General features: G+C 43.2%; 5 protein-coding genes and 63 non-coding genes across 68 annotated transcripts; 65 read left to right on the top strand and 3 right to left on the bottom strand.

The window, feature by feature from the left end:
- Positions 1-23,739: 23,739 nt before the first annotated feature.
- On the top strand, positions 23,740-28,709 carry LOC133444446 (dynein light chain roadblock-type 1-like). The gene is made up of 3 exons (XM_061722240.1): positions 23,740-23,809; positions 24,919-25,086; positions 28,541-28,709. Exons 1-3 carry the CDS (start codon positions 23,740-23,742, stop codon positions 28,582-28,584), a joined length of 282 nt encoding a protein of 93 aa, XP_061578224.1. The 3' UTR covers positions 28,585-28,709.
- A 1,304-nt stretch (positions 28,710-30,013) lies between these two features.
- Positions 30,014-49,762, bottom strand: LOC133444444 (ceramide kinase-like). The gene is made up of 12 exons (XM_061722238.1): positions 49,438-49,762; positions 45,373-45,513; positions 42,985-43,107; positions 40,619-40,744; positions 40,478-40,544; positions 39,506-39,651; positions 39,034-39,108; positions 37,473-37,625; positions 37,295-37,400; positions 36,600-36,903; positions 34,294-34,508; positions 30,014-32,348 (listed from the first exon to the last, which is right to left on the bottom strand). Exons 1-12 carry the CDS (start codon positions 49,571-49,573, stop codon positions 32,261-32,263), a joined length of 1,680 nt encoding a protein of 559 aa, XP_061578222.1. The 5' UTR covers positions 49,574-49,762; the 3' UTR covers positions 30,014-32,260.
- A 13,359-nt stretch (positions 49,763-63,121) lies between these two features.
- Positions 63,122-63,193, top strand: trnae-cuc (transfer RNA glutamic acid (anticodon CUC)). The gene has a single exon. It is a non-coding gene; the product is annotated as a tRNA-Glu (tRNA).
- Positions 63,194-64,347: 1,154 nt separating this feature from the next.
- On the top strand, positions 64,348-64,419 carry trnae-cuc (transfer RNA glutamic acid (anticodon CUC)). Its single transcript has one exon. It is a non-coding gene; the product is annotated as a tRNA-Glu (tRNA).
- A 1,154-nt stretch (positions 64,420-65,573) lies between these two features.
- On the top strand, positions 65,574-65,645 carry trnae-cuc (transfer RNA glutamic acid (anticodon CUC)). The gene has a single exon. It is a non-coding gene; the product is annotated as a tRNA-Glu (tRNA).
- Positions 65,646-66,799: 1,154 nt separating this feature from the next.
- Positions 66,800-66,871, top strand: trnae-cuc (transfer RNA glutamic acid (anticodon CUC)). The gene has a single exon. It is a non-coding gene; the product is annotated as a tRNA-Glu (tRNA).
- Positions 66,872-68,025: 1,154 nt separating this feature from the next.
- On the top strand, positions 68,026-68,097 carry trnae-cuc (transfer RNA glutamic acid (anticodon CUC)). The gene has a single exon. It is a non-coding gene; the product is annotated as a tRNA-Glu (tRNA).
- Positions 68,098-69,251: 1,154 nt separating this feature from the next.
- On the top strand, positions 69,252-69,323 carry trnae-cuc (transfer RNA glutamic acid (anticodon CUC)). Its single transcript has one exon. It is a non-coding gene; the product is annotated as a tRNA-Glu (tRNA).
- Positions 69,324-70,477: 1,154 nt separating this feature from the next.
- Positions 70,478-70,549, top strand: trnae-cuc (transfer RNA glutamic acid (anticodon CUC)). Its single transcript has one exon. It is a non-coding gene; the product is annotated as a tRNA-Glu (tRNA).
- A 1,154-nt stretch (positions 70,550-71,703) lies between these two features.
- On the top strand, positions 71,704-71,775 carry trnae-cuc (transfer RNA glutamic acid (anticodon CUC)). The gene has a single exon. It is a non-coding gene; the product is annotated as a tRNA-Glu (tRNA).
- A 1,154-nt stretch (positions 71,776-72,929) lies between these two features.
- Positions 72,930-73,001, top strand: trnae-cuc (transfer RNA glutamic acid (anticodon CUC)). The gene has a single exon. It is a non-coding gene; the product is annotated as a tRNA-Glu (tRNA).
- A 2,045-nt stretch (positions 73,002-75,046) lies between these two features.
- On the top strand, positions 75,047-75,118 carry trnae-cuc (transfer RNA glutamic acid (anticodon CUC)). The gene has a single exon. It is a non-coding gene; the product is annotated as a tRNA-Glu (tRNA).
- Positions 75,119-77,154: 2,036 nt separating this feature from the next.
- Positions 77,155-77,226, top strand: trnae-cuc (transfer RNA glutamic acid (anticodon CUC)). Its single transcript has one exon. It is a non-coding gene; the product is annotated as a tRNA-Glu (tRNA).
- Positions 77,227-78,380: 1,154 nt separating this feature from the next.
- trnae-cuc (transfer RNA glutamic acid (anticodon CUC)) lies at positions 78,381-78,452 on the top strand. The gene has a single exon. It is a non-coding gene; the product is annotated as a tRNA-Glu (tRNA).
- Positions 78,453-79,606: 1,154 nt separating this feature from the next.
- Positions 79,607-79,678, top strand: trnae-cuc (transfer RNA glutamic acid (anticodon CUC)). The gene has a single exon. It is a non-coding gene; the product is annotated as a tRNA-Glu (tRNA).
- Positions 79,679-81,723: 2,045 nt separating this feature from the next.
- On the top strand, positions 81,724-81,795 carry trnae-cuc (transfer RNA glutamic acid (anticodon CUC)). The gene has a single exon. It is a non-coding gene; the product is annotated as a tRNA-Glu (tRNA).
- A 1,154-nt stretch (positions 81,796-82,949) lies between these two features.
- trnae-cuc (transfer RNA glutamic acid (anticodon CUC)) lies at positions 82,950-83,021 on the top strand. Its single transcript has one exon. It is a non-coding gene; the product is annotated as a tRNA-Glu (tRNA).
- Positions 83,022-84,175: 1,154 nt separating this feature from the next.
- Positions 84,176-84,247, top strand: trnae-cuc (transfer RNA glutamic acid (anticodon CUC)). The gene has a single exon. It is a non-coding gene; the product is annotated as a tRNA-Glu (tRNA).
- Positions 84,248-85,401: 1,154 nt separating this feature from the next.
- On the top strand, positions 85,402-85,473 carry trnae-cuc (transfer RNA glutamic acid (anticodon CUC)). The gene has a single exon. It is a non-coding gene; the product is annotated as a tRNA-Glu (tRNA).
- A 1,154-nt stretch (positions 85,474-86,627) lies between these two features.
- Positions 86,628-86,699, top strand: trnae-cuc (transfer RNA glutamic acid (anticodon CUC)). The gene has a single exon. It is a non-coding gene; the product is annotated as a tRNA-Glu (tRNA).
- A 1,154-nt stretch (positions 86,700-87,853) lies between these two features.
- On the top strand, positions 87,854-87,925 carry trnae-cuc (transfer RNA glutamic acid (anticodon CUC)). Its single transcript has one exon. It is a non-coding gene; the product is annotated as a tRNA-Glu (tRNA).
- A 2,045-nt stretch (positions 87,926-89,970) lies between these two features.
- trnae-cuc (transfer RNA glutamic acid (anticodon CUC)) lies at positions 89,971-90,042 on the top strand. Its single transcript has one exon. It is a non-coding gene; the product is annotated as a tRNA-Glu (tRNA).
- A 1,154-nt stretch (positions 90,043-91,196) lies between these two features.
- trnae-cuc (transfer RNA glutamic acid (anticodon CUC)) lies at positions 91,197-91,268 on the top strand. Its single transcript has one exon. It is a non-coding gene; the product is annotated as a tRNA-Glu (tRNA).
- Positions 91,269-92,422: 1,154 nt separating this feature from the next.
- Positions 92,423-92,494, top strand: trnae-cuc (transfer RNA glutamic acid (anticodon CUC)). The gene has a single exon. It is a non-coding gene; the product is annotated as a tRNA-Glu (tRNA).
- A 1,154-nt stretch (positions 92,495-93,648) lies between these two features.
- trnae-cuc (transfer RNA glutamic acid (anticodon CUC)) lies at positions 93,649-93,720 on the top strand. Its single transcript has one exon. It is a non-coding gene; the product is annotated as a tRNA-Glu (tRNA).
- Positions 93,721-95,601: 1,881 nt separating this feature from the next.
- On the top strand, positions 95,602-95,673 carry trnae-cuc (transfer RNA glutamic acid (anticodon CUC)). The gene has a single exon. It is a non-coding gene; the product is annotated as a tRNA-Glu (tRNA).
- A 2,045-nt stretch (positions 95,674-97,718) lies between these two features.
- Positions 97,719-97,790, top strand: trnae-cuc (transfer RNA glutamic acid (anticodon CUC)). Its single transcript has one exon. It is a non-coding gene; the product is annotated as a tRNA-Glu (tRNA).
- A 1,154-nt stretch (positions 97,791-98,944) lies between these two features.
- trnae-cuc (transfer RNA glutamic acid (anticodon CUC)) lies at positions 98,945-99,016 on the top strand. The gene has a single exon. It is a non-coding gene; the product is annotated as a tRNA-Glu (tRNA).
- Positions 99,017-100,170: 1,154 nt separating this feature from the next.
- On the top strand, positions 100,171-100,242 carry trnae-cuc (transfer RNA glutamic acid (anticodon CUC)). The gene has a single exon. It is a non-coding gene; the product is annotated as a tRNA-Glu (tRNA).
- Positions 100,243-101,396: 1,154 nt separating this feature from the next.
- trnae-cuc (transfer RNA glutamic acid (anticodon CUC)) lies at positions 101,397-101,468 on the top strand. The gene has a single exon. It is a non-coding gene; the product is annotated as a tRNA-Glu (tRNA).
- A 1,881-nt stretch (positions 101,469-103,349) lies between these two features.
- trnae-cuc (transfer RNA glutamic acid (anticodon CUC)) lies at positions 103,350-103,421 on the top strand. The gene has a single exon. It is a non-coding gene; the product is annotated as a tRNA-Glu (tRNA).
- A 1,154-nt stretch (positions 103,422-104,575) lies between these two features.
- trnae-cuc (transfer RNA glutamic acid (anticodon CUC)) lies at positions 104,576-104,647 on the top strand. Its single transcript has one exon. It is a non-coding gene; the product is annotated as a tRNA-Glu (tRNA).
- A 1,154-nt stretch (positions 104,648-105,801) lies between these two features.
- Positions 105,802-105,873, top strand: trnae-cuc (transfer RNA glutamic acid (anticodon CUC)). The gene has a single exon. It is a non-coding gene; the product is annotated as a tRNA-Glu (tRNA).
- A 1,154-nt stretch (positions 105,874-107,027) lies between these two features.
- Positions 107,028-107,099, top strand: trnae-cuc (transfer RNA glutamic acid (anticodon CUC)). Its single transcript has one exon. It is a non-coding gene; the product is annotated as a tRNA-Glu (tRNA).
- Positions 107,100-108,253: 1,154 nt separating this feature from the next.
- On the top strand, positions 108,254-108,325 carry trnae-cuc (transfer RNA glutamic acid (anticodon CUC)). Its single transcript has one exon. It is a non-coding gene; the product is annotated as a tRNA-Glu (tRNA).
- A 5,997-nt stretch (positions 108,326-114,322) lies between these two features.
- On the top strand, positions 114,323-114,394 carry trnae-cuc (transfer RNA glutamic acid (anticodon CUC)). Its single transcript has one exon. It is a non-coding gene; the product is annotated as a tRNA-Glu (tRNA).
- A 1,154-nt stretch (positions 114,395-115,548) lies between these two features.
- Positions 115,549-115,620, top strand: trnae-cuc (transfer RNA glutamic acid (anticodon CUC)). Its single transcript has one exon. It is a non-coding gene; the product is annotated as a tRNA-Glu (tRNA).
- A 1,154-nt stretch (positions 115,621-116,774) lies between these two features.
- Positions 116,775-116,846, top strand: trnae-cuc (transfer RNA glutamic acid (anticodon CUC)). The gene has a single exon. It is a non-coding gene; the product is annotated as a tRNA-Glu (tRNA).
- Positions 116,847-118,000: 1,154 nt separating this feature from the next.
- trnae-cuc (transfer RNA glutamic acid (anticodon CUC)) lies at positions 118,001-118,072 on the top strand. Its single transcript has one exon. It is a non-coding gene; the product is annotated as a tRNA-Glu (tRNA).
- A 1,154-nt stretch (positions 118,073-119,226) lies between these two features.
- Positions 119,227-119,298, top strand: trnae-cuc (transfer RNA glutamic acid (anticodon CUC)). Its single transcript has one exon. It is a non-coding gene; the product is annotated as a tRNA-Glu (tRNA).
- Positions 119,299-120,452: 1,154 nt separating this feature from the next.
- trnae-cuc (transfer RNA glutamic acid (anticodon CUC)) lies at positions 120,453-120,524 on the top strand. Its single transcript has one exon. It is a non-coding gene; the product is annotated as a tRNA-Glu (tRNA).
- A 1,154-nt stretch (positions 120,525-121,678) lies between these two features.
- trnae-cuc (transfer RNA glutamic acid (anticodon CUC)) lies at positions 121,679-121,750 on the top strand. The gene has a single exon. It is a non-coding gene; the product is annotated as a tRNA-Glu (tRNA).
- Positions 121,751-122,904: 1,154 nt separating this feature from the next.
- On the top strand, positions 122,905-122,976 carry trnae-cuc (transfer RNA glutamic acid (anticodon CUC)). The gene has a single exon. It is a non-coding gene; the product is annotated as a tRNA-Glu (tRNA).
- A 1,154-nt stretch (positions 122,977-124,130) lies between these two features.
- Positions 124,131-124,202, top strand: trnae-cuc (transfer RNA glutamic acid (anticodon CUC)). Its single transcript has one exon. It is a non-coding gene; the product is annotated as a tRNA-Glu (tRNA).
- Positions 124,203-127,254: 3,052 nt separating this feature from the next.
- On the top strand, positions 127,255-127,326 carry trnae-cuc (transfer RNA glutamic acid (anticodon CUC)). The gene has a single exon. It is a non-coding gene; the product is annotated as a tRNA-Glu (tRNA).
- Positions 127,327-128,480: 1,154 nt separating this feature from the next.
- On the top strand, positions 128,481-128,552 carry trnae-cuc (transfer RNA glutamic acid (anticodon CUC)). Its single transcript has one exon. It is a non-coding gene; the product is annotated as a tRNA-Glu (tRNA).
- Positions 128,553-129,706: 1,154 nt separating this feature from the next.
- Positions 129,707-129,778, top strand: trnae-cuc (transfer RNA glutamic acid (anticodon CUC)). The gene has a single exon. It is a non-coding gene; the product is annotated as a tRNA-Glu (tRNA).
- A 1,154-nt stretch (positions 129,779-130,932) lies between these two features.
- Positions 130,933-131,004, top strand: trnae-cuc (transfer RNA glutamic acid (anticodon CUC)). The gene has a single exon. It is a non-coding gene; the product is annotated as a tRNA-Glu (tRNA).
- A 1,154-nt stretch (positions 131,005-132,158) lies between these two features.
- On the top strand, positions 132,159-132,230 carry trnae-cuc (transfer RNA glutamic acid (anticodon CUC)). Its single transcript has one exon. It is a non-coding gene; the product is annotated as a tRNA-Glu (tRNA).
- A 1,154-nt stretch (positions 132,231-133,384) lies between these two features.
- On the top strand, positions 133,385-133,456 carry trnae-cuc (transfer RNA glutamic acid (anticodon CUC)). The gene has a single exon. It is a non-coding gene; the product is annotated as a tRNA-Glu (tRNA).
- A 1,154-nt stretch (positions 133,457-134,610) lies between these two features.
- trnae-cuc (transfer RNA glutamic acid (anticodon CUC)) lies at positions 134,611-134,682 on the top strand. The gene has a single exon. It is a non-coding gene; the product is annotated as a tRNA-Glu (tRNA).
- Positions 134,683-135,836: 1,154 nt separating this feature from the next.
- trnae-cuc (transfer RNA glutamic acid (anticodon CUC)) lies at positions 135,837-135,908 on the top strand. Its single transcript has one exon. It is a non-coding gene; the product is annotated as a tRNA-Glu (tRNA).
- Positions 135,909-137,789: 1,881 nt separating this feature from the next.
- trnae-cuc (transfer RNA glutamic acid (anticodon CUC)) lies at positions 137,790-137,861 on the top strand. The gene has a single exon. It is a non-coding gene; the product is annotated as a tRNA-Glu (tRNA).
- A 1,154-nt stretch (positions 137,862-139,015) lies between these two features.
- On the top strand, positions 139,016-139,087 carry trnae-cuc (transfer RNA glutamic acid (anticodon CUC)). Its single transcript has one exon. It is a non-coding gene; the product is annotated as a tRNA-Glu (tRNA).
- Positions 139,088-140,241: 1,154 nt separating this feature from the next.
- trnae-cuc (transfer RNA glutamic acid (anticodon CUC)) lies at positions 140,242-140,313 on the top strand. Its single transcript has one exon. It is a non-coding gene; the product is annotated as a tRNA-Glu (tRNA).
- Positions 140,314-142,872: 2,559 nt separating this feature from the next.
- On the top strand, positions 142,873-142,944 carry trnae-cuc (transfer RNA glutamic acid (anticodon CUC)). Its single transcript has one exon. It is a non-coding gene; the product is annotated as a tRNA-Glu (tRNA).
- A 3,065-nt stretch (positions 142,945-146,009) lies between these two features.
- On the top strand, positions 146,010-146,081 carry trnae-cuc (transfer RNA glutamic acid (anticodon CUC)). Its single transcript has one exon. It is a non-coding gene; the product is annotated as a tRNA-Glu (tRNA).
- Positions 146,082-147,235: 1,154 nt separating this feature from the next.
- trnae-cuc (transfer RNA glutamic acid (anticodon CUC)) lies at positions 147,236-147,307 on the top strand. The gene has a single exon. It is a non-coding gene; the product is annotated as a tRNA-Glu (tRNA).
- Positions 147,308-149,343: 2,036 nt separating this feature from the next.
- On the top strand, positions 149,344-149,415 carry trnae-cuc (transfer RNA glutamic acid (anticodon CUC)). The gene has a single exon. It is a non-coding gene; the product is annotated as a tRNA-Glu (tRNA).
- Positions 149,416-150,569: 1,154 nt separating this feature from the next.
- On the top strand, positions 150,570-150,641 carry trnae-cuc (transfer RNA glutamic acid (anticodon CUC)). The gene has a single exon. It is a non-coding gene; the product is annotated as a tRNA-Glu (tRNA).
- A 1,154-nt stretch (positions 150,642-151,795) lies between these two features.
- Positions 151,796-151,867, top strand: trnae-cuc (transfer RNA glutamic acid (anticodon CUC)). The gene has a single exon. It is a non-coding gene; the product is annotated as a tRNA-Glu (tRNA).
- Positions 151,868-153,021: 1,154 nt separating this feature from the next.
- On the top strand, positions 153,022-153,093 carry trnae-cuc (transfer RNA glutamic acid (anticodon CUC)). The gene has a single exon. It is a non-coding gene; the product is annotated as a tRNA-Glu (tRNA).
- Positions 153,094-154,247: 1,154 nt separating this feature from the next.
- Positions 154,248-154,319, top strand: trnae-cuc (transfer RNA glutamic acid (anticodon CUC)). Its single transcript has one exon. It is a non-coding gene; the product is annotated as a tRNA-Glu (tRNA).
- Positions 154,320-155,473: 1,154 nt separating this feature from the next.
- Positions 155,474-155,545, top strand: trnae-cuc (transfer RNA glutamic acid (anticodon CUC)). The gene has a single exon. It is a non-coding gene; the product is annotated as a tRNA-Glu (tRNA).
- A 1,147-nt stretch (positions 155,546-156,692) lies between these two features.
- Positions 156,693-156,764, top strand: trnae-cuc (transfer RNA glutamic acid (anticodon CUC)). Its single transcript has one exon. It is a non-coding gene; the product is annotated as a tRNA-Glu (tRNA).
- Positions 156,765-162,346: 5,582 nt separating this feature from the next.
- Positions 162,347-165,664, top strand: LOC133444805 (lymphocyte antigen 75-like). Its single transcript, XM_061722710.1, has 5 exons — positions 162,347-162,561; positions 162,689-163,054; positions 163,151-163,498; positions 163,620-163,717; positions 164,439-165,664. Exons 1-5 carry the CDS (start codon positions 162,522-162,524, stop codon positions 164,550-164,552), a joined length of 966 nt encoding a protein of 321 aa, XP_061578694.1. The 5' UTR covers positions 162,347-162,521; the 3' UTR covers positions 164,553-165,664.
- Positions 165,665-166,686: 1,022 nt separating this feature from the next.
- On the bottom strand, positions 166,687-185,260 carry LOC133444908 (protein NLRC3-like). Its single transcript, XM_061722800.1, has 10 exons — positions 185,148-185,260; positions 178,759-178,824; positions 178,298-178,405; positions 175,507-175,585; positions 175,138-175,357; positions 172,347-174,132; positions 171,535-171,696; positions 170,139-170,312; positions 169,908-169,954; positions 166,687-169,757 (listed from the first exon to the last, which is right to left on the bottom strand). The coding sequence occupies exons 1-10, from the start codon at positions 185,213-185,215 to the stop codon at positions 169,231-169,233; spliced, it is 3,237 nt and encodes a 1,078-aa protein (XP_061578784.1). The 5' UTR covers positions 185,216-185,260; the 3' UTR covers positions 166,687-169,230.
- A 7,716-nt stretch (positions 185,261-192,976) lies between these two features.
- Positions 192,977-237,528, bottom strand: LOC133444804 (mixed lineage kinase domain-like protein). The gene is made up of 10 exons (XM_061722709.1): positions 237,079-237,528; positions 236,270-236,347; positions 203,789-203,972; positions 202,502-202,602; positions 202,292-202,427; positions 196,825-196,909; positions 196,609-196,751; positions 194,981-195,030; positions 193,585-193,731; positions 192,977-193,233 (listed from the first exon to the last, which is right to left on the bottom strand). The coding sequence occupies exons 1-10, from the start codon at positions 237,524-237,526 to the stop codon at positions 193,160-193,162; spliced, it is 1,446 nt and encodes a 481-aa protein (XP_061578693.1). The 5' UTR covers positions 237,527-237,528; the 3' UTR covers positions 192,977-193,159.
- Between the last annotated feature and the right edge of the window lie 7,472 nt (positions 237,529-245,000).

Raw genomic sequence — 245,000 nt, 5'->3', positions numbered from 1 at the left:
TCTTTTTGGAAGTTATCTTACTCCATATGCAACCCGATTACTAAATGTCCGACATAGGTCCGAAGTAGATGGGGTTCAGGTGTTTGCATGCAGTATAAAAGTCCAAACGATGTCTAATAATATGTTCAGAAACCCGATGGAACTGCTGCAGGTAAAGTACTGACTGAGAGCTACGCGCAGACTAGTGGTGTGAAGGCTGCATTGCTACTGTAGCCTGGCGTGAGCCTGTGAGTCCGAGCTCAGGGCAAAGCAAAAGTTACGGACAAATCGTTTTACACACAGATCTTTTTACAGATTTGCCGTGGCAGAACTGTGTCAAAATCCACGTGTGCAAAGACAGCCAATCGAGAGCTACCGGCTGATTTTTGCGCACACACAAATCTGAATACAGACACACGAATCTTTTTACGCACACACAGATCTTAATACAGACACACAAATCTTTTTACGCACACACAAATCTGAATACAAACACACAAATCTTTTTACGCACACACAGATCTGAATACAGACACACAAATCTTTTTACGCACACACAAATCTGAATACAGACACACAAATCTTTTTACGCACACACAGATTGAGATACGCACACACAAATAATATTGGAACAATAATACCCCCATAGTACTGTGTCCAAAATGGGAAGAGGCTTAGCATTGATTAGAACGTGCTCTCCTTATTTGTCATCCTCTATGATCAGTCAGGTAATACAGTCCTTGGTTTTCTGTCATCTGCAATACTGCTCCGTTATATGGTCTGCAGCAGCAAAGAAAGAAATACATTAATTGCAACTGGTTCAAAAGAGAGCGGCTAGACTGGAACTTCACTGCTCAACACGTACAAATATAGCGGATATGCACTCCCCACTTTACTGGTTCACAGTTGAAGTTAAACAACATCCTGATGTTTTTTAGATGAGACACCTGAATATTTTTTCAACCAATTACTAAATACTAGAGACAGACATAACCATTACACCAGAACTGCAGCTCTGGATACCTGATACCTCCAACTCCAGAACTAATCTACTCAAACCCTCAGTTTTCTGTTCTTCAATAATGTCCTGGAACTCTTTACCTCCTCACATATCTCACTCACAAAACAAATTAACTTTTAAAAAACGACTTATGGCTCACCTAATGCTGTAGACCATATGACTGGGAATTTATTACTGATATTGAAATTAGTAGAATTATTATAATGATAGCAGTGACTGAAAATATATTACTAATGTATGGTATTATTAGTGCTATTATAGTGTATTAGTATAATTATAGTGTTATCAATATATTATGATATCATGCATATATAACTGATGTGTGTGTGTGTGTGTGTGTGTGTGTGTGTGTGTGTGTGTGTGTGTGTGTGTGTGTGTGTGTGTGTGTGTGTGTGTGTGTGTGTGTGTGTATTATTGTTGTTGTTATTGTTGTTTTTATTCTAAGTGTAGTTATGCTAGGAATGTATGACTGTATGTATTTATGTCTTAGATGGTATCATTTATGTAATATTTGATGTAGTTTATGGACCCCAGGAAGATTAGTGGTCGCCAAGGCGGTAGCTAATGCGGATCCATCCAATAAACAAACAAATAAACAAAGAAAGAAACCACGTATAAACATGTGTGGGACGAGGGAGCAAGAGCACTCTCTGCTGGTTGAAAAAGCTTACAGCACCGGGTATTCCCAGGCGTTCAACACTTTATTTTACATGTGCAAAGCTTCAAAAAACAACACCTACAATACCCGGGTGCTGAATGAGAGTTAAAAAACAAGCTTGTGTATTATCAAAAACAACACATTATGCATTGAGTTGATGTGAAGATGTCTTCCAGCTCAGGAAGAAACATTTTACCAAGCATTCTTATGAGTGATTCCCATTGATTTTAAGACTCTAATACCAATCCAATAACACATGATCTTGCTATCTAATCGTTACATTTTAGCACACAGAAGTTGTCGTGGATGACACTGTATTTAAAGTTTTATCATCACCAAAAAAAAAACAAACGCCAGCTTTTCTTCTTGCACGAATGAGTTCCAATTGCTTTCAGTGATATTGATTTAACACATGCATTGGTCTCTATAGCTGTGTTCACACTGCCAGCCCAATATGCAATAACTAGCATACTGCTTGTTGAGCTGCATGTAATTCTACTGAGTGTAAAAGATGATGCATACTGTCTGACTCTGTTACAAGATCTGCCCTGGTGCTCTCAGATGTCTGCCGTCTTCATTGTATCCCGGTCTGAAGGAGGAAGCTTGAAACTGTGAAATCTGACTGGATCACTGACTGGACTGTCGTTGGCACAACAGCTGATGATGTGCAACAAAAGCTTTATTCACTAATATTAACCATACCTAATCAAACCTATTACTAATACTAATATTAACCATACCTAATCAGACCTACCACTAATACTAACCATACTTCACCTGGAGATCTTCTGTCCATCTTTAGTCCTCAAAGGCTCTGCCAGATTTCCACGAGTTCTTCTTTTGAACCAAATCATTATTATGTTTGTTGTAAGACATCCTCAGTTAAGACGGAGGTTTCAATGAATCCAACGAGGAGAAGTGAATCGATAGTAAATAATAACAATTATCAGACACAAGTCACCTTTCAATTCTCCATAAAATCCATTTTAATACACAAATACATGTTTCTTTTCCACATTAAATATGAGCACAGCTCCGTTTATTCAGAGCTTCTGTAAAACATTTGTCCATCCCATCATCTTGAGCATCTCCGTCTCCACAGATCCTACAGGTCTGAAGGCCAGCTGTAGACGGATGGACACATGTACTGTTTCAGCAGCAGGTTCACCCTCTCCGTGTCTCCTCCCACACCGCTGTGGAGCAAAACACCACAATACCACACCGTCAGAACATGAAAACACCAGAATACCACACCGTCAGAACATGAAAACACCACAATACCACACCGTCAGAACATGAAAACACCAGGAGACGGCAATCCAGTGGAAGACAACGGGATGAAAATTCAGTAATCATTCATCAAAGTAGTGCCAGACGTCTGATACACAGTTACATGCATGCAGTTACGGTCCAGATCCAGACCTGCAGGTCCTCTACAGACCACTAGGGTCCAGATCCAGACCTGCAGGTCCTCTACAGACCACTAGGGTCCAGATCCAGACCTGCAGGTCCTCTACAGACCACTAGAGTCCAGATCCAGACCTGCAGGTCCTCTACAGACCACTAGGGTCCAGATCCCTTGACCTGCAGGTTAAAATGTTCAACTTTACAGCAGAAATAAACATTTACAGTCCATGGTTACATTTTAAATCCATGACGACTGTACAGGGATTTTCTTTAAATTTCATCCAGTTAAATTACTTCAAACCCCTAATTTAGGTTTCATTAAGGGCAGGGATTTGGGATGACGGCTGCATTGTTGTCTATAGCATAATTTATACTTCTGTGAACCTGCTACACATAAATCTACATAGTAGGAAGAATTCAGATTTCCTCCTTCTTGCCGTAATTCCATCATAAAACACTAGGTGGCGGAGTAAGCGTTTTTCTGCAGTGCTGGACTTCCTCGATGGCGCTCAGACATGACTACTGAGCACAACTAATGTGAGTTGGAGCTGATACATGTTGAACATTAGTGAAAGAAGAAGATGAAGAAGTAGCAGTCGGAGGAAATGTGAAGAACAATGCTGGCCCAATCAGATCTGGAGACGTCCATGTCCACCTGACATGAAGCTGCACTTGTGCAGACGTGTGTGCGTGTCAGGGTGCAACGAAGTGCACGCTGTAGGGTTAGAGTTAGAGTTAGGGTCAGAGGTTAGGGTCAGGGTCGGAGGTTAGGGTTAAGGTCAGAGGTCAGAGGCTAGGGTCAGGGGTCAGATGCTAGGGTCAGAGGTTAAGGCCAAGGGTCAGAGGTTAGGGTTAGGGTCATGGGTCAGAGGTTAGAGTTAGGGTCAGGGGTTAAGGCCAAGGGTCAGAGGTTAAGGTTAAGGTCAGGGGTTAGGGCCAGTGGGTCAGAGGTTAGGGTTAAGGTCAGGGGTTAGGGCCAGGGGTCAAAGGTTAGAGTTAAGGTTAAGGTCATGGGTTAGGGTCAGGGATCGGAGGTTAGGGTTAGGGCCAGAGGTTAGGGTTAAGGTCAGGTGTCAGGGGTTAGGGTCAGGGGTTAAGGCCAAGGGTCAGAGGTTAAGGTTAAGGTCAGGGGTTAGGGCCAGGGGTCAAAGGTTAGAGTTAAGGTTAAGGTCATGGGTTAGGGTCAGGGATCGGAGGTTAGGGTTAGGGCCAGAGGTTAGGGTTAAGGTCAGGTGTCAGGGGTTAGGGTCAGGGGTTAAGGCCAAGGGTCAGAGGTTAGGGTTACGGTTAAGGTCAGGGGTTAGGGCCAGTGGGTCAAAGGTTCAGGTTAAGGTCAGAGATTAGGGTTAGGGGTTAGGGCCAGAGGCTAGGGTTAAGGCCAGGGGTCAGCGGTTAGGGTTAGGGTTAAGGCCAGGGGTCAGCGGTTAGGGTTAGGGTTAAGGCCAGGGGTCAGAGGTTAGGGTTAAGGTCGTCATGGCAGCGAGTGTGTTGAGACATCCCACCTCTTCCTGACTCCTTGGCTGCGACGCAGCGATGCACAAACCGAGCTATGTTTGGCTTTGGATCGCAGGAACTCGGCGTATCGATTGGAAAACTCAATGTCCCCTAACTGCCTCCGGTGGTGAAGACCTGCAGACCAGAACCTCCTGCAACACAAAGATCTTCATTACAGGGTGAGGGGGGGGGGGCAATGTGTGGTCCAAGACCTGCAGACCAGAACCTCCTGAAACACAAACGGAGATCTTAAGGCTGAATTTGTAGCTTGAAACTTTTCTAGCGGCGAGAGGGTTGTTCTCAACCTTGCTGTCCTGTTGTCCTGTCCTGCATGTTTAGTTTTAGTTGTTGGTCCTTAGAGAAAACCGGAGTCACGGATATAAGTATCTTCATGTTCTAAACCACAGACCGATGTTTTTTACCCTGGATACACAGAAATAGATGGATGAACATAAAACTATTAAAAAACATCTAAAACTATCAACAGTATAAGACTATGAACAATACCAAGTACAAAAGGTAACCTGCAATCAAATGGTTCTTTTCCACTATTACCTACTCAGCTCGGCCCAGTTTGGTTCTTTTCCACTAGTACCTGCTCAGCCCAGTTTGGTTCTTTTCCACTAGTACCTACTCGGCTCTCCTCCACTCGGTTTGGTTCTTTACCACTAGGGGTCTAACGTGACGAGTAGATACTTTCCTGTATCTATTCTGCTGATGTTCTAAGCTGCTGAGTCGGCTGTATCTGACATCATCACACTACAGGCCACCGATTGGTCGGGGGGTTGGAGTCAGACGTCTGAGTCAGGATGTGACATCAGAGAAAGAATGACTTTGACCGCGGCTTCTTGTTAATTTTATTCCAGCAGCAACGGCAACAGAAGTCTGTTCTGGTCCAACTCTGAGGTGCAGATGTTTATAAACCTGGTGGCTGAGGAGAGAATTAAAAAGGGATCTAGACAGGAGATAAGGAACGACCAGATCTACCAGGAGCTTTGTCACCTCATAGCTGCTACCGGCTCCAGCTGACTTTTCAACAGCAGAGACAAACTAAAAACATTAAAAAGCTTCTCTCTCACACACACACACACACACACACACACACACACACACACACACACACACACACACACACACACACACACACACACACACACTACAGTCATCACCACAGATTCATGTACACACACAACAACACACCACACACACACACACACACACACACACACACACACACACACACTGCAGTCACCACCACACATTTATGTACACACACAACAACACACCACACACACATTACAGTCATCACTACACATCCATGTACATACACAACACACACACACACACACACACACACACACACACACACACACACACACACACACACACACACACACACACACTACAGTCATCACCACACATTAATGTAGACACACAACAACATGCTACACACACACACACACACACACACACACACACACACACACACACACACACACACACACACACACACACTACAGTCATCACCACACATTCATGTACACACACAACACACCACACACACCTCACCCATCACTGTCTAGTCTCTTTATCTGTCTTCCTACCTGGTCACCTGTCTTGAGGTTCACCTGTGTTGAGGTTCACCTGTTTTGGGGTTCACCTGTCTGGGGGTTCACCTGTCTTGGGGTTCACCTGTCTGGAGGTTCACCTGTCTGGGGGTTCACCTGTCTTGGGGTTCACCTGTCTGGGGGTTCACCTGTCTCTGGAGGTTCACCTGTCTTGGGGTTCACCTGTCTTGGGGTTCACCTGTTTTGGGGTTCATCTGTCTGGGGGTTCACCTGTCTGGAGGTTCACCTGTGTGTGCTCTCTGGAGGAGGGTCCTGGGAGATTCCTGGAAGTGACCATGATGCATCCAGGTGATGCTTCTGAGTCGGGAAATCCTCGTCCGTGTCCCTGCAGATCACATGACAAAAGATAGAATAAAGAAAACTTCCTTTTTTTCATTTATCTTTCGTGAAGTTAAAAAAAATGTGATCAAAGCTTAGTCAGACAAATGAAAATATGTCCCTGTTTAAAAATACAGCACATTTTCATTGAAGGTATTCCTTGATACAGATATATCTACATATGTTCCTGTCTCCACAGTGAATCATCCGTCTCCATCTACACCAATACATCTTCTTGTCTCACGCCAGCTAACTTGGGTCTTCTAGACCTCCTCCTGGTCCCAACCTCCTTATCCGTCTATCTTCAGTGTCCCTCCTCTAGACCTCCTCCTGGTCCCAACCTCCTTATCCTTCTATCTTCACTGTCTGTCTTCTAGACCTCCTCCTGGCCCCAACTCCACTGGCTTCCCATCAAATACCGCATAGATTACAAAATCCTCATCAACACTTTCAATGCCATCCATAATCTTGCCCCCCCCTTACCTGTCAGACCTCATCCATATCAACACTCCCACCCGGTCACTCAGGTCTGCCTCCTCCACCAACCTCACTGTTCCCCCAGCCCGCCTGTCCACCATGGGGGGTAGAGCTTTCAGCCGCTCAGCCCCTCGCCTCTGGAACAGCCTCCCCCCCGACATCAGGAACATAGACACTCTTCCCACCTTTAAATCTCACCTCAAAACCCATCTATTTAGGCAGGCTTATGATTAGGATTAGACTCTGCTGTCGACAATGTGTTAAATTTTTTTATACTTGTTTTTTACTGTTGTAATTTGTATTTCTATTGTTGTATTTCTTGCTCTGTCAGGCGACCTTGAGTGTCTTGAAAGGCCCCATACAAATACAATGTATTATTAACCCCCTTATCCTTCTACAGAGATCTTCACTGTCCCTCCTCTAGACCTCCTCCTGGTCCCAACCTCCTTGTCCTTCTACAGAGATCTTCACTGTCCCTCCTCTAGACCTCCTCCTGGTCCCAACTTCCTTATCCGTCGATCTTCACTGTCCATCCTCTAGACCTCCTCCTGGCCCCAACCTCCTTATCCTTCTACAGAGATCTTCACTGTCCCTCCTCTAGACCTCCTCCTGGTCCCAACCTCCTTATCCTTCTATCTTCACTCCTCTGGATGTCTCCAAACCATCTCAGTCTGGTTCCTCCTCTTTCCCTCCAGAACATCTAACATGTGAAAGAACCTGGGAAAGCAGCAGGAATCGATTAAATACTGGTGGAAATGACACAGCACCTGGGACCAGAAGCAAAGACTAGGTCCCAGCAGTGCTGAACTCATGTATGGCACAGGACACAGCTGTATGGAGGAAGGCCAAGACTGTCGCATTCCCAAATCTGCAAGGACCCATCATCCCCAAAGAGCTACAGGCCCATTTCCTTCCTCTGCACCACCTACAAGCTTTACGAGACACTATTCCTCCAACGCCTCAGTTATAGACTCCAAGCTTAGTAAAGATCAAGTTCTGCCCCGGCCGCTGAGCTGGGCAGCTATAGAGGCAATGCGCATGACGTCACAGATGCAACTTCACAGCGGTTTTCGTCCACTGAGTGGCAGAAAGACTGAGTGGTAGAAAGACTGAGTGGTAGAAAGACTTAGTGTCAGCGTAAACTTTCAGTTTGAGCAACTGGAAAACATCTAAAATGGGAAAGAGCTGTTGTGCGATCGACTGTACTCATAAATTTAGCAAGAAATCGGAGTTATCGTTTTACAGACTGCCGAAAAATAAGCTCAAGAGAGACAAATGGATCGCTGCAATTCGCAGGAACAACTGGATTCCAGGCACCGAAACGTGGATTTGCGGTTCCCATTTTGTATCAGGTAATGTTGGATTTTTGGGTAGCTAATGTTAAACAGTTAAATCATAAAGTTGGGTGTCCTCATCACTTTAATTTCTACAACAAATCCTGCCTTGAAGTCGGACCAAGCGTCAAGACTTTTGTATGCCTTCAAGCTTTGCTTCGTGTATTTCCCCAGCGTAGAAATTAAGTACATATAAATATCAGAAAACTGGATTTGTGGCCAAATATTAATGTAAAGGAGCACTGGTTCTTGGGGTAACTGTACCAAATATTAATGTCCATGGACCACTGGTTCTTGAGGTAACTGTACGGGTCACTGTCAAGTCCAACTGCCTTCAATTTAAGCCGATAATCGGCTGTTATCCCGTCTTCTCCACTAGTTGTAGCCATTTTTGCTGATGTTTTGCCATTCAGTGCGAGTAAGGGTCCAGTGGGGAAATGATGTCAATGCATACCCTCTATTAACCTCACCCAACACTTTGAGGACGGTTTGAGTGCAAACTCATCACCCGAGTAACGTTCATAGACCTTCCGGCTGCCTACGACCCGGTCCAGCACCATGATCATGATCTTTCCTCCATGACTGGTGACCCTGACCTGTGCAAGGTCATCAGAAGTCTCCTCAACAACAGGCGCTTCTTCGTTCAGCTGAATGACAGGAAGAGCAAATGGAAAGCCCAAAAGGAGGGCATACCACAAGGCAGCGTACTGGCCCCCCTCCTCTTCAACATCTATACCAACGACCAACCATGATGGCGTCTGCATCACCACCCAACAGGAGAACTTCCAGAAGACTGAGTCTGTCCTGGAAAGATCCCTCCAAGAGATGACAACCTACTACAATAACAACCTCCTGAAACCATCAAAAACCCAACTATGCAGTTTCCATCTTAAAAACCGAGACGCAGGAAAAGAACTGAGCGTCTCACGGGAAGGCCACAAACTCTCCAATCCCCCCCCACCGCGTATACCTCGGAGTCACCCTGGACAGCACAACCTCTTTCTTTAAAGTTTTCTTCCCATAATGCTTCTGGCTCCTGTCGGTACAGTTCCCTCTTCATCCATCACCACCCTGAACTGCTGCTTCCATCACTGAGCTTCTCCAACCTGCAAAGGTCAGTCTCCCCCTCCTTACAGCGTACAAACCACCGTACTCCTTTGTTTGGTCTTCCCCACCTCCACCTGGCACTCTGAAATACTTATGATTTTTGAAAACCGCGCAAAGTTATGGATAAGCCCTGAATGCAGGCATTGTGACATATAATTGTCAAATCGGTTTAATTGACCGTACGAATTGTTACAGATTACTTTTGTAATACTGTATTTGACCCGGTCTTTGTACCTTTTGACCGTATAGAAACGTAATTCTTACCATTGTAAGAATGAGATGTACCTTCTGTACTCTACTGCCCTTACTTTTTAACAACTTGTGCTTTTTATTATTTTACCTTCTTATTATTTAATTTGTTATTTACTGTTTAATTGTGTCTTGCTGCTTTTAATGTTGATGTAAAGCACTTTGAATTACCTTGTGTTCAATAGTGCTTTACAAATAAACTTGCCTTGCCTTGCCTTGCCTTCTTTCTCTGTATACAGTCCTGCACTTCCTCACCCCACCTCCAGGTCTCCTGGTCCACCTTCCTCCCAGATCAGTCTTCTCCTGTCGTCTCTGATCACATCAGCTGTAGTGGTCCGGTCATCTGAAGCCCCTCCGGACCCCCCAGATCCTGTCCCACCTCCTCTCTGAAAACTACATAACGCTCTTCCTATTATAGCGTCCACCACTTCCTCCTTGGCTCTGCCTTGTCCTCTTCATCCTCCTCCACACCTCCGTCCTCTCATCCTCCACCTCTTTAGGTCCCTGACCTCCGTCAGGTTCCCCCATCCAGTCCAGATCTGGGCCACCTGAGGTCTCCTGCCTCTTTTCTTCCAGGTCTCTGTCTTCCTGCCTCTTATGGAGGAAACTATTCTCTCCATCCATCTCCATCCTTCTTGTAAGACCAGCCCTGTCCATCACTTCCTCGTTTCCTCTTTTCCAACAGGTCCATTGAAGTCTGCATCAGCCACCACTCTTTCACCTCTGGTGATCCATCCCTCCCTCCCTCCCTCCCTCCATCCTCCTCTTCTGACTCTGATGCTCTTTCCACCTCCAGAAGGTTCCCAACCTCCTTAAAGATAACTGACGACATCCACTGCCAATCCAGGAAGCAGGAACACACGGAAACACACATCAAGCACTGGAAATCTGCAACAAAAAACCACAAACAAAACACGAAACCGGCACGGAGCCAACCAAAACAACAACAGCAATCGACCTAAATCTTGAGATCTGATCGCAGTCTGAGCTAAGCTACCGCTACCGCTACCTAACCCCAAAAACTAGAGAGCCAGCATGCAGGTGAACAAGCCAGTGTGTATGTCTATGTGTGTGTGTGTGTGTGTATGTATATGATTATGCGTGTGTGTGTGTGTGTGTGTGTGTGTGTGTGTGTATGTATATGTTTGTGTGGCTGTGTATGTTTGTGTATATGCATGTGACTAAGTGGCTGTGTGTGTGTGTGTGTGTGTGTGTGTGTGTGTGTGTGTGTGTGTGTGTGTGTGTGTGTGTGTGTGTGTGTGTGTGTGTGTGTGTGTGTGTGTGTGTGTGTGTAATAAACCAAACAAAGCTCTACCTGAAGTGTATCTATAGTGGGGGAGGGGGGGGAGCAACCCCGCCACCCGCGAGACCAGAGGCCGACACGGAAGAGCCCGGAACCCAGGCCACCGGCAACCCCACAGAGGGGAGAAGCAGGAGGGAGGCAACCCACCGCCTGCGAGGCCCCCCCCCCCCCGGCGGCGGCCGAGGGGGTCCGCGGGCGGGGCCCCCACGGCGCGGGAAGAAGCAGCCAGGGATCCCGCGGCGGCGGACCGCGACCCAGGCAATCCCCGGCCACCCGGTCCGGGCCGGACACGCGGCCAGGAGGCCCTCACCCTTCAGGCCAACGACCCCCACCCGGCAGGGGGCCAGCCTGCCCGGAGAGACAGAGCCGCCCCGGCCGCCGACGCGGGCAGGCGCACCCGCCCCCCATGAAAGTGGCCCTCCAAGACCAGAGGGGCGCCCCGCCGCAGAGGCAGCGGGGGGGACCGGAGACGGGCCCGGAGAGAGGGAACCCCCCAACAAGGCGACACCCGCGCAGGCCCGACAACGGAGGGCCCCAGACCCAGGCATCCCATTCATTCATCCATTCACCTATCCGATATCTATACTAATAATAATATGATATACTATACATAATAATAATACTAATACTACTACTACTAATAATAATAATAATAATAATAATAATAATAATAATAATAATAATAATAATAATAATAATAATAATAATAATAACCATCTTTGTATAATATAATATTGATAAATTATTAAGTTTTGATGTCCTGCCAATGGAGGCCCAAATCCTCCATGGCAGGACCCTTCCATACCGCATTCTCACCGACACAGACACACAATCACGCACCGTTTCCCCCTCCCCGGGGGGGTCCAGCACGGCCAGAAGGCACCCCAGGCTGCACGGCGAGCCCCGCCGGGCCCGGGTATCCCGACCCACCTATCCCAGGCCGGTGAGGGAACGCGGGTGATGTGGGACCCCCTCCCGCCCCTGGTGTTGAGTGCATGTGATTAATGCCATAAAAACAGGGAGGGGGAGGGCAAAGTATCGATTTGACACAGACCCCCCCCCTCCCGAACTACGTGTCCCTGTCAAATGTCTTTATTAAGTGTTGAATGTGCAGTGTCTATTTTGCTGTTAAAACCGTGAGGCGGGGAGTGCCGGGCCACGCGGGACAATGCCCCCCACGACCCGGGCCCCCCGCCCTTCGCCTATGTGTGTATGAATCGTGTAGGGGGGGGAGGAGGGGGAGCGGAGGCCAAAGCCAGGAGGCAGGACCAGCAAAGCCGGCCCTGATAAGACACCCGCGCCCCCCACCGGCCATCCAGTAGACGGGGGCCGGCCCTCCGAGCCGGGCCAGGGCCCCACCGTACCTCCACGGGCGCCCCCGGTGCCGCCGGAGCCCCCAGATGGAGGGGGACACGGTCCAACATCCTCCCATTCATACTGACAACATAAGACATAGACACCTGGGAATGGTGCCGCCCCGCCGCCGCGCCCGCCCGTGCACCCCCCGGTCAGGGGAGGCCCGATCCCCGGACCCGGCCCCACCCCCCCCCCGAGGCCACCCCGGCGGACACCCCAAGGGTCACAGAGTCCCCACATCCGCAGGGGCACTCGGCCCCCGCCCAGCGACGGAGGACCAAGGCAGCAATGTCCCCCCAGCGCAGACAGCCACCCCCCACCCAGGCAGGGCCGGGCCCTCCGAGTGGGACCCCCACGTCCACGTGGGGATTATTGAAGCTTTAACATTTATAATTGATTCAGAATCCTCCACGACCAAAACCACAGTGCATCCCAGAACCAGGCTCCTCCTCCCACCCTGCTGGGTTATAAGAGCCAGCTAACTGGACTAAATTTAACCTGGTCAACATCACATGTTTACTGGAACCAGGTCATTCTAACCCTTAAGTTGACCTGACTGATATTACAACTTTGCTGTAGGCCGTAACTCCAACTCACTTTATAAAGGTAAGGTAAGGTAACTTTATTGATACCCGAAGGTAGATTTGTTTGCTGGGTAAAAAGTAGAAACTTACAACAACACCAATACAGTACAGTGACAGAGACACAAGACAAACAGGAGAATAACAAAACAAAACATTGATGGACAAACAAAACAAATGCTCCAGATTGAATAAGCAATACAATAGATAAATAAATAAATAAATAAATAAATAAATAAATAAATAAATAAATAAATAAATAAATAAATAGATAAATAAATAAATAAATAAATAAATAAAGACTCAGATAGTCTCTGTAGCTGCCATTAAAGAGGCTCTAAATTGAGTTGTGGCTCCAATTAGCTACTGGCCACCTCACAATCTGATTAAGCCAGTTTTTATTTTTTAGGGGTAATTTGCCAAACCAGGACACTAAGCTAAAAGAGATTATAGATTCAATAAAACATCTATGGACCATGATGGGCAGCTTTCTATCATTGTGAAAAGGTGACAGCTTCCTTAAGCAGTGGAGACGTTGGTTTGCCTTTTTATAGACGGATCACAGTTTTCCACAAAAGACAGTTTGCTGTCTATAATGGTCCCAAGATATTTATACTTGTCCACACATTCCACTGCCGTGGCCGTGGCCTATAGGCAAACTATAGGCAAACTGGAATTGGTCCAAATCAGACTGATAGCAATCATTATCTTCTCCATTCAGAGTCTGAATTATGTTTGGAGGTTGCAGTGTTTGGCTCTTGTTGGGGTGTTCTCATGTCCATACCTGACAGGAAGTGATGCGGCGAGGCAGAGGAGGCCCAGCAGCAGGAACATCTGAGACACTCTGATGGACAGCATCGTGTCGGGGAAGCACATGCTGGTTTCCTGCAGAGATAAAACAACTCATCACACGTCTCCTTCATGATTCTCATCTCAGCGAAGTGTTTGATGAAGATCTGCTGAGGCTGATGAACCCTGAACAGGGTGGTCCAGATCCCAGATCCCACCACAACCAGCAACAACAGATCAGCATCAGCAGCTCGAGGTTCAGCTCATCTCTGAAAACTGACCCGTAGAAATCGAATTAAACAATAAGGAAGCATCCAGCATATGCTGCTGGATGCTGATGATCAATAAAACACCCAAACTACTAAAAGTCCAACATACGAGTCTTTTAAACACAGCCAAGTCCCCCAAAACTAAATCAGAAAAGCAACTAAACCTCCAGAAGCAGCTGAAGTGTCTACAGACTCACCTGGATGGATCCTCTGAACCGGATCGGACCTGCAGACTGGTGACGGATCCTCTGAACCGGATCGGACCTGCAGACTGGCTGGAAGCTCCATTGCAGCGTCTTTTGAAGCCCCCAGGTATCGACCCGTCCCAGAACCACCCAGCTTTTATGGCTCTGATTATTTGCCATGTCGACCGTCCAGGAGGCACTGGTTTGTTGACTTCCTGAAATCGTAATGAGATTACGGGCCCTGACTTCCTTAATGAGCTCTAATCAGCTGTGAGAGATGCCCCATGTTTGTTCACATGAGCCCATGCACACGTCAGAGCAGCTTATTGATCCACAAACACATATTTATCTGTTTTTATGATGGCGATGAGCTGGCTCACGTCTGCTCTCAGGACAGAACCGGACCGTTCCAGGATCCTCGGGAGTTTGCACCAGCTTGGTACCAGCAGACTTCATTAGGGATCAGTCGGTCTGAGTGTCTGCTTGAGATTCTGGTTTGGTTTTGGGGGTGTTTATTACCGTTGTTAGTCTGAATCTCTGCCGTTTTCTCGGCAGATGACGACAGTTTGAGGCCGTGACGCGGGTCACACCCACCGTTTTGTAGCTGCTCAGGCGAAGCAGAAAGAGGCGGTTTCCGTCAGATGCAGTTAGCTAATTGGTCTCAGCTCGACTTCCGGTATTTCACCAACTCGGTGTGCTGAAGGTCAGTGTTGTTGCTGCTCACTTCAGTTTAGGTAACAAAGACCTGTGAGTTAGGCTGCGTCCCAATACTCCCCCTCGCCCTCGTTTTCTTCACTAACCCTAACTTTTGCGCGTTCCCGTGAAGGTAGTGGTGTCCCAATTCCTCTTTTCACCTAGGGGGAGGGGGCATAACGAGGGCTAGGGGCTGAGAATAGCCCCTTCAAATCGAGGGTTTGCAGATGCTCACTTGGCGAGCGAAGGGGTATGAAAATTTCCCAGAATGCTTTTCGTCGTCATTTGCGGGCTGAATCAAAAAAAAAAACATGACAGACATTTCTTATTTTTTTGGGAATAAAATCAATATTTTACTTTCATAATATTCACTCAGTGAATGTACATAATCACTTTTTTGTCCGTTGTTCGCTAAAATCGCGCCGGAATATGGTTACGTAACCTACGTAAGCGACGCCGTAGGTTACGTAAGCTACGCCGTAGGCTGCGTCTATTTAAAGCTCGCCGACCGAGGAAAACATCCTTTGCAGACTCGGCTCGATTGTGAGCAAGCAAGCATTTTTTTCAGTTTTGTTGAGTCAAATGGCGACCCGCAAAGTGCAGGAGGATATTGAAAAGAAAACCCACAAATGTAAGTATAATGTCCCATGGAATTAAAAAAATCAGTGCTTTTGTATGTTTTAACAGTTTGAACAGTACATAGAAATACCACATTGTTTATTGTTTATTTTTAATACCAAAGAGTGAAATTACCGGAGTCAAATTACTTGTTGGACAATGTTAGAACCTGGCCAATAAAGCTTATTCTGATTCTGAGTTAACGTAAGATAATGCAATACGTGGCTGTTCATGATGAGTTGGGTAGATAACATTGCCGTGTCCTGTTAACTACTCGTTAACTCTCATATTTTCTACAAATTTGTTGGATATTTCACATTACTATAAGGCAGCAACGTTATTTGGGGGGGGGGGGGTTACGAAGTAATAACATTGCTTGCTGCCTTGTTATCATAGTTAAAACGTTTTTTTTTTTTTTTTTTTTTGTTTTTTTACGAGGACGTTTGTGCATTGCAGTAATCACATTTCATTCCAGGGACTCCGGATCAGGTCCGACACGCGAGTCCACCGAGCTGAGTCACAACCAAAGTAGTGCAGAATGTGTCACACATGGGCACAGACCAAGACGAGCCCCTCGTAGGCTCCTCAGAACCTGTGTTGTCCCGTGGTTCACCTGTCTGCCACATCCTGTTACCTTTGGTCTCTGGAACTGTCAGTCCGCAGGCAACAAAACTGACTTCATCAGTTCATTGTTACATCTACCATCCATTCAACTCTGAAAAGTATGTGCATATCTGTTTGTGGTGTAAAATTGTGGAACAAACTAGATAAGGACATGAAAATGTGGATTAACTCAAAACAATTTAAAAATATAGTAAGTATAAAGAAACACTCTTGGCCAGCTACAGAGGGCTGGACAGCTAATTTGATCATTTTTTTTAGACAGGAGTTTATTTAGTTAGCATGTTTGTAATGTGGGTTTTATTTATATTAATTCATATTAAAGTTAAATGTTCTGAAATTTTTAGATTGCATTGATTTATGGATTATGAATATTCTTATGGAATTGAAATTTGAATGTATGTGTGAATGTATATGTGTGTAAATGGATGTGTATGTATGTATGTGTTTATGTATGTATATATATATATGTATATGTTATTGTATTTTATATATAATTGTATTATATACTATACAACAATGTAAGGGGGGGTTGAACTTGATAAGCTTCTTGTCCTTCAGTTCCTTCTCGAACTTGCACTTCATCATAATGTGCTAGTTTTTGATATTATTATATACACCTTTGTTTTATACGGAGCCCCTAAAGGGACACAGATTTTTTTTTTTTTATAATGAGTTTTAAGCGTGCGCGTGAAACCTTTACGCGCGCGCGTAAAACCTTTAAGTGAGCACGTAAAGTTGTTTACTTGCAAGCAAAGTGGTAATTACCTTATAATGGAGTCCCAGGTTAAAATATAGCTCAGCTAAATCCTGTAATGTCATTTCCATTCATAAACAGAGCAGGAGCAACTGGAGAGTGTCCTGTTCCAGCAATAGTACTTATAGTACCATATAACTCCCATGTACCGGTACTTGTTTTTACGCGCTCACGTAGAATAACTTTTAGGCGCTCACTTATAAGTTTTGCGAGAGTGCGTGAAACTTTTTAGTGAGTGCATAAATGTTTTACGTGCTCACGTAAACAACTTTACGTGCTCACTTAAAGGTTTTACGCGCGCGCCTAAAGGTTTCACGCGCGCGCTTAAAACTCATTATAAAAAAATAAATAAAAAAATCCTTGTCCCTTTAGGGGCTCCGTAGTTTTATGCTTGTGCATGTTTGAGACAAATAAAAATCAAATCAAATTCAAATCAAATCAAAAATCTCTCTGACATTCAGGTCCTCGCCCTGACAGAGACTTGGATCTGCCCAGAACACACATCTACACCAGCTGCTCCATCCGTCAGAATTCACTCAAACAGCTCTCTGGTGGACGAGGAGGTGGTACAGGCTTTATTATGTCCAAAAAATGGAACTTCACATCTATTCATCCCGTTGATAACTGCTCATCACTCGCTGCTTACTGCTTACTGCTTACTTCCTGGTCATCTACCGCCCTCCAGGAGGCAACATAGATGAGTCTCTGAACTGGACATGATTCTCTCTGACCTTCCTGATGATGCTCTCCACTGATTGTACTGGGTTAGGTGTCCAGATCACATGAGCTGGCAACAGGGGTTCCACAAGGATCGGTGCTGGGCCCTCTTCTGTTTTCACTACACACCTCTTCACTAGGTGAAATCATCAGCTCTCATGACTTTTTCTACCGCTGCTATGCTGATGACACCCAGCTCTTCCTTTCCTTCCCACCTGGCGACACGGCCGTCTCACTGTGAATATCGGCCTGTCTCCATGGTGTGCAGCTAACATCCTGGCCCTGAACGCCACAAAGATTACGGCCAATTCCAGTATCTCCCTTCTGGCCGGAGGTTTAAAATGCCTTTATGCAAAACTAAAAAGGTATTAATGTAGTTTTGTCCCCTCAGCTATTAATGCCCTAAATAGGACATGATTTCCCAACCTCCATCTAGGTCTATGTATTTAATTATTTATTGTTAATAATAATAATAATAATAATGCATTTAACTTGTAACGCACTTTCCATTCAATGAATCTCAAAGTGCTACACTTAGACCATTATTCATTCATACACATTCTCACTGGTGGTGGTAAGCTACATTTTGTAGCCACAGCTGCCCTGGGGCAGACTGACAGAAGCGTGGCTGCCATTCCGCGCCAAACGGCCCCTCCGACCACCACCAACATTCATACACATTCATGATACACATTCACACGGGGCAAGCTGGGTAAGGTGTCTTGCCCAAGGACACTACGACAGTAACTGGGATGGAGCGGGATTCGAACCGCCGACCTTCGGATCATTGGACGACCCGCTCTACCACCTGAGCTACTGCCGCCCCAGTAGCCCATTGTTATTGTATTGCTCATTCAATCTGGAGCATTTGTTTTGTTTGTCCTTCAATATTATTGTTTTGTTATTCTCCTGTTTGTCGTGTGTCTCTGTCACTGTATGGTGTTGTAAGTTTCTACTTTTTACCTGCAAACAAATCTACCTTCGGGTATCAATAAAGTTACCTTACCCAGCACCTGCTGGACCTGCCCCCCTCCAGCAGACGGTACCGGTGCACCAGAACCAGGACAAACGGACTCAAAAACAGTTTCTTCCCCAAAGCCTTCACCTTCCTAAGCACATCTGACACGGACATCTTCTGTGCATTAAAAGCTCTGCATATAATCACTTTTACAAACTCCCACCTGTCAGACCTGGGTTTAAAGGAGGACTCAGATACAGACCGAGAACGGTAATGACAGCTTTTTATTTGGATGTTCTTGAATCTCTCAAGACAGGGGGAAAAACAAACAGGCTACGAAAAACTAGACGTCACCAAAGGGCGCGGTGACAAAAACCCAGGAGAAAGAAACGAAAATAAAAATCACTCCAACCAGAGGAGAAACGCTACACTGATCTAAATACCCTAACCTCAAAATCAAATACTCTCACGGAGGGGAAAAAATGAAGCTTTTTTTGATTGATTGAAGAATTTATTAGGAGAGTTGCATAGGATCAGGTACAGTTTCATGACAGTACAGATTTGCTGATACAAAGTCAACTAAAAGGCATTATTCCAAGAAAGCATTACACTTGTTTACATTGGAGACCTTCTTTTTAACTCATGTAACATTGAATGACAAAAAAAAAAAAAAAAAAAAAAAACAAGAAACAATAATCAGAAGGAAACAGCGGGATGTGCAGTAGAGGCTTTGATTATTCCCAGCTACGAGTAGCAGCCTCCTGTAGGTGGCTTTTTAGGGCAGATTTGAAGGAGATTAGGGATTAGTTGACAATAGTAAAAAACTAAGCTACACTAGTCAGGACTATAAAGAAACAAAAGGCACTCCAAAAGGGAGGAAACAAGAAAGGGAATCAAAACTACTTCTAATGTCTAACCAAAAACGTTATCAAAAAAACAAGGTCACTCTTCTTAGGGATTACAAAAACATAGAAATACAAACTTGGCAAGGAAGAGTATTAGGGCCATGCAGGAGAAAAAAATATTTGAGAAGGGAAGATTTTTTTTATTGTGCACTTCGAGAAAAAAGTCGAAATGTCGAGATTAATGTTGAAATACAATTTCGAGAAAAAAGTCGAAATGTTGAGATCAATGTTGAAATATAATTTTTTTTTTTTTTTTTTTTTTTTTTTACAATTACAAGAATAAAGTCGGAATTTCGCCTTTTTCCCTCAACATTTCAACTTTATTCTGCTAACTCGTTAGCTGCTACTGTGGCAATTACGGACCCATCAGGACTGTAGGGAAGGGGGCGTGGCCACGGGGCGTTTTATGGTTGCTTAGCAACGCGTGTTCTGTTTGAGTTGTCAACTGGAATAAAGTCCTGTTTCACCAACCTCTGGAGTCGAGCTTCATCCTGCCACACTACAGCTCACACAAGATAGAGACAAGTTGGAGAAAAGGCAAAGGATTTCTGCTGCAATAGTCGACATGGTAGGAAGAACCGAAGCTGCTGCCGCAGCGGAGACATCTGTAATTCTGAACAGTTTGTCAACGTTAGGTTTACAACGTGGTCAGAGTTGGGTTTTTTTTTTAAGTTGTACAATTACTTTTTTTAAATTATTATTATTGAACACAATTTATAAGCAAGAACACATTTATACAAACTGCTAGTGGAGGAAATACAATACAATATGTGAGGGATAATGATTCTTCTCTGAGTCTCCGTTTCCACGGAAACCAGCTGATCCAGCGCAGTGATACTAAAGCCTGAATTATGGTCTGCGTTAAATGGACGGCGTAGCCTACGGCGTAGGGTACGCGTACTGCACGCGTCGCCGCGTACCCTACGCAGTAGGCTCTAACGCGGAACCATAAATCAGCCTTAAGGCCCCGTTTCCACGTGGAAAAAACGGTGGTGTTTTCAAGCGTTTTGGCCGTTCTTTTACACGAAAACGAAGCTCAAAGTCACCAAAAACCATAATTTCTGAAAACTCCAGCCAAAATGGAGATTTTTAAAACCTCCGTCTTCACGTTTGCTTGTAAACAGAGAGAAACGGACATTTAGGCTTCAGAACGTCACATTATGAGACAGAAACGTCACCACACTGCAAAAACAAAATAGAATATTTGTCTTATTTCTAGGTAAAATGTTTCATTTTATTCAAAGAAATCTCAATCCACTTAAAACAAGATTCATCACTAGAAAAAAGTGAAAATCTACTTGAAACAGGTGAAAATGATCAAATAAGTTTATTTATCTGGTGATGACTCTTGTTTTCAAGTGTAATGATATTTTTTTGACTAAAAATTTGACATTTTAACTAGAAATAAGACAAATATTCCTGGTAAGATTTTGAGTTTGCAGTGCAGCGTCATGAGCGCGACCTGTGTTTACAATTTGTTTGCCCACCGTCAATATTTTCTTGTATTTTACCTGTTTTATATTTTTTTTATTTGATTTATTTTATTTTTGTACATGTAAAAAAGAGAAGTTTAAGAAAACAAAACAACAAAAAGAATTTCCTCCTTTAGCACTTATACATATACATACATTTCTTTTTTGTGAAAAAAAAGAAAATGAAAAAAAATTGAAATATATATATATATATATATATATATATATATATATATATATATATATATATATATAAATATTTTGTCTGTGTGTAAGTAGATATATACATAGATATAGAGCAGATACAGTATAATGTAAATAACTATATTTATATAAATATTTATATGGGCATGTGTGTATGTATGTATACATGTATAAGTATATGTGTGAGTATAATTACAGTATATAATAATAATAATAATACTGTTATTTAGCAGTGTGAGTACAGTGTGTGAATATTTATAAATACGGGTTAAATGATCAGTGAATGGGGGTAGGACTAAATAAGTTTACACTTCCTACTCATTTTTTGGCACATGTAAATCAAGATAGCAAGTTTTAACGGATGAAATTCTTTGTTTTGTTGTTTTGTTTTCTTAAACTTCTTATGAAGTGTTGTTTTTTTTTACATGTACAAAAATATAATAAATCAAATCAAAAGCACTTGATAACTTAATTTACATGATCAAAAAAAGGAGTAGGAAGAAGTGTAAACTTATTAATCCTACCCCCATTCACTAATCATTTAACCCGTATTTATAAATACTCACACACTGTACTCACACTGCTAAATAACAGTATTATTATTATTATTATTATTATCATTGTTATTATTATTATTATTATTATTATTAATATTATATTCTATATTCTAAAGTCACACTTAAAAGTAACTCCACTTCTCTGTCACTCCAAACGAAAGACTCTCGTTCATCTTGGAAGTAACTGGAATTACGTAGCTTGCATTACGGAGCACAAGTCTTTTCCTGACCCTGCACCCCAACCTGGGACTTGCTGATTGGGCCGGAGCTTCGGGAGCTGTGTGCTGGCCTGCGGTCCCCACCCCCGGTCATCCCGTTGCTGCTTCCACCTGCCTGCTGTGCTGTTGCCGTCCCTGACCCACCAGTCTGGCCCTCGGCAGGAGGGTCCCCCCTGATGAGCCTGGTCCTGCTCAAGGTTTCTTCCCTCCTAAAGGGGAGTTTTTCCTTGCCACTGTTTGGCTTAAGGTTTTTCTCCCACTAGGGGAGTTTTTACCTGCCATTGTTTATGTAATAACTGCTCGGGGGTCATGTTCTGGGTATGGGTCTCTGTAAAGCGTCTAGAGACAACTCTGTTGTATTAGACGCTATATAAATAAAATTGAATTGAATTGAATTGAATTGGAAGTTACTCGTGTCACTCGTGTGTTTTTTTCCAGGATTCTGATTGGCTAGCATGACTTTATCTTCTCGTTACACTGTAGGTTTGGCTGCTCATAGCACCTTAACAGCGTATTTATGCGGGTTTGTGTAAATTATGGAATTTTTTAAAACGTAGAGGGGGAAATATCCGTTTTTGTAAATACCCGACTATGTGGAAACGTGGCCTTAAGTTATCAGGCAGTTTGATCAAACTTGTTTTCTAGGTGGAGGTCAGGGGTCTTCAATATATTTAGTCTACAACTCCACATAAATGATTCATCTGAGTCATGTGACTAATGTCAACCTTAGAGCGGAAAAACGAGCTAGCTAAAAAAACGGGAATAAATCAGAATTCCAAGCGGGGATCCCTGGCACGAAGTTTTCTAGGGGGCGCTGTTGAGCCATTTTGCCACGCCCATTAATGCAAACTATTAAATATCAAATTTTTCGCCAGGCCTGGCTTGCGTGCAAAATGTGGTGACTTTTGGGGCACGTTTAGGGGGAAAAAAAGGCCGTCATTTCGTCGGAAAAATAAAAAAAGAAAGAAGAAAGAAAAATTCCTACAGATACAATAGGGCCTTCGCACTGGAAGTGCTCGGGCCCTAATTGATAACAAAAACAGTGAGGCATTTTAAGGCAAATAGTACGGAAGAGTATCAGGGCCAGCAGGAAAAAAATATCTGAGAGGGGAGGATTTTTTTTTATTGTGCACTTCGAGAAAAAAGTCAAAATGTTGAGAATAATGTTGAAGTACAATTTCGAGAAAAAAACTTAGATTTATTTCAACTTTATTCTCAAAATTTCGACTTTATTCATGAAATTGTATTTCAACATTAATCTCAACATTTCAACTTTTTTCTCGACATTTCAACTTTTTTCTCGACATTTCAACTTTTTTCTCAAAGTGCACAATAACAAAAAAATCTTCCCCTCTCAAATATTTTTTCTCCTGCATGGCCCCGATACTCTTCCGTAGATTTGTCAATTGTATCTATGTAAAATATAATAATATTAGCGATTTCTAATTTTGGGATGTCGTTCATTTTAAACATAGCCGATTTCTAATTTCATGCCAAAAATTTGGGAGACACAATAGAAACATGTGATCAAGTGATTCTTCAGATTCATTACAGAAAACACAGATGTCAACTTCAAATTGAAATCTTTGTCTCAAAAATTCAGCGGTTGGTTGAATTTTATTGATCAATTTAAAAGGAGTTTCCTTGACTTTGGGGGGAATAATGGGCCATTTGATATAGTTTAAGAGTTGGAAACGTTGTGGGTGTTTGTGGTTTATCATAGTTGTGATCAGTTAGTAATCGTTGTGTTTGTGGTTTATTATAATTGTGACCAGTTAGTAATCATTGTGTTTGTGGTTTATCATAATTGTGATCAGTTAGTAATCCTTGTGTTTGTGTTTCTAAGGTCTCTGGTGCTTTTGACATGGAGGAAACTCTGAAGAGAATCCAGAACCAGAAAGACGTCGAGGGCGTCATCATCATCAACCTGGAAGGTAAAACACCCAAAACAGAAAGTTATTCACCAGTTTCAGGGGAAAAGAGCCTGAAGTTTAGCTAACGGTTCTGTTTCATCTTCATAGACGAATATAGTATCATCAGCATAACAATGAACATTGATGCTGATTCTGGATTAAACTTCACAAAACCCAGAACTGAACCCTGCAGGACACCATAGACCCTAGAACTGAACCCTGCAGGACACCATAGACCCTAGAACTGAACCAGGACACCATAGACCCTAGAACTGAACACTGCAGGACACCATAGACCCTAGAACTGGACCCTGCAGGACACCATAGACCCTAGAACTGGACCCTGCAGGACACCATAGACCCTAGAACTGGACCAGGACACCATAGACCCTAGAACTGGACCCTGCAGGACACCATAGACCCTAGAACTGGACCAGGACACCATAGACCCTAGAACTGGACCCTGCAGGACACCATAGACCCTAGAACTGGACCCTGCAGGACACCATAGACCCTAGAACTGAACCAGGACACCATAGACCCTAGAACTGAACCAGGACACCATAGACCCTAGAACTGAACCAGGACACCATAGACCCTAGAACTGGACCCTGCAGGACACCATAGACCCTAAAACTGAACCAGGACACCATAGACTCTAGAACTGAACCCTGCAGGACACCATAGACCCTAGAACTGAACCAGGACACCATAGACCCTAGAACTGAACCAGGACACCATAGACCCTAGAACTGGACCCTGCAGGACACCATAGACCCTAGAACTGGACCCTGCAGGACACCATAGACCCTAGAACTGAACCAGGACACCATAGACCCTAGAACTGAACCAGGACACCATAGACCCTAGAACTGAACCAGGACACCATAGACCCTATAACTGGACCCTGCAGGACACCATAGACCCTAGAACTGAACCAGGACACCATAGACCCTAGAACTGAACCAGGACACCATAGACCCTAGAACTGGACCAGGACACCATAGACCCTAGAACTGAACCAGGACACCATAGACCCTAGAACTGGACCCTGCAGGACACCATAGACCCTAGAACTGGACCTTGACTGAAACCGCGGTAACGTGACAGTTTTGCTCGTGTTTCCTCAGGAATCCCCATCAGGACGACTATGGACAAATCCAGCACGGATGAGTACGCTAGGCTGATCCCTCCGCTGCTGCTCATGGGCAGGAACACGGTGAGGAACATCGACCCCACCAACGACATCAGCTTCCTGCGGGTTCAAACCAGCAAGAGGGAGATCATGATCAGTCTGGGTGAGCAAGTCCACAACGTCCAGGAAGTCCATCAGTGTTGTGCAAGTTGATACTTCTCATGAACCAGTTCAAATTCAGTTCATTTCAACATTTTTAGGTGAGAAGTAGGAATGGAACGCCCCCCATCCTAAAACTGTTCCCTGTATACAATCATGTATCGTCCTGGTGGCTTTTCTGAACTTTCTTCAGAGGCTGTAAATCTCCAACAATGTAGTCCGTTATCTACGGAAGAGAATCAGGGCCATGAGGAGAAAGATATTTGAGAGGGAAGATATTTTTTTTATTGTGCACTTCGAGAAAAAAGTCGAAAGTCGAAATGTTGGGATTAACATTGAAGTACAATTTTGAGAAAAAAGTCAAAATTTCTTGAATAAAGTTGAAATGTTGAGAAAAATGGTGAAATTTCTACTTTAGGTGAAAGGTGAAGCAGAGGTAATAAGAAAGCGTTATATAAATGATAACACCTGTGCATTATTCACCCAGAGTTTTACACCATCACCAACCCTTTCCTCAGTTCTAGTTGATGACTTTGTTAACAGTTTCAGTTCCAATGTTATGGCTGTTATTGATTCTATCGCCCCAATTAAGACCAAAGTTCTGTCCGGGAGGAAAAAGTCACCCTGGAGAAACGCCACACTGGTTAAAGAACAGAGAAGGATATGTAGACAAGCAGAACGCAAGTGGCGCAAAAACAAACTTCAGGTATATTACAACATTTATAAAGAGAGTCTTCGCAACTATAACCAGAAACTGAAGAATGCAAGGCAATCATATTTTTCAGAGATTATCGATAGAAACAGTAATAATACTCGCGCATTGTTTTCTGTGGTAGAAAGACTGACAAACCCCACAGCCTCGATCCCCCCTGAACAGCTGTCAAAAAAGGCCTGTAATGACTTTGCTGACTTTTTCACAAACAAAACATTACAGATAAGACAAGCAATGTGCTCCACCTCAGGAATGATAACACTCTGGCCTTCCCATCCTCTAGTAAAGCTGGGACAGTTCAGTGTTTTAAATTACAAAACCCTAACAGAAACAGTTTCAAAATTAAAGCCCACAACATGCTGTCTTGATATTCTGCCTTCAAACCTTTTTTAAACAGTTTTTAACTGCATAGCGCCGGATGTATTGCAGATAATAAATACTTCTCTTCAAACAGGCCAGTTTCCCCATGCCTTGAAAACTGCAGTAATAAAACCTCTTCTAAAAAAAATCTAATCTGGATGCTACAACACTTAGTAACTATAGGCCAATATCAAATCTGCCATTTTTGGGGAAAATCATTGAAAAGGGTCGTTTTCCAGCAAATCCATGCTTTTATGATGCAAAACAACCTTTTAAACGCCTTTCAGTCTGGATTTCGGCCACACCACAGCACTGAGACTGTACTCATCAAAGTCTTAAATGATATTCATCTGAATAATGATGCAGGTAAATCCTCTGTTCTGGTATTATTGGATCTCAGTGCTGCATTCGACACAGTTGATCATAACATTCTTCTCAGCAGACTGGAAAAGTGGGTGGGACTTAACGGCACTGTGCTTCAATGGTTTAAATCTGACTTGAATGATAGGGCCTTCTTTGTGTCAATAGGAAACCATGAGTCTAAGAGAACCAAGATCACATGTGGGGTTCCTCAAGGGTCCATTCTCGGACCGCTTCTATTCAACATCTATATGTTACCCCTAGCTCAGATTATGGAACATCACAACATTTCCTACCATACTTATGCCGATGACACACAGCTCTATATTTCAGTATCACCACATGACTACAGTCCCCTACTCTCATTGAGTAACTGTATTCACCAAATCAATGAGTGGATGTGCCAGAATTTTCTCCAGCTAAATGCAGAAAAGACAGAGGTGATAATTTTTGGCCCTAAAAATGAAAGGGAAAAGATCAGCGCTCACCTTGGCTCCATGTCATTGACAGCTACAAATCAAGCCAGAAATCTTGGTGTAATTATTGACTCAGACCTGAACTTCAACAGCCATCTAAAGTTTATCACTAAATCTGCGTATTACCACCTAAAAAACATTGCTAGAATTAAGGGGATTCTGTCCAAACAAGACATGGAAAAACTTATTCATGCATTCATTTTCAGTAGGTTGGATTATTGCAATGGCATCTTTACAGGCCTTAACAAGAAATCTATCAGGCAGCTGCAGCTGATCCAGAACGCTGCCGCCAGAGTCCTTACAAACACCAGGAAACTGGACCATATTACACCAGGAAACTGGACCATATTACACCAGGAAACTGGACCATATTACACCAGGAAACTGGACCATATTACACCAGGAAACTGGACCACATTACACCAGGAAACTGGACCACATTACACCAGGAAACTGGACCATATTACACCAGGAAACTGGACCATATTACACCAGGAAACTGGACCATATTACACCAGGAAACTGGACCATATTACACCGGTCATGAAATCACTACACTGGCTTCCAGTGAGTCAAAGGATAGAGTTTAAAATCTTACTGCTGGTCTACAAAGCACTGAATGGTCTTGGACCAAAATCCATGCTGGATCTGTTAGTTCCTTATGAAGCTCCCAGACCCCTGAGGTTCATCTGGATCTGTTAGTTCCTATGAAGCTCCCAGACCCCTGAGCTTCATCTGGATCTGTTAGTTCCTATGAAGCTCCCAGACCCCTGAGATTCATCTGGATCTGGTTTGTTGTGGTTCCAGAACCAGAACCAAGCAAGGTGAGGCAGCGTTCAGTTATTCTGCTCCTCACCGGTGGAACAAACTTCCTGTAGACCTGAGGTCTGCTCCAACTGTAGATCCTTTAAATCAGGGTTAAAAACATTACTGTTTACTCAAGCTACTCTTAAATTAAACTTACCTACTGGACTCTACTGCCCTTATTTTTAACAACTTGTGCTTTTTATTATTTTACTTCTTTTCTTATCATCTTATTCAAAAATTTTTCAATCTTATTTGTTATTTACTGTCTAATTATGTCTTGCTGCTTTTAATGTTGATGTAAAGGACTTTGAATTACCTTGTGTTGAATTGTGCTATATAAATAAACTTGCCTTGCCTTTATTCACGAAATTTCTACTTTTTTTGACATTTTGACTTTTTTCTCGAAGTGCACAATGAAAAAAAATCTTCCCCTCTCAAATATTTTCTCTCCTGCATGGACCTGATACTCTTCCGTAGAAATGTATTCCGTAATAATTGGACGTAAACAGTGAAGCTGAAACTCACATAATCTCAACAGATCAGATTCCAGTTCCTGATCTGCAGAATGAACAAGTTCAAGTTCTTTATTTGCAAATATGTTGCGTTCAGTTCAACGTTCTCAGAGAAATGAACGCGTTCATTTGAACTGGTTCATCACAACACTGGTGTCCACTTCCTCCAGGGTGTCTCCATCACATGTGTTCCTGTATTTCATAAACGTGTCTCCGTCCCCTCCTCCACAGTTAAAGACTTCACCATGATCGTCATCCAGAAATCCACGGACTGAAAATTAATGAGCTGAACTGGTTGCTCCGACTAAAGTTCCTGTCATGTTCAACACATTCTGACTGTTAATGTTTATATTTCCAGCAACTGAAGGGTTAGCGTTAGCCGCTGCGTCGGCTCATTAAAAAGAAAGAAAAAGTAGTTTTAAAGTTGTTGAAATTGTTGGTTTTCTTGGATTGTAGCTGTTTCCTGTTAATAAACATTTAACTGGCTTCCTGCGTATCTATGTGTTGCTTTCAAGGTATTTGTGATGTAATTCGGCCTCCAGCCACCTGGGGGCGCTGAGATTTATTTATTTTTTCAAACTTTATTGAAAAACTGCAGGCATACAGTATGGAAGAGTATTAGGGCCAGGCATAGGCTAGATGACTCGCCTGTGTCACTACCTGATGTGAGTCCCTACCCGATTTGAGTCACACATGCGCAGTCGCATCCAACATTTGCATTTCAGCAGGAAATCAGTCAGTCAGTGGAGAAGTAGAGAGTGTTGTCATTACCCGATTATTGATTAAAATGAGCGACTTTAATGTTTTCCATCAGCTCATGCCTACATGGAATCCGGAAAGTTTTCATCCCAGTTTGGGAAAAGCTGACAAATGGAAGATTACTGGTTCTATGAGTAATTACATCTTGAAAGGTAATTTGGCTGTCATGCTTAGCTATGCTTGCTAAAAATAATATAAATATTTTTTGCATCAATACCCTTATATAGCATAACATTCCCTGTTGTTGGACGCAACTGCGCATGTGTGACTCAAATCCGGTAGGGACTCACATCAGGTAGTGACAGCCTGTGCTGCTGCCAATGCAGAGCGACGTCGTCACACGGCGGCCATCTTGCCACAGGAGAGCTCGCTCACTCATAACATTGTGTTTAATGGTGCATGTACTGCTTAAACAACCTTAACTTGCTCAATTCTCAACAGATTTTGAAAATGGACCTGCTCCACCGCCACACTCCCTCCCGCAGCCTCCGCTCCTCTAACGCCAACCTCCTGTCCCTTCCAGTCAGAACCAAGCACCGGACCTGGGGTGACAGAGCCTTCTCCATCGCTGCTCCAACCATGGTATTTATATTAAATCAATATTTCTATAGTATTCTTAGTAATATTTATATTTACATTATGAATATGTATACATATGTTCTGGCTATTTTGTTCAATATAGCAACAGCCCCAGCCTTAGAAGAGTGGTTTTTAACACACCTTGGTTGTAGATCCAGATCGTGTCACCATCCATCCATCCATCCATCCATCCATCCATTATCTATACCCGCTTTATCCTTTCATCAATTAACCTAGCATTCATGTTTTTGGACTGTGGGAGGAAGCTGGAGTACCCGGAGAAAACCCAAGCACGGGGAGAACATGCAAACTCCACACAGAAACACCCTGCAGGGCCTGGGACCAATGACAGAATGGAAAGTGCTGAAAAGGTTTTATTTCTGAAAAAGTGACGCTACAGCAGAATCGGACCAATCCGAATTCTCGGAGTCGGAGAACAAGAGTGAAACGGTTCAGACATGAAAGCTGACGTCGTCAGGAACGAGAATCACTCTGGACCTGAAGAAGATGGAACAACGAAGACTTCTACACTTTTACCTGGAGATTTACCCGTTTACAATAAATATGATTCATTACTAACAAATAAAAAGCTGCAGCTCAGTCCGACGTTTCTGAAAGTTCAACAGCAGATTTTTGGTTACGAGACGAACGTTGAGAACCTGGAGAACCTGCGTCCACAGCTCCATCAGCGATGGTCCTGCAGCTTCCTGCTGATTGTCTTCATGGAGTCTGAGGCAGTTGAGGAACTGGTGGATCTTCTTTCACTCAACAGTTTGAAGTCTGTTCTCAGCGACACCAGAAGGTTCCCCGACGTCCTGCAGGAACCAGGGAACTGATGTTTGGTTCCTTTCACCTGGCTGGGGGTTTCCTGGTGCCACAGGAGATGCTGGTGTGGCCTTCAGTCGCCACGGCAACTGTGAACTGGACCACGAGGAGAAGCTGGAGGACAAGTGAGGACTGAATCCTGGGTCTCAGACCTGGTCAGAACCTGTCGTGAAGCAGAAGTGGCGTTTGGCGTGAGGGGGCGGAGCTAGGAAGGACAGCGGCGTGAGGGGGCGGAGCTAGGAAGGACAGCGGCGTGAGGGGGCGGAGCTAGGAAGGGCAGCGGCGTGAGGGGGCGGAGCTAGGAAGGACAGCGGCGTGAGGGGGCGGAGCTAGGAAGGGCAGCGGCGTGAGGGGGCGGAGCTAGGAAGGACAGCGGCGTGAGGGGGCGGAGCTAGGAAGGGCAGCGGCGTGAGGGGGCGGAGCTAGGAAGGACAGCAGCGTGAGGGGGCGGAGCTAGGAAGGGCAGTGGCGTGAGGGGGCGGAGCTAGGAAGGGCAGTGGCGTGAGGGGGCGGAGCTAGGAAGGACAGCGGCACGTGGGGGGGCGGAGCTAGGAAGGACAGTGGTGTGAGGGGCCGGAGCTAGGAAGGACAGCGGCACGTGGGGGGGCGGAGCTAGGAAGGGCAGCGGCGTGAGGGGGCGGAGCTAGGAAGGACAGTGGCACGTGGGGGGGCGGAGCTAGGAAGGGCAGCGGCGTGAGGGGGCGGAGCTAGGAAGGACAGTGGTGTGAGGGGGCGGAGCTAGGAAGGGCAGCGGCGTGAGGGGGCGGAGCTAGGAAGGACAGCGGCGTGACAACACTGATGACACTCTCAAATCAAAAATGTCTGCTACAAACACAGATGCCAGACTGGTCGGTGCCTTGGAGCCCCGCCCCTAGAAGCTGATTGGTCGGTGCCTGCCCCGTCAGTAGAAGCTGATTGGTCGGTGCCTGCCCCGTCAGTAGAAGCTGATTGGTCGCTGCCTGCCCCGTCACGTGCCACCGGTTCCCTCCGGTCCGAGTCCAGCTGGACTGCAGAAAGGAACCTGAAACTTTAAAAGGGTCTGCTGGTCCCCGGTGCTGGAGCTGCTGGTCCGGAGGAGGAACAACATCGGTGTGTGGGAGCTGAAGACCACCGAGGTCTCCATGGAAACAAGGAGCTACGACAGATTCAGGATTGTCTGAAAACCGTCTGACGGCTTGAAGATGCTGCAGGAACCGGTCTGGTCTGGGATCCAGATTAGCTCTGCTCACCTGGTCCTGGGAGGAGCGGCAGGCCTCCTGAACCAGGAAGGTCCGGGGAACCCACGAGACCTGAACCAGAAAGATCCGGGGGAACCGCTGAAACCTGGTCCTGAAGCTACACGCGGCAGGAAAGTTCAAGTCTCTCTGAAGGATTCAGGACTGGAGTTGATCTCAGGTGGACCAGGAACCAGGAACCGGTCCCGGGAACCCGGGGAGCCTCCCAGTGGGTTTGTCACTTGTGGATCTTCTGCTGGTTTTCAGGATGGAAACACGTTCAGAGCTGTTCTACATATAGTGACATCACTTCCTGTCTGGACAGGAAGGATCCATCGTTCTTGACCTAAAAAGCAGTTTCTGAGTCCGAGCTCCGACCAGTCTCCGGGTGACCAGTCTCCGGGGGACCAGACATATAGTGACGTCACTTCCTGTCTAGACAGGAAGGATCCATCGTTCTTGACCTAAAAAGCAGTTTCTGAGTCCGAGCTCCGACGAGTCTCAGGGTGACCAGTCTCCGGGTGACGGCGGCTGCAGCCGCGGTGCCGGCGACGTGGACCGGTGGGGGCGGGGCTTAGACCGCGGCGCTGCTGGCCATCTCCTCGAACCCCGGCGGCTCCTCGATCCCTCGAGCGAACAGTCGGATCAGCTGACTGTGAACTCTGAGGAAGAAACAGGAGTTTAGGTGAAACGGTTTGACCTGGCAACAACCAACGTTTGCTCCGGCTAACAACCACGACCTCCGACCCCCGACCCCATCCACATCTCTCAACAGTCGACCCGGAGCCGTGTAAGTCGTCCCAGTTAGTCCGAATGTTTCTGTCAAGATTTATCAGATAGGTTCAGGCTTGTTTATGTGAATGAATCAACTTAATTCTCCAGTTTCTGCAAACAAACAACTGTCATCTCCGGTCTTGGGCGGGTTCAGGTGGTTCTGATGGCACCATTGGACCACCTTTACCACCTCCTGTACCATGCAGACTCACTGTCCTGGATCAGTATGATGATTGTGATGTCATCTGCATACATGTCCACTAGTGTTGTTCCCATTGATCAGGCCCGATCACGGCATTTTAACACATCGGTATCGGCCAAAAACGTATCGGGACATACCTAGTTATTAATGTTTTTAATATATATTAAATCGTTTTATATATCGTTGCATTTAACGTCAATTCCAGCCAACGAAGTAAACGAAACTAACATGGTTTACATGTTTGAATTGTGAAATGTTCTATCTGTTCATGTTGCATTAAGCTGCTGCTCGTTCCTCCCTGCACAGTTTCTTTTAACTGCACTTATTTGTATGATGTTATTTTTATTGTATGTGCTAAATAAAACTAAACTAAAACTAAGCTGCTATTCATTCATCCATTCAGAATGTTGCACTACGGTTAAGCCAAAAAGTATTTTAATTTTCTTGTGTTTGTGAGTTTGACTGGATGTCATTCAACTACCTCTTTTAAAGTTAAATGTATTTATTTTTGTTATTGCACTATTCTGAGCTTTTTGTTTTAGTTTACAATTTCATGTTTTTACATTTTGTGGCACCAGTGCTGATAAGTTTTGTTGAAATATATGTCCATGTTCTCCAATTGGACAATAAAAGAAACTTGGGATAATTTAGTTTTAGTCCTTTTTTTTAAATTCATTGCCAAAACGTATCTGATCGGGAAAAAGTATTGGAAATGTATTGGGAGCCAAAAAAAGTGATCGGATCGGGAAAAATCAGGATCGGCAGATACTCAAACTCAAGTGATCGGATCGGGAGTTAAAAAATCCTGATGGGGACAACCCTAATGTCCACAGAAGGTCCTCTAAGGACCAGTCCCTGGTGTAGAGGAGCAGTGGGGAGAGGACACATCCCTGGGGTACACCACTGGGGATGGTCTGGGGGCTGTTCCATCTGCCATAGAAAGGTTCCTATGTTGCCTAATTGCCTTTTGATGACGCACATGGTTGGACTTTATTTTCATGTAATAAAAATATGTAATTTAGTGTGAAACAGTGCCCTGTTTTATTCATTTTTTAACACATTTGGATAACCTGCAGTGCAATGCAAAACAGTGCTTTGCAGTGTTTCCATTGTATTTCCTTTTTAAATCTTTTGTAATTTTATATAGGAGAGGTTTTTGTTGGACTGTAAGAGTAAAAAGGCCTTTTTATTTTGTATAATTGTATTCTATATTCTTATTTAGCTGTTCAAAACGGTGTTTAATAAACTATATTCTTAAGGTTTTTTAATATTTATTTGATAAATTATGTTTTTTATTAATCAAACAGAAAAATAATCGTTCAATCGACCAATAACTCATCAGATTAGTCGACAAATGTATAAGATAATCACCCGATTAATCGTTTAAAATAATAATGGTTCAGCCCCCGGCCTGCTGTTGTTAGGCAGCGCTACTATGCAGACGATACTCAGATGAGAACAGTAAACTAGCTGGACCACAAACGTGTAGGAATGACATCAAGAACTGGAGGACTTCCCTTTAGGAAACGCTGGACTGTACTGAACCCTAACCCTAACCTTCTGGGTAAAGATGACTTTATTGTGAACTGCGAACTGAACTGGGCCGGGGTTAAACGCGGTCGCTGAGTTACCTGGCGTCGATGGCGGCGTGCGCCAGGATCTCGCCGTCGCAGTTCCAGCTGCCGAAGGCGGGGGTGCAGCCACAGGCCGGGTGGTCTCTGCAGATCTGGCTGAAGATCTGCCTCTTGCCGAGCTCCCTCAGGTCCAGGTCCGAGTCGCTCTGGCAGTGGCGCGGCGTGAAGCGGAAACGCAGGACCCGGTGGACGTCGACGAAGGTCAGGTCGAACTGCCGGAGGAGCAGATATGTGTTTATTGTCCCCGTTAGGGCTGGGGATCGATTCAAATGTCAAGAATCGATTCGATTCCGATTCTTAATATTCAGAATCGATTATCAGGATTCGATTAGATTCGATATATATTTGGCTTAGTGTTATTTAAAATGTTTTTTGAGCTGTTGCCTGAATTATATGACTGTAAAATAACTAGTGAAATAATAATTTCACAATAATTATTGTGAAATAACTAAGAAATAAATAACTCAAACAGGCCTTTCAATATCCATTTAAAGTGCAAAAAAGAAAGAAATTGCAACAGTTCATGCAGTAAACAAATCATTTTAGCTTATCTAATTTATTCCGTCACCACACACACATATTGCCATGAAGCACCTGGCATTTTTCAGAAGTGTCATGACAAACTGTGTGTCCGACTACTGGCATTAAAGTTCACCTGGCGAAAATGATGAGGAGAAAAAATAAAATAAAAAAAAATAAAATAAAATCGATCTTTAGACATAAGAATCGATTTTTAGGAATTAATATGAGAATCTATTCAGAATCGGAAAAATCGATTTTTTCAACAAAGGCCTAGTCCCCGTGGGGAGATTTGTTTGCAGTAAAAGACACATGGCAATTTGACAAACATAGCATAAAAACAGGGACACAGAACAGAAACACAGACACGGAGCATCCACTTGTACATGGTATTGTCCAGCCGGCTGGGGGGCTATTTCCTAGCAATATTTTAAAGTTTAATGGCTTGGGGTATAAATGACTTGTTTGACCTGTTTTTGGTGAACAAGGGGGGGCGATAACGCTGAGCTGATGGCAACAGTTTAAAACGGGAGGTAAGTGGGAGCCTCTCATCAGCCACAATGGCCTTTGCCTTGTTCGTTACCGTCTCTGTATCTGCTTTGGAGGCTGGTAGGGTGGCTGTTGTTACTGTCCTCCTAACAGATCTCTTTTGTGCCTCAGAGGCATTCCCAAACCAGCAGATGATGCAGAAAGTTAAAACACTTTCAATAAAAGCACTAACATTAAACATTAAACATTAAAAGACAACAGTTTCTTTAAAAAGAAAGTGTTGTTGAGCCTTAGTGCACAGGCAGTCAGACCAATTGTCCCATTTAAGTTTGTGATCAAGCACAACCCCAAGGTGCTTGTATTCAGTCACAGACTGGATCACCTCTCCGTTGATAAAAGTGGGCTGAAATGAGTTTTGCTTCCTGAAATCAATAGTCATTTCCTTTGTCTTTAGGGTGTTGAGAAGGTTTGCCCTCTCACACTATTTAAGAAAATGGTCAAGAACTGGCCGCATGCTTCTCCTCTCCATCATGCAGGAGGCTAATGCAGTATCAGCAGTACTCGAGTTGTAAAAAAAAAAAATCAGGGGGGATGGTGGATTTTATCATATGGGGATAGATAATTTGTGCTGATTACAAATAATATAATATATTACAAATAATAGCAGTGACCAAAACACCTGCAGAAATACTGCAGGAATGACATAGCAGCAGTTAAATGCAGCCTTCTGTAAGCTTTAAATATCCACTGGGCTTACATCAAATACATCAAAACACAACAATAAAAAACACTTTTCTGAACTTATCAATATGACTCTGTCCTTCACAGAAAAATGTCTCATTTTAGTAAAAAAAATCTCATTACACTTAAAACAAGACTCATCACTGGAAAAAACAACAATTTTCACCTGTTTCAAGTAGATTTTCACTCAAAATAAGTAGAAAAATCTGCCAGTGGAACAAGATTTTTTTTGCTTGTAATAAGAAGATAAATATTGTCCCACTGGCAGATTTTTCTACTTATTTCAAGTGAAACTTGCTTTACTTGAAACAGATGAAAATTGAGGTAGGAAATAAGATATTTTTCTGGTGTTATTTTTCTGGTGATGACTCTAAATGTTGAAATAGCAGTAAAACCACATTCATTGATGAAATGACATAAGGGATGGAAAGGGGGGATGGCAGTTTTACAGGGGGGATGATTTGGACCGCCGTCCCCCCTCATCCCCCCTCAACTCCAGTACTGAGTATCAGAGAGCAGAGATTGAGGGATGGAGCGGCCCAGGGCCGACTCACCTGGTCGTCTTTGCTGGTGTGGCGCAGCAGGTGGCGCAGGAAGTCCAGACGGGAACATTTGCGGACCAGGATGAGGTCTGCGGTTCCGTCGGCCAGGTGGGCGGCAGGCGAGAGGCCTTTGGGACTGCGGGGACAAGCGCAGCACATGCTGGCGGCGTTTATGGCCAGGAACTTCCCCCGGACCGTCCTCCACTCCCCCTCGGCAGTTTCCTCACCGCTGGACTCACAGTCAGACGTTTCCTCCACCTGGTACTGGTCAGCCTTCTCCGACAGAATCTGACCGTTGTGTCGACAAACTGCACATCTAAACATCACAGACAGGAAGTTCAGCAGCAACCAGGAACCAGGGACCAGAACCAGAACCAGAACCAGAACCAGGAACCAGGAACCAGAACCAGGAACCAGGAACCAGGTACCAGAACCAGGAACCAGGAACCAGGAACCAGGGACCCAGAACCAGGGACCGGTGTGAAATTAGCTCCGGAAGAACCGGGCTAATGGCCAAACATTTTTTAAACCTGAACATTTCAAACTAAACATTTAAACATTTAAACCTGAAAATTTGAACCTGAACATGTAAATATTTAAACTGGAACATTTAAAACATTTAAACCTCAACATTTGAACCTGGACATTTAAATATTTAAACCTGAACATTTAAGCCTGAACTGATCTCAAACACCTAGACTTCTCACCCAGAGCGACACCTGGTGGCGTCCCGTGGCGTCCCCAGGATTCTTCTGGCAGGTATGTAGGACACGGTTCCCTCGTAGTAATGGTGGGTCAGGAACATCTTCAGACCTGCAGGAACCACAACATGAACATGAACCCGGTTCAAACTCAGCCACACCTTCACACCTGGGGTTCTCCTACCTGAGAAGTCGTATCTAGCCGGTCCCATCCACCTCTTCCTCTCGCTGTCAGAAAGCACGTCTCCATAGAAACCGTATCCCAGCAGGGAGACGGAGTACCGCAGGAAGGTGCTGTTGTGGTGGACGGAGCAGACGTCCAAGGCCTGGGAGTCTCCTGCACAAGAGTCCAGCAGAACGGATGTCACTGTTGAGTGAGAACTTCTTCATCTGGCAAACAGCTGGTGTTCCACAGGGTTCTGTGTTCGGACCGCTACTAGTTAACTCCATATACGAGGGAGGGCTAACAGCATCCTGGTTCCCTTCAAAGATCCTCTGCTACAGAAGGTGTAAGATTGTTTAAATGTAGCTGTTCAATACAACTGTTTCTGCTTTTAACTATTAATATTTCTAGGTTTTATACAGGTCTAACAGACAAATCTGAAGTCTCTAAAATATGATCTGCATCAGCACTGCTGGTGTCGTCATAAACGGCCAACCAACATTCCTGGTTACCAGGACTTTCTTCACTCAGCCGTGGTCAGATTTCCTGCTGGTTCCTGACTGCATCTGGTTTCTCCTGGAAATGTTCACCTATTCATTGTTTTTCTTACGCTTACTTGGCTTCTAGCTTTCTGATGAAGCTCCAACATCAACGGTGTCTTTTGACCCCGCTGTTGTCCAAAACTAAATAAAACACACCGGCTCGTCTCCGATTTAGGAGAAAACATCTCTCCTTTGATATCCTTCCCTTTAGAGAAACTTCTCTTTTCTTCATTTCCCCAACACTCACTCAGGCGACATCTGCGTCTGTAAACCGGCTGAAAAATAGGCCCGTTGGAGTCGTGTTTGGGTTCCATGTTGGGTCCATGTGAACTGAATGTTTCCTTTAGCTACCGTCATCAGGCAGCACATTAACATCAACTGCTATGCTGATGATACTTGGATGTTCGTGGCCATTAAGCCCCTTGAGACTGCTAAACTAGCTGGACTAGAGACACGCCTGAGTGCATCAAGACCTGGATGAACGTCAACTTCTTGCTACTAAGCTCAGATCGGTCCGTGGTTGTGGTTTCTGGAACTATTGTCAACTTTGTCAAAGTGATGCAGAAAAACTATTCCACACATCTGTAAGTCCAGGACTGGATTAAAGCGGTTCCTTGTCAATAGGACGTACTGAAATGACAATGAACCATCTCCCCCTTTGGTACTTCAAGACTGGACTATTGTAGTTCTTTATTATCGGAGCGTCCCAGAACCTCCAGCCCATCCAGAATCCTGCAGCCAGAGTTCTGAGGAGAACCAGCAGCAGAGACCCGGTTCTACTGGTTCATCATCTAAAACCCAGAATAGAAGCTAAACTTCTCCTCCTCACAGATCTTCATGTGGTCCCCGTTGCAGCGTTTCCATACAACAGCCTGGGACCCGTTTTACTAAAGACCCAGAAACGTCTAATGTTCTGAGGCCGATTCTCTATAAAAGAGCATTGTTTTTAGTGAATTTTACTGTTTTATAGATTTAGTTCTTAGTTATATATTCAGTGCATTTCCTGTCTCAAGTCTGACACAGAACCAGTGATAACTGACCAATGATGATGTGCAGGGCAGAGGTCACCGGGTCATTGGTTCCCACGGTGGCGAAGCAGATGCAGTCTGTAGAACCTGAAACAACAAACATCCAGACAGAGGAATAAACAATCCTGCATCTAGAACGTTCTACTGAGAGGAGCCTGTCTGTAGAACGTGAATTAGACGGAGAAAAAAACAACCCTGATCAGAGAACAACCTACTGACAACAACCTGTCAGAAGAAATTGGAAGAGAGATTCTTCTCTTTGTGATTCATTTTGTGACACTGTTACCCCTTTTCCACCAAACCGGTTCCAGACGGGTTCTGGTTCTGGTTCTGGGCCAGTTTCCACTGACAAAGAACTGGCTCCTGTTCCAAAGTAGCACCGGTTTGGTTTGCTTATGAACAACCTTTTCTACCTTCTGAAGGATTTTTCCACAGACGGAGGACATTTTTATGCCATTGAATCAGCAACATCAGTGTTTCTGACCTGCAGGTATGATTCCGATGTGAAGTGAGCAGGGCTTCAGCGTCTCTTCAGGACAGTTTGGATCCAGGCCGGCGTCCACCTGGGTCCTCCAGACCAGACCGTGGACCATCTCGCTGAACATGCCGTCTCCCCCCACACACACCACACTGTTAGCAGAGGGAGGATCAGTAGGGACAGGACCAGGGCTGGGGATCCATTCAAATGTCAAGAATCCATTCGATTCCGATTCTTAAGATGCAGAATCGATTATCAAGATTTGATTTTATTCTGATATTGATTTGGGTTAGTGTTATTAAAACTGTTTTTTGAGCTGTTGCATGAATGATATGACTGTAGTTCTGCAACATATGAATACTAGTATTATATTGAGATTCAACAGCAAGTATTGCAGCTAATGATGCTGTAAGGACCAATCAGCTCCCAGAATGCTGATAGAACTGCTTTTAGAAACATCGTGTGGGTCAGAATTACCAAACAGATCCAGGGAGGAAACAGAGGAACTATGAAATCGGTTTTAGTTTTTCCCACATTCCATTTTTATTTTTTTCCATTTTCGTTTTTTTTTTCGGGCTTTTAATTTTTGAGAATTTGGTTTTTAGTATTTTATGCAAATTTAACTCCAAGAAAGTATATAAAGTAATGAAATATACACAATTTATGCAATTATAACTGAAAACCTTAATGTTTTCATACCTTTAAACATATTTAAAGGCAAAAACATTGTGTCCAACAAAACATTCCTTTTTAGGACATAAACAAAAAAATACCAAAAGTTGTAATGGGGAGAAAAAAATAAAAAATAAAAAAAAAAAATTAAAAATAAAAATCGATCTTTAGACATATGAATTGATTTTTAGGAATTAATATCAGAATCGATTTAGAATTGGATAATTTATTTTTTTCAACACAGGCCTGGACAATACTAATCTAAAGATCTAACCATCTCAGCTGAACAGGTGGGATCAGACTCACCCATCAAACTTGTCCAGCTCCGCCTCCGTCCGCAGGTGATCCCTGGCGTGATTGGCATGTTCCGTCACTACGACAACAGAGTTAAACATGAATGTAGCGTCTGTTCTGTCACAGGGGTGTTGGGATCAGGAGCCTTCGTACCGATGACGTGGGTGGAGACGCCCGCCCGGGCGAACAGCGGCGCCACCTGCTGCTCATAGATGCGCCTCCCCCGTCTCTTCCCGCCGTGGGGGTTGATGTAGACGAGCAGCTGCTTGGGCCGGCAGGCTGGGGCACCGCAAACACAGGTTAGCTACAGCGGCACAGCTTATAGTCCAGAAAACACCAGGTCAGGTAGAGATGCACCGATCGTGATCGTGATATATTGTTTCCTATTATTATATTAAGTTATGAAATCTCATGGGATGTTAAACTATAGTATTATTATATTGTTATATATAATAGTACGGTGATATAATTTGGTTATATGTTATAGTATTTTATAAAAATTATGTTATATTAGGATATTACTATATTATTATGCTATATTTCTATGATATCGTGCTACACCACTCTATATGATATTTATTTATTTGTTTACTCTCAAATCAATATTCTCAATTTATGTATCTACTTTCATCATCTTATTTACACACACACACACACACACACACACACACACACACACACACACACACACACACACACACACACACACACACACACACACACACACACACACACACACACACACACACACACACACACACACACACACACACACACACACACACACACACACACACACACACACACACACACGTTGTCTTTTCTCGTTGTTTGCACTGTATGTTAATAAAAAAAAAAAGAGAGAGATTCACCGATTGATCGGCATCGGCCCGATAATGGCCCTATCGGATTTGATCGGAAAATAATAGTTCAAAGCCGCCGATCTGATGACATTTACAACAACAAACCGCCGCCAGCGCTGCGTTGTTATTTATTAGTCTTATTTGAGCCACTCACAGCTACTCTTGTTGCTAAAACCTCAATCATAACTGATGTGGCGCGAAAGGAGAAAAAGCTTGTGTGATGACAATGATGGATTTGCTTCTAACTTTCAGTCAGGTGACCTATGAACTGTCAATTATCCATCAAGCTCCACAATGATCATGTTAACATTAAAGCAGATAGATTTGTCTGGACATTTCTCTTGCGGGACGGGAGAAGACACGGAAAATAATAGTTCAAAGCCTCCGATCTGATGACGGTTAAAACAACAAACCGCCGCCAGCGCTGCGTTCCCACACCTCAGACCCAGGAGTCCCCAGGGGGCGTGGCCTCTAGAAGGGGGCGTGTCCGTGTCTAGAAGGGGCGTGGCCTCTAGAAGGGGCGTGGCCTTTAGAAGGGGGCGTGTCCGTCTCTACAAAACATCAACACTGAAAATGGCGTCGCTGTTATGGGAGTTTTACAATGTTCGAAAAGGACAACAAATTTGCAGTTTGCAAGGTGTGTCGAAAGGAAATACCCCGAGGAGGAATGTTACAAAAGAATTTCAACACAACGAAGCTGATAAGACATTTAAAAGTTTCTCACACAAAGGAGTATATTGAGTTTCCAAAGTTGGCTGCCGCTAAGGCAGAGAAAGAACAGGAGCAACGCCGCTAACACCGAGTGTAACAGAGATCTATAAACGACAGCTAGAAAAATAAAGAACTACATCGTAAGGTAATGGATTCATAAGCCTTGACCATCAGCTGTTTGTTGTTGTAGAAGACGACGGGTTTAGCCGCGTCGTTAGCAGCTTAGATCCGCGGTACGCGCTGCAGAGTCATAAATATTTCACTGAAGAATGTCCGCTGGAGTTTTACCAACTATTTACAGTCTGATGCAGGACGACAGTCGAGTCAGTCGCTCCACCAGTGATGTTTGGAGTTCTAGTGTGAAGAGTTTCCTCACACGCGGCGGATGTTATCGCTGAAGCTTTAGCAAACCTTAATAATTCATAATTCATTTTTCATTTAAAATGTAATTCCTCTTTCCACCGTAAAGCTAAGGTTTCTAGTTTACAACTTGTATCAGCTTTTAGAGAGTGACATGTCTGTGTTGGTCACATGTTGTACGTAATTATTGCTACAGAAAGCTTAAGCTGGTAAACTACATGAGTTTATGTAATAATTGCTCGGGGGTTTATGTTCTGGGTCTCTTTAAAGCGCCTAGAGACAACTTTTGTTGTATTAGACGCTATATAAATAAAATTGAATTGAAAAAAATTGAATTGAATTAAGTTGTCTCTAAGAGTCTCTAGAGGGTGAAATATTGCATATTAGCCTGAAATAAAACAGTTATTTCATGATACTTTTTCATCTCGTCATTTTATACCTGTCAGTGTCGTGTACATGAGACAACAATATTGACGAATTTATGGATTTCAGGCTGTGATCGGGGATCGGCAGATACTGCTTTTGGAGATCGGCCCTCAGAATCCTGATGGGTGCATCTCTACGGTCAGGTTGGCGTCGTCGTACCGATGGAGGAGATCAGCTCGGTGATGGTTCTGATCCAGCTCTGGCAGGTCGGTCCACCTGGACAGGTGAAGGTGATGTCAGCACACTGCCAGCGGTGCTGTCGACGTCGCTCCACGTACCACACTGAAACCACAAGGTAGAGTTTGGATCTCAAGCCGGAGCTAGGGCTGCAACGATTCGTCGACACTAATCCATAATCAAAATTGTCGACAATGGAAAGATGTGTTTTTCCAACGGAGTGAGGCGTCTCACTTCAATACAATCTCTGCCGAGAGTCGTGCAGCACGATAGCATCTCAGCAGCTGCAGGTAATAAAACTTCAAAAGTTTGGGAGCATTTTAGCCTTGATACAGTGAATTAAAAGATAACTTGCGAGGTTTGCAAAGCTGACCTTACTTTTCACAGGAGCACGTCGGTAATGCATTTGAAGAGAAAGCACGGAGTGTTGAACGAAACGGACTCGCCTTGGTAAGATATTAAGCCTATTTTAATTTGTTAAATTAATTTGTTTCATTTGTTAACTTTGTTTATTTCATGTTATTTATTAGTATTATTTGAGCCACTCACAGCTACTCTCGTTGCTATAACCTCAATCATAATTGATGCAGCGCGAAAGGAGAAAAAGCTTGTGCGATGATGACAATGATGGATTTGCATCTAACTTTCAGTCAGGTGGCCATGAACTGTCAATTATCCACCAAACTCCACAATGATCAAGTTAACATTAAATCAGATAGATTTGTCTGGACATTTCTCTTGCGGGACGGGAGAAGACACTAAACCAATGCATCTAATATCGTGCAGCATAAATTCTCAGAGTTTTGCGGATGCGGGTGGGAGCAGGATGAAGAAAACAGTCCCGCTATAGCAGGGCTCCAGTGCCATCTTTCTTGTGTTTATTATCATTTTCCACATAATTAAAAAAGGTATAGTCAGTAATGTTGGAGAGCTAGCAAGATTTGAAAGTGGCACCTCCTCTAAGCCCCGCCCCCTCCTCCCCCTCCCGTCAGTGCTCCGTCCAAAGCCACGCCCCCACAAACTTTGGGGAACGTGCATTTGCAGGAGTCGAGGTTTCCAGGACATTTTGGACAGCACATTTTCAACAAAACTACCCCATGTCTCATTCACCTGTAAGCGAGGCTGGTTTTAGGGGGGGGGCAGGGGGGGGGGGGGGCTGTGCCCACCCAAACGTGCATCCAATCAAAGTTATGGAGATCCTTCATTTTTTTATAATTTTATTTATTTATAAATATAAAAAATATCACAGAATATCTGTACCGTTTCTGATTGGGTCGGCACTGCGTATTATTTTTAGACACAACAATGAACCCATACCGCAAAAGTTGTGTCTCGGCGGAGGGACCGACGTCCCAGCAAAATTACGTTCAGAACAGCACACAGAGCACACACTGAAGCTGATTTATGGTTCCGCGTTACACCAACGCAGAATGGTGCGCGTCGGTCCGTGGCAAACCCCAGTAGCGGACAACCTGCGCCGCAGAATCGCACTTTGGCTTTCTTTTTTTAGCCTTTTTAGCAGGGCGAGCCGTTACAAGGAACACTGGAGGTGGTATTTGTATTTTTGGCTGCGTTTTCTCGTTTTCTGCGCCATTCTTCAGTAAACGTGACTCGAGTGTGTGAAGTTTTCCGGCAAGATTTTCGACGTGACGTAAAATGAAGGCATCTGATTGGTTCTTTCCCCCCTGCCAATCCTCTGGTCCTCTGACCAATCCGTACCACTCGGTGCGCAAAAAACAGATTGGACAGAGTTTTTACAGGATTAAAGCTGTCAGAGAGGTCAGATGTTTTTCTTTCCTTTTTCTGAACACATTATTCACTGGCTACTCTCAGGATGGAAGGACCATTTCACCCAGTATAACAATAAATGTTTTTGAATACGATTACAGACTATACCTTTAAAGCAACCTCATACTAAATTAAAAAAAATTTACTAATTATCCGATTAGTCGACTAATCGTTTCAATAGTCGGTGACTAACGACTATTAAAATAGTCGTTAGTTGCAGCCCTAGCCGGGACCCAGGGAAATGTGACGGTCCTGGAGGTTCTGGAGGTTCTGGAGGTTCTGGAGGTACCTGCTCACCAGTGAAGGCCTGGTACCTGGTACCTGCTCACCTGTGAAGGCCTGGTACCTGCTCACCTGTGAAGGCCTGGTACCTGGTACCTGCTCACCTGTGAAGGCCTGGTACCTGCTCACCTGTGAAGGACTGGTACCTGCTCACCTGTGAAGGACTGGTACCTGCTCACCTGTGAAGGACTGGTACCTGCTCACCTGTGAAGGACTGGTACCTGGTACCTGCTCACCTGTGAAGGACTGGTACCTGGTACCTGCTCACCTGTGAAGGCCTGGTACCTGGTACCTGCTCACCTGTGAAGGCCTGCCTGCAGTCCTTTCCCTCTGACTCTGAGAACTTCCTCCAGGTGCCGTCATCTCTTCGTCGACGGCTGGTTTCCTGGTCTTCCTCTCGGACACAGATGATCTCAGACACAGGTACGCTGTGCTGCACACCTGGATGCAAACATTGGGAGGACCAGGTGTCAGAGTGAGGCTTTTTTTTTTTACGTATAACAATTGGAGATTTCTTTCAAATTCAGATGTTTGTAAAATCGTAGTTATGTATGAAACGGTCTGTTTAATTGGGTTGAATGTTTGATCAGATCTCCACGAGCTTCTCATGAGTGTATTGTTCTGGATCTGAAGTAAAGCTCCATTTGTCCTGACGGAACTGGCAGATCTGAAGCTTCGCTCCCCCGTTTTGATGTTTGTAAACCACTTTGAAACTAATCTGGAGCCATTTGGAGTTTTTGTCCATCTAGAAGCCCAAACTTTAACTTGTTCAATTCACTTCACTTTTATTCATTACAACACAAGTTGTCAACAGGATGTTTCCAGACACCAGAACATGACCCCCGATCAATTATTACATAAACAACAGGAGGTAGAAACTCCCTTTAGGAGGGAAGAAACCTGTCAGAATTCAGCTGCTGCTAGTCGGATCAGCTGGAGGATATTCATGCATTACTGGAACAATCTGCTAATAAAACATTACAGTTATCTAGTCTAGAAGATACAAACACCTGAATCAGTGTTTCAGCATCACTCTGGGAGGATGTTCCTGATCTCTGGAAAAACACTGTTTTACAAACCTGATTAATCTGCTGTTTAAACCACAAATCCTGATCAAAATACCTCCAAGGTTCCTCACAGGCCAGGACAACCATTTTCCACAAACTGAACTAAAAGTAAATGTCAGGTTTGCATTATGCATCTTCAGTTTCATACAAGTACAAATATTTTACCACAAACTGAATAGTTTCTCCCATGTATGATTTGACTTTTTTCTTTTCCAGAAATTTAACAACTAAAATTAAATAAATTAATAAATAAAAGTAAATAAATACATACAATGTTACATCATAAAAATGATTGATTCATGCTCACCTTATAAGTGTAAGAGGAGATTTATTTTTGTTAAGAAGGTTATTTTGGTAATTCAGGGTTGATTATTTTATAAATCTATTCTTTATATTGTGATGTAAATCAGGGACTATAATGACACTAGTCAGTTTATCTGTAGTGATTAGTCTGTTTTAGATTGGGCGGAGTGATACGCCACAGTACGGCACTAGGTGCTGTTGATGTTCTAAAATCCTACGCTGTTGAGGGACATTAAAGTACACTGGAACTCAGCAGAAGTTGTCCCTGTGTTTATTCTACTCACGACCCCAAAAAGGTTTAATTTAACAAGGTAAGGCTTAACTCTACACCAGCCTTACATCAGTAAAAGTTCAGAGCTCAAAACCTGCAAGAGTCCCGTGATCGGGACCAAAACGGTACTAGTTTCTTCTGAGCGGAGGAAGATTTTGGTCCGCAGGTCGAGGTGCGGTCGTCACCAATACGCTGCGTTACGAGTCAACACAATAGATTAATATTAATAACCCAATATCGTGATACACTTTGTCACCTCCACGACACGTATTGTGACGTTTTTGTATCGCAACATTTCGTGGCACGATATATTGTTACACCCCTACTAACTACTGGGGTTGGGGGGAAGTAGGGCACCCATTGGTACCTAACAGCCAGAGATGCACCGATTGATCGGCATCGCGTTGATAATGCCCCTATCGGTTTTGATCGGAGATCGGAAAATAATAGTTCAGAGCCGATCTGATGACGTTTACAACAACAAACGCCGCCTGCACTGCGTTCCCACATCTCAGACCGGGCTGTCCTAAGGGAGTGTGACCGCCTCGCCGGTATGGGAGTTTTACAATGTCTGAAAAGGACAACAAATTTGCAGTTTGCAAGGTCCAAAGGAGATACCCCGAGGAGGAATGTTAGAACAGAATTTCAACACAACGAAGCTGATAAGACATTTGAAAGTTTTTCACACGAGGGAGTATATTGAGTTTCCAAAGTTGGCTGCAGCTAAGGCAGAGAAAGAACAGGAGGTGGGGATGGGGGATGGGGATCGGCAGATACCGGTTTTGGAGATCGGTGATCGGCCCTTAAATCCTGATCGGTGCATCTCTACTAACTGCCTCAGAATCTCCTGGCGGTTTCTGGTTTCATCCCGACTCCTCAGCTCAGGTTTCAGACTGGAGTCCAGTGTCAGATAAGCCCCAGAATCTGGTTCCCAAGGTCAAGTTAAAACCCCATCCGACACCGGTCCCTGCGGCTGGGGGGAACCTGAGATTAACACGGCCAAGGAAACATTAAAGCTCCGCTTTAACTCCATCACTGCTCTCCTGACATACTGTCCAGTCTGTATGAGAAGGTTTGTTTGGGTATAAATAAATCATTGTGTTTTCATCTATAAGTGACTGAATTTAATCAATTCAATTACAAATAATTCCTACATCCCTGAAAGGAGATTGATTGGGCCTGAGGTTTGGTTGGTGTTATTAGCCCTCAGACCTCTGGGGGGGATGTTGGGGTTATGTTATCTTCTGTCAAAGAGCACAGTTTTTGATGTATTGGTCAGTCACAGTTCCATACGTGACTTATTGTGTGGAGGTATGGGGTAACACCTATAAAACAAATACAAACCCTATTTTCATATTACAGAAAAGAGCTTTAAGGATAATAATTAATAGATCTGACTATTGTGAACAAACAAATAATCTCTTTATTAAATATAATACTCTAAAATGCCATGACATAGTAGAGCAGAAAACTGTTTTATTTGCCTTTAAAGCCCAGCAGAAACTGCTTCCAAACTGCATTCAGTATTTGTTCCAAATTAAAGAAACCTGCTATGACCTGAGGGGGAAACTTATGTTTGAGATGATGACAGCAAGAACCAATATTAAAAAGAGATGTACATCAATTAAGGCAAGAGAAATATGGAATAGTTGTGACAATGACCTAAAAACGTGCAGTTCTATCTAGAAGTTCAAGAAAATATTTAAAGAAAATATTGTAAATAAATATAAAACACTATAACTATAAAGTATAAAACATGACCTCAGGGGAACAGCAATGTTTGACACAACAGCAATAGGAACAAATACAAAGGGCAGATGTATATCCGTTTTAGGAGTAAAACTGTGGAACTCATTAGATAACGACCTTAAACTAGCAAACTCAATAAAAGCATACAAGATATTATTCAAAGCAAAGGTAATGGACACATATATAGGAGTACAATAAGCAAACAAAGAAGAATGTACACATGCATGACAATTTAAATTGGTTTTGTCGGTTTTCTTAGCATCTTTTCACTTTCTGTTTTCAGAGCTATCATTATTATTATTATCACTACTATTATTACAGTTATTTAAGATATTATTATTATTATTATTATTATTATTATTATTATTATTATTATTAGTATCCTCATGATACTTCATTTGTTCTTTTTGTATATTCTATTCTGTTAAAAGGGCAAGATCAGCTTTATGCTTCAAGCCCAGACCTTTTCGGTCAAAATAATCATAATGTTGACCAGGAAAAAACCTGTGTTATCTTGTTTGTTGACTTTTATGTTTGTGATTGACCGAAATAAATATGAACTAACTAAAAAAAACATTCTAGAATGTGAAACGTCAATTTTATATTTTGTCTTATTTATTTTTTGTCTTCTTTCTGCATTGTTTGTTTCCACGGATTAATGCTAATGTTTCAGATTTAAGTTGATTACAAGATAAAAAAAAGTAGGCACTATAAACTACGGCTTCAGCCTACACCTTTTCGGCAAAAGCAATGTTTATTTAATTTGTTTTCATTTTGTTTTGTAAAATAACTTGTACAAGGCTTAAGAAATAAAGACTATTGTATTGTATTGTATTGTATGTGACCGGATGTGTCTACAGCCCCTTCCAACAGGTCCTTCAGTCCTGCCTTTTGTTCATCAATAACGCCAATAACCCGTGTGATCAGCAGACTGCGAGCCTCGGCCGGGTGTTTAGAGAAGGATCCGGGTCTTACTGGGTCTGAAGGGCCGGTACACGGGGCTCGGGGCCCGTCTCTTCCAGCTCAGCAGGGACCGGCTCAGGCTCACTTCGTACGCCGCGTTCCTGACGCGCAGCTCGGCCACCAGCAGCAGCCGGGTCGCCCTCTCCATCGGCCCGGTGGAGCAGGCCCAGCAGACCCGGGGGGGGGCGGCTACCTGCGGCCGGGCATGTCGCCTCGGAGCAGGCGGGGATTCAGGACCAGGACCAGGACCAGGACCAGGACCAGGTTCAGGACCAGGACTGTGGTGCAGCAGCTTGCAGGAGCTGCAGGATGTGCAGTAATATGTGCATAACGGACCCAGATAGCGGTCTGCACCGGAAGTGGGGGGAGCTTCACGATGCGTTCACGTGCATCTGGAAAAATACGCTGCATCCAAAATGCCACACTAAACAGTACAGGACTGTCTCAGAAAATTAGAATATTCAATATTCAATATTGTGATAAAATCCTTTATTTTCTCTAATGCAAAAATGTCATACATTCTGGATTCATTACAAATCAACTGAAATATTGCAAGCCTTTTATTATTTTAATATTGCTGATCATGGCTTACAGTTTAAGAAAACTCAAATATCCTATCTCAAAAAAGTAGAATATTCTGGGAATCTTAATCTTAAAGTTATTCTATGCAACTTCCTAGAGCTAGCAAGATTTGAAAGTGGCGCTTCCTCTAAGCCCCGCCCCCACCCACGAGCGCTCCGTCCAAAGCCACGCCCCCACAAACACGAACGCGCATATGATTATTAAACATTTTGGACAGCACATTTTCAACAAAACTACCCCATGTCTCATTCATAACTTCCATGTCTCATTCACCTGTAAGCGAGGCCAGTTTTAGGGGGGGCAGGGGGGGCCTGTGCCCACCCAAACGTGCGTCCTGCCCACCGGCGTCTCCATCCCGGAGAGCGCCGATGCACGGCACGGAAGCGCTGCGGTGCGCTGGAGGCTCTAAAGCCACAGCTACGCCGTAGCCTACGGCGTACCGTACGGCGTAGCTGTGGCTACGTGTGTGTGTGTGTGTGTGCTCCCGCCGCGTCCCCGGCTGGCGCAGCGCTCCGCCAGCCGCTGCGGTGCCGTGCACCGGCGCTCTCGCCGTGATGGAGACGCCTACATCCCCACGGACCCCATACAGCTTCCGAGCCGGAGCTGCGGCGGCTCTTCGTGTCACGGCGGGCTGCTGCTGCAGCAGGAGCTGCTGCAGCAGCAGCCCGGACCGACGCTCTGCTCCCCGGTCACACACAGCGGGACCGAACCGAGGACCCGTGGGAAGTGGACACGGGGGGCTGGAAGCGAGTGCGCGCATGCAACAGGGCGGGGGGGCGTGGTTTAAAATGAAGGCATCTGATTGGTTCTTTCCCTTCCTGGACCTGGACCAATCCGTATCATTCGGACCGAATGGGCGGGGCTTAGAGGTGCCTCTTTCAAAATTCTTGCTAGCTCTAGGAAGTTGCATAGAATAACTTTTTTTTAATTCAAGATCTTTTTATTGAAATTTTCACAAAGTAAAAAAAAAAAAAAAAAAGGGTGAAATGCTGAATGTCAATTACAAACATTTTGATTAGGCATGGGCATGTTGATTTTAGCATACACCAGTGTACAAAATATAAAAAAACAATTAAATGAAAAAATATAAAATAGTAACAAAAACAAACTTCAGACCAAACTAATCCCTCCCATGTCACTGCCAGATTACTAATCACAATATGAGGTCATTCTAACATCAAAAGCCTGCACTAGGAATACAAAAGAAATATGAAGTATAGTTCACAGGGTCTGGAATGCTTCTAGAAAAGGTCCCCACACTTTCTGGAACTTACCGTATTTTCGCGACCATTCGGCGCACCGTGTGGAAAGGCGCACCCTCATTTTTGTGTGTCATTTTTAGATTTAAAACATACATATGGCGCACCGACCCAAAAGGCGCAGTCTACAGAGCAGAGCTGCACACACGCGTCCCGCAAAACACGCCGGCCGGAAAACACACACACCCGCTGCAGAACGCACACACATGCAGAACGCACACACAAGCACACAAGCGCTTATTTAAAAAATAGAGCAGGAGCAAAACCTCTGTTTCTGCATTAAAGAGCTCCGCTAATTCAGCTGCGCCAGTCCGAATTTCCTCGGTGTCAGTCACTTTCTGCACAACAGTAAATAAACTTTTCATACCCCGTTGTGCGGATCCTCCACCGCGCAGAGCCCGTCTCTCCCCAGCGGGGTGGAGCAGCGCGCGTCACAGCGGCTTTAACCGGGAATGTGACCTGTTCGGACCGGCTGGGACCGAAGCCATCCACCTGTATGGGAGCAGGGGCTCCCGGGGAAAGACCAGCGGCATTTCGGCCGGATCTGCCCCGGGGATGGTGCGCCCTGGCCCGGCAAACCCGCGGCGGGAGCCTGGCGGCTCCTGAGCGCATCCTCTGCATCTTGGTTACCGGAGATCAAACCGACAGATTTGCCTGAAAATCTCGCAGGTTGAAGTTGATCCGACCTGGGACAGACCCCTGAAATCCCTGCTCCTAAAGCGGGTGGGAACCAGGAGAATGTGATCTGATCCAGCTTCGGGAACCTGGAAGTCGGGTTGCAGCAGCGCGCGTCACAGCGGCTTTAACCGGGAATGTGACCTGTTCGGACCGGCCGACACCGAAGCCATCCACCTGTATGGGAGCAGGGGCTCCCGGGGAAAGACCAGCGGCATTTCGGCCGGATCTGCCCCGGGGATGGTGCGCCCTGGCCCGGCAAACCCGCGGCGGGAGCCTGGCGGCTCCTGAGCGCATCCTCTGCATCTTGGTTACCGGAGATCAAACCGACAGATTTGCCTGAAAATCTCGCAGGTTGAAGTTGATCCAACCTGGGACAGACTCCTGAAATCTCTGCTCGCAAAGCGGCCGGGAACCAGGTCATCGGACCCCGCTTGGGGAACCAGGAAGTCGGCTGCAGCAGCGCCGATCACCGCGCTGCTCCAGCCGCTGCTTTAACCGGGGAACGTGGACGGTTCCGACCAGCCGGGACCGGAGGAGCCCGCCTGCACTGTTGTAGGGGCTCCCGGGGAAAGAGCACTGGAATTTCAGCCGGATCTGCCCCGGGGAACCGGCGATCGGACCCGCAAACCCACGGCAGGTGCTTCCTCGGTTCCCGACATGCAAAACACACGAGCTCTGCAGAACAAGTGTGCTTATTTAAATAGAGCGGAAGCAAAACTTAGTTTGATTGTATTTTATTTCACTTTACACATCAAGCAAATCCTTAAACGTTTTCATCATCTGTTTCGCATTAATCAGCTCAGTGGAGTCTCATTCACGTCGCAACTCACCGGGGCTTCCCCCGCCCCCTTCTCTTTTTACCATTCACATGGTGGCCGGCCTTACATTACCGTAATTCAGGTAATAGACACGGCGCACCGTTTCTTAAGGCGCCCGGCACATTTAAAAAAAAAAAAAAAAAAAAAAGTTGCGCCTTATGGTCGCGAAAATACGGTATTTGATTGCTGAAGCGAGTATCTAATTTTCTCCAGTTTTAAGCAGGACATGATGTCTTCCAGCCATTGTGCACGAGTAGGAGGGAAGGGATCCTTCCACCTGAACAGAATTGCCCGACGAGCCAAAAGGGAGGCAAAAGACAAAGTGTGCCCCTGTGCAGTGGTTAACTTCCTTCCTCCCTCCATGACCCCAAACAGGGCAGTCAGTGGGTTTGGTTCTAATCTGATTTTAAGCACCAGAGAGAGTATGAAATACTTCCATCCAGTACTTGTTTAGACATGGGTAGGACCAGTACATGTGGATGAGAGAGGCTTCTGCTACTTTACATCTTACACAGTATGGACTAATATCTGGGTACATGGAGGATAACTTTGCTTGGAAATATGAGCCCTGTGTACCACTTTGAACTGAATTAAGCAGTGACGTGCGCACAGGGAGGTTGTATTAACCAGTTTAAGTATGGACTCCCAGGTATCCTCTGATAAGGGAAGCCCCAAGTCCTGCTCCCATGCTGCTTTGAGTTTATCTGTAGGGGCACTCCTAAGATCCAGCAACATGCCATAGAAAGATGAAATGAGCCCCTTTTTGAATGGGTCTGTGGCAAGAACTTTGTCAACTGTGGTCAAGCCTATCGATGCACCAGGGCTGGGTTCTAAAACGAATCATACCCCTCCTGTGCCATTCCTGGAAGGTGGGGTCCTCAAGGGATGGTTTGAAAAAGTGATTTGATGCAATGGGGCTAAGAAGAGAGAAGCTGTGAAAGCCAAAAAACTTCCTAAATTGGGCCCAAATTCTAAGAGAATGTTTAACCACTGGGTTTTTGATTGATTTAAGTGAAGGAAGTGGAAGTGAGGATCCGAGTAGGGCAGGAATTGACAGCTCATCAGTTGGATGTAACTCCATCGCCACCCAGTCAGGGCGGTCAGCGCCGTCGCAGTAGAAGGACCAGAATGCAAGGCAGCGCAGGTTAGCAGCCCAATAATAATGCATAGAATAACTTTAAACTGTAAACCATAATCAGCAATATTAAAATAATAAATGGCTTGCAATATTTCAGTTGATTTGTAATGAATCCAGTATGTATGACATTTTTGTTTTTTTAATTGCATTATAGAAAATAAAGAACTTTATCACAAAATTCAAATTTTCTGAGACAGTCCTGTATGTAGAACAGCTCAGGTTTAAATGTTTAAATGTTCAGGTTTAAATCTTCAAATGTTCAGGTTCAAATTTAAAATATTCATGTTTAAATTAAATATTACAGTACGTGAGGCTCCGCAACTGTGTGTCTGATGTGGTGGTCTGCAGCACGGGGGCCCCACAGGGTACAGTGCTCGCTCCATTCCTCTTCACACTTTATACATCTGACTTCCACCACAACACGGACTCCTGCCATCTCCAGAAGTTCTCCGATGAATCCGCCATCGTGGGACGTGTGTCCAGGGGGGACGATCTGGAGTACAGGGGGGTCATCGCCGACTTCGTCTCATGGTGCGAACGGAACCATCTGCAAATCAACACCAGCAAGACGAAGGAGGTGGTGATCGACTTCGGCAGGAACCCTCTGCCTCTTGCACCAATGAACATCCAGGGGCTGAACATTGAGACGGTGGAGGAGTACAAGTACCTGGGTGTTCACCTCAACAACAAACTGGACTGGTCTCACAACACCGACGCCCTGTACAAGAAGGGCCAGAGTCGACTCCACCTGCTGAGGAGACTGAGGTCCTTCGTTGTGTGCAGGGAGCTCCTAAGGACTTTCTATGACTCTGTGGTAGCGTCTGCCATATTCTATGCAGTGGTCTGCTGGAGCTGCGGGAGCTCGGAGAGAGACAGGAAGAGACTGAACCGACTGGTCAGGAGGGCTGGCTCGGTTCTTGGTTGTGCTCTGGACTCTGCCGAGGAGGTGGGTGAGAGGAGGATGCTGGTCAAGCTGAACTCCATCATGAACAACCCTCTCACCCCCTACATGACACTGTGGGAGCATCAGCAGCTCCTGTAGAGAAAATCCTTTTTGGGATCTCCACAATAATCCTAAGTTTCCCAGGACAGGGGGGACATGTCCCCCCTGTCCCCCCCAATTTCTGAAAAACATGAATTGTCCCCCCCAATAAAAATACCCTAAATTATTCAAAATTGAACAAATGTATTTTCAGACTTAAGGTGCGGGTATGGTTCTGCGTCACACACACGCAGAGCACACGGCGCACCCGTGACGCCGTCACGAATCGTTCAGAGTTCTCCGTCTCTCCATTTGGTCGCGGTGCAGTACCCCCCGCGGCCACTAGTTAGCGATCTTTTTCTGAATGGTTTATCCGACTTTTTCCGGTCACAGTAAATCAAAGAAATAAGGACAACTATTGTGCAAAAAACAAAAACAAAAAAAATCACATATAAACGAAGAAAAAAGCCCTGGAAGTTCACTACTGATTCAAACCGGAAACCGGAAATGCTTCGCTTTCAAACGAACCAATCACAGCCCTCTCGGTCTGCGTGTGGACGGCGTCTCCTCGACGCGTAGTTACAATTTTCGGGAGGTGCACGTCACTGACGGCGCATGTGACGGCGTGTCCTCTGCGTGTACAAAAACCACACGCCGTAGACACGGCGTCGTTTTGACGCAGAAGCATAATTCAGCCTTTAAAGGTTGAATATGTAGAATATTTATTAAAAATATATTCTTAAAAAAATAATACATCCACGGTGCGTTTTGAGGTGTACAGAATGAAAGTATTGCTACTCCATACATTTTTTTTTTTAGTCTGAATTAATATTTTTAAAATTTTTGACGGGCTCGACAATGACTTTTTGTCAATGTTCTGTCTCAACAAATCCCTGCAGAGAAGAACCCAGACTGTGTGTGGAATGCTGGCAGCAGTCGACTGTGTCCGCTCCTCTTTGCAGGAGAAACCAAATGACCAACACTATGTGACCCTTTTTGAAAAGGCAAACGCTGCAGTGGTCGAGTCTGCACAGATACAACCCATTGAGGTGCCAAATGCCAGGCGCTTTCCTGGTGAAGCAGTTGACTACTACCGTGGGGAGTTCTTCAAGGTCTTAGATTGTGGACGCTCAATTTGCTGAACGCTTTGATCAGGAGAGTTTTAAGGATCTGCAGAAACTGGAGAATATGATCCTCACTGGGCAGGTGGGTGATGTGGTAGACCAGTACCCTGAGCTGAAAAGAGGTGCTCTTGCTGTTGAGTTGCCTTTATTTAAGAGTAAATATGAGTTCAGATGCAGTAAGGAAGCAGCAGAGGTACTCAGGGAACTACCTGTAGAGGTGCGGGGACTGTTTGAACAAGTGGAGGCTCTGGTTAGACTTTTATTGGTAGTGCCAGCATCTTCCTGTGAAGCAGAGAGGAGTTTTAGTGCCCTGAGAAGGCTGAAAACCCGGCTGTGAGCCACCATGTCTCAGGAACCACTGAACAGTGTTGTTGTGTGTCATGTACACAGAGAAAAGGTTGATGGGCTTGATAGACCAAATCTCTGTCAGCAGTTTATTGCTGGTAGCGAAACTCACAAACACACCTTTGGCTCATTTGCCTAATTATGATAGTTTGGGAGTGTAGTGATCAGTGATCAATACTCACATGACTGTATAATGGATGGATATGAATTCATGATGATGTTGAGTCTACTTTTTGATGTTGATTAAATTTGTGAAGACTGGGGTTGCAAATAGATGAGCTCTGATTCTTCCATCCCCGTTTTAAACAAAGGTGGTTGTTCTGTTTGGTGTTTTTGTTTGTTGTTGTTTGGTATTTGGTTCGTCTGATTGGTTTGAAATACATGATTTGAATTGAATTGAATTAAATTGAATGATTTTCATGATTTTGTTGTCTACTGGTCAGATTGATGATAAACAGGGCAACATGGCTATATTTTGTTGATAATTTTCATGATTTTGTTGTCTTTTCTCTAAATGAATGACTATATAAATGAATGAATATGAATTTATTGTCAAGTTGTATTATCCATGAGTTGTCTAGATACAGATAAGAAGATTTATACAGACAAGAAGAGTTAGCCTATTAAGATACAGGATCTCTTCTTCCAGGGAGTCCTGGAAAATGACAGATGAAAACGAACATGGACATTTATGTAAATAAATTTGATGTTGGGTCAACTTGTGCTGTGTTTATTGTGCTCTTAGCAATGGGTCCTTTTTTTTTTAGAACTGTTTACCACCATAACTGTGTTAAAACATGATCAGTTAGTTTAAACAACTTGTTTAGGGCTCCATATTTCATCCATATATCAATTGATCGTGCATAAAGTAGTCCCATAGGATAAAAGGAAGATGGTGAGAAGAATTTGAGATGAGTAGACACTACATGCCCAAAACCCTTAAAATTATCATTTAGGAATATAACAGTTAAGTAAGCAGTGACACACACTGTTGGCTGTTTAGGACAAATAAACAAGAAAGGTAAGCACAATAAATGATTCCCTGTGCAGTATTTTCTGGCGAGCCTTTACCAATTTATGGCATGGTATGAGTTGCATATTGGCAAAAAATTTTAAATTAAAATCACGTTGGTGCCCCCCCCAATCCTGACATCGGATCTGCACCCCTGAGTGTGTGTGTCCGCATGGTTTGTTCTGTCGCCAGTAGCCTAATGTGTTGTTTTTGATAATACACAAGCTTGTTTTTTAACCTCTCATTCAGCACCCTGGTATTGTAGGTGTTGTTTTTTGAAGATTTGCACATGTAAAATAAAGTGTTGAACGCAGCTCCCTGTCGGACCACTTTTTTTGGAACCAGCATGAGTTAGAAATGTCTTCAAATTCCCTCACATGGCATTTTTTGTTGTTAGATTGACATTACAGTTATAATATTTTCATGGTCCTGTGGCAAAATGATTTCACTACTTCTGCTGTGCTTTTAAACAGCTGTGTGTGTCTGGTTTTCTGGTGTTGTTTATAATAACAAGAAAAGAAATACATCTTCACTCTAATGTGTGCTATTACGTGTGCTTCCTCTTCCACTATTCTTCGTGACGTCATCAAAGACATCACATGTCTTTGATGACGTTCCGAGGCTCCATGAAAGAGCATTTGAACGCTACGCGTCTGAAGCTGGAGCTGATTTGCAGCAAACGAGGATGAATGTGCACATGTTCCCAAACGTAGCAACAGCGCCCTCTGCTGGTTCATGGCGGTATGGTCGTAAGCGGCAGCTGCGGCTTCACAACTGTCTTCTATACGCACTTACCGAGTGTACTGTCACGTTTGTGTTTGTTTCATCATAACTGAACAACACAAACATCCGTATGCTGTCCTTTGACGACAGAGTTACTCCTTAAAATAAATGGATGGCGCTCCTATAGTTTATTTCTTTAGTTCAGCCACTTATAGGCTCTGCTTTTTCCTATTCACCCGTTCACAGCCTCTTATTTTAGACACTCACAATGTGACAACAACCCCCGGTGAACATGTGGGAGTGAAGTGTCTCATAAACACCGACACACGGCAGCTGCAGAGTTTCAGCTCCGCTACAATCCACCAGCTCCACTTGTGAATGATCCACTGACTCTGGAACTCACCGGTTTTACTCTCCGTCTCAGACATCGGGGATGTGGTTGCCGAGAAGTGAACACTTTATAAGAGCTATTTCAGGGTTCAGCTTTCGCTTCTGTGCTTTTTGTTAATGTTATTGTATTTTCTGAAATTGAAATAAATAAAACTTAAAAAAAAAAACAATCTTCCTTTCCGTTCGGCAGCTTGACGCATGCGCGAGGATTGTAATTTGTTCTATGAGGCGGGTGACGTCATTGGTGTGTGCGTCAAAGCCGTCCGAGTCCGAGTCTGTCTTCTTTTTTTCAGTTTCACAACCGAGTCGGCGTCCTTTGAAGCACACGACAGGAAAAACGGTACAAGTTTATGATGCAGCAAGCAGGAATCCAAATGAAAAAGACCTTCTTGGTCAGAGAAGAATATCTCCGTCCAGTTGTTGGTAAAAACCTGGAGAAACTGTCAGAAGCACAGTGGCAGCTGCTGGCTGCTGGAACCATTGATCTGGACACGCGGGCCATTATCTTGGACATGATCACGGAGATAATACAAGCCGTGTCAGCAGACATTATTAGAGGATTTCTACCGCTGTTTCGGCAGCACCTGGCAAAAAATATGAGCCAGGCCGCCTCGGCTAGAGTGGAGATAAAAACAGAACTCGGAAATGCCTTTTCCACGTCCTTCTCCCAAGTTCTCAATGTCGCACTGGAAAACAACGGCGACTCTGAAGAACTGACGAAATTGGCCGAGGAGGAAATTGAAGAGAAAGTAAATTCTCTCATAAATGTAGTGACGGAAACCCCACTTTTACCAGCAGACTCTTCTGTTTATGTCAGCGGCTTCATATCAAATGTGAAACGGCTCGGCCGCATGGTGTGTCTCACCGCCAGATGTTTGGGGTCGTGCATGCGGAGGGTGAACGCCACTTCCACTTTAAAACATCATTCAGAGGAGTCGGGGCAGTCCCACGACAGCATCAAATCTAAAATGGCCTTAGCACCTGAGAGTATTGAAGACATACTTCATAAATGGGCACCAAACGCCGCTCAAGAGCATGAAGTCTTCCGCCCAACTCACACCCCCTCCTGTACAAAAGCTGCAGCTGACATTTTTAACACCATCCTGGAGAACTTGGAAAGTGTCAGTCCAAGTCCTGAAACCAAGCTCTCGCATAAACCCCGACTGAATCTGACATCGGTGGTGAATAAATTGAGAGTTTTTTTTGGCAAATGCTCCATAAAGAAAGAAGTCCCTGAAGCTCAAAGGAGAAGCAGGTTCTCTGGGTTTGTCAACACAAACTTCAAAAAAATGATGGAGGAACTAAAGAAGGCCCGTAAAACAAGAGGGAAAAGGTTCCTCCTGAGGCTCAACTCAGTGCGAGCAAAACCTCCCCTGCAGGAATATGACATTAATTTACCACAGTCTGTACCAGAAACCCTCGAAACTGAACCTGCAGCTACAGATTCACGGCTGATTGCAGTTGATGTGGTAAAAGAGAAGCCCATCACAAACGACAGCATCAAATCTGATGTGGAAAACTTCATCGAGGAAATGATCCATTCAAGAAAGATTGCAGAGCTCCGACGAGACCTGGAAAACATCAAAGACTGCAGTGTGTTGCAAACGTTTTCCAGACAGTTGGTGGATAAAGTATATGGCAATCTGGTAACTGCTGAAGTTTATAAACAGCCCATTGTTCCACCTGGAAAATCATTATCTGACTCTGTCCTTCCCAAAATAAAAGAAATGAGGAATGACGTTGCTCTGGAGGAACTCTACGCCATGACGGAAGATGCCGTTGGAAAGTTCCTGCAGCAAATAGTCCTGTGCCTGTTGAATGAGCAGTGGGACGAAGTCATTCACAACCAGAACGTTTCTGGTGCACTCAGTGACATCACAAAGCTTTTAAATGTTACTAAGTCATTGGAACGAGCTTCTTCTGAGTATCTAATTAACAGCCTCATCACTGCTTTACTGTTGCGGCTTATATCCAAATATAAACACGAATGTGGGAAATCAGCACTGGGACAACAAATGAATGTAATAACCAAACGACTGTCACAGATGGTGATGACTGAAGTGGTGACTGATGACGCCACCCTCAGGATTGTGGAGGAAAACATGCAGGATCTCGCCACGGTCTTAGTCAAATACCTCCTCACGAGGTTTGGCTCAAAGGAGGCTCTTCTTCTGGCAGTACTCAAGAAGGACCCAGGTTTCGATTACACTGTTCTTAGATGTCTTAAAAAAGAGCTGTGCGTCAGAAGAAAAGTCAAGAAGAAGGGTAGAATCGCCAGGTTTTTTTCAGCACTTGGAAATTTCTTTACAAACGTTTTATTTTATTTTATTTTATTTTAGGAGCTATTTGGCTATTCTTTTTTCAATGTATTCTATTCGGTTAGTTTTTGTGGTTTAGTTTTGGGAATACACTTTTAATTTGTTTATGATATTTAGTATTGATTAAGTTTATTTTGTTACTTAACCATGCTTTATTTGAAGGTACTGGGTTGCTGGAGCACCAGGTGAGATTACATATATGGGTTGGCAGACACAGGTGAGCCGGGCACCTGGGAGAGCAGATGGTTTTTTACCAGGACAAGAGAGGCGTCAGAGAGTCATTGATCTTTGTTTGTTTGTTTGCCGGGAAAATAAACCTCTGGAAACTTTATTTTTTGCCTGGACAATGGACTTTGTTTATCCTGCGTAAATCCACTCCCTAGGTGTCTCAGTGGCCGTGTGTTTATTATACTTTGATACTTTGAGTTATTTATTTTTATTTATTTATTTATTTATTTTGTTATAATTCACCTGGAGGACAAATAGCCACTACAGTCAACAGTCTGAATTTCAAGGATAACCTTATTACAGTCACAATTAGCAGCTAAATATGACAGAGAGGGGAGGTATAATTTAAGGGGTTCTCTAAATTATGAAGACTTGCAGAACACGAACAACAATGAAAAGATTTTCTATATATATGTCAGTGGAGCTAAACTATGGAACAGAATGGATTCAGAATAAAAACACTGTCCAAACATTAACCAGTTTAAAAACAAATACAAAAACATGATATTCACAAAGTACAAAGAGGAAGGAGTTTAGCGGCGAAGGAGTTTTATATTTATGTACAGAAATGGGCAGCTAATTATATGTGTATGTATGCATGTGTGCAGAGCCGGATTAAATAAATGGACTACACTAGGCAGACTGTGATTTTTGGGCCCCCCTCCATCGATGTTATTTATGAAATCTTAAACTTACCAAAGTTACTAATAAAACTTAATTCACATGTTACATAGCATAGTCATAGTCAAGTTGGTTCTTTGTATTCCAAAATAAGTCATGTGTTGTGTATTAAACAGTCTATCAGACTATTTTTAGATTTTTATTATTTATACGTTATTACAACGCTCTATTAAATGCTATTAAATTATCCTTATCTTATCGATTGTGAGCATTTTGCAGAAAATCTTAATTAAATGTGTTGATTAAATTGAATAGTTAAATCAGAAGTCAAATCTACAAATACCAATAAAATTTGCAGTAAGACAAAGTGTGCTGTAGTATGTATGTCTGTATGTGTATATGTATGTATGTGTATGTGTATGTGTATGTGTATATGTATGTATGTGTATGCGTATGCAGAGCCGTTTGGGAGATTTGCGAGGCCCTGTGTGAAATGGCCAGGGGGGCTCACGCGCAAAATTTTTGGGTTTTTCGGGTCGGATCGGGTGTCTATATGCGCAATTTTAACTCTCCAATTATCAAAATACTGCATACCTTCCCCTGCCTCATCATCATCTCTTGCCTTGACGCGGGGCCCCACGGCTGCTTGAGACCCGGGCGGATCGGTGATTTTTGTAACAAATGTATCAAACGAGCCTTTCAGAGAGGCATTAAACTCTTCCATTTTCTTTCGTTTTTTTCTTTTTTCATCCCCTGATGGAAATTTCCTGAATCTGTCTCGTTCTCTCGACATTGTGTGACAGTTTGTTCCAACTCCACCGTCTGGATCAGAGCAGCTTATGTCTGCGCTTGGTCTGATCAGTTGTGTTGAACAACAGACACACGCATCATTGTTGCACATATATTTATTGATATGCACAGACTAGTACACATTTAGGTCTGTAATGGAACGTGACTGTTGATATTTATAAGGGAAAAAAGGAAAAAAAAACGAAAAAAAAAAAAAAATTGGGGGAAAAAAAAAACGGCCCATAGCGCCAGGCCCCTTGGGGCGCCAGGCCCCTTGGGGCGCCAGGCCCCTTGGGGCGCCAGGCCCCCGTACGGTCGCACGGTTCGGAGAAGACAAGAATCACATGTGGAGTTCCCCAAGGTTCCAGTCTGGGAGCTCTTCTGTTCAATATCTACATTTCTCCAGCTAAACAAAATTGTCTTTGGAGCCAAAGACAAACGATTACAGGTCACCACAGATACACCTAAAAACTAGCAACCAGCGCAGAAATCTGGGTGTTGTGATGGACTCACACCTAAACACATTAAGACAAAAACAAAGTCAGCCTACTACCACTTTAAAAATATATCAAGGTTAAAAGATCTGATGTCTCAACTGGGAAGAGTAGTCTGTGCATTCATCTATAGTAGCTTGATTATTGTGACAACATTTTTACGGGTATTTCCAATTGACAGAACCTAGCGGCATCTCCCTGATGGTCTAGTGGTTAGGATTCGGCGCTCTCACCGCCGCAGCCCGCGTTCGATTCCCGGTCAGGGAACTGATCTTTTTCTATGATACATTTCTCACAATATACACCAGAGGGTTTCAACAAGTTGAAAGATCAACGGCCACATGTACAAAGAGTGCGGTGTACAAGGATTGTGCGTACGCTCACGGTGGGATGTTCAAAAAGTGACTAGAATGTGAAAACTTGCCCTGGGTTCGATTCCCAGTCAGGGAACTGTGCTTTCCTTTACTAGATTTCTCACTCTACGCCTGCTGTCTCTTCTCCTGAGTTGTGCCCTTTCACTTGAATTATCTGCCTCAACGCGATCATACAGAATTACGCCATAGGCGCTAATTGCTCCTCACAGGAATGTTGTTTGGCAGCGCCATCCCTACGTTCAAGGAACTCACAGTTGTCACAGTGTTCCACGCTGGTGGAACCGCCTGCCAGCTGCTATCAGAACAGCGATGTCCCTCTCTAACTTCAAGAGGCTCTTGAAAGCATACGTTTTTGATTGGCGAAAAACTAATCTCCAGGTTCCTTTTGACATCTATAAAGACAAACTTCCCTCTCATAATTTACAACTAAGGAATGCAAGGAAGTACTACTTTTCTGACATCATTGCCAAAAAAAGTCATAGTGATATATTTTTGAATGCATACGATGGGAAAAAAGTCAGTCTTATTGTAACTGGATATCAGTGTTGCACTTGATACAGTTGACCGAAATATTTTACTCAAACCACTATAGAACTGGGCGGGTCTTTCTGGAACTGTACTAAAGTGGTTCAAAACATACTTAGAGAACAGGAAGTACTTTGTGTCAACAGGTAACTTTACATCAGAGAAGACAAGAATCACATGTGGAGTTCCCCAAGGTTCCAGTCTGGGAGCTCTTCTGTTCAATATCTACATTTCTCGAGCTAAACAAAATTGTCTTTGGAGCCAAAGACAAACGATTACAGGTCACCACAGATACACCTAAAAACTAGCAACCAGCGCAGAAATCTGGGTGTTGTGATGGACTCACACCTAAACACATTAAGACAAAAACAAAGTCAGCCTACTACCACTTTAAAAATATATCAAGGTTAAAAGATCTGATGTCTCAACTGGGAAGAGTAGTCTGTGCATTCATCTATAGTAGCTTGATTATTGCGACAACATTTTTATGGGTATTTCCAATTGACAGTACCTAGCGGCATCTCCCTGATGGTCTAGTGGTTAGGATTCGGCGCTCTCACCGCCGCGGCCCGGGTTCGATTCCCGGTCAGGGAACTGCTCTTTTTCTATGATACATTTCTCACAATATACACCAGAGGGTTTCAACAAGTTGAAAGATCAACGGCCACATGTACAAAGAGTGCGGTGTACAAGGATTGTGCGTACGCTCACGGTGGGATGTTCAAAAAGTGACTAGAATGTGAAAACTTGCCCTGGGTTCGATTCCCAGTCAGGGAACTGTGCTTTCCTTTACTAGATTTCTCACTCTACGCCTGCTGTCTCTTCTCCTGAGTTGTGCCCTTTCACTTGAATTATCTGCTTCAACGCGATCATACAGAATTACGCCATAGGCGCTAATTGCTCCTCACAGGAATGTTGTTTGGCAGCGCCATCCCTACGTTCAAGGAACTCACAGTTTTCACAGTGTTCCACGCTGGTGGAACCGCCTGCCAGCTGCTATCAGAACAGCGATGTCCCTCTCTAACTTCAACAGGCTCTTGAAAGCATACGTTTTTGATTGGAGAAAAACTAATCTCCAGGTTCCTTTTGACATCTATAAAGACAAACTTCCCTCTCATAATTTACAACTAAGGAATGCAAGGAAGTACTACTTTTCTGACATCATTGCCAAAAAAAGTCATAGTGATATATTTTTGAATGCAGATGATGGGAAAAAAGTCAGTCTTATTGTTACTGGATATCAGTGTTGCACTTGATACAGTTGACCGAAATACTTTACTCAAACCACTATAGAACTGGGCGGGTCTTTCTGGAACTGTACTAAAGTGGTTCAAAACATACTTAGAGAACAGGAAGTACTTTGTGTCAACAGGTAACTTTACATCAGAGAAGACAAGAATCACATGTGGAGTTCCCCAAGGTTCCAGTCTGGGAGCTCTTCTGTTCAATATCTACATTTCTCGAGCTAAACAAAATTGTCTTTGGAGCCAAAGACAAACGATTACAGGTCACCACAGATACACCTAAAAACTAGCAACCAGCGCAGAAATCTGGGTGTTGTGATGGACTCACACCTAAACACATTAAGACAAAAACAAAGTCAGCCTACTACCACTTTAAAAATATATCAAGGTTAAAAGATCTGATGTCTCAACTGGGAAGAGTAGTCTGTGCATTCATCTATAGTAGCTTGATTATTGTGACAACATTTTTACGGGTATTTCCAATTGACAGTACCTAGCGGCATCTCCCTGATGGTCTAGTGGTTAGGATTCGGCGCTCTCACCGCCGCGGCCCGGGTTCGATTCCCGGTCAGGGAACTGCTCTTTTTCTATGATACATTTCTCACAATATACACCAGAGGGTTTCAACAAGTTGAAAGATCAACGGCCACATGTACAAAGAGTGCGGTGTACAAGGATTGTGCGTACGCTCACGGTGGGATGTTCAAAAAGTGACTAGAATGTGAAAACTTGCCCTGGGTTCGATTCCCAGTCAGGGAACTGTGCTTTCCTTTACTAGATTTCTCACTCTACGCCTGCTGTCTCTTCTCCTGAGTTGTGCCCTTTCACTTGAATTATCTGCCTCAACGCGATCATACAGAATTACGCCATAGGCGCTAATTGCTCCTCACAGGAATGTTGTTTGGCAGCGCCATCCCTACGTTCAAGGAACTCACAGTTTTCACAGTGTTCCACGCTGGTGGAACCGCCTGCCAGCTGCTATCAGAACAGCGATGTCCCTCTCTAACTTCAACAGGCTCTTGAAAGCATACGTTTTTGATTGGAGAAAAACTAATCTCCAGGTTCCTTTTGACATCTATAAAGACAAACTTCCCTCTCATAATTTACAACTAAGGAATGCAAGGAAGTACTACTTTTCTGACATCATTGTCAAAAAAAGTCATAATGATATATTTTTGAATGCAGATGATGGGAAAAAAGTCAGTCTTATTGTTACTGGATATCAGTGTTGCACTTGATACAGTTGACCGAAATATTTTACTCAAACCACTATAGAACTGGGCGGGTCTTTCTGGAACTGTACTAAAGTGGTTCAAAACATACTTAGAGAACAGGAAGTACTTTGTGTCAACAGGTAACTTTACATCAGAGAAGACAAGAATCACATGTGGAGTTCCCCAAGGTTCCAGTCTGGGAGCTCTTCTGTTCAATATCTACATTTCTCGAGCTAAACAAAATTGTCTTTGGAGCCAAAGACAAACGATTACAGGTCACCACAGATACACCTAAAAACTAGCAACCAGCGCAGAAATCTGGGTGTTGTGATGGACTCACACCTAAACACATTAAGACAAAAACAAAGTCAGCCTACTACCACTTTAAAAATATATCAAGGTTAAAAGATCTGATGTCTCAACTGGGAAGAGTAGTCTGTGCATTCATCTATAGTAGCTTGATTATTGTGACAACATTTTTACGGGTATTTCCAATTGACAGTACCTAGCGGCATCTCCCTGATGGTCTAGTGGTTAGGATTCGGCGCTCTCACCGCCGCGGCCCGGGTTCGATTCCCGGTCAGGGAACTGCTCTTTTTCTATGATACATTTCTCACAATATACACCAGAGGGTTTCAACAAGTTGAAAGATCAACGGCCACATGTACAAAGAGTGCGGTGTACAAGGATTGTGCGTACGCTCACGGTGGGATGTTCAAAAAGTGACTAGAATGTGAAAACTTGCCCTGGGTTCGATTCCCAGTCAGGGAACTGTGCTTTCCTTTACTAGATTTCTCACTCTACGCCTGCTGTCTCTTCTCCTGAGTTGTGCCCTTTCACTTGAATTATCTGCCTCAACGCGATCATACAGAATTACGCCATAGGCGCTAATTGCTCCTCACAGGAATGTTGTTTGGCAGCGCCATCCCTACGTTCAAGGAACTCACAGTTTTCACAGTGTTCCACGCTGGTGGAACCGCCTGCCAGCTGCTATCAGAACAGCGATGTCCCTCTCTAACTTCAACAGGCTCTTGAAAGCATACGTTTTTGATTGGAGAAAAACTAATCTCCAGGTTCCTTTTGACATCTATAAAGACAAACTTCCCTCTCATAATTTACAACTAAGGAATGCAAGGAAGTACTACTTTTCTGACATCATTGCCAAAAAAAGTCATAGTGATATATTTTTGAATGCAGATGATGGGAAAAAAGTCAGTCTTATTGTTACTGGATATCAGTGTTGCACTTGATACAGTTGACCGAAATACTTTACTCAAACCACTATAGAACTGGGCGGGTCTTTCTGGAACTGTACTAAAGTGGTTCAAAACATACTTAGAGAACAGGAAGTACTTTGTGTCAACAGGTAACTTTACATCAGAGAAGACAAGAATCACATGTGGAGTTCCCCAAGGTTCCTGTCTGGGAGCTCTTCGGTTCAATATCTACATTTCTCGAGCTAAACAAAATTGTCTTTGGAGCCAAAGACAAACGATTACAGGTCACCACAGATACACCTAAAAACTAGCAACCAGCGCAGAAATCTGGGTGTTGTGATGGACTCACACCTAAACACATTAAGACAAAAACAAAGTCAGCCTACTACCACTTTAAAAATATATCAAGGTTAAAAGATCTGATGTCTCAACTGGGAAGAGTAGTCTGTGCATTCATCTATAGTAGCTTGATTATTGTGACAACATTTTTACGGGTATTTCCAATTGACAGTACCTAGCGGCATCTCCCTGATGGTCTAGTGGTTAGGATTCGGCGCTCTCACCGCCGCGGCCCGGGTTCGATTCCCGGTCAGGGAACTGCTCTTTTTCTATGATACATTTCTCACAATATACACCAGAGGGTTTCAACAAGTTGAAAGATCAACGGCCACATGTACAAAGAGTGCGGTGTACAAGGATTGTGCGTACGCTCACGGTGGGATGTTCAAAAAGTGACTAGAATGTGAAAACTTGCCCTGGGTTCGATTCCCAGTCAGGGAACTGTGCTTTCCTTTACTAGATTTCTCACTCTACGCCTGCTGTCTCTTCTCCTGAGTTGTGCCCTTTCACTTGAATTATCTGCCTCAACGCGATCATACAGAATTACGCCATAGGCGCTAATTGCTCCTCACAGGAATGTTGTTTGGCAGCGCCATCCCTACGTTCAAGGAACTCACAGTTTTCACAGTGTTCCACGCTGGTGGAACCGCCTGCCAGCTGCTATCAGAACAGCGATGTCCCTCTCTAACTTCAACAGGCTCTTGAAAGCATACGTTTTTGATTGGAGAAAAACTAATCTCCAGGTTCCTTTTGACATCTATAAAGACAAACTTCCCTCTCATAATTTACAACTAAGGAATGCAAGGAAGTACTACTTTTCTGACATCATTGTCAAAAAAAGTCATAATGATATATTTTTGAATGCAGATGATGGGAAAAAAGTCAGTCTTATTGTTACTGGATATCAGTGTTGCACTTGATACAGTTGACCGAAATATTTTACTCAAACCACTATAGAACTGGGCGGGTCTTTCTGGAACTGTACTAAAGTGGTTCAAAACATACTTAGAGAACAGGAAGTACTTTGTGTCAACAGGTAACTTTACATCAGAGAAGACAAGAATCACATGTGGAGTTCCCCAAGGTTCCAGTCTGGGAGCTCTTCTGTTCAATATCTACATTTCTCGAGCTAAACAAAATTGTCTTTGGAGCCAAAGACAAACGATTACAGGTCACCACAGATACACCTAAAAACTAGCAACCAGCGCAGAAATCTGGGTGTTGTGATGGACTCACACCTAAACACATTAAGACAAAAACAAAGTCAGCCTACTACCACTTTAAAAATATATCAAGGTTAAAAGATCTGATGTCTCAACTGGGAAGAGTAGTCTGTGCATTCATCTATAGTAGCTTGATTATTGTGACAACATTTTTACGGGTATTTCCAATTGACAGTACCTAGCGGCATCTCCCTGATGGTCTAGTGGTTAGGATTCGGCGCTCTCACCGCCGCGGCCCGGGTTCGATTCCCGGTCAGGGAACTGCTCTTTTTCTATGATACATTTCTCACAATATACACCAGAGGGTTTCAACAAGTTGAAAGATCAACGGCCACATGTACAAAGAGTGCGGTGTACAAGGATTGTGCGTACGCTCACGGTGGGATGTTCAAAAAGTGACTAGAATGTGAAAACTTGCCCTGGGTTCGATTCCCAGTCAGGGAACTGTGCTTTCCTTTACTAGATTTCTCACTCTACGCCTGCTGTCTCTTCTCCTGAGTTGTGCCCTTTCACTTGAATTATCTGCCTCAACGCGATCATACAGAATTACGCCATAGGCGCTAATTGCTCCTCACAGGAATGTTGTTTGGCAGCGCCATCCCTACGTTCAAGGAACTCACAGTTTTCACAGTGTTCCACGCTGGTGGAACCGCCTGCCAGCTGCTATCAGAACAGCGATGTCCCTCTCTAACTTCAACAGGCTCTTGAAAGCATACGTTTTTGATTGGAGAAAAACTAATCTCCAGGTTCCTTTTGACATCTATAAAGACAAACTTCCCTCTCATAATTTACAACTAAGGAATGCAAGGAAGTACTACTTTTCTGACATCATTGCCAAAAAAAGTCATAGTGATATATTTTTGAATGCAGATGATGGGAAAAAAGTCAGTCTTATTGTTACTGGATATCAGTGTTGCACTTGATACAGTTGACCGAAATACTTTACTCAAACCACTATAGAACTGGGCGGGTCTTTCTGGAACTGTACTAAAGTGGTTCAAAACATACTTAGAGAACAGGAAGTACTTTGTGTCAACAGGTAACTTTACATCAGAGAAGACAAGAATCACATGTGGAGTTCCCCAAGGTTCCTGTCTGGGAGCTCTTCGGTTCAATATCTACATTTCTCGAGCTAAACAAAATTGTCTTTGGAGCCAAAGACAAACGATTACAGGTCACCACAGATACACCTAAAAACTAGCAACCAGCGCAGAAATCTGGGTGTTGTGATGGACTCACACCTAAACACATTAAGACAAAAACAAAGTCAGCCTACTACCACTTTAAAAATATATCAAGGTTAAAAGATCTGATGTCTCAACTGGGAAGAGTAGTCTGTGCATTCATCTATAGTAGCTTGATTATTGTGACAACATTTTTACGGGTATTTCCAATTGACAGTACCTAGCGGCATCTCCCTGATGGTCTAGTGGTTAGGATTCGGCGCTCTCACCGCCGCGGCCCGGGTTCGATTCCCGGTCAGGGAACTGCTCTTTTTCTATGATACATTTCTCACAATATACACCAGAGGGTTTCAACAAGTTGAAAGATCAACGGCCACATGTACAAAGAGTGCGGTGTACAAGGATTGTGCGTACGCTCACGGTGGGATGTTCAAAAAGTGACTAGAATGTGAAAACTTGCCCTGGGTTCGATTCCCAGTCAGGGAACTGTGCTTTCCTTTACTAGATTTCTCACTCTACGCCTGCTGTCTCTTCTCCTGAGTTGTGCCCTTTCACTTGAATTATCTGCCTCAACGCGATCATACAGAATTACGCCATAGGCGCTAATTGCTCCTCACAGGAATGTTGTTTGGCAGCGCCATCCCTACGTTCAAGGAACTCACAGTTTTCACAGTGTTCCACGCTGGTGGAACCGCCTGCCAGCTGCTATCAGAACAGCGATGTCCCTCTCTAACTTCAACAGGCTCTTGAAAGCATATGTTTTTGATTGGAGAAAAACTAATCTCCAGGTTCCTTTTGACATCTATAAAGACAAACTTCCCTCTCATAATTTACAACTAAGGAATGCAAGGAAGTACTACTTTTCTGACATCATTGTCAAAAAAAGTCATAATGATATATTTTTGAATGCAGATGATGGGAAAAAAGTCAGTCTTATTGTTACTGGATATCAGTGTTGCACTTGATACAGTTGACCGAAATATTTTACTCAAACCACTATAGAACTGGGCGGGTCTTTCTGGAACTGTACTAAAGTGGTTCAAAACATACTTAGAGAACAGGAAGTACTTTGTGTCAACAGGTAACTTTACATCAGAGAAGACAAGAATCACATGTGGAGTTCCCCAAGGTTCCAGTCTGGGAGCTCTTCTGTTCAATATCTACATTTCTCGAGCTAAACAAAATTGTCTTTGGAGCCAAAGACAAACGATTACAGGTCACCACAGATACACCTAAAAACTAGCAACCAGCGCAGAAATCTGGGTGTTGTGATGGACTCACACCTAAACACATTAAGACAAAAACAAAGTCAGCCTACTACCACTTTAAAAATATATCAAGGTTAAAAGATCTGATGTCTCAACTGGGAAGAGTAGTCTGTGCATTCATCTATAGTAGCTTGATTATTGTGACAACATTTTTACGGGTATTTCCAATTGACAGTACCTAGCGGCATCTCCCTGATGGTCTAGTGGTTAGGATTCGGCGCTCTCACCGCCGCGGCCCGGGTTCGATTCCCGGTCAGGGAACTGCTCTTTTTCTATGATACATTTCTCACAATATACACCAGAGGGTTTCAACAAGTTGAAAGATCAACGGCCACATGTACAAAGAGTGCGGTGTACAAGGATTGTGCGTACGCTCACGGTGGGATGTTCAAAAAGTGACTAGAATGTGAAATCTTGCCCTGGGTTCGATTCCCAGTCAGGGAACTGTGCTTGCCTTTACTAGATTTCTCACTCTACGCCTGCTGTCTCTTCTCCTGAGTTGTGCCCTTTCACTTGAATTATCTGCCTCAACGCGATCATACAGAATTACGCCATAGGCGCTAATTGCTCCTCACAGGAATGTTGTTTGGCAGCGCCATCCCTACGTTCAAGGAACTCACAGTTTTCACAGTGTTCCACGCTGGTGGAACCGCCTGCCAGCTGCTATCAGAACAGCGATGTCCCTCTCTAACTTCAACAGGCTCTTGAAAGCATACGTTTTTGATTGGAGAAAAACTAATCTCCAGGTTCCTTTTGACATCTATAAAGACAAACTTCCCTCTCATAATTTACAACTAAGGAATGCAAGGAAGTACTACTTTTCTGACATCATTGCCAAAAAAAGTCATAGTGATATATTTTTGAATGCAGATGATGGGAAAAAAGTCAGTCTTATTGTTACTGGATATCAGTGTTGCACTTGATACAGTTGACCGAAATACTTTACTCAAACCACTATAGAACTGGGCGGGTCTTTCTGGAACTGTACTAAAGTGGTTCAAAACATACTTAGAGAACAGGAAGTACTTTGTGTCAACAGGTAACTTTACATCAGAGAAGACAAGAATCACATGTGGAGTTCCCCAAGGTTCCAGTCTGGGAGCTCTTCTGTTCAATATCTACATTTCTCGAGCTAAACAAAATTGTCTTTGGAGCCAAAGACAAACGATTACAGGTCACCACAGATACACCTAAAAACTAGCAACCAGCGCAGAAATCTGGGTGTTGTGATGGACTCACACCTAAACACATCAAGACAAAAACAAAGTCAGCCTACTACCACTTTAAAAATATATCAAGGTTAAAAGATCTGATGTCTCAACTGGGAAGAGTAGTCTGTGCATTCATCTATAGTAGCTTGATTATTGTGACAACATTTTTACGGGTATTTCCAATTGACAGTACCTAGCGGCATCTCCCTGATGGTCTAGTGGTTAGGATTCGGTGCTCTCACCGCCGCAGCCCGGGTTCGATTCCCGGTCAGGGAACTGCTCTTTTTCTATGATACATTTCTCACAATATACACCAGAGGGTTTCAACAAGTTGAAAGATCAACGGCCACATGTACAAAGAGTGCGGTGTACAAGGATTGTGCGTACGCTCACGGTGGGATGTTCAAAAAGTGACTAGAATGTGAAAACTTGCCCTGGGTTGGATTCCCAGTCAGGGAACTGTGCTTTCCTTTACTAGATTTCTCACTCTACGCCTGCTGTCTCTTCTCCTGAGTTGTGCCCTTTCACTTGAATTATCTGCCTCAACGCGATCATACAGAATTACGCCATAGGCGCTAATTGCTCCTCACAGGAATGTTGTTTGGCAGCGCCATCCCTACGTTCAAGGAACTCTCAGTCCAGACAGTTTTCACAGTGTTCCACGCTGGTGGAACCGCCTGCCAGCTGCTATCAGAACAGCGATGTCCCTCTCTAACTTCAAGAGGCTCTTGAAAGCATACGTTTTTGATTGGAGAAAAACTAATCTCCAGGTTCCTTTTGACATCTATAAAGACAAACTTCCCTCTCATAATTTACAACTAAGGAATGCAAGGAAGTACTACTTTTCTGACATCATTGCCAAAAAAAGTCATAATGATATATTTTTGAATGCAGATGATGGGAAAAAAGTCAGTCTTATTGTTACTGGATATCAGTGTTGCACTTGATACAGTTGACCGAAATATTTTACTCAAACCACTATAGAACTGGGCGGGTCTTTCTGGAACTGTACTAAAGTGGTTCAAAACATACTTAGAGAACAGGAAGTACTTTGTGTCAACAGGTAACTTTACATCAGAGAAGACAAGTGAGTCATAGTGAGTCTGCTGCAGGGGGAGGGCACAGTTCCTGGACCAGTGGTGGACGATTTTATCCATTGGTGTGATGATTCCTTTTTAAATTTAAATGTGACAAAGACCAAGGACATGTGCATTGATTTTAGGAGGAACCCAAACCCTCAACCTTTAATTGTAATTAAGGGGGAGAGTGTGGAGCGAGTCAAAACTTTTAAGTACTTGGGTGTGGTCATCGACAACAAATTGTCTTTTAATGAGAACACAGATGCTGTGTACAAGAAATCACAACAGCGCTTGCACTTTCTCCGGATGCTTAACCGGTTCGGAGTGTGCAATAAATTAATGACTATATTCTACCACTCTGTGATTGAGTCTGTCCTGATGTTTGCCATTATCTCCTGGTTTGGAAGCCTCTCACTAGGAGATAAAAAGAGGCTGGAACACATAGTTAAAGTTTCCAGCAAAATGATTGGTGTTGCCCTCCCTGATTTGCCTACTGTCTTTGGCAGGAGGGTAACATCCAAGGCTCAGGACATCCTACAGTGTCCTGACCATCCTCTCCATGCCCAGTTTGAACTTTTACCCTCTGGCAGGAGATTCAGATTGCCCAGGACCAAATCAAACAGACTTAAAAATTATTTTATAACTCACGCCATCACCCAACTTAATTTACAACTCAAAAAATGAACAGCTGTTCCACTCCCCACTCTCCACACTACATCCTCAGTCCCCCCCAGGGTATTTGTGTGTACTTTGTGTACTGTGTCCTAGCTGTGTTTTTGTGCTCTGTGTTTTTGTGCCTTTTATGTTTTATGTTTCTTGGTTTTATTCCCCCCCTGTGAAGCAAATTTCCCCTCTGCGGGATAATAAAATGAAATTGAAGGATTGAACAAGAATCACATGTGGAGTTCCCCAAGGTTCCAGTCTGGGAGCTCTTCTGTTCAATATCTACATTTCTCGAGCTAAACAAAATTGTCTTTGGAGCCAAAGACAAACGATTACAGGTCACCACAGATACACCTAAAAACTAGCAACCAGCGCAGAAATCTGGGTGTTGAGATGGATTCACACCTAAACACATTAAGACAAAAACAAAGTCAGCCTACTACCACTTTAAAAATATATCAAGGTTAAAAGATCTGATGTCTCAACTGGGAAGAGTAGTCTGTGCATTCATCTATAGTAGCTTGATTATTGTGACAACATTTTTACGGGTATTTCCAATTGACAGTACCTAGCGGCATCTCCCTGATGGTCTAGTGGTTAGGATTCGGCGCTCTCACCGCCGCGGCCCGGGTTCGATTCCCGGTCAGGGAACTGCTCTTTTTCTATGATACATTTCTCACAATATACACCAGAGGGTTTCAACAAGTTGAAAGATCAACGGCCACATGTACAAAGAGTGCGGTGTACAAGGATTGTGCGTACGCTCACGGTGGGATGTTCAAAAAGTGACTAGAATTTGAAAACTTGCCCTGGGTTCGATTCCCAGTCGGGGAACTGTGCTTTCCTTTACTAGATTTCTCACTCTACGCCTGCTGTCTCTTCTCCTGAGTTGTGCCCTTTCACTTGAATTATCTGCCTCAACGCGACCATACAGAATTACGCCATAGGCGCTAATTGCTCCTCACAGGAATGTTTTTTGGCAGCGCCATCCCTACGTTCAAGGAACTCACAGTTTTCACAGTGTTCCACGCTGGTGGAACCGCCTGCCAGCTGCTATCAGAACAGCGATGTCCCTCTCTAACTTCAACAGGCTCTTGAAAGCATACGTTTTTGATTGGAGAAAAACTAATCTCCAGGTTCCTTTTGACATCTATAAAGACAAACTTCCCTCTCATAATTTACAACTAAGGAATGCAAGGAAGTACTACTTTTCTGACATCATTGCCAAAAAAAGTCATAGTGATATATTTTTGAATGCAGATGATGGGAAAAAAGTCAGTCTTATTGTTACTGGATATCAGTGTTGCACTTGATACAGTTGACCGAAATATTTTACTCAAACCACTATAGAACTGGGCGGGTCTTTCTGGAACTGTACTAAAGTGGTTCAAAACATACTTAGAGAACAGGAAGTACTTTGTGTCAACAGGTAACTTTACATCAGAGAAGACAAGTGAGTCATAGTGAGTCTGCTGCAGGGGGAGGGCACAGTTCCTGGACCAGTGGTGGACGATTTTATCCATTGGTGTGATGATTCCTTTTTAAATTTAAATGTGACAAAGACCAAGGACATGTGCATTGATTTTAGGAGGAACCCAAACCCTCAACCTTTAATTGTAATTAAGGGGGAGAGTGTGGAGCGAGTCAAAACTTTTAAGTACTTGGGTGTGGTCATCGACAACAAATTGTCTTTTAATGAGAACACAGATGCTGTGTACAAGAAATCACAACAGCGCTTGCACTTTCTCCGGATGCTTAACCGGTTCGGAGTGTGCAATAAATTAATGACTATATTCTACCACTCTGTGATTGAGTCTGTCCTGATGTTTGCCATTATCTCCTGGTTTGGAAGCCTCTCACTAGGAGATAAAAAGAGGCTGGAACACATAGTTAAAGTTTCCAGCAAAATGATTGGTGTTGCCCTCCCTGATTTGCCTACTGTCTTTGGCAGGAGGGTAACATCCAAGGCTCAGGACATCCTACAGTGTCCTGACCATCCTCTCCATGCCCAGTTTGAACTTTTACCCTCTGGCAGGAGATTCAGATTGCCCAGGACCAAATCAAACAGACTTAAAAATTATTTTATAACTCACGCCATCACCCAACTTAATTTACAACTCAAAAAATGAACAGCTGTTCCACTCCCCACTCTCCACACTACATCCTCAGTCCCCCCCAGGGTATTTGTGTGTACTTTGTGTACTGTGTCCTAGCTGTGTTTTTGTGCTCTGTGTTTTTGTGCCTTTTATGTTTTATGTTTCTTGGTTTTATTCCCCCCCTGTGAAGCAAATTTCCCCTCTGCGGGATAATAAAATGAAATTGAAGGATTGAACAAGAATCACATGTGGAGTTCCCCAAGGTTCCAGTCTGGGAGCTCTTCTGTTCAATATCTACATTTCTCGAGCTAAACAAAATTGTCTTTGGAGCCAAAGACAAACGATTACAGGTCACCACAGATACACCTAAAAACTAGCAACCAGCGCAGAAATCTGGGTGTTGAGATGGATTCACACCTAAACACATTAAGACAAAAACAAAGTCAGCCTACTACCACTTTAAAAATATATCAAGGTTAAAAGATCTGATGTCTCAACTGGGAAGAGTAGTCTGTGCATTCATCTATAGTAGCTTGATTATTGTGACAACATTTTTACGGGTATTTCCAATTGACAGTACCTAGCGGCATCTCCCTGATGGTCTAGTGGTTAGGATTCGGCGCTCTCACCGCCGCGGCCCGGGTTCGATTCCCGGTCAGGGAACTGCTCTTTTTCTATGATACATTTCTCACAATATACACCAGAGGGTTTCAACAAGTTGAAAGATCAACGGCCACATGTACAAAGAGTGCGGTGTACAAGGATTGTGCGTACGCTCACGGTGGGATGTTCAAAAAGTGACTAGAATTTGAAAACTTGCCCTGGGTTCGATTCCCAGTCGGGGAACTGTGCTTTCCTTTACTAGATTTCTCACTCTACGCCTGCTGTCTCTTCTCCTGAGTTGTGCCCTTTCACTTGAATTATCTGCCTCAACGCGACCATACAGAATTACGCCATAGGCGCTAATTGCTCCTCACAGGAATGTTTTTTGGCAGCGCCATCCCTACGTTCAAGGAACTCACAGTTTTCACAGTGTTCCACGCTGGTGGAACCGCCTGCCAGCTGCTATCAGAACAGCGATGTCCCTCTCTAACTTCAACAGGCTCTTGAAAGCATACGTTTTTGATTGGAGAAAAACTAATCTCCAGGTTCCTTTTGACATCTATAAAGACAAACTTCCCTCTCATAATTTACAACTAAGGAATGCAAGGAAGTACTACTTTTCTGACATCATTGCCAAAAAAAGTCATAGTGATATATTTTTGAATGCAGATGATGGGAAAAAAGTCAGTCTTATTGTTACTGGATATCAGTGTTGCACTTGATACAGTTGACCGAAATACTTTACTCAAACCACTATAGAACTGGGCGGGTCTTTCTGGAACTGTACTAAAGTGGTTCAAAACATACTTAGAGAACAGGAAGTACTTTGTGTCAACAGGTAACTTTACATCAGAGAAGACAAGAATCACATGTGGAGTTCCCCAAGGTTCCAGTCTGGGAGCTCTTCTGTTCAATATCTACATTTCTCGAGCTAAACAAAATTGTCTTTGGAGCCAAAGACAAACGATTACAGGTCACCACAGATACACCTAAAAACTAGCAACCAGCGCAGAAATCTGGGTGTTGTGATGGACTCACACCTAAACACATCAAGACAAAAACAAAGTCAGCCTACTACCACTTTAAAAATATATCAAGGTTAAAAGATCTGATGTCTCAACTGGGAAGAGTAGTCTGTGCATTCATCTATAGTAGCTTGATTATTGTGACAACATTTTTACGGGTATTTCCAATTGACAGTACCTAGCGGCATCTCCCTGATGGTCTAGTGGTTAGGATTCGGCGCTCTCACCGCCGCGGCCCGGGTTCGATTCCCGGTCAGGGAACTGCTCTTTTTCTATGATACATTTCTCACAATATACACCAGAGGGTTTCAACAAGTTGAAAGATCAACGGCCACATGTACAAAGAGTGCGGTGTACAAGGATTGTGCGTACGCTCACGGTGGGATGTTCAAAAAGTGACTAGAATGTGAAAACTTGCCCTGGGTTGGATTCCCAGTCAGGGAACTGTGCTTTCCTTTACTAGATTTCTCACTCTACGCCTGCTGTCTCTTCTCCTGAGTTGTGCCCTTTCACTTGAATTATCTGCCTCAACGCGATCATACAGAATTACGCCATAGGCGCTAATTGCTCCTCACAGGAATGTTTTTTGGCAGCGCCATCCCTACGTTCAAGGAACTCACAGTTTTCACAGTGTTCCACGCTGGTGGAACCGCCTGCCAGCTGCTATCAGAACAGCGATGTCCCTCTCTAACTTCAACAGGCTCTTGAAAGCATACGTTTTTGATTGGAGAAAAACTAATCTCCAGGTTCCTTTTGACATCTATAAAGACAAACTTCCCTCTCATAATTTACAACTAAGGAATGCAAGGAAGTACTACTTTTCTGACATCATTGCCAAAAAAAGTCATAGTGATATATTTTTGAATGCAGATGATGGGAAAAAAGTCAGTCTTATTGTTACTGGATATCAGTGTTGCACTTGATACAGTTGACCGAAATACTTTACTCAAACCACTATAGAACTGGGCGGGTCTTTCTGGAACTGTACTAAAGTGGTTCAAAACATACTTAGAGAACAGGAAGTACTTTGTGTCAACAGGTAACTTTACATCAGAGAAGACAAGAATCACATGTGGAGTTCCCCAAGGTTCCAGTCTGGGAGCTCTTCTGTTCAATATCTACATTTCTCGAGCTAAACAAAATTGTCTTTGGAGCCAAAGACAAACGATTACAGGTCACCACAGATACACCTAAAAACTAGCAACCAGCGCAGAAATCTGGGTGTTGTGATGGACTCACACCTAAACACATCAAGACAAAAACAAAGTCAGCCTACTACCACTTTAAAAATATATCAAGGTTAAAAGATCTGATGTCTCAACTGGGAAGAGTAGTCTGTGCATTCATCTATAGTAGCTTGATTATTGTGACAACATTTTTACGGGTATTTCCAATTGACAGTACCTAGCGGCATCTCCCTGATGGTCTAGTGGTTAGGATTCGGCGCTCTCACCGCCGCGGCCCGGGTTCGATTCCCGGTCAGGGAACTGCTCTTTTTCTATGATACATTTCTCACAATATACACCAGAGGGTTTCAACAAGTTGAAAGATCAACGGCCACATGTACAAAGAGTGCGGTGTACAAGGATTGTGCGTACGCTCACGGTGGGATGTTCAAAAAGTGACTAGAATGTGAAAACTTGCCCTGGGTTGGATTCCCAGTCAGGGAACTGTGCTTTCCTTTACTAGATTTCTCACTCTACGCCTGCTGTCTCTTCTCCTGAGTTGTGCCCTTTCACTTGAATTATCTGCCTCAACGCGATCATACAGAATTACGCCATAGGCGCTAATTGCTCCTCACAGGAATGTTGTTTGGCAGCGCCATACCTACGTTCAAGGAACTCTCAGTCCAGACAGTTTTCACAGTGTTCCACGCTGGTGGAACCGCCTGCCAGCTGCTATCAGAACAGCGATGTCCCTCTCTAACTTCAAGAGGCTCTTGAAAGCATACGTTTTTGACTGGAGAAAAACTAATCTCCAGGTTCCTTTTGACATCTATAAAGACAAACTTCCCTCTCATAATTTACAACTAAGGAATGCAAGGAAGTACTACTTTTCTGACATCATTGCCAAAAAAAGTCATAATGATATATTTTTGAATGCAGATGATGGGAAAAAAGTCAGTCTTATTGTTACTGGATATCAGTGTTGCACTTGATACAGTTGACCGAAATATTTTACTCAAACCACTATAGAACTGGGCGGGTCTTTCTGGAACTGTACTAAAGTGGTTCAAAACATACTTAGAGAACAGGAAGTATTTTGTGTCAACAGGTAACTTTACATCAGAGAAGACAAGTGAGTCATAGTGAGTCTGCTGCAGGGGGAGGGCACAGTTCCTGGACCAGTGGTGGACGATTTTATCCATTGGTGTGATGATTCCTTTTTAAATTTAAATGTGACAAAGACCAAGGACATGTGCATTGATTTTAGGAGGAACCCAAACCCTCAACCTTTAATTGTAATTAAGGGGGAGAGTGTGGAGCGAGTCAAAACTTTTAAGTACTTGGGTGTGGTCATCGACAACAAATTGTCTTTTAATGAGAACACAGATGCTGTGTACAAGAAATCACAACAGCGCTTGCACTTTCTCCGGATGCTTAACCGGTTCGGAGTGTGCAATAAATTAATGACTATATTCTACCACTCTGTGATTGAGTCTGTCCTGATGTTTGCCATTATCTCCTGGTTTGGAAGCCTCTCACTAGGAGATAAAAAGAGGCTGGAACACATAGTTAAAGTTTCCAGCAAAATGATTGGTGTTGCCCTCCCTGATTTGCCTACTGTCTTTGGCAGGAGGGTAACATCCAAGGCTCAGGACATCCTACAGTGTCCTGACCATCCTCTCCATGCCCAGTTTGAACTTTTACCCTCTGGCAGGAGATTCAGATTGCCCAGGACCAAATTAAACAGACTTAAAAATTATTTTATAACTCACGCCATCACCCAACTTAATTTACAACTCAAAAAATGAACAGCTGTTCCACTCCCCACTCTCCACACTACATCCTCAGTCCCCCCCAGGGTATTTGTGTGTACTTTGTGTACTGTGTCCTAGCTGTGTTTTTGTGCTCTGTGTTTTTGTGCCTTTTATGTTTTATGTTTCTTGGTTTTATTCCCCCCCTGTGAAGCAAATTTCCCCTCTGCGGGATAATAAAATGAAATTGAAGGATTGAACAAGAATCACATGTGGAGTTCCCCAAGGTTCCAGTCTGGGAGCTCTTCTGTTCAATATCTACATTTCTCGAGCTAAACAAAATTGTCTTTGGAGCCAAAGACAAACGATTACAGGTCACCACAGATACACCTAAAAACTAGCAACCAGCGCAGAAATCTGGGTGTTGAGATGGATTCACACCTAAACACATTAAGACAAAAACAAAGTCAGCCTACTACCACTTTAAAAATATATCAAGGTTAAAAGATCTGATGTCTCAACTGGGAAGAGTAGTCTGTGCATTCATCTATAGTAGCTTGATTATTGTGACAACATTTTTACGGGTATTTCCAATTGACAGTACCTAGCGGCATCTCCCTGATGGTCTAGTGGTTAGGATTCGGCGCTCTCACCGCCGCGGCCCGGGTTCGATTCCCGGTCAGGGAACTGCTCTTTTTCTATGATACATTTCTCACAATATACACCAGAGGGTTTCAACAAGTTGAAAGATCAACGGCCACATGTACAAAGAGTGCGGTGTACAAGGATTGTGCGTACGCTCACGGTGGGATGTTCAAAAAGTGACTAGAATGTGAAAACTTGCCCTGGGTTGGATTCCCAGTCGGGGAACTGTGCTTTCCTTTACTAGATTTCTCACTCTACGCCTGCTGTCTCTTCTCCTGAGTTGTGCCCTTTCACTTGAATTATCTGCCTCAACGCGATCATACAGAATTACGCCATAGGCGCTAATTGCTCCTCACAGGAATGTTTTTTGGCAGCGCCATCCCTACGTTCAAGGAACTCACAGTTTTCACAGTGTTCCACGCTGGTGGAACCGCCTGCCAGCTGCTATCAGAACAGCGATGTCCCTCTCTAACTTCAACAGGCTCTTGAAAGCATACGTTTTTGATTGGAGAAAAACTAATCTCCAGGTTCCTTTTGACATCTATAAAGACAAACTTCCCTCTCATAATTTACAACTAAGGAATGCAAGGAAGTACTACTTTTCTGACATCATTGCCAAAAAAAGTCATAGTGATATATTTTTGAATGCAGATGATGGGAAAAAAGTCAGTCTTATTGTTACTGGATATCAGTGTTGCACTTGATACAGTTGACCGAAATACTTTACTCAAACCACTATAGAACTGGGCGGGTCTTTCTGGAACTGTACTAAAGTGGTTCAAAACATACTTAGAGAACAGGAAGTACTTTGTGTCAACAGGTAACTTTACATCAGAGAAGACAAGAATCACATGTGGAGTTCCCCAAGGTTCCAGTCTGGGAGCTCTTCTGTTCAATATCTACATTTCTCGAGCTAAACAAAATTGTCTTTGGAGCCAAAGACAAACGATTACAGGTCACCACAGATACACCTAAAAACTAGCAACCAGCGCAGAAATCTGGGTGTTGTGATGGACTCACACCTAAACACATCAAGACAAAAACAAAGTCAGCCTACTACCACTTTAAAAATATATCAAGGTTAAAAGATCTGATGTCTCAACTGGGAAGAGTAGTCTGTGCATTCATCTATAGTAGCTTGATTATTGCGACAACATTTTTACGGGTATTTCCAATTGACAGTACCTAGCGGCATCTCCCTGATGGTCTAGTGGTTAGGATTCGGCGCTCTCACCGCCGCGGCCCGGGTTCGATTCCCGGTCAGGGAACTGCTCTTTTTCTATGATACATTTCTCACAATATACACCAGAGGGTTTCAACAAGTTGAAAGATCAACGGCCACATGTACAAAGAGTGCGGTGTACAAGGATTGTGCGTACGCTCACGGTGGGATGTTCAAAAAGTGACTAGAATGTGAAAACTTGCCCTGGGTTCGATTCCCAGTCAGGGAACTGTGCTTTCCTTTACTAGATTTCTCACTCTACGCCTGCTGTCTCTTCTCCTGAGTTGTGCCCTTTCACTTGAATTATCTGCCTCAACGCGATCATACAGAATTACGCCATAGGCGCTAATTGCTCCTCACAGGAATGTTGTTTGGCAGCGCCATCCCTACGTTCAAGGAAATCACAGTTTTCACAGTGTTCCACGCTGGTGGAACCGCCTGCCAGCTGCTATCAGAACAGCGATGTCCCTCTCTAACTTCAACAGGCTCTTGAAAGCATACGTTTTTGATTGGAGAAAAACTAATCTCCAGGTTCCTTTTGACATCTATAAAGACAAACTTCCCTCTCATAATTTACAACTAAGGAATGCAAGGAAGTACTACTTTTCTGACATCATTGCCAAAAAAAGTCATAGTGATATATTTTTGAATGCAGATGATGGGAAAAAAGTCAGTCTTATTGTTACTGGATATCAGTGTTGCACTTGATACAGTTGACCGAAATACTTTACTCAAACCACTATAGAACTGGGCGGGTCTTTCTGGAACTGTACTAAAGTGGTTCAAAACATACTTAGAGAACAGGAAGTACTTTGTGTCAACAGGTAACTTTACATCAGAGAAGACAAGAATCACATGTGGAGTTCCCCAAGGTTCCTGTCTGGGAGCTCTTCTGTTCAATATCTACATTTCTCGAGCTAAACAAAATTGTCTTTGGAGCCAAAGACAAACGATTACAGGTCACCACAGATACACCTAAAAACTAGCAACCAGCGCAGAAATCTGGGTGTTGTGATGGACTCACACCTAAACACATCAAGACAAAAACAAAGTCAGCCTACTACCACTTTAAAAATATATCAAGGTTAAAAGATCTGATGTCTCAACTGGGAAGAGTAGTCTGTGCATTCATCTATAGTAGCTTGATTATTGTGACAACATTTTTAAGGGTATTTCCAATTGACAGTACCTAGCGGCATCTCCCTGATGGTCTAGTGGTTAGGATTCGGCGCTCTCACCGCCGCGGCCCGGGTTCGATTCCCGGTCAGGGAACTGCTCTTTTTCTATGATACATTTCTCACAATATACACCAGAGGGTTTCAACAAGTTGAAAGATCAACGGCCACATGTACAAAGAGTGCGGTGTACAAGGATTGTGCGTACGCTCACGGTGGGATGTTCAAAAAGTGACTAGAATGTGAAAACTTGCCCTGGGTTGGATTCCCAGTCAGGGAACTGTGCTTTCCTTTACTAGATTTCTCACTCTACGCCTGCTGTCTCTTCTCCTGAGTTGTGCCCTTTCACTTGAATTATCTGCCTCAACGCGATCATACAGAATTACGCCATAGGCGCTAATTGCTCCTCACAGGAATGTTTTTTGGCAGCGCCATCCCTACGTTCAAGGAACTCACAGTTTTCACAGTGTTCCACGCTGGTGGAACCGCCTGCCAGCTGCTATCAGAACAGCGATGTCCCTCTCTAACTTCAACAGGCTCTTGAAAGCATACGTTTTTGATTGGAGAAAAACTAATCTCCAGGTTCCTTTTGACATCTATAAAGACAAACTTCCCTCTCATAATTTACAACTAAGGAATGCAAGGAAGTACTACTTTTCTGACATCATTGCCAAAAAAAGTCATAGTGATATATTTTTGAATGCAGATGATGGGAAAAAAGTCAGTCTTATTGTTACTGGATATCAGTGTTGCACTTGATACAGTTGACCGAAATACTTTACTCAAACCACTATAGAACTGGGCGGGTCTTTCTGGAACTGTACTAAAGTGGTTCAAAACATACTTAGAGAACAGGAAGTACTTTGTGTCAACAGGTAACTTTACATCAGAGAAGACAAGAATCACATGTGGAGTTCCCCAAGGTTCCAGTCTGGGAGCTCTTCTGTTCAATATCTACATTTCTCGAGCTAAACAAAATTGTCTTTGGAGCCAAAGACAAACGATTACAGGTCACCACAGATACACCTAAAAACTAGCAACCAGCGCAGAAATCTGGGTGTTGTGATGGACTCACACCTAAACACATCAAGACAAAAACAAAGTCAGCCTACTACCACTTTAAAAATATATCAAGGTTAAAAGATCTGATGTCTCAACTGGGAAGAGTAGTCTGTGCATTCATCTATAGTAGCTTGATTATTGCGACAACATTTTTACGGGTATTTCCAATTGACAGTACCTAGCGGCATCTCCCTGATGGTCTAGTGGTTAGGATTCGGCGCTCTCACCGCCGCGGCCCGGGTTCGATTCCCGGTCAGGGAACTGCTCTTTTTCTATGATACATTTCTCACAATATACACCAGAGGGTTTCAACAAGTTGAAAGATCAACGGCCACATGTACAAAGAGTGCGGTGTACAAGGATTGTGCGTACGCTCACGGTGGGATGTTCAAAAAGTGACTAGAATGTGAAAACTTGCCCTGGGTTCGATTCCCAGTCAGGGAACTGTGCTTTCCTTTACTAGATTTCTCACTCTACGCCTGCTGTCTCTTCTCCTGAGTTGTGCCCTTTCACTTGAATTATCTGCCTCAACGCGATCATACAGAATTACGCCATAGGCGCTAATTGCTCCTCACAGGAATGTTGTTTGGCAGCGCCATCCCTACGTTCAAGGAAATCACAGTTTTCACAGTGTTCCACGCTGGTGGAACCGCCTGCCAGCTGCTATCAGAACAGCGATGTCCCTCTCTAACTTCAACAGGCTCTTGAAAGCATACGTTTTTGATTGGAGAAAAACTAATCTCCAGGTTCCTTTTGACATCTATAAAGACAAACTTCCCTCTCATAATTTACAACTAAGGAATGCAAGGAAGTACTACTTTTCTGACATCATTGCCAAAAAAAGTCATAGTGATATATTTTTGAATGCAGATGATGGGAAAAAAGTCAGTCTTATTGTTACTGGATATCAGTGTTGCACTTGATACAGTTGACCGAAATACTTTACTCAAACCACTATAGAACTGGGCGGGTCTTTCTGGAACTGTACTAAAGTGGTTCAAAACATACTTAGAGAACAGGAAGTACTTTGTGTCAACAGGTAACTTTACATCAGAGAAGACAAGAATCACATGTGGAGTTCCCCAAGGTTCCTGTCTGGGAGCTCTTCTGTTCAATATCTACATTTCTCGAGCTAAACAAAATTGTCTTTGGAGCCAAAGACAAACGATTACAGGTCACCACAGATACACCTAAAAACTAGCAACCAGCGCAGAAATCTGGGTGTTGTGATGGACTCACACCTAAACACATCAAGACAAAAACAAAGTCAGCCTACTACCACTTTAAAAATATATCAAGGTTAAAAGATCTGATGTCTCAACTGGGAAGAGTAGTCTGTGCATTCATCTATAGTAGCTTGATTATTGTGACAACATTTTTAAGGGTATTTCCAATTGACAGTACCTAGCGGCATCTCCCTGATGGTCTAGTGGTTAGGATTCGGCGCTCTCACCGCCGCGGCCCGGGTTCGATTCCCGGTCAGGGAACTGCTCTTTTTCTATGATACATTTCTCACAATATACACCAGAGGGTTTCAACAAGTTGAAAGATCAACGGCCACATGTACAAAGAGTGCGGTGTACAAGGATTGTGCGTACGCTCACGGTGGGATGTTCAAAAAGTGACTAGAATGTGAAAACTTGCCCTGGGTTGGATTCCCAGTCAGGGAACTGTGCTTTCCTTTACTAGATTTCTCACTCTACGCCTGCTGTCTCTTCTCCTGAGTTGTGCCCTTTCACTTGAATTATCTGCCTCAACGCGATCATACAGAATTACGCCATAGGCGCTAATTGCTCCTCACAGGAATGTTTTTTGGCAGCGCCATCCCTACGTTCAAGGAACTCACAGTTTTCACAGTGTTCCACGCTGGTGGAACCGCCTGCCAGCTGCTATCAGAACAGCGATGTCCCTCTCTAACTTCAACAGGCTCTTGAAAGCATACGTTTTTGATTGGAGAAAAACTAATCTCCAGGTTCCTTTTGACATCTATAAAGACAAACTTCCCTCTCATAATTTACAACTAAGGAATGCAAGGAAGTACTACTTTTCTGACATCATTGCCAAAAAAAGTCATAGTGATATATTTTTGAATGCAGATGATGGGAAAAAAGTCAGTCTTATTGTTACTGGATATCAGTGTTGCACTTGATACAGTTGACCGAAATACTTTACTCAAACCACTATAGAACTGGGCGGGTCTTTCTGGAACTGTACTAAAGTGGTTCAAAACATACTTAGAGAACAGGAAGTACTTTGTGTCAACAGGTAACTTTACATCAGAGAAGACAAGAATCACATGTGGAGTTCCCCAAGGTTCCAGTCTGGGAGCTCTTCTGTTCAATATCTACATTTCTCGAGCTAAACAAAATTGTCTTTGGAGCCAAAGACAAACGATTACAGGTCACCACAGATACACCTAAAAACTAGCAACCAGCGCAGAAATCTGGGTGTTGTGATGGACTCACACCTAAACACATCAAGACAAAAACAAAGTCAGCCTACTACCACTTTAAAAATATATCAAGGTTAAAAGATCTGATGTCTCAACTGGGAAGAGTAGTCTGTGCATTCATCTATAGTAGCTTGATTATTGCGACAACATTTTTACGGGTATTTCCAATTGACAGTACCTAGCGGCATCTCCCTGATGGTCTAGTGGTTAGGATTCGGCGCTCTCACCGCCGCGGCCCGGGTTCGATTCCCGGTCAGGGAACTGCTCTTTTTCTATGATACATTTCTCACAATATACACCAGAGGGTTTCAACAAGTTGAAAGATCAACGGCCACATGTACAAAGAGTGCGGTGTACAAGGATTGTGCGTACGCTCACGGTGGGATGTTCAAAAAGTGACTAGAATGTGAAAACTTGCCCTGGGTTGGATTCCCAGTCAGGGAACTGTGCTTTCCTTTACTAGATTTCTCACTCTACGCCTGCTGTCTCTTCTCCTGAGTTGTGCCCTTTCACTTGAATTATCTGCCTCAACGCGATCATACAGAATTACGCCATAGGCGCTAATTGCTCCTCACAGGAATGTTGTTTGGCAGCGCCATACCTACGTTCAAGGAACTCTCAGTCCAGACAGTTTTCACAGTGTTCCACGCTGGTGGAACCGCCTGCCAGCTGCTATCAGAACAGCGATGTCCCTCTCTAACTTCAAGAGGCTCTTGAAAGCATACGTTTTTGACTGGAGAAAAACTAATCTCCAGGTTCCTTTTGACATCTATAAAGACAAACTTCCCTCTCATAATTTACAACTAAGGAATGCAAGGAAGTACTACTTTTCTGACATCATTGCCAAAAAAAGTCATAATGATATATTTTTGAATGCAGATGATGGGAAAAAAGTCAGTCTTATTGTTACTGGATATCAGTGTTGCACTTGATACAGTTGACCGAAATATTTTACTCAAACCACTATAGAACTGGGCGGGTCTTTCTGGAACTGTACTAAAGTGGTTCAAAACATACTTAGAGAACAGGAAGTATTTTGTGTCAACAGGTAACTTTACATCAGAGAAGACAAGTGAGTCATAGTGAGTCTGCTGCAGGGGGAGGGCACAGTTCCTGGACCAGTGGTGGACGATTTTATCCATTGGTGTGATGATTCCTTTTTAAATTTAAATGTGACAAAGACCAAGGACATGTGCATTGATTTTAGGAGGAACCCAAACCCTCAACCTTTAATTGTAATTAAGGGGGAGAGTGTGGAGCGAGTCAAAACTTTTAAGTACTTGGGTGTGGTCATCGACAACAAATTGTCTTTTAATGAGAACACAGATGCTGTGTACAAGAAATCACAACAGCGCTTGCACTTTCTCCGGATGCTTAACCGGTTCGGAGTGTGCAATAAATTAATGACTATATTCTACCACTCTGTGATTGAGTCTGTCCTGATGTTTGCCATTATCTCCTGGTTTGGAAGCCTCTCACTAGGAGATAAAAAGAGGCTGGAACACATAGTTAAAGTTTCCAGCAAAATGATTGGTGTTGCCCTCCCTGATTTGCCTACTGTCTTTGGCAGGAGGGTAACATCCAAGGCTCAGGACATCCTACAGTGTCCTGACCATCCTCTCCATGCCCAGTTTGAACTTTTACCCTCTGGCAGGAGATTCAGATTGCCCAGGACCAAATCAAACAGACTTAAAAATTATTTTATAACTCACGCCATCACCCAACTTAATTTACAACTCAAAAAATGAACAGCTGTTCCACTCCCCACTCTCCACACTACATCCTCAGTCCCCCCCAGGGTATTTGTGTGTACTTTGTGTACTGTGTCCTAGCTGTGTTTTTGTGCTCTGTGTTTTTGTGCCTTTTATGTTTTATGTTTCTTGGTTTTATTCCCCCCCTGTGAAGCAAATTTCCCCTCTGCGGGATAATAAAATGAAATTGAAGGATTGAACAAGAATCACATGTGGAGTTCCCCAAGGTTCCAGTCTGGGAGCTCTTCTGTTCAATATCTACATTTCTCGAGCTAAACAAAATTGTCTTTGGAGCCAAAGACAAACGATTACAGGTCACCACAGATACACCTAAAAACTAGCAACCAGCGCAGAAATCTGGGTGTTGAGATGGATTCACACCTAAACACATTAAGACAAAAACAAAGTCAGCCTACTACCACTTTAAAAATATATCAAGGTTAAAAGATCTGATGTCTCAACTGGGAAGAGTAGTCTGTGCATTCATCTATAGTAGCTTGATTATTGTGACAACATTTTTACGGGTATTTCCAATTGACAGTACCTAGCGGCATCTCCCTGATGGTCTAGTGGTTAGGATTCGGCGCTCTCACCGCCGCGGCCCGGGTTCGATTCCCGGTCAGGGAACTGCTCTTTTTCTATGATACATTTCTCACAATATACACCAGAGGGTTTCAACAAGTTGAAAGATCAACGGCCACATGTACAAAGAGTGCGGTGTACAAGGATTGTGCGTACGCTCACGGTGGGATGTTCAAAAAGTGACTAGAATGTGAAAACTTGCCCTGGGTTAGATTCCCAGTCGGGGAACTGTGCTTTCCTTTACTAGATTTCTCACTCTACGCCTGCTGTCTGTTCTCCTGAGTTGTGCCCTTTCACTTGAATTATCTGCCTCAACGCGATCATACAGAATTACGCCATAGGCGCTAATTGCTCCTCACAGGAATGTTTTTTGGCAGCGCCATCCCTACGTTCAAGGAACTCACAGTTTTCACAGTGTTCCACGCTGGTGGAACCGCCTGCCAGCTGCTATCAGAACAGCGATGTCCCTCTCTAACTTCAACAGGCTCTTGAAAGCATACGTTTTTGATTGGAGAAAAACTAATCTCCAGGTTCCTTTTGACATCTATAAAGACAAACTTCCCTCTCATAATTTACAACTAAGGAATGCAAGGAAGTACTACTTTTCTGACATCATTGCCAAAAAAAGTCATAGTGATATATTTTTGAATGCAGATGATGGGAAAAAAGTCAGTCTTATTGTTACTGGATATCAGTGTTGCACTTGATACAGTTGACCGAAATACTTTACTCAAACCACTATAGAACTGGGCGGGTCTTTCTGGAACTGTACTAAAGTGGTTCAAAACATACTTAGAGAACAGGAAGTACTTTGTGTCAACAGGTAACTTTACATCAGAGAAGACAAGAATCACATGTGGAGTTCCCCAAGGTTCCAGTCTGGGAGCTCTTCTGTTCAATATCTACATTTCTCGAGCTAAACAAAATTGTCTTTGGAGCCAAAGACAAACGATTACAGGTCACCACAGATACACCTAAAAACTAGCAACCAGCGCAGAAATCTGGGTGTTGTGATGGACTCACACCTAAACACATCAAGACAAAAACAAAGTCAGCCTACTACCACTTTAAAAATATATCAAGGTTAAAAGATCTGATGTCTCAACTGGGAAGAGTAGTCTGTGCATTCATCTATAGTAGCTTGATTATTGCGACAACATTTTTACGGGTATTTCCAATTGACAGTACCTAGCGGCATCTCCCTGATGGTCTAGTGGTTAGGATTCGGCGCTCTCACCGCCGCGGCCCGGGTTCGATTCCCGGTCAGGGAACTGCTCTTTTTCTATGATACATTTCTCACAATATACACCAGAGGGTTTCAACAAGTTGAAAGATCAACGGCCACATGTACAAAGAGTGCGGTGTACAAGGATTGTGCGTACGCTCACGGTGGGATGTTCAAAAAGTGACTAGAATGTGAAAACTTGCCCTGGGTTGGATTCCCAGTCAGGGAACTGTGCTTTCCTTTACTAGATTTCTCACTCTACGCCTGCTGTCTCTTCTCCTGAGTTGTGCCCTTTCACTTGAATTATCTGCCTCAACGCGATCATACAGAATTACGCCATAGGCGCTAATTGCTCCTCACAGGAATGTTGTTTGGCAGCGCCATCCCTACGTTCAAGGAACTCACAGTTTTCACAGTGTTCCACGCTGGTGGAACCGCCTGCCAGCTGCTATCAGAACAGCGATGTCCCTCTCTAACTTCAACAGGCTCTTGAAAGCATACGTTTTTGATTGGAGAAAAACTAATCTCCAGGTTCCTTTTGACATCTATAAAGACAAACTTCCCTCTCATAATTTACAACTAAGGAATGCAAGGAAGTACTACTTTTCTGACATCATTGCCAAAAAAAGTCATAGTGATATATTTTTGAATGCAGATGATGGGAAAAAAGTCAGTCTTATTGTTACTGGATATCAGTGTTGCACTTGATACAGTTGACCGAAATACTTTACTCAAACCACTATAGAACTGGGCGGGTCTTTCTGGAACTGTACTAAAGTGGTTCAAAACATACTTAGAGAACAGGAAGTACTTTGTGTCAACAGGTAACTTTACATCAGAGAAGACAAGAATCACATGTGGAGTTCCCCAAGGTTCCAGTCTGGGAGCTCTTCTGTTCAATATCTACATTTCTCGAGCTAAACAAAATTGTCTTTGGAGCCAAAGACAAACGATTACAGGTCACCACAGATACACCTAAAAACTAGCAACCAGCGCAGAAATCTGGGTGTTGTGATGGACTCACACCTAAACACATCAAGACAAAAACAAAGTCAGCCTACTACCACTTTAAAAATATATCAAGGTTAAAAGATCTGATGTCTCAACTGGGAAGAGTAGTCTGTGCATTCATCTATAGTAGCTTGATTATTGTGACAACATTTTTACGGGTATTTCCAATTGACAGTACCTAGCGGCATCTCCCTGATGGTCTAGTGGTTAGGATTCGGCGCTCTCACCGCCGCGGCCAGGGTTCGATTCCCGGTCAGGGAACTGCTCTTTTTCTATGATACATTTCTCACAATATACACCAGAGGGTTTCAACAAGTTGAAAGATCAACGGCCACATGTACAAAGAGTGCGGTGTACAAGGATTGTGCGTACGCTCACGGTGGGATGTTCAAAAAGTGACTAGAATGTGAAAACTTGCCCTGGGTTCGATTCCCAGTCAGGGAACTGTGATTTCCTTTACTAGATTTCTCACTCTACGCCTGCTGTCTCTTCTCCTGAGTTGTGCCCTTTCACTTGAATTATCTGCCTCAACGCGATCATACAGAATTACGCCATAGGCGCTAATTGCTCCTCACAGGAATGTTGTTTGGCAGCGCCATCCCTACGTTCAAGGAACTCACAGTTTTCACAGTGTTCCACGCTGGTGGAACCGCCTGCCAGCTGCTATCAGAACAGCGATGTCCCTCTCTAACTTCAAGAGGCTCTTGAAAGCATACGTTTTTGATTGGCGAAAAACTAATCTCCAGGTTCCTTTTGACATCTATAAAGACAAACTTCCCTCTCATAATTTACAACTAAGGAATGCAAGGAAGTACTACTTTTCTGACATCATTGCCAAAAAAAGTCATAATGATATATTTTTGAATGCATACGATGGGAAAAAAGTCAGTCTTATTGTAACTGGATATCAGTGTCGCACTTGATACAGTTGACCGAAATATTTTACTCAAACCACTATAGAACTGGGCGGGTCTTTCTGGAACTGTACTAAAGTGGTTCAAAACATACTAAGAGAACAGGAAGTACTTTGTGTCAACTGGTAACTTTACATCAGAGAAGACAAGAATCACATGTGGAGTTCCCCAAGGTTCCAGTCTGGGAGCTCTTCTGTTCAATATCTACATTTCTCGAGCTAAACAAAATTGTCTTTGGAGCCAAAGACAAACGATTACAGGTCACCACAGATACACCTAAAAACTAGCAACCAGCGCAGAAATCTGGGTGTTGTGATGGACTCACACCTAAACACATTAAGACAAAAACAAAGTCAGCCTACTACCACTTTAAAAACATATCAAGGTTAAAAGATCTGATGTCTCAACTGGGAAGAGTAGTCTGTGCATGCATCTATAGTAGCTTGATTATTGTGACAACATTTTTATGGGTATTTCCAATTGACAGTACCTAGCGGCATCTCCCTGATGGTCTAGTGGTTAGGATTCGGCGCTCTCACCGCCGCGGCCCGGGTTCGATTCCCGGTCAGGGAACTGCTCTTTTTCTATGATACATTTGTCACAATATACACCAGAGGCTTTCAACAAGTTGAAAGATCAACGGCCACATGTACAAAGAGTGCGGTGTACAAGGATTGTGCGTACGCTCACGGTGGGATGTTCAAAAAGTGACTAGAATGTGAAAACTTGCCCTGGGTTGGATTCCCAGTCAGGGAACTGTGCTTTCCTTTACTAGATTTCTCACTCTACGCCTGCTGTCTGTTCTCCTGAGTTGTGCCCTTTCACATGAATTATCTGCCTTGACGCGATCATACAGAATTACGCCATAGGCGCTAATTGCTCCTCACAGGAATGTTGTTTGGCAGCGCCATCCCTACGTTCAAGGAACTCACAGTTTTCACAGTGTTCCACGCTGGTGGAACCGCCTGCCAGCTGCTATCAGAACAGCGATGTCCCTCTCTAACTTCAACAGGCTCTTGAAAGCATACGTTTTTGATTGGAGAAAAACTAATCTCCAGGTTCCTTTTGACATCTATAAAGACAAACTTCCCTCTCATAATTTACAACTAAGGAATGCAAGGAAGTACTACTTTTCTGACATCATTGCCAAAAAAAGTCATAGTGATATATTTTTGAATGCAGATGATGGGAAAAAAGTCAGTCTTATTGTTACTGGATATCAGTGTTGCACTTGATACAGTTGACTGAAATACTTTACTCAAACCACTATAGAACTGGGCGGGTCTTTCTGGAACTGTACTAAAGTGGTTCAAAACATACTTAGAGAACAGGAAGTACTTTGTGTCATCAACAAGTTGAAAGATCAACGGCCACATGTACAAAGAGTGCGGTGTACAAGGATTGTGCGTACGCTCACGGTGGGATGTTCAAAAAGTGACTAGAATGTGAAAACTTGCCCTGGGTTGGATTCCCAGTCAGGGAACTGTGCTTTCCTTTACTAGATTTCTCACTCTACGCCTGCTGTCTCTTCTCCTGAGTTGTGCCCTTTCACTTGAATTATCTGCCTCAACGCGATCATACAGAATTACGCCATAGGCGCTAATTGCTCCTCACAGGAATGTTTTTTGGCAGCGCCATCCCTACGTTCAAGGAACTCACAGTTTTCACAGTGTTCCACGCTGGTGGAACCGCCTGCCAGCTGCTATCAGAACAGCGATGTCCCTCTCTAACTTCAACAGGCTCTTGAAAGCATACGTTTTTGATTGGAGAAAAACTAATCTCCAGGTTCCTTTTGACATCTATAAAGACAAACTTCCCTCTCATAATTTACAACTAAGGAATGCAAGGAAGTACTACTTTTCTGACATCATTGCCAAAAAAAGTCATAGTGATATATTTTTGAATGCAGATGATGGGAAAAAAGTCAGTCTTATTGTTACTGGATATCAGTGTTGCACTTGATACAGTTGACCGAAATACTTTACTCAAACCACTATAGAACTGGGCGGGTCTTTCTGGAACTGTACTAAAGTGGTTCAAAACATACTTAGAGAACAGGAAGTACTTTGTGTCAACAGGTAACTTTACATCAGAGAAGACAAGAATCACATGTGGAGTTCCCCAAGGTTCCAGTCTGGGAGCTCTTCTGTTCAATATCTACATTTCTCGAGCTAAACAAAATTGTCTTTGGAGCCAAAGACAAACGATTACAGGTCACCACAGATACACCTAAGAACTAGCAACCAGCGCAGAAATCTGGGTGTTGTGATGGACTCACACCTAAACACATCAAGACAAAAACAAAGTCAGCCTACTACCACTTTAAAAATATATCAAGGTTAAAAGATCTGATGTCTCAACTGGGAAGAGTAGTCTGTGCATTCATCTATAGTAGCTTGATTATTGCGACAACATTTTTACGGGTATTTCCAATTGACAGTACCTAGCGGCATCTCCCTGATGGTCTAGTGGTTAGGATTCGGCGCTCTCACCGCCGCGGCCCGGGTTCGATTCCCGGTCAGGGAACTGATCTTTTTCTATGATACATTTCTCACAATATACACCAGAGGGTTTCAACAAGTTGAAAGATCAACGGCCACATGTACAAAGAGTGCGGTGTACAAGGATTGTGCGTACGCTCACGGTGGGATGTTCAAAAAGTGACTAGAATGTGAAAACTTGCCCTGGGTTCGATTCCCAGTCAGGGAACTGTGCTTTCCTTTACTAGATTTCTCACTCTACGCCTGCTGTCTCTTCTCCTGAGTTGTGCCCTTTCACTTGAATTATCTGCCTCAACGCGATCATACAGAATTACGCCATAGGCGCTAATTGCTCCTCACAGGAATGTCGTTTGGCAGAGCCATACCTACGTTCAAGGAACTCTCAGTCCAGACAGTTTTCACAGTGTTCCACGCTGGTGGAACCGCCTGCCAGCTGCTATCAGAACAGCGATGTCCCTCTCTAACTTCAAGAGGCTCTTGAAAGCATACGTTTTTGACTGGAGAAAAACTAATCTCCAGGTTCCTTTTGACATCTATAAAGACAAACTTCCCTCTCATAATTTACAACTAAGGAATGCAAGGAAGTACTACTTTTCTGACATCATTGCCAAAAAAAGTCATAATGATATATTTTTGAATGCAGATGATGGGAAAAAAGTCAGTCTTATTGTTACTGGATATCAGTGTTGCACTTGATACAGTTGACCGAAATATTTTACTCAAACCACTATAGAACTGGGCGGGTCTTTCTGGAACTGTACTAAAGTGGTTCAAAACATACTTAGAGAACAGGAAGTATTTTGTGTCAACAGGTAACTTTACATCAGAGAAGACAAGTGAGTCATAGTGAGTCTGCTGCAGGGGGAGGGCACAGTTCCTGGACCAGTGGTGGACGATTTTATCCATTGGTGTGATGATTCCTTTTTAAATTTAAATGTGACAAAGACCAAGGACATGTGCATTGATTTTAGGAGGAACCCAAACCCTCAACCTTTAATTGTAATTAAGGGGGAGAGTGTGGAGCGAGTCAAAACTTTTAAGTACTTGGGTGTGGTCATCGACAACAAATTGTCTTTTAATGAGAACACAGATGCTGTGTACAAGAAATCACAACAGCGCTTGCACTTTCTCCGGATGCTTAACCGGTTCGGAGTGTGCAATAAATTAATGACTATATTCTACCACTCTGTGATTGAGTCTGTCCTGATGTTTGCCATTATCTCCTGGTTTGGAAGCCTCTCACTAGGAGATAAAAAGAGGCTGGAACACATAGTTAAAGTTTCCAGCAAAATGATTGGTGTTGCCCTCCCTGATTTGCCTACTGTCTTTGGCAGGAGGGTAACATCCAAGGCTCAGGACATCCTACAGTGTCCTGACCATCCTCTCCATGCCCAGTTTGAACTTTTACCCTCTGGCAGGAGATTCAGATTGCCCAGGACCAAATCAAACAGACTTAAAAATTATTTTATAACTCACGCCATCACCCAACTTAATTTACAACTCAAAAAATGAACAGCTGTTCCACTCCCCACTCTCCACACTACATCCTCAGTCCCCCCCAGGGTATTTGTGTGTACTTTGTGTACTGTGTCCTAGCTGTGTTTTTGTGCTCTGTGTTTTTGTGCCTTTTATGTTTTATGTTTCTTGGTTTTATTCCCCCCCTGTGAAGCAAATTTCCCCTCTGCGGGATAATAAAATGAAATTGAAGGATTGAACAAGAATCACATGTGGAGTTCCCCAAGGTTCCAGTCTGGGAGCTCTTCTGTTCAATATCTACATTTCTCGAGCTAAACAAAATTGTCTTTGGAGCCAAAGACAAACGATTACAGGTCACCACAGATACACCTAAAAACTAGCAACCAGCGCAGAAATCTGGGTGTTGAGATGGATTCACACCTAAACACATTAAGACAAAAACAAAGTCAGCCTACTACCACTTTAAAAATATATCAAGGTTAAAAGATCTGATGTCTCAACTGGGAAGAGTAGTCTGTGCATTCATCTATAGTAGCTTGATTATTGTGACAACATTTTTACGGGTATTTCCAATTGACAGTACCTAGCGGCATCTCCCTGATGGTCTAGTGGTTAGGATTCGGCGCTCTCACCGCCGCGGCCCGGGTTCGATTCCCGGTCAGGGAACTGCTCTTTTTCTATGATACATTTCTCACAATATACACCAGAGGGTTTCAACAAGTTGAAAGATCAACGGCCACATGTACAAAGAGTGCGGTGTACAAGGATTGTGCGTACGCTCACGGTGGGATGTTCAAAAAGTGACTAGAATGTGAAAACTTGCCCTGGGTTAGATTCCCAGTCGGGGAACTGTGCTTTCCTTTACTAGATTTCTCACTCTACGCCTGCTGTCTGTTCTCCTGAGTTGTGCCCTTTCACTTGAATTATCTGCCTCAACGCGATCATACAGAATTACGCCATAGGCGCTAATTGCTCCTCACAGGAATGTTTTTTGGCAGCGCCATCCCTACGTTCAAGGAACTCACAGTTTTCACAGTGTTCCACGCTGGTGGAACCGCCTGCCAGCTGCTATCAGAACAGCGATGTCCCTCTCTAACTTCAACAGGCTCTTGAAAGCATACGTTTTTGATTGGAGAAAAACTAATCTCCAGGTTCCTTTTGACATCTATAAAGACAAACTTCCCTCTCATAATTTACAACTAAGGAATGCAAGGAAGTACTACTTTTCTGACATCATTGCCAAAAAAAGTCATAGTGATATATTTTTGAATGCAGATGATGGGAAAAAAGTCAGTCTTATTGTTACTGGATATCAGTGTTGCACTTGATACAGTTGACCGAAATACTTTACTCAAACCACTATAGAACTGGGCGGGTCTTTCTGGAACTGTACTAAAGTGGTTCAAAACATACTTAGAGAACAGGAAGTACTTTGTGTCAACAGGTAACTTTACATCAGAGAAGACAAGAATCACATGTGGAGTTCCCCAAGGTTCCAGTCTGGGAGCTCTTCTGTTCAATATCTACATTTCTCGAGCTAAACAAAATTGTCTTTGGAGCCAAAGACAAACGATTACAGGTCACCACAGATACACCTAAAAACTAGCAACCAGCGCAGAAATCTGGGTGTTGTGATGGACTCACACCTAAACACATCAAGACAAAAACAAAGTCAGCCTACTACCACTTTAAAAATATATCAAGGTTAAAAGATCTGATGTCTCAACTGGGAAGAGTAGTCTGTGCATTCATCTATAGTAGCTTGATTATTGCGACAACATTTTTACGGGTATTTCCAATTGACAGTACCTAGCGGCATCTCCCTGATGGTCTAGTGGTTAGGATTCGGCGCTCTCACCGCCGCGGCCCGGGTTCGATTCCCGGTCAGGGAACTGCTCTTTTTCTATGATACATTTCTCACAATATACACCAGAGGGTTTCAACAAGTTGAAAGATCAACGGCCACATGTACAAAGAGTGCGGTGTACAAGGATTGTGCGTACGCTCACGGTGGGATGTTCAAAAAGTGACTAGAATGTGAAAACTTGCCCTGGGTTGGATTCCCAGTCAGGGAACTGTGCTTTCCTTTACTAGATTTCTCACTCTACGCCTGCTGTCTCTTCTCCTGAGTTGTGCCCTTTCACTTGAATTATCTGCCTCAACGCGATCATACAGAATTACGCCATAGGCGCTAATTGCTCCTCACAGGAATGTTGTTTGGCAGCGCCATCCCTACGTTCAAGGAACTCACAGTTTTCACAGTGTTCCACGCTGGTGGAACCGCCTGCCAGCTGCTATCAGAACAGCGATGTCCCTCTCTAACTTCAACAGGCTCTTGAAAGCATACGTTTTTGATTGGAGAAAAACTAATCTCCAGGTTCCTTTTGACATCTATAAAGACAAACTTCCCTCTCATAATTTACAACTAAGGAATGCAAGGAAGTACTACTTTTCTGACATCATTGCCAAAAAAAGTCATAGTGATATATTTTTGAATGCAGATGATGGGAAAAAAGTCAGTCTTATTGTTACTGGATATCAGTGTTGCACTTGATACAGTTGACCGAAATACTTTACTCAAACCACTATAGAACTGGGCGGGTCTTTCTGGAACTGTACTAAAGTGGTTCAAAACATACTTAGAGAACAGGAAGTACTTTGTGTCAACAGGTAACTTTACATCAGAGAAGACAAGAATCACATGTGGAGTTCCCCAAGGTTCCAGTCTGGGAGCTCTTCTGTTCAATATCTACATTTCTCGAGCTAAACAAAATTGTCTTTGGAGCCAAAGACAAACGATTACAGGTCACCACAGATACACCTAAAAACTAGCAACCAGCGCAGAAATCTGGGTGTTGTGATGGACTCACACCTAAACACATCAAGACAAAAACAAAGTCAGCCTACTACCACTTTAAAAATATATCAAGGTTAAAAGATCTGATGTCTCAACTGGGAAGAGTAGTCTGTGCATTCATCTATAGTAGCTTGATTATTGTGACAACATTTTTACGGGTATTTCCAATTGACAATACCTAGCGGCATCTCCCTGATGGTCTAGTGGTTAGGATTCGGCGCTCTCACCGCCGCGGCCCGGGTTCGATTCCCGGTCAGGGAACTGCTCTTTTTCTATGATACATTTCTCACAATATACACCAGAGGGTTTCAACAAGTTGAAAGATCAACGGCCACATGTACAAAGAGTGCGGTGTACAAGGATTGTGCGTACGCTCACGGTGGGATGTTCAAAAAGTGACTAGAATGTGAAAACTTGCCCTGGGTTCGATTCCCAGTCAGGGAACTGTGATTTCCTTTACTAGATTTCTCACTCTACGCCTGCTGTCTCTTCTCCTGAGTTGTGCCCTTTCACTTGAATTATCTGCCTCAACGCGATCATACAGAATTACGCCATAGGCGCTAATTGCTCCTCACAGGAATGTTGTTTGGCAGCGCCATCCCTACGTTCAAGGAACTCACAGTTTTCACAGTGTTCCACGCTGGTGGAACCGCCTGCCAGCTGCTATCAGAACAGCGATGTCCCTCTCTAACTTCAAGAGGCTCTTGAAAGCATACGTTTTTGATTGGCGAAAAACTAATCTCCAGGTTCCTTTTGACATCTATAAAGACAAACTTCCCTCTCATAATTTACAACTAAGGAATGCAAGGAAGTACTACTTTTCTGACATCATTGCCAAAAAAAGTCATAATGATATATTTTTGAATGCATACGATGGGAAAAAAGTCAGTCTTATTGTAACTGGATATCAGTGTCGCACTTGATACAGTTGACCGAAATATTTTACTCAAACCACTATAGAACTGGGCGGGTCTTTCTGGAACTGTACTAAAGTGGTTCAAAACATACTAAGAGAACAGGAAGTACTTTGTGTCAACTGGTAACTTTACATCAGAGAAGACAAGAATCACATGTGGAGTTCCCCAAGGTTCCAGTCTGGGAGCTCTTCTGTTCAATATCTACATTTCTCGAGCTAAACAAAATTGTCTTTGGAGCCAAAGACAAACGATTACAGGTCACCACAGATACACCTAAAAACTAGCAACCAGCGCAGAAATCTGGGTGTTGTGATGGACTCACACCTAAACACATTAAGACAAAAACAAAGTCAGCCTACTACCACTTTAAAAACATATCAAGGTTAAAAGATCTGATGTCTCAACTGGGAAGAGTAGTCTGTGCATGCATCTATAGTAGCTTGATTATTGTGACAACATTTTTATGGGTATTTCCAATTGACAGTACCTAGCGGCATCTCCCTGATGGTCTAGTGGTTAGGATTCGGCGCTCTCACCGCCGCGGCCCGGGTTCGATTCCCGGTCAGGGAACTGCTCTTTTTCTATGATACATTTCTCACAATATACACCAGAGGCTTTCAACAAGTTGAAAGATCAACGGCCACATGTACAAAGAGTGCGGTGTACAAGGATTGTGCGTACGCTCACGGTGGGATGTTCAAAAAGTGACTAGAATGTGAAAACTTGCCCTGGGTTGGATTCCCAGTCAGGGAACTGTGCTTTCCTTTACTAGATTTCTCACTCTACGCCTGCTGTCTGTTCTCCTGAGTTGTGCCCTTTCACATGAATTATCTGCCTTGACGCGATCATACAGAATTACGCCATAGGCGCTAATTGCTCCTCACAGGAATGTTGTTTGGCAGCGCCATCCCTACGTTCAAGGAACTCACAGTTTTCACAGTGTTCCACGCTGGTGGAACCGCCTGCCAGCTGCTATCAGAACAGCGATGTCCCTCTCTAACTTCAACAGGCTCTTGAAAGCATACGTTTTTGATTGGAGAAAAACTAATCTCCAGGTTCCTTTTGACATCTATAAAGACAAACTTCCCTCTCATAATTTACAACTAAGGAATGCAAGGAAGTACTACTTTTCTGACATCATTGCCAAAAAAAGTCATAGTGATATATTTTTGAATGCAGATGATGGGAAAAAAGTCAGTCTTATTGTTACTGGATATCAGTGTTGCACTTGATACAGTTGACTGAAATACTTTACTCAAACCACTATAGAACTGGGCGGGTCTTTCTGGAACTGTACTAAAGTGGTTCAAAACATACTTAGAGAACAGGAAGTACTTTGTGTCATCAACAAGTTGAAAGATCAACGGCCACATGTACAAAGAGTGCGGTGTACAAGGATTGTGCGTACGCTCACGGTGGGATGTTCAAAAAGTGACTAGAATGTGAAAACTTGCCCTGGGTTGGATTCCCAGTCAGGGAACTGTGCTTTCCTTTACTAGATTTCTCACTCTACGCCTGCTGTCTCTTCTCCTGAGTTGTGCCCTTTCACTTGAATTATCTGCCTCAACGCGATCATACAGAATTACGCCATAGGCGCTAATTGCTCCTCACAGGAATGTTTTTTGGCAGCGCCATCCCTACGTTCAAGGAACTCACAGTTTTCACAGTGTTCCACGCTGGTGGAACCGCCTGCCAGCTGCTATCAGAACAGCGATGTCCCTCTCTAACTTCAACAGGCTCTTGAAAGCATACGTTTTTGATTGGAGAAAAACTAATCTCCAGGTTCCTTTTGACATCTATAAAGACAAACTTCCCTCTCATAATTTACAACTAAGGAATGCAAGGAAGTACTACTTTTCTGACATCATTGCCAAAAAAAGTCATAGTGATATATTTTTGAATGCAGATGATGGGAAAAAAGTCAGTCTTATTGTTACTGGATATCAGTGTTGCACTTGATACAGTTGACCGAAATACTTTACTCAAACCACTATAGAACTGGGCGGGTCTTTCTGGAACTGTACTAAAGTGGTTCAAAACATACTTAGAGAACAGGAAGTACTTTGTGTCAACAGGTAACTTTACATCAGAGAAGACAAGAATCACATGTGGAGTTCCCCAAGGTTCCAGTCTGGGAGCTCTTCTGTTCAATATCTACATTTCTCGAGCTAAACAAAATTGTCTTTGGAGCCAAAGACAAACGATTACAGGTCACCACAGATACACCTAAAAACTAGCAACCAGCGCAGAAATCTGGGTGTTGTGATGGACTCACACCTAAACACATCAAGACAAAAACAAAGTCAGCCTACTACCACTTTAAAAATATATCAAGGTTAAAAGATCTGATGTCTCAACTGGGAAGAGTAGTCTGTGCATTCATCTATAGTAGCTTGATTATTGCGACAACATTTTTACGGGTATTTCCAATTGACAGTACCTAGCGGCATCTCCCTGATGGTCTAGTGGTTAGGATTCGGCGCTCTCACCGCCGCGGCCCGGGTTCGATTCCCGGTCAGGGAACTGCTCTTTTTCTATGATACATTTCTCACAATATACACCAGAGGGTTTCAACAAGTTGAAAGATCAACGGCCACATGTACAAAGAGTGCGGTGTACAAGGATTGTGCGTACGCTCACGGTGGGATGTTCAAAAAGTGACTAGAATGTGAAAACTTGCCCTGGGTTGGATTCCCAGTCAGGGAACTGTGCTTTCCTTTACTAGATTTCTCACTCTACGCCTGCTGTCTCTTCTCCTGAGTTGTGCCCTTTCACTTGAATTATCTGCCTCAACGCGATCATACAGAATTACGCCATAGGCGCTAATTGCTCCTCACAGGAATGTTGTTTGGCAGCGCCATCCCTACGTTCAAGGAACTCACAGTTTTCACAGTGTTCCACGCTGGTGGAACCGCCTGCCAGCTGCTATCAGAACAGCGATGTCCCTCTCTAACTTCAACAGGCTCTTGAAAGCATACGTTTTGGATTGGAGAAAAACTAATCTTCAGGTTCCTTTTGACATCTATAAAGACAAACTTCCCTCTCATAATTTACAACTAAGGAATGCAAGGAAGTACTACTTTTCTGACATCATTGTCAAAAAAAGTCATAATGATATATTTTTGAATGCAGATGATGGGAAAAAAGTCAGTCTTATTGTTACTGGATATCAGTGTTGCACTTGATACAGTTGACCGAAATATTTTACTCAAACCACTATAGAACTGGGCGGGTCTTTCTGGAACTGTACTAAAGTGGTTCAAAACATACTTAGAGAACAGGAAGTACTTTGTGTCAACAGGTAACTTTACATCAGAGAAGACAAGAATCACATGTGGAGTTCCCCAAGGTTCCAGTCTGGGAGCTCTTCTGTTCAATATCTACATTTCTCGAGCTAAACAAAATTGTCTTTGGAGCCAAAGACAAACGATTACAGGTCACCACAGATACACCTAAAAACTAGCAACCAGCGCAGAAATCTGGGTGTTGTGATGGACTCACACCTAAACACATTAAGACAAAAACAAAGTCAGCCTACTACCACTTTAAAAATATATCAAGGTTAAAAGATCTGAAGTCTCAACTGGGAAGAGTAGTCTGTGCATTCATCTATAGTAGCTTGATTATTGTGACAACATTTTTACGGGTATTTCCAATTGACAGTACCTAGCGGCATCTCCCTGATGGTCTAGTGGTTAGGATTCGGCGCTCTCACCGCCGCGGCCCGGGTTCGATTCCCGGTCAGGGAACTGCTCTTTTTCTATGATACATTTCTCACAATATACACCAGAGGGTTTCAACAAGTTGAAAGATCAACGGCCACATGTACAAAGAGTGCGGTGTACAAGGATTGTGCGTACGCTCACGGTGGGATGTTCAAAAAGTGACTAGAATGTGAAAACTTGCCCTGGGTTGGATTCCCAGTCAGGGAACTGTGCTTTCCTTTACTAGATTTTTCACTCTACGCCTGCTGTCTCTTCTCCTGAGTTGTGCCCTTTCACTTGAATTATCTGCCTCAACGCGATCATACAGAATTACGCCATAGGCGCTAATTGCTCCTCACAGGAATGTTGTTTGGCAGCGCCATCCCTACGTTCAAGGAACTCACAGTTTTCACAGTGTTCCACGCTGGTGGAACCGCCTGCCAGCTGCTATCAGAACAGCGATGTCCCTCTCTAACTTCAAGAGGCTCTTGAAAGCATACGTTTTTGATTGGCGAAAAACTAATCTCCAGGTTCCTTTTGACATCTATAAAGACAAACTTCCCTCTCATAATTTACAACTAAGGAATGCAAGGAAGTACTACTTTTCTGACATCATTGCCAAAAAAAGTCATAATGATATATTTTTGAATGCATACGATGGGAAAAAAGTCAGTCTTATTGTAACTGGATATCAGTGTTGCACTTGATACAGTTGACCGAAATATTTTACTCAAACCACTATAGAACTGGGCGGGTCTTTCTGGAACTGTACTAAAGTGGTTCAAAACATACTTAGAGAACAGGAAGTACTTTGTGTCAACAGGTAACTTTACATCAGAGAAGACAAGAATCACATGTGGAGTTCCCCAAGGTTCCAGTCTGGGAGCTCTTCTGTTCAATATCTACATTTCTCGAGCTAAACAAAATTGTCTTTGGAGCCAAAGACAAACGATTACAGGTCACCACAGATACACCTAAAAACTAGCAACCAGCGCAGAAATCTGGGTGTTGTGATGGACTCACACCTAAACACATTAAGACAAAAACAAAGTCAGCCTACTACCACTTTAAAAACATATCAAGGTTAAAAGATCTGATGTCTCAACTGGGAAGAGTAGTCTGTGCATGCATCTATAGTAGCTTGATTATTGTGACAACATTTTTATGGGTATTTCCAATTGACAGTACCTAGCGGCATCTCCCTGATGGTCTAGTGGTTAGGATTCGGCGCTCTCACCGCCGCGGCCCGGGTTCGATTCCCGGTCAGGTAACTGCTCTTTTTCTATGATACATTTCTCACAATATACACCAGAGGCTTTCAACAAGTTGAAAGATCAACGGCCACATGTACAAAGAGTGCGGTGTACAAGGATTGTGCGTACGCTCACGGTGGGATGTTCAAAAAGTGACTAGAATGTGAAAACTTGCCCTGGGTTGGATTCCCAGTCAGGGAACTGTGCTTTCCTTTACTAGATTTCTCACTCTACGCCTGCTGTCTGTTCTCCTGAGTTGTGCCCTTTCACATGAATTATCTGCCTCAACGCGATCATACAGAATTACGCCATAGGCGCTAATTGCTCCTCACAGGAATGTTGTTTGGCAGCGCCATCCCTACGTTCAAGGAACTCACAGTTTTCACAGTGTTCCACGCTGGTGGAACCGCCTGCCAGCTGCTATCAGAACAGCGATGTCCCTCTCTAACTTCAACAGGCTCTTGAAAGCATACGTTTTTGATTGGAGAAAAACTAATCTCCAGGTTCCTTTTGACATCTATAAAGACAAACTTCCCTCTCATAATTTACAACTAAGGAATGCAAGGAAGCACTACTTTTCTGACATCATTGCCAAAAAAAGTCATAGTGATATATTTTTGAATGCAGATGATGGGAAAAAAGTCAGTCTTATTGTTACTGGATATCAGTGTTGCACTTGATACAGTTGACTGAAATACTTTACTCAAACCACTATAGAACTGGGCGGGTCTTTCTGGAACTGTACTAAAGTGGTTCAAAACATACTTAGAGAACAGGAAGTACTTTGTGTCAACAGGTAACTTTACATCAGAGAAGACAAGAATCACATGTGGAGTTCCCCAAGGTTCCAGTCTGGGAGCTCTTCTGTTCAATATCTACATTTCTCGAGCTAAACAAAATTGTCTTTGGAGCCAAAGACAAACGATTACAGGTCACCACAGATACACCTAAAAACTAGCAACCAGCGCAGAAATCTGGGTGTTGTGATGGACTCACACCTAAACACATCAAGACAAAAACAAAGTCAGCCTACTACCACTTTAAAAATATATCAAGGTTAAAAGATCTGATGTCTCAACTGGGAAGAGTAGTCTGTGCATTCATCTATAGTAGATTGATTATTGTGACAACATTTTTACGGGTATTTCCAATTGACAGTACCTAGCGGCATCTCCCTGATGGTCTAGTGGTTAGGATTCGGCGCTCTCACCGCCGCGGCCCGGGTTCGATTCCCGGTCAGGGAACTGCTCTTTTTCTATGATACATTTCTCACAATATACACCAGAGGGTTTCAACAAGTTGAAAGATCAACGGCCACATGTACAAAGAGTGCGGTGTACAAGGATTGTGCGTACGCTCACGGTGGGATGTTCAAAAAGTGACTAGAATGTGAAAACTTGCCCTGGGTTGGATTCCCAGTCAGGGAACTGTGCTTTCCTTTACTAGATTTCTCACTCTACGCCTGCTGTCTGTTCTCCTGAGTTGTGCCCTTTCACATGAATTATCTGCCTCAACGCGATCATACAGAATTACGCCATAGGCGCTAATTGCTCCTCACAGGAATGTTGTTTGGCAGCGCCATCCCTACGTTCAAGGAACTCACAGTTTTCACAGTGTTCCACGGTGGTGGAACCGCCTGCCAGCTGCTATCAGAACAGCGATGTCCCTCTCTAACTTCAACAGGCTCTTGAAAGCATACGTTTTTGATTGGAGAAAAACTAATCTCCAGGTTCCTTTTGACATCTATAAAGACAAACTTCCCTCTCATAATTTACAAATAAGGAATGCAAGGAAGTACTACTTTTCTGACATCATCGCCAAAAAAAGTCATAGTGATATATTTTTGAATGCAGATGATGGGAAAAAAGTCAGTCTTATTGTTACTGGATATCAGTGTTGCACTTGATACAGTTGACCGAAATACTTTACTCAAACCACTATAGAACTGGGCGGGTCTTTCTGGAACTGTACTAAAGTGGTTCAAAACATACTTAGAGAACAGGAAGTACTTTGTGTCAACAGGTAACTTTACATCAGAGAAGACAAGAATCACATGTGGAGTTCCCCAAGGTTCCAGTCTGGGAGCTCTTCTGTTCAATATCTACATTTCTCGAGCTAAACAAAATTGTCTTTGGAGCCAAAGACAAACGATTACAGGTCACCACAGATACACCTAAAAACTAGCAACCAGCGCAGAAATCTGGGTGTTGTGATGGACTCACACCTAAACACATCAAGACAAAAACAAAGTCAGCCTACTACCACTTTAAAAATATATCAAGGTTAAAAGATCTGATGTCTCAACTGGGAAGAGTAGTCTGTGCATTCATCTATAGTAGATTGATTATTGTGACAACATTTTTACGGGTATTTCCAATTGACAGTACCTAGCGGCATCTCCCTGATGGTCTAGTGGTTAGGATTCGGCGCTCTCACCGCCGCGGCCCGGGTTCGATTCCCGGTCAGGGAACTGCTCTTTTTCTATGATACATTTCTCACAATATACACCAGAGGGTTTCAACAAGTTGAAAGATCAACGGCCACATGTACAAAGAGTGCGGTGTACAAGGATTGTGCGTACGCTCACGGTGGGATGTTCAAAAAGTGACTAGAATGTGAAAACTTGCCCTGGGTTGGATTCCCAGTCAGGGAACTGTGCTTTCCTTTACTAGATTTCTCACTCTACGCCTGCTGTCTCTTCTCCTGAGTTGTGCCCTTTCACTTGAATTATCTGCCTCAACGCGATCATACAGAATTACGCCATAGGCGCTAATTGCTCCTCACAGGAATGTTTTTTGGCAGCGCCATCCCTACGTTCAAGGAACTCACAGTTTTCACAGTGTTCCACGCTGGTGGAACCGCCTGCCAGCTGCTATCAGAACAGCGATGTCCCTCTCTAACTTCAACAGGCTCTTGAAAGCATACGTTTTTGATTGGAGAAAAACTAATCTCCAGGTTCCTTTTGACATCTATAAAGACAAACTTCCCTCTCATAATTTACAACTAAGGAATGCAAGGAAGTACTACTTTTCTGACATCATTGCCAAAAAAAGTCATAGTGATATATTTTTGAATGCAGATGATGGGAAAAAAGTCAGTCTTATTGTTACTGGATATCAGTGTTGCACTTGATACAGTTGACTGAAATACTTGTGGGATTAATCCAAGTTTATCATTGTAAAAACTGCCAGAATCAGAATTAGAAAACTGCCTGTTATTCTCATGACATGCATTGGTGGTTCAGTGGTAGGAATCTCGCCTGCCACGCAGGAGGTTAAAACTGCTGACTTCCTGGTTGGTCAAATGGACCATTGTTTTTAGGCACATCTGTTCCAAGACCCCCATCACATGAAACTTCCTTGGAGAGACTCAGGGGGGTCGTCTGACAGCCGTCTCATTGTCTTTAAGGGTTTAAGACCATCTCATGACAACAAAACCCCCTTGACCATTTCTTAAAAGGATGTCTGTTGCTCTGCACACCACAGATAAGTTACTTACTAACTGAAAAGTCATAAGGTGTGACTTTTCAACTGTCATCTGATACCATGTCTGTGTGACCATCTGTTTCCTGTTTTTGTCAATTGACCATCTATACATTCACTGTTCCAAATATGGTCATTCCTGTCATCCTTTGCTTAATAAAAGCGCCAGTTCTGCAGACAGCCAGTTGAGAGAAGTTCTGACGAGCTAAGAGAAGGGCCGTGTTGCCTAAAGCTTCTCAGGATTCCTCTCCAAACTTCTGCAGAAGGCCATTGAAAATCATTTCTGACAGTTTCCGGTGTCTTTTTCTAAAGTTATTAATATTGTGATGACTTTTTAACCTAACATTTTGGTGCCGAAGGACCCGGAATCTCTCGAGCTGCGACGATTGGCATGGCGTACGATCAAAAGGGGCCATCAAAATCTGTCGACAGCGTTCTGACTTCAGGAACGGGGCCCAGATTGATCTGCGCTGTTCCAGAGTCCAGACGACGAGATTTCCCAGCCAGGGAAGGGCACTAGACTGGTGAGAGACCTCTTTTGAGTGAAATTTCTGTGTATACTAACAAGAGGTTAGCGAAAACGGTGTTTTTGGCGGCGGGTCGGGGACCTGATTTTTATGAGGCATAGGGGCCTCTAAAAATACTGCCTAAAGAGCAGTGCGTAAGACCAACATCTAACTCGGTCGGGGACCGGCTTTTGAATGTCAGAGGACTTTAAAAGTACAGAATTACGAGAAGGGGTTTCTATTTGGAAATTATTTTTAATGGTTGTGTTTTATGTTTGTCTAATGTTTGTCTAATGTTTGTCTGATGTTTATGTCTGTTCAATGTGGGGTTTCAAAATTGAGAGGAAAAATTTAAATTGTTCACTAAAGATCAGGCTAAAACCAAACTGTTAAAAAAGGAAACTTGTGTCCTGAGAGAAACTTAGGAAAGAAAAATAACTGACGAAAAATAGCAGAGGCGTGGTTAAGCTGAAATTTATGCTTAAATAATCTCTAAAAGATGCTTAATTGATGGGGAGACGTCCTCAAACTTAAGAAAATGGAGACAAATCTTGCGAAATAATAATACACGAAACTTAAAAAGAAGTAAATGGACTAATTTAAGACTAAAAGAAAACTGATTAAATGTCCAAAACGGGACAAGGTTCTAACAGGAGAGAAATGAAAAGGTAAAGAAAGCTATGTGAGGTTGGGGAGAAGTGGGGGCTGCAGCAGGGTGTGACTCTGTGTCTGTGTGACAGGCTGCAGCTCCCTGTGTGTGTCTCTGTGTGTGTGTGTGTGTGTGTCTGTGTCTGTGTGTGTAAAAGTTCTGCTGCAGTGTGGCTGCACGTTTACGAAGAGCTGCATGAGATGACAGGCTTAGTGAAGCCTAAGAGGGAGGTGTCTTCTCATTTGGAGACTACATGTCCGTGAGTTGAGGGTTGAATTTCCTCTCTGTTGAAGTTTTTGTTAAAATGATACAAATAGCAGCCGAAAGCTCTGTGTCTGTGTGTGACTCTCTGTGTGTGTGTGTAAGGCTACAGCGCTATGTGTGTGTGTGTGAAAGCGTGCTCCAGCAGTGGGTGCAGCGCTTTACGAGCGGCTGCAGGCTGAGAAGTGAGCTCTCCTTTTGGAGGAGACGTAGAAATGGAGAAATATAGTTTGTTCTATCATTCTAAGCCTGAATGAAGGCATAGAATCATAGAAGTTTAAATTGGGTTAATTCACCATTTAATTTGCAGATTACTTTTGTAACACTGTATTTGACTTGGATTGTATGGAAATGGGATTCCTGCAATTTGCGAGCATGAGATAAAATGATTGGGTTGTTTGTGACATAAATGTAAAACAAATCAATCATTTGTCCTTACTCTGTCTGTTGTGAAATCACTACTGATGATTGACAGCTTCAGAGGATGGGTTTCGTACAATGAAATTAGCGCCGCTGTATTTTTAGAATACAGTGGAAGGGGGTGTGTTCATTAGCCTACTGTCATTTGTATGTCAGTGATATTTTACACAGAAAGGATTGTATGCAGGAGTAACAAACCCGTTGTACAATCTTTTTAGAAAAGAAGAACTCTGAGTGCATATTAGCTATTCACACTGAAAATGTGTACATTTGTGATCAGTGTTGCTACCATTTAGGTTGTGAGTTAATTTGAAATGCACCAATTGAGCTTGGTTAGTTTAGTTTGAGGAGAAGTAATTCACACATTTGCAGTGATACACAAACCCACATGCAGATGATCTGAAGTTGTGTTTAATGTTAGTGGGTTTTTGTCTATGTGTAGTTTACGCATGGGAATTTATCCCACAATTTTCTTAAGACTTCTATGAGTCTTCATAGAGAGCATGCATTTGCGTTGCAGCATGCAAACAGAAGATTAGGAATCTCCTGAAGACTATATGATTAATCTGGAGACAATTTTCTGACAATTTTCTGACAATTTTCTGACAATTCTTTTGATTTGGGGAAATAGAGCTCAACAACAGTTGAGAAGGCATTATTTGATAGAATGATTCCTTTAAGTCCGATGTTTTGTGACTATGACTTATTGTTTATATACAATATATATATATATATATAAGTTCACTGAAGACTACTGTTTACATTGCAGGAGAGTTGCTGCACTGACAGTTTTTGTGTGGTGATACTTTAATAAGACCATAACCCACTTGGGTTGAAATGAGAACGTTTTTCAATGAGAAATTCTGTAGTCTAATCTACGGTGGGAGACAGAGTTTAACAGGTTTTGCCCCATCTAATCTGGTGATGGGAGGGGGGATCTCTGAGGGACATAGATATCCAACCCTAGAGAATCATTGAGTCAGACCTGCAGACTTGCCAGGGTGCGAAGGTCAAGAAGTGGGAGGGCCACTTATCTGGGGAGCCTGACTCTGGCAGCCTGACTCTTCCAGGGAGAAGTCAACAAGGAGGGGGTCTGATGACACGAAACCCCCACCCCTGTCGGCATGCAAAATAATGCTGTGAAGACCAGTGCCTCCAAGGAATCTGTTCCCCCTGGTGGCTAAGTTGAGCCATAGGAAGTTTTTATGGCTCAACAGGAGGGAGTAGGGGTATATGATACATCATGAGGATTAAATACTAAATACCCTTTAAAAAATTTTTTTAGTAGGAGCTTTCCGACATGTTGCAGATACAACATGAGAGGACCTATCCATTTGAAGTTGTTCATATGGATTTCATTCTTGGAGTGAACTAATGCCTGTTAAGTTAAGGCTCAAGAAAGCCATGGCCTGAATGACGGCCATTAGTCGAACTGTACATGAGAATCGTCTTCTTGTACGCTGCTGTTTTCTTCCTCTTCCCTCTCCTAAAGCAGGAACTGCTGAAACTGGGTAACCGGATCCTGAGTCGAGTGGTGAAACGTCATCACCCGTCAGGACGGGCCTTTTTTTTGCTGTCCAAATCAGGACACCGACAGCACCGGCAGCAGTAAAGGCTGCTGAATGATCTACTGCGTTCACCAGTTGCAGTGAAAGCTAGCAGAGAAATGCCAGGCTCGAGTAGTGCAGGAAGTCGGGCGGTACCACCACCTTTGCCCGCCGAAGTAATCAACTCATGCCTACTCGCCAGCCCAGCCTGAAGAATATGACTAGCCAAACTGACTTGCGACAACAAACTAGGAGAGGAGTCCGAGGAATGGAAGAGACTTTTTCATTACTGAGTCATGCTGACATAATCGCTGAGATTACGATTACGATTCCGACTATTACTGTCTTTGTACTGTTCTGTGTTTTCATTACCTGTATGTTTACGATGACACTGGAGTGTTTTATTTTGTTTACTGTTGAAGTTTCAAAATGATAAAAAAGGAGGGAAATGTGGGATTAATCCAAGTTTATCATTGTAAAAACTGCCAGAATCAGAATTAGAAAACTGCCTGTTATTCTCATGACATGCATTGGTGGTTCAGTGGTAGGAATCTCGCCTGCCACGCAGGAGGTTAAAACTGCTGACTTCCTGGTTGGTCAAATGGACCATTGTTTTTAGGCACATCTGTTCCAAGACCCCCATCACATGAAACTTCCTTGGAGAGACTCAGGGGGGTCGTCTGACAGCCGTCTCATTGTCTTTAAGGGTTTAAGACCATCTCATGACAACAAAACCCCCTTGACCATTTCTTAAAAGGATGTCTGTTGCTCTGCACACCACAGATAAGTTACTTACTAACTGAAAAGTCATAAGGTGTGACTTTTCAACTGTCATCTGATACCATGTCTGTGTGACCATCTGTTTCCTGTTTTTGTCAATTGACCATCTATACATTCACTGTTCCAAATATGGTCATTCCTGTCATCCTTTGCTTAATAAAAGCGCCAGTTCTGCAGACAGCCAGTTGAGAGAAGTTCTGACGAGCTAAGAGAAGGGCCGTGTTGCCTAAAGCTTCTCAGGATTCCTCTCCAAACTTCTGCAGAAGGCCATTGAAAATCATTTCTGACAGTTTCCGGTGTCTTTTTCTAAAGTTATTAATATTGTGATGACTTTTTAACCTAACATACTTTACTCAAACCACTATAGAACTGGGCGGGTCTTTCTGGAACTGTACTAAAGTGGTTCAAAACATACTTAGAGAACAGGAAGTACTTTGTGTCAACAGGTAACTTTACATCAGAGAAGACAAGAATCACATGTGGAGTTCCCCAAGGTTCCAGTCTGGGAGCTCTTCTGTTCAATATCTACATTTCTCGAGCTAAACAAAATTGTCTTTGGAGCCAAAGACAAACGATTACAGGTCACCACAGATACACCTAAAAACTAGCAACCAGCGCAGAAATCTGGGTGTTGTGATGGACTCACACCTAAACACATCAAGACAAAAACAAAGTCAGCCTACTACCACTTTAAAAATATATCAAGGTTAAAAGATCTGATGTCTCAACTGGGAAGAGTAGTCTGTGCATTCATCTATAGTAGATTGATTATTGTGACAACATTTTTACGGGTATTTCCAATTGACAGTACCTAGCGGCATCTCCCTGATGGTCTAGTGGTTAGGATTCGGCGCTCTCACCGCCGCGGCCCGGGTTCGATTCCCGGTCAGGGAACTGCTCTTTTTCTATGATACATTTCTCACAATATACACCAGAGGGTTTCAACAAGTTGAAAGATCAACGGCCACATGTACAAAGAGTGCGGTGTACAAGGATTGTGCGTACGCTCACGGTGGGATGTTCAAAAAGTGACTAGAATGTGAAAACTTGCCCTGGGTTGGATTCCCAGTCAGGGAACTGTGCTTTCCTTTACTAGATTTCTCACTCTACGCCTGCTGTCTGTTCTCCTGAGTTGTGCCCTTTCACATGAATTATCTGCCTCAACGCGATCATACAGAATTACGCCATAGGCGCTAATTGCTCCTCACAGGAATGTTGTTTGGCAGCGCCATCCCTACGTTCAAGGAACTCACAGTTTTCACAGTGTTCCACGGTGGTGGAACCGCCTGCCAGCTGCTATCAGAACAGCGATGTCCCTCTCTAACTTCAACAGGCTCTTGAAAGCATACGTTTTTGATTGGAGAAAAACTAATCTCCAGGTTCCTTTTGACATCTATAAAGACAAACTTCCCTCTCATAATTTACAAATAAGGAATGCAAGGAAGTACTACTTTTCTGACATCATCGCCAAAAAAAGTCATAGTGATATATTTTTGAATGCAGATGATGGGAAAAAAGTCAGTCTTATTGTTACTGGATATCAGTGTTGCACTTGATACAGTTGACCGAAATACTTTACTCAAACCACTATAGAACTGGGCGGGTCTTTCTGGAACTGTACTAAAGTGGTTCAAAACATACTTAGAGAACAGGAAGTACTTTGTGTCAACAGGTAACTTTACATCAGAGAAGACAAGAATCACATGTGGAGTTCCCCAAGGTTCCAGTCTGGGAGCTCTTCTGTTCAATATCTACATTTCTCGAGCTAAACAAAATTGTCTTTGGAGCCAAAGACAAACGATTACAGGTCACCACAGATACACCTAAAAACTAGCAACCAGCGCAGAAATCTGGGTGTTGTGATGGACTCACACCTAAACACATCAAGACAAAAACAAAGTCAGCCTACTACCACTTTAAAAATATATCAAGGTTAAAAGATCTGATGTCTCAACTGGGAAGAGTAGTCTGTGCATTCATCTATAGTAGATTGATTATTGTGACAACATTTTTACGGGTATTTCCAATTGACAGTACCTAGCGGCATCTCCCTGATGGTCTAGTGGTTAGGATTCGGCGCTCTCACCGCCGCGGCCCGGGTTCGATTCCCGGTCAGGGAACTGCTCTTTTTCTATGATACATTTCTCACAATATACACCAGAGGGTTTCAACAAGTTGAAAGATCAACGGCCACATGTACAAAGAGTGCGGTGTACAAGGATTGTGCGTACGCTCACGGTGGGATGTTCAAAAAGTGACTAGAATGTGAAAACTTGCCCTGGGTTGGATTCCCAGTCAGGGAACTGTGCTTTCCTTTACTAGATTTCTCACTCTACGCCTGCTGTCTCTTCTCCTGAGTTGTGCCCTTTCACTTGAATTATCTGCCTCAACGCGATCATACAGAATTACGCCATAGGCGCTAATTGCTCCTCACAGGAATGTTTTTTGGCAGCGCCATCCCTACGTTCAAGGAACTCACAGTTTTCACAGTGTTCCACGCTGGTGGAACCGCCTGCCAGCTGCTATCAGAACAGCGATGTCCCTCTCTAACTTCAACAGGCTCTTGAAAGCATACGTTTTTGATTGGAGAAAAACTAATCTCCAGGTTCCTTTTGACATCTATAAAGACAAACTTCCCTCTCATAATTTACAACTAAGGAATGCAAGGAAGTACTACTTTTCTGACATCATTGCCAAAAAAAGTCATAGTGATATATTTTTGAATGCAGATGATGGGAAAAAAGTCAGTCTTATTGTTACTGGATATCAGTGTTGCACTTGATACAGTTGACCGAAATACTTTACTCAAACCACTATAGAACTGGGCGGGTCTTTCTGGAACTGTACTAAAGTGGTTCAAAACATACTTAGAGAACAGGAAGTACTTTGTGTCAACAGGTAACTTTACATCAGAGAAGACAAGAATCACATGTGGAGTTCCCCAAGGTTCCAGTCTGGGAGCTCTTCTGTTCAATATCTACATTTCTCGAGCTAAACAAAATTGTCTTTGGAGCCAAAGACAAACGATTACAGGTCACCACAGATACACCTAAAAACTAGCAACCAGCGCAGAAATCTGGGTGTTGTGATGGACTCACACCTAAACACATCAAGACAAAAACAAAGTCAGCCTACTACCACTTTAAAAATATATCAAGGTTAAAAGATCTGATGTCTCAACTGGGAAGAGTAGTCTGTGCATTCATCTATAGTAGCTTGATTATTGTGACAACATTTTTACGGGTATTTCCAATTGACAGTACCTAGCGGCATCTCCCTGATGGTCTAGTGGTTAGGATTCGGCGCTCTCACCGCCGCGGCCCGGGTTCGATTCCCGGTCAGGGAACTGCTCTTTTTCTATGATACATTTCTCACAATATACACCAGAGGGTTTCAACAAGTTGAAAGATCAACGGCCACATGTACAAAGAGTGCGGTGTACAAGGATTGTGCGTACGCTCACGGTGGGATGTTCAAAAAGTGACTAGAATGTGAAAACTTGCCCTGGGTTGGATTCCCAGTCAGGGAACTGTGCTTTCCTTTACTAGATTTCTCACTCTACGCCTGCTGTCTGTTCTCCTGAGTTGTGCCCTTTCACATGAATTATCTGCCTCAACGCGATCATACAGAATTACGCCATAGGCGCTAATTGCTCCTCACAGGAATGTTGTTTGGCAGCGCCATCCCTACGTTCAAGGAACTCACAGTTTTCACAGTGTTCCACGGTGGTGGAACCGCCTGCCAGCTGCTATCAGAACAGCGATGTCCCTCTCTAACTTCAACAGGCTCTTGAAAGCATACGTTTTTGATTGGAGAAAAACTAATCTCCAGGTTCCTTTTGACATCTATAAAGACAAACTTCCCTCTCATAATTTACAACTAAGGAATGCAAGGAAGTACTACTTTTCTGACATCATCGCCAAAAAAAGTCATAGTGATATATTTTTGAATGCAGATGATGGGAAAAAAGTCAGTCTTATTGTTACTGGATATCAGTGTTGCACTTGATACAGTTGACCGAAATACTTTACTCAAACCACTATAGAACTGGGCGGGTCTTTCTGGAACTGTACTAAAGTGGTTCAAAACATACTTAGAGAACAGGAAGTACTTTGTGTCAACAGGTAACTTTACATCAGAGAAGACAAGAATCACATGTGGAGTTCCCCAAGGTTCCAGTCTGGGAGCTCTTCTGTTCAATATCTACATTTCTCGAGCTAAACAAAATTGTCTTTGGAGCCAAAGACAAACGATTACAGGTCACCACAGATACACCTAAAAACTAGCAACCAGCGCAGAAATCTGGGTGTTGTGATGGACTCACACCTAAACACATCAAGACAAAAACAAAGTCAGCCTACTACCACTTTAAAAATATATCAAGGTTAAAAGATCTGATGTCTCAACTGGGAAGAGTAGTCTGTGCATTCATCTATAGTAGATTGATTATTGTGACAACATTTTTACGGGTATTTCCAATTGACAGTACCTAGCGGCATCTCCCTGATGGTCTAGTGGTTAGGATTCGGCGCTCTCACCGCCGCGGCCCGGGTTCGATTCCCGGTCAGGGAACTGCTCTTTTTCTATGATACATTTCTCACAATATACACCAGAGGGTTTCAACAAGTTGAAAGATCAACGGCCACATGTACAAAGAGTGCGGTGTACAAGGATTGTGCGTACGCTCACGGTGGGATGTTCAAAAAGTGACTAGAATGTGAAAACTTGCCCTGGGTTGGATTCCCAGTCAGGGAACTGTGCTTTCCTTTACTAGATTTCTCACTCTACGCCTGCTGTCTCTTCTCCTGAGTTGTGCCCTTTCACTTGAATTATCTGCCTCAACGCGATCATACAGAATTACGCCATAGGCGCTAATTGCTCCTCACAGGAATGTTTTTTGGCAGCGCCATCCCTACGTTCAAGGAACTCACAGTTTTCACAGTGTTCCACGCTGGTGGAACCGCCTGCCAGCTGCTATCAGAACAGCGATGTCCCTCTCTAACTTCAACAGGCTCTTGAAAGCATACGTTTTTGATTGGAGAAAAACTAATCTCCAGGTTCCTTTTGACATCTATAAAGACAAACTTCCCTCTCATAATTTACAACTAAGGAATGCAAGGAAGTACTACTTTTCTGACATCATTGCCAAAAAAAGTCATAGTGATATATTTTTGAATGCAGATGATGGGAAAAAAGTCAGTCTTATTGTTACTGGATATCAGTGTTGCACTTGATACAGTTGACCGAAATACTTTACTCAAACCACTATAGAACTGGGCGGGTCTTTCTGGAACTGTACTAAAGTGGTTCAAAACATACTTAGAGAACAGGAAGTACTTTGTGTCAACAGGTAACTTTACATCAGAGAAGACAAGAATCACATGTGGAGTTCCCCAAGGTTCCAGTCTGGGAGCTCTTCTGTTCAATATCTACATTTCTCGAGCTAAACAAAATTGTCTTTGGAGCCAAAGACAAACGATTACAGGTCACCACAGATACACCTAAAAACTAGCAACCAGCGCAGAAATCTGGGTGTTGTGATGGACTCACACCTAAACACATCAAGACAAAAACAAAGTCAGCCTACTACCACTTTAAAAATATATCAAGGTTAAAAGATCTGATGTCTCAACTGGGAAGAGTAGTCTGTGCATTCATCTATAGTAGCTTGATTATTGTGACAACATTTTTACGGGTATTTCCAATTGACAGTACCTAGCGGCATCTCCCTGATGGTCTAGTGGTTAGGATTCGGCGCTCTCACCGCCGCGGCCCGGGTTCGATTCCCGGTCAGGGAACTGCTCTTTTTCTATGATACATTTCTCACAATATACACCAGAGGGTTTCAACAAGTTGAAAGATCAACGGCCACATGTACAAAGAGTGCGGTGTACAAGGATTGTGCGTACGCTCACGGTGGGATGTTCAAAAAGTGACTAGAATGTGAAAACTTGCCCTGGGTTGGATTCCCAGTCAGGGAACTGTGCTTTCCTTTACTAGATTTCTCACTCTACGCCTGCTGTCTGTTCTCCTGAGTTGTGCCCTTTCACATGAATTATCTGCCTCAACGCGATCATACAGAATTACGCCATAGGCGCTAATTGCTCCTCACAGGAATGTTGTTTGGCAGCGCCATCCCTACGTTCAAGGAACTCACAGTTTTCACAGTGTTCCACGGTGGTGGAACCGCCTGCCAGCTGCTATCAGAACAGCGATGTCCCTCTCTAACTTCAACAGGCTCTTGAAAGCATACGTTTTTGATTGGAGAAAAACTAATCTCCAGGTTCCTTTTGACATCTATAAAGACAAACTTCCCTCTCATAATTTACAACTAAGGAATGCAAGGAAGTACTACTTTTCTGACATCATCGCCAAAAAAAGTCATAGTGATATATTTTTGAATGCAGATGATGGGAAAAAAGTCAGTCTTATTGTTACTGGATATCAGTGTTGCACTTGATACAGTTGACCGAAATACTTTACTCAAACCACTATAGAACTGGGCGGGTCTTTCTGGAACTGTACTAAAGTGGTTCAAAACATACTTAGAGAACAGGAAGTACTTTGTGTCAACAGGTAACTTTACATCAGAGAAGACAAGAATCACATGTGGAGTTCCCCAAGGTTCCAGTCTGGGAGCTCTTCTGTTCAATATCTACATTTCTCGAGCTAAACAAAATTGTCTTTGGAGCCAAAGACAAACGATTACAGGTCACCACAGATACACCTAAAAACTAGCAACCAGCGCAGAAATCTGGGTGTTGTGATGGACTCACACCTAAACACATCAAGACAAAAACAAAGTCAGCCTACTACCACTTTAAAAATATATCAAGGTTAAAAGATCTGATGTCTCAACTGGGAAGAGTAGTCTGTGCATTCATCTATAGTAGATTGATTATTGTGACAACATTTTTACGGGTATTTCCAATTGACAGTACCTAGCGGCATCTCCCTGATGGTCTAGTGGTTAGGATTCGGCGCTCTCACCGCCGCGGCCCGGGTTCGATTCCCGGTCAGGGAACTGCTCTTTTTCTATGATACATTTCTCACAATATACACCAGAGGGTTTCAACAAGTTGAAAGATCAACGGCCACATGTACAAAGAGTGCGGTGTACAAGGATTGTGCGTACGCTCACGGTGGGATGTTCAAAAAGTGACTAGAATGTGAAAACTTGCCCTGGGTTGGATTCCCAGTCAGGGAACTGTGCTTTCCTTTACTAGATTTCTCACTCTACGCCTGCTGTCTCTTCTCCTGAGTTGTGCCCTTTCACTTGAATTATCTGCCTCAACGCGATCATACAGAATTACGCCATAGGCGCTAATTGCTCCTCACAGGAATGTTTTTTGGCAGCGCCATCCCTACGTTCAAGGAACTCACAGTTTTCACAGTGTTCCACGCTGGTGGAACCGCCTGCCAGCTGCTATCAGAACAGCGATGTCCCTCTCTAACTTCAACAGGCTCTTGAAAGCATACGTTTTTGATTGGAGAAAAACTAATCTCCAGGTTCCTTTTGACATCTATAAAGACAAACTTCCCTCTCATAATTTACAACTAAGGAATGCAAGGAAGTACTACTTTTCTGACATCATTGCCAAAAAAAGTCATAGTGATATATTTTTGAATGCAGATGATGGGAAAAAAGTCAGTCTTATTGTTACTGGATATCAGTGTTGCACTTGATACAGTTGACCGAAATACTTTACTCAAACCACTATAGAACTGGGCGGGTCTTTCTGGAACTGTACTAAAGTGGTTCAAAACATACTTAGAGAACAGGAAGTACTTTGTGTCAACAGGTAACTTTACATCAGAGAAGACAAGAATCACATGTGGAGTTCCCCAAGGTTCCAGTCTGGGAGCTCTTCTGTTCAATATCTACATTTCTCGAGCTAAACAAAATTGTCTTTGGAGCCAAAGACAAACGATTACAGGTCACCACAGATACACCTAAAAACTAGCAACCAGCGCAGAAATCTGGGTGTTGTGATGGACTCACACCTAAACACATCAAGACAAAAACAAAGTCAGCCTACTACCACTTTAAAAATATATCAAGGTTAAAAGATCTGATGTCTCAACTGGGAAGAGTAGTCTGTGCATTCATCTATAGTAGCTTGATTATTGTGACAACATTTTTACGGGTATTTCCAATTGACAGTACCTAGCGGCATCTCCCTGATGGTCTAGTGGTTAGGATTCGGCGCTCTCACCGCCGCGGCCCGGGTTCGATTCCCGGTCAGGGAACTGCTCTTTTTCTATGATACATTTCTCACAATATACACCAGAGGGTTTCAACAAGTTGAAAGATCAACGGCCACATGTACAAAGAGTGCGGTGTACAAGGATTGTGCGTACGCTCACGGTGGGATGTTCAAAAAGTGACTAGAATGTGAAAACTTGCCCTGGGTTCGATTCCCAGTCAGGGAACTGTGCTTTCCTTTACTAGATTTCTCACTCTACGCCTGCTGTCTCTTCTCCTGAGTTGTGCCCTTTCACTTGAATTATCTGCCTCAACGCGATCATACAGGATTACGCCATAGGCGCTAATTGCTCCTCACAGGAATGTTGTTTGGCAGCGCCATCCCTACGTTCAAGGAACTCACAGTTTTCACAGTGTTCCACGCTGGTGGAACCGCCTGCCAGCTGCTATCAGAACAGCGATGTCCCTCTCTAACTTCAAGAGGCTCTTGAAAGCATACGTTTTTGATTGGCGAAAAACTAATCTCCAGGTTCCTATTGACATATATAAAGACAAACTTCCCTCTCATAATTTACAACTAAGGAATGCAAGGAAGTACTACTTTTCTGACATCATTGCCAAAAAAAGTCATAATGATATATTTTTGAATGCATACGATGGGAAAAAAGTCAGTCTTATTGTAACTGGATATCAGTGTTGCACTTGATACAGTTGACCGAAATATTTTACTCAAACCACTATAGAACTGGGCGGGTCTTTCTGGAACTGTACTAAAGTGGTTCAAAACATACTTAGAGAACAGGAAGTACTTTGTGTCAACAGGTAACTTTACATCAGAGAAGACAAGAATCACATGTGGAGTTCCCCAAGGTTCCAGTCTGGGAGCTCTTCTGTTCAATATCTACATTTCTCGAGCTAAACAAAATTGTCTTTGGAGCCAAAGACAAACGATTACAGGTCACCACAGATACACCTAAAAACTAGCAACCAGCGCAGAAATCTGGGTGTTGTGATGGACTCACACCTAAACACATCAAGACAAAAACAAAGTCAGCCTACTACCACTTTAAAAATATATCAAGGTTAAAAGATCTGATGTCTCAACTGGGAAGAGTAGTCTGTGCATTCATCTATAGTAGCTTGATTATTGTGACAACATTTTTACGGGTATTTCCAATTGACAGTACCTAGCGGCATCTCCCTGATGGTCTAGTGGTTAGGATTCGGCGCTCTCACCGCCGCGGCCCGGGTTCGATTCCCGGTCAGGGAACTGCTCTTTTTCTATGATACATTTCTCACAATATACACCAGAGGGTTTCAACAAGTTGAAAGATGAACGGCCACATGTACAAAGAGTGCGGTGTACAAGGATTGTGCGTACGCTCACGGTGGGATGTTCAAAAAGTGACTAGAATGTGAAAACTTGCCCTGGGTTCGATTCCCAGTCAGGGAACTGTGCTTTCCTTTACTAGATTTCTCACTCTACGCCTGCTGTCTCTTCTCCTGAGTTGTGCCCTTTCACTTGAATTATCTGCCTCAACGCGATCATACAGGATTACGCCATAGGCGCTAATTGCTCCTCACAGGAATGTTGTTTGGCAGCGCCATCCCTACGTTCAAGGAACTCACAGTTTTCACAGTGTTCCACGCTGGTGGAACCGCCTGCCAGCTGCTATCAGAACAGCGATGTCCCTCTCTGACTTCAAGAGGCTCTTGAAAGCATACGTTTTTGATTGGAGAAAAACTAATCTCCAGGTTCCTTTTGACATCTATAAAGACAAACTTCCCTCTCATAATTTACAACTAAGGAATGCAAGGAAGTACTACTTTTCTGACATCATTGCCAAAAAAAGTCATAATGATATATTTTTGAATGCAGATGATGGGAAAAAAGTCAGTCTTATTGTTACTGGATATCAGTGTTGCACTTGATACAGTTGACCGAAATATTTTACTCAAACCACTATAGAACTGGGCGGGTCTTTGTGGAACTGTACTAAAGTGGTTCAAAACATACTTAGAGAACAGGAAGTACTTTGTGTCAACAGGTAACTTTACATCAGAGAAGACAAGAATCACATGTGGAGTTCCCCAAGGTTCCAGTCTGGGAGCTCTTCTGTTCAATATCTACATTTCTCGAGCTAAACAAAATTGTCTTTGGAGCCAAAGACAAACTATTACAGGTCACCACAGATACACCTATAAACTAGCAACCAGCGCAGAAATCTGGGTGTTGTGATGGACTCACACCTAAACACATTAAGACAAAAACAAAGTCAGCCTACTACCACTTTAAAAATATATCAAGGTTAAAATATCTGATGTCTCAACTGGGAAGAGTAGTCTGTGCATTCATCTATAGTAGCTTGATTATTGTGACAACATTTTTATGGGTATTTCCAATTGACAGTACCTAGCGGCATCTCTCTGATGGTCTAGTGGTTAGGATTCGGCGCTCTCACCGCCGCGGCCCGGGTTCGATTCCCGGTCAGGGAACTGCTCTTTTTCTATGATACATTTCTCACAATATACACCAGAGGCTTTCAACAAGTTGAAAGATCAACGGCCACATGTACAAAGAGTGCGGTGTACAAGGATTGTGCGTACGCTCACGGTGGGATGTTCAAAAAGTGACTAGAATGTGAAAACTTGCCCTGGGTTGGATTCCCAGTCAGGGAACTGTGCTTTCCTTTACTAGATTTCTCACTCTACGCCTGCTGTCTGTTCTCCTGAGTTGTGCCCTTTCACATGAATTATCTGCCTCAACGCGATCATACAGAATTACGCCATAGGCGCTAATTGCTCCTCACAGGAATGTTGTTTGGCAGCGCCATCCCTACGTTCAAGAAACTCACAGTTTTCACAGTGTTCCACGCTGGTGGAACCGCCTGCCAGCTGCTATCAGAACAGCGATGTCCCTCTCTAACTTCAACAGGCTCTTGAAAGCATACGTTTTTGATTGGAGAAAAACTAATCTCCAGGTTCCTTTTGACATCTATAAAGACAAACTTCCCTCTCATAATTTACAACTAAGGAATGCAAGGAAGTACTACTTTTCTGACATCATTGCCAAAAAAAGTCATAGTGATATATTTTTGAATGCAGATGATGGGAAAAAAGTCAGTCTTATTGTTACTGGATATCAGTGTTGCACTTGATACAGTTGACCGAAATACTTTACTCAAACCACTATAGAACTGGGCGGGTCTTTCTCGAACTGTACTAAAGTGGTTCAAAACATACTTAGAGAACAGGAAGTACTTTGTGTCAACAGGTAACTTTACATCAGAGAAGACAAGAATCACATGTGGAGTTCCCCAAGGTTCCAGTCTGGGAGCTCTTCTGTTCAATATCTACATTTCTCGAGCTAAACAAAATTGTCTTTGGAGCCAAAGACAAACGATTACAGGTCACCACAGATACACCTACAAACTAGCAACCAGCGCAGAAATCTGGGTGTTGTGATGGACTCACACCTAAACACATCAAGACAAAAACAAAGTCAGCCTACTACCACTTTAAAAATATATCAAGGTTAAAAGATCTGGGGCCTCATGTACTAAGAGTGCGTGGATTTCAACTTGAATCCGTGCGTGGAATTAACAAGAACGCAACAATTCATATGTACAAAACTGTGCGTGCGCCCAAATCCACGCAGGTTTCTCTGTACATCCCAATCAGCGTGGATTTGAGCGCACATGCGGGAGCACAACACTCCGCCCCGTCTCCTCCCTCAAATATGTTTGAATATGATAATGAAGATAATTATCCATTAAAAACTGCTCATCCTAACAAGAAATGTGCAAAAAGTAAAACAAATTTAAAAAAAAAACATCGGCTCTGAGCTGGGTGTCGGACTCCAGTCCTCGAGGGCCGGTGTCCCTGCAGGTTTTAGATGTTTCTCTGCTTCATTGCACCATGATACAAGTGACTGTGTCATCAACAGAACTATCCAGACTTTGATGACAAGTTGGTGACGATGATTAATTAGAATCAGGTGTGTTAAAGCAGGGAAACATGTAAAACATGCAGGACACCGGCCTTTTTGGGATTCAGTTTGACACCTACATTATGGTGTTCTTTGCTCTGCGTTGCGTTCGGTGAAGAGTTGTGGTTTTATTATGATCGTACGGGTTTGTTAATGTTTATGGGCAGCGTTAGTGCATCATTACACTCTGCTTTTCTTGTTTGTATTTTAAGAACCGACATCAGAATTTTTGGTGGATGAAAAACGGCTCCTCGTTCTGCTTTATTGTCATGCATATTATATACTAACGGATTAAGACCAATGTACACGTTTATTGAGTCTTACACATGGATGTCCGTGATCACCTCTCTCATAAGTATAACAATGTGAACAAAATACATTTATATTTAAAACATGAAGCATTACGATCTGATTCCTCTGCTGCAGAAATAAAGACAATTTGTGCCGGCGGGATTATCGAGGTGCAAACGTGAGAAATAAAGAGCAAAGTTGCTCTAACTCGGAGTGTTTCATCCGCAGGAGGAGAGACCGGTGTCGCCTGCCACACCTCCCCTGAAAATGGGTCTTTTTACCTGCCAAAAATTGATTGAAGGCCAAATACAGTTAATGAAAGGTTGTTTAAATATGACTTGATCTCATTCTTGAGCTTCATAATCTGAAATCTGACGTTTTAGCGCTCTCGTTCAGCGGGCTGCTGTGCGCGCTCCCGCGGCAACAAATCAGAAGAAATCAGATTCTGGCAGGCAATCACTTTTTGGCACAACACCGGTTTTTGCTTCAAAATTAATTTTAATGTATTTCTGTCCAGACACAGTTATGGGATGTTTAGGGTCTGGCTTTTATCTCCAGTAGTCCTCCCATACGGTCGTCATGACGACAGACAGATGTCCGACCTGCAGCTCCAGCTGAAGCATCATGTTGGTCTGAACCGGAGCAGCTGGTCCAGTTCAGGCAGAGATCCAGGAGGATCCTCTTGGTACCTGAACCAGCTGATGGTCCAGTCTTAGTCCTGGACCAGCAGATGCGTTTGGTGCCTGAGGACTCGCTCCTGATCCTGCATCAGCAGGTTCCTCTAATGGAGCCAAAGCTCCATCAGGATTTGCAGGTTCCATCGTTGAGCTCCTTTAGTTGTTTGTTCAGATCATGTGGTTGATTGTGAGATTGTTGCAGCTCCACTCTTGTGTAATTTATCTGGTGATGTCGGGATTGTCGTGTCCTTCACGTGGTCGTGAACTTATGTTGACGTTAAGTTTCCTCATATTCTGCACTTCACTGCATCACCAGTGAGTGTCGCCAACGGACAAAACCTCAGAAAAGTGCGTGAACCAGCCTTAATGTTTGAGTGACGGACCGCAGCTTTCTACGTTCACGTCATTCTTTGTACATCCGACCGTGAGCGTTAAAAGTGGCGTACGCACGTTTTTTGTGCGCCGCACTCTTAGTACATAAGGCCCCTGATGTCTCAACTGGGAAGAGTAGTCTGTGCATTCATCTATAGTAGCTTGATTATTGTGACAACATTTTTACGGGTATTTCCAATTGACAGTACCTAGCGGCATCTCCCTGATGGTCTAGTGGTTAGGATTCGGCGCTCTCACCGCCGCGGCCCGGGTTCGATTCCCGGTCAGGGAACTGCTCTTTTTCTATGATACATTTCTCACAATATACACCAGAGGGTTTCAACAAGTTGAAAGATCAACGGCCACATGTACAAAGAGTGCGGTGTACAAGGATTGTGCGTACGCTCACGGTGGGATGTTCAAAAAGTGACTAGAATGTGAAAACTTGCCCTGGGTTGGATTCCCAGTCAGGGAACTGTGCTTTCCTTTACTAGATTTCTCACTCTACGCCTGCTGTCTCTTCTCCTGAGTTGTGCCCTTTCACTTGAATTATCTGCCTCAACGCGATCATACAGAATTACGCCATAGGCGCTAATTGCTCCTCACAGGAATGTTTTTTGGCAGCGCCATCCCTACGTTCAAGGAACTCACAGTTTTCACAGTGTTCCACGCTGGTGGAACCGCCTGCCAGCTGCTATCAGAACAGCGATGTCCCTCTCTAACTTCAACAGGCTCTTGAAAGCATACGTTTTTGATTGGAGAAAAACTAATCTCCAGGTTCCTTTTGACATCTATAAAGACAAACTTCCCTCTCATAATTTACAACTAAGGAATGCAAGGAAGTACTACTTTTCTGACATCATTGCCAAAAAAAGTCATAGTGATATATTTTTGAATGCAGATGATGGGAAAAAAGTCAGTCTTATTGTTACTGGATATCAGTGTTGCACTTGATACAGTTGACCGAAATACTTTACTCAAACCACTATAGAACTGGGCGGGTCTTTCTGGAACTGTACTAAGGTGGTTCAAAACATACTTAGAGAACAGGAAGTACTTTGTGTCAACAGGTAACTTTACATCAGAGAAGACAAGAATCACATGTGGAGTTCCCCAAGGTTCCAGTCTGGGAGCTCTTCTGTTCAATATCTACATTTCTCGAGCTAAACAAAATTGTCTTTGGAGCCAAAGACAAACGATTACAGGTCACCACAGATACACCTAAAAACTAGCAACCAGCGCAGAAATCTGGGTGTTGTGATGGACTCACACCTAAACACATCAAGACAAAAACAAAGTCAGCCTACTACCACTTTAAAAATATATCAAGGTTAAAAGATCTGATGTCTCAACTGGGAAGAGTAGTCTGTGCATTCATCTATAGTAGCTTGATTATTGTGACAACATTTTTACGGGTATTTCCAATTGACAGTACCTAGCGGCATCTCCCTGATGGTCTAGTGGTTAGGATTCGGCGCTCTCACCGCCGCGGCCCGGGTTCGATTCCCGGTCAGGGAACTGCTCTTTTTCTATGATACATTTCTCACAATATACACCAGAGGGTTTCAACAAGTTGAAAGATCAACGGCCACATGTACAAAGAGTGCGGTGTACAAGGATTGTGCGTACGCTCACGGTGGGATGTTCAAAAAGTGACTAGAATGTGAAAACTTGCCCTGGGTTCGATTCCCAGTCAGGGAACTGTGCTTTCCTTTACTAGATTTCTCACTCTACGCCTGCTGTCTCTTCTCCTGAGTTGTGCCCTTTCACTTGAATTATCTGCCTCAACGCGATCATACAGGATTACGCCATAGGCGCTAATTGCTCCTCACAGGAATGTTGTTTGGCAGCGCCATCCCTACGTTCAAGGAACTCACAGTTTTCACAGTGTTCCACGCTGGTGGAACCGCCTGCCAGCTGCTATCAGAACAGCGATGTCCCTCTCTGACTTCAAGAGGCTCTTGAAAGCATACGTTTTTGATTGGAGAAAAACTAATCTCCAGGTTCCTTTTGACATCTATAAAGACAAACTTCCCTCTCATAATTTACAACTAAGGAATGCAAGGAAGTACTACTTTTCTGACATCATTGCCAAAAAAAGTCATAATGATATATTTTTGAATGCAGATGATGGGAAAAAAGTCAGTCTTATTGTTACTGGATATCAGTGTTGCACTTGATACAGTTGACCGAAATATTTTACTCAAACCACTATAGAACTGGGCGGGTCTTTGTGGAACTGTACTAAAGTGGTTCAAAACATACTTAGAGAACAGGAAGTACTTTGTGTCAACAGGTAACTTTACATCAGAGAAGACAAGAATCACATGTGGAGTTCCCCAAGGTTCCAGTCTGGGAGCTCTTCTGTTCAATATCTACATTTCTCGAGCTAAACAAAATTGTCTTTGGAGCCAAAGACAAACTATTACAGGTCACCACAGATACACCTATAAACTAGCAACCAGCGCAGAAATCTGGGTGTTGTGATGGACTCACACCTAAACACATTAAGACAAAAACAAAGTCAGCCTACTACCACTTTAAAAATATATCAAGGTTAAAATATCTGATGTCTCAACTGGGAAGAGTAGTCTGTGCATTCATCTATAGTAGCTTGATTATTGTGACAACATTTTTATGGTTATTTCCAATTGACAGTACCTAGCGACATCTCCCTGATGGTCTAGTGGTTAGGATTCGGCGCTCTCACCGCCGCGGCCCGGGTTCGATTCCCGGTCAGGGAACTGCTCTTTTTCTATGATACATTTCTCACAATATACACCAGAGGCTTTCAACAAGTTGAAAGATCAACGGCCACATGTACAAAGAGTGCGGTGTACAAGGATTGTGCGTACGCTCACGGTGGGATGTTCAAAAAGTGACTAGAATGTGAAAACTTGCCCTGGGTTGGATTCCCAGTCAGGGAACTGTGCTTTCCTTTACTAGATTTCTCACTCTACGCCTGCTGTCTGTTCTCCTGAGTTGTGCCCTTTCACATGAATTATCTGCCTCAACGCGATCATACAGAATTACGCCATAGGCGCTAATTGCTCCTCACAGGAATGTTGTTTGGCAGCGCCATCCCTACGTTCAAGGAACTCACAGTTTTCACAGTGTTCCACGCTGGTGGAACCGCCTGCCAGCTGCTATCAGAACAGCGATGTCCCTCTCTAACTTCAACAGGCTCTTGAAAGCATACGTTTTTGATTGGAGAAAAACTAATCTCCAGGTTCCTTTTGACATCTATAAAGACAAACTTCCCTCTCATAATTTACAACTAAGGAATGCAAGGAAGTACTACTTTTCTGACATCATTGCCAAAAAAAGTCATAGTGATATATTTTTGAATGCAGATGATGGGAAAAAAGTCAGTCTTATTGTTACTGGATATCAGTGTTGCACTTGATACAGTTGACCGAAATACTTTACTCAAACCACTATAGAACTGGGCGGGTCTTTCTGGAACTGTACTAAAGTGGTTCAAAACATACTTAGAGAACAGGAAGTACTTTGTGTCAACAGGTAACTTTACATCAGAGAAGACAAGAATCACATGTGGAGTTCCCCAAGGTTCCAGTCTGGGAGCTCTTCTGTTCAATATCTACATTTCTCGAGCTAAACAAAATTGTCTTTGGAGCCAAAGACAAACGATTACAGGTCACCACAGATACACCTAAAAACTAGCAACCAGCGCAGAAATCTGGGTGTTGTGATGGACTCACACCTAAACACATCAAGACAAAAACAAAGTCAGCCTACTACCACTTTAAACATATATCAAGGTTAAAAGATCTGATGTCTCAACTGGGAAGAGTAGTCTGTGCATTCATCTATAGTAGCTTGATTATTGTGACAACATTTTTACGGGTATTTCCAATTGACAGTACCTAGCGGCATCTCCCTGATGGTCTAGTGGTTAGGATTCGGCGCTCTCACCGCCGCGGCCCGGGTTCGATTCCCGGTCAGGGAACTGCTCTTTTTCTATGATACATTTCTCACAATATACACCAGAGGGTTTCAACAAGTTGAAAGATCAACGGCCACATGTACAAAGAGTGCGGTGTACAAGGATTGTGCGTACGCTCACGGTGGGATGTTCAAAAAGTGACTAGAATGTGAAAACTTGCCCTGGGTTCGATTCCCAGTCAGGGAACTGTGCTTTCCTTTACTAGATTTCTCACTCTACGCCTGCTGTCTCTTCTCCTGAGTTGTGCCCTTTCACTTGAATTATCTGCCTCAACGCGATCATACAGGATTACGCCATAGGCGCTAATTGCTCCTCACAGGAATGTTGTTTGGCAGCGCCATCCCTACGTTCAAGGAACTCACAGTTTTCACAGTGTTCCACGCTGGTGGAACCGCCTGCCAGCTGCTATCAGAACAGCGATGTCCCTCTCTGACTTCAAGAGGCTCTTGAAAGCATACGTTTTTGATTGGAGAAAAACTAATCTCCAGGTTCCTTTTGACATCTATAAAGACAAACTTCCCTCTCATAATTTACAACTAAGGAATGCAAGGAAGTACTACTTTTCTGACATCATTGCCAAAAAAAGTCATAGTGATATATTTTTGAATGCAGATGATGGGAAAAAAGTCAGTCTTATTGTTACTGGATATCAGTGTTGCACTTGATACAGTTGACCGAAATACTTTACTCAAACCACTATAGAACTGGGCGGGTCTTTCTCGAACTGTACTAAAGTGGTTCAAAACATACTTAGAGAACAGGAAGTACTTTGTGTCAACAGGTAACTTTACATCAGAGAAGACAAGAATCACATGTGGAGTTCCCCAAGGTTCCAGTCTGGGAGCTCTTCTGTTCAATATCTACATTTCTCGAGCTAAACAAAATTGTCTTTGGAGCCAAAGACAAACGATTACAGGTCACCACAGATACACCTAAAAACTAGCAACCAGCGCAGAAATCTGGGTGTTGTGATGGACTCACACCTAAACACATCAAGACAAAAACAAAGTCAGCCTACTACCACTTTAAAAATATATCAAGGTTAAAAGATCTGATGTCTCAACTGGGAAGAGTAGTCTGTGCATTCATCTATAGTAGATTGATTATTGTGACAACATTTTTACGGGTATTTCCAATTGACAGTACCTAGCGGCATCTCCCTGATGGTCTAGTGGTTAGGATTCGGCGCTCTCACCGCCGCGGCCCGGGTTCGATTCCCGGTCAGGTAACTGCTCTTTTTCTATGATACATTTCTCACAATATACACCAGAGGCTTTCAACAAGTTGAAAGATCAACGGCCACATGTACAAAGAGTGCGGTGTACAAGGATTGTGCGTACGCTCACGGTGGGATGTTCAAAAAGTGACTAGAATGTGAAAACTTGCCCTGGGTTGGATTCCCAGTCAGGGAACTGTGCTTTCCTTTACTAGATTTCTCACTCTACGCCTGCTGTCTGTTCTCCTGAGTTGTGCCCTTTCACATGAATTATCTGCCTCAACGCGATCATACAGAATTACGCCATAGGCGCTAATTGCTCCTCACAGGAATGTTGTTTGGCAGCGCCATCCCTACGTTCAAGGAACTCACAGTTTTCACAGTGTTCCACGCTGGTGGAACCGCCTGCCAGCTGCTATCAGAACAGCGATGTCCCTCTCTAACTTCAACAGGCTCTTGAAAGCATACGTTTTTGATTGGAGAAAAACTAATCTCCAGGTTCCTTTTGACATCTATAAAGACAAACTTCCCTCTCATAATTTACAACTAAGGAATGCAAGGAAGTACTACTTTTCTGACATCATTGCCAAAAAAAGTCATAGTGATATATTTTTGAATGCAGATGATGGGAAAAAAGTCAGTCTTATTGTTACTGGATATCAGTGTTGCACTTGATACAGTTGACTGAAATACTTTACTCAAACCACTATAGAACTGGGCGGGTCTTTCTGGAACTGTACTAAAGTGGTTCAAAACATACTTAGAGAACAGGAAGTACTTTGTGTCAACAGGTAACTTTACATCAGAGAAGACAAGAATCACATGTGGAGTTCCCCAAGGTTCCAGTCTGGGAGCTCTTCTGTTCAATATCTACATTTCTCGAGCTAAACAAAATTGTCTTTGGAGCCAAAGACAAACGATTACAGGTCACCACAGATACACCTAAAAACTAGCAACCAGCGCAGAAATCTGGGTGTTGTGATGGACTCACACCTAAACACATCAAGACAAAAACAAAGTCAGCCTACTACCACTTTAAAAATATATCAAGGTTAAAAGATCTGATGTCTCAACTGGGAAGAGTAGTCTGTGCATTCATCTATAGTAGCTTGATTATTGTGACAACATTTTTACGGGTATTTCCAATTGACAGTACCTAGCGGCATCTCCCTGATGGTCTAGTGGTTAGGATTCGGCGCTCTCACCGCCGCGGCCCGGGTTTGATTCCCGGTCAGGGAACTGCTCTTTTTCTATGATACATTTCTCACAATATACACCAGAGGGTTTCAACAAGTTGAAAGATCAACGGCCACATGTACAAAGAGTGCGGTGTACAAGGATTGTGCGTACGCTCACGGTGGGATGTTCAAAAAGTGACTAGAATGTGAAAACTTGCCCTGGGTTCGATTCCCAGTCAGGGAACTGTGCTTTCCTTTACTAGATTTCTCACTCTACGCCTGCTGTCTCTTCTCCTGAGTTGTGCCCTTTCACTTGAATTATCTGCCTCAACGCGATCATACAGGATTACGCCATAGGCGCTAATTGCTCCTCACAGGAATGTTGTTTGGCAGCGCCATCCCTACGTTCAAGGAACTCACAGTTTTCACAGTGTTCCACGCTGGTGGAACCGCCTGCCAGCTGCTATCAGAACAGCGATGTCCCTCTCTGACTTCAAGAGGCTCTTGAAAGCATACGTTTTTGATTGGAGAAAAACTTATCTCCAGGTTCCTTTTGACATCTATAAAGACAAACTTCCCTCTCATAATTTACAACTAAGGAATGCAAGGAAGTACTACTTTTCTGACATCATTGCCAAAAAAAGTCATAGTGATATATTTTTGAATGCAGATGATGGGAAAAAAGTCAGTCTTATTGTTACTGGATATCAGTGTTGCACTTGATACAGTTGACCGAAATATTTTACTCAAACCACTATAGAACTGGGCGGGTCTTTGTGGAACTGTACTAAAGTGGTTCAAAACATACTTAGAGAACAGGAAGTACTTTGTGTCAACAGGTAACTTTACATCAGAGAAGACAAGAATCACATGTGGAGTTCCCCAAGGTTCCAGTCTGGGAGCTCTTCTGTTCAATATCTACATTTCTCGAGCTAAACAAAATTGTCTTTGGAGCCAAAGACAAACGATTACAGGTCACCACAGATACACCTAAAAACTAGCAACCAGCGCAGAAATCTGGGCTTTGTGATGGACTCACACCTAAACACATCAAGACAAAAACAAAGTCAGCCTACTACCACTTTAAAAATATATCAAGGTTAAAAGATCTGATGTCTCAACTGGGAAGAGTAGTCTGTGCATTCATCTATAGTAGCTTGATTATTGTGACAACATTTTTACGGGTATTTCCAATTGACAGTACCTAGCGGCATCTCCCTGATGGTCTAGTGGTTAGGATTCGGCGCTCTCACCGCCGCGGCCCGGGTTCGATTCCCGGTCAGGGAACTGCTCTTTTTCTATGATACATTTCTCACAATATACACCAGAGGGTTTCAACAAGTTGAAAGATCAACGGCCACATGTACAAAGAGTGCGGTGTACAAGGATTGTGCGTACGCTCACGGTGGGATGTTCAAAAAGTGACTAGAATGTGAAAACTTGCCCTGGGTTCGATTCCCAGTCAGGGAACTGTGCTTTCCTTTACTAGATTTCTCACTCTACGCCTGCTGTCTCTTCTCCTGAGTTGTGCCCTTTCACTTGAATTATCTGCCTCAACGCGATCATACAGAATTACGCCATAGGCGCTAATTGCTCCTCACAGGAATGTTGTTTGGCAGCGCCATCCCTACGTTCAAGGAACTCACAGTTTTCACAGTGTTCCACGCTGGTGGAACCGCCTGCCAGCTGCTATCAGAACAGCGATGTCCCTCTCTAACTTCAAGAGGCTCTTGAAAGCATACGTTTTTGATTGGCGAAAAACTAATCTCCAGGTTCCTTTTGACATCTATAAAGACAAACTTCCCTCTCATAATTTACAACTAAGGAATGCAAGGAAGTACTACTTTTCTGACATCATTGCCAAAAAAAGTCATAATGATATATTTTTGAATGCATACGATGGGAAAAAAGTCAGTCTTATTGTAACTGGATATCAGTGTCGCACTTGATACAGTTGACCGAAATATTTTACTCAAACCACTATAGAACTGGGCGGGTCTTTCTGGAACTGTACTAAAGTGGTTCAAAACATACTAAGAGAACAGGAAGTACTTTGTGTCAACTGGTAACTTTACATCAGAGAAGACAAGAATCACATGTGGAGTTCCCCAAGGTTCCAGTCTGGGAGCTCTTCTGTTCAATATCTACATTTCTCGAGCTAAACAAAATTGTCTTTGGAGCCAAAGACAAACGATTACAGGTCACCACAGATACACCTAAAAACTAGCAACCAGCGCAGAAATCTGGGTGTTGTGATGGACTCACACCTAAACACATTAAGACAAAAACAAAGTCAGCCTACTACCACTTTAAAAACATATCAAGGTTAAAAGATCTGATGTCTCAACTGGGAAGAGTAGTCTGTGCATGCATCTATAGTAGCTTGATTATTGTGACAACATTTGTATGGGTATTTCCAATTGACAGTACCTAGCGGCATCTCCCTGATGGTCTAGTGGTTAGGATTCGGCGCTCTCACCGCCGCGGCCCGGGTTCGATTCCCGGTCAGGGAACTGCTCTTTTTCTATAATACATTTCTCACAATATACACCAGAGGCTTTCAACAAGTTGAAAGATCAACGGCCACATGTACAAAGAGTGCGGTGTACAAGGATTGTGCGTACGCTCACGGTGGGATGTTCAAAAAGTGACTAGAATGTGAAAACTTGCCCTGGGTTGGATTCCCAGTCAGGGAACTGTGCTTTCCTTTACTAGATTTCTCACTCTACGCCTGCTGTCTGTTCTCCTGAGTTGTGCCCTTTCACATGAATTATCTGCCTTGACGCGATCATACAGAATTACGCCATAGGCGCTAATTGCTCCTCACAGGAATGTTGTTTGGCAGCGCCATCCCTACGTTCAAGGAACTCACAGTTTTCACAGTGTTCCACGGTGGTGGAACCGCCTGCCAGCTGCTATCAGAACAGCGATGTCCCTCTCTAACTTCAACAGGCTCTTGAAAGCATACGTTTTTGATTGGAGAAAAACTAATCTCCAGGTTCCTTTTGACATCTATAAAGACAAACTTCCCTCTCATAATTTACAACTAAGGAATGCAAGGAAGTACTACTTTTCTGACATCATTGCCAAAAAAAGTCATAGTGATATATTTTTGAATGCAGATGATGGGAAAAAAGTCAGTCTTATTGTTACTGGATATCAGTGTTGCACTTGATACAGTTGACTGAAATACTTTACTCAAACCACTATAGAACTGGGCGGGTCTTTCTGGAACTGTACTAAAGTGGTTCAAAACATACTTAGAGAACAGGAAGTACTTTGTGTCATCAACAAGTTGAAAGATCAACGGCCACATGTACAAAGAGTGCGGTGTACAAGGATTGTGCGTACGCTCACGGTGGGATGTTCAAAAAGTGACTAGAATGTGAAAACTTGCCCTGGGTTGGATTCCCAGTCAGGGAACTGTGCTTTCCTTTACTAGATTTCTCACTCTACGCCTGCTGTCTCTTCTCCTGAGTTGTGCCCTTTCACTTGAATTATCTGCCTCAACGCGATCATACAGAATTACGCCATAGGCGCTAATTGCTCCTCACAGGAATGTTTTTTGGCAGCGCCATCCCTACGTTCAAGGAACTCACAGTTTTCACAGTGTTCCACGCTGGTGGAACCGCCTGCCAGCTGCTATCAGAACAGCGATGTCCCTCTCTAACTTCAACAGGCTCTTGAAAGCATACGTTTTTGATTGGAGAAAAACTAATCTCCAGGTTCCTTTTGACATCTATAAAGACAAACTTCCCTCTCATAATTTACAACTAAGGAATGCAAGGAAGTACTACTTTTCTGACATCATTGCCAAAAAAAGTCATAGTGATATATTTTTGAATGCAGATGATGGGAAAAAAGTCAGTCTTATTGTTACTGGATATCAGTGTTGCACTTGATACAGTTGACCGAAATACTTTACTCAAACCACTATAGAACTGGGCGGGTCTTTGTGGAACTGTACTAAAGTGGTTCAAAACATACTTAGAGAACAGGAAGTACTTTGTGTCAACAGGTAACTTTACATCAGAGAAGACAAGAATCACATGTGGAGTTCCCCAAGGTTCCAGTCTGGGAGCTCTTCTGTTCAATATCTACATTTCTCGAGCTAAACAAAATTGTCTTTGGAGCCAAAGACAAACGATTACAGGTCACCACAGATACACCTAAAAACTAGCAACCAGCGCAGAAATCTGGGTGTTGTGATGGACTCACACCTAAACACATCAAGACAAAAACAAAGTCAGCCTACTACCACTTTAAAAACATATCAAGGTTAAAAGATCTGATGTCTCAACTGGGAAGAGTAGTCTGTGCATGCATCTATAGTAGCTTGATTATTGTGACAACATTTTTATGGGTATTTCCAATTGACAGTACCTAGCGGCATCTCCCTGATGGTCTAGTGGTTAGGATTCGGCGCTCTCACCGCCGCGGCCCGGGTTCGATTCCCGGTCAGGGAACTGCTCTTTTTCTATGATACATTTCTCACAATATACACCAGAGGCTTTCAACAAGTTGAAAGATCAACGGCCACATGTACAAAGAGTGCGGTGTACAAGGATTGTGCGTACGCTCACGGTGGGATGTTCAAAAAGTGACTAGAATGTGAAAACTTGCCCTGGGTTGGATTCCCAGTCAGGGAACTGTGCTTTCCTTTACTAGATTTCTCACTCTACGCCTGCTGTCTGTTCTCCTGAGTTGTGCCCTTTCACATGAATTATCTGTCTCAACGCGATCATACAGAATTACGCCATAGGCGCTAATTGCTCCTCACAGGAATGTTGTTTGGCAGCGCCATCCCTACGTTCAAGGAACTCACAGTTTTCACAGTGTTCCACGCTGGTGGAACCGCCTGCCAGCTGCTATCAGAACAGCGATGTCCCTCTCTAACTTCAACAGGCTCTTGAAAGCATACGTTTTTGATTGGAGAAAAACTAATCTCCAGGTTCCTTTTGACATCTATAAAGACAAACTTCCCTCTCATAATTTACAACTAAGGAATGCAAGGAAGTACTACTTTTCTGACATCATTGCCAAAAAAAGTCATAGTGATATATTTTTGAATGCAGATGATGGGAAAAAAGTCAGTCTTATTGTTACTGGATATCAGTGTTGCACTTGATACAGTTGACCGAAATACTTTACTCAAACCACTATAGAACTGGGCGGGTCTTTCTGGAACTGTACTAAAGTGGTTCAAAACATACTTAGAGAACAGGAAGTACTTTGTGTCAACAGGTAACTTTACATCAGAGAAGACAAGAATCACATGTGGAGTTCCCCAAGGTTCCAGTCTGGGAGCTCTTCTGTTCAATATCTACATTTCTCGAGCTAAACAAAATTGTCTTTGGAGCCAAAGACAAACGATTACAGGTCACCACAGATACACCTAAAAACTAGCAACCAGCGCAGAAATCTGGGTGTTGTGATGGACTCACACCTAAACACATCAAGACAAAAACAAAGTCAGCCTACTACCACTTTAAAAATATATCAAGGTTAAAAGATCTGATGTCTCAACTGGGAAGAGTAGTCTGTGCATTCATCTATAGTAGCTTGATTATTGTGACAACATTTTTACGGGTATTTCCAATTGACAGTACCTAGCGGCATCTCCCTGATGGTCTAGTGGTTAGGATTCGGCGCTCTCACCGCCGCGGCCCGGGTTCGATTCCCGGTCAGGGAACTGCTCTTTTTCTATAATACATTTCTCACAATATACACCAGAGGCTTTCAACAAGTTGAAAGATCAACGGCCACATGTACAAAGAGTGCGGTGTACAAGGATTGTGCGTACGCTCACGGTGGGATGTTCAAAAAGTGACTAGAATGTGAAAACTTGCCCTGGGTTGGATTCCCAGTCAGGGAACTGTGCTTTCCTTTACTAGATTTCTCACTCTACGCCTGCTGTCTGTTCTCCTGAGTTGTGCCCTTTCACTTGAATTATCTGCCTCAACGCGATCATACAGAATTACGCCATAGGCGCTAATTTCTCCTCACAGGAATGTTGTTTGGCAGCGCCATCCCTACGTTCAAGGAACTCACAGTTTTCACAGTGTTCCACGCTGGTGGAACCGCCTGCCAGCTGCTATCAGAACAGCGATGTCCCTCTCTAACTTCAACAGGCTCTTGAAAGCATACGTTTTTGATTGGAGAAAAACTAATCTCCAGGTTCCTTTTGACATCTATAAAGACAAACTTCCCTCTCATAATTTACAACCAAGGAATGCAAGGAAGTACTACTTTTCTGACATCATTGCCAAAAAAAGTCATAATGATATATTTTTGAATGCATACGATGGGAAAAAAGTCAGTCTTATTGTAACTGGATATCAGTGTTGCACTTGATACAGTTGACCGAAATATTTTACTCAAACCACTATAGAACTGGGCGGGTCTTTCTGGAACTGTACTAAAGTGGTTCAAAACATACTAAGAGAACAGGAAGTACTTTGTGTCAACAGGTAACTTTACATCAGAGAAGACAAGAATCACATGTGGAGTTCCCCAAGGTTCCAGTCTGGGAGCTCTTCTGTTCAATATCTACATTTCTCGAGCTAAACAAAATTGTCTTTGGAGCCAAAGACAAACGATTACAGGTCACCACAGATACACCTAAAAACTAGCAACCAGTGCAGAAATCTGGGTGTTGTGATGGACTCACACCTAAACACATTAAGACAAAAACAAAGTCAGCCTACTACCACTTTAAAAACATATCAAGGTTAAAAGATCTGATGTCTCAACTGGGAAGAGTAGTCTGTGCATGCATCTATAGTAGCTTGATTATTGTGACAACATTTTTATGGGTATTTCCAATTGACAGTACCTAGCGGCATCTCCCTGATGGTCTAGTGGTTAGGATTCAGCGCTCTCACCGCCGCGGCCCGGGTTCGATTCCCGGTCAGGGCACTGCTCTTTTTCTATGATACATTTCTCACAATATACACCAGAGGGTTTCAACAAGTTGAAAGATCAACGGCCACATGTACAAAGAGTGCGGTGTACAAGGATTGTGCGTACGCTCACGGTGGGATGTTCAAAAAGTGACTAGAATGTGAAAACTTGCCCTGGGTTCGATTCCCAGTCAGGGAACTGTGCTTTCCTTTACTAGATTTCTCACTCTACGCCTGCTGTCTGTTCTCCTGAGTTGTGCCCTTTCACATGAATTATCTGCCTCAACGCGATCATACAGAATTACGCCATAGGCGCTAATTGCTCCTCACAGGAATGTTGTTTGGCAGCGCCATCCCTACGTTCAAGGAACTCTCAGTCCAGACAGTTTTCACAGTGTTCCACGCTGGTGGAACCGCCTGCCAGCTGCTATCAGAACAGCGATGTCCCTCTCTAACTTCAAGAGGCTCTTGAAAGCATACGTTTTTGATTGGAGAAAAACTAATCTCCAGGTTCCTTTTGACATCTATAAAGACAAACTTCCCTCTCATAATTTACAACTAAGGAATGCAAGGAAGTACTACTTTTCTGACATCATTGCCAAAAAAAGTCATAATGATATATTTTTGAATGCAGATGATGGGAAAAAAGTCAGTCTTATTGTTACTGGATATCAGTGTTGCACTTGATACAGTTGACCGAAATATTTTACTCAAACCACTATAGAACTGGGCGGGTCTTTCTGGAACTGTACTAAAGTGGTTCAAAACATACTTAGAGAACAGGAAGTACTTTGTGTCAACAGGTAACTTTACATCAGAGAAGACAAGTGAGTCATAGTGAGTCTGCTGCAGGGGGAGGGCACAGTTCCTGGACCAGTGGTGGACGATTTTATCCATTGGTGTGATGATTCCTTTTTAAATTTAAATGTGACAAAGACCAAGGACATGTGCATTGATTTTAGGAGGAACCCAAACCCTCAACCTTTAATTGTAATTAAGGGGGAGAGTGTGGAGCGAGTCAAAACTTTTAAGTACTTGGGTGTGGTCATCGACAACAAATTGTCTTTTAATGAGAACACAGATGCTGTGTACAAGAAATCACAACAGCGCTTGCACTTTCTCCGGATGCTTAACCGGTTCAGAGTGTGCAATAAATTAATGACTATATTCTACCACTCTGTGATTGAGTCTGTCCTGATGTTTGCCATTATCTCCTGGTTTGGAAGCCTCTCACTAGGAGATAAAAAGAGGCTGGAACACATAGTTAAAGTTTCCAGCAAAATGATTGGTGTTGCCCTCCCTGATTTGCCTACTGTCTTTGGCAGGAGGGTAACATCCAAGGCTCAGGATATCCTACAGTGTCCTGACCATCCTCTCCATGCCCAGTTTGAACTTTTACCCTCTGGCAGGAGATTCAGATTGCCCAGGACCAAATCAAACAGACTTAAAAATTATTTTATAACTCACGCCATCACCCAACTTAATTTACAACTCAAAAAATGAACAGCTGTTCCACTCCCCACTCTCCACACTACATCCTCAGTCCCCCCCAGGGTATTTGTGTGTACTTTGTGTACTGTGTCCTAGCTGTGTTTTTGTGCTCTGTGTTTTTGTGCCTTTTATGTTTTATGTTTCTTGGTTTTATTCCCCCCCTGTGAAGCAAATTTCCCCTCTGCGGGATAATAAAATGAAATTGAAGGATTGAACAAGAATCACATGTGGAGTTCCTCCTCACAGGAATGTTTTTTGGCAGCGCCATCCCTACGTTCAAGGAACTCACAGTTTTCACAGTGTTCCACGCTGGTGGAACCGCCTGCCAGCTGCTATCAGAACAGCGATGTCCCTCTCTAACTTCAACAGGCTCTTGAAAGCATACGTTTTTGATTGGAGAAAAACTAATCTCCAGGTTCCTTTTGACATCTATAAAGACAAACTTCCCTCTCATAATTTACAACTAAGGAATGCAAGGAAGTACTACTTTTCTGACATCATTGCCAAAAAAAGTCATAGTGATATATTTTTGAATGCAGATGATGGGAAAAAAGTCAGTCTTATTGTTACTGGATATCAGTGTTGCACTTGATACAGTTGACCGAAATATTTTACTCAAAGCACTATAGAACTGGGCGGGTCTTTCTGGAACTGTACTAAAGTGGTTCAAAACATACTTAGAGAACAGGAAGTACTTTGTGTCAACAGGTAACTTTACATCAGAGAAGACAAGAATCACATGTGGAGTTCCCCAAGGTTCCAGTCTGGGAGCTCTTCTGTTCAATATCTACATTTCTCGAGCTAAACAAAATTGTCTTTGGAGCCAAAGACAAACGATTACAGGTCACCACAGATACACCTAAAAACTAGCAACCAGCGCAGAAATCTGGGTGTTGTGATGGACTCACACCTAAACACATCAAGACAAAAACAAAGTCAGCCTACTACCACTTTAAAAATATATCAAGGTTAAAAGATCTGATGTCTCAACTGGGAAGAGTAGTCTGTGCATTCATCTATAGTAGCTTGATTATTGTGACAACATTTTTACGGGTATTTCCAATTGACAGTACCTAGCGGCATCTCCCTGATGGTCTAGTGGTTAGGATTCGGCGCTCTCACCGCCGCGGCCCGGGTTCGATTCCCGGTCAGGGAACTGCTCTTTTTCTATGATACATTTCTCACAATATACACCAGAGGGTTTCAACAAGTTGAAAGATCAACGGCCACATGTACAAAGAGTGCGGTGTACAAGGATTGTGCGTACGCTCACGGTGGGATGTTCAAAAAGTGACTAGAATGTGAAAACTTGCCCTGGGTTGGATTCCCAGTCAGGGAACTGTGCTTTCCTTTACTAGATTTCTCACTCTACGCCTGCTGTCTCTTCTCCTGAGTTGTGCCCTTTCACTTGAATTATCTGCCTCAACGCGATCATACAGAATTACGCCATAGGCGCTAATTGCTCCTCACAGGAATGTTTTTTGGCAGCGCCATCCCTACGTTCAAGGAACTCACAGTTTTCACAGTGTTCCACGCTGGTGGAACCGCCTGCCAGCTGCTATCAGAACAGCGATGTCCCTCTCTAACTTCAACAGGCTCTTGAAAGCATACGTTTTTGATTGGAGAAAAACTAATCTCCAGGTTCCTTTTGACATCTATAAAGACAAACTTCCCTCTCATAATTTACAACTAAGGAATGCAAGGAAGTACTACTTTTCTGACATCATTGCCAAAAAAAGTCATAGTGATATATTTTTGAATGCAGATGATGGGAAAAAAGTCAGTCTTATTGTTACTGGATATCAGTGTTGCACTTGATACAGTTGACCGAAATACTTTACTCAAACCACTATAGAACTGGGCGGGTCTTTCTCGAACTGTACTAAAGTGGTTCAAAACATACTTAGAGAACAGGAAGTACTTTGTGTCAACAGGTAACTTTACATCAGAGAAGACAAGAATCACATGTGGAGTTCCCCAAGGTTCCAGTCTGGGAGCTCTTCTGTTCAATATCTACATTTCTCGAGCTAAACAAAATTGTCTTTGGAGCCAAAGACAAACGATTACAGGTCACCACAGATACACCTAAAAACTAGCAACCAGCGCAGAAATCTGGGTGTTGTGATGGACTCACACCTAAACACATCAAGACAAAAACAAAGTCAGCCTACTACCACTTTAAAAATATATCAAGGTTAAAAGATCTGGGGCCTCATGTACTAAGAGTGCGTGGATTTCAACGTGAATCCGTACGTGGAATTAACAAGGCCGCAAAAATTCATATGTACAAAGCTGTGCGTACGCCCAAATCCACGCAGGTTTCTCTGTACATCCCAATCAGCGTGGATTTGAGCGCACATGCGGGAGCACAACACTCCGCCCCGTCTCCTCCCTCAAATATATGTTTGAATATGATATGAAGATAATTATCCATTAAAAACCGCTCATCCTAACAAGAAAATGCTCTGAGCTGGAATAAATAATTAATTTTGGGGCATTTAGGGGTGTCGGACTCCAGTCCTCGAGGGCCGGTGTCCCTGCAGGTTTTAGATGTTTCTCTGCTTCATTGCACCATGATACAAGTGACTGTGTCATCAACAGAACTATCCAGACTTTGATGACAAGTTGGTGATGATGATTAATTAGAATCAGGTGTGTTAAAGCAGAGAAACATCTAAAACATGCAGGACACCGGCCCTTCTGGGATTCAGTTTGACACCTACATTATGGTGTTCTTTGCTCTGCGTTGCGTTCCGTGAAGAGTTTTGGTTTTATTATGATCGTACGGGTTTGTTAATGTTCATGGGCAGCGTCAGTGCATCATTACACTCTGCTTTTCTTGTTTGTATTTTAAGAACCGTCACCAGAATTTTTGGTGGATGAAAAACGGCTCCTCGTTCTGTTTATTGTCATGCATATTATATACTGACGGATTAAGACCAATGTACACGTTTATTGAGTCTTACACATTATGGATGTCCGCGATCACCTCTCTCATAAGTATAACAATGTGAACAAAATACATTTATATTTAAAACATGAAGCATTACGATCTGATTCCTCCGCTGCAGAATTAAAGACAATTTGTGCCGACGGGATTATCGAGGTGCAAACGTGAGAAATAAAGAGCAAAGTTGCTGTAACTCGGAGTGTTGCATCCGCAGGAGGAGAGACAGGTGTCGTGCCAAAAAGTGATTGAAGGCCAAATACAGTTAATGAGAGGTTGTTTCTGCCTAAATATGACTTGATCTCATTCTTGAGCTTCATAATCTGAAATCTGACGGTTTAGCGCTCTCGCTCAACGGGCTGCTGTGCGCGCTCCCGCGGCCAGAAATCAGAAGAAATCAGATTCTGGCAGACAATCACTTTTTGGCACAACACCGGTTTTTGCTTCAAAATTAATTTTAATGTATTTCTGTCCAGACACAGTTATGGGATGTTTAGGATCTGGCTTTTATCAGTAGTCCTCCCATACGGTCGTCATGACGACAGACAGATGTCCGACCTGCAGCTCCAGCTGAAGCATCATGTTGGTCTGAACCGGAGCAGCTGGTCCAGTTCAGGAGAGAGATCCAGAAGATCCTCTTGGTACCTGAACCAGCTGATGGTCCAGTCTTAGTCCTGGACCAGCAGGTCCAGACTAAACCAGCTGATGGTTCAGTCTTAGTCCTGGACCAGCAGATCAGTTTGGTGCCTGAGGACTCGCTCCTGATCCTGCATCAGCAGGTTCCTCTAACGGAGCCAAAGCTCCATCAGGATTTGCGGGTTCCATCGTTGAGCTCCTTTAGTTGTTTGTTCAGATCATGTGGTTGATTGTGAGATTGTTGCAGCTCCACTCTTGTGTAATTTATCTGGTGATGTCGGGACTGTCGTGTCCTTCACGTGGTCGTGAACTTATTGTTGACGTTAAGTTTCCTCATATTCTGCACTTCACTGCATCACCAGTGAGTGTCGCCAACGGACAGAACCTCAGAAAAGTGCGTACAAAAGCCTTAATGTGTGAGTGAAGGACCGCAGCTTTCTACGTTCAGGTCATTCTTTGTACATCCGACCGTGAGCGTTGAAAGTGGCGTACGCACGTTTTTTGTGCGCCGCACTCTTAGTACATAAGGCCCCTGATGTCTCAACTGGGAAGAGTAGTCTGTGCATTCATCTATAGTAGCTTGATTATTGTGACAACATTTTTACGGGTATTTCCAATTGACAGTACCTAGCGGCATCTCCCTGATGGTCTAGTGGTTAGGATTCGGCGCTCTCACCGCCGCGGCCCGGGTTCGATTCCCGGTCAGGGAACTGCTCTTTTTCTATGATACATTTCTCACAATATACACCAGAGGGTTTCAACAAGTTGAAAGATCAACGGCCACATGTACAAAGAGTGCGGTGTACAAGGATTGTGCGTACGCTCACGGTGGGATGTTCAAAAAGTGACTAGAATGTGAAAACTTGCCCTGGGTTGGATTCCCAGTCAGGGAACTGTGCTTTCCTTTACTAGATTTCTCACTCTACGCCTGCTGTCTCTTCTCCTGAGTTGTGCCCTTTCACTTGAATTATCTGCCTCAACGCGATCATACAGAATTACGCCATAGGCGCTAATTGCTCCTCACAGGAATGTTTTTTGGCAGCGCCATCCCTACGTTCAAGGAACTCACAGTTTTCACAGTGTTCCACGCTGGTGGAACCGCCTGCCAGCTGCTATCAGAACAGCGATGTCCCTCTCTAACTTCAACAGGCTCTTGAAAGCATACGTTTTTGATTGGAGAAAAACTAATCTCCAGGTTCCTTTTGACATCTATAAAGACAAACTTCCCTCTCATAATTTACAACTAAGGAATGCAAGGAAGTACTACTTTTCTGACATCATTGTCAAAAAAAGTCATAATGATATATTTTTGAATGCAGATGATGGGAAAAAAGTCAGTCTTATTGTTACTGGATATCAGTGTTGCACTTGATACAGTTGACCGAAATATTTTACTCAAACCACTATAGAACTGGGCGGGTCTTTCTGGAACTGTACTAAAGTGGTTCAAAACATACTAAGAGAACAGGAAGTACTTTGTGTCAACAGGTAACTTTACATCAGAGAAGACAAGAATCACATGTGGATTTCCCCAAGGTTCCAGTCTGGGAGCTCTTCTGTTCAATATCTACATTTCTCGAGCTAAACAAAATTGTCTTTGGAGCCAAAGACAAACGATTACAGGTCACCACAGATACACCTAAAAACTAGCAACCAGCGCAGAAATCTGGGTGTTGTGATGGACTCACACCTAAACACATTAAGACAAAAACAAAGTCAGCCTACTACCACTTTAAAAATATATCAAGGTTAAAAGATCTGATGTCTCAACTGGGAAGAGTAGTCTGTGCATTCATCTATAGTAGCTTGATTATTGCGACAACATTTTTACGGGTATTTCCAATTGACAGTACCTAGCGGCATCTCCCTGATGGTCTAGTGGTTAGGATTCGGCGCTCTCACCGCCGCGGCCCGGGTTCGATTCCCGGTCAGGGAACTGCTCTTTTTCTATGATACATTTCTCACAATATACACCAGAGGCTTTCAACAAGTTGAAAGATCAACGGCCACATGTACAAAGAGTGCGGTGTACAAGGATTGTGCGTACGCTCACGGTGGGATGTTCAAAAAGTGACTAGAATGTGAAAACTTGCCCTGGGTTCGATTCCCAGTCAGGGAACTGTGCTTTCCTTTACTAGATTTCTCACTCTACGCCTGCTGTCTCTTCTCCTGAGTTGTGCCCTTTCACTTGAATTATCTGCCTCAACGCGATCATACAGAATTACGCCATAGGCGCTAATTGCTCCTCACAGGAATGTTTTTTGGCAGCGCCATCCCTACGTTCAAGGAACTCACAGTTTTCACAGTGTTCCACGCTGGTGGAACCGCCTGCCAGCTGCTATCAGAACAGCGATGTCCCTCTCTAACTTCAAGAGGCTCTTGAAAGCATACGTTTTTGACTGGAGAAAAACTAATCTCCAGGTTCCTTTTGACATCTATAAAGACAAACTTCCCTCTCATAATTTACAACTAAGGAATGCAAGGAAGTACTACTTTTCTGACATCATTGCCAAAAAAAGTCATAATGATATATTTTTGAATGCAGATGATGGGAAAAAAGTCAGTCTTATTGTTACTGGATATCAGTGTTGCACTTGATACAGTTGACCGAAATATTTTACTCAAACCACTATAGAACTGGGCGGGTCTTTCTGGAACTGTACTAAAGTGGTTCAAAACATACTTAGAGAACAGGAAGTACTTTGTGTCAACAGGTAACTTTACATCAGAGAAGACAAGTGAGTCATAGTGAGTCTGCTGCAGGGGGAGGGCACAGTTCCTGGACCAGTGGTGGACGATTTTATCCATTGGTGTGATGATTCCTTTTTAAATTTAAATGTGACAAAGACCAAGGACATGTGCATTGATTTTAGGAGGAACCCAAACCCTCAACCTTTAATTGTAATTAAGGGGGAGAGTGTGGAGCGAGTCAAAACTTTTAAGTACTTGGGTGTGGTCATCGACAACAAATTGTCTTTTAATGAGAACACAGATGCTGTGTACAAGAAATCACAACAGCGCTTGCACTTTCTCCGGATGCTTAACCGGTTCGGAGTGTGCAATAAATTAATGACTATATTCTACCACTCTGTGATTGAGTCTGTCCTGATGTTTGCCATTATCTCCTGGTTTGGAAGCCTCTCACTAGGAGATAAAAAGAGGCTGGAACACATAGTTAAAGTTTCCAGCAAAATGATTGGTGTTGCCCTCCCTGATTTGCCTACTGTCTTTGGCAGGAGGGTAACATCCAAGGCTCAGGACATCCTACAGTGTCCTGACCATCCTCTCCATGCCCAGTTTGAACTTTTACCCTCTGGCAGGAGATTCAGATTGCCCAGGACCAAATCAAACAGACTTAAAAATTATTTTATAACTCACGCCATCACCCAACTTAATTTACAACTCAAAAAATGAACAGCTGTTCCACTCCCCACTCTCCACAATACATCCTCAGTCCCCCCCAGGGTATTTGTGTGTACTTTGTGTACTGTGTCCTAGCTGTGTTTTTGTGCTCTGTGTTTTTGTGCCTTTTATGTTTTATGTTTCTTGGTTTTATTCCCCCCCTGTGAAGCAAATTTCCCCTCTGCGGGATAATAAAATGAAATTGAAGGATTGAACAAGAATCACATGTGGAGTTCCCCAAGGTTCCAGTCTGGGAGCTCTTCTGTTCAATATCTACATTTCTCGAGCTAAACAAAATTGTCTTTGGAGCCAAAGACAAACGATTACAGGTCACCACAGATACACCTAAAAACTAGCAACCAGCGCAGAAATCTGGGTGTTGAGATGGATTCACACCTAAACACATTAAGACAAAAACAAAGTCAGCCTACTACCACTTTAAAAATATATCAAGGTTAAAAGATCTGATGTCTCAACTGGGAAGAGTAGTATGTGCATTCATCTATAGTAGCTTGATTATTGTGACAACATTTTTACGGGTATTTCCAATTGACAGTACCTAGCGGCATCTCCCTGATGGTCTAGTGGTTAGGATTCGGCGCTCTCACCGCCGCGGCCCGGGTTCGATTCCCGGTCAGGGAACTGCTCTTTTTCTATGATACATTTCTCACAATATACACCAGAGGGTTTCAACAAGTTGAAAGATCAACGGCCACATGTACAAAGAGTGCGGTGTACAAGGATTGTGCGTACGCTCACGGTGGGATGTTCAAAAAGTGACTAGAATGTGAAAACTTGCCCTGGGTTCGATTCCCAGTCGGGGAACTGTGCTTTCCTTTACTAGATTTCTCACTCTACGCCTGCTGTCTCTTCTCCTGAGTTGTGCCCTTTCACTTGAATTATCTGCCTCAACGCGATCATACAGAATTACGCCATAGGCGCTAATTGCTCCTCACAGGAATGTTTTTTGGCAGCGCCATCCCTACGTTCAAGGGACTCACAGTTTTCACAGTGTTCCACGCTGGTGGAACCGCCTGCCAGCTGCTATCAGAACAGCGATGTCCCTCTCTAACTTCAACAGGCTCTTGAAAGCATACGTTTTTGATTGGAGAAAAACTAATCTCCAGGTTCCTTTTGACATCTATAAAGACAAACTTCCCTCTCATAATTTACAACTAAGGAATGCAAGGAAGTACTACTTTTCTGACATCATTGCCAAAAAAAGTCATAGTGATATATTTTTGAATGCAGATGATGGGAAAAAAGTCAGTCTTATTGTTACTGGATATCAGTGTTGCACTTGATACAGTTGACCGAAATATTTTACTCAAACCACTATAGAACTGGGCGGGTCTTTCTGGAACTGTACTAAAGTGGTTCAAAACATACTTAGAGAACAGGAAGTACTTTGTGTCAACAGGTAACTTTACATCAGAGAAGACAAGAATCACATGTGGAGTTCCCCAAGGTTCCAGTCTGGGAGCTCTTCTGTTCAATATCTACATTTCTCGAGCTAAACAAAATTGTCTTTGGAGCCAAAGACAAACGATTACAGGTCACCACAGATACACCTAAAAACTAGCAACCAGCGCAGAAATCTGGGTGTTGTGATGGACTCACACCTAAACACATCAAGACAAAAACAAAGTCAGCCTACTACCACTTTAAAAATATATCAAGGTTAAAAGATCTGATGTCTCAACTGGGAAGAGTAGTCTGTGCATGCATCTATAGTAGCTTGATTATTGTGACAACATTTTTATGGGTATTTCCAATTGACAGTACCTAGCGGCATCTCCCTGATGGTCTAGTGGTTAGGATTCGGCGCTCTCACCGCCGCGGCCCGGGTTCGATTCCCGGTCAGGGAACTGCTCTTTTTCTATGATACATTTCTCACAATATACACCAGAGGCTTTCAACAAGTTGAAAGATCAACGGCCACATGTACAAAGAGTGCGGTGTACAAGGATTGTGCGTACGCTCACGGTGGGATGTTCAAAAAGTGACTAGAATGTGAAAACTTGCCCTGGGTTGGATTCCCAGTCAGGGAACTGTGCTTTCCTTTACTAGATTTCTCACTCTACGCCTGCTGTCTGTTCTCCTGAGTTGTGCCCTTTCACATGAATTATCTGCCTCAACGCGATCATACAGAATTACGCCATAGGCGCTAATTGCTCCTCACAGGAATGTTGTTTGGCAGCGCCATCCCTACGTTCAAGGAACTCACAGTTTTCACAGTGTTCCACGCTGGTGGAACCGCCTGCCAGCTGCTATCAGAACAGCGATGTCCCTCTCTAACTTCAACAGGCTCTTGAAAGCATACGTTTTTGATTGGAGAAAAACTAATCTCCAGGTTCCTTTTGACATCTATAAAGACAAACTTCCCTCTCATAATTTACAACTAAGGAATGCAAGGAAGTACTACTTTTCTGACATCATTGCCAAAAAAAGTCATAGTGATATATTTTTGAATGCAGATGATGGGAAAAAAGTCAGTCTTATTGTTACTGGATATCAGTGTTGCACTTGATACAGTTGACCGAAATACTTTACTCAAACCACTATAGAACTGGGCGGGTCTTTCTGGAACTGTACTAAAGTGGTTCAAAACATACTTAGAGAACAGGAAGTACTTTGTGTCAACAGGTAACTTTACATCAGAGAAGACAAGAATCACATGTGGAGTTCCCCAAGGTTCCAGTCTGGGAGCTCTTCTGTTCAATATCTACATTTCTCGAGCTAAACAAAATTGTCTTTGGAGCCAAAGACAAACGATTACAGGTCACCACAGATACACCTAAAAACTAGCAACCAGCGCAGAAATCTGGGTGTTGTGATGGACTCGCACCTAAACACATTAAGACAAAAACAAAGTCAGCCTACTACCACTTTAAAAACATATCAAGGTTAAAAGATCTGATGTCTCAACTGGGAAGAGTAGTCTGTGCATGCATCTATAGTAGCTTGATTATTGTGACAACATTTTTATGGGTATTTCCAATTGACAGTACCTAGCGGCATCTCCCTGATGGTCTAGTGGTTAGGATTCGGCGCTCTCACCGCCGCGGCCCGGGTTCGATTCCCGGTCAGGGAACTGCTCTTTTTCTATGATACATTTCTCACAATATACACCAGAGGCTTTCAACAAGTTGAAAGATCAACGGCCACATGTACAAAGAGTGCGGTGTACAAGGATTGTGCGTACGCTCACGGTGGGATGTTCAAAAAGTGACTAGAATGTGAAAACTTGCCCTGGGTTGGATTCCCAGTCAGGGAACTGTGCTTTCCTTTACTAGATTTCTCACTCTACGCCTGCTGTCTGTTCTCCTGAGTTGTGCCCTTTCACATGAATTATCTGCCTCAACGCGATCATACAGAATTACGCCATAGGCGCTAATTGCTCCTCACAGGAATGTTGTTTGGCAGCGCCATCCCTACGTTCAAGGAACTCACAGTTTTCACAGTGTTCCACGCTGGTGGAACCGCCTGCCAGCTGCTATCAGAACAGCGATGTCCCTCTCTAACTTCAACAGGCTCTTGAAAGCATACGTTTTTGATTGGAGAAAAACTAATCTCCAGGTTCCTTTTGACATCTATAAAGACAAACTTCCCTCTCATAATTTACAACTAAAGAATGCAAGGAAGTACTACTTTTCTGACATCATTGCCAAAAAAAGTCATAGTGATATATTTTTGAATGCAGATGATGGGAAAAAAGTCAGTCTTATTGTTACTGGATATCAGTGTTGCACTTGATACAGTTGACCGAAATACTTTACTCAAACCACTATAGAACTGGGCGGGTCTTTCTGGAACTGTACTAAAGTGGTTCAAAACATACTTAGAGAACAGGAAGTACTTTGTGTCAACAGGTAACTTTACATCAGAGAAGACAAGAATCACATGTGGAGTTCCCCAAGGTTCCAGTCTGGGAGCTCTTCTGTTCAATATCTACATTTCTCGAGCTAAACAAAATTGTCTTTGGAGCCAAAGACAAACGATTACAGGTCACCACAGATACACCTAAAAACTAGCAACCAGCGCAGAAATCTCGGTGTTGTGATGGACTCACACCTAAACACATCAAGACAAAAACAAAGTCAGCCTACTACCACTTTAAAAATATATCAAGGTTAAAAGATCTGATGTCTCAACTGGGAAGAGTAGTCTGTGCATTCATCTATAGTAGCTTGATTATTGTGACAACATTTTTACGGGTATTTCCAATTGACAGTACCTAGCGGCATCTCCCTGATGGTCTAGTGGTTAGGATTCGGCGCTCTCACCGCCGCGGCCCGGGTTCGATTCCCGGTCAGGGAACTGCTCTTTTTCTATGATACATTTCTCACAATATACACCAGAGGCTTTCAACAAGTTGAAAGATCAACGGCCACATGTACAAAGAGTGCGGTGTACAAGGATTGTGCGTACGCTCACGGTGGGATGTTCAAAAAGTGACTAGAATGTGAAAACTTGCCCTGGGTTGGATTCCCAGTCAGGGAACTGTGCTTTCCTTTACTAGATTTCTCACTCTACGCCTGCTGTCTCTTCTCCTGAGTTGTGCCCTTTCACTTGAATTATCTGCCTCAACGCGATCATACAGAATTACGCCATAGGCGCTAATTGCTCCTCACAGGAATGTTTTTTGGCAGCGCCATCCCTACGTTCAAGGAACTCACAGTTTTCACAGTGTTCCACGCTGGTGGAACCGCCTGCCAGCTGCTATCAGAACAGCGATGTCCCTCTCTAACTTCAACAGGCTCTTGAAAGCATACGTTTTTGATTGGAGAAAAACTAATCTCCAGGTTCCTTTTGACATCTATAAAGACAAACTTCCCTCTCATAATTTACAACTAAGGAATGCAAGGAAGTACTACTTTTCTGACATCATTGCCAAAAAAAGTCATATTGATATATTTTTGAATGCAGATGATGGGAAAAAAGTCAGTCTTATTGTTACTGGATATCAGTGTTGCACTTGATACAGTTGACCGAAATACTTTACTCAAACCACTATAGAACTGGGCGGGTCTTTCTGGAACTGTACTAAAGTGGTTCAAAACATACTTAGAGAACAGGAAGTACTTTGTGTCAACAGGTAACTTTACATCAGAGAAGACAAGAATCACATGTGGAGTTCCCCAAGGTTCCAGTCTGGGAGCTCTTCTGTTCAATATCTACATTTCTCGAGCTAAACAAAATTGTCTTTGGAGCCAAAGACAAACGATTACAGGTCACCACAGATACACCTAAAAACTAGCAACCAGCGCAGAAATCTGGGTGTTGTGATGGACTCACACCTAAACACATCAAGACAAAAACAAAGTCAGCCTACTACCACTTTAAAAATATATCAAGGTTAAAATATCTGATGTCTCAACTGGGAAGAGTAGTCTGTGCATTCATCTATAGTAGCTTGATTATTGTGACAACATTTTTACGGGTATTGCCAATTGACAGTACCTAGCGGCATCTCCCTGATGGTCTAGTGGTTAGGATTCGGCGCTCTCACCGCCGCGGCCCGGGTTCGATTCCCGGTCAGGGAACTGCTCTTTTTCTATAATACATTTCTCACAATATACACCAGAGGCTTTCAACAAGTTGAAAGATCAACGGCCACATGTACAAAGAGCGCGGTGTACAAGGATTGTGCGTACGCTCACGGTGGGATGTTCAAAAAGTGACTAGAATGTGAAAACTTGCCCTGGGTTCGATTCCCAGTCAGGGAACTGTGCTTTCCTTTACTAGATTTCTCACTCTACGCCTGCTGTCTCTTCTCCTGAGTTGTGCCCTTTCACTTGAATTATCTGCCTCAACGCGATCATACAGAATTACGCCATAGGCGCTAATTGCTCCTCACAGGAATGTTGTTTGGCAGCGCCATCCCTACGTTCAAGGAACTCACAGTTTTCACAGTGTTCCACGCTGGTGGAACCGCCTGCCAGCTGCTATCAGAACAGCGATGTCCCTCTCTAACTTCAAGAGGCTCTTGAAAGCATACGTTTTTGATTGGCGAAAAACTAATCTCCAGGTTCCTTTTGACATCTATAAAGACAAACTTCCCTCTCATAATTTACAACTAAGGAATGCAAGGAAGTACTACTTTTCTGACATCATTGCCAAAAAAAGTCATAATGATATATTTTTGAATGCATACGATGGGAAAAAAGTCAGTCTTATTGTTACTGGATATCAGTGTTGCACTTGATACAGTTGACCGAAATATTTTACTCAAACCACTATAGAACTGGGCGGGTCTTTCTGGAACTGTACTAAAGTGGTTCAAAACATACTAAGAGAACAGGAAGTACTTTGTGTCAACAGGTAACTTTACATCAGAGAAGACAAGAATCACATGTGGAGTTCCCCAAGGTTCCAGTCTGGGAGCTCTTCTGTTCAATATCTACATTTCTCGAGCTAAACAAAATTGTCTTTGGAGCCAAAGACAAACGATTACAGGTCACCACAGATACACCTAAAAACTAGCAACCAGCGCAGAAATCTGGGTGTTGTGATGGACTCACACCTAAACACATTAAGACAAAAACAAAGTCAGCCTACTACCACTTTAAAAATATATCAAGGTTAAAATATCTGATGTCTCAACTGGGAAGAGTAGTCTGTGCATTCATCTATAGTAGCTTGATTATTGTGAAAACATTTTTACGGGTATTTCCAATTGACAGTACCTAGCGGCATCTCCCTGATGGTCTAGTGGTTAGGATTCGGCGCTCTCACCGCCGCGGCCCGGGTTCGATTCCCGGTCAGGGAACTGCTCTTTTTCTATGATACATTTCTCACAATATACACCAGAGGGTTTCAACAAGTTGAAAGATCAACGGCCACATGTACAAGGTTTGTGCGTACGCTCACGGTGGGATGTTCAAAAAGGGAGTAGAATGTGAAAACTTGCCCCGGGTTCGATTCCCAGTCAGGGAACTGTGCTTTCCTTTACTAGATTTCTCACACTACGCCTGCTGTCTCTTCTCCTGAGTTGTGCCCTTTCACTTGAATTATCTGCCTCAACGCGATCATACAGAATTACGCCATAGGCGCTAATTGCTCCTCACAGGAATGTTGTTTGGCAGCGCCATCCCTACGTTCAAGGAACTCTCAGTCCAGACATTTTTCACAGTGTTCCACACTGGTGGAACCGCCTGCCAGCTGCTATCAGAACAGCGATGTCCCTCTCTAACTTCAAGAGGCTCTTGAAAGTATACGTTTTTGATTGGAGAAAAACTAATCTCCAGGTTCCTTTTGACATCTATAAAGACAAACTTCCCTCTCATAATTTACAACTAAGGAATGCAAGGAAGTACTACTTTTCTGACATCATTGCCAAAAAAAGTCATAATGATATATTTTTGAATGCAGATGATGGGAAAAAAGTTAGTCTTATTGTTACTGGATATCAGTGTTGCACTTGATACAGTTGACCGAAATATTTTACTCAAACCACTATAGAACTGGGCGGGTCTTTCTAGAACTGTACTAAAGTGGTTCAAAACATACTTAGAGAACAGGAAGTACTTTGTGTCAACAGGTAACTTTACATCAGAGAAGACAAGAATCACATGTGGAGTTCCCCAAGGTTCCAGTCTGGGAGCTCTTCTGTTCAATATCTACATTTCTCGAGCTAAACAAAATTGTCTTTGGAGCCAAAGACAAACGATTACAGGTCACCACAGATACACCTAAAAACTAGCAACCAGCGCAGAAATCTAGGTGTTGTGATGGACTCACACCTAAACACATTAAGACAAAAACAAAGTCAGCCTACTACCACTTTAAAAATATATCAAGGTTAAAAGATCTGATGTCTCAACTGGGAAGAGTAGTCTGTGCATTCATCTATAGTAGCTTGATTATTGCGACAACATTTTTACGGGTATTTCGAATTGACACTACCTAGCGGCATCTCCCTGATGGTCTAGTGGTTAGGATTCGGCGCTCTCACCGCCGCGGCCCGGGTTTGATTCCCGGTCAGGGAACTGCTCTTTTTCTATGATACATTTCTCACAATATACACCAGAGGGTTTCAACAAGTTGAAAGATCAACGGCCACATGTACAAAGAGTGCGGTGTACAAGGATTGTGCGTACGCTCATGGTGGGATGTTCAAAAAGTGACTAGAATGTGAAAACTTGCCCTGGGTTCGATTCCCAGTCAGGGAACTGTGCTTTCCTTTACTAGATTTCTCACTCTACGCCTGCTGTCTCTTCTCCTGAGTTGTGTACTTTCACTTGAATTATCTGCCTCAACGCGATCATACTGAATTACGCCATAGGCGCTAATTGCTCCTCACAGGAATGTTGTTTGGCAGTGCCATCCCTATGTTCATTAACTGCTATAGTGTAAATAAGTATATTTATATATATATTTTATTAACTGCATCTGCATCTGCATTTTATTATATAAATAAGTATATTTATATAAATATCTATATGGGCATGTGTGTACAAATATATAGAAATATTCAACTATGTGTTTGGATGTATAGGTATGTGTGTGAGTATAATACAGTATATAATAATAATAATAATAATAATAATAATAATAATAATAATAATAATAATAATAATAATAATGATAATAATAATAATAATAATAATATTAATAATAATACTGTTATTTAGCAGTGTGAGTACAGTGTGTGAGTATTTATATTAAATGATTAGTGAATGGGGGTAGGATTAAATAAGCTTGCACTTCTTCCTTCTCCTTTTTTGCACATGTAAATTAAGATATCAAGTGCTAAAGGACGAAAGTTCTTTGTTTTGTTTTCTTAAACTTCTCTTGAAGTTTTGTTTTTTACAAGTACAAAAATAAAATAAATCAAATCAAATCAAAATAGGGTGAGAACTTCAGTCATCCGGGAGGGATTCCGGCGTGAGTGAGTTTTCCAGGAGCATCTGGTCAGGGATTGTTCTGGGAATGTTCAACCATGCGAGCTCTTCTTGGCAGACCCAGGACACAATGGAGACGTTCTATTTATCAGCGCGGTAGGAACTCGTGTCCTCCCCGAGAAGCTGGAGGAGGAAGTTGCAGAGAGGGAGGCCTGAGCCCTGAACCCCCATACGCACAAGGATGAAACATCAGAAGCAAATCCGCACTTACAAAACATTTTATTTAATCACACAACAGACAAATATGGTTAACTGGGATTTATTTTATTTTTTCACTCTCCATCATTTCAACAATATGGTTTCTACAAACGCAAGAAATGATCACCAATAACAAAAAGGTTGCACATCTGTCAGACCTTTGTTGGGATATTCTTGGAAATAGACATAGAAGGGAATGTTTTAAATAAATGTACAGATAGTCTGAGGTATGCAGAGTAGATTTCATATAAATATGCCCATGCCTCCCCCTTGAGGTTAACACACTTCGACACACACATAAAATACAGGCACACAGTTTTATCAGGGCAGCCGTTAACTTAACATGAATTACAACAGTAAGAGACGTTGAAGGTGTGGGGAGAAATGAGCGGGACGTCAGAAACACAACTCAACTTCACCCCCATTTGTTGCCTCATCTCTTGAAAAGCAACTGGTAATCCAATGTCAAGTCATTAATGATTCTTTCTCACTTCAGTAACAACTATTATAACTAAGAAATACTTGAGTATAATTAGTTTTCTTCTTGTCATTACTACACCTTAAAAAAGGGATTTTAAAAAAATGTTATATTTTAAAATTGTGTTTAAAAATTAACATAAATGAGTAAGTTGCTTACACTTCCGCTTGCAACTAAGTGTTTAAGTCAAACAACAGTGTCACAAGCTGAAAAGATTAAATATTCACTGAAGGGTAGTTCCAACAGATTTTATATTAAGTGGCTTCCCTTTCTTACATTCTTCCACTCTCTCCAGTCCCTGCCTCCTGATTGACGGATCCCCCCTCCCTCTCTTCTTTCATTCCTCTCTTTCTTCCTCCTTTTAATTTATCTTTTTATTTACTTTTCTTTTGTTTTTGGGGTTTTTTTTTTTTTTTTTGCTTTGGGTTTTTTTGTTTTCTTTTTTTCTCCCCCTTTTTATTCATATATTTTTTAATTCATACTGTTTAGCTTTAATACTTAAATATTACTTATATATAAGAATATAATAATTTTCATGTATTTGTCATTATTTTGTGTGGATTTTTTGTTCTGTTTTTAATCCAAAAAAAAAAAAAAGGGGGTAGACTGTATATCTTTTTTTTGTTTATTCCTGTTCAACTGTGCCTTACCCCCTAATAAAAATATCAAAACAAAACAGTGTCACAAGCTTATGAACTGAGCCTGGATTTAACACCCAGCTGTTCCACTTCTCTTTAGATACCACAGTTAGCGCAATAAAGTCTTTAACAATTAGCATTCAGCTCTTTCAAGTTATCGCTTTTGTGAATGTAGCTCGATGAAAAAACATCTGTGCATGATGAATGCGTCTCTTGAGTAGAAAAACGACAACAAATCTTTAACATTTCATGACGAGGTTGATATGAACGAATAACGATCGCAGCGTGGGACTAAATGTCTACGTGTCCTGAAAACATGATCCACATTTGGTCAAAATGTGAGGACTGACATTCCTAAGAAAAGGACGGCAGGGAGATAAATACACATGTGGGCACATAAATCAAAACGGACGAATGTACATTCGCACACACGCCATGACATCATGTGAGAACTATGACATCACCAACAGTGGCTTCCGACATCATTATGCGGCTTGTGGAAGTCGTGAAAATAGACGAGCCGACAACTTCTCACGGTGCGAACACAGAAGCGTGTGTCCTTTTATTAAATCCACCAGTTAACTGAAACTAAACGTTAAGAAGCTTGCGCTTCCCATAACAGAACTAACTGACTCCAAAAACGTCACCGTACTTAAAGGGACCGTAACACATTACAGTAAACACATAGACCAAAACACTAGTAACAACATAAATTATAACCTGAATAAACGCTGTATGGTAATGCTGTGACTAACATCTCTATGCAGGTGAATTATGTACACATCACTATGAATGATAAAGGCACTACAATTTCAACATTAATCTTGACATTTCGACTTTTTTCTCAAAACTGTATTTCAACATTAATCTCGACATTTTGACTTTTTTCTCCACATTTCGACTTTTTTCTCAAAGTGCACAATAAAAAAAAATCTTCCCCTCTCAAATATCTTTTCTCCTGCATGGCCCTGATACTCTTCCGTAATCCTGTCCACAAGAACTCCTGAGAATCATTCTGTGTTGATCCTTCCGTGTTAAAAAAAACGTATTTGTGTATCGAGTCACGTCAGGGGAGTCTCAAAAGTCACATGCAAATCCAGCGCAGCTCACAGACAAAAAAACGTTTGTAAATCAGGTTATATTTGTGTGTGCATCAAAGATACATTTGTATATCTTGTCCTACGCACGTGTGAATTGTTCTGTGCATTTGTAAAACGGTGTGTGCATTTGCAAATCGGTCTGTGCATTTGTAAAACTTGTCCTGTGCATGTGTGAAACGGTGTTAGCATTTGCAAATCGGTCTGTGCATTTGTAAAACTTGTCCTGTTCACGTGTGAAACGGTGTGCGTATTTGCAAATCGGTCTGTGCATTTGTAAAACTTGTCCTGTGCATTTGTCAATTATGAGACTGTTCTAGCTCCATAAATATCCATTTATATTTTGATTGTTGTGTGCATACTTTGGGGATAATTGGTTAATTAATAACTCCATCTGACCACGCCATCACGTGGTCACGTGATGCCTTTTGGTAGAGACGTGAGTTTTTTCATGGTCTGTTGGTGTGTGCAAGCAGTAATTGGAAGACAAAGAACTGAAATACAGAAGAAATGGACTTCTAGCAACTCCTAACATTCTGGTTGGAGGGGCACACAGTATGGACAATTGAGTGAAATATTCTTCTTTATATGTGTATAATTTGTATTTTGAGAGCATTAATATTTTGTGTAATAAGTTTCAGTTAAGCAATTGATATATGGGAACATGACGGTTTCACTGATGAATATTTGCCACTGTGTATTTTGTTTCAATGTTCACGGTGGACTTGGTCGTTTACAAGACAGAAAATCCTGTAATAAAACGTTTACAACCATCAGTCGGAGCGTTGCACTTTCATTAATCAGTTGGAAAAAAGTTGGGAGCAGCTATAATCCTAACATTTAACAAATCCTGTTTCATCTTTTCCTACCTTTACTTCTATACACTGAATTTCTGAAACAGCAACGTTAAGAATGTTTGGTATTGCAAATTTCAGTTTGCCAAGCCTCTGCCCAGACTTTGCCTCAACTCTGCCCAGACAAAGCTTTTACTCTCCATGAATTCTAACATTTGAACTGTTAAGTGTCTCAACCCCTAAGCATACCTGCACTGTGCAACACATGGACCTGTGGTTAGCTCCAACAACTACGACCAGCATCCCAGTCATCAGCCCTACGACATCCAGGCACTTGAGGTACTCAGGGTGAATGTCATCCACCCCGGTGCCACTGAGGAGTTAAAACCATCTCAGTGACCTCGGCTTGGGTGATGGACAGGCTTACATGGCCTGGTAGGACTCCTTAAGGCTAGATTATGGTTCTGCGTTAAATTTTCGCCGAACGTGCATCGCAGGTTGCGCCGCGATGAGCACCCCACGGCGCACGCCACGGCGTACCTGACGCGCACCTCCCAAAAATTGTAACTACGCGTCAACAGGTCGCAGACCCAACGCAGACCGAGAGGGCTGTGATTGGTTTGCTTGGTAGCAACGCATTTCCGGTTCGTGAACAGTAATGAACTTTCAACGCTCTTCTTCGTGTGTGTGTGATTTTTTTTTGTTTTGTTTTTTTGGACAATAGTTGTCCTTATCTCTTTGATTCACTGTGACCGGAAAAGTCGGATAAACCAGAGACTTTGCGTCCACAACTTTGAGCTCCAGCGTCGATAATGTTTAGGTTCTGCTTTACTACTACTTTAACATGAAGGTTGTAGAGAACAAGGGTGCCTAACATGGTTACAATTACATGCATTGATAGTTCACAATCAATAAAAAGATGTGACTTATAAAAATGACTAAAAAAACAGAACTAATATTTATTTCATTTTATTTTTTTTTACATTTGCTGCCCGGTCAAGATGCCTCATCCTGTCACTTTACAAAGTTCTGCAGGGAAAACCTGCATCCTGTCATTCAAATGAACGCTCCAGTGAGTCATCAACTTTTGTTGATAGAATGGCCACAAACGAGTGTTTCTAAGAGTTGGTCTATGCTGCAGCTGAACTTATGCAAATATTGCTGTTTGCTGGATTCTGAGGCGCACAAATGCAAAAGAGTTCTCGGTCAGATAAGCCAAAAGGTTTTTGCATATGTCTACTTCCTTGAGGCATGGCACACAACTGATACAATAAACTTAGTTGCTAGTTTGGCTGTAGCAGTGCAAAACAACATCCAAACAAAAGTAGGTGTTGCACATTGGAGGGAAATATGTTGTGAGGCTTTGTTCCCTCCCCTGCTACACGTCATTCAAGCAGCCAATCAGCACAGAGCCTCATTATCATAGCCCCGCCCCCTCAGAATCACTCATAGGAAAGGAGGCTAGAAGTAAAACTAGAGACATGGTCCAGAGGCTGAATTTCTGATTTATGTAGAATAAACAAGCATTTGATTGTTTTAAAGACATTCAAGGCGTGTTTAAAATATACATTAAATGCCATAATAGGTCTCCTTTAATGCTGAATTCACTCTCCTTATAGCGTCCACAGAGCAGCATCATGATGGAGAAGATCTTGTTGCGTCTTTTGTTTCTCTCAGGTCAGTTATTCCTTTATTATTATCTGATGATGTTTTAAAATTGTGTGACGTTATAATAATGAAGGTAAGTGACAATGCTAGTTTAAAGTGACTTTAAATAATCAAAGGAATTGATATTTTCTCTCAGAGTGGTTCATCCTCTCTACCTGCCTCGTCCGTCACTACCACTTTGTTGATCAGTCGTTGACTTGGACTGAAGCTCAGACCTACTGCAGACAGACATACACAGACCTGGCCACCATCGAGAACTCTGAAGAACTGAACCAATTCATGAACACACTTTCATACGCTGGTCAGTTCTGGATCGGTCTGTACAACAAAATCAACTGGAGGTGGTCTGATGGGTTCAATGGTACCGGGGCTGACTACAGGAATTGGTACAGTACTGAACCTGACATGAGTTCAAGTTGGCAGTTCTGCGTGATGATTATAGAGGACCTTGGCTGGGTAGATCATTTCTGCTCTACTAGCTATCCATTCATCTGTTACAGAGGTAGGTAATATCAAAAAAGGCATATCTCAATGTTTATGTTATTAATATTGTTATAACTCAAACAAATGTATCTCTCCTGTACAACCAAAACTGGAGGAACCCAAAAGAATCCTGAATATGTTCTTGTGAACGAGTCGATGAGCTGGTCCAACGCTCAGAGTTACTGCAGGGAGAACTTCGTGGACCTGGCCACCGTGAGGAACGATGCAGAGAACCAGGGGATCATTAGCTTGGGTCTGAGTGACTGGACATGGATCGGTCTGTTTAGAGATCCAGACTTTTACTGGTCTGATGGGAGCAGCTTTTTGTTCATCAACGAAGAGGATGTTGCAAGTCCAATCAACTCGTTGAAAGTTATTTGTGGTGTTGCATCAGGAAAATCAGGAAAATGGAAATTTCTGCCCTGTGAAACTAAATTACCGTTTGTCTGCTACAGTTATCCCAGTGAGTGTTTTAGGGAGTACACATAGAACAACATATACAAGACTGTGTGACGTAAATATGGACTGATATTTCTGTTTTCAGTAGAAAACCATGTTTTATTTCTCTTCCCATTCAACACCAGTCATGAAGCAGGTGGTGAAGCTAGAGACTGAGAGACTGGAGGTGGAGGACTCTGTGGACCTGAAGGACCCTGTTGTGAAAGCAGACCTCCTGAAACAGGCAAGTGTGGAATTGAAACGACTTAATTTCTGGAAGCATTTATGATAATAAAAGAACCAACATATGGCACTTTTCCACTAGTCTCGGCTCAGCCCGGCTCGGCTCTGCGTGGCTCGACACGGCTCCACACGTGTGTTTTTCCACAGCCAGGGGAGAAGTGGGGGGGGGTTGGGGTGAAGCGGCTGTGACGTACTCGATTGCGCAACACCTTTGTTCATGTCGGCGCAGATGAGAAATCAGCTGGAGCCGGGAGCGGCTGAGAAAAAAACAGCCCGTCTACATCGCTTTTTAAATTTTTTCTCGACAGCCACCAGGTTTATGAACATCTGCACCTCAGAGTTGGATCACCAAACAGACGTTTGTGCTGTATAATAAAATCGTCGCGAGCCGCGAGACGCCTCGCGCTGACTCCCGCTTCCTGATTCAAACGTTTGACGGCCCCGCCCCCCGACCAATCAGAGGCGCGGAGGGTGGTGACGGTCCCGCCCCCGACCAATCAGTGGCGCAGAGGGTGATGACCTCAGAAATAGTCCCGGCTCAGCCCGCTATAGAACCTCGCTGAAATGGTTACAGAAAAAGGTATCGGCTTGGAGCGGCTCTACCCGTCTCAGCCCTAGTGCGAAAGCGCAAAACGGGTACAACCGAGCTGAGGTGATACTAATGCAAAAGGGCCAATAGATTCAGTTTGTGTTTGAAAGTGTGTCCTGTTTGTGTCTCCCAGCTCCAGGACAGACTGGAGGAGGACGGAGTGGATGGAGTCACTCTGAAGTGGAGAGAGCAGCCTGATGGAGAAGTCTTCCACAAGGAGGAGAAAAGAAAGAAGAGCGAGTTGTGAGATAGAAACCCAGATTCAGTCATGTGTGATGGAGGTTTAGTTCATTACTGAAGTTTAGTTCATAAAATCTACATGACTTTAAACTCCTGCTATCAAATACAATCATTAACTGTAACCTGTTGTGATGAATGTTTTTATGTGTCATCTTTAATATTACTATTTGAAATGTGAACATTATAATTTTGCTGACACAAGGCCCTTCCTAGCAGCATTTCTTAAATATGGTGTACATGACTGTAGGCTGACAGCTCTTTACTTCAGTCTCTGTGGACTCTTGTTACAGTCGGTGGGATGAACCCTCCTCCTGCTGGACTGTTATTGATGTTTTCTGTGTGAGCTGAATCTCACCTCAGCGTTAACTTTGTTTCACCTACATCCATCCATCCATCATTCCATCTTTCCTTCAGCGGTTGTATTTAACGTCTATTGGAGTACAAATTGTCTTCAGACACTTTTCAGAGACCCAGAGGGTATGGAGCTAGAACAGTCTCATAATTGACACATGCACAGGACAAGTTTTACAAATACACAGACCGATTTACAAATGCACACACAGTTTCACATGTGCACAGAACAATTCACACGTGCGTAGGACAAGATATACAAATGTATTTTTGATGCACACACAAATATAACCTGATTTACAAACGTTTTTTTGTCTGTGAGCTGCGCTGGATTTGCGTGTGACTTTTGAGACTCCCCTGACGTGACTCGATCCACAAATACGTTTTTTTTAACACGGAAGGATCTGGAACCAATAAGATGTCTTCCTTTGTTTCAGCCAATCATAAGAGCGCACCCCACGTGGGGGACGCAGAGCAGTGGATAAAACTCTAAACCAATCAGATTAAAGGGGCGGATACACCTGCTGTTTGAACTGCGTTAGCGCTGTTCGCTTAGAAAAGTGATTAATATTTGGAGTTGGTGGAGTAAAGATAAATAAACAGCAACAGGAGATAAAAGATAAATAAACAGAATGGAGAGGAGATCACTGTTCTGCTTTTATTGTGATCGTGTGATAGTTTTAGAGCGTCTTTGTAGACTTATATTTTTAGCTACCGGTATATCTGAGTATCCTCTTCACATCAGTCATTCAACAACAGTTTCTAAATTCAGAGGTGTTAGATTCACTGCAACAGCGAATATATATATATATATATATATATATATATATATATATATATATATATATATATATATATATATATATATATATATATATATATATATATATATTAGGGCTGTCAGTATAGCAAAAATTAATGAATTAATGAAAATTAATGCAATTAATTATAAGTGGCAAAATGCGCAAGTATTTTAAATTTGGCCCATTGAGTGACCCGTAGGTCACTTGGCAGTGGCAGGTCACTTCCCACCTGCTGCTAGTCAAACTAAAAGGGCAGGGTGACAGACATGGACGCAACTCAGGGGAGCGAGGCCAGCAAATCTTTGCTAGGGCCTTTGAACAGCAAGTTTATGTATAAAAATAAAGAAGACGGGACTATCAACATGAACGCAGTGATATTTCACATTTTGTAAAAAAAGAATTTTCCTATCACCGGAGCTGCTCCAGCCTGAATGATCATTTAAACGCTAAACATGTCCACTGTAAACGTTACAGGTATTACTACTTGAATTGCTGTATTGAGTCAGCTTTAGTTTTAATTTTGAACTGAGAGTCTGCTTAAGTGCCTATTTGAGACTCAGCCCTATTTTATTTCTGTATTCTGTATTTGTATTGCATTTTTGAATAATGCACCTGGCCTAATTTGTTTGCTGATGAGCTTTAGCTTTTTCTTTTGAATTTCATTTATGAAACAAACTTCACCAATAAAAGTGTGTATTTCAAATCTTCTCTTCTTAGTGTATTCAATTGATTAGTCATGCACTGCAATTTTGCAATGTCCTAGAATTCGAATTCTTTATTTGGGGACCTTTAGCAGATATGAGATTCAAATGTGATTAATTACATGAATTAATTATAAATTATGTAATTAACACTAATATATATATATGTGTATATATATATATATATATATATATATATATATATATATATATATATATATATATATATATATATATATATATATATATATATATATATATATATATAGGCATTCCATCACTGTTTAGCATGAGATAATCCACACTACAGTCTTAAATTTGTATTTGCTAATAAACAGACACAGTTACACATCTATGGGTCTGTGTGACTAATGTTCCAATTGTTCAAGTATTGCATTTAATTCATACACTTTTTATTTTATTTTTGAATCTAGTGGAGCTGCGTTTTAGGAGACGGGCAGATGGAAGCCTGAACTTAACTAACACCATAGAAGCATCAGAGCACCAACAGGTAGATAAACTAAGCAAGAACAAGGTCTTGACTGTTTAAAAAATATATTAACAATTCAAAATATCTCATTACAAAATAATAACACTGAAAAAAGTTGTGTTTTAATAGTATGTATGGGATTGTATTTTTCAGATCTTTCATCGGGGCCCACAGTCCAGCTCAGTGGCCTGACTGTAACAGGGTGGTGGAGGCGTCTTCTTGACACTCTCTACCCAAATGCTATGCACTGTGACGGGAAAAAGGTGTCCCGGTTCACAGTGGTGGCTTGTTTGTACAAGCACATCCGGGAGTGTGTGATAACAAACGGTGGAGTGATGAGTGAGACCACCATCCAGCTCCCCAAAGTAAACGCTGCCACACTCACACAATGGTGAGGACCTCAGCATACTTCATATACAGTTCAGTACAGAAGTACGATTTTGCACCAAAACAATGGATTTACAATGAAAACAATCAAGTGTTATCTTTCACCTTTATTGCTGCTGACATGTTTTACAGAGATTTCACTTTACCTCTCATTTACCTGCATTTTCAAGGTAATTACAGCCTTGAAAAGAAAGTACTAATCTTCTTATATATTTATTTTACACAGGTACAGCATGGGTGTTTTTCTTTTTTTTAATTTCTAAATATTAGTCATTACATGCCTTTTTACATCTTATTGTAAAATATTAGTATTGTAAATATAAATAAGTAATTACGTGCCTTTCTACATCTTAACGTTACAGCTATGATTGTTAATGTTGTTATTGCTGTTTTATTTTACCATGTAAATATATATTTATATAAGTTAATAAAAGTTTATAAATATGAGTCAGCATAACACCCCGTGTTCCCTTGGGTAGCTAATGGGAGCTACCCTCACAAAAACATGCACACAGTCCTGGGCTACACATGCCCCCTCTGGCCAACCGGGGCTCCAGATGGGGTGGGGAGGATCTGGCCGGAATAACGTGATCCTTCCACGCACTACGTCCGGCAAGAGAAGCCCCACCCTGTCTGGTGGAAAGATGCGGCTGCTCACTCCTCAGGTTAAGGAGGAGACCTGAGCTCAGTGCAGGGCCCTCCCGGGGTTGGTAGAGGATGGCAATGCCCAGGACTGTCACTTAGATAGGAGCACTGGGTGATAAAATGGGGGAAAAAAACCAGGATAAAAATATTAGAAAAAAAAAAATAGAAACATCTATAAAAAAGTAGTAGTTTGTTAATCACGTTTCCTGGCAACCACCAGGAGTATTGATTTTGAGAGGAGAGCTGCCATTGACAGGCTTAGCTGTTGATTTTCTCTCTCTACTTAGTTGGATAAGTCACAGTGTAGACACTCAGATGTAGACGTGTCTCCTCACCTCTAGATGAAGCAGTCTTAGATCATTGCCATCAGGGTAAGATCCTTTGAAGGCTGAGACTGACTCCCTGGAAAGCCAGACCAGAGATCCAGAACAGGAATCTCTGGAGACATAACCTCATATTTGTAGCTGACAGTTGAACAGAACCCCCTACCTCTGAACTGAACCATCTCAGCAGAACCAAACCATCTCATCTGAACTGAACCATCTCAGCTGACCTGAACTGAACCGAACCATCTCATCTGAACCATTTCACTTGACCTGAACCATCTCAGCTGACCTGGACCTTCTCATCTGAACAGAACTCCCTCATCTGAACTGAACCATCTCAGCTGACCTGAACTGAAGCATCTCTGAACTGAACCGAACCATCTCATCTGAACCATCTCAGTTGACCTGAACCTGCTCATCTGTACTGAACCATCTCATCTGAACTGAACCATCTCATCTGAACTGAACCATCTCATCTGAACTGAACCATCTCATCTGAACTGAACCATCTCATCTGAACTGAACCATCTCAGCTGACCTGAACCGTCTCATCTGAACCAAACCATCTCATCTGAACTGAACCATCTCATCTGAACTGAACCATCTCATCTGAACTGAACCATCTCATCTGAACTGAACCATCTCAGCTGACCTGAACCGTCTCATCTGAACCAAACCATCTCATCTGAACTGAACCATCTCAGCTGACCTGAACCGTCTCATCTGAACTGAACCATCTCATCTTAAATGATACTGATATTTACTGCAAAATGTCTGAAAACAGGCAGAAAAAATGTGGATCTTGTAATAATGGCAGCTTCCATCTTTAAAGGAGCAAAAAAGGAAGACGTTTATGAGGAATCAGTCACAGAACAACTTCACAAAAGCTTTGATTCATGAGTTCTGATCAATATAGATACATGTACAGACTGAACTATGTGTCCAGAGTTTCTCTAATGGGATGAAAGTCTTAATACCACACTTAACACAGAATCACTGAAGAACCCAAGCTGGACCAGAACCCAAATCCAGGATAAAGAGCTTCAGTGAATGTGGTATTGAAGGTGTGAAGGTGGATCCGTCGGTCAAAGGAGATGCTGTAGAAGGACAGAGTTCCAGCAGGACAGTCCACATACACCCCTACTCTGTCAGAGACTGAGGGGTAGGAGGATGTTACTCTGTTGTCGTGCCAGACAGAGAACCGACCATCATCAGAGCACTTCAGACTCCAGGACTGACTGTTTCTTCCAAAAACAGACTCGTTGAAGTCTCCTCTCCTGCTGATTCCTCTGTAACTCACTGATATAGAAAGTCCTCCTCTCCACTGGACCTCCCAGTAACAGCGACCCGTCAGAACTTCTCTGCACAGCAGCTGAGGAACCGTATCAAACCTGTCTGCATGATCAGGATAGGACTGATGCTCCTCCACATGTGTCATCCTCTTGTTGTCCTCAGACAGTTTGATGTTTTTATTGACAGTGTTTGTGTCAACGGTGAGTTCACAGGAATCTGATGGAGAGAATAAACACAACCCAGCAGCAGTTATTATTGATCTGTCATTGATCATTGATGGACTCAGGAAAGAGGTGAGGTGACAATGTGAGATGGTTGGGTGCAGGGTGTTTTGTCTTCCTGAATGAAATGAAAAAACACACTTACACTTCATCAGACCTGGTTTCAACCATCGTTGTCCAGCAGGCTCCACCCTGAAAAGAGTTTGGGTGGGGGGTGAGGGGACCAGTTTAATCTCTTTCAGCAAACATGGACAGTCCATAACTCTGAATGCAATAATACTAATATTTTTATTCAGAAAGTGACTGATCATCACAAAATGAACCTGAGGAAGGAGACTTCTTCCTGTGTGTGTGTCTGCAGCAACTGTTTCCATACCTGAGAGTGTCCAATCTCCAGCGTGGATCCTCTAGTCCAGCAGACAAACGCTCCACTGCTGATTCCCCTGGATGATTGTAGCTCAGGTCCAGCTCTCTCAGATGGGAGGGGTTGGCGCTCAGAGCCAAGGCCAGAGAAGCACAGCCTTCTTCTGTGATCAGACATCCCGACAACCTGCAGATACACATCACACATGGCTGGTAAAATATCCCGGAGCAGGATACTGAACCCTGAATTGGCCTCAATGACATCACTAGAGTTGTGTAAAACATTCATACCGGTATTCTTCCGGTACAATTAGTATGCAAGTGTGAACAACATTCGAGAAAATGGACACTAATGAAGCAGCAGCACTGTAAATTTCGTAACTTTGCATTCATCAACGTTGCGCTCGGGCATGGCGCAGGAGGATCGGTGTCACGGCTGCCACACTCCATGACACCAACGCCTTGCTCAGTCCGGTGCCGTCCCCCACCACCTCCAGGAAGCGCCCCACTGTGTAAAAACGCAGTACAGCCAGTAACTGGACCTCCGGGCTCAGGGCGAAATTGCACCGGGTTGCCCTCCTGATATGTGGAGACACCAATGTGATGAGGCGTCCAGGGGATTGAAGTGCTGATGCACTAATGCGTTCATATAAACAGTTCTGCTTCGCGCACGGCAACGCGGTTGATTTGCGGCGTGAATATGCTGTATAGCAGCCATGGCATCTCACACGTGTGATGTGGCAACGCCTTTACATAGAGCAGTGGATGAAGTCTGCCTTAATGAGGTTCCAGCTGAACTCAATTACACCTGTCAGTTGCCTGATGTGTTAAATGTGGCAGGTTTGGAGGGTGGATGTGTTTTTGATGTGCCCTGAAGCATTTTTGAGTGTGGTACATTATGTGCACGCAGATGTGGGATGTGTGCAGACAAATTATGATGAATGATAGTCATGATGATCGTTTTATTTGTGCGTAATGCATAAAGCATATAAAGGAACACACTTGTTATTCCTTATTTTTCTTTTTTTTCCCCTTTGCTGTCACCAATGAATGCTAAACAATATAAATCTAAAGTATAAAATAGATCAAAATTTGTGCGGGGTGCATTGTTTTAATATCTCATTGCTTGGTGTGATATTGATTTGCCTGACACGCCTGGATCTGTGAGTCTTTGTTCACTAAGATGGTTGTAAAGGCTGGGTCAGCAGCATCTTACATTTCCTTCTTAATGAAAGAGATTCTTAAGGTAAGAGCGACTCTGGGAAACGCGTTTTTCTTTCACAGGCTCCTTAAGAAGGTTTGAAAGAAGCCTTTTGCTGTTAAGAGCTTCTTAACTGATCTGGGAAACCCCATTATCCTTTCAATGTAAACCACAGTTTGGATAATGAAATAGTTTAATGGACCCTGACCTGAGAGTTTCCAGTTTCCAGTGCGGACTCTCCAGTCCTGCAGACAGACGCCTGACTCCTGCATCCTTCAGATTGTTGTTACTCAGGTCCAGTTCTGTCAGACTGGAGGACTGAGAGCTGAGAACTGCACAGGAGTACACTGAGATGTTACAGTCGCTCAGCCTGCAGAGGAAATTAAAGGAGGACGTTATTTCATTCTGAACATGTAATTTATAACCAAATGATACAATTTAGGGATGGAAAATGGATAATTGCAATAGTCCTGATTCAGTTTTAGAGACATGGAACGGTTTCTGTTTTTTCTTGTTTTTATCTCTTTCAGATTCCATAGGTTTGCGTGCCCCTTGTGTGTTTTTCTTGTGTTTCAGATTTGCAGCAGATGTTAGATGCTTGGACATATACAGAGGAGCAGATGGATGGTGAGGTTAAAACTAGAAGGGAGGTCTAAAGGAGGACCAAAGAGGGGATTTATGGATGCAGTGAAAGAGGACATGAGGTTAGTTGGTCTGAGGGAAGAGGATGCAGATGACAGGGTTAGATGGGGGGAGATGATTCACTGTCGAGACCCCGAAGGGAACAGCTGCAAGGAAAGGAAGAAAAATAATCTCTGTATTTCTGCATTACAGTCTGGCCTAAAGGGATCGGTCCAATTCTCTTGTTTATGTTGTCCCTTGAGTTGAATATTTTTGCAAACTGGCCTTGGCTACATGGAATTTGAATTAGTTGAGAAGTGAATTTAACTCCTATTATTTTTTTTATGAAAAAAAAGGAAAACTGCATTTTAAAGCCAACGTGTGTGTGTTTGTCCTTACAGAGCTTTCTTGGAGGCTCTGACCACCGGCAGCAGCCTCAGCAGAACCTCCTCTGAAGCATAGTATTTCTTCAGGTCAAACTCTTCCAGATCTTCTTCCGATGACAGTAAGGTGAAGACCAGAGCCGACCACTGAGCAGGAGACAGTTTATCTGGGGAGACATTTCCTAACCTCAGGGACAGTTGGATCCCCTCCACCAGAGAACCATCGTTCAGTTCATTCAGACAGTGGAACAGGTTGATGCTCTTCTCTGCAGACAGATCCTCACCGATCTTCTTCTCGATGTACACAACCGTTTTCTGGCTGTCATATGAACTTCTTTGGTTTGGTTCCAGCAGACCTCGTAGGAGAGTCTGATTGGTCTCCAGTGAGAGACCCAGGAGGAAGCGGAGGAACAAGTCCAGGTGTCCAGTTGGACTCTGTAAGGCCTTGTCCACAGCCATCTCATAGAGATGACACTCTTCGTGTGTTTTAAACAATCTAAAAGTGTTTTTTTGTTCCTTCAGCAGGTTGACTCCAGAGTTGATGAAGGTCAGATGGACATGAAGAGCAGCCAGAAACTCCTGAACACTCAGATGGATGAAGCAGAACACCTTGTGATGGTACAGGTGGCTCTCCTCTTTAAAGATCTGTGTCAACACTCCCGAGTACATCGAAGCTTCTCCAATATCGATGCCACACTCCTTCAGGTCTGACTCATAGAAGATCAGGTTTCCTTTCCGCAGCTGCTCAAAAGCCAGTTTTCCCAGAGACTCCACCATCTTCTTGCTCTCTGGACTCCAGTGAGGATCCGTCTCAGCTCCTCCATCGTACTTGACCTTCCTTAGCTTGGTCTGAACCACCAGGAAGTGGATGTACATCTTAGTCAGGGTCTCGGGCAGCGCTCCTCTCGTTCTGGTTTTCAGCACATCCTCCAGGACCGTAGCAGTGATCCAGCAGAAGACTGGGATGTGGCACATGATGTGGAGGCTTCGTGATCTCTTGATGTGGGAGATGATCCTGCTGGTCTGCTCCTCTTCTCTGAACCTCTTCCTGAAGTATTCCTCCTTCTGTGGGTTAGTGAAGCCTCTGACCTCCGTCACCATGGAGACACACTCAGGAGGGATCTGATTGGCTGCTGCGGGTCGTGTGGTGATCCAGAGACAAGCAGAAGGAAGCAGGTTCCCCCTGATGAGGTTTGTTAGCAGCACGTCCACTGAGGTGGACTCTGTAACATCAGTCAGGACCTTGTTGTTGTGGAAGTCCAGAGGAAGTCGACTCTCATCCAGACCGTCAAAGATGAACACGACCTGGAACTCTCCAAAGCTGCACATTTCTTTGGTCTCAGTGAAGAAGTGATGAACAAGTTCCACCAAGCTGAACTTTCTCTCTTTCAGCACATTCAGCTCTCTGAAGGCGAATGGAAACATGAACTGAATGTCCTGGTTGCTTCTGCCTTCAGCCCAGTCCAGAGTGAACTTCTGTGTTAGGACTGTTTTCCCGATACCGGCCACTCCCTTCGTCATCACTGTTCTGATTGGTTCTTCTCTTCCAGGTGGGAGTTTAAAGATGTCTTCCTGTCTGATGGTTGTTTCTGCTCTGTCTGGTTTCCTGGATTCTGCTGCAATCAGTCTGACTTCATGTTCATCGTTGACCTGTGCAGTCCCCCCCTCTGTGATGTAGAGCTCTGTGTAGATCTGCTCCAGAAGGGTGGGGTTTCCTGCCTCAGCGATGCCCTCAAACACACACTGGTACTTCCCCTTCAGCTTACATTTTAGTTTGTTCTGACAAACTGGAGCAGAAGCATCTTAATAAACATGGAGTAAAGAATACCAGGTAAGTATTAAGTACACAATGATTTAAATTCTTTCATATACTGATCAGCAACAACATTATGACAATTCCCCAGTATTGATCTTCTGACCTTCTGTCACAGAAATACCATTCAGGGTGAGGAACATAACATTTGGGATGTCCTGTTTTCTAATACCAGGATGTAAACTATGGAACATTTGGGTGCTGTGGGTTTGACATGATATACAGGACTGTCTCAGAAAATTAGAATATTGTGATTTTCTGGAATGCAATTACAAAAACAAAAATGTCATACATTCTGGATTCATTACAAATCAACTGAAATATTTCAGCCTTTTATTATTTTAATATTGCTGATCATGGCTTACAGCTTAAGAAAACTCAAATATCCTATCTCAAAAAATTAGAATATTCTGGGAATCTTAATCTTAAACTGTAAGCCATAATCAGCAATATTAAAATAATTTAGAAGAGATTTAGAAGGACATATTTTGGTAACTGAAAGCAAGTTTCATACTTTAATGTTAGGCATTGAATTTGCAAGGCGATATGCACAAATCAATGCAAAAGTAGATTTTTTTGCATCTGCATATATATTAATGGTTAATACCAAGTTGGTAAAAACCTAAGGCATATATATGCTTTTTTTAAATATATAATATATATTTTAATATATCATATATATATATCAAGAGTTCCCGCTCTTGGTAGACTTGACCGACACAAAAAGATTGTTTTTCCTTTGACGGATTAAATGATCATATATCTGATTAAGCAGTCTTTTTCTTGCCGTGTGTGGACTGCTGCATGATCACCCATAGGCCTACAGCACAACACCAGGGGGGTTAAATGTTATGTACCTCAACCAGAAACATTAATAAATTCATTTTTAGAAGAATGTTTATATAAATGTGTCAAAGTAACATTTATGTGAATACAAGATACAAGTTTGAGTAGAACAAGTACAGCTCTTAAATGTTCAGAGAAATCGACATACGGCTCTGCAGATGCTCGGCCAGCTGCTCCTGCTCCATTCTCCTCAGGAAGTTCACTGTGATCTTCACCAAAGCCTCTCTGCTGCTCCACCTCTGCTCTTCATCCTCACCCTCCAACGCCTCCGCCTGACTCTCTAAGGAGTCTGGGTAATCTGAGCTCAAAACCGCCTGGAACTTCCTCAGCTCGTTCTTCACAAATGTGACAATATTGTCCTCCAGCAGCTGGAGCAGAGGACAACATCATGAACAATCACACTGAACTTGGAGACAAACACCAGCTCACATTGGACAGACTGAAAGTCCAAGAGTCTGATCAGTATGGAGATGAACGTCAGCACAACAGATGAAAAGTCATTTGTATTTGTACAAACCAGAAATACGGAGTCCAGTTGTGTTTGATAATGCTGGACAGACTGACCACGGGGACGTTCTGGTCTCTGCTGGTCCACTCTGAGGAGGAACCATGGAGAATTAGGGGACATCATGTCTGTCCACACCCAGACAAACATCCATGACTCAGGTTGGTACTTTTAAAGAGTTTTGCACTAATTCCAGCATGTTGTTTTTTAAAATAATATTTTTGAGTATTTCAGAAAAACTAACTATTATTGGACATTTAAGTTTCACTGAACTTTGCAAAGTAATTTCCTTTCTTTTGTTATCACGATTTGTCACTTTAAGACGATGTAAAGAGCTGGGTCAGGGCCTGGTTGGAGCCTACTCGTGTTTTATTTTGGAAATGGCAGGTCTTGTAGTTTATAAGGTGCTTATTGTCATGGTTTCCCAGTGTAGTTTTTTAGTTTTACTCACTCCCCTGTTTTTCCAGATCCTGCCACCCTAATCAGCCAGAGATCCACTCATTCCCTTCACCTGTGCTTCCCCACCCAGCTCCACACCTGGTTTCCCTCATCAGCAGTTCCCCTCATATACCGGCCCATTTCCACCTTCTTGTTTGCCAGATTGTCGTGTGTTTTTGCCTCGCTTTCCAGCCTGCATATCCTGTTTTGTTTCTGCCTGCCTGCCTGTCTTTGAGCCTGCCTGATTCTTGGGGTATGGATTTTTGCCTGTCCGTTTTTGGTTTTGTTTGCCTGATCTGCCTGTCTGCCCGGTTTTGACCCCTGCCTGCCTGGGACCCGAATAAAGCCTCTTGGACTCTGATTCTGCCTGGTGTTGTGCATGTGGGTTCTCTGTCCTGTCTGAGCCGTGACAGTACAATCTGGCCAAGACTGAACCCAGCCAACATGGACCTACCACGTAAGGAAGAGGATTTGTGGGATTTTTTTTATGGGGACCAAGTGGCGTTCTACCACCGTACGGTGAAGGGGACAGATACATGCCCCCAGTTCCAGCCTGTTGCTGTTCCCGAGGTGGCCCCGGACACACCCCAGTCTCTTCCCCCTTTCTGGGGAACACGCCTGGCTCTGGGTGGGCCCAGGAGCCTGCAGGCTCAGGGGAGGCAACGACGGCGTCGGCCCCAGCCCCAGCTTGTTCCTGCTCCCCGAGAATCGGCTGATAACATGCGCTGGGCCAAGGAGGAGGAGTATTGGGACCCCTTTTGGGGAACACGCCTGGCTCTGGGTGGGCCCAGGAGCCTTCAGGGCAGGCAACGACGACGGCGTCAGCGCCAGCCCCAGCTTGTTCCGGCTCCTGCTCCTGCTCCGGCTCCGGCTCCTGTTCCAGCTGCTGCTCCGGCTCCGGCTCCTGTTCCAGCTCCAGCTCCTGCTCCGGCTCCTGTTCCAGCTCCAGCTCCTGCTCCGGCTCCTGTTCCGGCCCCCGCATCCTGTCTGCTCCTGTTCCGGCCCCCCGCATCCTGTCTGCTCCTGTTCCGGCCCCCCGCATCCTGTCTGCTCCTGTTCCGGCCCCCCGCATCCTGTCTGCCCCGGTTCCGGCCCCCCGCATCCTGTCTGCCCCGGTTCCGGCCCCCCGCATCCTGTCTGCCCCGGTTCCGGCCCCCCGCATCCTGTCTGCCCCGGTTCCGGCCCCCCGCATCCTGTCTGCCCCGGTTCCGGCCCCCCGCATCCTGTCTGCCCCGGTTCCGGCCCCCCGCATCCTGTCAGCCCCGGTTCCGGCTCCCCGCCTCCTGTCAGCCCCAACTCCGGCTCCCCGCCTCCTGTCAGCCCCGACTCTTGTTTCTGAGGCGGTCCCGCAGCCCTCGGTTCCTGAGGCGGTCCCGCAGCCAGTCTCCGTTCCTGAGGCGGCCCCGCCGGTCTCTGTTCTAGAGGTGGTCTCTGTTCCCCTTCCTGAGGCGATCCTGGGTGGATCTGCCGCAGTCCCAGACCGACCCCCTGACCAGTCTGCCGCAGTCCCAGACCGACCCCCTGACCAGTCTGCCGCAGTCCCAGACCGACCCCCTGACCAGTCTGCCGCAGTCCCAGACCGACCCCCTGACCCGCCTGCCAAGCCCCCAGACCGACCCCCTGACCAGCCTGCCAAGCCCCCAGACCGACCCCCGGACCAGCCTGCCAAGCCCCGAGACCGACCCCCGGATCCGCCTGTTACGCCCCAAGGGCGACCCCCCGAACTGCCTCACCGGTCTGCCCGGCACCGAGGACGGCCCCCGGAGCTTTGGCCGTTTGTTGGCCGGGGCCCTCCTCCGGACCCCCTCCTCCCGCCCTGGGTGGGTGGTTTTGGGACATCTGGAATCTGTCCCTTGAGGGGGGGGTTCTGTCATGGTTTCCCAGTGTAGTTTTTTAGTTTTACTCACTCCCCTGTTTTTCCAGATCCTGCCACCCTAATCAGCCAGAGATCCACTCATTCCCTTCACCTGTGCTTCCCCACCCAGCTCCACACCTGGTTTCCCTCATCAGCAGTTCCCCTCATATACCGGCCCATTTCCACCTTCTTGTTTGCCAGATTGTCGTGTGTTTTTGCCTCGCTTTCCAGCCTGCATATCCTGTTTTGTTTCTGCCTGCCTGCCTGTCTTTGAGCCTGCCTGATTCTTGGGGTATGGATTTTTGCCTGTCCGTTTTTGGTTTTGTTTGCCTGATCTGCCTGTCTGCCCGGTTTTGACCCCTGCCTGCCTGGGACCCGAATAAAGCCTCTTGGACTCTGATTCTGCCTGGTGTTGTGCATGTGGGTTCTCTGTCCTGTCTGAGCCGTGACACTTATTCTGTGTCAGGGCAGAAATACAGTTTGTGGTTGAGTCTTGTAGATACAGCTCACCTGTTTTGGGTGGATCCTTGGTCTCCCTTAAAATCTATCCGAAAGGGCATTGACTTCGCACTTTTCATGATGGGCTGATGTTCAGGAAAATCAGGTTTCTGGGGCATCCTGGTGAAAAAAAAATTATTTTATATATATATATATATATATATATATATATATATATATATATATATATATATATAATGTATAAAATAAATGTATGTGTTCAGTATGAGTGATGTCCAATAAAATGTGTTTCTCCTCTTCTAAACTAAAACTCTAAACTGCTATTAAACGTCTGTGGAACAAAGAAATTGTTCAAGTTAAACATACATAGACTATCTAATGAAAGCACTGTCAGCTTTCAGGCTCAGGTTGAGTTTCAGTTTGGTGTTCAGGTTGATTGTCGTGAGGATGTTTGTTCGTGTGAGTGCTGAGCTCTGATGTAGAAGAGTCAAACATGTTGATGATCGTCTCACCTCTGATCTTTGCTCCGACTCTCCTGTTCTCCACACGGAGAGGTTCCAGAGACCGGCGAGGCGGTTCTAGTGTTACATTACAAAACAAACCACATTTTCAGGGTTAGTGTTAGGTTAAAAAGTCATCACAATATTATAACTTAGAAAAAGACACCGGAGACCTGTGGAATGATCTTTCAATGGCCTTCTGCAGAAGTTTGGAGAGAAATCCTGAGAAGCTTTAGGCAACACGGCCCTCCTCTTTCGAGCTCGTCAGAACTTCTCTCAACTGGCTGTCTGCAGAGCTGGCGCTTTTATTCAGCACGGAGGACAGGAAAAACCATATTTGGTAGATAACAGACGTTGGGGGTGAAAGACACCCAATAGTAAATAGTTGAATGGACAATAGACAGAAACAGATGGTCAAATAGATCAGATGATGGTTGAAAGGTCACACATGTGAAACTTAAACTTTAAAGAAACACAAAAGGTCAAAAGGGTCAAATGCCTCCCGGAACTAAAACAGGACCTCTTTTAGAGGTTTGAACAGATGGTTCTAAAGACAATGGGGTATTTGTTGGACATCTCAAACTCAGGAAGGGCTTCGCTGTCATCTGTTAACATGTGATAACCAACAGTCAGCTTAAAGTAAACCTCGGACAGATGTGTCCATCTGACAATGGTTCAGTTGACCAACCAGGAAGTCAGCAGTTTTAACCTCCTGAGTATCAAAGCATGTCACGATAAACAGGCAGTTTTCTGATTCTGATTCTTCACAGTTTCACAATGAAAAACTTGGATTAATCTCACATTTCCCTCCTTTTTTATCATTTTGAAACTTCAACAGTAAACAAAATAAAACACTCCAGTGTCATCGTAAACATACAGGTAATGAAAACACAGGACAGTACAAAGACAGTAATAGTCGGAATCGGAATCGTAATCTCAGTCATTATGTCAGCATGACTCAGTAGTGAAAAAGTCTCTTCCATTCCTCGGACTCCTCTCCTAGTTTGTTGTCGCAAGTCAGTTTGGCTAGTCATATTCTTCAGGCTGGGCTGGCGAGATAGGCATCAGATGAATTCTTCGGCGGGCAAAGGTTCGAGTACCGCCCGACTTCCCGCACTACTCGAGCCTGGCACGTTTCTCCGCTAGCTTTCACTGCAACTGGTGAACGCAGTAGATCATCCAGCAGCCTTTACTGCTGCCGGTGTCCTGATCTGGACAGCAAAAAGGGCCCGTCCTGACGGAGTGATGACGTTTCACCACTCGACTCAGGATCCGGTTACCCAGTTTCAGCAGTTCCTGCTTTAGGAGAGGGAGAGAGGAAGAAAACAGCAGCGTACAAGAAGACGATTCTCATGTACAGTTCAACTAATGGCCGTCATTCAGGCCATGGCTTTCTTGAGCCTTAACTTAACAGGCCATTAGTTCACTCCAAGAATGAAATCCATATGAACAACTTCAAATGGATAGGTCCTTTCATGTTGTATCTGCAACATGTCGGAAAACTCCTACTAAAAAATTTTTAAAGGGTATTTAGTATTTAATCCTCATGATGTATCATATGTACCCTTACATACTCCCACTCCCTCCTGTTGAGCCATAGAAACTCCCTATGGCTCAACTTAGCCACCAGGGGGAACAACTTCCTTGGAAGCACCAGTTTGCTTCACAGCATTATTTTGCATGCCAACAGGGGTGGGGGTTTCGTGTCATCAGACCCCCTCCTTGTTGACTTTTCCCTGGAAGAGTCAGGCTGCCAGAGTCAGGCTCCCCAGATAAGTGGCCCTCCCACTTCTTGACCTTCGCACCCTGGCAAGTCTGCAGGTCTGACTCAATGATTCTCTAGGGTTGGATATCTATGTCCCTCAGAGATCCCCCCCTCCCATCACTAGATTAGATGGGGCAAAACCTTTAAAATTCTGTCTCCCACCGTAGATTAGACTACAGAATTTCTCATTGAAAAACGTTCTTATTTCCACCCAGGTAGGTTATGATCTTATTAAAGTAACACCACACAAAAACTGTCAGTGCAGCAACTCTCCTGCAACGTAAACAGTAGTCTTCAGTGAACTTATATATATATATATATATATATATATATATAAACAAATAGTCCTAGTCACAAAACGTCGGACTGAAAGGAATCATCCTATCAAATAATGCCTTCTCAACTGTTGTTGAGCTCTATTTTCCCCAAATCAAAAGAAATGCCAGAAAATTGTCATAAAATTGTCAGAAAAATTATCTCCAGATAAATCATGAGTACTTATAAAAGTCTTCAGGAGATTCCTAATCTTCTGTTTGCATGCTGCAACGCAAATGCATGCTCTTCTATGAAAACTCATAGAAGTCTTAAGAAAATTGTGGGATAAATTCCCATGCGTAAACTACACATAGACAAAAACCCACTAACATTAAACACAACTTCAGATCATCTGCATGTGGGTTTGTGTATCACTGCAAATGTGTGAATTTTTTCTCCTCAAACTACACTAACTAAGCTCAATTGGTGCATTTTAAATTAACTCACAACCTAGATGGTAGCAACACTGATCACAAATGTACACATTTTCAGTGTGAATAGCTAATATGCACTCAGAGTTCTTCTTTTCTAAAAAGATTGTACAACGGGTTTGTTACTCCTGCATACAATCCTTTCTGTGTAAAATATCACTGACATACAAATGACAGTAGGCTAATGAACACACCCCCTTCCACTGTATTCTAAAAATACAGCGGCGCTAATTTCATTGTACAAAACCCATCCTCTGAAGCTGTCAATCATCAGTAGTGATTTCACAACAGACAGAGTAAGGACAAATGATTGATTTGTTTTACATTCATGTCACAAACAACCCAATCATTTTATCTCATGCTCGCAAATTGCAGGAATCCCATTTCCATACAATCCAAGTCAAATACAGTGTTACAAAAGTAATCTGCAAATTAAATGGTGAATTAACCCAATTTAAAACTTCTATGATTCTATGCCCTCATTCAGGGCTTAGAATGATAGAACAAACTATATTATTCAATTTTTCTATGTTTTTTCCAAGAGGAGAGCTGAACACCCCCCTTCTTCCCAACAAACACAAAAAGTTCTCCCTCAGACACAGAGTCTTACAGCCGCTCGTAAACCGGAGCATGCTTTCACACACACACAGACATACAGCTTCAGCCGTTTGTATTATTTTAACAAAACCTTCGACAGAGAAGCTCATACGAATTTAAACTTTTTACCTCTTAACATATTGTCTTATAATATCCAAATATATTCTAACATGTTTCTTCTATTCAACCCCTAACTAATATTTTGTGCTACAGGCAGACCCAAACAGCCCCTCCTCCTCTATTGGAGGAACAGGCTGCATCTCCAAGCACCATAAAATCTGCTCAAGCAGATCACGATCTGAATGAGGACTTTTACGTATCTCACCTTTTTGTCTTGATTCAATTTTTCATTTTAACGCACAACCATGAGGTCAATAGAATCATATTTCTCTTTCTCTTAAAATGACAGAAACTTTCAGCTGTTTACAACGTGTCATGAATACACCCACACACTAACAGTGTCTCTCACATACACACACACAGAGACACAAAAAGTTGCAGCTTGACACACACACAGAGAGTCACACACAGACACAGACTTCCTCATGCTGCAGCCTGCAGCAGCCCCCACTTCTCCCAAAATCCATCCTCTCCTCACAAGTTCGCAATTTTCTTGTTTCTTCTTCTAGTCTTAAATTAGTCCATTTACTTCTTTTTAAGTTCCCAATATTATTATTTTGCAAGATTTGTCTCCATTTTCTTAAGTTTGAGGACGTCTCCCCATCAATTAAGCATCTTTTAGAGATTATTTAAGCATAAGTTTTCAGCTTAACCACGCCTCTGCTATTTTTCGTCAGTTATTTTCTTTCCTAAGTTTCTCTCAGAACACAAGTTTCCTTTTTCAACAGTTTGGTTTTAGCCTGATATTTAGTGAACAATTAAAATTTTTTCCTCTCAATTTTGGAAACCCCACATTGAACAGACATAAACATCAGACAAACATTAGACAAACATAAACAAAACCATTAAAAATCACTCCAAAGAAACCTCCTCTTGTTATTCTGTCGGGTCCGAAACCCCCGTGTTGGCCTTACGCACTGCCCCAGGCATAGTATTTTTAGAGGCCCCTATGCCTTCTATAAAAATCGTGTCCCCGACCTGCTGCCAATCACCTCTTTCACTAACCTTCTTGTTAGCACACAGAATTTCACTCGTATTTTACACAAAAATACTTCAATACCCCAGGTATTAAGTAAGAGGAGTTTTCTCACCAGTCTCCAAGTGCTTTCCCCTGGCTGGGAAATCTCGTCGTCTGGACTCTGGAACAGCGCAGACCAAATCTGGGCCCGTTCCCTAAAGTCGGAAACGCTGTCGACAGATTTTTAGATGGCCTCCTTTGACCGTACGCCGTTCCATCGCCAGAACTTGAGATCCCGGGTTTCTCTGCACCAAATGTTAGGTTAAAAAGTCATCACAATATTATAACTTAGAAAAAGACACCGGAGACCTGTGGAATGATCTTTCAATGGCCTTCTGCAGAAGTTTGGAGAGAAATCCTGAGAAGCTTTAGGCAACACGGCCCTCCTCTTTCGAGCTCGTCAGAACTTCTCTCAACTGGCTGTCTGCAGAGCTGGCGCTTTTATTCAGCACGGAGGACAGGAAAAACCATATTTGGTAGATAACAGACGTTGGGGGTGAAAGACACCCAATAGTAAATAGTTGAATGGACAATAGACAGAAACAGATGGTCAAATAGATCAGATGATGGTTGAAAGGTCACACATGTGAAACTTAAACTTTAAAGAAACACAAAAGGTCAAAAGGGTCAAATGCCTCCCGGAACTAAAACAGGACCTCTTTTAGAGGTTTGAACAGATGGTTCTAAAGACAATGGGGTATTTGTTGGACATCTCAAACTCAGGAAGGGCTTCGCTGTCATCTGTTAACATGTGATAACCAACAGTCAGCTTAAAGTAAACCTCGGACAGATGTGTCCATCTGACAATGGTTCAGTTGACCAACCAGGAAGTCAGCAGTTTTAACCTCCTGAGTATCAAAGCATGTCACGATAAACAGGCAGTTTTCTGATTCTGATTCTTCACAGTTTCACAATGAAAAACTTGGATTAATCTCACATTTAGTATTTCAAGTGTAACTGCTCTTATTTATTGTGCAACAGTAATAGTTGCAGTGTAATTATGTTCATTGTGACAGGTTTATTTTCTTTACTCTGTAACATTTTTTTTAAATGCCTCTGTATGTTTAAAAACATGAATAACTTGCTGTCCCCCTCCATCACAAACAATGACTATGTCCCCAACTTCAGGAACCACTACTTTAAGACCACTTAAAGAGCTGATAGATCCACACGGAGGAGTATAAACTACCACAAGGTTGTAAAAGTTTACTGGTCCTGTTGATCCCACCGAAAACTTAAATTGCACCCCTAAAATCACTGCCAATTCATTTATTCATAAGATCCAAATCAGAGCAAATCTACAAATGAATCTGCTCCTCGGGTCTCACCAGTAACATTTATAAGGCAGAGCGCTGAGAGTCATGTGTTAATCTGCTTATTTAAACATGTCTGTCTTGTCTTTTCTGGAATTTTACTTAAAAAAATTCTACATAAAAAAAAAGAAAGAGGAATGGTGTCCTGTCTGAACGTTTTACCTCCAACGGCCATGGGTTAATGTCTGAGTCAGGGCCTGGTCGGAGCCTACTCGTGTTTTATTTTGGAAATGGCAGGTCTTGTAGTTTATAAAGTGGTTATTCTGTGTCAGGGCCAAAAAAAAAAAGGTTTGTAGCAGCTCAGCTTCAACTTAAAGCTACGGAGGAGCTGCAACTACAACTAGTTCTTGGAGAAATCAAGTCTAAATTCCTGTCTTGTCAGGTTTAGTGCTCAGAGTACATGCGTTCAATATGTAAGTGCAACAAGCCACAACAATAATCCACAAACCTCTATAACGACTTAAATTAAACAGATGCAGCAAAACTTGACATCAACTCAGCAGGACATTAAAACATTATTCACATACAGAAGCTCCAGGAGTTGTGACCCCGCCCTTCCACCCAGGAACTCCTGCCAGCAGAGCAGAAGCTCCCAGGTGTACAGAGGTGACCCCTGCTGGACAGCCTGCAGTACTACAGTCCCTCAAACACCTGGAATATCCCACCTTTACACGCTGACTGACAGGCTTCTGGAAAACATCAAACACCCACCACTTCAAATATAAACCTGAAAGTATCTATTAAATGAGCCATGCCCACACAAATTCAACAGATGATGCAACAAAAACATTTCTGTCCAAGTCGGATATAGTTTGTGGTTGAGTATTGTAGATACAGCTCACCTGTTTGGAGTGGAGCCTTGGTCTCCCTTAAAATCTATCAGAAAATGCATTGACTCCTCACTTTTCATGGTAACACAGGTGGGTCGCTGTTCAGGATAGTTATGTTTCTGGTGCATCCTGGTGAAAAAGAAAATATTGGTATTAAACTGTGGAACAAAGAAATTGTTCAAGTTAAACATACGTAGACTATCTAATGAAAGCACTGTCAGCTTTCAGGCTCAGGTTGAGTTTCAGTTTGGTGTTCAGGTTGATTCCTGTGAGGATGTTTGTTCGTGTGAGTGCTGAGCTCTGATGTAGAAAAGTCAAACATGTTGCTGATCGTCTCACCTCTGATCTTTGCTCCGACTCTCCTGTTCTCCACACAGAGGGGTTTCAGAGGGGGCAACTCCCTCACCTCGGTCCTCACTCTGATCCATGCTGCTGAATTCACATCCACAGCATCTCACACACACTTTCTACCTTCATCTGAAGAGGAAACACACCTCGTTGCTGTAGAAAGATCAGCTGCCTGATCTTGTTTTCCGTCAGAGATCAGTATGAGGAAGCTGCCATCAGTTACTGTTATTCTTGGCAACTGGGACAACAAATAGCTGTCTGTCATCACTTTAGCCACTTAGCACTCACTGTACTGTATTGACCTCTAAGATGTGATTAAAGACCAAACAGAACATAATCACTCATACGTCAAAAAGATGATTATAATAACTGCAGTCTCAGAATTCATGTTATTGTTCTCTTACTATGTGCAGCCTGTTAAATCAAGAGCTGAAGTCAGAATCAGCCAGCTTCATTTCCTGGAAGTTGAAGGCGTATCAATAAGTCTTTTGTTTGTTGTTGCTGGGAGCGATGGGGATCAGCTCTGGTCATCCTCATTTCAGCTTTGGCAATGGTCATTTTAGATGTTCTTTCAGTTGTGACGCTTCAAATGATATTCTAACTGATTTAATCAGAATGAATGTGAAACAACATTAATTAGCATGACTTCTTGGAACTTAAAAACCTGAAAAACCTGAATGAGACTGAGTCTGGTTACTGTAAATGGGAAGAGACGTTCAACCTGTCCTGCAGAGACGTAATAGTTACACTGGCAGCCAACCATAACTTTTTCCAGGAACCACACTTATTTTTTCAAAAGCCCCACGGGAAGCAGCAGATTTTACCAATACTGACGCTTCTTTGCAGGAAATACTTTGAGTAATGATTGTATTTCCTGATTATTCTTTTTAATAGTTTGTTTGTTGGTTGATGTATTTTTCACATCAAAAGACTAATCATTTTTTTGTTTGATAAAAAGATTACTCATCATCAGGTAAACATCATGTTCTTATCAAAAACAAAATGTTATAAATACTGTCAGTCAATTATCTAACAATCATGTAGATTTGTTTTCAACACAAGAGTGATCAAAGATTAGTGATCAAACATCTCCAAATCTGATAGAGCAGTAAAAAGGTTATGTGAACAATTAGAAAGAAAAAAAAGATTCTGACAGATCATTCCATGTACACTTTATAGCTAGAAAAAAAATAGATAGATGGCAAAATTCAAGCGTTGAAGAAGACGATGACGGAGAAGCAGCTGATCTGATCCTGGAATGAGTCAGAAATCCACCTGACTGAGTGACGGGGCTGGTAGGCAGGGCTGCAGGTGAGCAGAGCTGGTGTTCCAGTTCATTACCAAACCTTTATTTCTGCTGGACACGCACAAACAGAGCTCAACAAACAGGGAGACTGAAGATATTCAGAGTAATGTGAGGCCCAAACAAACATTTATGAGTAACTTAGATTCCAAACTTTCCTAATCTGATCATTGTTGTTGTATGTTGGTCTGCAGAAACCTTTCACATGTTCTTTTATTCAGCAAAGATGAATACAAAGCAGAAGACTAAAGGAGGACATTTTGCTCTGGAGGATACAACACAGGTTAACTCTTTTTTTAACTACTAAAAGAGTTGAAGTAAAAAACTCAGATGCTGCTGACAACTAAATGAGCAAACATATGGACAAACAAATTATTAACATACAGAACTGCTTACTTTATTTGAAAATAAAAACTAATATTATTTGAATTCACTTTCATAAGGAGATAGTTTTGTGCTACATGTTTATGTGTTAAAAGATTGAACTGAACCCCAGTTGGGAGCTTTTTCTTCAAAACTCTGTCGGTACTGGGGATCTAGATGGGTTCTAAATGGATGCACTTTACAAACAATCTAGAAACAGGGCTCTTGTCCAGACAAGCAGGAGACCAGGACAGACTTTGATGCAGATAAAGAGTTGCAGCAGCTGCTCAGATGGACAGGAGCAGCGGTGCAGCAGTCTGACATGGATATGCTGCAGAGCCACATGGAATGACTGGAGAAGATGATGATCTTCTGTCAGTTGACTGCAGTTTGTGGAGGGCAGGAATAAATGACAAAGACAGAGCTGCCCCTTGATAGGAAATTGGAAATGAGGGAATAAAAGAGAAATATCTCCTGATTCGCAGAGAAAGCTGTTACAGAAGGCAGCGAATGGCAAAGAGATGTGGGAAACGCTATTTGTTAATTTACTGAGATAATGCAAATGTACTGTTTAGTTTTCCGTGTGCTTTTCTTAGTTCAGCTGGCCTGAGGATGCCTCACTATTAGTTATGTTAATTGAAGATAATATTTAAGGAAACAGAGGAGGCAGTGTATTATGGGAACATTTGCAATGCTACAGTACGACTAACATTTCCCGCACTGAGCAGAATACGTACAGTTTGTGCATCACAACAGAAATGTAGGTGGATGGGTGATGAATGAGGGATTCAGGGATTGACCATTTTCTACAAGAAAACAGGGAGTAAAATAGAAAGGATGATAGAGAGTTTGCTTGTGAACCGAGGGATAGTCGCCAGTGATTACATCGTTACGGGCGTTGAAATGTTTACGTATACAGCAACATGGACCGGTTGTGCAGTTGTGTCAGTGCCAGTCCAGAGGGGTGGGCTGTAGACAAGCTTCTCTCTTCATAACTTACAGGACTGTCTCAGAAAATTAGAATATTGTGATAAAGTTCTTTATTTTCTGTAATGCAATTAAAAAAACAAAAATGTCATACATTCTGGATTCATTACAAATCAACTGAAATATTGCAAGCCTTTTATTATTTTAATATTGCTGATTATGGTTTACAGTTTAAGATTAAGATTCCCAGAATATTCTAATTTTTTGAGATAGGATATTTGAGTTTTCTTAAGCTGTAAGCCATGATCAGCAATATTAAAATAATAAAAGGCTTGTAATATTTCAGTTGATTTGTAATGAATCCAGAATGTATGACATTTTTGTTTTTGTAATTGGATTACAGAAAATCACAATATTCTAATTTTCTGAGACAGTCCTGTATATGACACTTGCTGGAGTGCTTGAATTGTTGAACCAAATGTGGTATAATGGGACGTAGAACCGTCAGTAATCAGGTTCCTGGTTCTGGAACCAGCTGACAGCTTGTGTTCAGGAAGCAGACACCCTCCCTACCTTTAAAGGAGCTGTATGTAAGAGCAATAATGAAACTAATCATAAAATGATCCCGATATGTCAACAGACATTTAAAAATCATGTTCATTTCAAATACTTATGTCACTGACAACAGCACTCAAGCCAGGATATTCCAGTTTAAAAAGACGAGTTGCAGCCCTCAACTGATGTTTATGTTGTCATTTTTTGTTTTGGCCTGAAGCTCCACCCTCCACCTATCTCCCAATCACCAAGTCAGTATTGTTTCTGAAGCTCCACCCTCCACCTATCTCCCAATCACCAAGTCAGTATTGTTTCTGAAGCTCCACCCTCCACCTATCTCCCAATCACCAAGTCAGTATTGTTTCTGAAGCTCCACCCTCCACCTATCTCCCAATCACCAAGTCAGTATTGTTTCTGAAGCTCCACCCTCCACCTATCTCCCAATCACCAAGTCAGTATTGTTTCGGCATCCGTGTTGCCAGCTCGGCTCTAATTATGGCAGCCATGGCAGCCTACATTCCTGCTGCATTCTGCAGCCTACCTGGCAACCTCTGGTCGGGGGGAGGAGGGGGAGGGTACACGCCGCTCAACAATATTTTGAAAGTGACTGCAGTACCAGTTTTGGACATTTCTTACAGACGGCTCCTTTAATATTAAGCTTAAAACCTTCATTTTGATAAAGTTTGTGGTTAAGCCTGGGAGACCTCCCATGATGCACCTCTCCTCGATGTTCTCTTCTACTCCAACTCTATTAATGACATCATTGTTGTTGTTATGAACACCTTCCTTCTTCTCAGCAGCTGTTTTTGATCTCTTCTTGTTCTCTCTCTAGCACAATGGATGCACATATACTCTACCGTGAGGCGGAGGAGAGAAAAGAGACCTGTAATCACACATCACGATCAGGAGCGGGCAAGAACAACAAAAGAGAAAACAGCAGGAAACTCGTGCTTCACGTAAATGTGGGTATGTTGATGAAACTGTGCGCCACAGACATCTAAGCTGCCACTCATCGTTAGATAGGAATCTCTGTCTGCAGTCTGTGGAGGACTTGTTTTTCCAAAGGCCCTGATGAACATTAATGAACGGCTTGTTAACACCCCATGCATTCACTTCTGTTGGAAAAGAGTCGTAAAATGACCAGTCAGTGGTTTTATATAACCTATACACGTTAGCCCATATTTTGGATATAGTTTTATATCAATTTATGTTGTTAAGATGTTTCTGACTGTTTTTAAGGAGATAAACTTCACCATCTGTTGGTGGATTTAATTCACAAGTCATCTTTTGAGGAGATATTACAGAGAAAAACTGATTGGATGAATTGATTGAGTGTAATTGATGCATTTCTTGACCGAGGGAACTAAACTTGAATGTAAAATTTGAAATATCAGTTTATTTGATCCTGAATTATGTTTTCTTAGGACTGTAGCCTGTGCATAATAATAATAATAATAATAATAATAATAATAATAATAATAATAATAATAATAATAATAATAATAATAATAATAATAATAATAAAAAAAAATAATAATAATAATGCACAATTGGTAGCTGACTAAATACTTTTTTGCCCTATTGTACCTCTGTCATGGTTTCTCAGTTGGATACGTTTTTTACTTGATAACTCACTCTCCTGTCGTTCCAGATCCTGCCACCCTCATCAGCCAGAAATCCACTCATTCCCTTCACCTGTGCTTCCCCAGCCCAGCTCCACACCTGGTTTCCCTCATCAGCAGTTCCGGCCCATTTCCACCTTCTAGTCTGCCAGATTGTCGAGTGTTTGTGCCTCACTTTCCAGCGTTCCCGATTCTGATCTGTTTTCTGCCTGCCTGTCTGTCTGTCTGCGACCCTGCCTGATTCTGATTTTTGGATTTTTGCCTGCCCCTTCGGATTGTTTGCCTGATCTGCCTGACTACCCGGTTTTGACCCCTGCCTGCCTTTGACCCTGATTAAAGCCTCTTGGACTCTGATTCTGTTTGGTGTCGTGCATTTGGGTTCTCTGTCTGAGCCGTGACAACCTCAGCAGCTGTATGGGACAAGATCTGTGCATCTCAGTTTGTCCATTTATGTCGATAGAAGTGCTGTTGTCTTAATCTACAACTACTTCAAATATATATATATATATATATATATATATATATATATATATATATATATATATATATATATATATATAGATCTTCAAAATAAAGTAAGAGAAAATGAATTGTATTGCTTTATTATAGCAACCAGTTCACAGAGATGTCAGACACAGGAGTTTGGAAACGGCTGACAAGACGCTTGTATGGTCAGAAAATGAAGAACTACTTTACCCAAAAGAAGCAAAGAAAATAGTAAACACAAATCAAAGAAAAAACAAAGAGGCTTTCAGTGAGTTTAATAAACTCTACATGAACAAGGATTCCATCATTGGGGTGAACAAAAACCAACAAATCTATTAGAGATCGTAAAAAAAACAATTGAAAAATTGGCAAATTGAACTGTTTAGTACGTTCTTTTTTTGTAAATATCTTTCTTGTTTTTTTAGATGATTGACATGAAAAATACAAAAATAACAACCACCTCCCACACAGACACAAAACAAAGGATAAAGCGTAACGAGATAACAAGTGGTGCTGTGAAGCGTGTGCATAAGATCAGGCAGTAGTGGTTGCTAAATATCATAGAATACATTTTCATAGTTTGTGAAGATAAATCTGATCAATTCCAGATGGAGCACATCAACCACATTTCAAAAGGAAGGGGGTTTATCTGATTTCCAACAGAGCAATAATCACCTTTCTGGCCACTAGTGTATTCTACACTACGGGACCGCTCTACCAACCGGCCCAGCTACAAAAACCAAACAAGTGAAACCAAAAGGGCTGTGGTTTCTGACATTGGAAAAAAAGATGAGCCAGGGTCCCCTGGTCCTTTGAGCCCTTGGACCAAAGAAAAACATCCTTATATATATCGTTTTTTAGCTTGGTGGGGGAAAAGTGCAGCCTATACTCCACCTTGAACCGGATCAACTTAATGCATTTCTGCCAAGCGTTACAAGAAGTTTCCACCCTTAGTTCTTCTTGCCACTGCTTTCTATAATCATCAGATGAAGGACTATTAATATCTAATAAAAACACTGTACAGGCGAGTAACAGCACCTCCGGTATATTTTGGTTCAACAGACTCAAAGCTGTCAGGGACTGAATGCTGAGAAGTCACTTCATAATGTGGGACAGAAGCTTTAATAAAGTGTCACAGCTGTAAAAATCTATAGAAGTGTGAATTTGGAAGATTACATTTCACCCATAACTGCTGGAAAGATGCTAGATGTCTATCAATATAATTATATATATATTTATTTTATTACATATTGGGGCACCAAGGTACATTTTGGTACATTTTGCCCTTAACTGTGCCTAAGATTTGGTTCCAGACTCTCTGAATTTTGGATTTTAGGGTTTCTTCTATAGAATGTATTCCTAAGCAGGGCTGGTGGGCAGGTTTGCTTATGGGACAGGTGAGTTTGGTACATTCTTAAAAAGACGTTTTGGTGAGCTCAACCGCAAAAGAACGCCTGGAAGACCAGATTATTTATTTATTATTTATTATTTATTATTTATTATTTATTATTTATGTTTATGTTTATGTTTATGTTCATGTTCTGGATCTCTGGAAAGCGTCTAGAGACAACATCTGTTGTATTAGACGCTATATAAATAAAATTGAATTGAATTGAATTGAATTAAAAAAAAAATACTCTCACAGCATCAGGAGAATCGAGAATCTATGAAACACCTTCATGAATTCAAGATGAATGTGGGATCACAGTAAAGCTGCAAACTGCTGGTAACAAAAGCAGGAGTGGACCGATTAGACTTCATGTCTAAAACTAAAACTAAAACTTTCACATGTTCTGAAATTAGATTCTCGGGACAGAGTAAGCCAAGATAAACTTGGTGGAAGTCAAAAGTCTGGAGAGAGAAAAGGGACAGCTCATGGTCTAGACTCTTATATGACGAGCTGAGATGATTGGTGGGACCGCTGGTGGCCCAACCGGTGGAGAGGGCTGGAGCCGAGTGGAGGGAATGGGCTGGACCTGTGAATATGAGACAGAAATGGAGGGAGAGAGAGAGAGAGAGAGGAGCAAAGAGGAGAAAACACCAAACTGCCCCCCCATACTAGTACACGTAACACCTGTCTACAAGTACAAGTCGCCACACACTGACTACACGATGGGAGGACACTCACACAACCTGTGAGTCACACAAAAAGGCACCAGATGTCGTTCCTCCCGAGAGCTTACAAGCTTTATCAGAAGTAAAATTGCATTGTCTGACAGTTGATTATTTTTTTTTTTTTTGTTTTTTTGTTTTTTTTCTCAATAGAGCGGTCCTCTTGTAAACTTGAAATTTGATGATGTCATTTCACAAGAGTTTGTCAGATATAAAATATTCAGTTAAAATCTTCTGCGTTGTTCAGTCGATCCCGAGAGAAATCATCTAAAACTGTGAAATGCCTGATGCTCAGAGCCGTGTGCAGTTCAGGCCTCGCTCACAGATGCCACAAGAGCTTCCTCTAACTTGTCCACCAGTCCGTGCAGTTTATCCATCAACACTGCAGAAGAAGAAAAAACAACACATTATTTTTCGTTTTACAAGTCACACATTGCACCTCAGTTGTAAGTCTAACAGCTGGACATCTGGCTTGCCACTGTTTGGCTTAAGGCTTTTCTCCCACTAAGGGAGTTTTTACCTGCCATTGTTTATATAATAATTGCTCGGGGGTTTATGTTTATGTTTATGTTTATGTTTATGTTCATGTTCTGGATCTCTGGAAAGCGTCTAGAGACAACATCTGTTGTATTAGACGCTATATAAATAAAATTGAATTGAATTGAATTGAATTGGAGTGTTTACTCGTGTGTCTGCACAGATAAAAACAGTGAAGACAGCAAGCAGACGTCACCTCCAGCCGACGGCCTCTGGAAGGCGTCGAAGTCCCGGCAGGCGTCTACGAGCTCCGTCAGGCCTGGAGGGCAGTCGGGGGGAAGTGGCTCCTTGTACCGGTATTCCTTGTGCCCCACTTTGTTTAAAATCTCTTCACTGGACCAGCCTGGAAGGAGAGCAACAAGCCGTCACACGTACAAACCAACGATCAGGTCCAAAAGCAGAGTGCGGAACAACAAGTACCCCAAAGATTCGGTAAGTCCTACAACCATCTGCAGTTTCTGTGTGACGTCTCCAGTCTCTCACTTCCTTGTGGAGGAATTTCGGTCCATTCTTCCTGACATCATTGCTTCTATTTGTTTCAGGTTTGCAGACGTTTGTTTTGGCACATCTTTCCTTGTGAAGTCTATTTCCACTCTAACAATATCCATATATATATATTTTTAACTTATTGATTTTATTGACAGTTTTGATATTGTCGTGGAAAATCCTTTATTGTTGGGTGATGGGTGGAAATGACCTGCTCAAATACACCAAACCCCCACAGGGAGCACCAACCCCCAACAGATACTGGACATACACGTGGGGCAAAAGTTTCTCAGCCAGTAGTTGCATTGTCGTGGAGGCGGATCCCCACCGGTGCATCAGCAGCTGTGGTGCCTGGCCGGGTCTGACTCTTTACTTTGAGAGGATGGGACCAGTGGACCCAGATAATGGCAAATAAAACTAAACAACACAGGCCTGATCCTGCAGCCTTGCAGTGAGTATGGACTTCCGGATCGGGACACTGACGTTACTTAACCAGGTAAGTAATGAAACCTGCTTTCTGGAAAACTTCTGATGGTGAACAAAACCAAAAGGCACAAAAAGCAACACATTTGCACACCGACAACGACGTAGGAAAACACAGGTGAAAGCTGTGAGCCCACGATGCGACAGAGAAAAAGGTCGAGACACAAGGAGACATTCTCAAGGAAAAATCAGAAATCAGAAATCAGAAATCAGAAAAGGGTTTATTGCCAAGTTTTCACACGAGGAAATTGTTATGGGGATTGGTGCAACACAATACAAATATAAAAAACAAATATATAAGAGATAAAATAAAATGACATGTATAAACAATAATAACAAGTATAAACAGTGAAATAAAATAAAATGTAGATTGGAAATGTACAAAATGAGGTTTTTAAAGTGCCGGGTGAGTCTGTACAAAAGTGACTTAGAAACTTAGGATAGGTAGAAGGTATAGACAGAAATGTACAATGAGGTTTGTAAAGTGCCGGATATGAGTCTGTGCAAAAGTTACGGGATTGGAGTTTTTAAAAAGCCAAAGACCCAAATGAAATGTGTACATAAAATGACTATTCATGATCAAATTGATTTTGCAGGTTTTCACTGAGTTTGTAAATACGCACCTTCAAAAGGTTTCTTACGCGTTGCAATTTCCCACAGGACGATTCCAAAGCTAAAAAACAGAGTGAAGAGGGAGAACCGTCATCATTTAATCCAATGATAAACTAATCCTGTTCATCTTTAAGCTCTTTTTCTATTGATCAATTGTTTTCCTTTTTTCTTATTATATAAAAAAGAGAAAAAATTGAACAATATACTATTTATCACGTTATAAGTTTGTATATTGTGATAACGTGAAAAATATCACGTTATAACAATAAACTTTTCACGTTATAACGTGATACTGATATTTCTGTATTTTTCTCGGGTGGCAGCATTACGCTTCCGTACAATACAGACATATATTATGCTCTTATTTATTGACGTCATAATATACAGGTGAAGGTCGGAAAATTAGAATATATTGCAAAACTTCATTCGTTTCTGTAAATTCAACTAAAGGTGAAACAAATATATTATTTCCCACTACATTCAAAGTGAGATATGTGAGATGGCTCACAGTTTATGGAAACCCCAAATAAAAAATCTAAAAAGATTAGAATATTTTATGAAATCAATAAACAATTCAATAACAAATAAAGGTTTCACATATCTTGCTTTGCATGTAATATATTAATTTCACCTTTTAAGTTGAATTATTGAAATAAATTAACTTTTACACCATATTCTAATTTTCCAACCTTCACCTGTAGCTATATTTATATTTACCTGCATACAGTACATCTTGGCTGATGTGGACGTACGTAGCATTTCAGTTTCTATATGGTTGGCTGTCTGTACAGTCATGCAAGTTCAATGCTATTAAAGCACTTTAAACTTTAAATCAAAGCATTTCGTTTTTTCATATAAAATAAACACATTTCTATGCAGTTGAGAAGTTTTGGGGATGTTCCCTTTTTCTTTGGTGCCTGTGCTGCTGAAATCGAGGCGTCCCTTATTTCTATTTCTGAAAGGTGGCAACCCTACCTGTGTCAGTAACTTTAAACAACATAAACGAACATAACTTTACTCACTAACTGTATCATTTATGTTGCTCATCTAAAGAAAAAAAGCATTTTATTCTATCTATTTATTTATGTTTTCTTGTGGGGAGTGGAGCCCTAGCGCCCTCTATCGGCCCGCGGCCACTAAATGAAGTTAGGGAGGATGTGCTGCAGTAACCCCCAGGTGGATGTTAAACACAGCGCAGCCCTGGCTGAAGACAGAACAAGCGCTACTCATCACATCAAGATTCTTCGTGTCTTTTCCTTGTGATAAAGTTCAGATAATAGTTCAGCCCGACTCAGACTTCTTACAACATGTTGGACACCTTCCTCTTATGATCCCTTTGTCCTCATCATACATGTGACATTTTTATTCACGTTAACTTTCCACCCCACGTAGTCAGAGGAACGAATGGAGGTGAAGATCTGTTGATGTTTGATGCTTTCTGTGGGATTCCTTAGCTGGACCAATTTATTAATGAACCACAAATGTGAAGTGAACAGAACTGGAGTTAATCTGATTATAAAGAACTGGATTAAACTGGAATATAACTGGTCCAAATCGAAGTTTATGTACTTGGACTTGTACCAAACTCATTTACTGTCCCTGTAAAGTTCCTCGATGTGCTCTTGTGCTTGATACTAACCTGTAGATCTCACACTCTTTGCTGTAGGGGTGGTTGATGTCGCTGAGTATTTGGGGAGACGAGTAACACAGGGACCTGATCTCTTTTTCGGTTGTCGTCTTCTTCAGTGAAGTCTCTGTTTTTGTCAACTCAAAACCTCCCAGCTGAAAAGGACGTTACAAGTGTGAGTCCTGCAGTGGTGTGTGGAGGAAATCCCAGCATGCTTTGATTCAGTACCTTGAGTATGTAGCCTTCAGCCACGAGGAACTTGCTGCTGTCGATGCACCCGTGAACCCGGCTTTTTTCATTGATTCGGTGCAGCCTAGAACACAACAGGGATGCCTTTTAGTCCATTTTATTGTAAACATAAAGCTTTAAGCTTATAGTTTCATTGAAACGTTCTATCAAATAGACTTTTAAAAACTTTTATCAAATAGTTACAAACTAGTTGACGAGACTAACATATAATCTAGTCTAAAAACCAACCGGATTTATTACAATAGCAGAAGAAGATGAGGAGACAAAGTCCAGCCGCCTGCTTGAATGTCTGTAACTACACCATCAAACCCTCTAGCTTTTCAATAGGATGTTTTTACACCAATCAACCAATTATCACTGATTTTGGGATGAAAATGATGGCTTTTCACCTTTCAACCAAATGAAAAGGTGCTGTAGTTTAGTCACGTCTCCTCCTGACAGTTCTCTTCAAACGCAGGCAAGTCCACGACGTAGACTTGTGTGCTGTTAGAAGTTAATAGTTTAACCTTAAATCTTTGAAAAACAGGTAGTTTCTTCAGTCAGCTACAAGTGGTTCATGTTTGCAAAGTTGTGCAAAATGCTGCCCGCTATAAAGTTTGTTGACAGCATCTAAAGATAGTCAGCAACGAATCATCAAATTTCACCGTCTATCGATGTCTGCAGTCAAGACGTCACGGAGGAGATTCAAGTCGTGACCGCGTTTGACGTCAGTTTTTCCCGCATTAGTAAACGTTTTTGAGCATCTTCAACTGTTCTCCCTGTGGCTTCCTTCAGAGCAACAAAAAACAAAATTGCACATTTCTAATCAATCTTTTACTCTCGTTAACCAAACTATGTGTCTGGAACTGCAACTCTTCCAACAACATGAGTTTGTCTTCACTACCAGAAAAGGCTGGAACCATTGTCTTTATCTGTGCCAGTTTCTAAACCAGATTTTAAGATAAATATACTCTCCACCAGCTAAAGAAAACAATTTGTGTTCACTTTGCTTGTACAAAGTTTGTGTTTCAACTTTTTATTCATTTGTATTCCATCCATCCATCCATCGTCCGCCGCTTATCCGTTCCCGGGGCAGCAGTCTCAGCAGAGATGCCCAGACTTCCCTCACCCCAGACACTTCCTCCAGCTCCTCCGAGGGGAGTCCGAGGCGTTCCCAGGCCACCCGAGAGACATAGTCTCTCCAGCGTGTCCTGGGTCTTCCCCGGGTTCTCCTCCCGGAGGGACATGCCTGGAACACCTCCCTAGGGAGGAGGGACATGCCTGGAACACCTCCCTAGGGAGGCATCCAGGAGGATCCGATACAGATGCCCAAGCCACCTCAGCTGACTCCTCTCAATGTGAAGGAGCAGCGGCTCGACTCCGAGCTCCTTCCGGGTGACCGAACTCCTCACCCTATCTCTAAGGGAGCGTCCAGCCACCCTGCTGAGGAAACTCATCTCGGCCGCTTGTATCCGCGATCTTGTCCTTTCGGTCACTACCCAAAGTTCATGACCATAGGTGAGGGTAGATGCGTAGATTGACCGGTAAATCGTGAGCTTCGCCTTTCGACTCAGCTCCTTCTTCACCACGATGGTCCGGTACACCGGCCGCATAACTGCGGACGCTGCACCGATCCGTCTGTCAATCTCACGCTCCATCTTTCCCTCACTCGTGAACAAGACCCTTTCCCGATGGAGAACCATGTCCTCGGTTTTGGAGGTGCTGATTCTCATCCCTGTCGCGTCGCACTCGGCCTCAAACCACCCCAGCACATGCTGAAGGTCCCGGTCCGATGAAGCCAACAGGACAATGTCATCCGCAAAAAGCAGAGACGAAATCCTGTGGTTCCCAAACCGGATCCCCTCCGGCCCCTGGCTACGCCTAGAAATCCTGTCCATAAAAATTATGAACAGGACCGGTGACAAAGGGCAGCCCCGCCGGAGTCCAACATGCACTGGGAACAAGTCTGACTTACTGCCGGCAATGCGAACCAGACTCCTGCTCCGATCATATAGAGACCGGACAGCCTTTAATAGAGGGCCCCGGACTCCATACTCACCGAGCACTCCCCACAGAATGGCACGAGGGACACGGTCAAATGCTTTCTCCAGATCCACAAAACACATGTAGACTGGTTGGGCAAATTCCCATGAACCCTCGAGCACCCTGCGGAGGGTATAGAGCTGGTCCAGTGTTCCACGACGGGGACGAAAATCGCATTGTTCCTCCTGAATCCGAGGTTCAACTATCGGCCGTAATCTCCTCTCCAGTACCCTGGCGTAGACTTTCCCGGGGAGGCTGAGAAGTGTGATCCCCCTGTAGTTGGAACACACTCTCCGGTCCCCCTTTTTAAAGAGAGGGACCACCACCCCAGTTTGCCACTCCAGCGGTACTGTCCCCTTCCTCCATGCGATGTCGCAGAGGCGTGTCAACCAAGACAGCCCTACGACATCCAGAGACTTGAGGTACTCAGGGCGAATCTCATCCACCCCCGGTGCCACCGAGGAGCTTATGAACCACCTCAGTGAAGTCGGCTTGGGTGATGGATGAGCACGCCTCCGAGCCCCAACTCTCTGCTTCCTCAGTGGAAGGCATGTCAGTCGGGTTGAGGAGATCCTCGAAGTATTCCTTCCACCGTCCGACGATATCCCCAGTCGAGGTCAACAGCTCCCCACCCGCACCATAAACGGTGCCGGCAGAGTACTGCTTCCCCCTTCTGAGGCGCCGAACGGTCCTCCAGAATTTCCTCGAGGCCGACCGAAAGTCTTCCTCCATGGCCTCCCCGAACTCCTCCCAGACCCGGGATTTTGCCTCTAGGACCGCCCGAGCCGCGGCTCGCTTGGCCTGCCGGTACCTATCTACTGCGTCAGGAGTCCCACAGGCCAACATAGCCCGGTAGGACTCCTTCTTCAGTCTGACGGCATCTTGTACTTCCGGTGTCCACCACCGGGTTCTAGGATTGCCGCCACGACAGGCACCGGAGACCTTGCGACCACAACTTCGAGCCGCCGCGTCGACAATGGAGGCAGAGAACATGGTCCACTCGGACTCGATGTCCCCCGCCTCCCCTGGGATCTGAGAGAAGCTCTCCCGGAGGTGGGAGTTGAAGATGTCCCTGACAGAGGGCTCGGCCAGACGTTCCCAACAGACCCTCACAATCCGTTTGGGTCTGCCCGGTCTGTCCAACCTCCTCCTCCGCCAGCGCATCCAACTCACCACCAGGTGGTAATCAGTTGACAGCTCAGCCCCTCTCTTCACCCGAGTGTCCAAGACATGCGGCCGAAGGTCAGATGAAATGACAACAAAGTCGATCATTGACCTCCGGCCTAGGGTGTCCTGGTGCCACGTGCACTGATGGACACCCTTATGCTTGAACATGGTGTTCGTTATGGACAAACTGTGACTAGCACAGAAGTCCAACAACAAAACACAGCTTGGGTTCAGATCGGGGAGGCCGTTCCTCCCAATCATGCCTCTCCAGGTATCACTGTCATTGCCCACGTGAGCGTTGAAGTCCCCCAGTAGAACAATGGAGTCCCCAGTTGGAGCACTATCCAGTACTCCTCCCAGGGACCCCAAGAAGGCCGGGTACTCCGCACTGCTGTTCGGCCCGTAGGCACAAACAACAGTGAGAGACCTTTTCCCGACCCGGAGGCGCAGGGAAGCGACCCTCTCGTTCACCGGGGTGAACTCCAACACATGGCGACTGAGCTGGGGGGCTATAACCAAGCCCACACCAACCCGTCGCCTCTCACCCTGGGCAACTCCAGAGTAGTGGAGGGTCCAGCCCCTTTCAAGGAGCTGGGTTCCAGAGCCCAAGCTATGTGTGGAGGTGAGCCCGACTATCTCTAGTCGGTATCTCTCAACCTCACGCACAAACTCCGGCTCCTTCCCCCCCAACGAGGTGACATTCCATGTCCCCACTGTGAGGGTTTTGGTCCAGGGATTGGGTCGTCGAGGCACCCCGCCACAACTGCTACCCAGCCCACATGGCACCAGCTTATCACGGTCCTTCCTACGGGTGGTGGGCCTACGGGACGGCGGACCCGCGTCGCCGTTTCGGGCTGAGCCTGGCTGGGTCCCACGGGCAAAGACCCGGCCACCAGGCGCTCGCCAGCGAGCCCCAACCCCAGGCGGGGCCCCGGGGCCCCGGTGACGCCGATCCGGTCGACGTTGCGGTCCTTGATTTAATTATTTTCATGGTGGCTTTGTGAACCGCTCTTAGTCTGGCCCGTCACCTAGGACCTGTTTGCCATGGGAGACCCTATCATTTGTATTATTTAAATTAAAAAAAAAGACAACTTTCTTGTATATTTCACACTTGTATTTTATAAACTGAGGTTACACCGCAGGTATATCTCAGCCTTTAATCAACGCAGGCAAAACTAGCAGCATCATTTCCTTTTTTTAAAGATTTTTTTGGGCTCTAGTGGCCCTTTATTGAGATGCAGACTGGAAAGGGGTAGAGAGAGAGAACGGGGAAGACACGCAGCAAAGGTGCGCGGGCTGGATTCGAACCCGCGACCGCTGCAGGAGGAGGACTGTAGCCTCAGTATATGAGCCGCTGCTTAACCCACTGCGCCACCGAGCGGCCCGAGCAGCATCATTTCCTCCTGATGAAAAGACGACCTGATGGGACGACACGTCGGCTTCAGCGGTGTTTCTCATCACTGCAACGCACATTTACATGAGGTCATCCACACAACTGGATGATATCAGCCCCAGCACAACTTCTGGACTATCATCTACTTCAGAATCATTTATGTGCATAAGTTTAGACACCACTTTATGTATTTCAGTATTTAAAGTCATCCATAGTTAATCATTGACTGCGCTTACGAATATTAGCAATAACCCGGTTTTGCACGGCCATGTAAACACCAATAACCCCTTGGAATAACCCGAATTTGCTCATATTCCGGTTTTTAAAAATATTGGGTCATGTAAACACCAAACGGAATATCCCCATCAAATGGAACATGAATCTGTTTTCTGCACATGCTCTGTTCACAAGGAATCCTGGTCTTTTGAGTCCAGGAAGTTCTTATAAACACGGAGAAACCAAGACCAGGAGGAGACTAATCACTTCATAAATGTAATGAAGGATATGAACATTTCTGCATTTGTAGACGGTAGAAAGCACCGGGATAGCCAGATTTACAAGAAGGTGAGAGAAAAGTTGTGCGAAGCAGCATTTGTTTTGAATTTGGATACAGGAAGAAGAAGCAGAAAAATGACGGGAATTGCGTCATCACATTCTCTGCGCGTCGCTGGTTTGATCCAGATATCCCAAATTATTAATTACCATGTAAATGGAATATTCCGAATGTTGCAGTAACCAGAATATTGGCAATAACCTGAATTTTGACTGCATGTAAACGTAGTCAGTGTTGCTTTTTTTTTTTAGGTCATGTGATCCAGCCCTAAAAATGTGAAACATTGATCATATAATTAATTTCAGACTTACTGATAGAGGCCGATGGCAGCATGCGAACACATGCGAACCTTCATCATCCACGAAAGTTCACACGTAGAGCTCAGAACATCACGAAGACTTCCCTCTTTACAGTACTCCGTGATGAGGAAGAATTCTGGTTTTAGCGCTGCAGTCACAAGTAAAGATCAGATTTCTGCTGTTTTGAAGAAAAAACAGAAGATATGCGAGTAGTTTACTCACTCTCCTCATTCTGGATGCAGATACCAAACATCCGCAGGATGTGTTGCGAGTCTAAACGTTTCATGACGTCAACCTCCTTATTGAAGATGGACTCCACCTTCCTGCACGGGGACCACATGGTTACGATGAGCAGTCACACACTTACACATTGTATAACCAAAAAAAGGCTGGGACAATATGAAACTATGAAAAATTTATTAATTAATTAAAATAAATCAATAAATGGCAATGTGCAATGATTCTTGAGAAAAATAGAAAAAGAAAAATAAGATGTAAGAAAATAAAAATAAGATGAAAGAATTAAAAAAAAAAAATTCCTCAAAGACAGACAAGTCGATTTCAAACTGAAGTGGTACAGCTGCATAAAGTGGCTTGAAAGCAGTAAAATACAGTGAGGTTTTATGGCAACATATGCAGCCCTTGAAGTCATAACAACTACATTCTGCACACATTACAAGGAACACACCTGCCTTCATGGGGTTACAAATTTGCTTTTTACTCTTTAAATTAATTTGACATTTTCTGGTAAATCAGACTGTTTTCTTTCTAATTAAAGGAGCCGTCTGTAAGAAATGTCCAAAACTGGTACTGCAGTCACTTTCAAAATATTGTTGAGCGGCGTGTACCCTCCCCCTCCTCCCCCCGATCAGAGGTTGCCAGGTCGGTTGCAGAATGCAGCAGGAACGTAGGCTGCCATGGCTGCCATAATTAGAGCCGAGCTGGCAATCCGGATGCTGAAACAATACTGACTTGGTGATTGGGAGATAGGTGGAGGGTGGAGCTTCAGAAACAATACTGACTTGGTGATTGGGAGATAGGTGGAGGGTGGAGCTTCAGAAACAATACTGACTTGGTGATTGGGAGATAGGTGGAGGGTGGAGCTTCAGAAACAATACTGACTTGGTGATTGGGAGATAGGTGGAGGGTGGAGCTTCAGAAACAATACTGACTTGGTGATTGGGAGATAGGTGGAGGGTGGAGCTTCAGAAACAATACTGACTTGGTGATTGGGAGATAGGTGGAGGGTGGAGCTTCAGGCCAAAACAAAAAATGACAACATAAACATCAGTTGAGGGCTGCAACTCCTCTTTTTAAACTGGAATATCCTGGCTTGAGTGCTGTTGTCAGTGAAATAAGTATTTGAAATGAACATGATTTTTAAATGTCTGTTGACATATCGGGGTCATTTTATGATTTCGTTTTATTATTGCTCTTACATACAGCTCCTTTAAGTATAATTATTTACCCACATTTTATGACAGTATTCTAGTAAACTGTGGTACAGACCTTGGGCTGGTGATCAAGGGCTCGGTGAATCTCTTAATGGCCACCATGTTGCCATTATATTGACCCTTGTAGACCTCTGAGGTGAGAGTCGTCGTTAAGGGCTTCCTGGGAAAGTCTGGGATATACTTCAGCTCCTCCGGTTTAATCTTCCGAATGTTTTCATATGGGACTTTTGGCTTGTCCACTGTAAAAACAAATCACAAACCACAAATGACTGTTGAGGTGGAGTAAAGACTTTTAAACTTTACCACAAAGAACAGAGAGACCACTTTATATCATACACCACTGTCCACATAGGTTTAACTACTTATTTTAGGTAATCTGGGGACAAAAATAATAAAATTAACATTCAGAACATCTGGCAAATGTACATATATATATATATATATATATATATATATATATATATATATATATATATATATATATATATATATATATATATATATATATATATATATATATATATGTATATATATACATATATATATATATCTATTTATATATATATATCTATCTATCTAATCTATTTATTAGGGGTGGGTATTGCCAAGGACCTCACGATACTTGAGTCACAGTACAATATTGCATTACATACATTTATTTACATTATATGAAAAGAAAGTATGCCAATATATACAATAAAATCATACTGGATTTACAACCCGTCTGAAACATGATTTATTATTTGGAAGGGGAAAAAAATAAATACAATTAGCAGCTATTATCCAATCAGGGGGAGTTATGAGGAGGAGCTCCATATTTGTGAGAGAGACCTGGAGTGGAGCTGAGTGGAGCTGAGTGGAGCTTCACTGAGCCCGTCACCAGAGATCCCTCCAGAACCCTTGCATGAACACAGAGCGGCCCAGTCTTCCACAGTCAGGACTGCTCTGGTCGTGTTCCAGCCACATCAGACTCAACAGACTCAGTTCCTTCTATGGAAGACGCAGGTGGGATCCAAAGAATCCTCAAACTACTCCTTTCACAGCCCGACTACATGCCGAGCTGAGGTCACCAACCCCCACCAGTTCCTCACAGGAACATTTGAGTTCAGGAAGGTTTTAAAGGTGTTTGCTTGTTGAGATGAAGGTTAGAGACGGATGTTCGTCTGTCGTTTCCTCCTTGGTATCTGTTCTTTAATAAACCAAAGCATTTCTTATTCAAATCGCTCAATTAATCATTGGAATAATCAATGAAGTGTTTGATTAGTTAGATCAGGGCTTGGCAACCCGTGGCTCTAGAGCGTGGCTCTTTAGCACAGTCCTACTGGCTCCTGGAGCTTTTTCAAAAATGTTTGACCTTTTTTTTTCCTTTTTTTCTTTTTTTCCTTTTTTTCTTCTTTTTCCTTTTTCTCTTTTTTTCTACTTTTTTTCCTTTTTTTCCTTTTTTCTTCTTTTTTTCCTTTTTTTCTTCCTTTTTCCTTTCCTTTTTAATCTCAACATTTTGACTTTTTTCTCGAAATTTCAACTTTTTTCTCAAAATTTCGACTTTTTTCTCGACATTTCGACTTTTTTCTCGACAGTTTAACTTTTTTCTTGACATTTCGACTTTTTTTCTCAAGATTGTACCTCAACGTTAATCTCGACATTTCGACTTTTTTCTCGAAATTTCGACTTTTTTCTCAAAGTGCATAATGAAAAAAAAAATCTTCCCCCAGTTATAACTAATATAGATACATGCAGCATGTGTTGTCTTCATTCTAAGGCTTATTCAAGACTTTTCATTTTTTGCGGCTCCAGACATATTTGTTTTTTGTGTTTTTGGTCCAATACGGCTCTAAAACATTTTGGGTTGCAGACCCCTGAGTTAGATAATAGAAAGTTGCAGCCATACTCGTAACTCCCCTCACACCACAGGAAAAATAAAATAATGTGCGAAACAACTGCGAGACTCGGTCCTCTTATCATGCAGTGTGCAGGCGGCTCAGGCTCGTCTGCAGTGGTTCGGTATCTGGAGGCCTCGTCGGGCGCGAGCCTGATACACACCAACGCTTCCCCACGACTGAGCCCAACTGTCCTCAAACAACCTGCTTGTTCCCCTTTAACACAAACTACTAACAGATAACCAGTAGCATAAAAGGCTCTCGCCGAGGCAACACAGCCTTTTTAGTTGTTAATTTACTAATTAAGCCCATATTTCATTTCTTAATGGCTTTGTTTGGCATCACATTAAATATTAAAAGTAATATTCAAAACCCATCTCCCACACACTACTCCTGGCTGGCATTGGGATCACTGGTGTTGCACTCCGCTGGTTCACATCATACCTCACTGACTGCCAACAGTTTGTACAAATAAGGGACCACAAGTCCGGGTGTTCGGGTGTTTCACTGGGTGTCCCCCAGGGGTCAGTCTTGGGTCCACTCCTCTTCATCATCTACCTCCTCCCCCTTGGCACAATCATCCTTATGCCGATGACACACAGGTCTACATCTCCTCCAAACCCGCCGCCGCCATCCCTCCCACCTCCCTCATCACCCGCCTCCAAGACGTCCGGAGCTGGATGATCAGGAACTTCCTGAAGCTGAACGGCAATAAAACTGAGGCCCTGCTCATTGCCTGCAAATCCACACTCACCAAACCTCAACACACCCCAGTCCCACCCATCTTCATTGACGGATTCCCTCTACCCTTCACCCCCCAAGTCAAAAGCCTCGGCGTCTTCCTGGACAGCACCCTCTCATTTGCACCTCACATTCAAAACATCACCCGGTCTGCTTTCTTCCACCTCTGCAACATCTCCAGACTACGCCCATCATCGTCTCAATCCAGCACCCAAATCCTGGTCCACTCCTTTGTCACTTCCCACATCGACTACTGCAATGCCCACCCCACCAAGCTCATTAACAGACTGCAAATCATTCAGAACTCGGCTGCCCGGATTATCACCCGCACAAATCGTCTGACCACATCACCCCTGTTCTCATCCAACTCCACTGGTCCACTACCGCATCCACTACAAAAACCTCCTCCTCACTTACAAAGCTCTGCACCATCTTGCCCCCACTTACCTCTCTGACCTTCTCCATGAATATAGCCCCCCCGTATCCTCCGCTCAACCTCTGCTGGACTACTCACCATCCCCACATCACGCCTCAGCACCATGGGGCACCCATGGGGCACCCATGGGTTTTAGTTTTAGTTTACTTATTTAGCAATATAAGACAAATTTAACAATAAATGTAAAAACATTGAAATAACATGCAAGGAAAGGAAGAAGCCTGGTGGTTTATATAGAAACCTTTCCATATATGAATAAAAAACAAAACAAAAGCTACACAAGGGGGAGTAAAAAAACAAAAAAACTGAGAAAATGTAACTCAGATTAAATAATAAACACTACAAAGATGAAACAATAAGAAAGTTATTTAAATGTTTTTTGAATATTGGCAAGGATGGTGATGATTTAAGAGATTTATTGAGTGAATTCCACAAGTGGGGGCCTCTGAAAGTGATGAAAGATTGATGTTTACATGTTCTACAAAACGGTAAATTAAAAAAATCATCTTTGTGCCTTATGGCATAAGAATGAATATCGGAATTAACACAAAAGAAATTATGAAAAGAAGGAGTAAGATCTTGTATATAATTTTTAAATTTGAACATAAATAAACATGTTTGAAAATTTTTAATTTTATTGACTGATAATAATTAATATTTAATAAAAAGGGGAGCAGATGGCTCATATCTGTTTGCATGTGATATCATTCTGAGAAACCTTTTTTGAATTATCAGTAACTTATTAATATATGTTGAATGTGTCGAAGCCCAAACAATGTTGCAGTAATTAAGACGAGGGAAGATTAAGCTATAATAGAGAGTTAAATGAGAGGAAGGAAGAACAAAAGGACAAACTTTTCTCAAAATACCCGAGCCCGAGCCTTCAGCTGCTCGGCACCCAGACTATGGGACTCCCTCCCCCACACACAAGACTTTCAGACTCCATCCTAACTTTCAAAACCAAACTCAAAACTTGCCTTTTCAAACTGGCTACTCCCTCTGACTGTACACTGTCTCTGTGGCCATAACATTGGTTGATGCTGCTTGGTTTTAATAATGCTCAATGTTGTTATTAGGGCCCGAGCACTTGCAGTGCAAAGGCCCTATTGTATTTGCAGGAATTTTTATTATTATTAGGGCCCGAGCACTTGCAGTGCGAAGGCCCTATTGTATTTGCAGGAATTTTTATTATTATTAGGGCCCGAGCACCTTCAGTGCGAAGGCCCTATTGTATTTGCAGGAATTTTTATTAGGGCCCGAGCACCTTCAGTGCGAAGGCCCTATTGTATTTGCAGGAATTTTTCTTCTTATTATTATTTTTCTTCTGACAAAGTGATGGCCTTTTTGCCCCCCTTAACATGCCCAAAAAGTCACCAAATTTTGCACCCAAGTCAGGCCTGGCGAAAAATTTGATATTTAATGGTTTGCATTAATGGGCGTGGCAAAATGGCTCAACAGCGCCCCCTTGAAAACTTTGTGCCTCAAGCCCCACGATACGGTTTGACGTACATGCACGAAAATCGGTACACACCTGTATCATGGCGCAACTTAAAGAAAAGTCTCTGGGCGTCATGTCGAGAAACCGAACAGGAAGTCGGCCATTTTGAATTAATCGTGTCATTTTGGCGAAATTTATGCCTTCCTTCGGCAGTTAATTCAGCCCGAACCGTAACGTTCCCCCAAGTGTGTTATACATCAAAATGTGCGTCTCCATCCTCCGACCCCACGCATTACTTTTCTCTTTCAAAAGCGTTACCGTGGCGACGCTAGACGCCAAAAAGCGTGCCCACCCTTCATCTGATTGGTCCAGACCGAAAAGACTTTGTGCCTCAAGCCCCATAATACGCTTTGACGTACATGAACGAAAATCGGTACACACCTGTATCATGTCGCAACTAAAAGAAAAGTCTCTTGGCGCCATGGCCGAAACCGAACAGGAAGTCGGCCATTTTGAACATTCTGCATTAATCGCGTAATTTTGGAGCAATATATGCCATTCCTTCGAGAATTAATTCAGCCCGAACCGTATCGTGAACCCAGATGTGTTATACATCAAAATGTGCGTCTCCACCCTGCGACTACACGCATTACTTTTCTCTTTCAAAAGTGTTACCGTGGCGATGCTAGACGCCAACAAGCGCACCCCCCCTTCATCTGATTGGTCTATATTTGATAGTTCCCCAAAAGGCACCAAATTTTGCACCCAAGCCAGGCCTGGCAAAAAATTTGGTATTTAATGGTTTGCATTAATGGGCGTGGCAAAATGGCTCAACAGCGCCCCCTTGAAAACCTTGTGCCTCAAGCCCCACAATACGGTTAGACGTACATGCACGAAAATCGGTACACACCTGTATCATGGCGCAACTTAAACAAAAGTCTCTTGGGGTCATGCCTGAAACCGAACAGGATGTTGGCCATTTTGAATTAATCGTGTCATTTTGGCGAAATTTATGCCATTCCTTCGGCAGTTAATTCAGCCCGAACCGTAACGTGTCCCCAAGTGTGTTATACATCAAAATGTGCGTCTCCATCCTGCGACTACGCGCATTACTTTTCTCTTTCAAAAGTGTTACCGTGGCGACGCTAGACACCAAAAGGCGCGCCCCCCTTCATGTGATTGGTCAATATTTGATAGTTCTCCAAAAGTCACCAAATTTTGCATGCAAGCCAGGCCTGGCGATAAATTTGATATTTCATGGCTTGCATTAATGGGCGTGGCATAACGGCTCAACAGCACCCCCTAGAATACTTTTCTCTGCCATAACTTTTGAATGGTTTGACATAGAGAGTCGTGGGTGGTGTCATGGGACTCTGTAATGAGTCCTCAAGCTTCGTTGGCCTTAATTAGCCCCGCCCCTTCTTCTGATTGGTTGTCCCGATTTTCTGCTATAACTTTGGAATGGTTTGACATAGAGAGTCGTGGGTGGTGTCATCAGATTCTGTATGGAGTCCTTGACCTTCATTGGCCTGAATTAGCCCCGCCCCTTCTTCTGATTGGTTGTCCCTTTTTTCTGCTATAACTTTTGAATGGTTTGACGTAGGAAGTCGTGGGTGGTGTCATGGGACTCTGTAATGAGTCCTTAAGCTTCGTTGGCCTTAATTAGCCCCGCCCCTTCTTCTGATTGGTCGTCCCGATTTTCTGCTATAACTTTTGAATGGTTTGACATAGAGAGTCGTGGGTGGTGTCATCAGATTCTGAATGGAGTCCTTGACCTTCATTGGCATGAATTAGCCCCGCCCCTTCTTCAGATTGGTTGTCCCTTTTTTCTGCTATATCTTTTGAATGGTTTGACATAGGAGGTCGTGGGTGGTGTCATTTCTGATATGCTTATGGGGGCGGTGGCCGTGAGTGCGAGGGCCCGTTCATCGCTGCTTGCAGCTTTAATTATTATTATTATTTTCCTGACAAAGTAAAGGCCTTTTTGCCCCCCTTAACATTCCCAAAAAGTCACCAAATTTTGCACCCTAGTCAGGCCTGGCGAAAAATTTGATATTTAAAGGTTTGCATTAATGGGCGTGGCAAAATGGCTCAACAGCGCCCCCTTGAAAACTTTGTGCCTCAAGCCCCACGATACGGTTTGACGTACATGCACGAAAATCAGTACACACCTGTATCATGTGACAACTTAAACAAAAGTCTCTTGGGGTCATGCCCGAAACCGAACAGGATGTTGGCCATTTTGAATTAATCGTGTCATTTTAGCGAAATTTATGCCATTCCTTCGGCAGTTAATTCAGCCCAAACCGTAACGTGCACCCAGGTGTGTTATACATAAAAATGTGCGTCTCCATCCTGCGACACCACGCATTACTTTTCTCTTTCAAAAGCGTTACCGTGGCGACGCTAGACACCAAAAAGCGCGCCCACCCTTCATCTGGTTGGTTCAGACAGAGAAAACTTTGCGCCTCAAGCCCCATAATACGGTTTGACGTACATGAACGTAAATTGGTACACTCCTGTATCATGTAGCACCTAAAAGAAAAGTCTCTTGGCGCCATGGCAGAAACCAAACAGGAAGTCGGCCATTTTGAACATTCTGAATTAATTGCGTAATTTTGGAGCAATATATGCCATTCCTTCGAGAGTTAATTCAGCCCGAACCGTATCGTGAACCCAGATGTGTTATACATCAAAATGTGCGTCTCCATCCTGCGACTACACGCATTACTTTTCTCTTTCAAAAGTGTTACCGTGGCGACGCTAGACGCCAACAAATGCACCCCCCCCCTTCATCTGATTGGTCCATATTTGATAGTTCCCCAAAATGCACCAAATTTGGCATGCAAGCCAGGCCTGGCGATAAATTTGATATTTCATGGTTTGCATTAATGGGTGTGGCAAAATGGCTCAACAGCGCCCCCCGGAAAACTTTGGGCCTCAAGCCCCACAATACGGTTTGACGTACATGCACGAAAATCGCTACACACCTGTATCATGGCACAACTTAAAGAAAAGTCTCTTGGAGCCATGGCCGAAACCGAACAGGATGTCGGCCATTTTGAATAAATTGTGTCATTTTGGCGAAATGTATTCCATTCCTTCGGCAGTTAATTCAGCCCGAACCGTAACGTGCACCCAGGTGTGTTATACATCAAAATGTGCGTCTCCATCCTGCGACTACACGCATTACTTTTCTCTTTCAAAAGTGTTACCGTGGCGACGCTAGACACCAAAAAGCGCACCCCCCCTTCATCTGATTGGTCCATATTTGATAGTTCCCCAAAAGGCACCAAATTTGGCATGCAAGCCAGGCCTGGCGATAAATGTAATATTTCATGGTTTGCATTAATGGGCGTGGCAAAATGGCTCAACAGCGCCCCCCGGAAAACTTTGTGCCTCAAGCCCCACAATACGGTTTGACGTACATGCACGAAAATCGCTACATACCTGTATCATGGCACAACTTAAAGAAAAGTCTCTTGGAGCCATGGCCGAAACCGAACAGGATGTCGGCCATTTTGAATACATTGTGTCATTTTGGCGAAATTTATGCCATTCCTTCGGCAGTTAATTCAGCCCGAACCGTAACGTGCCCCCAGCTGTGTTATACATCAAAATGTGCGTCTACATCCTGCGACACCACGCATTACTTTTCTCTTTCAAAAGTGTTACCGTGGCGACGCTAGACGCCAAATGGCGCCCCCCCCCCTTCATGTGATTAGTCCATATTTGATAGTTCTCCAAAAGTCACCAAATTTTGCATGCAAGCCAGACTTGGCGATACATTTGATATTTCATGGTTTGCATTAATGGGCGTGGCCTAACGGCTCAACAGCGCCCCCTAGAATACTTTTCTCTGCCATAACTTTTGAATGGTTTGACATAGAGAGTTGTGGGTGGTGTCATGGGACTCTGTAATGAGTCCTTAACCTTCGTTAGTCTTAATTAGCCCCGCCCCTTCTTCTGATTGGTTGTCCCGATTTTCTGCTATAACTTTGGAATGGTTTGACATAGAGAGTCGTGGGTGGTCTCATCAGATTCTTTATGGAGCCCTTGACCTTCATTGGCTTAAATTAGCCCCGCCCCTTCTTCTGATTGGTTGTCCCTTTTTTCTGCTATAACTTTTGATTGGTTTGACATAGGAAGTCGTGGGTGGTGTCATGGGACTCTGTAATGAGTCCTTAAGCTTCGTTGGCCTTAATTAGCCCCGCCCCTTCTTCTGATTGGTTGTCCCGATTTTCTGCTATAACTTTGGAATGGTTTGACATAGAGAGTCGTGGGTGGTGTCATCAGATTTTGTATGGAGTCCTTGACCTTCATTGGCCTGAATTAGCCCCGCCCCTTCTTCTGATTGGTTGTCCCTTTTTTCTGCTATAACTTTTCAATGGTTTGACATAGGAAGTCGTGGGTGGTGTCATTTCTGATACTTATGGGGGGCGGTGGCCGTGAGTGCGAGGGCCCGTTCATTGCTGCTTGCAGCTTTAATTAGGGCCCGAGCACTTGCAGTGCGAAGGCCCTATTGTATTTGCAGGAATTTTTATTATTATTATGGGCATGCCAAGTAATGGCATGACCATATTGCAATCGTCCAGAATGGCCCAAAGGGCAATGTTGCTAGCATTTTGCTAACAAGCTAAAGTCGCAAAAGTCCCACTGCGCACCAGCGGGTGTACAGCATGACCCCGCTCTGATGTGGAAAAAAAAAATCCCCAAAAACTAAAACACGGCCGGAAAAACGAGGAAAAACATGAAAATGAAGGCGATATATTTAGTATCTAGAAAAGGTTTCCCTTTTCTTTTTATTATTATTCTTATTCCGCACTTTTTTTCGTCCGTTAATGCGGCCCGAACCGGAATGTGCACCCATGCATGGCATACATCGTTGGATGCGTCTCCATCATGCCTCGATGGGCATTACTTTTCTCCGTAATAGGGGTTACCGGGGCAACGCTAGTTGCCAAAAAGCAAAAAAAAAGGCGAAAATTCCCACGCTTATTGCTCGGCCGAACTTTGTCGTAGAGACATCGTTCAAACTTTCAAACACTCGGCCTGATTGTCCCTAAAGGTACGTACAAGCTCATTATGCCAAGTATTACAGTTTTTGTGATATTGACCTTTCTTTTTTTTTTTTTTTTCCATTTGACTTTGGACGCTTGTTGCTAGGCAACAGGTTATCGTAGAGACATGGTACAAATGTTTCCCGACTCGGCACGCTGTGGACTTCAACATACTCAAATTTCATGAAGCTGGGATTTAAGAAAATTTTATGTCAAAATCCAGGCCACATGGCCCCATTCATTCGGATGGAGTTTTTTACCATGGTGAAAAATAAACCTATCCGTTAACATAGCCTGAACCGGAACATGCACCCATACATGGCATACATCGTTGGATGCGTCTCCATGGTTCCTCGATGGGCATTACTTTTCTCAGTAAAAAGTGTTACCGTGGCAACGCTAGATGCCAAAAAGCAAAAAAAAAGGCGAAAATTCGGACGCTTATTGCTCGGCCGAACTTTATCGTAGAGACATGGTTGAAACTTTCAAACACTCGGCCCGATTGGCAGTAACGGCCCCTACAACCTCATTATGCTAATTACTACAGTTTTCGCGATATTGACCTTTCATTTTTTTTTTTTATTTCTGTTTGAATTTGGACGCTTGTTGCTAGGCAACAGGTTATCGTAGAGACATCGTACAAATGTCCCCTGACTCGGCACGCTATGGAATTCAACATACTCAAATTTCATGAAGCTGGGATTTAAGGAAATTTTATGTCAAAATCCTGGCCAAATGGCCCCATTCATTCGGATGGGGTTTTGTACCATGGTGAAAAAAAAAACCTATCCGTTAACGTAGCCTGAACCGGAACGTGCACCCATGCACGGCATACATCGTTAGATGCGTCTCCATCTTGCCTCGATGGGCATTACTTTTCTCAGTCAAAAGCGTTACCGTGGCAACGCTAGATGCCAAAAAGCGCGCCCCATTAATAACTATTGGGAGCACAGGAATGAATGAAATACAAGCGTAAAAACACCTCAAACTGACATAGAACCACCCCGAACACAACCACTACAGCCCCAAACCAAAGCAGCAAGAGGGGACGAATGGGCAGTAGGGCATGCCCATATCAAAATTTCCAGAAATTTTCTAGTTATTATTAGGGCCCGAGCACCTTCAGTGCGAAGGCCCTATTGTATTTGCAGGAATTTTTATTATTATTATTATTTTCCTGACAAAGTAAAGGCCTTTTTGCCCCCCTTAACATTCCCAAAAAGTCACCAAATTTTGCACCCTAGTCAGGCCTGGCGAAAAATTTGATATTTAAAGGTTTGCATTAATGGGCGTGGCAAAATGGCTCAACAGCGCCCCCTTGAAAACTTTGTGCCTCAAGCCCCACGATACGGTTTGACGTACATGCACGAAAATCAGTACACACCTGTATCATGTGACAACTTAAACAAAAGTCTCTTGGGGTCATGCCCGAAACCGAACAGGATGTTGGCCATTTTGAATTAATCGTGTCATTTTAGCGAAATTTATGCCATTCCTTCGGCAGTTAATTCAGCCCAAACCGTAACGTGCACCCAGGTGTGTTATACATAAAAATGTGCGTCTCCATCCTGCGACACCACGCATTACTTTTCTCTTTCAAAAGCGTTACCGTGGCGACGCTAGACGCCAAAAAGCGCGCCCACCCTTCATCTGGTTGGTTCAGACAGAGAAAACTTTGCGCCTCAAGCCCCATAATACGGTTTGACGTACATGAACGTAAATTGGTACACTCCTGTATCATGTAGCACCTAAAAGAAAAGTCTCTTGGCGCCATGGCAGAAACCGAACAGGAAGTCGGCCATTTTGAACATTCTGAATTAATTGCGTAATTTTGGAGCAATATATGCCATTCCTTTGAGAGTTAATTCAGCCCGAACCGTATCGTGAACCCAGATGTGTTATACATCAAAATGTGCGTCTCCATCCTGCGACTACACGCATTACTTTTCTCTTTCAAAAGTGTTACCGTGGCGACGCTAGACGCCAACAAATGCACCCCCCCTTCATCTGATTGGTCCATATTTGATAGTTCCCCAAAATGCACCAAATTTGGCATGCAAGCCAGGCCTGGCGATAAATTTGATATTTCATGGTTTGCATTAATGGGCGTGGCAAAATGGCTCAACAGCGCCCCCCGGAAAACTTTGGGCCTCAAGCCCCACAATACGGTTTGACGTACATGCACGAAAATCGCTACACACCTGTATCATGGCACAACTTAAAGAAAAGTCTCTTGAAGCCATGGCCGAAACCGAACAGGATGTCGGCCATTTTGAATAAATTGTGTCATTTTGGCGAAATGTATTCCATTCCTTCGGCAGTTAATTCAGCCCGAACCGTAACGTGCACCCAGGTGTGTTATACATCAAAATGTGCGTCTCCATCCTGCGACTACACGCATTACTTTTCTCTTTCAAAAGTGTTACCGTGGCGACGCTAGACACCAACAAGCGCACCCCCCCTTCATCTGATTGGTCCATATTTGATAGTTCCCCAAAAGGCACCAAATTTGGCATGCAAGCCAGGCCTGGCGATAAATGTAATATTTCATGGTTTGCATTAATGGGCGTGGCAAAATGGCTCAACAGCGCCCCCCGGAAAACTTTGTGCCTCAAGCCCCACAATACGGTTTGACGTACATGCACGAAAATCGCTACACACCTGTATCATGGCACAACTTAAAGAAAAGTCTCTTGGAGCCATGGCCGAAACCGAACAGGATGTCGGCCATTTTGAATACATTGTGTCATTTTGGCGAAATTTATGCCATTCCTTCGGCAGTTAATTCAGCCCGAACCGTAACGTGCCCCCAGGTGTGTTATACATCAAAATGTGCGTCTACATCCTGCGACACCACGCATTACTTTTCTCTTTCAAAAGTGTTACCGTGGCGACGCTAGACGCCAAAAGGCGCCCCCCCCCCTTCATGTGATTAGTCCATATTTGATAGTTCTCCAAAAGTCACCAAATTTTGCATGCAAGCCAGACTTGGCGATACATTTGATATTTCATGGTTTGCATTAATGGGCGTGGCCTAACGGCTCAACAGCGCCCCCTAGAATACTTTTCTCTGCCATAACTTTTGAATGGTTTGACATAGAGAGTTGTGGGTGGTGTCATGGGACTCTGTAATGAGTCCTTAAGCTTCGTTGGCCTTAATTAGCCCCGCCCCTTCTTCTGATTGGTTGTCCCTTTTTTCTGCTATAACTTTGGAATGGTTTGACATAGAGAGTCGTGGGTGGTGTCATCAGATTCTGTATGGAGTCCTTGACCTTCATTGGCCTGAATTAGCCCCGCCCCTTCTTCTGATTGGTTGTCCCTTTTTTCTGCTATAACTTTTCAATGGTTTGACATAGGAAGTCGTGGGTGGTGTCATTTCTGATACTTATGGGGGGCGGTGGCCGTGAGTGCGAGGGCCCGTTCATTGCTGCTTGCAGCTTTAATTATTATTATTATTTTCCTGACAAAGTGAAGGCCTTTTTGCCCCCCTTAACATGCCCAAAAAGTCACCAAATTTTGCACCCTAGTCAGGCCTGGCGAAAAATTTGATATTTAATGGTTTGCATTAATGGGCGTGGCAAAATGGCTCAACAGCGCCCCCTTGAAAACTTTGTGCCTCAAGCCCCACGATACGGTTTGACGTACATGCACGAAAATCGGTACACACCTGTATCATGGCGCAACTGAAAGAAAAGTCTCTTGGCGTCATGCCCGAAACCGACCAGGAAGTCGGCCATTTTGAATTAGTCGTGTCATTTCGGCGAAATTTATGCCATTCCTTCGAAAGTTAATTCAGCCCGAACCGTAACGTGCCCCCAAGTGTGTTATACATCAAAATGTGCGTCTCCATCCTGCGACAACACGCATTACTTTTCTCTTTCAAAAGCGTTACCGTGGCGGCGCTAGACGCCAAAAAGCGCGCCCACCCTTCATCTGATTGGTTCAGACAGAAAAAACTTTGTGCCTCAAGCCCCATAATACGGTTTGACGTACATGAACGAAAATCGGTACACACCTGTATTATGTCGCAACTAAAAGAAAAGTCTCTTGGCGCCATGGCCGAAACCGAACAGGAAGTCGGCCATTTTGAACATTCTGAATTAATTGCGTAATTTTGGAGCAATATATGCCATTCCTTCGAGAGTTAATTCAGCCCGAACCGTATCGTGAACCCAGATATGTTATACATCAAAATGTGCGTCTCCATCCTGCGACTACACGCATTACTTTTCTCTTTGAAAAGTGTTACCGTGGCGACGCTAGACACCAACAAGCGCACCCCCCCTTCATCTGATTGGTCCATATTTGATAGATCCCCAAAAGGCACCAAATTTGGCATGCAAGCCAGGCCTGGAGATAAATTTGATATTTCATGGTTTGCATTAATGGGCGTGGCAAAATGGCTCAACAGCGCCCCCCGGAAAACTTTGTGCCTCAAGCCCCACAATACGGTTTGACGTACATGCACGAGAATCGCTACACACCTGTATCATGGCACAACTTAAAGAAAAGTCTCTTGGAGCCATGGCCGAAACCGAACAGGATGTCGGCCATTTTGAATAAATTGTGTAATTTTGGCGAAATTTATGCCATTCCTTCGGCAGTTAATTCAGCCCGAACCGTAACGTGCACCCAGGTGTATTATACATCAAAATGTGCGTCTACATCCTGCGACACCACGCATTACTTTTCTCTTTCAAAAGTGTTACCGCGGCGACGCTAGACGCCAAAAGGCGCGCCCCCCCCCTTCATGTGATTGGTCCATATTTGATAGTTCTCCAAAAGTCACCAAATTTTGCATGCAAGACAGACTTGGCGATAAATTTGATATTTCTTGGTTTGCATTAATGGGCGTGGCCTAACGGCTCAACAGCCCCCCCTAGAATACTTTTATCTGCCATAACTTTTGAATGGTTTGACATAGGAATTCGTGGGTGGTGTCATGGGATTCTGTATTGAGTCCTTAAGCTTCGTTGGCCTTAATTAGCCCCGCCCCTTCTTCTGATTGGTTGTCCCGATTTTCTGCTATAACTTTGGAATGGTTTGACATAGAGAGTCCCGCTTCCTGATTCAAACGTCTGCTGGCCCCGCCCCCCGACCAATCAGTGGCGAGTAGGGTGATGACGGCCCGCCCCCCGACCAATCAGTGGCGAGTAGGGTGATGACGACCCCGCCCCCCGACCAATCAGTGGCGAGTAGGGTGATGACGGCCCCGCCCCCCGACCAATCAGTGGCGAGTAGGATGATGACGGCCCCGCCCCCCGACCAATCAGTGGCGAGTAGGGTGATGACGGCCCCGCTCCCCGACCAATCAGCTGCCTGTAATATGGTGACGTCAGAAATAGACCCGTGCTCAGCCCGGTTAGAACCTCGGTAGAATGGTAACAGAAAAAGTAATAATTAAAATAGTAGGGTTTTACTAATATTTATACCTTACAAATATTTTAAAAATCAGGAAAAAAAAGTTCCAGACATTTTATAGCTATGTTGGTCTGTCCTATCCCAGTAAGTCAAAGCAAAAGGTATAGCTGAGACATAGCTCAGCCACATTATTCCGGTCTTTGGTGCCAGAGTTCGAGAGTTCGAGCCTGGCACCATGATGAAATTTTTTGTCAGCTATTTTTGTGTTTTTTTTACATCAAAATGTCCTCTGTCCTGCGACGACGCACATTACTTTTCTCTTTCAAAAGTGTTACCGTGGCGACGCTAGACGCGAAAAAGCGCGCGTCCCCTTCATCTGATTGGTCCATATTTGATAGTTCTCCAAAAGTCACCAAATTTTGCATACAAGCCAGGCCTGGTGATAAATTTGATATTTCATGGTTTGCATTAATGGGCGTGGCAAAATGGCTCAACAGCGCCCCCTAGAATACTTTTCTCTGCCATAACTTTTGAATGGTTTGACATAAAGAGTCGTGGGTGGTGTCATGGGACTCGGTATTGAGTCCTTGACCTTCATTGGCCTGAATTAGCCCCGCCCCTTCTTCTGATTGGTTGTCCCGATTTTCTGCCATAACTTTTGAATGGTTTGACATAGAGAGTCGTGGGTGGTGTCATCAGACTCTGTATGGAGTCCTTGACCTTCATTGGCCTGAATTAGCCCCGCCCCTTCTTCTGATTGGTTGTTCCTTTTTTCTGCTATAACTTTTGAATGGTTTGACATAGAGAGTCGTGGGTGGTGTCATTTCTGATATGCTTATGGGGGCGGTGAACGTGAGTGCGAGGGCCCGTTCATCGCTGCTTGCAGCTTTAATTATTATTATTAGGGCCCGAGCACTTGCAGTGCGAAGGCCCTATTGTATTTGCAGGAATTTTTATTATTAGGGCCCGAGCACCTTCAGTGCGAAGGCCCTATTGTATTTGCAGGAATTTTTATTATTATTATTATTATTATTTTCCTGACAAAGTGAAGGCCTTTTTGCCCCCCTTAACATGCCCAAAAAGTCACCAAATTTTGCACCCTAGTCAGGCCTGGCGAAAAATTTGATATTTAAAGGTTTGCATTAATGGGCGTGGCAAAATGGCTCAACAGCGCCACCTAGAAAACTTTGTGCCTCAAGCCCCACGATACGGTTTGACGTACATGCACGAAAATCAGTACACACCTGTATCATGGGACAACTTAAACAAAAGTCTCTTGGGGTCATGCCCGAAACCGAACAGGATGTCGGCCATTTTGAATTAGTCGTGTCATTTTGGCGAAATTTATGCCATTCCTTCGAAAGTTAATTCAGCCCGAACCGTAACGTGCCCCCAAGTGTGTTATACATCAAAATGTGCGTCTCCATCCTGCGACAACACGCATTACTTTTCTCTTTCAAAAGCGTTACCGTGGCGGCGCTAGACGCCAAAAAGCGCGCCCACCCTTCATCTGATTGGTTCGACAGAAAAAACTTTGTGCCTCAAGCCCCACAATACGGTTTGACGTACATGAACGAAAATCGGTACACTCCTGTATCATGTCGCAACTTAAAGAAAAGTCTCTTGGCGCCATGGCCGAAACCGAACAGGAAGTCGGCCATTTTGAACATTCTGAATTAATTGTGTAATTTTGGAGCAATATATGCCATTCCTTTGAGAGTTAATTCAGCCCGAACCGTATCGTGAACCCAGATGTGTTATACATCAAAATGTGCGTCTCCATCCTGCGACTACACGCATTACTTTTCTCTTTCGAAAATGTTACCGTGGCGTAGCTAGACGCCAACAAGCGCACCCCCCCTTCATCTGATTGGTCCATATTTGATAGTTCCCCAAAAAGCACCAAATTTGGCATGCAAGCCAGGCCTGGCGATAAATTTGATATTTCATGGTTTGCATTAATGGGCGTGGCAAAACGGCTCAACAGCGCCCCCCGGAAAACTTTGTGCCTCAAGCCTCACAATACGGTTTGACGTACATGCACGAAAATCGCTACACACCTGTATCATGGCACAACTTAAAGAAAAGTCTCTTGGAGCCATGGCCGAAACCGGACAGGATGTCGGCCATTTTGAATACATTGTGTCATTTTGGCGAAATTTATGCCATTCCTTCGGCAGTTAATTCAGCCCGAACCGTAACGTGCCCCCAGGTGTGTTATACATCAAAATGTGCGTCTCCATCCTGCGACACCACGCATTACTTTTCTCTTTCAAAAGTGTTACCGTGGCGACGCTAGACGCGAAAAAGCGCGCCCCCCCTTCATCTGATTGGTCCATATTTGATAGTTCTCCAAAAGTCACCAAATTTTGCATGGAAGCCAGGCCTGGCGATAAATTTGATATTTCATGGTTTGCATTAATGGGCGTGGCCTAACGGCTCAGCAGCGCCCCCTAGAATACTTTTCTCTGCCATAACTTTTGAATGGTTTGACATAGGAAGTCGTGGGTGGTGTCATGGGACTCTGTAATGAGTCCTTAAGCTTCGTTGGCCTTAATTAGCCCCGCCCCTTCTTCTGATTGGTTGTCCCTTTTTTCTGCTATAACTTTTTAATGGTTTGACTCCCGCTTCCTGATTCAAACGTCTGCCGGCCCCGCCCCCCGACCAATCAGTGGCGAGTAGGGTGATGACGGCCCCGCCCCCCGACCAATCAGTGGCGAGTAGGGTGATGACGGCCCCGCCCCCCGACCGATCAGCTGTTGTAATGTGGTGACGTCAGAAATAGTCCCGTGCTCAGCCCGGTTAGAACCTGGTAGAATGGTTACAGAAAGAGTAATAAATAAAATAGTAGTGTTTTACTAATATTTATACCTTACAAATATTTAAAAAATTACGAAAAAACAATTCGGGACTCAGATTATATCGCTATGTTGGTCTGTCCTCAATCAGTCAGTCAGAAAACGGCCAAGCTGATTCGTGGCACAGGGGTAACGTCACCGTCTTTCATGTGAGAGGTCGCGGGTTCGATCCCAGCACAATGCAAAGTTTATTGTCAGAAATTTTTGTGTTTTTTTTTAACATCAAAATATGCGTCTCCATCTTGCGACGACGCGCATTACTTTTCTCATTCAAAAGTGTTACCGTGGCAACACTCGACGCCAAAAAGTGCGCCCCCCTTCATCTGATTGGTCCATATTTGATAGTTCCCCAAAAGTCACCGAATTTTGCATGCAAGGCAGGCCTGGCGATAAATTTGATGTTTCATGGTGTGCATTAATGGGCGTGGCCTAACGGCTCAACAGCGCCCCCTAGAATACTTTTCTCTGCCATAACTTTTGAAAGGTTTGACATAAAGAGTCGTGGGTGGTGTCATGGGACTCTGTATTGAGTCCTTGACCTTCATTGGCCTGAATTAGCCCCGCCCCTTCTTCTGATTGGTTGTCCCTATTTCCTGCTATAACTTTTGAAAGGTTTGACATAAAGAGTCGTGGGTGGTGTCATGGGACTCTGTATAGAGTCCTTGACCATAATTGGTGAAAATTAACCCCGCCCCTTCTTCTGATTGGTTGTCCCGATTTTCTGCTATAACTTTGGAATGGTTTGACATAGAGTCCTGGGTGGTGTCATAAGATTCTGTATGGAGTCCTTGACTTTCATTGGCCTGAATTAGCCCCGCCCCTTCTTCTGATTGGCTGTCCCGATTTTCTGCTATAACTTTTGAATGGTTTGACATAGAGAGTCGTGGGTGGTGTCATCAGACTCTGTATGGAGTCATTGACCTTCATTGGCCTGATTTAGCCCCGCCCCTTCTTCTGATTGGTTGTTCCTTTTTTCTGCTATAACTTTTGAATGGTTTGACATAGGAAGTCGTGGGTGGTGTCATTTCTGATATGCTTATGGGGGCGGTGGCCGTGAGTGCGAGGGCCCGTTCATCGCTGCTTGCAGCTTTAATTATTATTTTTTTTTTTCTTCTGACAAAGTGATGGCCTTTTTGCCCCCCTTAACATGCCCAAAAAGTCACCAAATTTTGCACCCAAGTCAGGCCTGGCGAAAAATTTGATATTTAATGGTTTGCATTAATGGGCGTGGTAAAATGGCTCAACAGCGCCCCCTTGAAAACTTTGTGCCTCAAGCCCCACGATACGGTTTGACGTACATGCACGAAAATCGGTACACACCTGTATCATGTCACAACTTAAAGAAAAGTCTCTTGGCGCCATGGCCGAAACCGAACAGGAAGTCGTCCATTTTGAATTAATCGTGTCACTTTGGCGAAATTTATGCCATTCCTTTGAAAGTTAATTCAGCCCCAACCGTATCGTGAACCCAGGTGTGTTATACATCAAAATGTGCGTCTCCATCCTGCGACTACACGCATTACTTTTCTCTTTCAAAAGTGTTACCGTGGCGACGCTAGACGCCAACAAGCGCACCCCCCCTTCATCTGATTGGTCCATATTTGATAGTTCCCCAAAAGGCACCAAATTTGGTATGCAAGCCAGGCCTGGCGATAAATTTGATTTTTCATGGTTTGCATTAATGGGCGTGGCCTAATGGCTCAACAGCGCCCCCCGGAAAACTTTGTGCCTCAAGCCCCACAATACGGTTTGACGTACATGCACGAAAATCGCTACACACCTGTATCATGGCACAACTTAAAGAAAAGTCTCTTGGAGCCATGGCCGAAACCCAACAGGATGTCGGCCATTTTGAATAAATTGTGTCATTTTGGCGAAATTTATGCCATTCCTTCGGCAGTTAATTCAGCCCGAACCGTAACGTGCACCCAGGTGTGATATACATCAAAATGTGCGTCTACATCCTGCAACACCACGCATTACTTTTCTCTTTCAAAACTGTTACCATGGCGACGCTAGACGCCAAAAGGCGCGCCCCCCCTTCATGTGATTGGTCCATATTTGATAGTTCTCCAAAAGTCACCAAATTTTGCATGCAAGCCAGACTTGGCGATAAATTTGATATTTCATGGTTTGCATTAATAGGCGTGGCCTAACGGCTCAACAGCGCCCCCTAGAATACTTTTATCTGCCATAACTTTTGAATGGTTTGACATAGGAAGTTGTGGGTGGTGTCATGGGACTCTGTAATGAGTCCTTAAGCTTCGTTGGCCTTAATTAGCCCCGCCCCCTCTTCTGATTGGTTGTCCCGATTTTCTGCTATAACTTTGGAATGGTTTAACATAGAGAGTCGTGGGTGGTGTCATCAGATTCTTTATGGAGTCCTTGACCTTCATTGGCCTGAATTAGCCCCGCCCATTCTTCTGATTGGTTGTCCCTTTTTTCTGCTATAACTTCTGAATGGTTTGACATAGGAAGTCGTGGGTGGTGTCGTTTCTGATATGCTTAAGGGGGGCGGTGGCCGTGAGTGCGAGGGCCCGTTCATCGCTGCTTGCAGCTTTAATTATTATTATTATTATTTTCCTGACAAAGTGAAGGCCTTTTTGCCCCCCTTAACATGCCCAAAAAGTCACCAAATTTTGCACCCTAGTCAGGCCTGGCGAAAAATTTGATATTTAATGGTTTGCATTAATGGGCGTGGCAAAATGGCTCAACAGCGCCCCCTTGAAAACTTTGTGCCTCAAGCCCCACGATACGGTTTGACGTACATCCACGAAAATCGGTACACACCTGTATCATGGCGCAACTGAAAGAAAAGTCTCTTGGCGTCATGCCCGAAACAGAACAGGAAGTCGGCCATTTTGAATTAGTCGTGTCATTTTGGCGAAATTTATGCCATTCCTTCGAAAGTTAATTCAGCCCGAACCGTAACGTGCCCCCAAGTGTGTTATACATCAAAATGTGCGTCTCCATCCTGCGACAACACGCATTACTTTTCTCTTTCAAAAGCGTTACCGTGGCGGCGCTAGACGCCAAAAAGCGCGCCCACCCTTCATCTGATTCGTTCGACAGAAAAAACTTTGTGCCTCAAGCCCCATAATACGGTTTGACGTACATGAACGAAAATCGGTACACTCCTGTATTATGTCGCAACTAAAAGAAAAGTCTCTTGGCGCCATGGCCGAAACCGAACAGGAAGTCGGCCATTTTGAACATTCTGAATTAATTGCGTAATTTTGGAGCAATATATGCCATTCCTTCGAGGGTTAATTCAGCCCGAACCGTATCGTGAACCCAGATGTGTTATACATCAAAATGTGCGTCTCCATCCTGCGACTACACGCATTACTTTTCTCTTTGAAAAGTGTTACCGTGGCGACGCTAGACACCAACAAGCGCACCCCCCCTTCATCTGATTGGTCCATATTTGATAGTTCCCCAAAAGGCACCAAATTTGGCACGCAAGCCAGGCCTGGTGATAAATTTGATATTTCATGGTTTGCATTAATGGGCGTGGCAAAATGGCTCAACAGCGCCCCCTAGAATACTTTTCTCTGCCATAACTTTTGAATGGTTTGACATAAAGAGTCGTGGGTGGTGTCATGGGACTCGGTATTGAGTCCTTGACCATAATTGGCCTGAATTAGCCCCGCCCCTTCTTCTGATTGGTTGTCCCGATTTTCTGCCATAACTTTTGAATGGTTTGACATAGAGAGTCGTGGGTGGTGTCATCAGACTCTGAATGGAGTCCTTGACCTTCATTGGCCTGAATTAGCCCCGCCCCTTCTTCTGATTGGTTGTTCCTTTTTTCTGCTATAACTTTTGAATGGTTTGACATAGAGAGTCGTGGGTGGTGTCATTTCTGATATGCTTATGGGGGGCGGTGAACGTGAGTGCGAGGGCCCGTTCATCGCTGCTTGCAGCTTTAATTATTATTATTTTTTTTTTTCTTCTGACAAAGTGATGGCCTTTTTGCCCCCCTTAACATGCCCAAAAAGTCACCAAATTTTGCACCCAAGTCAGGCCTGGCGAAAAATTTGATATTTAATGGTTTGCATTAATGGGCGTGGTAAAATGGCTCAACAGCGCCCCCTTGAAAACTTTGTGCCTCAAGCCCCACGATACGGTTTGACGTACATGCACGAAAATCGGTACACACCTGTATCATGGGACAACTTAAAGAAAAGTCTCTTGGCGTCATGCCCGAAACCGAACAGGAAGTCGGCCATTTTGAATTAATCGTGTCACTTTGGAGCAATTTATGCCATTCCTTCGGCAGTTAATTCAGCCCGAACCGTAACGTGCACCCAGGTGTGTTATACATCAAAATGTGCGTCTCCATCCTGCGACTACACGCATTACTTTTCTCTTTCAAAAGTGTTACCGTGGCGACGCTAGACGCCAACAAGCGCACCCCCCTTCATCTGATTGGTCCATATTTGATAGTTCCCCAAAAGGCACCAAATTTGGCATGCAAGCCAGGCCTGGCGATAAATTTGATATTTCATGGTTTGCATTAATGGGCGTGGCAAAACGGCTCAACAGCGCCCCCCAGAAAACCTTGTGCCTCAAGCCCCACAATACGGTTTGACGTACATGCACGAAAATCGCTACACACCTGTATCATGGCACAACTTAAAGAAAAGTCTCTTGGAGCCATGGCCGAAACCGAACAGGATGTCGGCCATTTTGAATAAATTGTGTCATTTTGGCGAAATGTATGCCATTCCTTCGGCAGTTAATTCAGCCCGAACCGTAATGTGCACCCAGGTGTGTTATACATCAAAATGTGCGTCTCCGTCCTGCGACTACACGCATTACTTTTCTCTTTCAAAAGTGTTACTGTGGCGACGCTAGACGCCAACAAGCGCACCCCCCCTTCATCTGATTGGTCCATATTTGATAGTTCCCCAAAAGGCACCAAATTTGGCATGCAAGCCAGGCCTGGCGATAAATTTGATATTTCATGGTTTGCATTAATGGGCGTGGCAAAATGGCTCAACAGCGCCCCCCAGAAAACTTTGTGCCTCAAGCCCCACAATACGGTTTGACGTACATGCACGAAAATCGCTACACACCTGTATCATGGCACAACTTAAAGAAAAGTCTCTTGGAGCCATGGCCGAAACCGAACAGGATGTCGGCCATTTTAAATAAATTGTGTCATTTTGGCGAAATTTATGCCATTCCTTCGGCAATTAATTCAGCCCGAACTGTAATGTGCACCCAAGTGTGTTATACATCAAAATGTGCGTCTCCGTCCTGTGACAACACGCATTACTTTTCTCTTTCAAATGTGTTACCGTGGCGACGCTAGACGCCAAAAGGCGGGCCCCCCCTTCATGTGATTGGTCCATATTTGATAGTTCTCCAAAAGTCACCAAATTTTGCATGCAAGCCAGGCTTGGCAATAAATTTGATATTTCATGGTTTGCATTAATGGGCGTCAACAGCGCCCCCTAGAATACTTTTATCTGCCATAACTTTTGAATGGTTTGACATAGGAAGTTGTGGGTGGTGTCATGGGACTCTGTAATGAGTCCTTAAGCTTCGATGGCCTTAATTAGCCCCGCCCCTTCTTCTGATTGGTTGTCACGATTTTCTGCTATAACATTGGAATGGTTTGACATAGGAAGTCGTGGGTGGTGTCATGGGACTCTGTAATGAGTTCTTAAGCTTCGTTGGCCTTAATTAGCCCCGCCCCTTCTTCTGATTGGTTGTCCCTTTTTTCTGCTATAACTTTTGAATGGTTTGACATAGGAAGTCGTGGGTGGTGTCATGTCTGATATGCTTATGGGGGGCGGTGGCCGTGAGTGCGAGGGCCCGTTCATCGCTGCTTGCAGCTTTAATTAGGGCCCGAGCACCTTCAGTGCGAAGGCCCTATTGTATTTGCAGGAATTTTTCTTCTTCTTATTATTTTTCTTCTGACAAAGTGATGGCCTTTTTGCCCCCCTTAACATGCCCAAAAAGTCACCAAATTTTGCACCCAAGTCAGGCCTGGCGAAAAATTTGATATTTAATGGTTTGCATTAATGGGCGTGGCAAAATGGCTCAACAGCGCCCCCTTGAAAACTTTGTGCCTCAAGCCCCACGATACGGTTTGACGTACATGCACGAAAATCAGTACACACCTGTATCATGTGACAACTTAAACAAAAGTCTCTTGGGGTCATGCCCGAAACCGAACAGGATGTTGGCCATTTTGAATTAATCGTGTCATTTTAGCGAAATTTATGCCATTCCTTCGGCAGTTAATTCAGCCCAAACCGTAACGTGCACCCAGGTGTGTTATACATAAAAATGTGCGTCTCCATCCTGCGACACCACGCATTACTTTTCTCTTTCAAAAGCGTTACCGTGGCGACGCTAGACACCAAAAAGCGCGCCCACCCTTCATCTGGTTGGTTCAGACAGAGAAAACTTTGCGCCTCAAGCCCCATAATACGGTTTGACGTACATGAACGTAAATTGGTACACTCCTGTATCATGTAGCACCTAAAAGAAAAGTCTCTTGGCGCCATGGCAGAAACCAAACAGGAAGTCGGCCATTTTGAACATTCTGAATTAATTGCGTAATTTTGGAGCAATATATGCCATTCCTTCGAGAGTTAATTCAGCCCGAACCGTATCGTGAACCCAGATGTGTTATACATCAAAATGTGCGTCTCCATCCTGCGACTACACGCATTACTTTTCTCTTTCAAAAGTGTTACCGTGGCGACGCTAGACGCCAACAAATGCACCCCCCCCCTTCATCTGATTGGTCCATATTTGATAGTTCCCCAAAATGCACCAAATTTGGCATGCAAGCCAGGCCTGGCGATAAATTTGATATTTCATGGTTTGCATTAATGGGTGTGGCAAAATGGCTCAACAGCGCCCCCCGGAAAACTTTGGGCCTCAAGCCCCACAATACGGTTTGACGTACATGCACGAAAATCGCTACACACCTGTATCATGGCACAACTTAAAGAAAAGTCTCTTGGAGCCATGGCCGAAACCGAACAGGATGTCGGCCATTTTGAATAAATTGTGTCATTTTGGCGAAATGTATTCCATTCCTTCGGCAGTTAATTCAGCCCGAACCGTAACGTGCACCCAGGTGTGTTATACATCAAAATGTGCGTCTCCATCCTGCGACTACACGCATTACTTTTCTCTTTCAAAAGTGTTACCGTGGCGACGCTAGACACCAAAAAGCGCACCCCCCCTTCATCTGATTGGTCCATATTTGATAGTTCCCCAAAAGGCACCAAATTTGGCATGCAAGCCAGGCCTGGCGATAAATGTAATATTTCATGGTTTGCATTAATGGGCGTGGCAAAATGGCTCAACAGCGCCCCCCGGAAAACTTTGTGCCTCAAGCCCCACAATACGGTTTGACGTACATGCACGAAAATCGCTACATACCTGTATCATGGCACAACTTAAAGAAAAGTCTCTTGGAGCCATGGCCGAAACCGAACAGGATGTCGGCCATTTTGAATACATTGTGTCATTTTGGCGAAATTTATGCCATTCCTTCGGCAGTTAATTCAGCCCGAACCGTAACGTGCCCCCAGCTGTGTTATACATCAAAATGTGCGTCTACATCCTGCGACTACACGCATTACTTTTCTCTTTCAAAAGTGTTACCGTGGCGACGCTAGACGCCAAATGGCGCCCCCCCCCCCTTCATGTGATTAGTCCATATTTGATAGTTCTCCAAAAGTCACCAAATTTTGCATGCAAGCCAGACTTGGCGATACATTTGATATTTCATGGTTTGCATTAATGGGCGTGGCCTAACGGCTCAACAGCGCCCCCTAGAATACTTTTCTCTGCCATAACTTTTGAATGGTTTGACATAGAGAGTTGTGGGTGGTGTCATGGGACTCTGTAATGAGTCCTTAACCTTCGTTAGTCTTAATTAGCCCCGCCCCTTCTTCTGATTGGTTGTCCCGATTTTCTGCTATAACTTTGGAATGGTTTGACATAGAGAGTCGTGGGTGGTCTCATCAGATTCTTTATGGAGCCCTTGACCTTCATTGGCTTAAATTAGCCCCGCCCCTTCTTCTGATTGGTTGTCCCTTTTTTCTGCTATAACTTTTGATTGGTTTGACATAGGAAGTCGTGGGTGGTGTCATGGGACTCTGTAATGAGTCCTTAAGCTTCGTTGGCCTTAATTAGCCCCGCCCCTTCTTCTGATTGGTTGTCCCGATTTTCTGCTATAACTTTGGAATGGTTTGACATAGAGAGTCGTGGGTGGTGTCATCAGATTTTGTATGGAGTCCTTGACCTTCATTGGCCTGAATTAGCCCCGCCCCTTCTTCTGATTGGTTGTCCCTTTTTTCTGCTATAACTTTTCAATGGTTTGACATAGGAAGTCGTGGGTGGTGTCATTTCTGATACTTATGGGGGGCGGTGGCCGTGAGTGCGAGGGCCCGTTCATTGCTGCTTGCAGCTTTAATTATTATTATTATTATTATTTTTTTTTTTCTTCTGACAAAGTGATGGCCTTTTTGCCCCCCTTAACATGCCCAAAAAGTCACCAAATTTTGCACCCAAGTCAGGCCTGGCGAAAAATTTGATATTTAATGGTTTGCATTAATGGGCGTGGTAAAATGGCTCAACAGCGCCCCCTTGAAAACTTTGTGCCTCAAGCCCCACGATACGGTTTGACGTACATGCACGAAAATCGGTACACACCTGTATCATGGGACAACTTAAAGAAAAGTCTCTTGGCGTCATGCCCGAAACCGAACAGGAAGTCGGCCATTTTGAATTAATCGTGTCACTTTGGCGCAATTTATGCCATTCCTTCGGCAGTTAATTCAGCCCGAACCGTAACGTGCACCCAGGTGTGTTATACATCAAAATGTGCGTCTCCATCCTGCGACTACACGCATTACTTTTCTCTTTCAAAAGTGTTACCGTGGCGACGCTAGACGCCAACAAGCGCACCCCCCTTCATCTGATTGGTCCATATTTGATAGTTCCCCAAAAGGCACCAAATTTGGCATGCAAGCCAGGCCTGGCGATAAATTTGATATTTCATGGTTTGCATTAATGGGCGTGGCAAAACGGCTCAACAGCGCCCCCCAGAAAACCTTGTGCCTCAAGCCCCACAATACGGTTTGAAGTACATGCACGAAAATCGCTACACACCTGTATCATGGCACAACTTAAAGAAAAGTCTCTTGGAGCCATGGCCGAAACCGAACAGGATGTCGGCCATTTTGAATAAATTGTGTCATTTTGGCGAAATGTATGCCATTCCTTCGGCAGTTAATTCAGCCCGAACCGTAATGTGCACCCAGGTGTGTTATACATCAAAATGTGCGTCTCCGTCCTGCGACTACACGCATTACTTTTCTCTTTCAAAAGTGTTACTGTGGCGACGCTAGACGCCAACAAGCGCACCCCCCCTTCATCTGATTGGTCCATATTTGATAGTTCCCCAAAAGGCACCAAATTTGGCATGCAAGCCAGGCCTGGCGATAAATTTGATATTTCATGGTTTGCATTAATGGGCGTGGCAAAATGGCTCAACAGCGCCCCCCAGAAAACTTTGTGCCTCAAGCCCCACAATACGGTTTGACGTACATGCACGAAAATCGCTACACACCTGTATCATGGCACAACTTAAAGAAAAGTCTCTTGGAGCCATGGCCGAAACCGAACAGGATGTCGGCCATTTTAAATAAATTGTGTCATTTTGGCGAAATTTATGCCATTCCTTCGGCAATTAATTCAGCCCGAACTGTAATGTGCACCCAAGTGTGTTATACATCAAAATGTGCGTCTCCGTCCTGTGACAACACGCATTACTTTTCTCTTTCAAATGTGTTACCGTGGCGACGCTAGACGCCAAAAGGCGGGCCCCCCCTTCATGTGATTGGTCCATATTTGATAGTTCTCCAAAAGTCACCAAATTTTGCATGCAAGCCAGGCTTGGCAATAAATTTGATATTTCATGGTTTGCATTAATGGGCGTCAACAGCGCCCCCTAGAATACTTTTATCTGCCATAACTTTTGAATGGTTTGACATAGGAAGTTGTGGGTGGTGTCATGGGACTCTGTAATGAGTCCTTAAGCTTCGATGGCCTTAATTAGCCCCGCCCCTTCTTCTGATTGGTTGTCACGATTTTCTGCTATAACATTGGAATGGTTTGACATAGGAAGTCGTGGGTGGTGTCATGGGACTCTGTAATGAGTTCTTAAGCTTCGTTGGCCTTAATTAGCCCCGCCCCTTCTTCTGATTGGTTGTCCCTTTTTTCTGCTATAACTTTTGAATGGTTTGACATAGGAAGTCGTGGGTGGTGTCATGTCTGATATGCTTATGGGGGGCGGTGGCCGTGAGTGCGAGGGCCCGTTCATCGCTGCTTGCAGCTTTAATTAGGGCCCGAGCACCTTCAGTGCGAAGGCCCTATTGTATTTGCAGGAATTTTTCTTCTTATTATTATTTTTCTTCTGACAAAGTGATGGCCTTTTTGCCCCCCTTAACATGCCCAAAAAGTCACCAAATTTTGCACCCAAGTCAGGCCTGGCGAAAAATTTGATATTTAATGGTTTGCATTAATGGGCGTGGCAAAATGGCTCAACAGCGCCCCCTTGAAAACTTTGTGCCTCAAGCCCCACGATACGGTTTGACGTACATGCACGAAAATCGGTACACACCTGTATCATGGCGCAACTTAAAGAAAAGTCTCTGGGCGTCATGTCGAGAAACCGAACAGGAAGTCGGCCATTTTGAATTAATCGTGTCATTTTGGCGAAATTTATGCCTTCCTTCGGCAGTTAATTCAGCCCGAACCGTAACGTTCCCCCAAGTGTGTTATACATCAAAATGTGCGTCTCCATCCTCCGACCCCACGCATTACTTTTCTCTTTCAAAAGCGTTACCGTGGCGACGCTAGACGCCAAAAAGCGTGCCCACCCTTCATCTGATTGGTCCAGACCGAAAAGACTTTGTGCCTCAAGCCCCATAATACGCTTTGACGTACATGAACGAAAATCGGTACACACCTGTATCATGTCGCAACTAAAAGAAAAGTCTCTTGGCGCCATGGCCGAAACCGAACAGGAAGTCGGCCATTTTGAACATTCTGCATTAATCGCGTAATTTTGGAGCAATATATGCCATTCCTTCGAGAATTAATTCAGCCCGAACCGTATCGTGAACCCAGATGTGTTATACATCAAAATGTGCGTCTCCACCCTGCGACTACACGCATTACTTTTCTCTTTCAAAAGTGTTACCGTGGCGATGCTAGACGCCAACAAGCGCACCCCCCCTTCATCTGATTGGTCTATATTTGATAGTTCCCCAAAAGGCACCAAATTTTGCACCCAAGCCAGGCCTGGCAAAAAATTTGGTATTTAATGGTTTGCATTAATGGGCGTGGCAAAATGGCTCAACAGCGCCCCCTTGAAAACCTTGTGCCTCAAGCCCCACAATACGGTTAGACGTACATGCACGAAAATCGGTACACACCTGTATCATGGCGCAACTTAAACAAAAGTCTCTTGGGGTCATGCCTGAAACCGAACAGGATGTTGGCCATTTTGAATTAATCGTGTCATTTTGGCGAAATTTATGCCATTCCTTCGGCAGTTAATTCAGCCCGAACCGTAACGTGTCCCCAAGTGTGTTATACATCAAAATGTGCGTCTCCATCCTGCGACTACGCGCATTACTTTTCTCTTTCAAAAGTGTTACCGTGGCGACGCTAGACACCAAAAGGCGCGCCCCCCTTCATGTGATTGGTCAATATTTGATAGTTCTCCAAAAGTCACCAAATTTTGCATGCAAGCCAGGCCTGGCGATAAATTTGATATTTCATGGCTTGCATTAATGGGCGTGGCATAACGGCTCAACAGCACCCCCTAGAATACTTTTCTCTGCCATAACTTTTGAATGGTTTGACATAGAGAGTCGTGGGTGGTGTCATGGGACTCTGTAATGAGTCCTCAAGCTTCGTTGGCCTTAATTAGCCCCGCCCCTTCTTCTGATTGGTTGTCCCGATTTTCTGCTATAACTTTGGAATGGTTTGACATAGAGAGTCGTGGGTGGTGTCATCAGATTCTGTATGGAGTCCTTGACCTTCATTGGCCTGAATTAGCCCCGCCCCTTCTTCTGATTGGTTGTCCCTTTTTTCTGCTATAACTTTTGAATGGTTTGACGTAGGAAGTCGTGGGTGGTGTCATGGGACTCTGTAATGAGTCCTTAAGCTTCGTTGGCCTTAATTAGCCCCGCCCCTTCTTCTGATTGGTCGTCCCGATTTTCTGCTATAACTTTTGAATGGTTTGACATAGAGAGTCGTGGGTGGTGTCATCAGATTCTGTATGGAGTCCTTGACCTTCATTGGCATGAATTAGCCCCGCCCCTTCTTCAGATTGGTTGTCCCTTTTTTCTGCTATATCTTTTGAATGGTTTGACATAGGAGGTCGTGGGTGGTGTCATTTCTGATATGCTTATGGGGGCGGTGGCCGTGAGTGCGAGGGCCCGTTCATCGCTGCTTGCAGCTTTAATTATTATTATTATTATTATTATTATTTTTCTTCTGACAAAGTGATGGCCTTTTTGCCCCCCTTAACATGCCCAAAAAGTCGCCAAATTTTGCACCCAAGTCAGGCCTGGCGAAAAATTTGATATTTAATGGTTTGCATTAATGGGCGTGGCCTAACGGCTCAACAGCGCCCCCTAGAAAACTTTGTGCCTCAAGCCCCACGATACGGTTTGACATACATGCACGAAAATCGGTACACACCTGTATCATGGGACAACTTAAAGAAAAGTCTCTTGGCGTCATGCCCGAAACCGAAGAGGAAGTCGGCCATTTTGAATTCATCGTGTCACTTTGGCGCAATTTATGCCATTCCTTCGGCAGTTAATTCAGCCCGAACCGTAACGAGCACCCAAGTGTGTTATACATCAAAATGTGCGTCTTCATCCTGCGACAACACGCATTACTTTTCTCTTTCAAAAGCGTTACCGTGGCGACGCTAGACGCCAAAAAGCGCGTCCACCCTTCATCTGGTTGGTTCAGACAGAAAAAACTTTGCGCCTCAAGCCCCATAATACGGTTTGACGTACATGAACGAAAATCGGTACACACCTGTATCATGTCGCAACTAAAAGAAAAGTCTCTTGGCGCCATGGCCGAAACCGAACAGGAAGTCGGCCATTTTGAACATTCTGAATTAATCGCGTAATTTTGGAGCAATATATGCCATTCCTTCGAGAATTAATTCAGCCCGAACCGTATCGTGAACCCAGATGTGATATACATAAAAATGTGCGTCTCCATCCTGCGACTACACGCATTACTTTTCTCTTTCAAAAGTGTTACCGTGGCGACGCTAGACGCCAACAAGCCCACCCCCCCTTCATCTGATTGGTCCATATTTGATAGTTCCCCAAAAGGCACCAAATTTGGCATGCAAGCCAGGCCTGGCGATAAATTTGATATTTCATGGTTTGCATTAATGGGCGTGGCAAAATGGCTCAACAGCGCCCCCCGGAAAACTTTGTGCCTCAAGCCCCACAATACGGTTTGACGTACATGCACGAAAATCGGTACACACCTGTATCATGGCACAACTTAAAGAAAAGTCTCTTGGAGCCATGGCCCAAACCCAACAGGAATTCAGCCATTTTTAATTAATTGTGTAATTTTGAATTTGGAATGGTTTGACATAGGAAGTCGTGGGTGGTGTCATGGGACTCTGTAATGAGTTCTTAAGCTTCGTTGGCCTTAATTAGCCCCGCCCCTTCTTCTGATTGGTTGTCCCTTTTTCCTGCTATAACTTTTTAATGGTTTGACTCCCGCTTCCTGATTCAAACGTCTGCCAGCCCCGCCCCCCGACCAATCAGTGGCGAGTAGGGTGATGACGGCCCCGCCCCCTGACCAATCAGTGGGGAGTAGGGTGATGACAGCCCCGCCCCCCGACCGATCAGCTGTTGTAATGTGGTGACGTCAGAAATAGTCCCGTGCTCAGCCCGGTTAGAACCTCGATAGAATGGTTACAGAAAGAGTAATAAATAAAATAGTAGTGTTTTACTAATATTTATACCTTACAAATATTTAAAAAATTAGGAAAAAAAGTTCCAGACATTTTATTGTTATGTTGGTCTCTCGTAAGCCCGTAAGTCAAAGCAAAAGGAATGGCTGAGACGTAGCTCAGCCAGAGCATATCGGTCTTTGTTGCCAGAGGTTGGGAGTTCGAGCCTGGCTGTATGCCGAAAATTTTGTAATCAATTTTTGTGTTTTTTTTTATCAAAATGTGCGTCTCTGTCCTGCGACGAAGCACATTACTTTTCTCTTTCAAAAGTGTTACCGTGGCGAGGCTAGATGCGAAAAAGCGATCGTCCCCTTCATCTGATTGGTCCATATTTGATAGGACCAATCACCCGATTTTCTGCTATAACTTTTGAATGGTTTGACATAGAGAGTCGTGGGTGGTGTCATCAGATTCTGTATGGAGTCCTTGACCTTCATTGGCCTGAATTAGCCCCGCCCCTTCTTCTGATTGGTTGTCCCTTTTTTCTGCTATATCTTTTGAATGGTTTGACATAGGAAGTCGTGGGTGGTGTCATTTCTGATATGCTTATGGGGGCGGTGGCCGTGAGTGCGAGGGCCCGTTCATCGCTGCTTGCAGCTTTAATTTTATGCTTGTATTTTATGCTTTATTCTTTGGAAGGTGACCTTGGGTGACTTGAAAGGTGCCACCAAATAAAATGTATTATTATTATTATTATTATAAAACACAGTTTACTCACGCAAATCCACGATTTTGTTCACACCGCTTTTGACGTCCTGGAGTTCCCTCTCCAAGTCCTCCACATGTTCCAGGAGCACTGAGGAGCAAATGGAGGGATGAAACAGAGGACGTGAACCTGAACACCGACCTGCCAGTAGGCATGACTAATCTCAGTTTTCTCCAATTGATTGTGTGCCCGATACTAGAGACTTATCTCTAAAAATTCTGAATCCCCTAACAGTGAATTAGCCAGCTCATACCCTAAGTTACCGGTTTTTGGTTAATGGTCCTGGGAAAGGAATCTCATCCATCTAATTTTACTGATTTCCTATCTCACCTCAAAAGTGAAAGACAAATTATGTTTGTAGCAGCTGAACATTTCTGGTGTAAAAAAAAAAAAAAATTATATCTAAAAAGATTTAATTTTATTCGACTGTGTGTTTGCCCAGTGCATGATGGGATGCTGAAAATGGCAGTCGCGAGGTTCCGCTCTGTACTCTGTACTCTGGTTCTGCTTTTTCTACATGTTTTTGGTGGTATCTGTCCAGAGAAACAGAGATATTTATGTACAAAGTACACTTACATCCGGAGATGTCGTTTGTCATGTGAATAACTCGAGACTACACAGAACATACACCCAACAATGGTTCTCCTCGGGCGAACGTATTCTCAGTACAATACTTGAGCCTTACATTCAGTTCATGGTACATAGATGTTGCACAAAAGGTCCCAAAATGTGAAAGGGCCAAGTTTAAATTTAAGTTAGGCTATCTGAACATTTTCGGCTCAAACTACTCAACAAAGGCGATGAAAAAGAAAAATCCTTACATTCCTTCAGCTCCGCGTCATCCTCCTTCCCATCCTTCATGTCTTCATGCATTTGCTTGATCGCATCAAACACGATGCGAACTGCATTCCCCTCCTCCAAATGCAGAGCTAAAGCCAGGACCTTGTAGGCGTCGTTGAGGCGGTTGTTCAGATCTTCGAACTTGTCCGTGTGGGTGTTGGCTTTCAGGATGCGCTTAACCAAGTTTGCCGATGTGTATTTCTCAATGACCTTTTGAGCTAATTTTAGAGTTTCAACCAGTTCCTCAAGGGTTTTCTGGACCTCGTCAGATCTCTGGACCGATTTTCTCTCCTGGAAGGACGTCACCAGACTCACCAAGGCTTCGACTCGGTCAGAAACACGGCGGCAGCGGTTTTTATTCGCCTTCACAGTCTCAACCAATTTGTAGATCTCTGTTGCAGCGGACAGGATGAGGTCTACGTAGTCCATGATGGCCTAAAGAGACAGAGTCAATGAGACGAGAAAGTTACATTCAAAGTGAGTCCAATCAAATCTGATTACAAGAGCTAATGTTGGTGTAATGGAACAACCTGACACTGGAATAATGAAGTAAACTGACCCAATCTCAGAATTCTTTTGTTTTTCCCTTCATTAAAGACATTTACAAGTTATTTTGTCATAAAAACAATGTTTGCATGGTCAAATTTATTTATATAGCACATTTACAAAACAAACAAACTGCCCCAAAGTGCAAAATACCTAACGATTAATGAAAAAAGATAAATTATCGTTAATAGTTAAAATACTTTTTTTTTTAAACTAACAATACGGTAAAAGAAACTAAACGTGATAAAATGTCTAAAAGCCAGTGCAAAGAAGCAGCGACTTGAACCTCTCCCCCGAAGTACCGCTCTGATGTTAGCGCTCTGCCCCGAGTGTGCAGGTCAACATTTTGCATAAATACTAAAGTTCTGGATTAATAAGATACTTAAAAAAAAACATACAAGAGAATCTTAAACTGGATTCTAAAAGCAACTGGCAACCAGCACAGAAGTGACGTGATCCCTGCGTCTCATCCCTGTGAAAAGATGTGCAGCCGTGTTTGGGACTGACTGTAGGCGGCGGATTGAGGTTTGATCAAAAGTGGGAAATATAACATCTCTTTTCACTGTTTTGCTGACAAAGACTGATCCCAAAGACAACAAATACAATGAAAACAGGACTGGGCCTAAAATTGAGCATTGCAGCACTCCAGTGGTAAGGTGGGCCTTTTCTGAATAAAAAGGGCAGAGGGTTGATGGAAGAATGTCTATCCGATACTAAAGCCAATCAAGCGCTGTGCCTGTGGCCTGCTCATGCCCGTTGACAAGACAGAACAATGTTGATCACAGAAGAGCTGCCTGAATCAGAAACCTAGAGATGATCATTAAATATTTTTAGATATACCACTTCTGACCACATGGGGGCAGAGTATTACTAGAAAAGTTCCCGTATCAGCAGGTTTAAGTTGTTTTTCCTGCAAGAATGCGGAAACCAATTCAGTCCCTCTCAGGGTTCTCCAACTCCGGTCCTAGAGAGCCCATATCCAGCATGTTTTAGATATTTCCCTGCTTCAGCACACCATGATACAAGGAGCTGTGTCAACAACAGAACTGTCCAGACCTTGATGACAAGTTAATGACGACCATTGATTAGAATCAGGTGTGTTCATGCAGGGAGACACCTAAAACATGCTGGATAGGTGGATCCAGGACCGGAGTTGGAGACCCTAAAAAACATGTTTGATACAGCTGCCTTTGACTAAATTATGTGAGAGGGACCTGGCTGCAGGCAAGATGGCCGACAAGGGCGCGGCCATACTTCCATCCATACCGGAAGTCCATACCGGAAGTTGGTCTTCTTCGTGTATATTATTCAATTTTTTTTCTTATTTTTTTTTTATTTAACATTTGCAAACAGTACAATGATAACAAAACTTCACATTATGCAATTTCACGTTGAATTATAACATAAAAAGAGTATTACTCAAATAAAAAACAAAACAAAAAGCATGACACATTATAACCAACCAGGGGGGATGAAATTATAACAGAAAGCCAAAACATTTACATACATTTATGGTTTTGATTGCTTTTGAATTAGTAGAAAACTTAATAGAGTCCAGATACTGTTTTAATTCACAATGAAAAGTAAAAAAAGAGAGTTTTTTGCGTAAGAATTTGGATTTGCGGATGTGGAATTTTGCGAGGATAATCAACAAAGTAATAATACATTTTTCTTTTGGCTTTGTTCTAATTGTTACATGGTCAAAAACATCAAACAACACATCCATCCAAAATAAATTTAAATCAATATAAATTCTTTCCGACACAAAATTACACAAAATTATTAGGTGGTCAATATTTTATTCCTTTGGAAAACATAAAACCAAAACAGTGCACACGTTAGAGTATGATTGGATCATTTAACGGTTTTTCAGATGATCAAAATCCTGGAAGGAGAGGGCATGACCAGACTGAAGGCTGAGATCATGATGGCCAGTGGGAGCCTTTTTTAAGTCTGACCCCCCCAGAGATCATGATGGGCAGTGGGAGTCTGATGCTGATCCCACAGTCATTGTTCATTATTTTTTCATTGTTATGTTCAGTTTAATTTGTTCCTTCTCATTGTTGTTCATGCTTTTCCCTTGTTTTTGATCTTTTTTCTTTGTATGTTTGTTTTTCTATTCTATATTTGGAGAATAAAAAGTTGATTTAAAAAAAGAACTCCAAGTCAAGTTCTTACTGTTGCCAGCACGATAGTGTAATGTTACTTTTATATATATATATATATATATATATATATTTGCATCTTTAGTAAGTACATTTATATATATATATATATATATATATATATATATATATATATATATATATATATATATATATATATATATATATATATATATATATATATATATATATATATATATATACATATATATATTAATGTGTGTGTTTTGTCATTTTCAAATCACTGCTTGTAAACTAGTCTATTGTAAACTACCTCCGTAGGCTATATATATATATATATATATATATATATATATATATATATATATATATATATATATATATATATATATATATATATATATATATATATATATACATACATGTTTTTTATTTTGTTATATATGTATATAAATAAGTTAAAAAACATCATTATTAGTAAGTACATTTATATTATATATATATATATATATATATATATATATATATATATATAATGTTTTATAATTTTCGTTTTATGGCCGCTTGTAAACTACCTCCGTCATATTTGAATAATATACACGAAGATGACCAACTTCCGGTATGGACTACCGGTATGCATTGGTTTTGCTTTTTATTTGAGTAATACTCTTTATATGTTATAATTCAACGTGAAATTGCATAATGTGAAGTTTTGTTATCATTGTCTGTTTGCAAATGTTAAATTAAAAAAAAAAAAAAAAAAAAAATAATAATATACACGAAGAAGACCAACTTCCGGTATGGACTTCTGGTATGGATGGAAGTATGGCCGCGCCCTTGTCGGCCATCTTGCCTGCAGCCAGGTACTCTTGAATTATGTAGATCCTTATGAATTTAGATTTAAACAATGTTAATGTCAGTACTAAATTGTAGCTCTAACTTAAAAGTCTTGCTTTCTTTATTCTGCCACTGCTCTGTAACCTTTTTTCTTCTTCACTTTTTTAGTATTTCTCGCCTTGCCTTGCCTTCAGCAGGGTGCTTCTCTTGGCATCAAGTCCACTGGAAAGTCTAGCAGTGATGGGCGGAGAGATTAAACGTGCACCGGAGTCGGTTGATTAAAAAAGAAAAAGATTGGTTCAGAAATATGAAGCTGTGGCTGCAAAACAGACTCGCTGAGCTGGAAACTGACTGGTTCGTTGTTGGGGTCCTGGTTCCTTATTTTCATGTGAGATTCAGCCTCCTTATGTTTATTGTTTACTTTTTCTGCAGTGCCTCTTCGTCTCTGTCATTAAACGAAATAATTGACATTGAGGAGTGTATTTCTTCAGTTCCCGGTGGTCCTGAAACCCGGCGGGCTTTAGGACCTGGAGTCTCGGTTCCAGCAGCACGGCCAAAAACAGCAGACTCCGCTTGTAAATGTGATACTTTACACCGCTGGTGTTTCAGAATAAAAGGCTGGTTTTAGAATAGTTGTAATAGTTTCAGCATGTCTCTTTTTTTTTAACTATTTTTTTAAAGATTTGTATATTTTGGACATTACAACAAAAATGTAACAGTGACATAAAATCGAAAGTGAAAGGAAAATAACAAAAGTGTACAGATAGGAACAACAGGGTCTGTCCACTCTGATATCAACAGCAAAGGGAAGCCATGGCAAGCATTAGAAGTGCACGCCGATCAAAGGTCCCAAACATAAATCCTAGGCCATCAATTACACATACATATATACCGACACAGAGGGATGTGAAGAACCTGTACAACTGTTTATCTAAGTGTCTAGAAAGAGAAGAGACCGACCTGTGGGAGGATCAGCTGCGGTCCCTGCGGTGTGGAGTGCTGATGTGGAGAGTTCAGCTCCTCCTGCTCATCTGGTTCCTGGTTCCTTCACTTCCTCCTTGGGGTCTGTTTATTCTCATCCACCGAGTTGGAGAGACTAGTGGTTGGTTCTACAATCACAGGATAGTCACAAGTTAGACAGTTTACTAAGCAGATGCAGAGAGTTGCAGGCATGAGACTGGTGGAGTGATGATCAACAGTACACTGGATACATGTGTGTGGTTCTGCATGATACAGACAGGCCAGGAAACCATGGTGAGCCCAAGTATTAATACCATAATACCAAGTATTAATACTATAATACCAAGTATTAATACCATAATACAGCCATAACTGCAACGATACAGGACCCAATACTCTAGCAATTACAATAACAGGTTATTACAGTATATAATAACATATCTGGGTCATTCTTCCAAACCGGTGCAATTTAGACATTGACATTCTCAAATTTTTTACCCAAATGTATTAATATTCTGAATACTTCACAACTTTAAGAACATATTAAAGTTGTAGAAAATCATATTTTCGCACCTCAGGTTGCAAATCGTAATCATTTTTGGTCATTATTGTGGGATGTGGGCACTATTTGGCCTCAACTCCGTTATGGACACTATGGAATTGGTCTGAACTCTAATAAAACATATTATTGTAATTAAAACATAATTTTTCTATGAATCAGATGTCCCTCACTCTAATTCAATAACTGAGAACATAAAAAATGCTGACAATATCACACATTTGCTCTTCCTCCACCTGAAATAGCATTTTTTTTAACCAAGGGCCTCCTGGACTTTGAGTTAAAGTTGTTTTAACTTCAGAATGTGGGTCAAAAAATTATATTTGTATGATCTTCTAAACATTTCAGACAACCTCCAACCATCAATAGATGATGTTTTCATAAACAATGATAAATAATTGATAAAAAATGTATACGTGTGATAGAGTTGAGCCTTGTGTGACGGAGTTGAAAATCGTAACGGAGTTGAGGAAACAAACAAAGCTTACCATACCAATCTTTTTTAAACTGTCAAATCTACCCTCAGATTTTCTATACAGTCTGTCCAGAAAAAGTAAGTCTCTAGGCCATTCCAGCCAGAAGTTATGACGGTTTAAACACTTATGCTCAACTCCGTCACATTCAAACATGTAACGGAGTTGAGTGTGACGGAGTTGGATTTTTTCCTCAAGATGACCGCTGCTCCCCACATGGTGGGTAACAAAGGAGCACATGGCATGCATTAAATTAAGGTATAATATGTATACTTACAATAACAGATATAAATTTGAAAAAACAATACCTCTCTATATTTTTTTCATGTAACTGAGTTGAGTTGTTATGATTGACGACCACAGTATCACAGTATAGATCACTGAAATAAGTTATGAAAGAGCACACTTAAATTTTGTCTGAAGTCTGTTGTCTGAAGACTTGTATGATGCAACTTCCTGTTTGTGATTTCATATGGACTGGTCCAATTTTCGGGGAAGGGGAGGGGGGTAATGATTTGTGGGACGGAGTTGAGCGAATACTAGGGGACGGGACTAAGTACTGTGATTTTACTGAAAAATCATAAATATATTTTGAACAAAAATATTGCAAACAAAAAAGCACAGACAGATGCACATTTTGATGTGGTCATTTATGTTCTTTATCTCCATTATATTGTCCATATCCCAAGTACACTTTCATGGAAGGCTATTGGGGACATGAAAAAATAGGTGGTGTCAGCTGGAAAAAAGACACGTAATTTCTGATAGAAACTTAGTATTTATATATGTTTTATACTGTATTAAAGGGGACATCTTTGTGCATAAGGAGAGATGCTAAACATAGATCTTGGTGAAAGATTGGATAAAATACACTTATAAACATCAGTGGGACAGGAAATGCACCGGTTTGGAAGAATGACCCATCTACAACAATCTCAATTAGTGCAATAACTGCACCACACTCAATTTTACCACACCAGCCTTTATATAAACCACAAAGACGTGACTCCTTTTAAGAGGAAGAAATGAAGTCCAGACTAACTTCTGTCAGAGGGCTGGTTTGGTTTGAAAGACTTGTGTCCTGCAACCACAGGCGAAAACTACCAAAATACACCTCAAGTACATGTTACCAAGTATATATCCCAAAGTAGTTTTATAAGTACCATGTACACTGATTAATACGAGCAGTTTCCTTTCAATTATACTTCCTGGGACCAAATTGGACCACTTATAGTTTATGAAAGTATACCGAGAGTAACCTTCTGCACAGAACATAGCTGTGATCAATAAACTGCACTGGCCACCAGTTAAACAGAAAATTAGCAGAAGAAAACTCAGAAATTGTGATGATAAAATTTGTGTGAAAAGCTTTTATGCTCATAACACAGACGCTGTACCTGAGGGGGAGGGGAATGGAGGTGTTTTGGTACCAAAATGTTTTATTTACTGCTCACATGTGATCACAGGTTATATCAATCCTCTATAAATATGAACGTGAAGGCTGATCTGTGGTTGTTAGTGATGCAGGAGGCTTTACGGAAAATCACAACCAGTACCAAATATTTGTGGAAAATTAAAAATGAAATAAGACTTTGTTTTCTTCTTACCTTTATGAGTTATTACTTATATAAGGAACACATCTTTAAAGTTTAAATCATGGATGAGTCTGATTTTCTTCTTAAAAAAAGAAAAAGGTGCCCTGGTTCTGTGGAAGGCACTTGTATTGTAATAGTTGCTATGTGATATCTTGCTTGTGTTGTTCTGTCAGATGTAAGTCGCTTCGGATAAAAGCGTCATGACAGTAGTAGTGGTGGTGGTGGTGTGTGTATATTTATATACATTTATCATATGTAAATTGATTTAAGAAACATCAAATACCAGTGACAGTAGCTCTAAACCACACCTCCAAACTCATTTCATGGACTGGACTGTTCAAACGTTTGACTCCAGTCAGTTATAAGTGAGGTCACAGGTAGGCGTGGTGTCATTTTCTGAATCTCTCGGTATCACAGACGAGTCCCAGTGGAGGGTTCAATAGGAGGTTGGGCATTTTTTAGGGATTCACTTCCTTTTTCTACCAGAAATGTGAATGCTTAATGGGTCGGTTCCTTAAAAACTCAAGATTTTGCAACTGTTTTCATGTTATGAGCTTAAATACATTGTGTTTTTCTGTAACTGTGACTGAGATGAAGGTCAGATCTCATTTTAAAGCAAATTAATGCAGAAACACAGTTCATTCCAAGGATTTAACATACTTTTTCTTCCATATCTTCTGTGCCTCCGTAAGAGGAAGTGAAGGATTGGTATTAGAGTTTGTGTGGTTGCAGCGGTTCTGCAGGGAGCAGCATTACCTCTGTAGCTCCATCTGGACAGGCTGCCCACTTTCCCACCACGGAGGGCCC

The sequence above is a fragment of the Cololabis saira genome, chromosome 5, assembly GCF_033807715.1.
Source record: "Cololabis saira isolate AMF1-May2022 chromosome 5, fColSai1.1, whole genome shotgun sequence".
Classification (NCBI taxonomy): Eukaryota; Metazoa; Chordata; class Actinopteri; order Beloniformes; family Belonidae; genus Cololabis; species Cololabis saira.
Note: the sequence above shows the minus strand (reverse complement) of the source record. Positions and strands in the feature narration are given on the sequence as shown.

Bases quoted from the DNA above. Each gene is read 5' to 3' on its own strand.
- LOC133444446 (XM_061722240.1), top strand. From the start codon at position 23,740: ATGGAGGAAACTCTGAAGAGAATCCAGAACCAGAAAGACGTCGAGGGC. The intron at 23,810-24,918 runs GTAAAACACCCA...GTGTTTCCTCAG, and splicing joins CATCATCATCAACCTGGAAG to GAATCCCCATCAGGACGACT. The intron at 25,087-28,540 runs GTGAGCAAGTCC...CCTCCTCCACAG, and splicing joins GGAGATCATGATCAGTCTGG to TTAAAGACTTCACCATGATC.
- LOC133444444 (XM_061722238.1), bottom strand. From the start codon at position 49,573: ATGGAGAGGGCGACCCGGCTGCTGCTGGTGGCCGAGCTGCGCGTCAGG. The intron at 34,509-36,599 runs GTGAGTCGGCCC...CTCCTCCGGCAG, and splicing joins ACACCAGCAAAGACGACCAG to TTCGACCTGACCTTCGTCGA. The intron at 32,349-34,293 runs GTAACTCAGCGA...TTTCTTCCTCAG, and splicing joins CACGCCGCCATCGACGCCAG to AGTTCACAGTCAGCTGATCC.
- LOC133444805 (XM_061722710.1), top strand. From the start codon at position 162,522: ATGATGGAGAAGATCTTGTTGCGTCTTTTGTTTCTCTCAG. The intron at 163,499-163,619 runs GTGAGTGTTTTA...ATTCAACACCAG, and splicing joins TGTCTGCTACAGTTATCCCA to TCATGAAGCAGGTGGTGAAG. The intron at 163,718-164,438 runs GCAAGTGTGGAA...TGTGTCTCCCAG, and splicing joins AAGCAGACCTCCTGAAACAG to CTCCAGGACAGACTGGAGGA.
- LOC133444908 (XM_061722800.1), bottom strand. From the start codon at position 185,215: ATGAAAAGTGAGGAGTCAATGCATTTTCTGATAGATTTTAAGGGAGAC. The intron at 178,406-178,758 runs GTGAGACGATCA...TTTTTTCACCAG, and splicing joins AGTCGGAGCAAAGATCAGAG to GATGCCCCAGAAACCTGATT. The intron at 170,313-171,534 runs GTCAGGGTCCAT...GTGTATCTGCAG, and splicing joins TGGAAACTGGAAACTCTCAG to GTTGTCGGGATGTCTGATCA.
- LOC133444804 (XM_061722709.1), bottom strand. From the start codon at position 237,526: ATGGACTACGTAGACCTCATCCTGTCCGCTGCAACAGAGATCTACAAA. The intron at 236,348-237,078 runs GTAAGGATTTTT...TTTGCTCCTCAG, and splicing joins TGACGCGGAGCTGAAGGAAT to TGCTCCTGGAACATGTGGAG. The intron at 203,973-236,269 runs GTGAGTAAACTG...TTGTTTTTACAG, and splicing joins GAACAAAATCGTGGATTTGC to TGGACAAGCCAAAAGTCCCA.